This window comes from Aythya marila (genome assembly GCF_965140915.1).
Source record: "Aythya marila genome assembly, chromosome: 2".
Lineage (NCBI taxonomy): Eukaryota > Metazoa > Chordata > Aves > Anseriformes > Anatidae > Aythya > Aythya marila.
The window spans coordinates 17,559,795-17,844,966 of NC_139043.1; the positions used below are offsets into that span (position 1 = coordinate 17,559,795).

The 285,172-nt window shown below is 41.4% G+C and overlaps 5 protein-coding genes across 18 annotated transcripts; 3 read left to right on the plus strand and 2 right to left on the minus strand.

Moving 5' to 3' along the window:
• The first annotated feature begins 16,019 nt into the window (after window positions 1-16,019).
• Window positions 16,020-92,870, plus strand: ABI1 (abl interactor 1). 12 transcript variants are annotated; one of them, XM_082753832.1, is made up of 12 exons: window positions 16,025-16,300; window positions 38,461-38,628; window positions 62,038-62,214; window positions 72,854-72,868; window positions 73,615-73,715; window positions 77,089-77,229; window positions 79,500-79,600; window positions 80,776-80,856; window positions 82,510-82,686; window positions 85,562-85,648; window positions 89,873-90,058; window positions 91,804-92,870. In XM_082753832.1, exons 1-12 carry the CDS (start codon window positions 16,184-16,186, stop codon window positions 91,977-91,979), a joined length of 1,527 nt encoding a protein of 508 aa, XP_082609958.1. In that variant the 5' UTR covers window positions 16,025-16,183; the 3' UTR covers window positions 91,980-92,870. The 12 variants fall into 12 exon arrangements, with proteins under 12 accessions (XP_082609964.1, XP_082609958.1, XP_082609966.1 ...); XM_082753838.1 differs by lacking the exon at window positions 85,562-85,648 and having other exon boundaries at window positions 16,020-16,300; XM_082753840.1 differs by lacking the exon at window positions 82,510-82,686.
• A 1,331-nt stretch (window positions 92,871-94,201) lies between these two features.
• On the minus strand, window positions 94,202-116,598 carry PDSS1 (decaprenyl diphosphate synthase subunit 1). Of its 2 annotated transcripts, XM_082752509.1 has the most exons (11): window positions 116,449-116,598; window positions 114,822-114,886; window positions 113,801-113,924; window positions 113,318-113,448; window positions 106,107-106,248; window positions 105,207-105,318; window positions 105,009-105,118; window positions 98,332-98,412; window positions 98,043-98,156; window positions 95,310-95,390; window positions 94,202-94,562 (listed from the first exon to the last, which is right to left on the minus strand). In XM_082752509.1, the coding sequence occupies exons 1-11, from the start codon at window positions 116,587-116,589 to the stop codon at window positions 94,422-94,424; spliced, it is 1,242 nt and encodes a 413-aa protein (XP_082608635.1). In that variant the 5' UTR covers window positions 116,590-116,598; the 3' UTR covers window positions 94,202-94,421. The 2 variants fall into 2 exon arrangements, with proteins under 2 accessions (XP_082608635.1, XP_082608636.1); XM_082752510.1 differs by lacking the exons at window positions 113,318-113,448; window positions 113,801-113,924; window positions 114,822-114,886; window positions 116,449-116,598 and adding an exon at window positions 107,747-107,805.
• Window positions 116,599-116,686: 88 nt separating this feature from the next.
• On the plus strand, window positions 116,687-141,409 carry LOC309874401 (protein adenylyltransferase SelO-like). Of its 2 annotated transcripts, none has more exons than XM_082752511.1 (19): window positions 116,687-117,058; window positions 118,243-118,361; window positions 118,643-118,771; window positions 119,565-119,629; window positions 119,723-119,791; window positions 119,893-119,991; window positions 124,110-124,177; window positions 124,931-125,018; window positions 126,296-126,365; window positions 127,063-127,135; window positions 127,886-127,969; window positions 130,092-130,221; window positions 130,884-130,928; window positions 131,016-131,097; window positions 131,189-131,281; window positions 131,752-131,831; window positions 133,069-133,112; window positions 138,070-138,149; window positions 138,523-141,409. In XM_082752511.1, exons 1-19 carry the CDS (start codon window positions 116,848-116,850, stop codon window positions 138,643-138,645), a joined length of 1,752 nt encoding a protein of 583 aa, XP_082608637.1. In that variant the 5' UTR covers window positions 116,687-116,847; the 3' UTR covers window positions 138,646-141,409. The 2 variants fall into 2 exon arrangements, with proteins under 2 accessions (XP_082608637.1, XP_082608638.1); XM_082752512.1 differs by having other exon boundaries at window positions 119,735-119,791.
• Window positions 141,410-142,804: 1,395 nt separating this feature from the next.
• Window positions 142,805-205,190, minus strand: APBB1IP (amyloid beta precursor protein binding family B member 1 interacting protein). The gene is made up of 14 exons (XM_082755057.1): window positions 205,041-205,190; window positions 191,149-191,220; window positions 187,252-187,339; window positions 185,133-185,425; window positions 181,111-181,188; window positions 179,712-179,871; window positions 176,391-176,512; window positions 168,653-168,727; window positions 167,200-167,343; window positions 163,585-163,695; window positions 151,893-151,991; window positions 150,746-150,863; window positions 146,906-147,003; window positions 142,805-144,656 (listed from the first exon to the last, which is right to left on the minus strand). Exons 2-14 carry the CDS (start codon window positions 191,218-191,220, stop codon window positions 144,117-144,119), a joined length of 1,998 nt encoding a protein of 665 aa, XP_082611183.1. The 5' UTR covers window positions 205,041-205,190; the 3' UTR covers window positions 142,805-144,116.
• Window positions 205,191-226,327: 21,137 nt separating this feature from the next.
• Window positions 226,328-227,120, plus strand: LOC309875220 (uncharacterized protein; the record flags this gene model as incomplete). Its single annotated transcript, XM_082754366.1, has 2 exons — window positions 226,328-226,350; window positions 226,467-227,120. The coding sequence occupies exon 2, from the start codon at window positions 226,479-226,481 to the stop codon at window positions 227,118-227,120; it is 642 nt and encodes a 213-aa protein (XP_082610492.1). The 5' UTR covers window positions 226,328-226,350; window positions 226,467-226,478.
• Window positions 227,121-285,172: the final 58,052 nt, after the last annotated feature.

Below are 285,172 nucleotides of genomic sequence, written 5' to 3' on the forward strand. Positions count from 1 at the left end.
AGCCGGGTTTGCACCACGGCTTTTTCACTCTCATCTTCAGGTTAGGTCTGGTACTGGACATTATCCAAGAAAGTTTGTCTGTGAAACCGTGTTGAGAAAGAAATCTGACATTCAAGAACTGTTTTGGTTTCTGCTGTTAAATCATTTCTTCTTGACTCAACCAGAAAATGTGAAGAATTGCTTCTTCAGATTTTTGGGCTGACAAGGCCCGCCTGCTTCTGTGAGGTGAGGGAGCTGGGACAGCTACAGCAACGTTCAGCATCTCAAGACCAGAACCTCCAAGTTTTTGCCATTTAAAATAATGAATTCACTCTTAAGCTGAAAATTATTGGATGGATGAATGAATGGGATGAATAAAAACTTAGGAAAACAAGTGTTTTTGCTGTTGTTTTTGTTTTTGTTTTTTAATTATTTCCCTTGTCACTGAAATGCCCTGGTTACTAATACATATGTTTGGTATGAGGAGAAGCTTAGTATCACAGCTTCTGTAAGCGCCAGAAAGGTTAATGAGGAAAGACAGCTGTCAGTTCTTCTTCCCCCAAAAGTAGAAAAAATAGATAAAAGAGCCCGCTGGATAGTTTTCAAAGTAAATTACTGTTGTCTTCTAAAATAATAATAATAATAAATATATGTATATATATAAGAAACAAAGACAACCAAGCAATATGAATTGAAAAATGATCATTGAATCCACAGAAGCCTTTGAATGCATCTAAACTGAGATATTTAAAGTCAAGTCAGCCTGCTGCAGATAGAGATACACGTGCAGCCCCAACTAAGTGGTGAGCTGGGCAGCTACATGCCTGTGATAACAACAAGTTATGTCAAAGTCTGTTTGTCACACTGAGTAATCTGACAGAGGGCAGAGGACAATTTCAGAAGCCATTATAAATCTTTAACCAAAGATATATCCATTAAAGAGCATTCGCATCATCACTAAAGACCAAGTCTTAAGTGTCATATAGATCACTTAAAAACATCGTGAAATCAAATGTTAGTACTACAAATTTGCCATACAAAAGAACAATGAAAAGATATCCTATTTCTTCCATTTATTTGCCTAGTTCACTTTTTTTTTTTTTTTTTTTTTAATTATCTCTTTATATCTTTGTCTGCTGGCTTATAGAGCTCACTATTATCTTCCTGAAAGGTTCTCCAACAATCCTTCTATGAATCCCTACAAATAGAAATTAAGCAACCCCTTGATTCCTTTATTTAGAATTGAATTCACTGATGCTCATGCTCCAGTGAATTCATTCTTCTTACGTCCTTCCAATATTTCAACATCTTTCTTAAATCCCAGATACTACTACAACGCTGCAGTAATTGTTGTATCAATATCAAAGAGGCAGTAGAGGACTGAGATGCTGCCTTTTCCAGACTCAGTATTCTCATTCGTACATCCAGAACTCATTGACCCTTTCGAATGTATAGAGATGGACAAGAGCCTCAAGGCACAAGATGCTCATACCCTATTTGTAGCTGGGGACTCTAGTTAGAAGTACCTACTCCTGAAGCTTTTGTTCCAAGTGATGAAACTGTAAGTGGTCATTTTCAGTTACACTGTCTTTGCAACTCCCTTATCAGATTATTCTATCGTGACACTGTTCTTTTACTTATTCTTTTTACTCCCCTAATCACTGCAATCTCTGAAAGTTTTATCAGCAATGATTTTCTTGTTTTCTTGCTAGGTTAGTCAAAATAAGTTAAATAACACAGAGTCAAATTGTTACACTCATCTTTATGACCACATTTGAAGTCTGTCAGCATGTTCTTGATTTAATGCACACCATAATGATTTCTCAGTACCACAAATGTTTTTTAGTGTTATTGTAGTTTTCAATCAAAATTTCATGCAAAGTCACATATTTTACAGAAATATGAATGTATTTCTGTAACACAGTTTGTAGTAGGTAGGTAGGTGGACTGATTTATCTATTAAACTTGTATTTTCATAAAAAAGGTTATTGAGCTATCCTGAATATATGTATACTTCTCTAAACATTCCTATTCATTTGCATCATTAAGATATCCTTCTTTAATTCTTTCTTAATGGAATCTCCTGTTCGTCATTGTGTTGTATACCCGGGATCAATGCTAAGTTGATAGGACTACAATAGTTATTTATCTTTTTTCAATAGTGGCACAACCTTTGCTTTCTTTAAGTGCTCTGGAACTTCTCCAGTGCTTGAAAACTGACTGAGAATGAATATTAACAGTCTGTAATGCTCTTTCCTGGCTCTTTTAAAACTCTTGGATGTAACTAATCTGGACACACTGATTTAAGATTATCTAAATTTAGAAACTGCAGATAACTAGATCTCCCTTGTTATCCCTTTAATGTAAGCCAAAAATTGTGTTTTAAACGCTGTGATTAAAGATCTCTTTTTGTTAGTCTGTTCACTCTCCAGGTATTTTACTGTTTCACTGCCTGCTCGAAACCCTACAGATGGGAGATGCTATGGGAGTCTAATGATTTTTTATTATTTTTTTTTTTTGAAAAGGAAGCTACAAATTTCTCTGCAGTTTACCTTTGACTTTTATGAACTCTAGGGATAAATGTCTGCCAGCTGCCTCAGCAAATCACGCATTATAAGCAGCTCAATCCTGTTTATAACTTTTTGCAAGAGGGAGTTGCTGTTTTTTCACTTATTTCTCTAGACCATTTTTAAGAGTAACTTTCAGTATGTGTTCTCATTCCTGTGCATGGTAGTTCTTCTAGAATTTTCATCTGGATTACCCATAAAAGTCTTTCCTGCTTTACTGCCTCTATGAAATGTCAGCTCAGGAATTTTTTACAGATCAAAAATTAAAACTAAGTCTTAGAATGTAAGTACTTAAATATGTATACGTATAAAAAAGTCTTAAAAAAAGAAAGCTTTCGATTAGTGGGATTGTCTATTTTGATGTCTACATTTCTATATCACAATAAAAGTACTGTTTACACTATGTACAGACATTCTTTTTCAAAAAAGGTTTAAAGATATTTAGTTCTTTGGACAAAATGCATAAATGTAGTTCTGTTTTATATTCGATGAAACAATGCAAAGACCAACTCTAAACACACGTATTTGTACACCCATAATATATAAAGCAGTTATGATACATATTAAGTCGATCAATGACATATTAGCTGTTGCTATAAGCAATGTATTAAATGGATCAAATGTTGAAGAGCCTGTTCCTCCTCGGATTAGCTGGGTTCTGCTGTGGCTCACATGGCAGTGCTCTACTGGCTGCACAAGCCTGCCTACCCCACCCCACCACAGCTTCCCCGTTCTTCTCTATAAGAAAATCCAAAACTGCATGGGAGACAGATGAAGGAATGAGAGACATTCACAATACAAAGATTAAACCATTCCCAGCATGAAGCCTAAACCGCTGTAACCACAGCCCAAATACGAGCCTTTTGAAGACAAAATAGTTGTTGAGCTGACTAAGTCTGTGATCATACACATGTTGCAGCTCACCACCTGAGCATCCCACTGATGTTGCAATGATAAAATTAAGACCTGTGTATGTTTACAAGGTAGAGCCCTTGGTTTTCAGGAATGCTGGCCTTGTGTTTTACTTCTGCCACCTGCCATTACCTTTATTTTGCTCAGGTTTACATCCACAGGAGGACTCACAGATAGATATTTTAAAAATCATTGTGAAAGAGTTTCACGTTTGCTGGATGCTGTCATATACATGACTAAAGAATCATTTCATTAAAGAATCTGTGGCATAACTGGAATAGAGAATTGATGAAAACAGAAAAAAATACACAGAAAAATGATAAAATGATGGCATTTTTTACCTCAGACATGAAGTTGTCTCACATGTCTTGGATTTGGGAATTCATGTGTAAAAAGAAGCAGAATCAAACCCCAAATCAATGGACTTGGATATTTTACATTATTGAAAAGGTGTATAGAAAAGTGGTGGGAATGACCTGAAGAATAAATAAGTAAATAATTTGAAATAGTTGTATTAAAAGTAAATGAAGGTTCATGCCTGCCCTAGAAAGGAGCCCTGTGGTGCACGTTCTTTCATTCCAAATGGACCATCCCAACTTCCTCCAGTCTTTGCTTCTGTCTCATGTGTCTCAAATTATTCACTTCCTCGTGGGGCCCACCATATTCAGAGTAGCACGTTAACACACTGAAGCTCTTTAAAATGCATACCATGTGTGCACAACATGTCTTCGTTTATCAGATTAGCTCACAGATCAGAAGCCATTCAAAAGAGCAGAATGGCATTAAACCAAGGGTGTCAACTCACTTTGTCATGAAACTGAATTCCACTTCTAGTCAGAGGCTGGAAATTAAAAAGCAAAGTAGATACAAATGATTAATTTTCAAGTCTTACACCCTTTTCATTGTCAGAGTTAAATTACATTTTAATAGAGCAAATACACTTTTAAGCCTCTTTCCGTGAACGTAGGCTGTGTTCACACATCCCCTGCCAGTGGCTTCTGAGTTGGCTGCAGAAGTCACCATCCCCTGTACACCCACAGCCACCCACTGCTGCCCCTCTCATCAGCCTCTGGAGCTGCTCTCAGAAATGCTCCTCTACCCCTTTCAGCCAGAATAAGCAGGTTTTGTTAAATAGTTGGCATGCCTTAGCAAATCCTCGCTACAGATTCATCTTGCTGGAACTGTGTCAGGAGGGCAAAACCTTGGCCAGAAAAACATACCAGCAGAAGCCTCTTACATGGATCCAGCTGTTTTAGGAAACATCCATACTCACCTGGTAGAGTCGGTTGTCACCAGGGCTTGTTGCACCATCCCCTACTGAAGAGACAGGCTCCTGAAGCTGAGCTGAAGCACTTCAGTGATACAGTAACAGGTATTCCTGTCCTGCTGGAGCATGGTTATTGTTTTATTGCTCCTTTTGCACCTGTGAGGTAAATATGCTTATTCATCCACACCCACACACAAGTCAGGTGTGTCCTAAACATCTGGGCTGGGTACGTAGATAGGATCAATTCTTTCATCCCGCTGTGGCTTCATTTCATTCATGTAATGTGGCCCTCCCTGAATAATAGACGAGGCAGTATATTTTACAGAAAACAAAGTCCTGTCCTTTCTACAGGTGTGCTGTTGAGAAACGGTTGAGCAAAACCAAACAATTTTAATTGGTAGCAGAAGATGTGCTAGATTATCCTGGATGAATTACGGACTAATACAATTAAATATCAAAACATATTTCTAAATGTCAGGAATATTGAGAAGGAAGAAACACCATTCAGACCAACCTTGCAGCTAGAAACATATATTGCCTTTGTGTCCTGAATTTAGCTTTCAGATTACTGATTTATATCAAAATAAGCCTTTCTGTGACTAAATCTCTTCTTACCAACCAACAGAGGTTATGAAATATGAGTTATATAAAATACAATCAGCAATAAATAGCTGACAAGTCTTAACTTCCACCAGTTTTAGCCATCACTACATAAAAGAACTAGTGCATTGCTTAATGTATGTACATGCCAACTGCAGGTAAAACATGTTCTTTCATTAGCTTGAAGTTTTCCCACATAAATTCAGAATATAAATGATAACAGAGGTCTGCTTTGTGGAGGGCAAACCAAACCAACCTACTGTCATGAGAGTTTTGACATATATTAAGGCCTGAATTTGAAATTGATATAATTGTTTCGGTATTACCCTGCACAGGGAAACCCTTACTTCATGACGAATAAGCCTTTTTTGCTTATTTTATCTGTTGTAGCTTGCGAACTACTTTGAAACAAAATGCCACCTTTTATTTGATTAAAAACTTTCACACCAGAATGGTTATACATTGGATGTGGTAATTAATACAATCTTTTTTTTGTGAATAAACCCCAGTGATGGATTAAACATGAATTGGTAGATTGTTGCTCTCATTATTCCTGGGCACTTATAAATAAATATATTCCCCTGTGGCTTCACTAAACCTTTGAACAGTACATTTGTATGCAAATCTGTGAAAAGTCGTACGGCAATGTCACCCTTAGTATTGCAAAAGTTGTGCAGTACCATAGTGGGCTGCAGAAATGTCTGACAGCTGACGTATTGGAAGCTCAAGGCTGTTTTCAGTAGGGACATTTAAAATTAGAAATATGAAAACCTGGACTACGAAGTACAGGAGTACAGGGGACACTTTTCCATATTTAAGAGAGGAAGCGGATGATTTATTTAGTAGACCTTCATATTAACACGTTCTACTGATATGTACAATATTCTCAGTTATTTCCTAACTCTTACTAACACTGCATAAGAAGTAAAATAAGTGATATTCTGATTCAGAAAATACAAGTGCCAAGGCAGGAGTTAGAAGCTACCAGCCTAAGAGCAGTGTGTCATGGCGGGTGGTGCCCACACTAGAAGGTAGCAGGGCTTGTGACGGACCCACTGCTACTTCAGCCAACACCAGCTGGCTTTCAGCTGAACTAAAGCTGTAGGCTGCTGATACAGGTTGGTGCAATTTATATCCATCACGGAACTGGAATGGAAAATCACCTTATAGCAACTTTATTGTTCTAATATACAGCATGAGGCTACTGTAAATAATACTAAAAGAGTTAACTGAAATGAAGCTTTTTCAGTTATGAAGAAATAATGTTTCTGAATGAGGTACCATATGTCAAGTTTGCTGCTCTCTTCCTAATGGAGATCAAGAAAGCATTTGAATACTGAATTCTTTTATATGAAATGGGATAAGGAACCTTTCAGGTCACACAATAAAACTAATCAAAAATTATGTATATTAGGCATTTAGGCAAAGGTATTCATCCCAATTCTTTTTGACGAAACATTTTTTTCTTTCTCTGGAAACCGAAAGAGCTTTCAAAAGTGAGTCTGTTTAAATAAATCTCTATGAGAAAAAAGACTCCCCTCCTTTATTGTATGTATGCATGTATGATACCCAGCCAAACATCAGCTTAGGAGGTTATGAAGTCTCATCAACGATGAGCCCATAAGATGATGGTCACACATAGGTTGTGCCTGCTAGATAATTAACTGGTCGATATGTTGTTTCAACCTGTTGAGAGTTCAGTGTGTGGTCAACATCAAGACCAAAATCAGGATTTGGCTCTTCAGATCTACAGGGAATTACCACTACATAGCAGGAATAACTGGTCATATATATAATATATATACACGTGTATGATTATATAGTGTTTTATATTAATACTATATTAATTCTATATTAATATATAGTACAGTATATGTGTTCTCAGCAACAGGGGATATAATCCTTCTACATCATTTTCCTTTCACAGTGATACGGTGTGTTCAGCAAGAATAAAGACAGAGAAAATCCCTTGACCCTTGCAGTGCACAGTGAAATATCACCAGTGGCACAATTCCTCCTTATATGTATCCTAACTCTAAAAAACTCTACCGAGAGCATAGTGCTTTTAGAAACTTATGAATTAACCAAATGTCAGATTTTATCAGGAGGAGCAGGAAGCATGTCCCTGAAATTACCTTCTGCCAAATTTCAAAGTCCTCATTCAAAATCTAGAGCTGCTGGGGCTTTAACCTCTTGGCTGAAATATTTGTAATGGATTGAATAGAATTCGTTTCTCCTTGTTTCCTTCTTACAAATTCCCTGAAGAAAAAAAAAAATTGTCTGAAATAGAAATTTGTGCTATTAGGGTTAAAGTACGACTGACAAAGGTAGAAGCAACTGAAAGAAAAGCATTACCAGGGGAAACTTAACAAATTTCACACACATTACAGTATGCTATATCTTCCATACAAAACAGCATCTTGACCTCTTTTGTGGTCAGAATAGTATTACATAAATCTAGCCATTTTTTTCCTTGTTTATGAACAAAGATACCTAGTTATCAGATGTTTTCCATCAATGTAAAAACCTGAACAGGCACCACCTTACACAACAAAGAACTTCTGAGAATCGCAAAAATGTCAGACAGGGAGTGAAGGGTCGTTGGCCAGTTCCATTATATAAAGAGATGAGATGGCAAGCATAATTAATCCACTCTGCATTCCAAAATATTTTAAATAATAATAGCATTTTTAATTCTGAATAAGTCCATATTTATTACATGACAGCGTTTAAAAGTCCCCAGCCCTTCAGGAAGCACACTGTCCAGAAAAATACTGCGGGATTATTATAGTTATAATCAAATAGATGGAAACATTCACAGCTAATGTTGACATCAAATTGTTGAGCATTGCAGGAAGCTGCCACTGGAAATTTGCATATTCACTTCTAATTGTGCCTATGCATCATAAAGATAGCTCATATTTGCATTTGCTGCCCTCTGAACCACGTCATTTTCCAGTGGCGTATATTCGCTTCCACTGTAGGTAACTTTCATTAGTGGTAATTAAAGGACAATTTTTACTGCATTATGCTCCAGGAAACAATAAGAGGTTGCTGAGATTGATTAATATCCAAACTAAGTTTGAGTCATGTAATCAATCTCATAGGTACAAGAGATTGTTCCTGTTACAAAGTGAAAAATAACAAGACAGAAAAAATAAAAATAATAATAAAAAAAAAAACAACTATTTATTCTGAATAGCCAATGCTTAGCCTTTAAATTCTGTTGGATTGCACTAAATGGCCTGATTTATTTTTAAATGTTCCCAACAGAGAATAGCCTCAGTCTATGTGTAATGACTTTTTTACCCTCATTATCTGCACAGTCTGTGTTTGGACTCTGACTGGGACAATACCAAGGAGGATGTCAATGTTATCTTAGTGTGGAAATGATTTTCTGGTAGACAACTGCATCTGAGGGTTGCTCTGCATCCAATCCCATTACTTTTGGCTTCAATGCCTATTGAAGATAGTGCTCCTTTTCAAATGCCACTGAATGCTGGAGACTCAATATTGCTTCCAGTTGAAGTGTTACAGTTTCACTGGGAGCTGGAACAGACCCAATAACTCTAATGTGTTTTTACTTACTGAAAAAAAAACGCTTATTACGCTGTGACTTATTTTGCCATCCTACTATTGTGTTGAAAAATACTATCACTGCAGAATTGCTGTCAAATGTTTATTTTTGTTGGGAAAATAGCACTCTTTCTGTAGTAGCATGATGTTATCATTTAATTATTTCTTCTTTTCTGCTTTATGATGGAAAGCTGCAATTCAATGAAGTATATATTTAAATGCAAAAGAGGCATACCAATTAATCAGTACAGAACATGAATGCTTTTAATCTCCATCAAAAAACTGTGGGCCTTAGAAAAACACCAATCTTTCAAATAGAAACTATATAAAAGCAATTCCTGTCCATGCTCACATTTCCTCAAATACAATGAAAAATTGCGATTGTGCAATTAAACTGTCTTTGCACTAATATATTCTTTTAAGGCTCTGCATTATGCTGAGAACCTTTTGAAGAGCCTCTGATTTCTTTTTGTTTAGCATGAAAATGGACGTACATAAATATTTTAAATTGATTTAAAAAAATCAAAAATCCACAGAGAGAAATGAAATGTTAGCTGTGAGACACTGCGAACTGAAACATACCCGTTTACTGCTTTCTGGGTTTTACCCATTCAATTAACATACAGAAAATTAGGAATGAAGATGGAAAATAAATTAGGCTAGAGGTTGCAGTTAGGTGTACCCATAACAGTGAACTAATCAGCTTTGAGGTGCATATGAAAACCAGACGATGGTATTATGACAGTCAACTCTCCATTATCTAGGATCATGGGAGACTGGGAAATGATGACACTAGAAAACCCTGGGTGCCACAGGTATTAGGGATGCTCTGGGTAGAGCAAACAGAAACACTTCAGTTCTGTGTATAGCAAATATAGTCCAGAAGAGCTTATTAACTCTGTGTTCACCTGTAGCCAGAGGTCCCAAGACATGGTTAGCAGCGTTGCATGAATTTGCAAAGCCATCTTAGGCTCCGTGTCTCAAGGAAGCAGTTACACTCCTGATGACCCTGGAAATAATACCTGATCCAATAAGCCCCACTAAGCCTCGGGTGGCTCTACAGGTTTAGGCATTGCACCCTGGAATATTTTCATTTGTGTTAGCCTCATGGCTGTTATTAAGTGGTGCAAAACGGAACAGAAATCGTGCTAATGATGTTTTGAGACTTCAAAATGTTTCTCAAGACCTTGAGCTGTGTTTATTTTTTTTTACTTTTTTTTATTTTTTATTTTTTCCCTGCTAGGAATGCTTACTCCAAAGAGCCAAGTGAGTAAAGTGAGTAGGACATTGCTGACACAAGGCATCAACCTTCCAGTGCCTGCTTTCAAGTCAGGGACATGGCAGACTTGTCTCTGGATCTGCTACATTCCATTATATATCACTGCTAATTACCAGGATATTAATTTTTTGGGGCAAGGTATCTGTCTTTCTGGTTTCAGAAGCTCTGTGCAGGGTGAGAAACCAGGGAAAGTTTTATTGGATATATACATATCAAAGAAAAGCTTCCATTTTAAAGGACTGCCATCCTCCAACAGGTATTTCATTAGGAAATTCCAACCTGCTCACTAATGATGGAGCCAAACCTGCATGGGTCCACTCAGAAAGATGACTATCACTCAGAGCCTCTCTCTTCAATGGGGTTGATTCATTTCATATTGAGACTAACCACCCCCAAAGCCATTATATAAAAGAAGGACCAAAAAAAAATTGCTAGTAAAAAGGATCACAGCCAGAAATCCACCTCCTACTTTATGTGGTTGCTCTACAAAATCATTACGGTTGGAAAAGGCCTCCAAGATCATCTGGTCCAACCATCACCCTACTACCAATGTCAGCCACTAAGCCATGTCCCTGAGCACCACGTCCAACCTTTCCTTGAACACCCCTAGGGACAGTGACTCCTCCACCTCCCTGGGCAACCTGTCCCAGTGCCTGGCTGCTCCTTCTGAGCAGAAATGTCTCTTCATTTCCAACCTGAACCTCCCCTGGTGCAACTTGAGGCCATTCCCTCTGGTCCTATCACTAGTTACCTGCGAGAAGAGGCCGACCCCCAGCTCCCCACACTTTCCTTTCAGGCAGTTGTAGAGATCAGCAAGGTCTCCCTTGAGCTTCCTCTTCTCCAGACACAACAACCCCAGTTCCCTCAGCCGCTCCTCGTAGGACTTGTGTTCCAGCCCTTCACCAGCTTTGTAGCCCTCCTCTGGAGATGCTTCTTGTAGTGAGGGGCCCAAAGCTGGACACAGCACTCAAGGTGCGGCCTCACCAGAGCAGAGCACAGGGGAACGATCACCTCCCTGGTCCTGCTGGCTGCACTATTCCTGATATAAGCCAGGATGTTTTTGGCCTTCTTGGCCGCCTGGGCACTGTCGGCTCATGTTCAGGCAAGCATTGACCAACACTCCCAGATCCCTTTCCTCTGCACAGCTTTCCAGCCATTCTTCCTCAGAAGTTTAGCCTTATTTGTTACTAGAGTAAGAAGCAGATCATCTTGTCATTTGTCACACAATACCTGTGTGACTTGGTTTTGGTCTGGGAAGGAAGAAATGAACTTTCTTGAGGTTCTGCATACCTATGACTGCATCACAACAGTCTGGATCATCCACTTTTCCTGTGCTCTCAGGGCAGTGGATGCCCTCCCCTCCATGGCATGCAGCATTTTGGGGGATTAAGAAGAAAAGCCTGCCTCGTGATGAACAGCTGGGAGGGACGGCAGAAGTGGGGGCTAAGATCAGGAGCTGGACACAAGATATGGGAGGAATTCTTTGGTGCAGCGAAAATGGAAAGGCAGGTGCCTGGAGGCTGAGCTGGGAAAGATGAAAGAATGAAAACCAAAATGAAAGAGGCCAAAGGAACAGGGGATCCAGCAGAGCACAGGAGGGAAACAGCTGAGATGACAGATTGAGAAAAGGGTCGTGGGGGTGAGAGCAGAGGAAGGCCTGTTGCCATCAGAGCACTGCTGAGGAGCAATGATAAGCACACAGGAGGGATGAAGAGAAGAGAGCTTTATGAAAAACGAGGTTGAGACAGAAGGCGAAAGCCTGCAAGTGCAAATATACGATAGGTCGCGCCAAAATACAGCAGAACTATTTATTTTTGTGCCGCTCTTATCTTGCGCGTTCTGCAAGCAGCACTTGTGGATCTTATTATTTTTGTGCTCTCGGGCTGCCTAGCAATGCCTGGCTGCTGTGTGCTGCCTCTGCCTCGCACAGCTCGCCGGCTGCTTAGCAACTGGCAGGGGGGTGCCAGGGGGCCCTGGACTGGGATCGGGGACACAGCCCAACCCCAAACACCCCGCTGCCCTGGCCAGGCGGGAGGGAGCATTGCCGCTTGTTTCGGCTGTGACAAAAACCTTAGTAATATTAATTGAAGAAAAGCACATGTGGAGATGCTCATGGGAGTGCAGAGAGCCTGATAAATTGTCTGAGAAGTGCTAACAGCCCCATTTGTCTCTGAAATAGTCAGACACCCCTTGATGATTACTGAAATATCAATATAGTTAATTATTCAGGTTCTTAAGGCTCTCTGGGCTAGATCCAAAGCACTGGAAAGCAAACTAACACAGCTACCTGCTTTCTTGTGTGGTTACTTCTAATTTGCTGTAGGAAATATAAAAAAGGCAACTTTTGGCCCCAGAAAGAAAAAATAATAAAAAAAAATATTACGTATTCACACAGGATTGTCCCAGTACAGCTACACTTGCATACCTGTATCACTGTAATCAACATTTTTTTTTTTCTTGCAGGAACATGAGGCTTGGCATTTGGCAGCAGAGCTGATGTGGCTGATCTGAATAGACCCTTTGGCCTCTGTGCTTCCAGCTGCCCCCTCAAATCCCTCATCTCCCTTTCCACTGCACTGTCAAAAGTGCTTGTGCAGCGAAACAGCTGAATCAGGAATTGATTCAGCCGAGAAACAGCCCAACAAGAAATAAATGGTTATTTTCCAATCAACACGACTGAAGGAAGTACGGCTTTCAAGGGAAAAACAAAGACACATGTCAATTTGTGCCCTAGAAAAGGGAATAGACAGCTACAGAGCTACACAAATTACAGTGCAGAAGTTGCTTTGATACTACTACTCTGATGCTATTCTAAATGGATGCATTTAGAAGTCACATTTTTTCTCTTCCAGTCAAAAATGGACTATGTCCCATAAGGACAGCAGTGCCCCTTGAGATCAGTCTGGCTCACTGAGGGGGAGCAAACCTCAGGAAAAGAGTTGAGAGGTATATAAGCTCATCTGACTTTGAATGGGATCTCATCTAGGTGGTCATTTGGGTGGAACTTGAGGAGCATCATTACATTCTTTTCTCTCTCAGTCCACCCTCTCCAGCCAGGAAAAGTTTAGTTCCCAGCTCTCTTGCACACTTGCATGTAGCTTAAGTAACAATTTCTAGAGGACAATCCACTGAACATAGTTTAGACACACACTAGTGTCTTCAGACAAGGTCAGCTCAAGTCCAAGGGTTTATATTGGCATAGCTACTCAAATATCCCTATGCCTTTAGCTGCTTTGGAATCGCCTGGCGTATGCACCATGCATGCTAATGGAGACAGCTTGTCTCCAGGTCTATTGCATCTGAGTCAATAAACCCTCTGAGAACCTCAGACATGAAGAACTCATTGCAAAGACACTCAAGTGACCCTGCAGAGCCATTCTGAAACCAAGGAGGACTATCGCAGGGCAGCAAATAATAAAGTTGCTTTCTATCTAAACAGTTGAGCATGACTGTACCATGAATCTTAGTGTGTCTTGTATTGCCTGGCCCTTGCAGCACTGCTGCTGGGGTTGTATGGCACTAGGTTAAAAAGTCCTGCTAGAGATGACCCAGCTCAGCGTGGAGCCAGTTTGGGTGTATGCTCATCTACAACAGGTCGTACCTAGCTTTCACCATCGGGATACACCCCGGTTGTGCCAGGAAGGTTAATGTGCAGCCAGAGATGTCACAAGGTGGCGCTCTTTGATGGGGTCTTCAAAGGTCCTCTTGAGTTGCGAGCACATTTGGAGGCAGATCATGTATTTAGTTTTGTGCAAGGCCTTTTGGGTGGAGATCCTTTGGAGGGCAAGGGGCTGTGAGCCCTCCTGGAGCCTCTCTTCTACAGCTTGAGGTGGGTGCATTGCCTGGGAGCCAGCACTGCCCTGCTCAGCTGCTGCTCTGCCATCTGCTTGTAGGACTTGGCTGCCTGCTGATGTGAGGTACGATGTATTTAACAAAGCACACACGACTGAATTTTCGCATACTGATAAAAGTTGATGTGCAAGGTCCCATGCATCTGCAGTCTCTCGGTAGAGGGGCAGCAATAACATTTTAAGAATAGCTGACAACAGTTGTGCTATGTTTGAGGATGCTAACAGCGTCAATGAAGTCAGTCTGTGATCTGTAGGCAATTACAGACTCATCCAAGCCACTGGGTGTTCAGCAATTTGCAGCCTGACTGAATAGAGAAATCAAATTTGTCTTTGTATTGTAATAGCTGAAAACAAGAAGTCAATGCCCAGGATGGTTTGTAATCACACTTGCCCTGGGACCTATTAAAGGCTTGTCTATATCTCAATGTTGATGCAGATCACATTTAATTATTTCACATTTAAAAGGCACTTGGAATCCAAAATAAAGTGTTTTATTGGAAATTACATGCTGTCCTAAAAAGAGTTATTTAAATCACTTTGGAAACAATTTTGCTAAGCTGCCAAATGAATTAGCCATCTGAAGATAGCAATATAGATACATCCCTGTCCCACAGCAAGCGCCGTGAAGGTACCAGCTCCTTCCTCTGCTGTCCCAGATGGCACTGATATACCCATCCCAGCATCTGTCTAGCTGTTGCCACACATGGGGAGCTGCAAAGACCTTCCTGGGCCCAGCAGTCCATTCCAGGCTCCCTCCCTTCATCCTCACTTCCATGGTTCAAGACTGAGATGCTGGACTTTGCTGTACTCACAGGGGGATGATCTATTTTTCCTCTCTCCACCTTGATGTAGAGACACCAGCAGGTACACCAAAAGGTCTGGACCAGAGCAGTTTTCAGGGCTGCAAACAGAAGATGGACTCTGGTGGGCAGTGGACATACAATACACCATACAATTAATTGTGTGGAGAGATGAGGCTGTCTGCTCTTACTATGGTGAGTCAGAGAGTACTTCTCCAAAATGTGTTGATATGTCACTGCCGAGGGTTTCTCTGGGACAACTAACACAATGCAAGGACTGATACCAGTTGCACTTGAAAGTGTGTAAAAAAGGCAGGAAAAGCCAAGGCATGAGTAACGGGCCTTGGAAACAGCTTCGTCTCAGACCGTTCCTCACTGGAAAGGCAGGCTTGGCCATCCCAGCATAGAAACCACCTGCTGTTATTGGCTTTTCTTCTGCTATGACCACAGAAACAGCATTTTACTTCCAAAAAAAAAAAAAATTGTCCCAAAAAATCACTAGCCCCTTATCTTCCACAGCCGATGAGTAATGATGAGTAACGGCTGAGGTAAGAGAGTGGCAGGAGAAATGTATTTACCTCAGACAAACACTTAAGTTCTTCTTCTGGTATTAATAAATAGACAAATGCGAATTGTCAATTATTACTTCTGGGCAGACGTTCGCAAAGCTCTACACAGCCCATTCAATTCCCCTCTCCCTCTGGACAGCCACATGGCCAGGGACTCCCCACTGGCCTGAACGCGGCTTAGCTGTGCTGCTCCTATTGTTTTAGCAATTTCCTGCCACCATTTGCTGTCATTTCCCAAATTTCTCCCCCTAGCCTGACAGGAGGCGGCGGCTCGCCGGATAACCGGGGCAGCGCTTCCCTTGACGAAGCCTTTTGCCTTCTCCTGAGGAGACCACGCTGCCTGAGGGCAACACGGCTGCGAGCGGGACTTTTATTTGGGGACTTTTATTGGGGGACAAAGGGGAGAAACGAAGGATCCCTGTCGCCCTTGCCCGCTCGCCCCGCCGGCCACCACAGCGCTGGGCGGCGCCGCAGCGGCCATGTCAACCCCCTCACCCCGCCGGGGCAGCGCCCGGCCGCCATGAGCCGCTCCCGCCCCGCGCAGGCGCCCGGCGAGGAGCAGCTGCGCCTACAGCTCCCGGCTTGCTTTGCAAAGCGCTTTTTTTTTTTTTTCATTTTTTTTCTTTTTTTTTTTTTTTTTTTCCTCCCTCGGAAGGATGGGTGGGGAAAGCGAGAGCTCACGAAAGCGAGGCGAGGAGGAATCCCACAATACCAGGCGGGTTGCGAGCCCGGCGCTGCCGCTGTCTCTTTAATGCAAGAGGAAGCGATGCGGAGGGGTGGAAAATGGCAGAGTTGCAGATGTTACTAGAGGAGGAAATCCCTTCTGGCAAGCGGGCTCTGCTCGAGAGCTACCAGAACCTCACTCGGGTCGCCGACTACTGCGAAAACAACTACATCCAGGTGAGGGGCGGCGGGGCAGCGCCCGCCCGGCGGCACCGGGGCTGGGCTGGGCTCTGCGGGGCCGGAGCCGCCTCGGGGGCACCGCGGCGCCCGCCCGCTCCTTTTCCCCCGGCTTTGCCTTTTCTTTCAACTTTCCCAACCGAGGAGCCACCGGCTTTCCCTCCCCCTCCGCGCTCCGGAGGGGAAGGGAGGAGGGGGGGGTATTATGTCAGTCGGGCTCGGAGGGTGTGTCTTTTTTTTTTTTTTTCCTTTCCTTTCCTCTCTTCCCCCCCCCCCCAGCTCTGTATTTATTCATTATGAGTCACATCCCGGAGACCTCCCCGTTCTGGGCACGGAGGGCGGGCGGCGGAGCCTCTCCCGGTGCCGCCGGCTCGGCCCCCGCTGCCTCCGGTCGCCCCTCGGCGGTTGGCGGCGGTTGCTCGGGGCGGGCGGCTCCGCGCCTCACGGGCGGCCGCCGCCTCCCCGCCGCCATCAGCGGCCCCCTGAGGGGGCTGCCGGGGGGCTCCGAGCCCCATCTCCTGCCCCCGGGAGCCCTCCCGGTGTGCCGCAGCCCTAAAAAGCCGGAGCAGGGAGCTGCCCGGGCACTATCGGGGGGCGGTGTTTCAAAATGGCAATCAGTGCCTCTCGGGGGCTCGGCGATTCCCACATCCTGCAGCGAGATGCTGGAGGAGGCTCCGTTGCCCACACCGCTCGGTGTGGATTTATCCTTTTCTTTTTAACCCTGGATTCCTTCTTGGCCGGTTTTTATTGTGAAGCTACTTCATGCTGTTAAGGCTTTTTGCAGGGTTTGCAGCGCGCATCGCTCAGTGTAGGTCTGTAGGTGTAGCCATGGCGTGGATACAGAGGCAGCGAGAGATGCTCGGATTAAACCTTCCTGAGGAACAGAAAACAGGAGGGGAAGAGCAAACAAACTCCTTGCTAGGCAGCCTGTACAGTGAACTTGTTGAACGTAATACTAGGCTACCTGCGATGACTCCTTAATACAGGTTATTAAAACCTTTGGCCCCCGTTGTTGCTGGTGAGCTGCCTTACTGCTTGTAATCATGGAGCAGCAAATTTGAAAATAAAGCTTTAATAATGTGTTGTGAAGTCCTTTTTTTTTTTTTTTTAATGAGCTAATTCTGGTACTTGGGTTAAAACTGCATGAAGAAGCCATACTTTTAAGGCTTTTTTTCCTTTAATTTTGGTATGTGAGGTAATATGAGTTAATGTGTATTTATTCTTCCGAGTTGTTTGCTCCACCCAAAGAAAGCTGCTGATACAAATGCTTCTGAGAGGCGAGGTTCATTTGGTTTTACTCATGGGAAATATGACAAATACATGAGCATGGTAATTGCGGCACAAGTTTTGACCTGTCTCCTGCTCCTGACTTTTTCCCCATGTCAGAAAGTTAGAGAATCTTCGGTTACATCACTTTCTGCAGGGTCCTAAAACTTGCCTTTTTTTTTAAATCAAGAAAAAAGTAAACTGGCACTTAAGCTAGTTCCCATCCAGTCATTTGGGGTGGAGGTTTTTTTTTTTTTTTTTTTTTTTAAATGTTAGTTCATTTTCACCTCGGGTATCAAGGTCAGCTGGATGTGGGATTGTTGCAGTTTGGTTATCCACGTACAGCTGTGTTTACCCCTTTTGGAAAGAAGCTAAAGTTCCTAAAAAGGACTTAAGGCAGTAGCTTTGAAAAATGTATCCCTTGTGCACTTACTCAACCCAGTAAAAATCGCAGAGATATCAGTAAAAGTCTTTTTTGTTTGTTTGTTTTGTTTGAATGACAGAGGTGGGTGTTATTCTTTTAATCGGTGCTTTGTACCAAGCCACCTGCTCTCCAGTTGGACTGCCCAACAGGTCATGGCCCTGGTGCCCGTGGTGGGGCCGCTGAAGGGTCAAGCTGGTCAATGTGTCAGGGAGCATTTTATTTTAATAATAATATTTTAAAAGGCTGGAACGGAGAATCTGAGCATTCTGTGAGTGTTAAAGTAGATATGAAGAGGCTATGCCTCGTATCTGAGCCCGTAGCATGTAATTGAGTCAATCTGGCCTCTTGGAGCTTGGATAGCTTTGCATTTGGGTTGTTTTCTCTGAAAGGCTATGTGCCCCTCTGTAGAAAGGCTGTTACTGTGCATTGCCACCTGTGCTGCCTTGTGGCGTGGAGGTGGAACAAGTTTGACTATTCCAAGTGTGATATTAACAACTTACAGTAACAGCACTCGGCTCTTTATTCAAAACTCTTGTTAATCTCCCCTTCATGCTTTTTATTCTTTGGTCACTTTAACAGGTAAGTCATGTTATGCCCCCCACAAGATATTGTTGTATTCAAACTCTAGTATTTTATAATATTAGAACACATACGAATCATCTTTATCTTCTATCACTTAATCTAGGAATAGTTCTGGTAAAATTCAGAGTTGTGATGATTTCTTGAAGAAAATTTGCCTTCAGTGTCTTTAGGAATCCCTCAAAAAAAAAGGTGGGGAGAAGAAAATATCCTCCTCAGTGGAACTTGCTTCCTTGATGGTGACTGTAGCTGTCGACAGGAAGCATCCTTTTACTAAAGCATTTAGGAAAGATGACAGCATCTGGGCCTCTCAAGGTGAAAATCACTGTTCTTGGAAAAGTGGGAAGCAGTTTCTTGCTAGGACAAATTGTCAATATGTCAGAGTGCCAGGCGGTAACACAGTTTGCCCCCCCAGACCATATGTATTCAGGTTATCTGGAATCTGATTTTATCTGATAGTAAGGGGGGAAAAAAAATCAGAAGCAAAGCATATAAGTTCTTAAGATAGCGCTGCAGTGCCACAGTATGACGGCAGTCTTGGGGAGCACGGGGAAAGAGAGGGAGACAGATGTAGAAGTAGTAATCGAAGGAAGTTGTGATGCTACTAGTGGGGATTTTGGCTTTGGCTACAAGGCAAAAAGAAATTATAGGTACATTACTGGATTTAATTTGTAGCCAGATACTTCACGTCAGTTATGTTTCTGCTCAGAAGCTTCAGCGACAAGTAGGTAGATTGTTTGCTTTTAGATCAGACTTCAACTCGATAGTTTTAAGAGCAGGTTTTGAACATTGAACACTTAACTGAAAGTACATTTTCCATCTCCCTAAGTAAGGTTTGTTAAAGGTAGAGAAGTTACATTTTTCTAGACGTTTTTTAAATGTTTTATATTTGGCACTCTTCAGAACACTGGTCCAACTGCTATCTTGGTGATGGAGACTTATTATAATAACATAGAGCTAGATCAGCAATTGGGGGAGAGTGGTAGAACTATCTTAAAATGGAAATAAAAAAAAAAAGATTTATTTTTAAAAATGCCGTACACGTGTAAGTTGAAGTGCTTAAAGCCTTCTCCAAATCCTCTTGTCTGTGAAAAAAATCTGAGACTAGCCCTCTCGGGGTGTGTGGAATGGTGAAAGTTTATCTGAAGATGTGTAGCATAAAGCTGAAGATAGTAGTGAGGAACTGTATTATCAGTATCCTGAAAAGTATGAAAACTTTATCAGCACGAGACAGAAATAACAGATGGAGTTAAAATACTTGCGGTTCTAATTACGATTCTTCAGCTGAAAATACGAGCTTCTGGAGAGATTCTCCAATCATTTTTCAGGCTGAATTGAATTGTTTTCAGTTTTTAATGAATTCATTTTAAATAGCTAGTTTAAAGAGTGTTAGCAATGGTACGGGAAATGAGCGTCTCCAGTGTCAGTGTGCTGATGACTTCCTTTTGAATAACTTCATCTGATTCAAGCATGGAGGCCTTGCCTATAAAACGTTCCCTACTACTGTCCCCTACGGTTGAAATCGGCTTTCTTGTATAGCCTTGAATCTGCCTGTGCATAATCATCAGTTTTCACCAGTTTCTTTACTTCTGATGCACTTGGAATTTTTCTTAAGCTCACATACAATTTGAACGTTACTGAAACCCTCTAAACGAATAGCTCGGAATATATATTGCTCGTGTCAGTTCTGCTCTTGGTTGTCTCCAGTGGGTAGACTCAGCAGCTGTGGAAAATAAACTAAGTGAAAGGCGTATTAAGGAAGTAAGTACCGTGTTGCCCAAACGTGTGCCTTTTTGTTGTCGTGTTATTTCCTTTTGTAGCCTCCAACTGGTATGTGGAAACTGAATGGTGAGTTAACAAGGTGTTCTGGGTGACACAGACAAAAGCAGAGACAGATTTCAGTTTGGCTATTGCAAAAAATTAAAAGTCTCTTTCCAGCTGGTAGAGAAATGGATGCGTGTTGTGGAGGGGAAATGTTGCATGCAAGAAGTTTCACAAGTGCTGATGTGATCTTCCAGTTTGCGTATAAGGATCCTTTCTGCTCGGTCAGTTGAATGTTCCGTGCTTCCTCTACAGTAGATAGGACATAGGGGAAGGGAAGTAACTTCTTCTGTCGTGTTTTTTTTTTTTCCTTAAATGCTGGTAACAGCTCTGACACTCGGTTTCATGCCTGGGGTGTGGAACGTAGCGTAGCTTAGCGCAGTGCAAAGCGAGCGGCTCACTCAGGATGTCTGATGCAGGAAATGGCCTGCTTTAAAAGGATAAACTTCTTAAATTGTCCCTAATACAAATCTTTTACGTGCTGTGGGAACTTACGTGCTTTTATGTTCATAGGTTAATTGGTTTGTATCAAGAGAGTAAATAAGGGCTATTTTTTTTCTGGTTTCCTTGCTGAATTTGGAACACTTTACAGGAAAAAGCAAATGAAGCCAGCCCTCTTTCTGTAAGATAAAATATGGACGTGTCATCCGCTATCCCTTGTAGGTTTAAATCATACTCTTTCTATTAATTAAGAAAAGATGTTAGCTTATACTTGAAACACTGTTCCTTTTTAAGGTCGTTTTATGCTAACAGCAAATGTTTTGGTTAAAAGCACTGGTTGTTTGTAGGTGTGTGTGTTTTGTTTTCTAGTCATTCGGGTACGGGTTGGTGGCTTTGGGTTATCGGTCTTCTGCGCCAGCGCGTTGTCTTTGTTTTGGAAAATACAGCTGCATGTTGAGCCTGGAAGCAGCAAGAAGGCAGGAGAACAACTTCATTACATGGCCAAGCGGTTGCCCTGCGTGTACAGGAAATGGATCCTAAAGTAGCATACGTCTGTTTTGTGTCCAGAAGACACGGTTGAGAGGAAATCGGCTTTTCCAAATCTGAAATGTTTGCATTAATTTCAGTGTGTGAGGTGAGTACTGCATCCTGCACTTTGTGCTGCTCCCTTCCTCCTGCTCCTGTGCTGGAACGAAGATGCTCGCAGGTCGCCTGTGGTGGGTGTACATTAAGCGTGATCTTCGTGCTGCACCAGGCACGTGGAGTTGTTGCAAGGAAGAGGGAAGCTGTAAGAGGAGCAATCGTCTGATGCTTCTGTTCCTCCAGATCTCTGGGAGCTCGGTGCAGTCAGTAACTCACGGTAAAGTGAAAATAGTGGGCCTTCAGGACGGGTTGTGAAGTGGATCACATGTAAGGAAGATAAGAGCGGAGGGATGGGCTGTGTACAAATAGGAAGCGTTGCGCCTCCGAGGGCAAAGTTCCCATTAATCTGTGCTGCTGGTCTAAGTTTAACAACAAAAACCAACCTTTGAAGCAGTACGATTCAACTTCCCAATATCTTTGTGTAGTATTTCAAACTGTCTTCATTTCTCAGAAGCATAAATAGAGGCGTAGAGTTCATAACCAGCTCCTGGAAGGTCGTGTAGGGACGTGCTGTCAGATTTGGGAACAGACCCCGATTGTTGGGACGTGCAGTGCCTCCCGGATGGCCTCCGTTATGCTACAGCGCAGCAGAAAGTGTCGATTTCCAGAAACAGGGACGTGGTGTCCTGAGACGGAGCAATGAACGAATCCCTTGGGAAAACACATGCCTGAAACCGTCGTTAAATTCATTAGGAGCAATTCCTTTCGGAGCATTGCTTATCTGTTCTTACAAGAAGCTTTGGATGCTGATTTTTCAGTCCCGTAAACTTCAGCAGTTACGTGGTGCTCCCGGCGCTGCCTGGCTGCTGGTGGGCACTGCTGTCTTGGCAGAGGATCTAGAAGATGTCGCTCTTCTTTCCCCGTAGTGAAAGCAGCCTGTGTTTGACAGCTCTGAAATCTTATTTATCCGCAGAGCAGCGGGGTGGTAGCTGTGCAGGCAGCGTCAGCGCCGATGTAGTGAGACATCCTTGAGGGATAAGGGGGTGTCTTATCCCTCTCAGTGCCAGCACTCAGTCCTTAATTAGTGACTGGGAGTCGAAGGGCCGTGGTGTGGTTTTTATTTGTTGTTACCCAGTAGGAAAGGACTCGTGGGCCCCCAGTTATGCAGTGCCCAGGCTTGTTTGTAATTATCGAGCGGGCTGGCTACGAGGTGCAGCCTCCTTGCTCCCCTTAGCACCGGTGTTAGTGCGAGGCTGTTCCTTTCCCCTTGCCTGCCAAATCCGAGCACCGGTGTCGGAGACGGGTGGGCTCGGTCCCAGGGATCCTCCCTTCCCTCCACCCCGCAGAAAAGGGAAGTAACCGCCGCGTTTGTAGTGGTAGATAGGGTGCCTCAGCACGGTTCCTCCCTCTTCCTGACCTCGCCGGCGGGGCAGCAGCTACAGACAGACAGACAGACGTGGTGTCTCACAGGGGTTGTACAAACAGCCCCTTGCAGCTCAAAACTTGCATGGGGCACTTGGAAGCCAAAACCAGGGCTCTGTGCGGAATAGGTCCCGGTGCGCTCCTGAAAGCAAGGTGGCATCTGCAGGTGCCTTTCCCCCTTCACCTCCAGCCTGGCAGGCCCCCTTCTGCCTCAAACATTTCATCTGCTTCGTGCCTGGTAGCAAAATAAAAATAGAGAGCTTTTGCCAGGTGGGTTCTCCGAGGAATCCAGGTATTGCCGAAAGCAGAACTCAAAGCTTCTCTTCCCGGTGTTAGAGGGAATGCATTTTTTTTCCGTGGGTTAATAAGAATGTAAGTGCCACCTCTGCTCGGTGCTATGCAAATGCTGTTACTCATTGCTTATGCAAGCCCTTAATGCTGTTAGCAGCCATGTAAGAAGGCTTCCTAGCAGAGAGTAGATTTCTTATTAAGAAGCAGATGTTTTATAAAGGGGGGGGACCTCCTGCAAGAGAATTTCCACTAAGAAATGTGAGGGCAACATTTTGAGATATAACTTGTACAATTCAGCACTCTGTATTAACGGGAGATGAAATTGCTAGCCAACCTGTCAGTTAAGCTCACAGAACAGATGAGTTTTACTCTAAAAAAGATCGACCATTTACACGGTGACTTTATTTTTAATAACATTTTTTTTCTGAGATTCCAGATAAAACGTTTTCCATTAGTAACTGCTGGGTCTGGCAAACAGAAAAAGGATCTGAAAATCAAAACTTCTGCTGGTTTGGCCTTCTCCTCCGATAGTCACGTCACAGCTGCTGCAGGAGATGTGTACCATCTTCTGGCACGGTGGAATATGCTAAAAGAAGAGTAAAGGTGGTCTCTTCTGAGGGCTAGGACACAGCTGTTGCCCCAACAGGGGCTGTTGCTCACCTTACGCTTTGTTTTTGCATGCGGATTACTTGCCTTCACTAGGTCTTACGTTAAGATAGCAGATATATTTGTGACACTGTGTCTTCCCTCCCTCTTCCTTCCTCCTTCTCCAAAAAGCCCCAAGCCACTAACTACGCATACTCCTCGAACAGCAGAAGTTGAAGAGCAGGCGTGCTGCTTCGTGTGCAAGGAGGCTCTGGCAGCTTGGTGCTGAGCAGTTAAAGAACTCGTGGAGAAGAGACTCAGAATTGCTTTCCTAATTTAATTGTAACCTCTGAGACAGATGGGAGTAAAATGTGCTATTAGGACTTTTCTTAAGAAAGCAGGAAGGTTTCTTGGTACTTGGATAGAGGAGGCTTACTAAAGCAGTTGCTGATTTGATATCTGTAGAGTTGAATGAAATGTTCTTATGGGGTAGTCTTAAGTCATAGTTCCAAGGAAAAATGGCCTGTTTGTTACTTGAATTGTAACAATTCTTTGATTTCCTTGGGGAAAAAACCTGATGTGTCAACTCTACTGGCTACTTTTATGCTGGTATTTCACAAGATAATGCTTTTTCTAAGTTATACTTTATCAGGCAAGTGTGTGTGTGTTTTTTCTCTCCAGCTAATCTTTCACAAGATGCGTATCTTCACTTTCATCATCTCATCTCCTTGTACTGGGGGGGGGTGGGTCAGCAAATCTGCCAACCAGTATTTGTCCTGTGGCAATCATTGTCAGTTGAGTATCTTGCTTGACTTTATTCTAGCAGGTGTGCTGCAAATGAATACTTGAACCGTGGGCCCAGTGCAACAATTCCACCATTTCTGGAGCCTGAGATAAGAAAACGCCTGAGACAAGAGAAGGACGAGCTGTCCAGGCAGTTGCATCAGACTACTGCAATAATGTCGACATGGTTGCTATTGCCATGCCTCGGCTTGTCTCCTCACATCCCCGCAGCAAGTCGTGTTAGTCACTAGGGCATTGCTAAAAGTTACCGGTGACAACATTTCTTTCTTTCCAGGTGCTTCTGCTAGGCTCTGATCTTAATGTGAATTTGCTGATTTTTTTTCTCTCCCTGTTAAAGTCTCTGGTCTGTTTGCTGCAGGCTGTTTCCTAGATCTGTTGTCTGACTCTGCTCCTGCTGCCAAGTGCTGTGGACTTTCTGTTTCGCTGCCATTAATGCCAAGTGTTCTCATCACAGCTTCTGCCTCTGAAACAGACGGTTTTTCTCGCGCTTGCTCTCTACCTCATTGACTTTCGGTCTCATTTCAGCTCTCATCTGAAAACCTCTTCTCCCTTGCCTGTTTCTTGTAATTAATCTTTCTATTATTTAATTGCATATTTTACTGTTACAGTTTAAATTATGCAGCTATTTTTCATTATGCCTTTCAGACAAACAGCTTCCAGCAGCATGGGTTTGAATAGTAGCTCATGTCATCAAACTGCAGCTACTGAAGGCATTTATATACATTTCTCTTTTAGATTATCTTGATTGGCATGAAGTTTGGGCTAAAGCTTTGGCTCTGAAGTGGTCTGTAGCCACCTGGGGATGCGAGGATGAGCAGAGTACAGAGAAACACAAGGCAGCTCAGGAGAGAGATGCTGTGAGCACTGAGACTTCTGTGATTCTGTCTACTAGGAAACCTCTTAGGGGGCCTCTCAAATATATACAGCCAGGCCTTTCATTTGTAAGAAATCTGTCTTGTTTAGGAAGCTGGTCCCTTTGTTATTGTGAGACTGAAAAGTGGAAAGGACTTCAAACCTCTCTGGTTGGAGGCTTTGGATCCTCTAACACCGAGGGAAAGCCGGTGATATCGGGGGCGGTATTCTTTTAACACACATTAGCAGGTTTGTATTGATAAAGCGGGGTTGGACCTAATCCTGAAGGGTTTTTATAAAAAGGATTACAGCCTCCGGGGTTCCCCCGTGAGTCCTTGTGGCGAGTGGCTTGGATGATGCTTCAACCAAGGCCCAGGGAGTATCAGGCTAACAAATAGAGGTATGATGGATCAATGCACTTAGGTTGGCAAGATCCTTGGAGACCTGGCTGGAAATCGGCTTTTGATTTTCTGGCTGACTTGCAGGATTTCTAAATCTCTGGGAGGAGCTGTTGTTTCTGTGATGCAAACTCCTGGCTTCAGCTGCATTAGATAAAAATGTGTGTCTGGTTTGGAAGTGCTTGGCTCTGGAAGGGCTCTCTGAAATACCGTGGGTGTGTTTCCTGCTGCAGCATACCGTATGTTCTCGCAGCACTGAGATGATCTGGTTGCTGCAGTAGTCCTGAGACTTGTCTGGGAGCCTTGCAAGAACATGCTGTTTTAAATGGCAACAGAGTTTTTTTTTCTCCTATCTAATTCTTAAGATGTCTTTCGCTTTGAGCGTTGGGGGAAACTGTTGTTGCCATAGCTGTAATTGAAGCTTGGTCTCGTACAATGCATCTCGCTCGGTGAGAAGTCTCATGTTGCTTGAAAAGCGGCTGTGTCATTTCTAGATGTGTATTACATCCCTCTTTGGCAGTGTGTCTCTTAAACTGCTGGAGAAGAATAGCAATCAATGGAAAGCTTTCTGGCACACGGTCCCTCTTTGGAAACCTCCTGCCCATGAACTAGCCCTGTGGAATCGGCTCCTGTCAATACGACGCGGGGAATATCGACGGCTCCGAGGCTGAGAGGCGTCTGCTGGGACCGAGAGAGGCTGAGCCAAGCAAACCAGTTGCTGCTCCTCTGCCGGGGAGAGGAAAGTTGCTGGTTTTGGTCCTGAATGGGGAAGGTTGGAGGACTCGAGCATGTTGGGGAGAATGCTTAAGAGTTGATACAGAACAATCAGTGGTGAATAATAAATAATAAATGGGAATGGTTGGAAGGGGCTTGAGCAGCTCTGACAGGAATAAAGCACGGGAGGAATTGGGAGCACACGAAACCCCCTTCAGTGTGGGCCCCTGTTCAGCCACTCCGTCTTGTGAGCTGCGACATGGCAGACAGCATTAAAAGCAAATACCCCTCCTAGTTCCTTGCTGCCTACCTCAGACAGCTGGAAAGGTAGCTTTGTTTTCATCCTAGATGACTTTAAGGAGTTATTTCCCCACTGTTGGGAGTGGGGGTGTGTGAACTGAAGCAGGTACGTGGTGGCCGTACGACATCCTTGGCCCAGGGGACTGCGTGTGGGGAAGGCCGTGAGTCACGCCCAAGGCTTTTGGAAATCGGCCTTGGAGGGAAAGAGGTGTTTAATGGAGCAGTTACGAAGGAGTTATACAAATAGAGAGCATAAATAATGAGCAGGAGATACTCATTTAGCTTCTTGCCTCCTCAGAAAATGACTAAATGCAAAGTAACTGCTGCGCAAGTGAAGAAAAATTCACCATTAAGTGTAATGGGCGCAAAGATGCGGCTGTTCGGATTGATAAGAAAATTCTCCTATTGTGGTCAGGAAAACAGAAGTGTTTTTCAATTTCCTTTCAAGATTGACAAGGTGGGAAGCAGAAAAGCAGTTCTAAGAGCTAACCTGCTCTTAGGTTGGGAGGGGAGGTGGTAAAAGGAGCCGTCTCCAGCTTTTCTGTAGGTGTATCTTAGCTTTGCTTTGGACTTATCTTCCGTGTTTAAGCTGTATTTTATAAAAGTCTTTCTTCTATCCCCCTATTTATGCAGCATTTCATTTGCATGTAAATACTGTGAGTTCTTAGGTAAATTTGAGTGTGTGTTTATAGCGCACAACTTTTTTTTTTTTGCTGCTTACTGTTTTAAATTAACCAGTTTCAAACAGGGCTTACGAAATGCAATTGTCTCGCCCTGGCCTTGCTTGTGTTTGCTCACATCACAGTTAGCTACCAGGAGATAAGATCCCTGCGAAGCCTTGCCAGCAGATCGGAGAGGCACAGGACTTGCTTGGAGTGCTTCCTCCTCAGGTCATGGCAGGGTGGCCGATGTTCCTCTGTGTACCTCACCTGATGCTGGTATTTTATTTCCTATTGAAGAGCTTACTTTCTGTCTCCTGTTGTTTTTTCTAAGTTTTATATGTTGCTGGATGTGAAGATGACCATGTTCACTTTTATTTCGTAGTTATGTGCTAGCCTAATTCACTTTTTTCTTGGGAAAGAAACAGTGGCATACTCCCGGCTCTCCATTCCTCTCTCTCCTCCTCTCTGTTCTCCTGAGCCATCTGTTTCGTTCTGTTGTGTGTTTTTTGACAAGTTAAATTCCTGCTTGCTGCAATTGAAACAACCCAGTGTTCAAATGAGCTTACATATGTAAGGGTTTGGAATGCTGTTGCTAACTGCAGACTCAAATTTTAATGTTTATAGGAAATGATTCTTCAAATAGAGGCTGGATGTAATGTGCTTAAAGTGCTATCAGATAAAAAGTACACAGCCAGACCCAGGCTGCACAGAAGCCGAAGGAATATTAACAGCTGTTTATGGGATTTTTTTTTCCACTTGCACATGTAAGTTCTTGCTAAATAAAAAATTAAAAAATCAGTCCTCGTATTGCAGTCCACTTCTTTATCACCATGAGATCACTGTAGGACCTGTGTGCTATGAGTGGATGTGTTATGCTGGGAAACAAGCTGCTGCAGAACTGGGAGGATCTGCTGGTTTCTGGTCGAAGGGGGTTGTATCAGATGTGTGAGCCCTCAGATGACTGCCTGCTGGAGGGAGGATGCCAGTTTCTCAAAATGTTGAGTGATCAGCAGCAGCTCAGTGCCAGGTAGACTCACTTCTGTAGTGCCGTAACCAAGAGGTATCTAAAGAGCCCCTTAGATCTGAGAGTCATTGTTACTGCTTTCAGGTTTTCTTTCCTTTTTTTTCCCTAACCTCCAAAATGTGTTGAATGTTGGTTTTGGGCATGCTCCTCATCTCTCTGAGAGAAGAAGCGTCTCGGGAAGAGAAAGGAGGTGTCTGAACTTAAACATAAAAACATCTGTAGGCCACAAGCACAGCTGAATGTTGACCATGGTTAGAGAGATGCCTGCTATTTTTAATATCTTCTCAGGCTGGAGAAGACCTAAATGAGCATGTAGTACTACAAAGTATGCAAAGAGAACTTGACCCTGTAATGGTCGTGGCTTTCTTCTTTGTTTCAAAAATACTGTGGTGGCTGTAGGCTGCCTTCACAGCAGCTGCCCAGATTTTACAGTCACGGAGGTTGTTTTTCAGTGACTTTCTGCAACATGCCAGCTCTTCCTGAAGTAGGGGCACTTTCACAGCCGGTATTTGAAGGCCTGGCTGACTCCTGGCTCTGTGTTTCGGCACGCTGGGGTTCTTCCTGGAGCTGAGCAAGGCAGAGCATAGCTTCGAGCCGCCTTGCTTTTACCTAATGCTTCTGCAGGTGCTATGCTCTGTATGCAGCTATCCCTCAAACAGCTGTTGAGGTACCCTGGTGTATGAGTTCAGAGCAATGTTGACACACAATCCGTGCTACCTGAACGTGGTGAGGCTGTGCTGTCATTTGCCCCTTGATGCTAAATCTTGTTGTCTTAATCTTGCTTGCTCAAGGCAGTCTGGTGTGCTTCCAGGCCTGCCTGGAGGTAGGGAGGGCTGGAAAGCGAGGATCTGGAAAGAAAAGGTGGTCTTGGAAGCTCTCTTGTAGAAGGTTGTTGAGTTTTAGGACGTTGCTTGTCTTCAGGTATAGGTTTGTTGTGATATTCTAGGCTTACTTCTTCAGTCTAATTTGTCAAAACTGAGATTAAAAATTTTTAACTGCCTGAGCACCCACCATTACTTGAAAGTAAACTGAAAGAGGTAAATAAAATCCCTAGAAGAAATCATTATTGTTATTTTTAAAAGTGACTTTTTGTGCGACGTGAACTAAAGAACTTTGCCCCCGGACTGGTGCTCGGAGCTGCCTTGATTCAGAGGCTTGCACGACATAAAAAATTCCCCTGGTTTGGACAACTCACTCCAGTTCGGGTCTGTGTCGCTGCCACTCTTATTAGAAAGAGGAGGTTAAGGTAACTTTTGAATACTAAAGTGTCTCCCTCATATTCCCACCAAAAATCCCCAAACCAACCTACACCAGGAGCAGTTCCTTACCTGTAGTTTCCTCTGGGTCTCTGGCTTGCCAGCGAGCCTGTCCCTGCTAGAGGAGCTAAAACTTGTGGGTGGATGCTGGCATTTAAGCAAAGTCAACAGAGAGCCATTTTAATTTCAAGCCCCATTACAACCAGAAAACAAAAGATCAATATTTGAGAGACAGTCTATAAGGAAACAAATGGAACACGAGGTCTCTAATTCCCTATTATCTGTTGCTTAGCATGCCAAAATAAGCACGCTCCCCAAAGCCTTGGGTAGCTCTCTCGGCGTTACAGAGGGAAGATTGCTGTGGAAGCACCAAGGCTCCTCGTCCTGGCTGGCAGTCTGTGTGTAGAGCCGTGGTTGATGTCTCTGGTGTCAGAGCCGGCTTGGTTAGCTCTAAAGGAATTTGTGTGTGTAATGATGGGATGTCATAAGGCAAATCACAGGCACTGCAGGGAAGTCAGGAGCATAATCTGGAAGCACCTGCGAGCACTAATGCTGTGCAGTGCTTTACAGGCATGGAAGATGCAGTGTCTGCCCTGGAGCTTGTTGTCTGCAGCATGTAAAACACAGAAATAAGACCCAGTAGACAAAATTTGTTAAGCTTGCCGCATATGCGGTCCTGAAGCCCTATCTATTGTACAAGGGTTGTGTGAAAATGACGCTTGGGCACGGCTACCTCTGTCATTTCGCTCACTGCTGTGCTATTTTTGTTGTACACACAGCCACTAACTAGTGAAATGTTAACAATGTGTTTTGCCAACACGCATGTTTACTATGACATCTCTCTTGGATTTGGCAGGAGAACTGAAAATTGTGCTTTTAATGCTATATATTTCTCCCTTTTTACATATATTTCTCCCTTTTTTTTTTTTTTTTTAAATTAAGGGGGAGTGGTTTAGTCCAGAGCCAGCCCGAGCACTGCTTGCAGCGCTGGGCAGAAAGTGCTGCTAGAGCAGCTGGCACATATCTGCCTGGGCTCCATCTGTCAGAGCCGGCCCTGCTTTGTGAATCCCTCTCCCGTTGGATAGATTAGTTTCTTGCTACGATGTTCGCAGCCTGGATTAAAATGGAATTCCTCAATTGTTTTTTTTTTAAAGTTATTTTCTGTAAGGGTGATCCTAGTGTGTTTTTTGTAAGCTGCTTCTGCCCTACTGAAGTCTGTGTCAGGGTATAGTGAATGTCACATCTCACGGATTTGTCTCAGCTGAGGTAAAATCATTTATGAGAGTAAGGTAGTTACTGAGGGCTTAATCTCAGAGACACAGTTCTGTGCCATGTGTACAGGTCAGAAGGGGCTGGGACCTGATAACCTGAATCTGAGAAAAGTGAACACATTTTCTAGAAATGTGAACACATTTTCTAGAAATGTTGATGTACGTACTCATCTTGCATTTTTTTTGTTATCAAGACTCCGAAGTTTCGACCACTGTTGTATACGTGTGAGTACATCCAATATATGCTTGTCCCTTAAACTCTCCTTTGGAATGAATTTCTCTCACTAATGAAGAATTTTTTTTCCCTCTACCTTCCCCCAAAGAGAAGATGATGAGAAAAATCGAGACTCTTCTTCTTCTAGTCCTTCCCCAGGATAAAGAGCAACTTTCAGCTGAAAGCGAATCTGCAAGGCCACGGGCAGATTGGCTAAATTGGTCTCAGCCCATAGAGATGCTAATTTGCTATCAAGCCTATTCAGGACTGGTCAGGGGAATATTATTGATGGAAATGAAGGATTTGCTTCTAGCTGATTGTCTAGCATATACGGGATTTGGGGGAAGGGCCTGGCAGAAGCAGAGCTGATGAGCTGCAGACGGGCTGGGAGGCTGTCCTGTGCGGTGGTCACCCTACAATAATCCAGTGTGCCTTGACCTTCGATAGGGAATAGTTGGCTGGTCGGTGATTTTTGCCAAAATATTGTCTCTAAAGAGGATCAGACTGAAACCCTGCTTGTGGGCTGTGGTGTGGTTGCTGCTGTGGCGGCAATCGCCTTGTCGTCTGGTGCCTTGAACCAGCGCCAGCTTTGTTTTGCAAGGTGTTTACCTGGGGAGAGGAGATTCAAGTTCTGCCAGTTCCTCCGCGCTCGGTAGGGCTGAGTTACGGCACCTTATCTTTGGGGAAACTGAACAGACCCAGTCTTATTTCATACCACTGGAATGGTGCTCGTGGGCGCTCAAGGGGAGTTGAGCTGGTTGTAGGTGCTTGTCTGCCTGTGCTGGATGGATTGCATGAATTGTAGATGCCCGTCCCCCTGCCTTTGAGGATTTCTGCCTCAGCAGATAGGAGGAATTGTTTGCTGAACGGACTTGAAAGCATTTCATCATCCTGGTTTTAATTTCGGGGCTATCGTAGTGTGAGGGATCTTAGGTTTTTAGAGCTGTTCTGAGTGGCTGAGCATCCTTCCCTGCCTCCTCCGTCTTAAATTCCTTCGTGCTCCTGGACCAACCAGTCAGTGAAGTGGTTGAGAGCTTCAGTACTCCTGCTTGACGCTACTCCCCGCTGCGTAGGAGGAGGAGGTGTGTTGGGCAGCCTGTGCTTCTCTTGTTTTCATTGTCAGGGCAAGGATTGACTGCCAGTCCCCTGGAGAGGAGGCCTTGGACGGGAGACGGACGTGTTCAGCGGCTGCAGTGTGTTACTATTCATAGCCTGCAAGCTCTTGGGCTCTAAAATCCCGAGCTTTCAACACCCCACACAGATTCAGGAACGGTAGAAAACTACAACAAAACAACAAGTTATGACAAGTCACTTCTGTGAAACAATGAATGCTGCACGCGTTGTAGCGCTGCTTTTCGTGAGGCAGCTCAGCTGAGATTTGCCTGGGCTCTGGAATCTGCGCTTGTGGCTTCAGCTCCTCGTCGTATGGAGACCGGGTTTGCTTTACCAAGTCCCGTCCTGTTCCCTGTCATAAGTGTTTTCTTTTTATATTTCCCACAATTGTTTTTACTGATGGTAGCAATGATATGAGTGGCAAAGCAGGTGGTGCTAGTAACAAGAACATGGAAGGTGGCTGGTCTGAGGCTGGCTATGTTGAAGTCAGACAGGAGATGAAGCCTACTGGTAACCCTCTGAAGTCGTATCTGGGGTGTTATGGGGTGTCTCATGCTAGTGTATTGGGCAAAGGTTGAGCTTCAACCACTGAACCAAGTCTCCTGGTGGCTTGCTCCGTTTTCCAGTGAGGGAATTGAGGTGAGGAACCACCTGTAACTCTTGGCAGATAAATATCAGGCCTAGCATAGCTCTGTGGGTATTGGGGAGGACTCAATGCAGCGTCCCACTGAAGCACGTCTTAGCATCATGTGTTGTAGATCATGTGCTCATGGCATGCATCGAGTAAAGCTGTTCCAGGAGGCATTGACACACCTGGTTCCTACTCTGCCTTATCTGGATGGTGTATGTAAAGACTGTAAGCAACACCTACTTGTAAATTTTAAAGCCTTGGTATCCGCTGCCACTCTGAAATGAGGTATGTCCCCTATGGCTACACCTGTGACAAGAAAAACCTTGAATGGTCCTTGGTGAGCACCTTCAGGTAATAACCAGGCTGTTCCCATTTCCTTGGATGGCTCCCGGGTAAGTTGGTGGCTCCTGAAACTTCTCCAGAACATGCAGCATCATGGCACCTGCTGCTGGGGCTTGCCAGTTGGGCTTTCTCTTCCTTCCAACTGATCTGTTGTAATAATTGTCAATAACAGCCTGAAAGGTCTACCGCAATACATCATGTTCATGTTTTATAAGCAACCTTCGTGAGCTATAGGTAAGAGGGAACCTGTATTTACAGTGACCTCTGGATTTAAACAGATAAAGTTTATCTCGTGTACTTGGCGTACTTAAATATTTGAGACATTACTGCAGCTGAATGTGGAATATTTGGTCGAAGCTGAGCATATGTTGTGCATAGTTTAGAAATGTCCAAACCTTTTGCCAATAGCAATCAGAAGTTATTTAAAAAAAAAAAACAGGCCCTTAAGACTGTGGTCCAGCTTTGAGTTATTAAAAGCCTTTTCAGATCAGTGAAGCAGCAACGTTAAGCTCATAGCTGCCTCTAAAAGATCCATGTAATGTCACTAGCTCTTGCTTTAGATAGGTGAAGTGATCCTGTTTTCTGAGTGGGGAAGCCTCTGTTCAGAAACTTCTGTCTTTGAGTGGCACCAGCTGGCTCTCAGGGAGGTTAAGTACTGATAACAAGTCTCCGAGACACTACTTGGATATGTGTCTTCACCATCCTGTAAAAGTATTTCCAATTGACGGGAAAAATGAGGTGCTGTAGGTTATAGCTAGGTTAAGCTGAAAGTTTGGGCTGTTTGTTTTTGGTAAAAATTCATTCAGACTAGAATTGTCAGGACCAGAATTTTGAAACCTCAACCATAGGACCTGTCTTACCAGGAAGTGTGTGCTCTATAAACTTGGAAGTTAGAGAAATGACATGAACAAAAGGGAGTAAAATGGGCATATTGACAACTTTGTTGAATGGCATAGTTTTATTTGGTGAATACTGATAGGCGACAGACTGCTAAACCCATGTGGCAACTGATCATAGTAATGATTTTTCTTTCAATCAGGTGACCAAGATGCAAAACTGAACAATTATCTTGTGCTTACCTTGAAGCAAAAACAAATGTACCACGCTGCTGAATTCATTAAGTGTATCCTGAGCAAGAACAGCAAAGGCACAGAAAAGTGGCTGTAAATGATTCCTGGAGCTTGGGTGCAGTGATCTGGCCCTTGAACAGGATGCCAAGCATCTGAAAGGATATTGGGCACTGAATAAGTAACAGCTCTATTTAGTTCAATGATCATTGGGCTGCTTTAGGGCAGTGCTCTATTAGTAGTTTTTCATGGATGGATTTTTTCTATAATTGAGGTTGCACTTACTTCAACAGTTGATGAAAAATGTGGAATGATGCATGCCACACACTCAGGAGGCAAAGTAATTTGTTCCTGGCAGGGCTGCTCGTCTTAGGGTGATGCAACCTGATGAGGGCTTTCTGACCTTTGGCAAGTGGAGCCTGCTTTTCTGGTGGGGCATCTTGCAGGGAATTCCCAGAGCAGTAAGTGGGACTGAAGTGGAAAGAGGAAAAACAGGGGCTGGAGAAAAGGTATGGAGGATGTGGATCGGCGTGCTTGCAGTATAATGCCTGGCTTCCAGAGATGCTCTGTAGCATGAGCTGAGGTGATTTTGGAGGAAGCTGCTACATGCAGTTAGCTCTGTGCTGGATGAACTAGAACATGGTGGGGATGAGCTGGGAGTGAGAGAGTTGGGAGGGCAGGTGGTTCGTACACTGCGCAGATGCTGTTTTGGGGATGTGCCTCTGTGAGTGGTGCTTTGGGGGTAGGATTGGCTGAAAATGCCATTTGTAAAGGTTAGTTGCTGACTGATGGACAGATTCCTCATCTTTTGACACTGAAGCATTGCTGAACTGAGGAATCAGTAGACAAGTGGCAGTTTGCTTGGGTGCAGAGTCAATTTAGACTTGAATACAATAATTAACGCTTTTTAGGAAGTATTATGATACCAGTTTGACAAAAATACACGATGTGCGGTGTGGAATGCCATGCTGGTCCAACTGTCTCTGTATTCACATGGATTGTAGGAGAAGCTTTCTCTGTTTAATATTAAGCCCAGTTATGTGAAAGCAATTTCAAACTGCAATTCTGCAACACTAATATTGCTGTTAAGGAGATGCTGGAGATACAAGTGGGAGCTTTTTACAAGGGAAACTTCAAGAGCTGTGATGATCTTGATTTAACGAATATTCAATTTACTATTAAATGACTCTAAAATTTCTGCTTATACCTAGAACTATGGGGGAAACAACAGTGTCTTTAAAGTTCTTAATACAAAATCATAAAATAATTGAGCTGTTTTTGTGTTGTACTAAAGTACCTGAAAGAATTGTACGCGTGCTATCATCTATACCACTTCCAGTTTTTTAGAGACAGATGAAAATACCAGCTGAAGAACATGGGAAATCCCTGCTCCCTCCTGCTGATGGTCTTGGTTTTTCCATCTCCACTCCTGATTTTTGCATACTGTGAAGCTTTTAGCTTGTATCTCACAGGTACTGACAGTCCTAATTAAGCAGTGCAGAAGACTGGATGTCAAGCTAGTTTAGACTAAAACTGTTATGGAAACTGCACAGTGAACTGCCTGGGTTATCTGCAGGGCTTGAAAATGTTTCAAAGTAATTCTGCTAGGACATTAAATAGACTGTGCATCTAATCTTGTTGCCAAACCAGTCATTTGGGCAAATAACCGAAACTTTAGGTGTTTAGGGCGAGGCATTTGATTAATAAATCATTATAGAATAAAATAAGCTTTTTATACATTGGAGTTTTCTCATTTGAAAACACTCAGTAATTGAGTGCTGTGGCTTTGTAACAAGTTACTATTTAGTCTGACACTCTTTACTTAAAACTTGGTAATAAAATGCATGAGTGAAGGCTTTACATCTATGCTTCAATGAATATAAAGTTAGAATTACGCTTACTGGCTTTGTCCAATTCAGTAAAACTTCCCTTTTAGATATCTCACTCTGCTACCTGCATTTTCACCGTAGTTCAGATATAAATAATCTGTTGTTTTCTTTGGGCTTAAAACCGGTAGGACAGTGTGGACAGTGTGGTAGGCTTTTTTTTTTTCTTTTTTTCTTTTAAAGTTGCTGCTAGTGATTTGAAATTTAAAACGCCTCTTTGGAGAACCAGGGTGGTCAGGGAAACTTGGTTCCTGAGCTTGTAGTAGTAACAAGTCCTTCACCATGGAAATTTTTCTAAAGTAGGTGACTCCTAACAAAGTTTTCTGACATCTAGAAACATCAACATTCTTTTAAGCTACCTTAAAAAGGCAGCTTTGTTTGCATTCAGAAATACTGATTTTTTTTATTTTTATTTTTTTTGCCTAGCATGATCTTGGTACATGCGATGCTATTTTACCTTTTGGCAACAGATTGCAATAAACTGTGCTGCCTGCTTTGCATTGTGGAAGGCATCTGTATGGGAGTCTGTCTGAAGGGTGGCTTTAACTCGGTGTTCTAGTGCGTGTCAGAGCACTGCTGGGAACATTAATCATGAATATAAACAAATTCCCAGGTTTGGGGGGTGGGATTCACTCCTGGTTAAAATCATCTTTAATTAAAAGGTAGCACAACAGCTTGGGTTGCAGTACTTCTGCCATGCTGCGACTTTATAATGTATCCAAGCCATTTGCCTCCTGGTTCTCTCCCTAAAGCAAGAGACAAGGATGCCTTATCAGCCCTTTAAGTGAGGGGCATGGTTATTAAATACTTATGGATGTTAAACTAAAATTTAACTCAACTCTGGCACTGAGCCTGCCGGAGTTCAAGAAACATTTGGACAATGCTCTCAGACACATGGTCTGATTTTTTTTTTTTTTTTTTTTTTGGGTGGCCCTTTGGGGATCCAGGAATTGGACTCAGTGATCCGTGTGGGTCCTTTCCAACTTGGATACTCTGACGCTAAAATATTGAGATGAAGTCAGAGGCAGGATTCAAGAACAGGGGTGGTAAGTGCGTGAAAGCCAGGAGGCACAGGGCTCACTTGAATGCAAACTTTGAGTTTGTGCTCAATATTGTGATGCATACGGTTGTCTGCAACATTGTTCAAATGGGTCAACAATAAAAACAGAAGTCTAGTTGAAGAGAGTGTTTATTAACGTGCCTTCCCTTTCGGTTGCTGATACTGACTACAGTGCAAATAAATAAAATGCACCAGAAACTACGCTAGTACTGAGCCATCACCTGAGAGTCCTTCCTCGTGCCCAGCATGTTTCCTCCCAAGGAAAGAGTTCTGGGTAGCTGCAGCTTGCGAGCTGGGTAGCAGATGAAGTACCCACCCCCCAAACTGTGATACACCGAGCACTTTGGAGTGGGGTTTTTGTGCTTTGCAGGTGGAGGTGGTGTTGGTTCCTCCTGTTCTGCTCACGAGAAGGCTTGGGGCGTGAGATTCAAGGCACAGACAGCTGCTGGTTACGGACAGTGACATTTTCCAGTTCTTTTCTTTGTGCCTGCTGCTCCACATTAATGGTACCTGAGCAAGCGAGGGCAGCACCAAGCTCCCAGTCATCCAGGAGTGTTCATTAAGCTTTCCCACGAGGAGCAGCAATGTCAGAAATGCTGCTGCATGCGGGAGCCCCTTGCACGCCCTCCTGATGCTCTGCTCACCCTGCTCCTGGGCTGTAGGAGCAGCAGCGAGCGCGGCACAGCTGGAGGGGTGGCTGTGCAGGCAGCGTGTGCAGCGGGGGATACCCGACTGTGGGAAAATATTTCCTGGATTTAGGTGGCTTGGGTTATGTGATCTCATAAGGGATGGCGAAAGCTGCGCTTCAGTGTTCCTAGGGAGTTGGAGATTTTTCTGGAAATGAAGGATGGGCAGACTTCAGAAACACAGCTCCAACAAATCACGACAGTGTTATTTTTTTCTACTGAATGAGTTGTTTCTTGGCATGTGATGTTATGGTTAAATATTTCTCAAATTCCTTATCTGCTCTTTATTACTGAGAATTTTTTAACGTAGATGCATATAGAGTACTTTGTCTGACTGCACAGTCAGATCTTCTTGATTACAGATTCTTCTAAATATAGGTTGTATTTTTTTTTTGTTCCTGTCCTCTCTTTCCCCAACCCCCACCCTTTTCCTGGCCTTAAGCAAACATCTTGTTCTTTTGCTTTACAGGCTCCAGATAAAAGGAAAGCGTTAGAAGAGACCAAAGCCTACACAACTCAATCTCTAGCCAGTGTTGCTTATCAGATCAATGCACTGGCCAACAATGTATTACAACTGCTGGACATCCAGGCATCCCAGCTACGGAGGATGGAGTCCTCAATCAACCATATCTCCCAGGTAATCTTTTTTAATAGAGGCATTATCTTGCCTCCTGTATTATTGAGAGCTGCATAGTTTACATTGTCTTCTTTGAATTCTCTGAGTAATGCGACTGAAAATGGTAAGACTTTCTTCTTTTAATATTTATAAAAACCACTTTGTGATGGAGGTCACGATTGAAATGAAACAGATCCTTTATCAAGAAGCACTAGGACTATATTTGGCTTAAAGCTGGACTTAATTATTAAGATTCCAGAATCAGAAGCTGCAGTTGAGGAAGGGGTAAGGAAAAGTATTCTATTTTTGAAGGAAAGGAATTCAGAGGATTCAAATGAAAATGTTCTTCAGTGCGGTCAGTGAATTTAAAACCTTGTCGGTCAGCCAGTCCTGTGCTAGTGGTATGTCTTAGACCGAACTGCTTGAACTTGAAAGAAAATGCTTCTCATGGCCTCTGCTGTCTGTATCCCTGTAGGCCCTGCTAACCTCTGTTTACTGTTCCTAGAGTAATTATGGTTTCCAAAAACTTTGTGAAATGGCAGCTCAGTGGTTCCCCTGAAAGTGTGTCAGCAGGGAGGAGATTCCAGTGCGTGTGGAAGGGCCTTCCTAGTAACAAACCTTTCTGAAACACTTCTTGACTTTGTGTGTGTGAAGAACTAAGAGTTAAAAGCAGGAACAAGTATTTAAAAAGTAGTTGCTACTGAAACAGTGAAGTAGGATGAAGTACAGTTGCTGGAGATGAGTTTGGTGCTCTGTCAAGCAGTATTCAGAGGTTTTGTGGTGCTCAGATTTTGACTACCTCCAAAGAAATGACTGCACAAAGGACTGAGCCAGCAGGCCTTCACAAACATTGTGTGTCCTGTTGTACTGAACACATCTTTTCTTATGTGTTTCAGAGCCTCAGTGTGTGAGGCGGTTATTGTTAAATCCTCATTGGCCCGCTGATATGACTAACCATGGAAAAAGCCCCAAATGTTTGATACCAGCACAAAAGCTGGTAACCCTCTGTCCTGTTTGCTGCTTGAACTGAAGGCACTATGCTGAAAGCTATTGGGTCACCTGATACATGAACTGTTTGCTAAAGACTGGGAACAATCAGTGCTTTGTAGAGCTGAGCAGTGTTCAGCAAGGTCACTTGTAGTTTCTGTCGCTGGTTGCTCCTTCCTGAGAGTAATCCTTGCTAATAAATGAACTTCTGTGGAATAATTCTGTAGAACTAAACTAGATATGGGTGATACATACTAGCTTAGCTGCTTGCTTTCAAATGTACACGATCAAATGCTTAAACTGCACATCTTAAACTTGCTGTGCTGTTTCTTGATGGACTTCCTAAAATCTGAGTTTCTGGAGCATCTTTTCCCATGTTTGTATCACTCGTGAATAGTTCTATACCACTAAAGCATGGGGATGACTGTTCTCAAAATGGAATTCTTCAACACAGAAGTATTACCTAGAGACACAAATTTAAGGCACTGACAGTCAATTAACTCAGTTCTGGATTTTGCAATACAGAGCAGATACCTGTGGGGTAAGGTTCAATTTGATTTAAAACTTTTCTGGTAACAAGCGCTCTGCAAGGGCAGTTTCTGTTCCCTTGCACCTCCGTCACGCAGTACTGCCACGCTATTTCAGTTCTCTGTGCATGTTTTCCAGAGTGATTCTGGCCTAAATGACTGGACAGCTAATCTTGATTAGTAGCCACTCGACATTTTTCCTAGCTATGTGCCGCCTTCAGTGGAAAAAGCACTCATGAAAAGTTAAATGGGGAGGTGTGCTCTGTTCTGGCTACTGGAACTTAATCGTACAGATGGAAAAGCTGCTTGCTTTTATAGGAAAAAATGAATTCAACTCTTTTTTGTGTGTTGAGAGCAAGCTTCATGTGAGTAATCACGCTGGGGTGAGGGAGCACTGCTCTGAACAGACAGCGAACAGCTCCAGGAAAGGCTTCTACTCTGGCTGCTACATGAAAGCCAGCTCAGCTGCATCTATATTTTCTGCAGTCAGAGTTGACTTCCAGCTGCGATGTAGCGGTCTGAGGTGGCCTGCAACATAATTATTTACTACACCCATGATACAGAGCTGTGCATATACAGCCCAGCTCTTTGGTTTAAACCACTGCTACTGACTTTGACCTTTCCAAGCTGTTCTGATACTTGGGGAGGAAACCTCAGGTAGAAGTTCAGCTACTTCTGATGCAGGGTACGAAGACAGAGCCAGCCTGAGTGAAGTACTGTCGTGGTGTGGCCTCTGAACTTCCCCTATGGGACACTGGTGTGAAAAGGGCAGCAGGGGAAAGGTTTGAGCCCCACATGACTTGTTCACCCACAAATGCTGGGTTTTAGCAGAGCAGTGGTTCAGCTGGGGAGGAGCTGTTTGTCTTCAGCTGCAGCGACCCAAAAGAAACTTTCCTTGAGGACCAAACAGCAATAGCTAAGTGTTTAGCTTTCTTTGTAGTATCTGAAACGTCAGGTGTCTGGAACAGGTACTGTTTTCTTTTGTAGAGATTTTAGGGAAGGTGGATGAATGCATAGTCCGGACAGTGATAGAGTAAAAGGGTCAGCCTGCAGTGGGAGACAGCAGAAAGGACTTTGGACTTTGAAGTGGGACAGGAATGAAGACCTTAACATTTGGTACATGACACTTCTTAAGGTGTTTGCCAATTCAGTGAATAAATGAAGAATTTTCTCGTGTTCCTTGCTGATATGTTAAACACTGTATTTGTACTCTGAATGAAATTTATGCTATTAATTTCTAGTCTGCTGTTTACACTGATATTGTTCATTTGTGTCATTCCTGCATGCGTCCCCAAGCCCATGAGTGAATTCTTTAATAAATGAATAAATCCTGTAGTATCTTCCCCTTTATTCTAAAAAAAAAAAAGTCATTTAGTAGAGAAGTCAACAGTTCATCTCTTCATAGCTTTCACATGGGAGCTCTTCATAAACATTTGACAAGGGAGAACTGCCCCTCTAGAAAGCTGGGCCTATGCTTTTTTGCTCTTGTGGCTTAGGTTTCTTGGTTGTTCTCCCATCTCCTCTTTCCTCCCCCCAGGAACAAGAACTAACTTAAAGTATGTTTCCTAAGATACACTTTTGCTGCTTCATTTCCACAAGCTTCAGGAGCATGAAGATCTGATGGAGCCAGAGCTGTCAGAGAAGAGAGATGTTGACAGGGACATCCTTGTTTACTGTGTCCAACTGAAAAATGAACTGATCAGCTCTCACAAATGTTTATGTCTGAGCAGCTGCAGTCCTGGGTGTAGCAACTATTTTTTTTCCTGGTCATAAATATTTTTTTTTAATAGTTCAGTATTTCAGTCCATGCCTGTTGAATCACGAAGAAAGGAATAGACTCCTTTTTAAGAAATGTTTTACACCAGGAAACAATGCACCCCTTAAAATCTTCAGTGTTAACATTCCCCTCTGCATCTGAAGCTGTTCTCCAGTGCAAAATGAGGGCTATTACAGAAAAGTGTTCTGAAAGCATAATTCTCAGCAAGAAAATATATGTGCATCTTTTGTCACCACTAAAGGTTAGAAGCAGAAAATTACTGAATTGGTTTAGAAGAGTCTTGCCTGTCGCCCCCACGTCTAATCCGTTGCACGTGTAACTCAACACAAGCAGGTTCACACAACTCTGGCAAGCAGAAAGCCAAATGCATTTTGTGCAGTACGGTTGTCTGGTACCTCCTGTGGATTCAGGCTTCAGGGAAGCTCTGCCAGTGATGCTCTGGGGCTTAGAGGGATGAACTTGTAAGCAGTAGCAAGTTGAGCAGGCTGGCTGGTCTTCGATGCCAGGAAAAAAGAGCGTAATAGCTGTTAAGTGGTCAGCAGGTCTTTGATATTAAGAGGCATAAGGTAGTGCACATACAGTGGTGACTCCTTGTGTTTTAGTTTATGGGGAGGAGCTTTCTCTGAGTGTCCCTGTCTTGGATTAATGCAATACTGCATTCATGGGTTGTGGCATATGGTCACAGCACAGTTCAAATTCATGGTTGAAAACCAAGCAGAAAGAGGGTAGAAAGCATGACAAATCATCTGCTGATGTCTGTGGATGGCCATGCCTGGGAGCAAGCATGAATTATTCAGGTACTCTTGGTATGCCTATGGATGGTACTGTTCAGTTCCACCTAATGGTTCCAAGGAACAACTTCAGGTATTTCACCCTAAAGTTGCCTGTTTAAAAGGAACAGGATACATAAAACTCTGATCTCTGACATGAAGAGCATATGGGCTGGACAAAGACTGTTAAGTGGGAAGAAAATTAGCCAGATCTAGGAAATGGTTGAGTGCTACTAACATTGTTCAGAACATTCTTTAGAGACCACTGCGAACATCAAGCATGTCCTCAGCAAATCTGGGGATAACTCTAGGTTAGGAAAGTTGGCTCATGTGCTGAATGACTGAGCTTCAGGGCAGAGGAGCCTTGAGAAACCTGAGGATGGAGCCAGCAACTACCCTAGGAGAGCTGGTGAGGTGCAAGGCCATGTACCCAAGGTAGAGTAACCCCGTGTGTTTTTGCAGACTGGGGGGTGACTGAGCCACAGCCCTGCAGTGTCTATAAATCCTTGCTAGCTCCACTTCCATACAAACTTTCCTTTCCATGCATCCAAAAGTGTGTGAGGAAGCGCTGTTTTTGCAGGAACAAGAGTATTATCTAATGTATGCCTTAGGAAGGTAATGGCATCTTTCTGCTTTTCTTGCACTGCCTTCGCTTGTGAGCAGACACAAATATTCCTAATGTGGTGAAGAAACTTGCCCCCTTTGTTTAAATTAACCTTGCCCTGGGTGGCATTTGCTTTCCTAATAAAGTGCTGACAGTTATCTCTGTGGCCTTTGCTTCACATCCTGTTCTTCCTGTACTCTCTGTGATAGAGGCCAAGGCTCTCAGAAGTTGTATTGTGCTTGCTCTGGTTATCTCTCTCCTTAAGAAAATTGTTAACTTTGTTCATATCAGCTTCTACGCCTTATGTATGAGTTGCTCAGAAGGTAACATAACACGAGAGGCTTGCCCTGTCAGCTCTTCTGTTGGGAAATTCTCCTCATGACCACAAACGAACACACAGAGGATCCGTCTAACTCCTGTGCCGTTCGGCTGATGAGTTAACTATCATGGGAATGCTTTATTTTTATATCTGGCTGTGAAAAACCAGCTGTAACCCTTTCTGTGATGACCAAGTGACTACCACAGTGACTCCTCTAGGGCAGCTGCTTTGGCAGAGAAGAAGAAACTGAGTCAGAAACTTCTGTTTCCTGTCATTCTTTATTCCCACCTTTTTTTGTGAGTACTGGGTTTGAAGGTGGTTTTGGGGAATAGCTAACTGGAATAGCTGTTCGCCATAGTGAAATCTGTCATAGGCTCATTGTTAATCCACACTCTGGTCGAAGGGCAGTCTGGACAGATCACATCCAGTCTCTTTTAGACCATAAAAGCCTCCTTTCTGCTCTGTGGGGTTTTGGACATAAGCTTTAGATATTGAATTAAGAGGCCTGATGCAGCCTCTTGCTTTCTGAAATCACAGCAGAAATCCCAGGACTGGGGACGTTATTCTGGAAGGCTCCTGATGACTTTGTACAGCAAACGAGTCAAAGATGTTTGCGCAATCTTTTTTTAATGAAAACCTTATATCTGGTAGATACATCACATAAATGAAACGTGTCGCTAACCTCCTGTGAAGTCATATATTAGACTTCAGGAGTCTGGCTTTTTTTTTCCCTTCAGATGCACCTGATTAGGTTGTTGGCCAAAATTAATTTTCGTTCTACTTCAGGTCTATTCACATACAAACAGCTTGTTTAAGGAGCTCTTGTTTTTGTGTTGTATTAGGGTTTTCTTACCTCTGCCAACACTCTGCTAGCACAAGGGCAGAGGAGGAAGGAAATGGAGGAAGAGATAGGGGTGAGATGCAGCAGCAGGTAACAAGCTGCCAAAATGTTAAGTTGCTCACCATATCCGTGCCATCCAGCGCAGCTATCTTTGATGTTGGCTGGGTAGTGTTAAGCCTAAGCTAACAATATTTGGGGAAAGGGAGGGAGAAGGTAAGTAGGAGATGCTGTACGGCAGAGCTGGTGTCTCGGTTGTATGGTGTCACTGAAACACGCGAGCTGGGTGCTTGTGGCTGGGCTTCTCCTGCAGCCGGGACAGGAATTGCCTAGCACTTTCTGCTGGCTGGTGAAAGTACTTTGTTAATGGTGATCTGTAAATGGAGAACCAGGTAATGGTTCACATGAGTATATTATAAGGCTGTGGTAACGTTCTGACACTCTTTATACTGCTGCTGGTTTGGCTTTCTTCTCTTTCCAAACAGCCTTTAGGGACCCATTTATGTGTCAGTTGTGCATGTCTCGTAAAATACCTTCTCCAGGTTACATAGGAAAGAACTGGTTCACTGCAGACTAGTTCATGGGAGGTATACGAGAGACTTATTAGCTGCTCTTTTAAAGCTGGGACAGATCCTATTGTAACTTGAGTGTGGAAGTGTGTCAGACTGTTAACCTTAACAAATACCTGTCGTGTGGCTGCTGTGCCCAGGTGAGCATCCCTTTCCAGCACCAGTGGGACAATGCAAGCTTGGGCATGATGGGGCCAGTTGCAGAGCACAAAAGTTTCCATTTAATGTACGGAAAAACAATGTGTGTGAAATTGTACGTATTCACATCCTTCGTAGCAAAGCAGCTAATTATAAATAGGCTCATGTGTTATATTATTTCAGAACTATTTATTCCCCTGGAGAATATTTGTGATTCTTAACTGACCCTGTTGCTAGTGCCATGACAGAAAGTGGGGAGGAAACAGAAATCAAGATTTGTTTGGCTAAAAGCTGTGTTGTAGGCAGGGATTTTCTTTTTTGAGAAAAATTGTAATATGTTTTAGACTAACACAGTTTGAATAACAACTACTGGATGCCATGATTTGCTTTTTCAGTCATTTCCACTTGGAATGCTGGCTGCGTGTAAGTAACCATCATAAAATATGTCTGCCTCTTCCTCAGTTTTAAAAAATAGATTGTTAAAGCTGTTGTTTTTGTAGAAGCATAGAATGGGTTGGGTTGGAAGGGACCTTAAAGGCCACCCAGTTCCAACCCCCTGCCATGGGCAGGGACACCTCCCACCAGCCCAGGTTGCCCAAAGCCCCATCCAGCCTGGCCTTGAGCACCTCCAGGGATGGGGCATCCACAGCTTCTCTGGGCAGCCTGGGCCAAGGCCTCACCACCCTCTGAGTGAAGAATTTATTCCTAATGTCTAATCTAATCTAAATCTCCCCTCTTTTAGTTTAAAACCATTCCCCCTTGTCCCATCACCACACCCCCTGACACAGAGTCCCTCCCCAGCTTTCCTGTAGGCCCCTTTAGGTACTGGCAGGCCGCTGTAAGGTCTCCCTGGGGACTTCTCCTCTCCAGGCTGAACAACCCCAATGCCCTCGGCCTGTCTGTGTAGGAGAGGTGCTCCAGCCCTCTGATCATCCTCGTGGCCCTCCTCTGGACTTGTTCTAATACATCCATGTCCTCCTTGTGCTGGGGCCGCAGAGCTGAAGGCAGCACTCCAGGTGGGGTGTCATGAGAGCAGAGGAGAGCCTAATCTTCATTTCTAATTCCAGCAAATGGTTATGTTATTTAAGAACTGTGTGTAATTATATTATATGGGCATGAAAATGAATGTAGTGCAGGAGCACAGGATCGCAGAGCTTCTATTTTGTTTCCTCTTTGAGAATCTGCTAAATAAGAATGGCTTTTTCATGAATAAAACCTTCTATGAATACTAATGTACAGTGGTCCTGTAGGTTCACCTGTTTGTGCCTAAAAGCATTTGCTTCTTCCCTCATGTGTTGCCCTGGGATGTTTGTTACTTACAGGGGATCCGTCAGCACAGTTCAGTGTAGCATCATGGAGACAGAAGCACAACTTGTGATTTCTCTAACTTGCTGCTCTGTTCTTTGCTTGCAATAGAAAATAATGTTTTGTAAGTCAAGCGTAGGTCTGATCTTGCCAAGCCATCTGGAACTCCTCTGCGTGGCAAAAACAGGAGCAACAAGGGTATGATTAAAAGCTGTCAGGCTTCTGTACAACGTGAGAGCAGGTAGGATAGGGACCTTACAGTTTAGAGGGATGTTGATGGAAATTACAGAACATATCAGTACTTTGGTCTATTGAGCCATCCCTTGCAAATATAAGAACAATGAAGCATTGAATAATGGCCAAAGGGCTTGATTTGATAGTAGGAAATTCCGCTTCCCTGTTGAGCTCAGTGTTTTAGGGGATTTTTTTCTTTACAGTGTGGTTTTGAACAGAACTAGGCTGGGTGAGGATGCGAGAAAAGCCTTCAAACCACAAATCACCCTTTATCTGACTGGGTAGGGGATAAACGTCATCTTTGGGAAGCTGATCCTTTGTTGTGCGTTTATAGGATTTCCTTGTATGTGTTGTTAAGACAAATATTGGGCAAAATGCAGTAATGGCCAGTTATAGTACAGGACTAAATGAGATGAGTTCTTCTGTAGATAAGGCTTATCTCCTAGGAGAGGTGTTGCTGATTTTTTTTTGAGCAACACACGTGTTTTTGGTGTCTTAATTACTGATAGGTAGTGCATATTAACCTGATAACATGCCAGCTTGTGGACAAACAAATTGTTCATTCCTTTTAATTAGAAAAAGAAATCAAATGCTATTTAAACCTGTATGTTCTTACAGACAACAACAACAAAAACACAGAACCTAAAGTTACGCGGTTGATCTACATGTGTATCTTGGCAGGTAAAACATGGCATTTGAGAGCAGGTAGCAATATTGTGTTACGCCAGTGCTGCAGCTCCAGGCACTGTTTTCCTGACCTGCTGGTGATGGATGAGTTGCTGAAGTAACTGAGGACGATCTCCATTTGGGAGGTGCAACCTGCAAGTCATAGCCAGAAATATCATTATGTTCACGTAATTTCAGGGCATTAAGGTAAAGAGAGAAGTGCAAACAGCCTGAAACAAATCAGACTTTCTCAACTATGTAATCTCTTAGTTGTGCCACTACATTTGGGTTTGGTTTCCTCATACACCCTAAATCTCATGTTGAGACAGCAATGTGATGTGTCACTGACAGGGTTATCAGCCTGTAACCTGATGGAGCCAAACCATCCTTTGTTTTATTTTCCCCTCTGCATGCTGTGAATGCTGTGCTCACCGCTTACATATCACTGTTTTAGTCTTCTAAATCAATGTAATGAAGAATATCTGTTTCTGGTACGTGAATTCATCCATGTGATCTTTAGACATGTCCATCAGAGCCTTTCTTTCTCAGTAGAAAGACAGCTGAGCACAGAGGTGCTCATCCTTCACATAACACAGTTTGGAAGCACCCCAGCTGTAGTGATGGTGTTTGGTGCCACTTTGGCTGCTAAAGCTGGTAAGGAACTTTTGGGGATGTTCGTGGTCTTTTTGTTAATGATTTCCCCCTTTCTTTCGTACAAGCTGTGGCATGCTAACAAATAGTGGGACTTCAGGAAATGGGGGGATGGTTTCTGAAAGTTCTCTCTGAGAGAAGTTGAAGTTAAATCACTTGGCATTTTGCTGCTTTAAGCATTCCTGTGTTAGTGCAGCATGCCTCATGACTGGAAGAGAATAGCAAGCTTCATTCCCCTTTAGCTTGTTTCTTGCTCCTAGACCCCCCAAAGCTGGGAGCAAGAGGAGCTTGATGTGGCCATAACTCCAAGTAGCATCTTATTTTCAAAGAGCTGAAGTTATCTCTCAGCGTTTTACAAAATTGCATTTCTTGGGGCTGTTTAAGCGTGTAGTTCTTCAGACAGCGCATAAAAACTTTGGAGATGCTCTCTATTAGAGCTGGCTGAATTACTTGGAATAAACATACCTAACATTTTTTCTTTCTGCAAAGTACTTGCAAAACTTTTTAAAGTCTGTTTTTTCATGTGAAAGGTTTGCCTGACATAAGACCGAGAGAATGCTGCTGATTGTTTGTTGCTGGGTAGTGACTGGCCACCTACTTCTGTATTATTCAACAGCCTTATCTAATCGGTAGGAACAGATAAAGAAAACGTGGTGTGAATTTTCCCAAATGCATTTTTAGAAAGCAGAGGTTCTGCAAACAATTACATGACTTAAGCAAACATCTTGGGGGGGGGAAAAAAGCAGATTGTGAACAGTCTGCAGATTTATTAGACTAAAGATTTCAATAATTTTTCTGTGTACTCTTCCCCTGCTGCTCATTTGCCTAGATTTCTTCATCATGGTAGTTTTAAAAACAAATGTGTAGTTGTTGTTTATGCTAGCTATATCCTTCTAGGAGTAAACACTAATGCTGGATAGATATACATAACTTAAATCCATAAAGTACATTGACCTCTGGGAGATCAGGATTTACCAAAACAATGAGGAGGAGCAGGCGACCGAAGTTTGCACAGCTGTGTCTCTGCAGTCCATTAAATTGCATCCTGATGTGCCCCTTTATCTCTCAGGGAAGTATTTCACTGCCCACCACCGGTTCAGGTAAGCGTAGCAGCGAATCGATCCCAGCTGCTTTGCCATGCAGTTACCGGAGCTCAGCAATTTGTGTGTGTGCTGAGCTACGTGCTATTGCCTGGGTCAAAGGCCAGTTGTGCATGAGTCAGTGCTGCTCCTTATTGCGGGGCTTTCTCTTGAAATGCTGCTGCAGCCTTTAACCCACCAGAGGAACAGGAATATCTTTGCAGGACACCAGCGTGCCTTCCTCAGCTTGCTTTGATCAGTTTGCTGGCCAGCATCTGCATGGCGTTCATTTGACATTGCCTAAAGTGACACTGAAGACGTGTCCCATCTGCTTTTTTCATGCCATTCTCCTGCGCCAGGCAGCGTTTCGTTCTCTCTGCCTGCCCCCAGCCGTGGGATCAGTTATCCTGGAGACAAAATCATGAAAACTACAGACTTTGCCCTTCTTCTGCAGACTGCCTTCGACACATCATCTCCCAAGGCTGGCGTTCTTTTTCTCCCCAAGCATTTGCAGTCACATTAAATCTTTATGGCAATCAGAGCACAGATATTTAACTGACCACCCAGTTCTGAACACGTATATAATCAGTCTGGGTAATGAAATTAGGGTAACAGTGCTGGGATAACATGTTCAGCAGGGGGATGTAGTGATACCCTCTGTGCCTACACGCAAGACTTGTCTTCAGGACTAGTAGGTACTTGCTCTCAGCTTGCCATCAGCCTCCATAGGCAGGATGGAGCTGAGCAGTGATCCTGCAGGAGGGGGCAGGTGCTGGGATGGTTTCCTCGCAGGCTGGGATCCTCTGCTGGAGTGCCCTGGCTTTGCCTGGAAGAATTTTGGCTGGGGAAGGCTGTGACTCAGTAGGCGTACATGCTGCTTGCTGGGACTGCCAAGGCCACGCGGATGTTCCCAGCAGATACAACAGCAGTATTTCACATGGGTGGCGGCCAAGAGCAGGAGACTGAAGGAAATCCACCTACAGGAGCGTGTAACTTCCTCTTAGTTGTGTGTGTGTAAATTACAATGGCAATGGAGAAGTGCAGCAGCCTTAGTAATTCCCTCTCTGCCCTGCCCCCTCCCTCTGAACTCCTAAATGTCATACATGCGTGACTGAGCTGTCTGTTTTCTGATTTTTTTTATCCCAAATTGCAAGTCGTCTGTATGACTCAGTCCAAAATAGTTCCTTCTCTTATGATACTTGTCAGGGGATTTTGCTAACTCTCCTTTTTTTGCTCGAATGTCTTCGTTCGTTCCCAGTGCTGTGGAGACTGGGATTTTTGGAAGAGGTTTTGAGCTGAGTGAAGCTGACGATGCTTTTAAGCATATGGCTTGTCTTCTGATACACCTCCAGGAGAGAGCTGTTTACAGAAGGGGGATTGAGAAAGGAGAGACTGGATTAGAGAGTTGAATTCTTATTCTATATTTGTCTCTGAAAACAAAAATGAAGAGCTTGTCAGATACTCGTTGTTTTGGTGTTGAAGTGACACGGGAGTGCTTTTTGCTGCAGTAACACACCGAAGGTAGTAGCACGGGTAGGAAGTCAACTACGGGGCGGAATAAGTGTATTGAGAGCTTTTAAATGGGATCTGTGGTGGCTACGGGTTGCTTCTGCCATCTTATTTACAGCACCCCCCAGCACTGGGCCTAAGAGAAAAAATAGGCCCCATCAGATGAGGTGGGATCAAAGAGGTATGGAAATAACTTGTCCTTTGGATGATTTGTAATCAAAACTACATTGGCAGGTGGCTGGAGGATACTCCACGTCCTTTCCACCTGTATGGCACCACTTTTATGTCTTAGGGAAACAGTCTGTCCCAGGACTGTCAGTCTTAGACACCATCTAGGTGTCTGAATTCATCTCTGGTTTTTGGGCAAGGGGGGTGACTTTGTGGGTTGATGGGATTTCTCGTGTGTTCTTAGGAAAAGTACACATCCAAAAAATTAATTCGGAAAATGTCCAAGTACATACACGTGACAAATAATAAATTTTATGTGGGAATTTTGTTGTTCTTTATTAAAATAATAATCATGCTATGCACAGTAAGTCCACTCTCCTAACCACATAACATACCACTGTATTTGGAAAATCTTTTATTTTTGCTATTAGAGATAAAATAAACCATAGTAATTAACACCGAGGCTGTGTTAGGTCACTTTTTATGATTTTTCCCCCTTAAATTTTGAAATGCCAGGTTACAAATAAACGTGGGGAGGTGAAGTGGGGGGCTACATTTTTTTTTTTTTTCCTTTAGGCATTAACGTTCTGGCTTGTCATTCCAGCTTTTTCAGTTCCTTACCTCTGACAAACTTTCAGAAAGTTCAAACTTGTTCTGTTGAGTTTATTTTTTTATAGGCTTTTTTTAGATGGTTTCCTTTTCAGCCACCTGCAGTGCTCTTTGCAATTGCACATGTTCATCTCCTATGAAGTTGCTTTTTCTGGCACACAAAATGCTTCTCATTTGACATACAATTTTGTTCTACTCCCATGGTGGTTCTTTAGCGAGTCCAAACTACTGAAGAAGCCTTTTAATTTTTCCTTTCTGTCCTTGTGCTTTTCTTCAGTCGAGATTATATTTAGATTTGTATGTTTTGTTTAATTCTAGACAAGTGCATTGCTTCCAGTAAGCAAAGGAGGACTCATTCAGCCACTTTAAAATGCTGAAATTCTCATGTGGGAGCTTGCATAAGCATATTTTTTCTTGTTTTTCAAATGAACCTACTCATGCATGCATATCTTGAGGAATACGCAGCAAAAATGCAATTCAGAATGACTAAAATCCAATTTCAGGTACTGAAATAAACCCATGCATACAGTTGGGATTTTGACTTTGCATAAGCACAAGCATTTATCTGATTTTGTGCTTTTTGAAGACTGAACACAAAGTTAACACGTTATGACTGCACATCCCAACTGTTGTTCTGTCAGCATCAATCAGGAGGGCTGCACACTTGAAGCACTTCTCCTTTGAAGTGTCTTCTATTTTAAAGACCACTTCTAATCAGCAGATTTGTTGCGTTCTTGGCTTGTTTTCAAATATAATTAACAAGCCATTGGTTCCATTTAGGTGGGTTTTTCTCTGGAAACCTGTGCTAGCAATGCAACTGGTGTTAGTTAATCATTAAAATGTGTACTCTGTTGATGGTGTAGAACATTTCTCCTCCTCTAGCGAGCTGTAAATATACCTTTTATTGTTCCTTTATTGGGATCGTGTCTTGGTGAAGAAAGGATGAGGGGAGCAGGGGTGACTGAATACACACAGAATCGCACACAGAGTTGTCTAGGTTGGAAGAGACCTCCAAGATCACCCAGTCCAACCTCTGACCTAACACTAACAGTCCCCACTAAACCATATCCCTACGCTCTACATCTAAACGTCTTTTAAAGACCTCCAGGGATGGTAACTCCACCACTTCCCTGGGCAGCCCATTCCAGTGCCTCACAACCCTTTTGGTAAAGAAGTTCTTCCTAATATCCAACCTAAACCTCCCTTGGTGCAACTTTAGCCCATTCCCCCTCATCCTATCACTGGGCACGTGGGAAAATAGACCAAAATGGGCACTGTCCTTCCCACAGGGGTTTGTTGCAGAGCAAGGGACTCAAGTGGATGGCTAGCAGTTGGTAACTTGCCAGGAGCTGTGGTTTTGAGCTGATAGAGCTGATTCTGTGCTTCCTGTGTCAAAACAGTTGTGAAGTGGTGGTGTGCCTTCAGCTGCTGCTGAACCTCCGCAAATACTGGAAAGCGTTTTCTGGAGAGATTGGGCATTTCGTTAGAGCAGGGAAAAATGCCACGGAAGCTGCTGCTGTCCCCAGCAACTTGGAGGAACCCCTGGTATCTTTGTCACTGCTTTTGGCAGTGCTTGGGGCAGGAGTTGGAGGCAGCCCGGCTGCTACACGAGCCCCTCAGAGCTCTGCCTGTGTAGGCTCGGAGTGTGGATGCCCGCGGGCGGCCTCGGAGCCGGCCCGAGCTGTGGAGGGACTTGGCAGAGCACAGGGAGTCTGGCAGAGCCAGGAATAGAGCTGCTGCAATCTGCCGTCTTCCAGCCTCTTGCTCCTAGCCACGGAGCCATCCCACCTCTTCCCTTCGCTCCACTGATGTCCCGGCAGACCGCCTGCTCCTGCGTTCGGGGCCAGCTGCCTTCGCGGCGCTTTCTGACCCCCGTGCTCCAGATGTTTGAAGTTCCATTTCCCCCATGCTTCTGCGAACTTGAGCAAAGGGCTTCTGGCATGTCACCAATGCAGCCGGGGAGGAGGGAGGTCTGTTGCCTTAACCGTTTTCTCTCCGCACCGAGGGTCTCCGCAGGGCTGCTGAAATCTCTTCCTCTGCAGGACTTCAGCTCCATTTGTCGTCAGTCGCCATCTGCCAGCCTGCCTTCCCACAGCTCTCTCCTCGTTCCCAGAAATACTCTGCAGATCCCCTCTCCGTATGCCCTGCGTTAACGTCCTCTTCCTTTCAGCTGCGGGGCCGGCGGTGAGGATGTGGTGAGGTGCCCTCGTGACTCTTCAGAGATGCTCCTCGTTTACAGAGCCTAATTCTGCGAGGTGGCATTGCACAGGCCGGACTTGCTGAGTTCCTTCAGCTGCCCCATTTTGGCTCAGCATCTCCTGCAAGCAGGCTGTTGGAGGATAACATGAGGAGCCTCCTTTCTTTCCTCCAGTCCTGTGTGAAGGATGAGCATGTGTCCTCCATAGCAGCCCTCCTGTTTCCAGTTGGCACCAGGAGAGAAAAGTCAAGCATGAACTTGATTCCAGCTCTTGGACTAGTGGGTTGCTTTCCTTGCTCTGATTCTTGTCCTAGAATGTCACGCACCCGCTCCCAGCCCCTCCAGCGTGTCCTTGCTTTCTGTCCCCTTTCTGCTTACTTTTTCCAGCAAAGTATGTGACTAGATTTGCCAACAGGGTACTCTGAAAAGGATCTATATAAATAATCCTTCTGCTGAACAAAGCTCTTCTCTCTCCTTTTCAAGGCTGCTGTATGTGCAACTTCCCAACTTCCCAAATGCAGTCTGTGGTCTTTCAGTCCAATAGTGAACCCTGCTCTTCTTTAGGAAGGAAGGTTTCTGGTTTCAGAACAGCAGGAGGGCCAAAGGTGAGGCTCTTTGTAAGCTTTAAGCCTGTTTCTCTTGTTTTGAGCTCCTTGATTTTAATGAGGCTCATCAGTGTATCAGCAACCACCTCCACTCCCCATTTTCCTAAATATATATCAGTACTTTAACACTTGCAAGCACACACTCTGTCGGTCAGAAATCAGTTTTCTGTTAAGCTTGCCCCTCACCTGACTTGCTCCAGCTTCAGATATTCCTTCATCAAGTTAAATTTCTTGAGCAGGACATGCTGTGGACTGTCTGTGGTGTACTTCCCCACTGCCTCCCATCCCCAATTTTTCTGATATCCCAGGCAAAATATTTATGTAAAGGTAGAACATTTGTTTAGATTTCTGATGTTTTAGTTCAGTTTTGCAGAAAATCTGGTCTGCTTTATGCTGGTGACTGTTGCTAGGAGAACCTGAGACAAATCTGCTGGTGTGTGTATAAAGAAAAAGATTTAAATTCTAAAGTCAAGGGCCAGCTTCGTAGGATAAACTGAAAAACAATCTGCCTTCAGACATAGACGACGTCCAGTTGTAGCAGTAAACTGGAACTGTGAAAATAAAACACAATCGTCAATCTTCAGCATCCTCTCCTCCCCAACACTGAGTGATGTTGGTAAATGGCATTGTTAGCAGTGTGTGTATCCGCAGAGACATAAAAAATTGTATTCACTTATGTATGTGTTACCTCTGGAAATGGGACTTGGTATTTCTTTCATAATTCTTCCTTCGCCCCATCTATAGCCTTTCCCCTTCAGGAGGATGTAAACGTTTTATAGAGATTGTAAGCTGCTGTATGTATGTTGATGACCTCAGTTCGTTGTGTTAATCTATAAAATCTCTTGATTGTGAACCCTGCCTGCGGTAAAAGGGAGGTGATACATCAGATTAAGAGGCAAGGCTTATCTGGGTCCTCTAGCCTTTCACCTTAGGAGGCCGGGATTTCCCAGGGCTTCAGGAGATGAAGCTGTCTGGAGAGGGCTGTCCTACTGCTGGAACTTGTCTGTACACTGAAGGGAATGTGAGAGAAACTTCTATCTATAAACCTACAAGAAAAGTTTGCTGGGTTTGCAGCTCGGGAACTGTGACTCCTAAATCTATTTCAGTTGCCTCCTACGTTGCTGGAGGTTACGGGCAACCTGTCTTGCACGGTGCGGCTTCAGAAAGCACGGCAGGAGATTCTGGGTTATTAAGGATTATTGTTCACTTTAAACATCGTTGATTAAAGAAAATTCAGGGAAGGGAATGAGGTTGTAGGACTTGACCAAGCTTTTGATCCATTCTTTGAGCAAGGCTTAGAAGAGGGGTGGGAAGAGGCAGATGCCCCCCAGTTTGCCCAGTTCCATTTTGTAACTGGGTCAGTGCAGACATGGACGAGGTGTTCAAGGTATCTCTTGTCAGTGGTTGACATTGGGATTCCAGTAGGGCCTCAAACCAGGGAGGACTCGCCTCTTTGTGGGTCAACCTGTACGTTTGTGTGTTTATTGACAGACAGTTAAATCTGCACGTCTGAGGAAATCTTCGTGTTTGATTATTAGCTTACCTTAGCTGCATCTTTCATCTCCAGTTGATAACTGATAGTCAGAAACGATAACAGACATGTCCTGAACTCCTTAGTTCTGACCTTTTTTATAATCATTACTGAAGTTTGTTCATTCTTAAGCAAGATGAAAGGTTTTTATTTCTGTAGGTACATTCCTGAGGTTCTTGAACACTATTTTGATGGGTATCACACGACATGTAAGCAATGATAATCAAGGCAAATACTTGTTCCTTGCACTTTGATCAAGAGTTAATGAAAGATATAATTTGTAATACTGTGTAGATATCTATAGGTGATGTCTCCAAGGAGGAGGAAAAATCCCCAAACCATTCATGCTTTTTCATGCCTGTTGTGCCTTGAACTCCTGACTGATCTTTGCTCTCGAATTTCTCTTGCAGTGTATGTTCACGTTTTCATCTGTTGAATACACTAAGCTTTATTTTGAATTTTCTTCACAAAATAATAGTGTGAGATGTGCTCTGCCTGAAGTCAACTGTCTGAGCTCATTAAAGCTGGGGATTTAACTAATCTTTTTTGTAGGTCAAACAACTTCATTGCAGGTAGTCTGTACAATGTGTGTTGTCCTGGCTCCCTTCAGTGGCATTATTTGATTAACTGTAACTTGTTTATTTAAAAAGTCTCATTAAATGTGCTTTATGGAAGTAGCAGTGGGATAAGTATTTCTAAACCAGAACAGGTTAATGCTTCTGGTCTCATCAGATTGTTTAACTTCAGGAAAATTTACTGTGTAGACTATGTAGCGAGACACTGAAATAAAATCTGCCGTTTTGGAGAATATCAGTAAGGGCTAATGTTAAAGTTGGATCTAGGAACAAAACTAAAGAGTAATTTTTTTTTTTTTCTTGTTTTATTTAGGGGATGCTGAAAGCATCTCTGTGTGTTTCTTAAGTTTCCTTTGGTTAACACTACAATTGGCAGGCTGGGTGTATGAGCCTGTAGTACTTAATAGAAAATGTGTGTTTACTGGAACATGTTAATGTTTATTTTCATGCTTGTTAATCTGTAGAATTACCTATCTGTGTAGTTATCTCACCCTCCCTGGGGGTGTTTAAGGAAAGGTTGGACCTTGTGCGTAGGGACATGGTTTAGTGGGTGACATTGGTAGGGGGATGGTTGGACCAGATGATCTTGAAGGTCTTTGCCAACCTTAATGATTCCATGATTCTGTATTTTACTGCTATAAGCAGTCAGAAGCTGTAGATAGAATTACAGATAGTAGAACAGATCCTCCTTTTCATATTCAAATACAAGCAAGAAAGCTTGGAATCAAGACAGTTGTACCAGGAAGGAAATGAAACTCCTTTCTCTGCACCGCTCCCTGCCGCATGCATTGCAGGGTTTTATTGACTGGGCTCAGTCTGAAGCTTATGCATCTGCCCAGTATTTTATAACATCAAGCAAAATTTCTGCTGAAAGCACACTTGACGGCTTGCTAGCCTGACTTGATACATCAAATCTAGTGTTGCAATTGTTTTGTCTTTGAGCAGAAATCCTACTTTTATCTTTATGGCATTCTTTTCCTTTATATTGCCAGCAATACAGTTTTTGATTACAGGGATTTCACTGCTCTCAGATGTGAAACAAATGAAGTCCTGTTCTCCCTGTTAACTTGCTGTTTAAAAGCACAAACCCTAGCAGTTTGTAGAGATGACTTGCAGGAAGTCCAGCACCAGCTTTGTGCAGGTCCACTTGCCAAGACTCATGCAGGTGATCTGTAGTTGCACCAAATACGCTGGGAGGATGGGGCTGGGAAGTGGTAAGGGGTCGTGCTGCTGTCTTGTGTCTGTGCTTTTGCTCCTATAGAATAATCCTAACTGCTGTTGCTAACACCTAGATGTGTGCAATGCTGATGTGCCCTGTAATCAAGGTTTTACTTCATTTCAAATCAAGTTTCAGTAATAAACTCAACCCCGTATTCAACCACAAACTGAAAAGGCGAAAAAGGAAAACAATGTCAAAATTAGGGAGCGCTGTGGCTAGTAACAAGCAGTTCTGCCTTCCTTTTCTCCTTGCTTTCTCTTAAATAGCAGCTTCAGGTGGCCTGTGGAGTTTGAGCCTACATGTTCTTGTCTGAATGAACCTGGAGCCAAACTGAAAAGTTACCTCCTGGCAGATCTTTGCAGCACAGTGCAGTTGTTTGAAGGGCAATTATGATATGATTTTAAAATCTGAAAGTTTTGTATGAAATGGCCTGAAAAGCTATCATTAAAAATGGTGGCTTAATTTTAGGATTGTTTCTGTCTGATGTATGTTGAACATTACATTTTTAAATCAAGGAAATGCCCTTGAAGTGGCTTTTTACTCACCCCTGAAGACATGGGTGAAAGTGATGTTGATTTTTACCAAAAAAAAAAAAATAGTTTGTAGTTTCTTAAACTAAATTATTAAAATATTTTTGGGGGGTTCATCTGTCTACTTTTTTATGTGATAACCACGATTGCTGAGGGCTGGGTTACCCCTCTGCTGTTAACCCACTCTTCCCCAAGGCCTGGCAGCTTTTCCCAGTGCCACAAATTGCTTCCCCTCATCTCCTCGCCAGGCGTTTATCTGGTGTGAATCTGTGGTGTTGGTGCAGTGAGTTGTCTTGGTGTTCAGGACAGCCTGATACTGGCAACAGCAGATGAATAGATTAAAAAAAGCCTGCTCTTTACCAACTGTGCTTACACTTAATGAGAAACGCTGTGGCTGTGCGAGTATGTGGCTCATGAAAGTGGTTTGAGATGCAGGGGTTCAATATTATGAAGATGACCAAAGCTTGAAGTTGTTTTTTAAATCTGATCCTTATATATGTGGCCTTCATTAAACTGTTGAGATATTTCCCCAGATTAGCTTGGCCACGCATACTGCAGCCTCTGTCTCTAAAGGATTTGTCGAGAGCATCTTGCATGGGTAGAGCTGTGTCAGAGGCACACAAAAGGAAAAAAATTCACTTCTTGCTGCATCACTGCTGCACTCCACTTGGCCTTGAGGCTACTTCTGAGAAAGCAAGCAGTTAAAGTTTAACTCCACATCCTGTTGATCCACTGCTTCTTTCAAATGGTTGGAAGCAGCCAGACAGCGGAGGCAGCTAATCATTAACAGTCCCTTCAACCTCCAAGCCCAACTTTGCTTCTGGGATTAGCTGGTGAGTTCCCTAGCACCTAGTTACAGTGGCAAAAGGGTTTAGCTTTAATTTGTTTCCTAAAAAACACATGTGCTTCTGGAAGGGCTGCCTTTCCTCTTCTCCAAATCAGTACAGTGTTGGACTTGTTCCTTCTGGATGATGTTGTCTAGAAGTGAGAATCCCATCCCTATATCCCAAACCTTAAATTACACCAGAGATGCTTCTCTTCATCTCTGAAGGGTAGAATTAGGTCTTGTGTATGACATGGCAAGCCACCTACCACTGAGCCATCCTGTTATCACATCCAAGTGGGCACCAGCTCACAGCTGCAGGTGCCAGCTGTGGCCAGGATGCTGGTGCCAGGATGGCCAGGTTTGGCTTTTACCCGGTGTGTTTGGCTTGTCTCACGTGGGAATTCGCAGTTGTCTGGCTGGACAGCTATGCTATCCTGCTAGAAATGGCTTTTTCCTCTTTCTGGAAGTGAAATAATCAAGGCTCTGTTGCCGATGACTAAACGATAAACTTCCACATCACCATCAAGCAAATTAATACACATACAAATATAAAAATGAGCAGCTACTGTGCTTTGTGTTGTCTGCTGAACACACAACAATTCACGTGCATTGTTATGTGCAAAGCATATGTTTGGAGCCTTGGCTTTGCACAGGGCAAAACACCACCTTGCTTTCCTAGTGTACCAGATGTGGGAAGTGAGAGCTGCAGTCTCGGTTGCTTTGAACAGCAAATCTCTTATTCTCTGCTCTAGTAATTTATGGAATTCATTGTTCATTGCAGGGAGGAAAAGTCAGTCTTCATGAGCCACCTGCTAGGAAAAGATGCGTGTTTTTGTACTGTGACGAGCTTCGGTTGTTTTCTTTGTCATCAACATTAAGAGAAGTGCTAGTATAAAGATGCATTTTTGTCCACACTGCACAAAAAAAATAATTATTAGTAGCAACAGATTCTGCTCATAAGAGTAAAGTAAAAATATGAATTTAATTGTGCACAGTAGTATTTTAAAACATCCTCTTTTAAGACCCTGTAGCGTGTGCCTTATGATGACGTTCTCTGTGGCATCCCATGTTACTTAGGTGACTTTGAAGTGTTTATTTTTTACCTGTGCAGTCCTCATGTATTAAAAATGTGAGGAGTTGCACCTTAGAGTTCTGCAAGATAGTGTGAGGCATTGCATTTTAGTGGCTTGCCGAACAAAAGGGTTCAAGCTGTACAGAGGAATTGGAGGAGAGATGAGCTAAGATCGTGTAGCAGAATACTCAAATAATGGCTCTTGATCTTTGCTGAAAGCCAACTAAAAGACAGTACTAACACATTTCAGTCTCTAAAAGGAAAAGAACAAATAATAGCTGGAGTTGAAGAAACACAGGTAGTCTTGTTCTTAAGTCTTTGCTGTCTTCTGTGAAATTGGCTTCCAGAACAAACGTGGGTGCAGTGGCTGATGTATTTGATACTGATGTAATGACAAATGCTTCATGTCTAGGGTTGTCTAATTTAGAAAGGTGCTTTTTTTTTTTTTTTTTTTTTTTTTTCCACCCTGACTGGTATTTTTTCAGGGTATGAGTATTTAAAACAATGAAGCTTGACCCGAAGCTTCCAAAACTTCATTGGGGTATGTAATTAACTTACTCCAAATAAGCTAATGCAGACATACACACGTAATGTCTTGCATAGCTCTGGAAAAATCAGAACTTTTATTTCTGTTATGATTCCTTACCTTTCAAAGTAAGACCCTTTTGCAGTGTTACAAGCTGTCTATTATTTGGCTTTAAGCTGTGAAAACAAGCTTGCTCGATATCACTGCTTTTAGATGCTTCTCCACTTGTGTTCCCACTTGCAATCTGCAATGCCACGTCCTAAAGCTGTTGAAGAATTTCTTTCTATACTTAAGAAAATGAAACAGTATGAGAGCGTATACATTTGGTAAAGAGGGGGGTAGAAGAGTTATCAATTGAAGGAATTTGATAGTGAACTCCAAACACCGAGTGCTGGCTTTTCTAGAAATTAGAAATGGTCATTTCCTTGATGTTTACCTTTTTCTTTTTCATCCTGTCTCATGTGGAGTGACACACAAACTAATTTTATGCTTCATCTTTGGTTCTGCTTCACTAAACAAAACCTTGCTCTTGCTAATACCCACTTTAGCTTAGGGCATTTCTAGAGATGTACCCAAACCAGTACTGATGGGTGATTTTTTATTTTTTTTTCCTGAGCTTTGACACTCTGTCTGTTCAGGAGAAATCGACTCTTACAGACTAAGAATTATTTTCTGTAGTGGAAAAAGTGATGGTTTAATAGGTTTTCTTCAAAGTGACTTAGAGTGGTGGTTTTTGTCAGGTACCATCTTCTGCAATGAGATCCTGAGGTTCTAGTAACTACTTAAACCAGTAAATTAAATCCCTGGGCACTGAAATAGGCTTCCTAGAGGTGGGGTTTTCTATGTCCATCTGATGCTTGATCTGGACTTGTTCTACCTCAAGGAGGGTTTAAGCAGCAGTTATCTTGCATGTAGAAGCACGCATCTGGTACGCGAGGCCTAGTATGATCCTTCACACAATGCAGGGCTGACCTTTCTTTGTCTCTCTAGGAATTTCCTAATATAATGATGGAGCTTAACATGGGTGTGGCTGTTATATTCCCTTCCTTACATCTCTAAGGCTCCATTTTATTCTTTCAGTAAACGTGCTGTAAAGAGTGTGACCGAGACTAGTGTCAGGGCTGAGACTGGTCCTTCCCTTTGCACGCTGTAACTTTAATATACACTGATGGCTCTGCTGAAAGAAATTACCTCGCAGACTTCCCAAGCCCAGTCCCCCTCTGGGGCTCTGGGCAAACTGCTGAGCTTGTCTGTCCTGGTTTCCCAGCTGGGGAGTGGGAGTAATTTATTGCTGTTGTCACTCATAAGAATGTCGAGGGTTAATCTGCACATACTGTATCTGCGTAGTGTCTTTAGAGCATCAAAGCAGTAATGTATAATTGTAATTTTATTATTAATATTGGTTATTTCATTAAAGCATAATTTTCAAACAATGCTCGTGTAGATTAAACTCGTCTCGTCAATAACCTGGCATCCTTCCAGCAGCATTAACTCGGTTCAGAATCTTTGTCTAATAGCATAGCCTAAACATGTAGATAGCTCTGAAAAGAAAAACAACAAATGCCTAAAGAAACCCATACTTTCTTGTTTTCAATCTAGACTGTGGACATCCATAAAGAAAAGGTCGCTCGCAGAGAGATAGGCATTTTGACGACCAATAAGAACACATCGAGAACTCACAAAATTATAGCGCCAGCGAACATGGAGCGTCCTGTAAGGTATATTCGAAAACCTATAGACTACACGGTGCTGGATGATGTTGGCCATGGCGTAAAGGTAAGAATACTTGGACACTTCAGGACTCCAAGTAGTACAGACCAAGAGATAGGGTTGGGGCAGAATGTTACTGACATAAAAATGTTTAGCTCACTTATAGTAGGAAGGACTGTGGGTTTGATACGCTCCCACATGCAAATTTTTCAATAACAGAATGGATTGTTTTACAATAAGACTTTTTTTGAGCAATGTTTGTCACCCTGTGACTGTCTATGGTAGTCAGTGTCTGGAAATACTGGCTCATGATCTAAGCTTAGTGACTTGTCAAAAAAAGGACGTGACTGACTGCTAAAATTCTCACTACTACCTCCCCTGATTAAACTGTCTCTGCCAGTCCCTTTATGTCTTAAAGTACTGAGACAAATAAGTCACCTGTTATAGGAAAACTGGCTAGTGGTTTTTTTTGGGGGGAGGAGAGGGGGAAGTGGGAACAGGGGGGACAGATAGCTGGTATTAAAATTTCAGTGGCATTTGATCTCTCTCTCCCATTAGTGCATTTGGCAGCCTCATTTTTCTTCGCTCTAAATCAAACCTTTCATAAATTAACGTATACATCTTTTGAAATCACCATGGTTAAAATGAATTACTGTAACACCCTTTGCTCCCTGGACATCTTTTCATAGCAAATAATAACCTTGCATTCCCCCCAGAGCAGGCCTTCAGGTATATTCAGTTCACAACAGTCTTCCCTTGAATAGAATTAAAAAGCTTTTATTCAAGACCTGTGTGTCCTCTAAAGCTAGATGTACTCTGGTCAGTCAGAGCAGCTAGATCAGCCCTTCAAGTGCCATTTGAATGGCTGAGCTCTTGAGGAACAGATCTTTCAGAATTAACACAGAAGAGTGCCAAAGTATCTCCTGCATTGTAGTAACCCTGTGAATGCCTAGAGGAGTCTAATTCCAACACAACTTAAAAAGCATCTCTGTGCTATGACAGCTCAAGGCTATGAATTAATGTAGTGTCTTTCAACTACCTGACTTTAAATTTTTTTTTAGTTTTATTTTTTTGGTAGCCAAACCTGTACTAAATCTGTAACTCGTAGGAATTTTTCACACTATTAATTTGAGAGGGACTGGACTGAAGAAGCCTGAAAGACAAGCCTCTTGAATAGCTGTAGAATAGAAATACTGGAGTCAGACCGACTTTTCTGCCTGTATGCAAGGAGAGAGCTCAATGAATAGAGAATGCAGGAATCCACAAATTCAACATCAGGATATTTTTTTCGACATTTAAGTGCTCCAGGGTTCAGGTGCTGTAAAAAACTTTTTTTTTTTTTTAATAGAATAATTATTCTTAGTGCAGCAAAGCATCAGCTTCAAAGACTACTTGTGTTGTGCAGGCTCAAAACAAGCTACTTGATCCCTAAATACTGAAGTTGTTAAGCTGTAGCGCTTGCGTTTTCCAATATGACTACCTGCTCTTAGGAGTACTGGCATCTTTATTAAAGTGACCCTTTTTATTCAGAGGGTGGAAAAGAGTGCTGTTTACTTATTTTGGGGCAGGTCTTACGGAATATTTTTAATAAAGCTTTTTTAACTCTCAGTGGTTTAATTCTGTATTACAAACTTGATTTTTTCAGAAGTGAAACAGTATCCAGTAATAACCAAATGAGCAACTCATAAGTCAGCTAGAAATTGTAGCTTGCTCTTGTTTCTTTGAGTCAGAAACATAGAATCGCAGAATACTGAGTTGGCAGGGACCCACAAGGATCATCAAGTCCAACTTCTGGCTCCACACAGGACCACCCAAAAATCAGACAAATATGTCTGAGAGCGTTGTTCAAGAAGCATTTAGACTCTGGCAGGCTCGGTGCTGTGACCGCTGCCCTGAGGATCCTGTCCCAGTGCCCGACCACCCCTGGGTGCAGAACCTTTCCCTAACCCCCATCCTGACCCTCCCCTGTCCCAGCTCCATGCCGTCCCCTCGGGTCCTGTCGCTGTCCCCAGAGAGCAGAGCTCAGCGCCTGCCCCTCCGCTCCCCTCCTGAGGGAGCTGCAGGCCGCCATGAGGCCTCCCCTCAGCCTGCTCTGCTCGGGGCTGAACAAACCCAGGGCCCTCATGTCTTCCCCTCTAGATCCTTTGCCATCTTTGTAGCCCTTCTGTGGAGGCTCTCTGCCAGCTTTATGCCCTCCCTGGTGCACCCCAGGGCACACGGCTGGCTCGTGGCCAGCTGGCCTCCAGCACAGCCCCCAGGCCCCTTTCCACGGGGCTGCTCTCCAGTCTCTCGCCCCCAGCCTGTGCGTGCAGCCGGGGTTGCCCCTTGCCGGGTGCAGAATCCGGCACTTGCTCTGATTAAATTTCATGCAGTTGGTAATTGCACAACCCTCTTAATTTGTCAAGATCTCTGCAAGGCCTCTCTACTCTTGACAGAGTGAACAGATCCTCCCATTTTAGAGTCTTAATGTGACATTGATTGCCTGAGCGATATGCCTGAGCCTGTTTCCTACTGTGGGGAGCATGAAGCAGTGAGTAGAAAGATGATGTTGCTATTTAGTATGTAGACATCTTAAACAAATGAAACAAGCTGCTCGTCAGTCAGGCCTCAGGTAGATAGATAAAGATGGCTATCACATTGATGAAGGTGTCAAACGTTTGACCTTCACTGGACACATTGTTGAGAAGATTGGGCTGAGACAGTGAATAACATAATTACATGTATTTAGCCAGCATATTACTGGGCTTACTAGAGTGTGACACAGGTCACAGCTCTAAAGGAAAGCAAAGCTCCAAAGGAAGTAGCAAACCTAGATGTAGACAGTGCTGTTTTAAGAAAATCAAGCCAAAGTAACTTCAGAAACTGGTGGATCAGGTCCTGTTGGAAGTCAGCACAAATATCTAGTGATGCTGAAAGGCTGGGTTGCTTCTTGCACATACAAATTAGAAGTGTACAGGAAACTGCACTGCAAGCTTTGTTGTGCCAAGGATGGTCCTAGAAGATACTTTCTTGACCATAGTCTGAAGTAAGACTTAAGAAAAATTTCTCTCCAAGCTGATAGGCAGCAACATCTGCAGTAAGGCCTTAGAAATCATGTGTTTTTTTTCTAGGTGGAAAAGAATTGTTTGAGTTTTCAGCTGTACTAATTGCACGTCCTTGATTATAGCTCTGCTGTGCAACAGTCAATAAAGTATAACACATACATTGACATTTAGTATTAACTAGAAATTATGCAGCACTTCGAAATCCATAGATGATGATTTATTGCCGTTAATAGGACTCTATTTTTGGTGGTTTGGTATGGGATTTGATAAAGAAACTGAAAGGAGGAAATACAAGGAAGAGGGATCAAAGATACAGGCTGGATTGTATCCTGTTCCTGCTTTTATTTATTTCGAGAAATACTGATCCTGGATGGTGAAAATGTCTTTAAGATATGCAGTATGTTTTAAGGAGTGATCTGGAACTGTTTTATGTAAAGATAATAAATGAAATATAAACAAAAACCCTCAGACTTTAAAAAAAATGTAATCTTCAGAGTAAATACCTGCTTCCCCTGTACATTTTCTGTAGGAACACTCTGTTTTCCTTGTCTCTATGAAATGCTTCTCCTGGCTATATAGAGGGGACACAAAAGCAGAAACTTGTGCTTGGGGCATGGAGGAGGGCTCTGCGTGCCCGCCTCTTGCATGCAGGCAGCAATTTTTGTGAGGCAGCTGATGGGGAGAGGGTCGGGTGGTGGTAGGCAGCTGCTCTCTGTAGCAGGTTTCTGCCCTGCTGTGGGAAACCTCCTTGGAAGGCAGTGCAATTTCTTAGCACCCTCTCCAGTAGCATCTCGACAAAAAAGCTTTTAGAGACTATCCTAGGATTGCTAACGTGCTTTCTCCTTCAGTCCAAAACTCCACGGCAGCCCCAAGCTGTGCTGACTCCTCGCTCCCTACCCTTCCTTTTGGAAGGCCTGATATGGATGAAATTTCCATAGGGAGTAAAGCTGTTTTTTTTTTTTTTTTTTAATATGTGTGCCTATGAAGTCAAGCCTAGCATCAGTCACAGGCAGGACAAAACAATTTTATAATTTGTTTTCTAGAGACAAGGCTTTACTACACAAATACTGTGTGTAGATAGCTCCAAGAAACACACACGCAAGTGTTTGTGCCAGTCTGCAAATCAGAGGCTCAGCTGTCACCCTCTGGGGATAGGGGAATGTAACTGAAGTCATTCTTGGTAAATCAGAGTAACCGCTATGATGTGAGAGCCCACCTTCCTGTGCAGACAGCTTGGTTGGAAATTTAGGCAGAGGTTGCTTTAACGTTTCCTTCCTTCTTTTCCCCTTCTTTTGTGAAAGGAGGAGGAAAAAAAAAAAAAAAAAAAAAAGCAATGTGCCAGCAAATAAATAGGTCAAATACAATTACTCATACAGAAAATCCTCAGTTTAAGAGGGGGGAGAAGGAGGAGGAAGCTTGGAAGCCGCCTTGAAAGCCCTGGTGATGGCCTTAGATTTTGTTCCAACGCCTTTTTTTGGTAGGAGGCAGGTGGAATTGCAGCAATCTGTAAAATGGCAGCAAAGTAGGAAGTTGAAACGATAACTTATGGTAAAGGCGATAAAAATGTTGAATACACGTTAAATTAAAACATCAAATAGTTGTAGTTGGATGGAGTTTGCTGTATGCAACAAACAGTTCTGCAACTCCCTTGAGCTGTGTTCAGCTGTTTGAAGAAAAAATCTGGAACTTCCTCACCATAAAATGCACGTATGGAAGTTGGAAGGACTCCCTTAAAGTAGGGATGGGGCCCAAGCTCGCCAAACCAATACTGAGCTTCCAGCAGGGAGTCTTGCTCCCACCCGTGTCGTGCTTCGTAGCCTGCTCCAGGCACCTGCAGTCCTCGTGCTTACCTCTGTGCGAGGCAAAAATGCAGATGAGCTGCTGGTGTGAGGGTGGAAGGCCACCTTATCATGCCTGCCTTTAGGACAAGACTTTGTGTTGGCCACGTGAGTATTAACTTTTGAATAATTCATTGCAATAAAAATAAAGTGAGGCAGGGATCCTGAACCTGAGCCTCTGCTGCCTTTGTTCCTGCGTTAGCCGCTGTCAGACACTCGTGCTTCAAAGGCCGTAATTTCATTATTGTCGCATCATCCCTCAGTGGGTTGTGGCCAAACAGTAAATATTGCTGTAGGGTAAAGAAGCTTCTCTGGGGGAACAAGTAACCCTTCCTGCTGCCAGCTCTGGTGACTGGGGTGAGTGCTGACAGCGAGCGCTTTTCATCGGGCACTTGCTACTGGAAGTGCAGAAGCGTGCAGAGTTCAAGTTCAGAAGCATGCAATCCGATACGACGTAGGTTTCAAGCCTTTCTCATTCCAAAGAAAACTTAACGCTATGAGGTCTCTCTTTTCTAATTTTGAAAATATTTTTTATTAACCTTATTTTGTTGTAGCTACTCAACATTACCAACTAAAAGAATTCAAAGAGCTTGAGGTATTTCAAAGCAGGAATGCGATGTATCTTCTCAGAACAAGACTACTGATAACTGCTGAGGGAACAATATTGAATTTGTCCATTGTCTATGAGTAGTTTCTTTCTGTTAACAGCCATTTAATATATTAAAATGTTTTAAAATAAAATGATTTGAAAAATTTTGCCTGCTTAGTTTGGAAACTAAAAGACATTAAAAAAGGAGGAAATAAAGGTGAGAAGGAATAGTGACAAGCTACGTCTGGTTACTGTTAACAGAAAGCTATGCAATTACTAAGTTGCAAATAATACTAGGTGATGTTACAGATAGAAAATGAGATTTAATTGCAGAAGCTTTACTTGCTCACATTCGTTTTTGAAAGAAATATTGATTTGGAGCTGAAGTTTTTCTCAAAATAGCTGCCTTACAATAGATTATAACAAAAAAAAAATATATATATATAAAAACAAACACAAACTTCTGAACCATTCCAGTAAGGAAACAGACACAGGAATGGTTTCATTAAAAAACTGCCCAGAACTAGTGGCAGAAGTGTGTTACCCTGAATGTCTGATGCCCACGTACAGGTTGCCTTCTGAGAACCATCTCTGATCACAAATGCCCTTCTTCTTAAGTCTGTGTCTTGATTTCTGTGGGGAAACATCTAGACTAGTGCCTTACTGTCTCCATTCCTGAAGCATCCTAAACCTTCCTGTACAGTTACCCTTCCTGCTGCTTTTCCTGGTCCGGTTGTGTTATCTTGTGTTACTCCACATCCCAAACTGCTCCACTGCTAAGGCAGGAGGCAATCCTTGCACAAAAACCTGCGAGGATGCCTGGGGGGCAGTTGGATTCCCTAGCTGCAGCGACATAACAGCACTTCAAAGGTGGTACAGCCCGCTGCGGTTGTTGCAAGGATGTCCCAGATGATTCCTCCTTGGCTAATAAAGGATATAACTTTTTAAGGAAAAGGGGAGGTTGGCTAAAGAGTCATCAAGAGCAGTCCTGTGCTTTTCTGTTGCAGCTGGTGACTGTGATTACTGGCCAAAGGTAACAACAGATCTAAGGCTGGTTATTGCCTTTACAGAGTATACATATTAAAGCTCCGAGTTAGCCATACACCTTCTATTAATGCAGATTAGAGCAACAGCAGTTTCTAAACCTTTGTTTCCCTATTGTCAGCATTTATCCTGGATAGCCTTTAATGACTGCTTCCAGAGACGCTAGGTACGGCGGAGTACAGAGCGAAATTGGCTCTTGAAATTCAGGAGCTGGAAAAATAGCAGCAGCATACAGCAGGGGAGGTACAGCCGACCTGCCCAGAAATTTAAAGCCGCTGCAGTGTCAGACTGGAGAGTTCATACCTGAACTGTATGGAAGAAGGTCCTGGACTTCAGTGTGGTGAGAGTTTTGCTCCTGTTGCAGCTGGCCCTTTGTATTTCTGTGCTTGCAGATAGGTTTGCTCACATAAGTGAGTTATGTGCAGTGTTCATAACTGGAGTTTTCCAAACACAATTTGCAACTCAAATAATAGCTTTCTGATTCCCTGAATCATGACTAATGTTCCCCCATGACTTGTTGCTTGGCATGGAAACTATTAAAAACAGTTCTGTAGATGGCTGCCTCCTGAGGCCAGCTGGCAGAGCCCTTCAGATGTCTGGACATCCTTTGGCTACCAAATACTTCTGATGGCCTCAGACCCCTGCCCTTTTATGCTGGTCATGAATCTCGGGCCATTCATGGCCTTGTCCCTTTGGCTGTGTACAGCACAGCCCTACAGTCCTGCCTCTCTGCAGTTCATTTTTGGCCTGTTAGGACTGTCGGAATGGAGCAGGCTGAAACAGTTGCCTTAAGCAAGTCAGCGTCTTACTTAGAGTCATCACTTGGCTGTCCCAGGGCATTGTTTGCCCTGTCCAAACACATTTAAAACTCCCAGTCCAGGTTCTCTGAAGTCCCTGTATCAGTTACAAAAGCAGCTGTACTTTTGCCTTTGTTAAATGCCTTCCATGGCTGTTACAAACACCTGGTTTTGCCCACTCTACATTACTTCTTCCCAGCTCACTGCTGGCTCTCCATCCTCACCCACCCTGCTCTCCTTAGTAGTTAAAGCCCTGCAGGTGTGCTGCTGCTTCATATGGAAATGCAGGGGGCTGGCTCCTCTTTCTTGAACCTAAACCTGTGTTTTCTGTCTCTTAAATTTGTGTCAGCCCTTAAAACTTCATCTACACGCTTGGCAGGTTTTCCCAGGAACGGCAAAATGGCCCTGTTCTTGTCTTGAAAACGCCTCTCTGCCAGGATGCTCGCAAGAAACCCCAGCCAGTACTGCTGCTTCCTACCACTTAGCTTGTTTCTGGGAGCATCCTACTCCGTCTTGTTCTCTGCCTCAGCATCACAAACGCCCCCAGCAAGCCTGTGCACTCTTTTTGTCTTGATGTGTGTGTTGTCCAGGATGCTGGTGTCTGCCTCAAGACTGTCTCTGGTAATACAGCTAGCAGAAGAAGGGAGCCGTGCTTCTTACAGCTTCTGTAGGAGTCCTCAGTGCTGCTCTTTGTCCCACTAAGCTTTTTTGAAGCCTTTTGCACCTCCTGTCTCTAATTTTACAGCTCCCTCTCAGTACAGCCTCTCCTTTTTTCAAGCTGTGAACCTTCCTCGTGCCCTGCCTCCATTTCCTTCCTTCCAGCCTCTGACCTTTGTGGTGCTGATGCGGCGCTTCAGGGGTGCTGGTTGTGCTCCGCCAGCTGGCTGGCCTGGAGGCAGCTGGAGAGAGATGCCTGAACCCACACGGAGCATATGCCTGCTTTTCCTTTCGGTTTTCTGCTTTTTTTCCCCCACTTTTCTTGAGATTATAGCAAGTCTAGACCCTGCTGCCTAAACCATTCCCGGATCTAAGCAATTTTTTGGATTGTTTAGAGAGCACAGAGTTTGGGTTTCAGACCAAGGAAGGCAGCAAGGCTGACCTCGTGAGCTCAGCCAATAAATACAAGAAAATGGCTCCTCCTAATTAATTAGCTTAGTAACCGTGATTAAATAGCCATATGGCTCATCTCGCTTTGATTCATTTGCGTTCCTCCCATACTTCTCTCTACAGGATCAGGAGTTCCTCTCCCCTCAGAGTCCCCGTTCCCTTTGTGTTCCTTCCCTCTGTGTTTTCCTGCCCCTGTGACTCCTGTTTATACTGACAGCAGCACAGAGGGCTCTGCAGAGCTTCTTACTGAAAGCAGGGGGACAGTGGTTACCAACTCTTCTGCACAATAAGAAATAAAATCTGTGTGTTTGTGTATCTGGGTATTATTTAATTGGTAGCAAAGGTGACGAAGCTCACCTGATGGAGCCATACGGACAGGAACAAAGGCCAGGAGGTGGACTCAAGATGCACATTTAGTGAATTGAGCAGTGGAGGAAGGTAGGAGACGAGATGAGGATGCCAGGTTCAGTGCTGGATGCAGCCACGGTGCTGCGGCAGCGGAGGCAGAGTGTAGCAGTGATTAAGGAGGGGGTGGAAAGACTCACCGTGAGCGCTGAGCGGCACCGCATGAGGGAAGGAAAGCGAGGAAGCTTTGGGGTTTTAAATTTTTCTCTGCTATTTGTAATAGCAGAGGCTGGGTAAGGAACCATGCCACCCTTCCTTGCAAGCCTCGTGAGGGTTTTGTCTGGCTGCTGGGGGAGGGAGGACGGGAACAGGGCGACAGTTTCACTATTTGGTTTCTTTTAACAAATTCCTGGTATTATGCTATTGCCCTTGGCAACTGGTGAAGCAAGGGGAAGGGTCACATAGTCCTGGAAGAAGGGAAAGCAAATGTAATCGCTGCGAGCCTGAGTTAAAAATATAATACTTGAAAGAGTACCCAGGCATCCTGGAAACTGAGCTTCGTGTTTATCCACAAAATAAGCATGTGGGGACAGAAGTGGTTGAAATGCTTTAATTCTGCCACTCTGCTGATGAACCTCTGCCCAGACTGGGAGCGAATGGGATGCCCTCCACGTTTACATACTGCAGCTAAGCTTTTTCATTTGGGTTTTGGACTGGGCTTTGGGCTTCTGCTCCTGTGATATGAATAACTTCAGGGCAGTGGCTTCCCACCTCTTGATTTGTAAAATCCCAGCTGTTCCTTGCTGGTTGTGCGGGCCCCGTCAGAAATCCATCTTACATATGTACATCGTTAGAAAGCGTAATTATTTTTTTTTCTGAGTGCATGAACTGCTTTGGACTAGTCTGTGCATCTTGGAGGAGAAGAAGGTCTGCAAACTGCAGTTTGTAAAGCTGTGCCTTAGGAGGCCTGTTCTGGAAAGGAGAGTTTATTTCTAAACACCCTCCAAAACAGCACTAGGATTTATTTATTTATGCATTTATGTATGTATGTATGTATTTATTTATTTAATCAGTGAAACTGCCCCTTTTTCCCATTCAAAAAAGAAGAATCCTCACCCCTGCCCCCTCAACAAATTTAAGTAACTCAATATGGAATTAAAACTCAACTTGGAATTAGAAAAATTACGCGAGTTTTGCTTAGAGAACGGAGGCCAAGTTTTCAAATTTCTTCTCCTCTGCAGTCACGAAGGCTGTAAAAATGATAGAGCGGAGTCACATAATGACTCGATGCTAAGCTAAAATTTCAGAATAACAATCATCAGAGCACTGCCAGCACAGATTTGAGCAGCCAGCGCTGTGCTGGCTTGAAGCAGGTTTCCATCAATAAAGCAGAGGTGAAAGGCTCTGCTGCTCATCCCATCCGAGGACTCCCTTTCCTTTATTTACCATTCAGCACAGCAGCTAGGATTTCTTCAAAACACGTGAAGGTTAAGTGTCAAAACAACAGGCCAGCCCATTCTGCACCCTATAGCTGCAGCTGTGGTTTTGTGAGCAAATCCTTAAGTGCACGTTGCCATTGCAATGGCATTGATCTGCTTTTGGACTTGACTAGTCAGCAGAGGGCCCTTCAACCCTTTCCTGGCCATGAGGAATCCGACAAACAAATCCATCAAAGCTGAGCTAAGTTGATTGGGATGCCACTGTTTTTTTTTTTTGTTTGTTTTTTTGTTTTTTCCTTTGGGTTGTTTCATCTTTGCAAGTTCTGCCTTGGGACTATGTGAGCCAGTTACATCTTTGTTAGTGTACTGGGATGGAGCTAATTATCAGTAGGCACAAATGATATTTTGAATGTGATTATCTGTAGTTTAACCTGTCCTGCCAGTTGTGATGGACCTGCCATTAATTTCTGCCTTTTTCCCCCCCTTTTTTGCCAACGTTAAGTGGCTAAAAGCCAAGGTAAGAAGTGTTATTTCTCCTTTGACCCACAGTGCCTCATGTGACTGATAGTAGAGGCTGCAGAGCCATTAAAACCGAAAACTAGCGCGCTCTTACGCTCTCCTCTGCTTTCCATAGGATATTTAGATTAAACGTGCTGTACTTGATTTTTGTTTTATTTACAGCGATTAGCGTGTGTCAATCTATCTGTGATACATTGACATCTGCATTCACACATAGATACATTAATTTCTCTAACACGTGTAGTGCTTTGCTCTGAATTCAGTAGCTGCCTTGATTCCCTCCACTTACATTTTTATTATTTTTTTTTGCAGGAGACTTCCCAGACAACCTGAATGACTCTGCTAGTCAAATAGCAGGGGCAAACTGAGCAATTCTGGGCCCATGCTGACTGTGTTGTACCGTCAGCGTTAAAGTTTGGGTTAAATTATTAACACTCAAATCGGGACGAACACAAATGTGGCTTCTCCCTAAAGAAAAGAGAGATAAGAGATTTGTGCATGAACCCGTCAACTGCCTAGCTTTCTGATGTCTGTTGTAAATTAATAGCAAAAATAACATTAAGCTTGTATTTAGACTCGTATATACTGGTATCTGTCTTGTGTGTAGCTAAAAACTTGCTGTTTGACAGCTGTCTGGGAATTCTCACTTCATATTCTTACACTTTAAAAAAACAAAAAACAAAAAACTGTCAATAATAGAGCTGCTCCGTTATAAAAATAAAATCATGTTTTCCCTTATTTCAGCATGGAAATAACCAGCCTGCAAGAACTGGCACCTTGTCAAGAACAAATCCGCCTACACAAAAACCACCAAGTCCTCCCATGTCAGGCCGGGGAACTCTGGGGTAAGAATGAAAGCTGCTTGGTGCCTCCTGCGTAATAGATAGTTTTAATTGTGCCCGTGGTGGGGTTTTGTTAAATAGGTGGAATGGATGGTGGTTCTGATTGCCTTCAGCAAATAACGCAATTGCTTTTTTTTGTATAAACCCTTTCAGCTGCACTGCCTCTTATTTTCGTGGTGACCTTTCGAAAGAGCCACTTTTCATGAGGGAGAGGATTTATTACAGATATGGGTGAATGAGAAGACTGTTGTTATTCCTGAATTTTGGACAGAAATCTCTGGTGACATGAGAGAATATCAATAAGGTTTTAACTTCAGTGGGGGAAGGACTTCATTGTTGAAGGTCTTTGTCTGCTTGTTTCTCAATATTACAGAGATAAGAAGTGGCTGTTGATGCCCTATTTGTTAAATTATCTCAGCAAAATTCATGGCATTGTTAACACACAGACAACACTGATTCTCACTGGCTGGTGAATTTTTATTTGCATGCTTAAACGAGGAAAGATGCTGCTTTCCCCAAGTCCCCCTGTGACTTCAGTTCCCTACCGTAGCATCAATTTCACTGCCGTGGACCTGTGGGGAGGGAAATCTGCTTATCATTGTGTGCCAGCAAGTAGTTGTTGCTAGGGACCGAAGCATTAATACCTGAAAAGCTCAGAGCATGTGCCACGCCGTTCTGTATGCCCATCTTCCAGAAGCCATCCGAAGCAAGATCTACCTATTTGTCCCTCTCAGCATTTCCCTGATGCTGTGGGAGACTGAGGCGCTGCAAAGCTGGCTGGTGTGGTTGTATTGGCTTCAGGTAGGTTGTCTGGAAGAAGTGGGGAGCTGGAAACATGAGGAATAATGAGACAGAACAGGAGCAGCGGTCGAGGAAAATCAGGAGCAGCAACTGCTTTTGTCAAAGACTTAGTGATTTTTAATCCTGATTTGCTGCTTCAAGATGGCTGTGTTTATTGTGTATTCTACAGAGAAATTACCCTAGGGGTTTCCTCGGCATGTTTTGTGAAAATTCCCATTGCTCGAGGGCACGCAATCAGTATTCCAATTGTCTCTCTTATCCCGGCTGAGAGAGAGTTGTTTATCAGCCCCGGGAAGCTGGGGAAGGCTTTCATGTCCTCTTGGACGCTGGGAGTGAAGCAGCGGCGCTGATGCACTGGTGAGCTGCCTCGTTCCTGCTCCCCCGAACGAGCCGGAGCTGTTTGGTTGCCTCCGCTGCTGCCTGATAAGGATTAATCAGCTGAACGTCATTTCCAGATGAGCTTGACGAGAGGCAGCAGTTGGCTGAGGGGGAGGAATAATGTGGGCTCGTACAGCGATTCCTATCTGCCCTTCTTGTTCAGGAAGCTCTTGTCTTGAGCAGCCGCGCTCTGCCAAGGCACGAAATATCATCGGCATGACTGGTTCCCCTAACATATGCAGGAAAAATCGCTAGAAACCGCAAGGATGCTGCTCCTCTCCCTTTGATCTGCAAAACCAGAGATAAGCGTGTAAAATCAGAACAAGCTTGGTGTCTAACACGGGCCTTTAAGTACGTGCTGCCTATTGTACAGCTCGTCCCTCCAAGGCAGGGCTGTCCAAAGGAAGGCTGTGGGGAGTGAGGGGAGCCCTGCTCGCAGGTCTGAGCTGCAAAATGAAAGGAATGGCAGCAGGGGGGTCTTCATCGGAGCTGCTCAGGCTGGAAATCCACCGGGGGACAAAACGAGTGGAGCTGGATGGAGGGAGTAGGTGCAGTTGCACCGTGAGGGACCTGGAGCAGAGCACGGCCCTGGGCTGCCTTCAGCTCCCTGGTGGCAAGAATTAGGGGACGGTGAGGTGGGCAGCTGTGGGCTGTGCGGGGACAGGGCTGTTGTCCTCCCCCATGTAAAGCAGACAGAGAAACAAAGGCAAGGATTGGACTCAGGAGGCAGAAAGAAATTATTTTTTGCTTCTCTGGTGCTTGGGAGTTTGAGTCCTTCAATGAAGTTGAGAAGAGCAAGGAGGAACTGAAGCTTGGCTGAACTGGAGGACGTAGCAGGGGGTTGCTTTTGATAGGATATTTAAATCCGATTGGCAAAACAAATAGTGCCGAGGGGCTGCATTTCCTATTGCCAGTGCATTTCCACCGACAACACTTTAAAACATTAGTTTTCAAAGCTGTTTTTGTTGGAAGCACATTGAAAATCTTCCGTGCTTACCATTTGATTTGGTGGCATTTAGAGCTCTATCTCTTACAGCTGGAATACGAAATTTATTTTTCCCATGGCTGATCTCTTTTGGCAGCTCTATAGGTGGTAGCAATCTGCGTATCAAACTCATCTGCAGTTCTTTGTATAGACAAACTAATTTACAAACACCATAGCTCGTGCAAACAGTGATGATGTTTCCGTTTTTCTATTTAGAGAGGTTTTAATAATAAAACTTCGTAGTTAAAATTTAGTGCTGTTTTGTTCCGTATTGTGAAAAGGAAGTGGATACATTCCTTAAAACACTGTGAAGCCATGGCACTCAGCAGCTCGGTCATAACCAGTAAGCGAAGAAACGATTAAATGCCAGTAGTTTACTATTTTTGTTTTTGCTTAGCTGGTGCTTTGCCAAATCCTGTGTCTTGCGAGGGATCTCTCAGTTGCTAGCGCGAACCGAGGAGCTCTGCAGTTGAGCACAATACTCAGGCTGTTCCTGAGGCAGCGACGGGTCGGGTAAACAGATCTGGAAAGATCTGTGTTATATTTCTGACTTGATGCAGCCTGTTACGTGACCTTGGAAGTCTCCGAGCTTCACTTTCTTTGTCTGTAAGATGGAGACAATGAAGCTGATCTGCGAAGCACTTAAAGATCTGCTGAAGTGATATGCTTGATTAGAGCATGAAACAATGCTGCTAGGAAAAGCCCTGGTGATTGCAAATGTAACTTGGTCTGAGAATCTTTCAGACTTGCTCCTGTCTTAATGAGTGGAATACCTTTTAGCCAAGAATGCTTTTAGGACAGTTACGCATTTGGAGGGGAGGAAGAGAAAGAGGACGTTGTTACCATGGAAGAAGTGGTCACATGCAGTGGATTAAAAGATAACCCTGGAATAGTATGCAGGTGTAACTATTGTATGGTATGTAGATAACGAAGAGATTTTTGGTGTTAAATTTAGCTTAGGCTTCTTAAATCAGTTTATGTGCTCTAGGCCAACTTGTGTGGAGCTTTCTACCCAAGAGCACTATAGAGAGTAGAAGGTGATTTCACCCTAGCTCTCCCTGGTGGGATTTGTTTAATATGCTGTAGTGCGGGTTGCTGTGCAGTGGTCTCACATGGAAACTGAAGGAAACAAATGGCATCGGTACTTCATGCATTTATCCTTTTGCTCTTCTGATCATTTATCTTTGTCTTCAAATCTTTTTCCTTGACCAGACGAAATACTCCTTACAAAACCCTGGAGCCGGTCAAACCGCCAACAGTTCCTAATGATTACATGACCAGTCCTGCCAGACTGGGCAGCCAGCACAGCCCGGGAAGGACAGCTTCCTTGAACCAGAGACCAAGAACACACAGGTAGAGCACTTTTTTCCTCACTCAGACTCTTTCCTGCCTGGCATGCTGCTGCTTACTGAAGTCACAGAAAAGCTTTGAACTTCTGTGCTCTTGTTTTTTTTTTTGTTTTTGTTTTTGTTTTTGTTTTTTTTTTGTTTTGTTTTTTTGGTTTTTGTTAAAAGGCAAAAGGTGAGTTATTCTACCACTCTGTTAATGCACAGAACTTCACCATAGTTATTGTTTGACTTCTCTAACACACAGAAACATTTTTGTGCTTTATTGAAGCCTCATTATATCTAACAACATAATTCCGTAAGCACAGACCTCATTTGTTTTGTTCGGTGTTATTTTTTCCCCCAAATAAGCAAAACTTCAAAATTTATGCAGTTGAGAAGTGGGTTGATGATGGTTCCTACTGGGTTAAATTAAAAGGTACATTGTTAATCTTATCCTAAATATAGTTAAGCTTTATAGAATATCTTTTTTTATTGTTGTTTTCAAGACCACTAATTGCAAAGAGAAGTTTCTCTTGATTAGAAATGCTGTGATGAAGATAGTCAGAAAGAGCTGATTGCTTTCTTTTGGCTAAAACTTAAATGCTTGTAATCAGTGCTAGCATGATAGAAGTAGAAAATTAACCTTACTAGCAGATATTGGCATTAGCCAGTTGTTTCCACATACTTAAGGGCTTTGAAAGAGCAGTGTGTTTCGGGATGAGAAAGGTGTTCATGTGTACCTTGTTCTTTTCTTTTTTAATATGTAAATTTCTTCTCAAATTGCAAGGCTGGATTTTTCTCCAAGCCTCTGGAGCAAGTTTGGTTTCTTCAATTTGATTGTATCAGAGGCTTCAAACTGCAGGGAAAAAGCAGATAAAAGAGTTCAGTGTAGTTAAAAATAAGACAGTAGTTCTTTTCAGACAGCTTCTTCCCTATTTATTTATTTTTTAACTCCCAGTAGGCAATTAAACACAGGAGGTCTCTAATTGAGGGGTTGAGAGAGAATTTTGGACACAGTTGTTCATGAAATAGTATCAGAATTAAATGACAACTAAATCAGGTTGCAGTGAAGATCTTGTTAATCTGTTTAGTTGGCTACTGTGAATGCTCCCTACTCTTGTCTCACAAGATCTTTTTTTATGTAGACTGCAGTTAGAAATTCAGCCGCAACCATGGTGACAAGATCAAGGTCCTCAGCAGACAGAACACTGATTTTGAAGGAATTATCTTGGCTTCCATTTCAGATCACTGCTTTTCTTTTTGTAACGGTGTTATTTTCTTCAGATATATTTGAATGATTTGTTCTTGGCGCTTGACAGCATTGATTTGTAGCTACTCAGGAGTTTTAAATAAACTACAGAATCACTGAGTACTCCTTAATTAACATGAATGGGTTAAAGTGGTGTTTTGGCTTAAAGGCATATCGACTACTTAGTTTTCTTTGTATTACCATTTAATCCGTGTAGATTCAAGCCTTGGCCTAAGGAATGTTCATGGATAAGAATAAGGAGAGCTTCCATCTGAGCCTCGATTGATTCCTTTTCGGCTCCCTCAATGAAAAGAGATGATGCGGCCTCTGAAAGATGTGCAGAAACATTATTCAGTTGTTCACTAGAAATATGTTCTGTACAAATCTCTATTGCTGGCCTTGAATTTGAATATCATATATGCAGTACTAAGACAAATTACTACCTGGCTGTACTGTTACCTTACAGACTATCTCAGAAACAAACATTTCGTACATAAAAAGTATGTGCACGTGTATGTGAAAAAGTATATTGGCTATACAGAAAATTATTTCCTGTCTGCTCAGCTTGGTTTATTGTGGCTGATTTCAGTTAAAAAGTTCTTATTTTCAAGCGCTATTCTGAGCAGAGGAAAGATCCTTCAGCTGATAGCGTAACTAATTTTAAAAAATTATATACAGTTTAGGCTTGAACTCTTCCAGCCCCAGCTTAATACTTCTAATTAATACAAGGACCTTGAACTATTCCTGCAGTTGTTACTCCATTGCCTAGAACTAGTATGGTTGCTTACCTTTTTATTTCTGAAATCATTTAATTAGACATTTTATGCGTAGTGATGTTTATCAGCTTAGCTAATTCCATTTATTAGGAGTGCAATGCATCCTGACTTGATTAGCTGTATGAGATTGTAGGTGGAGACAGTTTTTTTTTTTAAAGTGGATTTTTCAAGTCTCTAATTGAGTTAGGCCAGCGTAGTTCACACAAGGAACGTGACTGTTGATAATTGTAGGAATGCTGTGCTAATACTCAATGTTCCTCTGTTTTACAGCGGTAGTAGTGGAGGAAGTGGCAGTCGAGAGAACAGTGGAAGCAGCAGTATTGGCATTCCCATTGCCGTGCCTACACCTTCACCGCCAACCATTGGACCAGGTATGAGGGGCTCTTCTTCTCATGTTAGCTTTAGGCTGTAATGACAGTCATGTGTTTGCAGAGGGATTTTTTTCTGAACACAATGGAGGAGAAACTGTCCGGAAGCACAGTCATAGTCAGAAAATCACTTATGAGTGCTGAGGGACATCTAAAGTTTTAATTCTTTACCAGAAGTACTTACAGAACAATCACTCATGGAATAACAGATGCTTAAAACACCTTTGTCTGTCCATGTTTTGACAAGACAATCGTGGGACAGGGGACAGTAAAGGGGAAGAGCATGATGTTTTAAAGCTTCAGTACATTTTCAAGGGCCATGCCTACAAGTAGGCGTTTCTGAGTGTCCTGAGAAGCAGCAGCAACTGTCAGTACATATTTGATGGGAAATCTTTTTTTCCAAAATAGTCTACTAATTTACCATCTGCCAATGATTTTCTGTGTGTGTTCTTAATTAAATAAAAGTCTTTACCTCAAATAAAAACCAGAAGATGACCTACAAAAAATTGCCAGTGGTAGAATTCAGACTCATCCACCAGTGTCATTTATTCTGTTACAGTCTGGAGTTGCTAAGCTATGAGGGGGATCATTGTGAGAGGCAGGAGAACAAGTGTTATACTCGAGGACAGCAATAAAATAGAACCATGAAGGATCTCTCATCACCAAAAACATGTCCTCCTGTTTTTAATAATGATGAATTGTGTGATTGTGTAGCATCCTTCTTTATTAGTAGACTGCAGGATTATCTTGATAATAAACCAACTCTGACACTTGCTTACATTTGTGTCTTTGTAAGCACATAAAATTAATTCGTACAGGAAAATAGCAGAATTTTGGTGCAATGTATTTATGCGATTGCACCTCTTAAATCATTGTTCCTTGGTTGCAAGTCTTCAATTTTTTATGCACATGTAGGCTTTCCTTTCTTTTTCCCAGGTGTTTCTGACCCTGCAGTGGTACAAATAGGCATGAATCTTACTATCATCTGTCATCCCATTGAAATCAATGGGAATAAAGATCTGCAGATACAGAACCCTGTGTAGGATCGGGGCCTGAGCTATTATCAGTTGATTCAAGTTGAATTTTTGTATTTGTTTGGGAAGCCTATCATGTGCCCATGCTTTCTTATTTGCTTTTTTAATATATGGCCTAATTGGGAATATAAACTATTTTATTAGCACACATTTCTGTTCCTCCTCCTCCTGGAGCCCCGCCAGCACCACCACTGCCACCACCTCTCCCGATGGGCAGTCTGATAGGTGAGACTTGTGTCAATGCTGAAGTGATTGCAGTCGTGCTGCATAATCAATAATCATCTCTTCCTAATGGACTTAGCGAAGCTGTTTTTTCGTTTGTAGTGGGTGCTGTATGATTTTAGTACACAAATCAATTCTGGGGTGATTTTTGTTTTCTTTAAACAATCTAATCTTCACTAATTTCCCGTGGTTAAAGCCTCTGAAGATAAATGCACAAGGTATGGGGGAGGTTGCTAGTTGCTTGTAATCTCTGTTCCCAATAAAGCTGAGATCTAATTAGTCCGATCTATAATAATTCCAAATCAGCTTGAATGTTGGTATTCTGCTGTATCACTCTTGCAGTTGAAAATAAGCCACTATGGTTGCACTCTCACTTAAAAAATGGAAGCTGATGTGCGATGTATGTGATCTATCTTGTGGGAATAAGGTGATTGAAAGGCAGTAGTGTCTGTCACAGTGGCTTGGGTTTGATGCTGTGCTGCAGCAGGCAGATGCCAAACTGGAAGACCTGTGGATACAAGCTGACAGTTCTTGAAAAATTACCTCAAACATTACATACAGCTATTAGGAATGGATTTAAAAGTAGTAAGTATAAAAAGACAGACACCACCACCCCTTTCCTATCACAGGCTGATGGCAAAATTCATTGATCTTGCTAAGAGACGAGCTTTGGAGGCTTTGACCCACATAACCTGTTACACTTTCTCTTACCGGAGTGTTTAAGTGAAAGTGACTGTGGATGGCACTACAGGACTGCAAACTTCTGGTCACACACAGTTTGTGTGTGTACATGTGTGTGTATGCATTCCTGTATATATTTTTATATGGTTATATAAGATATATACGTATGCATTTAAAAGCACAGAACATTCTACTGCAAAACAATTCTTGCACTGAAACATTGCAAAGTTGTGCATTGAATCCATGTGACCTCAACGTGTGAGATTGATTAGTTTGCAAGGTTTGATTCTTTCATTTGTCAGAGGTTAATGCAAAAAGAGCGCTTAAATTGTTTTTATTAACGTTGAATTTTGTGCAGCAAGCATGTGGAAGGTAAAAATGGGTGTTCATCTTGACGAGTGAGTGACATGTCTTTCTGTCAGCCTGCACTGGTGACTGATCTGGTAGAAGTATAAATTCTGTGAATACAAAACCACAAGTAGCAAACATGATTGGCAAACATGCCAAGTGTCTGAAGCTCATGTCATTTAATTTACTGTTTAGTTAGAGCAATTTTTGATATTAGATTGGAGACAAGTTCTGGTTCACAATGGAAAACGTTTGCTTTGAGCAGAATGTGGATTTTTTTGCGTGTGCTTTTTAATAAAGGGTATTGCATGTAGAATTATTGAGATATGCTTACCAGTTGGAAGCTGGCTCAACTTCCCAGTCCCACCCAGTCTGTCAAAGTAGTTTTCCCAGCATTTCTCAAATGCCCTTTATATCAATGTTATTTTATGTCCTGTGTGTTTTTTCTCATTATTGATTATAACAGGGGTGTTTGTTTTCTATTAATCTCTTGGTACTGCCTTAAGTTATTGGTGGTCTGTAATCAAGTGATTCCCATGTTCTGGGCTTTTTCTATTTTCTGCATTCTGCCCCAAGTAATGCTCTGCTTAAGTCTTCTCCTCGGTTCCTCTGGCTAATGCTTTTCAGCTGCTCCGGGTTCAGCTCCTGGTTCCCAGTATGGCACAATGACCAGGCAAATCTCGCGACACAACTCTACCACTTCTTCAGCATCTTCTGGTGGATACAGACGGAATCCTTCTGTGACTGCCCCATTTTCTGCTCAACCTCATGTTAATGGCGGGCCTCTTTATTCTCAAAATTCAAGTAAGCTTCTGAGCTCTGAAATCACAAACTGTTTTGAGCAAAATGATTGTAAAAGCATGCATGACATTTTAACGTATTTGTGAAGAGCATCAATAAGATTATTGCTTTCTTTCCTAAAATAGAAGGAAAAACAAACAAGAAAAACCCTTTTTAAGTTGTAAAGTGATTGCACTGTATGCAATTACACTGTTTTTCCCCTGAGTTGTTTGCTGTTACTCATGGCAAGAAATTATTATGATTGCCTATCTAATTATAGGCACATTATACTTAGTATTTCAGGTGTGCTTGGGGAACATAAACTAAAATCAGATTTTTTTTCAGGAGACCTAATGTGTTTGTAGCACACTCCCTCCACTACTGGGCTAGTGGCAAGAGAGTGCTGTCAGAGCACAGCGCCCCTATGACAAGCTTTTCCCATTACATAGTTTCTCCCTGTCTCTGTCTCATTCCCAAATCCTATTCCTGATTCCAAGTTTCTCCTTTGTTCTTCATTTGAAACTTTACTGTTAAAGAAAGGACAGAAGAGTTCAGCCTCTTTTCTTTTCAGCAGACAACTCCTCTGTGCTTCCACACGACTAGAATAGGTGAGGATGGATGAGGGATGGGATGCAGTGGAGCTAGTTTTGGGACTAAAACTGAGCTAGTTTTAGTCACTAACATTCTGCCTAACCACCTAGCAAGGCAAGCAAGGTTGACTGCAGAAAGCTCTGCAAAAATAAGGATCTAATAGAATGATCTTGGTGGAAAGCTAGGTTTAGATCAGGAACTTCTGCCTTGCTGCTTCACAAGGAAGAACTCCAGCAAGGATAATTTTGACCAAATATACGTAGAGGAGTGATAGGACTCCAGTGGCTTCTGGTGGTGTGCCAACTCCTTAAACTTCAAAGTGATGTTTCATTAAAACAAAACGTAGATGTTCAGGCTAAAGCTCACTACAGATGAGTGCTGGTTGTTAGTATATTTACTCTTAAGGAAAGAATAGATAGGGAATGTTTGAAACACTGAGGTGAAGAGTATTCTCAGAGGTTCACAAGTATTACATTTATCCAAAAACATCTTTGTATGCAGGCACAGTACCTCTCTAGCTTTCTTTCCAATCCTAATTTTCCTGCTACTCTCTCTGACCCACGCTGACCCTTCATTTCCCTCCACACTCCTGTTCCCTGCAATTAATTCACCATAGCAATAGAAACTCCTTCCTGTTCAAACAGTCATATTCTGTTGAACAAACAGGGCATTACTCCTGGAAATAGTTTAGTTGCCTCGAATGCTCTGCACACCACTGTTTCTGAACAGTTGTAGTTTTCCAAAGCAATTTTTTGCTCAAATGCAGGTGCTATTCCTTAGTCTAGCCTCTCTGGTGTTTTCAAAATACTGATTGTCAAGATTTTTTTTTGAACAGTATTTTGATGGGTGTTTTTCTACTTTAAACTATTTTTCTCCATTTCTGTAACTGGTGATTTTTTTTAATGCTACTGTCTTGACATTAAATCTAGGTTCCATGTTTCTTTAAGATTTTACTTCTCATGCTAACAAATATTCTGTTTTTTCTTAGATGTTTACTTCAATTTTGTGAGAAACCTGTTTGTTGTCCCTCTTTTATTGATTGTTTCCCCCACACAGTTGATTTGATTATTGGTTTTGTAATGAACTAAATGCTTTGTTTTTATTCATCAAACATTAATCTTAGTTACGGCTTTATTTAAAACTGTTGCATACTTGGAAGTACAGAACCTCTTTCAAATTTGATTCCAACTGGAGTATACTGCTGAATTCCCACCTTCACAGGAACTTCTCTTTTTCAGTGTAAGAGAAATTCTGGGAAGGGGCATGGTATAAACAAATGCGTTATGTTCTTTTGTTTCTTTTTCTGTTTCCTTTTTTTTTTTTTTTTTGGTTTGTTTGCTTTGTTCTTCCCCCCCTCCTTCACTGGGAGATGTCCCACCAGAGCTGGTACTTTAAATGGCATGTCCTGCCACCACCATGCCTCTTTCCTACTTGCAGAGGAAAGAGTTGAACACCTCAGCTGTCAGCCCAGCACCTCTGAGCACTGGTGCCTGTGTTTCACACCTCATTTCTCTCTGAGGAGGTCCATACTTCACAGGAGATGAGCTTGTGGCTTCCTGGGCAGCTCTGGGCACCAGTGTAGTCAGTGGTAGCTATTCAAGCCTTTGCCAGATTCTTAAGTTGCTGAGCGCCTCTAACCAGAGAAGACTTGATAATTCAAAATAGAGCTCCTGTTTTCCTACCAACAAGCAACGAGGTCCCTTTTCCCATTTTTCCACTGCCCTGCTCGTAAGCCTGAGCAGAGCAAAATGACAGGAGGTGCTCCCTGTGCAGACACGGAGCATTGATGTGACAGCATCGTTGCCTTTGCAAAGCAGTCGTCGTTGCTCTGCGGCAGGGCTGCTTCGCTGCATTTGGTGTAGCTCCCTGCTCTTACGTTAGAGGAGGAGTTGAGCATCCTCTACAGCATCACCTCCTCTTGTGGTAGCACGCATTTTAAGGAGAACTCCTACGTTTGAGCAGTATGATGGAAAGCCCCGTGTTGTGTGCTCCCCGAGCGAGGCTGAGCAGTCCCCTTGGCACACGCAGCTCCCCGACACGCAGCCTGTGCCCTGCTTTTTGTGCATGGGCACGGGCACATTTTGCTTTTCGAGCCACAATTGGCTAGCCACGAATTCAGCCTTGTTGGAAACACAAGCTTGAAGAAGGTTCTTCCGTGTGTGTGTGTTCTTGTTCTTTACATACTTTGTTTTTTGTGGTCCTCGTTACTGACGGCTGCTTTTGTTTGTTTCCTTTTTTTTTTTTCTTTGTTTCCTTTTTCCCCCGTGTCCGTTGACTTCCCCCGAAATGCTGTGTGCGTTGCTACCAGTTTCTATTGCTCCACCCCCTCCCCCTATGCCTCAGTTGACTCCACAGATACCTCTCACAGGCTTCGTGGCCAGGGTGCAGGAAAACAGTAAGTCTGGACAAGCTGAGCTGTTAAAGGGTAGAGCCTACTTTCTTCTAGCATGCATGGCTGGCAAGTCAGACTCTATTTTGTTTCCTTTTCCAGAAGCTAATACCATCTTGCATTCTAGTGTCGATATGCTATCGGAGCTGAAGGGCACACTCTTCAATATTTTATAACGTGCATGATTATTACTGACCCATTTAAGATCTGAGCTGCAAATTTATCATAGAAATACAGCGTGAAATGCGTGGCATCTGCTTGGTCTGAATATAGAATCGGTTCTTAATTAAAAATATTAATTTCATGTTGGTTCATCCTGCCTGAGGCTTCTTCAGTAGGGATAATTGATTAGTTTTCGTTAGAAAGGCTTATGTAGACTGTCAAAATACGCACTGCGTAACCACTGGCTCTGATCCTCCAGTAGTTTTTAGGAACCTACACAGTCAATTGAAAATGTGCAGTCTTATGATCTAATGCCACCACAAAGGAGCTCCTAAGGTATTTCTCCTCTCGTCAGCCTTTGATTCTCCATTTCTTTGTGTCCTCTAGCCAGGTTTCCCTGCAGAGCTTCTTGCAGCATAGCTTTGCCAGTTAGGTTTGTGAAAGAGATGCCTCCTGGCTATGATCTGTGCTGCAAGGTGTTTTCCACTGGTCTCTCTGCTCTTACTGTTTTTGTTTGATTCCTTCCAGGTGACTGCTCTGTCCCGAATGCTAGCACAGGGGTAAAGTCATGCTCCTGCTGTGGGGACATCTCTGTCACAGGAGAATGTTGTAGTTCTATAAACAACAGAGTAAATACAATGTAGATAGGGCATGAAATGAGTATAAAACATACATAATGAGTGCAAAACATTTCTTAAAGTGTTTGGGAACCGTGGCAAAGCCTGCTAGAACCTCGGAGGCTCTTACTACGTAGTGATGCTCCAGCGTGTACTTAGGGGCCCTCAGATGCGATCAGTGCTGCCGTCCAGCTTCCTGTACCAGCTTTTAAGTGCTCATGTTTGAGCATTCCCCTAGAGATAAGAGGCATCTCTATGGTTCCCATTCAAAAAGATGTTTTGGTGTTCTGCCAGGTGAATGCTAAGAATCACGTTGTAGAATAGCATGCCACAAAGATGCGTTGACAAACCGTCCCAAAATGCCAGGCCTAGAGGTAGACTTCCTAAAGATGAAGGTCGCTGAATGTCTTCACTTGCAGATAAACTTGAGAAAATTGGCACCTGCTTCTGAATTGTGCCACGTATCGTCCTCCTGGAGGTAACACAGCACTCGGGAGAGCCGAGGTGAAAGGGACAGACTTACTTGTGTGTGTCACAACAAGAAATAAAGCTGGCTTGGGATCGAGATTGCAGCAAAAATAGCTGAAGCTTGAAATCTGGTCTAGGAATTGTTCCGTTTGTTTTCCTTCTTTAATAGTCCCTTGGGTTGGAAAGTTACCTAATGAGCGTAGCTTTGAGCTGCATCTTGGAGGTGGGAGTGCATGTGGCAGTCCAAGCATACACTCAGCAAAACTGGCTGTAGGGGCCGTTGCTGAGTTTTGGCGTTGTGTGCTTTGTCTGCCTCTTTTTCTACCAACTGTCTACATGGAGTGGAGTTAGGAGACGTGTGGGTAGGCTTGTCTTTTGTGGGAAAATGATCCTTCCTTATCATGAAGATCCGTGGGTTTGGAAAGCAACACCCCCCACTACGTGGAAGTCTTTCAGATTTCTTCTAGGGCAGATGGATTAGAAAACACGCCAAGCCTATTCCTTTTTTCCTGCGCCCTGTGCCCAACCTGTGGGTATCTCCTTCAGAGAGGATTTCTGGTGTGCCCAGAGACCTCAGATCGGATGTAGACTGCTGCACTGTCACGTTCACACCCAGTCCTTTAAAGAGGACCCTGCTGGTACCCACTTAAAGAACAGGAATGTGAGCACATACAAGAGAGGATGTTTCAATTTGGAGCTGTATAAATACTGGTCCGGTTACCCTTTCTCAATTAGAGTGGATTTCTGTGCGTTTTTTTTTTTTCTCCCTGTTTTTTTTTTTTTTTCCCCTCCTAGGAAAATTAATGCTATTCTAGATTCTGCCTGTTTTATGTTCAGAGCCAGGAAATGTCTAGGTTAAAATCCCAGAGGTGGGGATATGTCCACGGGGTGGTACTTGTCTAATTTTCTGTTCCATTTTCTCCCCTTGTTTTAATGTGAAGTTAAATCGTTTTATGTTTCCCGTGAAGCACGCAGTTTCAGCACTGCATCTTGGTTAGGGTCTATCAGTGTTGGCACTTCCACGCTTGCATTTCCTCCCCTCTTTTGTTCTTCTCAAATAAGCAACTCGTTGTTGAATAAATACAACTTTTTGCATTCATTGAGGTAAGGATTTCCCAGCATCCCAAAGGAGCGTTGCCTCAATGCTCTCTTTTCCTGGCTGCAGATGAAAATTCAGGGTAGAAATACATTTTGTGAGAGATGTGCCGAGAAGACTGCACAGCCCCGGCCCCTTTATAAATCGTGTTGTCGTGTGTCTGCGGTGGATTAATGAAGCCTGCCTGGGAGTGCTGCTCAGTAACGCAGGCAAGACACAGCATTCAGCTGGCCGGAGACTCTGTTAGTCTGTCTCAAAGCGACACAAATGGGGCTCTGTATGGCCGAGGGATCCCTGACACAGTGGCAAGCAGCCTGCTGATGCGGGGCTGTGGGCTGCGTGGCCCAGCTGGTCGCGTTGCAGATTTGCTGGGCCTGCAGGTGAGGAAGAGCAGCAGCTCCCCAAGGGGGGACAGCGCAGGCTGGGTGCCAGGGCTGCCCTGGCTGCTGCCCCAGCAGCTCCTGGCCCTTGCAGAGAGGGATTTGGCTTCCCCTGTACCAGCACGGCCGGGATGTGGCAGCGGAGCTCAAGCAACTCATGAGGGGCACGCGGCTGAAGCCCAAAGGTTGGGCACTGCTGGAGCAGCGGCCAGGCAGATGTAAAGAGCATTGAAGCAAAGAAACCCCGGTAATTACAAACCCTTGTAATTCTCAGTGCTGCTGTAACTAGCGATAAGTGGACCTCCACTCAGTGCTGTGGTGTTGATTCCTTGCAGGTCAGCTTAGCTTCCCTAAAATTAGCGGCGTGGTTGGGAGCACGCGCCCATCCTTTGGAGCACATGCCCTGCTCCCTCAGTCAAACCTTCAAGAGCAAGGGTGTTCACCCGGTGTCTGTGTTCAATGTGCAGGCTCCCAAATTGCTCGTAATTAAATCTGTATTCCCGTAGAAAAAGCCACGTTCGGTGACAGTAACTTCTTGTTGATAACTTCTGGTTTCGTGGTGCTCACACCTAGGTTGATGTGTAGTGAGCAGTGCGAGGAATGACTCGATGGCTCGCATCTGAGTCCTCTCCCTCTCCCTTTTGCTGCCAGCTGCTGGGAACTGAAAATTAATTTGATGAGCTAATTTGAAGAGTGCTTTGTACCAGAATGCCTTTCTCCTTTTTCCCTTTCCCAAAGCAACTTGTAATTGTGCTGATTGGAGAATCTCAGGGCAGGGATTTGACATTTTAGATTACACACTTCATTCCTTGAGCACATTTCCCCCCCAGAACAGCAGCTGCCTGTTGTAGTTTTCCATCTGTGAGATGAATCCTGGATGTGTGTATGTGCACAAGCTAGTCTGGAAGCTAAGGATCTGTACAGAGCTTTCCTTCTGCAGGATTATTTGGCTTTCTCTTACCTGGTTAGATCTCAAACTCTGCTCTCTTCCTGGTTTCGTGATCTGCACCAGATCTTTTTGCCCCCTGAAGGCTAGCTCTGCGAGAGAAGGAATCCAAGGCAGTAGTGTTTGGAAACAAATGAAAATGTTTGTCTAGGCAAAGGATTTGTTGAAAAATTGAGCTGCTGGTGCAGTCCAGAGGCCTGTTGCTGCCTGGCTCAGAGGGTGCCGCTCGGAGTCCTCCCATAGCTGCTGCCGCTAGCCCTCGGCGCGGGGACGTCGGGGCAGGAAGCTTTCCTCTCTGCTGGTGGTCAGCTTACGCCCTGCAGCATGTGCTTCGACTCTAGTAGCATTTATACCTAGATCTGACCACTAATACCAAATGTAGCTGTATGTCATAGCTTTTAATACGGAGCCTCTGTTTCTAATCAGTGCATGGGATCATAGTGCATGCTGTGTGTGTGTCGTCGTCCCCACCCCTTTTATTTACAGTGCTACAGCCTCAGGTTGGTTTGTGCCTGCACGCTGGTTTTGATTAAAAAAATCACAATTTCCCAACGTTTCCAGTTGCTGATAGCCCGACTCCTCCCCCCCCACCGCCCCCCGACGAGATGCCGATGTTCGATGACTCTCCTCCTCCTCCGCCACCACCCCCTGTGGATTACGAGGACGAGGAGGCTGCTGTTGTGCAGTACAGCGATCCCTACGCGGATGGAGATCCTGCCTGGGCGCCTAAAAACTATATAGAGAAAGGTAAGAAGTGTGGCAGCTCCGTGTTACTGCAGTGCTGGAGGATTAACGGGGTCTGAAGAGGATGAAGGACTTAGCTTGGGTCTGGTGAAAACAACTATTTTCCCTGCTAAGTTGGAACTCCAGCCGTTCTTTTCGTAGTTTGTCAGTGGCTACACCTGATGTGATAAAATATAATCCTTCTTTAGAAGGATTATGAAATACCTTCAAGCATTCTAGAATGAAGGGATTAAAAAAAAAAAAAACCACAGTTATGAGAAGCAGATGTGAATCGGCTTTTCATTTTTTTTTCATCCTTGCCGAGCTGCTGGATTGTGTCTGAAGCTACCTCAGGATTGCTGGGCAATCATCTAGAAAGTGTTGCAGAAATGCCAGGAAGTCTCAGTCCTGTCAAACCAGAGAGCTGGCCAGAGTGGATCAGTGGACGTTTTGCTCTGAAATGCAGTGGGGCTTCCATGGGGACTTGCAGTGAGCCTAGATCAGCAGACTGTAACTATGCTGAGACCCAAACTCCTGCAGTAAATGCTTCATCCCATGAATAACTGAGGTGCTGATTTCCTGCCTGTAGAGCTGTCTGTGTTAGGACAGTGCCCAGTTTGTCAACAGCAGTGTGACAAGCTTTCTCAGGACCTGGCTAGCACTGCAGAGCGTACGGAAGGGGACGTCTGCAATACCTGTCACAGCTGCAGCCACAGAGCTGCTCTGCTCCACCTTCCCTGCTGGCTGTGCTCTGTGCAGGGCATTCTCATGGGTTGAAAATAACTGACACGCTGCATCATTACTTGCTAGGCATTAAGGCATTGGGTTTCTGAGAAGATTTTGTTTCTGAGATTATTTTACCTACGTATAATATAGTAGGTTCTTGGAATCTGTACAACCGACCACGTAAATTTATACCAACTGTTTTAGAGGGTGTGGCTGTGCTGTCCACAGCTTGTGTATTCGTGGTGGTATTTTTTAATTCCAGTGCTAGAGGTGGCGACATTGCCTTTCCTTAGGGAGATCTCTGCTTTGTTAGTTGCCACAGTAAGCAGGAGGTTGGTAAGAGTAATGCATTTACCAGGCAGGTACCATAATATAGTGGATGTTGCTGTAAATTCACTTGCACTTTTTTCCTGCAGTAACTTCAACACTTGTGCTCATTGCAGCCCTTTAGAAGAAATGCCAAAACTTCCCATCACATAGAAACTCTGTAGAAAAGACAGGAAATCATTCACTTCTGTAGAGGGGCCTTAAGCAGCTCTGTATACAAAATCAGGCATTGCAGCACTCACTGCATAGTTGCAGGGGCCATTGTGTAAAAAATTTTCCTATAGGTCCCTTTTTATAGAGTGGTGGGTTTTTTTTTTAGGCTTTCCTAGTCAAGAGATCCCTGTGCAGGGATCTGTATGCTCTTGAGGTACTCTGACCAGAAATTACTGCCACCTTAGAGGACCACCTATTTCATAGTTTTGAATTTAAGAGTCCGTGTGCACTCTTCTGCTGGGTCCCAGCCAACTGCACCTCTCCACACCAGAAGGTTTACTGAGTATTCAGTGCAGTCACCGCCCACTTACTGGTAGCCAGTACTGCGAGAAGTGGGAAATGTCACTTTGTGTACTGGATGTTGATCAGGAAAACCCTGTGAATTCAGAATGGAAAGCCCCAGGATGGCAAACTGGTCTTTTCAAAATACAATTGTACTTCAAAAGAATTTCCGACTGGCGCTGTTGGCGTGATGCTAAACTTTTCCTCTGTTCACTCCGCAGTTGTTGCTATATATGACTATACAAAGGACAAAGACGATGAGCTGTCGTTTATGGAGGGTGCAATCATTTATGTGATAAAGAAGAACGATGACGGCTGGTATGAAGGAGTTTGCAATCGAGTAACTGGCTTGTTTCCTGGGAATTACGTCGAATCAATCATGCACTATGCCGATTAAAATCCTTTGCTTTTCAAAGTTGGGTCTTGTATTCAGTCATACCATGATTATTTACAAGGGGTAACTAAAAGCTAACAGAATTGTCTTAATATACTTTCAGAAAATGTGCCCATTTCTTCAGGCCATACTGTTTTAATGGTATGATTGAATGTCCATCTCTCTAAGTCTTTGGAGACGGTATGTCTTAACCTGATGGCAATTTGTAAAACAAGCAACTGTCTATAACTGGTTATACTTATTTACTTATGCATTGTTAATTTTATGACCAGCCTAAATATTCTGGGGAAGTAGGGTATAATATTTAATGAACCATGATTCAGATTGTGCCATTACATTTTTCAGTACAGCATGGTAACTAACACTACGTTAGACTAACATATTAAAATCTGGATGAGAAGTTTAATGTTAGTGCTGGTCATATTACTTTTTGTTTAGACTCTTTGCTCATTCTTGAACTATATTTGTTTAAAGCATGCATACAAACTTATGTATTGAAATATACTTTTTTAAAAATCCAAGATGCTTCCAATTGTTGTAATCTTTACCTGGAGTATTCTCACTAAAGTCTATTATAATGAGTTGTTTGGGTCTAAGGTGTCCATGTGAATCAAAAAATGGGTGGTCTTATGTATGTGTAATTTGTACCCAAGTTTTTTTAATAAGTAAATTTACATTATGACTTTTTCCATTCATAAATATATAAGTGAACCAAAGGTCTTGTCCATTACTTTGTTGGTTGGCTTGGCAAAGAAGTTTGGAATGCTAACGTAGCAAAACCATGGCTGTGTTATCCCAGGCAATGTACTAAAAAGCAAATGTTTGTAACATGACTTTATCACTGACAGAGGGCAAATAAATTAGATATGAAACCTGAATTACACATTATACAAACTCCTAAAAGTTCTTTTCTTCCAAAATAAATTTTAGCAAAGATTCTTGGTTGAATCTAGTTACCAAGATGCAGTAATTTGGACATTATCTGTGACTGACATTTCTCAGTAGAAAGTGTATCTGGACTTGGTTGCGTGCCCAGCTGAGCAGAGAGGGAGGCTGCTCTCAAGATGTGACACAGGGGAAACAACCACAACAGGATGTGGCTTTCTTTAACAGGGAATGGAGCAAGGCACTTAGCTGTTTGCATTAAGGGCTAACGAGCAGAGGTGGTTAGAGGTGAGACTTCTCTGGTCTACAAATTCTTTGGCTGAAATAACCTGGAAAAGGAATGTGGTAGTACCGGTTAATTACTGCCATAGGAATGTGTCTGGGACTTCAAAGCAGTCTTGTAGGGGGAGGGGACTGAATAGACTCCATAGGTGCGTGATGGGAGATGATGGAGTTGAAGCTTTGACTGGCCGTTGACTCATTCATTTTGGAGTGAGTTAGAAATACCAAGCCTTTTATTAACTACTGGCAAGTAACAACCGACAACGTACCTTTGTATCATAGAATAGAATCATAGAGGGGGTTGGGTTGGAAGGGACCTTAAATAGCATCAAATTCCAACCCCCTGCCATGGGCAGGGACACCTCCCACTAGGCCTCATCCAGCCTGGCCTTGAACACCTCCAGGGATGGGGCAGTCACAGCTTCTCTGGGCAGTCTGGGCCAGGGCCTCACCCTCCTCTGCGTGAGGAATTTCTTCCTAACATCTGATATAAATCTCCCCTCCTTTCGTTTAAAGCCATTCCCATCACTACACCCTCCCTGACACAGAGTCCCTCCCCAGCTTTCCTGTAGGCCCCCTTTAGGTACTGGCAGGCCGCTGTAAGGTCTCTCTGGCGCTGTCTCTTCTCCAGGCTGAACAACCCCAATGCCCTCAGCCTGTCCATGTAGGAGAGGTGCTCCAGTCCCTTGATCATCCTCATGGCCATCCTCCTAACTCATTTTAGTACATCCATGTCCTTCTTGTGCTGCAGGCCCCAGAGCTGAACACAGTACTCCAGGCAGGGAGTCTCATGAAATATATATAACCTATTAATGTCTACATATAATTTGTTATTCTAAACCTTTCACATATATAAACTACAGAAGTACCTGGAAATCTAACAGCCAGGAAAGCATTCAAACCACCTATTTGTAGCAGCTAGTCACATGCATGTTCTATTTATTGTGAATGAATGAAATTTGGAACAACTTCAGTTTCCATACACTGATTTATATTTATTCTCATTTGTGGCCTCCGTGCATCAACATGTAAACATCTTTCCCAACCCCAAAATTAATAGCCCCCCCACTAAAACTTGTACAGCACAATCTGTATGGTTTCCTACAATAAAACACTTTAATTTTATATTTTTAGAAAAAAAAGTAGAACTTCCCCCCCCAAAAAAAAAGCTTCTTAAAAAAATAATTTTTGGTAGCCTGTGTTGGAAGCAGGTAACTTTTGAAGTAAATTTAGGCACAGTCTGGTAAGTAGCTGCCAGAACGAGTGGAAGGAGTTCTCTCACTTGTCTCGCATGAGTACCATTTCTGTCAGTTGGATGAGGGCTTCTCTTTCAGGGGATGGTCGCAGCTTGCTGATCTCTCTTGTAGCTTCATGGCAGTAGCGCTGGGCGAGGTAGGTCGTTTGCTGCACACCATCACTCTTATGTAGGAAGATAGTTAAACAGAACGGGTAACTGATCGGCCCCCTTTTGCCTCTTACAGGTACAGTGGGCAGTTTTAAAGTCAGTAAGTACCCTGAACATCTACCTATATTCTGAAGCAGAAGAGGATTCATTTTATACCTGCTGAATCCTACATCTCTTCCCCAAAGCTCTGAAATACTAAAACTCTCCCATGCTAAGCTTAATTATATTTATAAAACAACACTGCTATTACTAAGATATGATTCAGTAGGACTAGAAACTAATTGATCAACCCCTCCCCATTCTACCCAAAATAGAGGCATACAAAAAAAATTCACAAACATGCTATGCTGACTAAATATGTACTAATTCTGCACAGACAATTATTCACTCTTTTCACATCAGAGTCAATTAAAACTGGAGTGCGTGCTTCAGTTGCAAGAATTAGTTGCTGCTTTCATCAGTTGTTGGACGCAGGAACTCTTCAACTGAAGGAACTGAGTTTATGCATGAGCTTTTTGTTTTTATTATGGAGATTTTATGCTATTTGAGGGGGAAAAAGCTATTAAATCCAGTAACCAGTAACTTTTAAACCACTGCCAGTAAGGCAATTGTAGAGTACTAACTTGGTATTGCACACAGCTTGTTACTTAATGTATATGTGAAAAATGCAACCCTGCCATTTTACTTCAGAGGCACTGAATTTCATACTGACTTCAGTGGGAACAGCACTTTGGGAATGAAGTAGTTGGTACCAGTCCTACCTGCAACACGTATTTCCGAGCACGTTCAACATCTCCTGGTTTACTGAATCGTCTCATTATCATTGCATTCATTTCTGGAAACTAAGCACAAAGTGAGAAGTTTTTTTTTGTACTGCTTATGAGTTGTTCTCCATGTAGCTGCTGGCTATGCTGAGGTGAAAAAGAAACTGAGGTAGAGCCTCCTTTCCCTGCTGTTGTTGTTACTACAGATACCAGTAAACACAGTTACATTGCAGTACACTCATAAACAATGATCTGCTTTCCCTGCACACACACCTTTGGGCCTGAAACCACAGATCTACAAACTTCTTGTTGGCGAACAAACATGCAACATTCCTCTTTGTTGTGACATTTCTCTATTAGTCAGAGGTAGTCATCTTAGAAGATAGGTTTAAAAGTTTACTGGTGACTCATACCTGGCTTTCTTTAGATTCTAGCTTTTTTCCTGTGTAATGACAAGTTAATTGTGATGCTCATATTATTCATATTTACAATGATACATGAGGTACATGCTTGCATGTTTTACATTTAAGCTCCAAAGAATATAAAAATACCCAAACCTGTAATGAAAAGCTATTTTTAACAGTTGTACAGATTTAAAGGGTAGTATGTAAGCATTTGATAGCAATGCTAATAATAACTATAAACCCTCATTCTTCAGCTGTACTAGTTAAAGAGTAACTTTCGAATTAGCATGCAGTAGTATAATTCTTAAAAAACAATCAGGATTTTTTTTATAATGTGAATGAGCTTAAAATACAAAGCAAAGAGGCCTTATGTCAAGCTAAACAATTTTGGTTAAAGGCCACTCAATATTTCAATGCAAAAAAAGATGTCTTTTAGAGGAAGGGTAGAGGACAAGAAGAAAAGGCTATCATTTAAGATCCAGACAACATTAAAAACTTAAGTATGGTTGTCAGGAAGAAAATATGGGGATTACCAGATAAGTTAAAGGGTATGTAGGATAGCAGTAATATTAATTCTGAGACATAAGACAGACTATAACTAACAATTACATTTTGGACCATCTTCAAGTCCTTGGCTCAGGACTTTTTATTCTCAGATAAAAATAGATGAAACATCTTTTAGTAGCAACACAGATAAGCATTTGTTGAAGCTCCAGATTTTTTTTAGCACTTCTGCTTTGTTTATATATGATTTAAGTCTGTAGTGCTGTTCTTCCAGTTCCTTGAAAATGGCAGGAAGTGTTCAGCTAAGAAGTCTTACATTTAATGCAAGATGATCAAGTTACCTTTCAATGAAAGATTGAATGGGAAGCTTCCACTTCTTATCTATCAAATACAAATGACTAAAAGTATTTAAAAGTGACCTATGAAGTTCAAGTAAGATTTTTAAAATAAAATTGATGTTTTTGTTGCATTTCCATATTATTAATTATCTTATCAAACTAACTAAACGAATAGGGGGTTGTTCCAAGTCAGAGACAAACAACCAACCCAAATACATGAATAATAGTTCTAATTAACCAAAAATGGAATATTCAACATTCACAAGACAATTAGTGTCACCTTTTCTCTGCCAAACCCTGTTCAGTCTTTGTGCTGTGTCCTCCTATCTCCCTTCAGGTATCTTAAAATGCATCCTCTTTCAGTACCTGGCTCTCACTGTTCCTTTAGACAACTCCAGTTGTTGATGACTAACAACGTCCTGCTGTGCATCAACAAATTCTGAAATAATGATTCAAGAACAAGTTCACAAACCCCCCCAGACTAGCCTGTGGGGAGGAACTCAGAACTTGGAGGAGGCTGTTCTCAGCATACATCAGTCTGCATTCTTAAGTGGCTGATAATCTTCACTTTCTTTTGTGAGATATGTGTCCCTGTAAGTGCCCAAAGGAAGAGGAAACAAACATGCATATATTCCAGCCTCCCCCTGGGCTCTTTCTGTTATAAAATTTTTGTTGTTGTTTTTAATGATTTTGAACTTTTCCCATCTCAAGCACTGAGCAATTCCAATGAGAGAACAGACTAGAGCCCTCACTTGAACAAGGTGTGCCAGTTTTCATATCATGAAGTTTAGAAGGATGGCTTTGTAAGTCCCAAACCTTCTTTCCTCAGGTGAACCGGAGGCTTGAGCAAGGTGCATTAAACTTTCCCTTTTAAGGTTTAGTAGAAGCTTGAATGTTTCTGTCGGTGCTGCTAGCACTTCTGTTTACTTTGCACTCCTCCAAATCATTCTCAAGCCACTAAAAATCATGACCATTTTTTAAGCTTATTTATGATACTCCTTTCTCTTATCCAAACTACTGTTATATTTACCTCTGGTAGCACAACTGTAAAGAAGGGAAAGCTTTCCATATTTTTAACTGGTTAAGACTTGGCCCCAAAATGGATACAAATCCTAGAGCTTGGCAAAAGTGAGAGCCTACTGAGAACATGTCTCCGGAAAGAACATGAGCAAGCAGCCACTTAGGAATAACCTGCAGAAAACACTCAGAATTTCTGAATTTTTGCAAAGGCTGGCATTTGGGGCAGCAAAAGATTAATGCTTCTCTTGATAAAAGGGCCTAATGGTAGGAGGGGTTGTGGAGGAAGGTGCTCATCAATCTGAAAAAACACGTGTGTGCACTCTACATCCAGCTGATCCTGAATGCACTGATTTTTCACATGTGCCCATGCTGCAGGCTTGATGTGTTCAAGCTAGACCTCTGTGTGGCTGTCAGGAGCAGCATGTGGCTTTTGGTTTGGGAGAGATGTGTCCCTTTTGACTTACCTGCCGACAAGCAAACAAGACAGGGCCTGTGGCTAATCCAAGCTTGAGATCCGCTGCCGCTGGTTTGCCTAGACGGTCAGCACATGATGTAAAATCCAGCACGTCGTCTATTAGCTGGAAGAAGATAAACATACAGATTAATTTAAGGCAGGGTTCTTTTTTGTTTTCTTAAAACTAGATACAGAATAATCCTTGTTAAAATTTATAGAAAGAATGAAGACAACCCACTTTGATTTCTAAGGCAGCTGGGGAAGAGTTTAGATTCCTTTTAGTTGAACAAAAGCACTACCTGAAAAGCTATGCCAACATTTTTTCCGTACTGGTATGCAATCTCATGAACTTTGGGATCAGGGCAGCCTAGAATTGAAACCTGAAAAGAAAAACAAAACAAATTAATAGAGAGCTTTAGTTAGCATCCCCTTCTAGTCTCTGACCAGAGGTGCAACGCTGCAAGCACAGGCAGCAGGAATCTGGGAAAGGATTAAAAGCTGAGTCAGGCACACATTCCTGCTTATCTCTTGGATACACAACAAATAGCCAGGCTCATTGGAAAACAAGGCTGAACAGCAGCGCAGTATGAGAAATATATGCAACTCTGGAAAGATATTAGCATTATTAAATATTAATCAGCTGGAAATTATAATGCAAGGATGGAGGGAAGGAATACAAATGCACTGCATGTGCAGGCTAGTAGTCATATACAGTCCAGAGACAAGAGAAATTAAATTTATTACGTATCTGAATCAGCTAGGGGATAATTAGAGGTCAGATAAGAGATAAATGGACATTACATGCCTCATAGAAGATCCACAAAATTGGAAGTGATGCACCCAATACAGGAGGGAGTTGAGATAAGGAAAATTATGTTTAAGGTGATGTTAACTGTCTAAAGCTGAATTGCTTGGGAAGACAACTGATAAGTTTTCAGACAGAAGTATCAAGGGATAATTAGTGGCAAAGAAAAATAGATAGCGAATGAAAAAAGCACACCAAGCTAGACAGAAGTATCACTAAACTGAACATTTTGAGTACAGATACAGGAATTGACTACTTGAGAGACAAGATTTTGCTGAATAAACTCCACAAAGCTAAAATAAAGGATGCTGAGTAAGATCAGAGAATTAATATCTTGCCCTAAAGTAAGGGCACTTACACTTTTGCACTTACATATTGATTATACACTTTGCAAAAGGAGGTTGGTTACATTTAAAGACTCAATTTTATTTCAGCCTTCAATAAAGCAATCAGGAATAGGGGACAGAAATCCATCCAAGTCTACTGTGACTAGCGGAAGGAGCGAGGGTACATTTTATTTAATGTCAGACTAAAAATACATGCTAGGAGAGCCATGCAACATAAAAATAAGTACATAAAAATCATCTTTAAAAAGAGTATGTAAGGTAGGATCACTAAAAATACAAAAAGCAAAAAAAGCAAACAACCTAAAAGCAAGCCCAAGAGTAGCTTTGAAGGTGAATACAAAGATTTAAATACAGAGTTAGATTCTGAAGGATATACCCTAATATGATGCAATTTGCAGTAAGATTAGAGATTACTTCAGGCATCAGTGCATTTTGTAACTAAGCACCAGAAAACTTCCTATCATAACCTTTATCAATGGGTAACAGTTAAAACCCAGGAATCTGGATCCCTCAGTCATTAACATCTTGCATTTCCCAATTTTAGGAGGGCAGCATGACAGGGAAACGATGCTAGGTTTGTCTGTTCATATGAAATCCTGAAGGCCATTAAAACAATGAACTTCAAATATAAGGTGTTTAAATACAAGTTACTAATGACTATCCAAATAGAATATCCTGCCCTTCTATCCTCCTTTTGATGCTTGTCTCTTAAATAGCAGTATTTGCCCCAAAGAGCTAACAGCATCTGCTGCTGCACAACGCCCAGCACACTTGGTTGCTTCTGTAATACCAATAAAGGTCAGCAAGGCAGGGTGACTGCACCTACCCTGTTCCAATGAAACCTTCACCTATCGCTACGTTTAATGGGAAGAATTAAAACACGGAATTCAGTAGGACAGTTTCTAAATGACAAGATCGTGGTTGATGGCAAAAGGTCAGAGCGAGGACAACTTGGTAGATGGAGAAGGGAAATGCCATGTACAGAGCAGAGCTTTCTTGTTTAACCTGAAAGGTCAGAGCAGAGCTACCCCTGTAGGGAGGCAGTTTTCTGGGGACAGTGTCATTACCTATATAATTACAGTATATGTACATTTAAAAAACACAAGCATGGGTTATAGAACATCTTTACACGAACAAAATTTATCGATGTAAAAATGAATTCTTGCCTCTTTGAAAGAGAAGAGCATCATAACTCCTTTTCAAGCTATGAGCATTCCTAAGAACCAACAAAATCAAACAAATCCAGCAGATTTATACACCTATCGCTCCTCAAGTGAGCTACTCTCTTACCACGGCCACATCATAAACCTGCAACATGACTGGGGCTCGTCTACCAAGGAGATCCTTCAGGAACCAATTTCTGAAATTGCTCTTGTGGATTATTGCCCCCACATGGCCACTGACTGGGATGCAGGCAGGCTCGTCCCAGTCGGCCTGCCGCTCTGCAGCAATGGAATGGAAACTGAAGCCATGCTGGGATAATAGCATGCATTTACACATAAAGAGCAGTGTAACAATATAAATAAATTGTATGTGCTTAACTGATAAAGCTCACCCTCTGAGAGCATCCTATAGTTCCCAAGGTATGACTGGTTGATTACAAATTTAATCTTGCCAGAATCCAGCTATGCCTCTAGTAAATCCTGATGAGAAAACCCTAATACTAAGTGGAATGAATTCTTTAGAAAGGTTCTTTAAATTCAGGAAAGCAAGCCAATCTGCTTAGTATTATTCCAAACACGCTTTTTAAAACTAAAAAAATAAATAAAATAATAATAGTTTCTGATCTTTTATGTTACACAGGAGCCTATAAACTAATCATGCCTCTCTACTGATTTTTCACATCCATAAAATATCCTCCATCAGCTCTGGATACATGGGAGAATTCAGCAGCTGGTGTTTAAAGCATTTGCACACCAATGACTTGTAGACCCAAAAGAAAATCCCACTGTTGGGCAGGAATATGCTTGTATAAATAGTACAGGAGATGTTTGCTGTCAAACTCCCTTCCCTCTCCAAGGCTGCTGGCTATCTTGGAAAGGAAGAGGCTCTGAAATCTTCCCCTTTGCCTGCTCTCCAGCCTTTCTCTTCCATGCCCCTCTCCAGAAGCAGTCAGGATCCTGCTGTCTCAGTTGTGGCTCATCCAGCACTGGTTCCAGATGGCACTGTCCTCTATCCAGTGGCATCACAGAATAGTTTGGGTTGAAAGGGGCCTCTGAAGGTTATTTGGTCAAGTCAGCTGCTCAAAGCTTACTGCACAGTCAGAACAGGCTGCTCAGGGCTGCGTCCTGTTGAGTTCTGAACATCTCCAAGGATGAAGACCCCACACCCTGTATGGGCAACATGGTTCAGTGTACGACCAACCTCATGGAGAAGTTTTTCTTAATAGTAAATTTAATTCTTTCATGTAACTACTCCTTTCACTATGCACCTCCATCTTCTCCTACACCTTCTCATTACACAGCTGGAGGCAGCAGGAGGATTCCCCCTTTGCTTTCTCTACTCCAGACTAAAGCCAGCTCTTGCACCGTTGTGTGCTCCAGCCACCTACCATCATGGTTGGCCCTTCACTGAACTCGGTCAACAAAACGAATGTTTGCCTTGTATGAGGGAACCAGCCTTGGGCACACCACTGCCAGTGAGGTCTCACATGCTGGATAGAAAACCCACAGCCCCTGACACACGAGCTGTGCTGCTGGTGATGCCGCCCCGTATGTGCTTAGCCCTCGCTGCTACCTTATCCTCCAGCCTCCTCAAACCCTTTTTTGTAACTACTCTTGGGAGGGGGGTTATGAAGGCCTCCCTGAGAGAGGAAGATATTTACCCAGCAGCAGCCTGCCCACACAGCAGACAACTCTCTTGTCCAGAGTTTGCATTTTCATACATTTTACCTGTTCTCAAGTAATTCCTATTTTATTTAATTCATGTATTGTCATAACATGCTAGCCAGGTGCTTGCTTATGAAGAATTGAACTTTTACAGAAGTGAAGGTTACCTGCCTGAGTATCTGTAATCCATTTGTGGGAATCTTTTCCACAGTAAGCAGATTATGAAGAAGAAACAGCACCAGAGGAACTACTGTATTATGTACGAAGCAAGGAAAGCTATTGCCTGACCCTCTGATGCCACTGATACTGCTAGCCTACATCTGTCATCGGCCTTCATTGTAGTCTGCATGCCTAGTTTGAGGGTGGGGCACAGATCAATTTTGGTGGTGCTGTAATAGCTTCTAATATTTCAGAAGTCACAGCAGTTCTATACCCTGCTATGTTTTTCTCAGGTGGAGCTCTGTGCACACGTGAAACCATGAACTTGTTAAGCTCACAGGCTGATCCAGAGCTGCAGGCTATTCTTTTTCTTCAGTCCCTAAGGCAGACCTTCCATCTCCAGCCTCATCTTGCTCACAGAGGCTGCGTGCTCTCTCCCTATCAGGGAAATCAAGAATCTCTAATGCAACTTTACACAGATCTCAAAACAAGCATGATTAATCCCTCTTCTGAGAGCATGTTATGCAAATTCTAAATAGCTTTCCCGGGGTTAGGAATTCACATTACAGTAAGATTAAAAAAAGACAGAAAGAGAAGCTGCTAAGCTTATTTTGCTATCTCCAGCTTGACTGATGACAGACGGAAATTCCACTTCAGCTTTATTGTTTCTTAAGTCTTGAACCAACGTCACCTGCAATGGTTCTCTGAAATAAGGCCTTTCATAAATAAGTAACTAAGGCTTCAGTGACCCTCCAGGCCATCTGCCACCATCTACTTTTGCACTGTATTACTTTCACTGCAACTTTGGTGACATTCTCCAATTTAAAACTATTCTAGAAATAAACTGTGGTCTGGGATGACTAATATCTTCAAGAGACTGTTCTGTCCATTAAAGAAAAATAATTACTATCTTAAGGGACTTTTGATTCAAATGCAGTCATGCTTTGGAGATACAGAAGATATCGAATGCAGTGAACATACCTACTAGTGTTGATAGAGAAGCTATTGCCTTGTTCAGACATTTTATGAGGAACACTCTACTCCCCCTTCTCAGCGTAGAGTTCTAAGATGCCTCCTGATCTACTTTCACATTTTTATTTTAGTGAATACTTGTATCTCATTTAGGCACTGAAAACAACGTCTTCTCCAGTCATTAACAGGAACTGAACTGCACCTAATGGCACACCGGCCTGGTTACAACTGATGTTCTGTAAACCAGTGATCTCTCCCCTTAGCTTTGTGCCTGACAATCAGATGTGAATACTCTTTATTCTCCAGCTGATTTTCCTTTCGAGCAAGACTGATGATCCTACCGATCATCTTCACTACTGAGAACAGAATTCCCTTCTAATTTCATCCTTCTCCTCAAGTAGTCAAGAACATCAAAGTGAGGGAAAAAGGAAAACAAACAAACAAAGAATCCAAACCACAAAAACAAACTTTTCACTGATAAAAGTATCAGTAGAGTTCCCCGATCCATGAAACTGAAGGAGATATGCTGATACATGAGGAGACACATCGTTGATACTGTGGGCAGTGAGCATGGTTTTGCTTTAAGGACAGGCCTCTCCCTTGCTTTAATTTCTAACACAAATTCTACTGCATATGAAACCCCAAAAATTCAGCACTGGAACAACTCCGAACAACTACTTGAAGAACAGCAGCCAAACACACATCCTTCCTATTCATGAGCATCACAGCTACAATGTGGAGGTAACTGCTTAAGTCCTTAACTCTTCTGCGTGTTATGAAAAGGAAAAAAAAAATCACTTACTACTCCTTACTACTCCAACTACCCACTAATATAAAAGAAGAATTGCAAAGGGAAATTCTTGCCTGGGCCATACTGCCATTAATATCAGCAATACAGAATATTTAAGCTCTCTCCTCCAGCTGGAAGAATTTATATAATGGAAGATATATAGAGATATTTTTATACACAAGATAGCATCCCAACAGTTTGTCTTTCACTCTGCATGAGTCCTCTTAATAAAAGCAATGCACACTTGCTGTTTATTGTATAAAACTACCAGTTTTCTGAGAACAAAGGATGAAGATGAGCACTAGCATATGTTTTTAATCTAATTCCCTTAGAAATCCCTCTTGCTGTGGCATACACCATCTATACCTCCTTCAGGAAAAGGAAAAGAAAAATTAGATGTTACAACTTTTTGGATAAGCCTGTTGTCTATCTTCTCTATTTTCTGCACTATGACTGAAGTTTTTTTAATAAGGACATTGTCTAGAATGAGATCTTTCTGTAATGAATTAACATAACTGAATGACAGGTAGGGTTAGGTATAGCAAGATCTTAAAAACAAACAAACAAACAAACAAACAACAAAACAAACACATCAGACGAACCAAGAAGCACATACTTCTGTTGTTTGAGAATGTAAAGCAGAATATATGCAAGCAGTTGTTTCCTCCTACTGTTATCATTTAAGGTCCCATTCTACACCAGTAAGTGGGACCAGACATCAAAGATGTCTTAAAATCAAATTACAGGCTTCAGAATTCTCAACTGACATTAAAAACCACTATCTCAAACTTGCAGAATTTCATAAATTTGAGGTTACTGTTGTGAACCTTGTTCTGATGCAAGTGAAGAGAACAATAAATCTCTTTATAAATATAAAACAGGAAAAAATGAAAACCAATATTGGAGGCTACACAGCTGAATTGAGATGAAATTCACAATCTCAAACCCATTCTGGCAGAACACCAATTAAAGGGTTTACTTTGGAGGGCCTCCAGAGGAAGCAGAAATAATTAGGAGTTTAGCTGTGAAGCTTACAGTATGGTATGTTAACGTTAGAAGAGACAGACGTACATACTGCTTTACAACTGTTTGCTATAAGACTCGCAGTCTTCTTAAAAGTCTTCTCGAGGTAGTGAGCAAATCTCTCGTTCTCATTTTCCTTGGAACCCAGCTGGAGGAATTCACCTAAAAATGTGCACAGATAGGAGTTTTTATTTGTGGGTTTACTGCTTTGGCAAACAAGTCTTAGGATAAAAATAGAAAAAGACCTTACCACGCACCAGATCTTCAATCACCTGAGTTAGAACAGAGATGATAGTAGCGTTTCCAATTCGTGCTAAAGCTAGGGAAGCAGCTGACAGGATGAAATCACCAGCTAGAACAGCCTACAAACAAAACAGAAAAATATACCTTTTAAGTCTTTTCCTGTAAGTGTTAGTAAAGACAATACCATTTCCTTTATTTGGCAGGTCTACTCACATCACATCATTTTCCTATATAAAGTATAAATTCCTCACTGTAATAGAGAGAAAACAAGATGGTTGAATATTAAAATTGGCACCATTTCTGAATCCCTCTCTTATAGTGCTGTTTAGACTTTTCCATATGAGCAGTGTCCTCCCTCTATGCAATATTGGAATCTGTTTGCCTGTGAACTTTAAAACATTGCCTTTCCACTTGACTGTTCTGTCACATCACCTTTAAATTGCCTCGGTAAGTTCTGACGTACCAGCAATTTACTTGTTTCCTTGCATTTGCTCATTAAGACTCTCCATAAAGAAATGTCTCTCTCAAAAAATCCTCATGCTGAATTAAAACCTTTTTGCATTTATTACTGAAACAGGCTAACCTACTGCGTTCTGGATGAGGTACAAGAACAAAGCATTCCAGCAGCACCACATGGGGAAGCTGAAAGCGTTAAGAATCACACTGCAATTATACCTTCTCGAATGCTTCCAAAGTTCAGTAAGAAGACATCCATTTGTTTTACCTACAGTCCACAAGCACTGCTTCAAACTTCTTCTGGAATATCCCAAGACTATCCCAATATCCCAAGAATATCCCCTAAGCATAGTAAAACTGTGCCCCAGCAGAGTAACACGACAAACCCTCCCTAGGTATTTCTGCTTTTCCAGAACTCGATGGCAAGCCTTGCACGTGACGAAAAACTCACCTTCCTCTCTCCCCAGATTTGGTTGACTGTCATTTTGCCTCGACGAGAATTTGCATCATCGATAACATCATCATGTACTAGGCTAGCTGTGTGGATCATCTCTGCAATTATGGCCACAGAGCGTTGGCTGGCTTGCACCTCCCTAAAATAAAAAAACAAGAACTGTCATTAATTAAATACATTTTGTGTTGCAGAACACCAGAAGAAATCTCTGTGAAAACCAAACAGTGTTTCACTGAAAACAGCTCTTGCAGCTTTTCCATGGTCTGAACCCCATCTTTTAAACCTGAAATTAGCAAGACGAGAGAGAAGTAAGATCATGTTAGTACAGTGAGCTCCGTGGGACATTTCCATCTTTATTAGGCCTATTTCTGCCTTGCTGCGTTATTAGTACTGTGAAACTCCTGAGTTACTAACTCTAATCCCTCTAAATCCAGACTGCAATAAATAGCACAGCATTAAGGATGCTTCATTCCAAGCAGAGAGAAATCTGGAAAAGGGGAGAGAAAAGTAGTTTTGTACAGGAGTTTGAAGTTTTCCTTACCTCTGTGCTGCTCTACTTATAAGATGCAGTGTCACAAACTCCCCAAACCTTGCTAACTCTACTAACCAGCAAGCTGGAGAAGTCAGCAGACAAAGAAAACCTGTATTCAACATTTGAAAACATAACTCATAGGTCTTATCCTTTACCTTATCTGATTATCTTAAGACTTCAGAGGTTCCTCAAAAGCCCAAGGAATTAACTGGAATTATACTGCAATCACTTTAGGGCTGTAAACACTAACTACCTAACACTTAATGAAATTCAGCCTTTGGGAAGATCTAACACTGATGATTCAACCCTCACTAGTTCACACCTACATTATTTTTTAAACCAGACCAAAAAAAAGGTAAGGGAAGAACATAAAACCAATTATCTAGGGATCCAGGCTGGCAAAATGAATAATAAAAAAAAAGTCATCCTAGCTCAGAAAAAAAGACCATCTACCCTAATACCCTATTGCAACTGCCTCATTCTAGTATCTTTTTCTACCTGTTTTCATCAAGAGTTGCATGCAGGATCCCAGAAATGTCTAACCCAGTCAGCCCTGCCTTATAGCTGTAACCAACCCATATGGATGAGGAAAAAAAATAAAATGAAATAAAAATAAAATAAGATTACTTTTGACATATAGATACCTTACTTCTGGTGTACAGGTAACACAGCAAATCATGCTATTCTCCATCAGAGAGGAAAAAGAACTGAGAAAAAGAACTCAGAGAAAGCAGAAGATAATTATTTCAGCTCAGCTGAATGAAATTTAAAATCTTGCATTGCCTGGTCTATTAAAATCTAGTGATTAATCACAAAATGAAAGAACATCTTGCAGTCTGCTGACATAACACAGTGTTCTGACACCTACCTCTATGCAGAAGTATGCATTGCTGTCAGTGGGAGTTCTACATCCTGAACAATAGCAGGATGTGTGGCTCACAGGCTGTGAAAATGTGGCTTTTGAAAAACACGAGAATAAGAGCTGGAAACCTTCCTGGCTGTTTGAAGGTAAGTTTTACTGTGGACTAGTAATTTAGTCAAATGCTAGTTCAGTGTAAGTAGTTTTCAGAAAAACAACCTGTTGTTACTAAGTAGGAGAACTTACCTTCAAACAACTGTAAAGGTCTCCAGCCTCTTTCATGCACTGGTCTCCTTTTGGGGACTCCCTTTTTCATTAATTATGTCAGCAGACTGGACTTCCTGCTGGGAAGTAGCAGTAAATGGCAACACTCACAGACACACCAAAATCTTTCAGTAGTATGAAGGCAGCACAAGGACAGACTTCTCAAAAGCAGGTTTTGAGAAGTTCTGTTTCGCAGTGCAGTTCATCTGTGACAATGACCAAAAATGGCATAGGAGAGCTCACAGTTCATGTGTCTGGCTGCTGGGACGTTATATCAAATGGGGTAATTTAACCTGAACTTTTTTTTTAAATGTTACTCTTCCTGGAAAGTCTCCAGCAAAGTTCTTCCCATCTCTGGCAAGAAAGTTTGCAAGAGTTTTCTACAAACATCTTGTGAGAAAAATTCTGAATCAGAGCATGCCTATTTTAGGGAAAACACACAAACAGGATCCTTTTCATTCCCTGCCACTTTTCATTCTGCTTCGCCTGAAAAACAAGAGCAAAAAGTAGCAGCAGTAACTCAAGTCAATAGATAACTGGATCACCACAAGATCATTAAGGGAAATTATGCCATTTTTAGGTCATTCTCAGCATAAAGACACCCCAAGATGATATATATTTACAAAAATATTCTATGTAACTGTTACTTTGTCTTTTTAAAAAAGAGTATACTGCATGTTTAAGTCCTTGACAAGTTTGATTTTTCACGAGGACCCCCTGCTTGATTTTATAAGCTTTTATAGACACAGCATATCCCAGGGTCTTTGCTGTAACAAAACTTGTTTCAAATGCACTGAACAAGACCAAGACTGATCTTACAGGAGAACCAACCAACCAACCCAACCTTTTTCCTCCAAAAGAACACAAAACAATATTTACAGACACAACCAAGAGCTTTGCAATGAGCTTGTCAGTAAGCAAACGTTGCCAGTTAAAAGACAGGAAACCTGCAAAACAGCTTGCAAAATTTGTGGTATGACCACACTCCTCAGAGTGCATTCTTGGTGTTAAGTCCATGTGGCTGAAAGGAATGAACAGTTCAGAAACATGGTCTGAGACACAGAAGGGCACTGCAAACTAAGGGAAGCGTAGAGAAGTGATGTATTAACCAGGAGCAAATTACAGAACAGCTGAAATACAACGTACAGTACAGGCATCTGACAACTGTGGTTTGGAGGAAGGACATAAAAGAGGGCTAAGGTTGCTGGCAGGTTGTCATGGATTAGGAAATATTCTCTAGTTTAGCTAGGTCATTACATTTAAGTATTTATCTCACCATTCGGATGATTTATTTCCCTTATTTCCCTCCCTAAATCTTTTGTGCTCACTATTTTCTCTACTGAGATGTCTTTGTACTTCTTTGACCTTCTCTTTGTTTGTCTCTATTTCCAAAACCAAAACAAGAGACATAAAAACTCCCATTTACAAACACCTCTGGAGAATATACCCGTAACAGAAATAGAGACCCAGTCAGGCTAATTCTGTGAAATTCTGCACACAGGGCATTGTGTGAAGAAATGACAGAGGATGTGTGAAATTGAGGGCTTGCATGATCTCTTTACAACAATTCTCACTCTCACACAAAGATAAATTGTTAAGTTGTTAAACAAAACACATTGCACAAGGGGCATAAGGACTCAGGCAGGGATGGACTTTTGGCACTTGGATCTTCAAGGGGAAAAAAAAAAGTCATACCAGCACAGAACAATTTGAATGCTTTGGACACTTTTTGATAATATTTCAGATTCTTTATGTCCTTATGCAACTGGCATTTTCCTTATAATGAATACAACTAAGTGACCTTACTCTACGAAGACAGCTATTCTAAACAGCTGCCTTTATCAAATCTAAACACAAGGGATTGAGCCACCCAATCTGGAAGCAGATTCCTGGGTATCCCCCTCCATTGTCTTAAGAAGTCTCAGCTATTCTTATATTCCAAGGGGCTCTGGGAAAAGTCTGCAGACTGCCTCAAAAGATCGGGACCTACACCCTTACAAAGTTATGCCCCGTTATTTTAACAACCAAACAAGGAAGAATATTACCTTTTCTGCTAGTATTGCACACAAAGGAAAACAAAACAAAAACAAACAAAATCACACACAAAACCAGACAAAAGAACATGCAAAAGCATGCTGGACCCAGCAAATTCTGCGACAGTTGAGAAGGGCAGTACAATGAGGCAGAAATTCAACAGCAGTAACACAAGCCCCAAAGGCAGAATTAAAAAAAAATAAAAAAATAAAAATGCTAGGGATGAACAGCACAGGAAATTGCTCACCCCACAAGTCTACAGATGTTCTGGCCAGTGTATTTGAGTACATGTGTGGGAACCGAAGTAAAACAAGACTGAGAGAAGAATCAATATAAACTGAGCAAAAGAATGATAAAATGCTTTAAGGGAAGCGACAAGTTCAAAGAGGGGAAACCATCTCAAAAAAAGAAAGCCCACAATAATAATAAAAACCATCAGGAGAGGCAGAATGGGAAGAAGGGCTGTTTTCTTCCCCCCTTAGGTCTACAGCAGAGTAGCAGAGTGACAAATACGCAGTTTTCTTCTCTACATGTATATTTTCCCTCATGAACAGTAAAAAGTTGGAAGAACAATTTGTCACCTGGAAACCACAATCCTTTAAGAAGCAACAATAATGAGACTACGATCAGTGTGAACTGGAGGTATACGTGTATATAAATCAGGCATTAACACACAGCCTGCTTCAAGAAACTTGAAAGCAAAGAGAAAAAAATACGTATGAAACTTCATGGATCCTCAGGAAGCAGGTATGCAAAATAAGACCGTATATTCTTTGGCGTGGCCTACCCAATCCTAAAAAGGCACTGGTCATCATGCATGAACCAAAAGCAGACTATTGAAGACTTGCATAAACATATGTGAATTTCAATTGCCATTACAGACTTTGAGAAAAGTGTCACGAAGCAAAAAGGAAGGTAAATACCCTGGGATTTCATTATCTTCTTTTGTTAAAACATCTCTGTTCTCCCCCCTCAGAATTTCATTCTAAAAAAAAACCCGTGACAGATGATGACTCAGTCTGTCCTTGTACAAGGAACACTCAAATTAATGAGGAGACTTTCAAACACCAACCATAGTTTGGAGGTGCTGACAAAAACTGCAACAGATGTACAAAAGCTGTCAAATGACATGGGTATCTGTAAATCGGAGTGTTTGTGCTGAGGGTTGGCTATTTGCCTTAGTCCTATGCAACACTCAAACTCTGAGATCAGACTTCCTCACCAGCATGGGTCGGGTCTCAAAACTGGTCCTGGCTGTTTCAATTCAGCATAATGCATGGACAGTAATACCTCCATGAGCATCTGCATGTCAAAAGGCAGCAAATATGCTTTGAGAAAATAAAGGCAAATTCAGTTCTTTCTGTGGCTACTTCTTCCCTTTGATTCACTGCTCACATGTGGTGTACAATTCTTTACATCAATTCTGGGCTTCTTGGTATTGCATGTGCACTTACGTAACTTTGTTCATAAGCATCTCATGCTACACATTAGAATGAGATAAAACTATATTTTTCATTATTCTGACTAGAAGGATCTTCTAAAACATCACTGCTCCGTTGCTAGAAGTCTCCTAAATTTCTACCCTGAATTTATATTTACTCTCTTACCAACATTGTACATTATCTTTGTGGTTCTTTTACCCTGATGGGCTGCTAAACTCTACCACAACCACTCTCTCAGACCCCCTCCTAAAGAAAAAGGGGGCGTTGCTCCCTGGCTTGGCTCTGGCCAGCGGTGGGTGCCTTTTGGAGCTGGCTCTGACGTGGGTGGGCTCTGGGGTGGGCAGCTGCTGACCACCCCTGCAGCCCCCTGCTACTGAACTCTTGCCACACAAACCCAATGCAGTCTTAAATCTCTCGCTCTCCCATTCCTGATACATTTGTGGATCACAAGCCCTTCATTCTCCCTGATTATCCTTGCAGTCCACTCCTGAAGCTAGCTGCAGTTATCTTCCTTTGCGCAGGAGAATCATGGATACTGACGATTTCACAAAGCTCAATACAATGGTATTGGTACTTCCTTAGCTGAACCAGATATTCTATGATTGATGCACGATACCTGCAAGGATCACTTTAAGGTTTTTCACAGAGAAGATGGCTGTAAATCTCATTGGGGTTATGCCCTAATGGGGCACTCATGAGCCTCCAAGCTCAAGCAGAAAATTTTGTTTTATTGCTCTACCTTTCATTCCACCACAGATGTCCAGTCATCAAGAATAATTCTGTCACTGCAAAGTGCCATCACCACACTCATCCCAAGATCAGTCATAAAAATATTAAGCCAATCAGTGCTGTGACAAAGGACATCCCCGAGGACTTTCACAAATACTGTTCCTGTGGTTACCTCTAACACGATGACAAAGAGTGGTACTGTGTGGGTAACTGAATTAGGCTGGAGTGAAGTTCATTAATTCTTGACAATGTTCTCCTAGAACAAGATGAACTGGCACACACAGGACAATACACTGCCAACTAGGTTTTTCTTTCTTCTTAGAAATTATATTCACATAGAAAGGGAAAAAAATAAGATGTTGCTGGTATACAGGGCTTTCTGCCACATCAAGCCACAAAATACATGCTGTGCTCTGAGGTATAGAAATAAAGTTCAGCAAGGCACTAAGGAAAAAATGGTGCAATGGCTGGGAAATCCCTTAAGACTGATACATTAACTAACAAAGAAGTCTAGAAACACTTCTGGCAAGGAACCAAAAATTTCATATTTGAAATTCTATATGAGGGAAGACTGGAAACATAATCGGAATGTGGAAAGCACTCCAGCCAACATCTTCCTTCAAAATGCAAGCATAACTGATAGGAACATGTGGAAAGAAGCATTTGCAATCAGCCAGAGCAAGGGATGATAGAGATACAGGGGCAATATGATGTTCTACTCTATTAAAACTGCCTTCAAGAGACAAGTAACTTGAAGAATGTGAGGACTACAGCACCTCTAAGCTTAGAATCTTACATGAAGGCATAGAAATTTGCTCCTGGGGTGAGGGGGTGAAACCTCAGAATGTCTCACAGCTTTGAATATAATTATACCACCTGCTTCATGGCTTTTCTGTGTAATTACAGAAACGTTATGAAAGTCTCTTCTTGCAGCAAAGTTCTTACCTGTTCAAAGAACATTATAGCTACGGGAATGGTTACAACTGAGAAATAGTTTTAGTTAAGTTTATATAGTTTCCAGGATTAATACAAGTTCTAATAAAGCATTTATGTAAGAAGCTAGAGTTGGCTAAACCTCTTACAAATACCAGAATTTGGCAACATCATTTACCAGTTCCAACTGCAGTATGGCCAACAATTTTACACATTTTACACTACTCGTAATGAAACCAGTAGTTCTTTTCACACTGCTAAGTACAAAAATGCAGCTTCAAAATGGAATTTAAATTTGTGTTTTACCAAGGAACTTTTTATTTTCATAAGGTTACTAGACATATTTGTGGGGAACACAGGAATGACTAACTTCTAGTATGATACATGTCCATGTACCTAAAAGCAACAGACTCACCTGGAATTACTATGGTGAATGTTGCAAGCTCTTGCCATTAGCACCACAATCATTGGTCGAAAGGCCTTTCCTTTCCCATCAAAGTAATATTCACACATTTCCCTAAGTTCTGCTGTAGATACAAGTAATTCCTAAAAGAAGGAAAAGAATATATCAGCATAAAAGTCACAAAGCCAATCTGTTAGTGTAAGCAGTATGCACAGTATTCATTCCACCTAATGTAAGCTGAAGTTTTTTTCAAAATTACTTTTATTGTAACCTGAAACATGATTAATGTATTCCAGCAGTGTAAATCAGGATAAAACAAAAATTGTGTTCTGGTTCTACAAGATGTGAAGAAATGCTCTTTTTATCTTCACTTAGGATTCAGACAGCTATTCATAAGCATGAAGAATATTCCTTCAATAACTATCCTCCAAAGCAAGGTTACAATTAAAGTCAAAATCATTACAACATCCCAGGACAGGCACTAAAATCCCTTACCTTTTTAATATCTTCATAGAGATTCTTCAAGTCTTTTCTACCAAGTTGAAAAGGGTCTTGGTATTTTTCATCACTAACTGTCTTACTGCAGCTGCACATTTGGGATGTACTTGTATGATGAAACCTGGTGAGTGTTTTTTCAAAAGAGTAACATCGTTAAAAGTAAACTCAATTCCCCAGACAAAAATGTTTCAAAGAGCATCTTCATCCTTCTCCTTTCCCCTCTTTCAAAGTTTAGCCAAAAAAATAAAACACTTGACATGAAAATACTGATTTTAGCCAGCTAATAAACAAGAACTGCAAAGCTACATATTGATGAACATAGACTTTTAGGAGCTGACAAAGCACAGCATTTAGAAAACGTATCAACTAAACGCCATGCTCACTCTTGCACTTGACTGATTACAGAAGTCTTTTGGGAAACAAACTACGCTGCTCTCAATGTATTCCTTTTTGAATATACCCTTGACAATATAGTATACATTTTTAGATGAAGCCTTCATCTTCCAGTAACACAATTTTATTTTTTTTTTGCTTTCTTCTTCTGGGCCCTCCTAGAAAAATATTCCTGGTTTGGATTTGAAAATTCCCCTTTACACACCCAGCTATATTAGATGGCCCTATCTACATTATAAATTAAAATCAATACTTCCAGGAAATATAACGATTCCATGATCAGCAATAAAAGGTCAAAATTCTACCTGTATAAATCAAGGTGCATTAGGCTTAGGCCTTTTATATATTTCCTGGAGTTGAAGTTTATACCTCTTATTATATCTCCTTTTTCAAAGTGAGCTTTATCGGTTCCCCTGCAGTACTCTTGCTTTGCCTGCTGCTCTCCAGAATGGAGGACTTAGATTCCAGCTCTACACTGTAACAGTGGTCTACAATGAATTATCCAATGACGTACTATAGCAAATAACCTTATTTTCAGTCTAAGCTTACAGCTCACATCTGTAACTACACACTTCACCCAGTAACTGTGTCTTTACCCATCGCACAACAGGAATCTCCAACTTACCGCCAAAATATATTACATATTTTTGGAAATGACAACACTGAGCTTCTTTGTGCAAAGTGACACATCTGCACAAAATAAAAACAGGGTTAATTTAAAATACAGAATTTTAAACTGATGAAAATCTTGATTACAAAAGTATGACTCTTCATCGACATTGCTCCACTTCTCCCTTTTAACATCTCAGCAGCAAAGGCAGTCTCATAATCTCCTTCTGTATCACGTGAGGCGTGACTGCCAACGTGCACGTTAACTTCTGACTTACACCGACTCTTCTGTTCTAGCACTGTGAACTTTCACCCCTTTCAGCAAAGTGTATCAGTTCACTTCCAAGGAACAGCTCTAATAAAATGTTGCTTTTGTACTCACGGAAGGTGGCTTTCAAACATTTCCCGCCTTGCAGATAAATCTAGATAACACCAGTCACAGAGCAAAGGGCAAAAGCTTTCTGTAAACTACTACGCTAACAGAAGAACGTATCCTTTTTTCTTCCCCTGCAGCAATTATAACTTGGCTCACTTCTTATTATAATTTACACCTGCATATCTTCTTCCCTGTTAGATATCAAGAACTTAACCTCCAAAGCCAACAATCTCTCCAATGATCTTTCCCTGGAGATGGAGACCAGGACCCTGGCAGAAGGCTTGGTCCCAGGTACATGGTTGCAACAGGGACAAGGTGAGAAGGGAACACTTCTTTTTGTGCTCCTGGCAATGCTGCCAAGACTTGCCCAGCCCTGCTGCTTTGTGTGCACGCTGACTCAGGGGCCCAGTAAGGCTGACCCACCCTTGAAATCATTGCAATCTACACATCCACTGAACCGCCTCTCTCTCCTAAAGCCTGTTTAGAGACACGTGGAAAGACCTGAAGGTGGAGAAGAGTGCCCTCAGCATGCTCCTCACACCTCCATAGCCCCTCTTCAGCTGTCTCTCCTTGTGCACAGGGAGAGGAACAAGAGTACCACACACACCCCAGGGCACCCTTCTATCCTTCAAATGTATGGGACAAAAAAAAAGAGCCAGGCAAGCAGAGCAGGAAGGAAGGAAGCGGATGAGGAGGAAAGCAACGAGCCCTAATGTATCAAGGACTTGCAATTCACTGGTGTCTGACTCCCGTATCCCAAAAAGGGAAGTGTGTCAGTCCCATGGCTGAGACCTCTGCAAGCCTGCTCCCCTATATCTCCCATTTTCTGTCAAAAAGCGGCCGAGTGTTTCCTCTTTAGAGGTCACAGCCGGACTCTCCCCGTTACCCCGCTGCCTCGGGCTGCCAGGGCCTGGCCAGCCATGAGGCTGGGTGCAACGCAGCCTTGGGGCAAGGCACTGAAGGAGCCGGCCCCGACCGCAACCCACACCGCTAATTACACCCCCTATCAACATAAATCTCCTTCTGGGCTCCCATTTCGAGAAGCACCCGCGATGTCCCTCACCACAGCAGCACCCCCGGCTCCAACAACCCCAAATCCCTCACTTCACCTTGCACCCGCAGCCCCCCCATCCCCACGGGACCCCGCTCCGAGCCTCCCCCCATCCCCCTGCCGCCCAGCCCCACCTCAGCCCTGCCGCCCCGCTGCTTCCCGCACCCCCAACCCCATTCATTGCCGGTGACCTCCAGGCGCCCCCCCGGCACTCACCGCCCCCCCGAGGACCGGCGGCGAGGACCGGGAGCCGGGTCCCGGCACGGAGCCGTGAGGCGGCGGCAGCGGTGGCGGCGCCCGGCGGGCGGAGGCTCCGCACCTCCACCGCCACCACCACCCCCCCCAGCGCAAGGCCATGGCGTCCCCCAGCCCCGCCGCACCGGCGCCGCCTTCCCGGCCCCAGCCGCGACCCGGAGGCGGAAACCTCGACTCCGCCGCCACCCTCCGGCAGGGCGGCACGGAGGACGGACGGACAGACACATAGACAAACGGACAGACAGACAGAGGGGCATCCCCCTCGTCTCGCCCCTACGCGGGGCGAGGGAGCGGCGCCATCTTAGGAGGCTGCGCCCCTCATGCCCCTTTCCCCACTATTGAAGGGGGCTTTTGGGGGACATGCCGCGGCTCCGCGTCCTGTGGGCTGTCGCCTGCTTCGTCTGGGCTTGTGGGGTCGGCTGTGGGGACCTGGACCCGCTCTGCCCCTCCTGGGGGCTTTGCCGGGCGCCCCTTGCTCTGAACGCATCGCCCCCATGGCAGGGCTGCGGGGAGACGTGGTGGGGAGCCGCCGGCCTCGGCCTCTGGGGGCTCTCCTCGGCCAGCCTCGTAGGTACGCTGCCTCCTGCCCTGTCATTAAGTCATTAGTAGTCATTAAGGCCTCGTTTCGAAAGAGCTGGAAGGATTTGTGGTGATGACAAAGATGGTTAAGTGCTACCTTCAATATTAAAAGTAGATTGGCCATACGGTTGATTCTCCCCCCCCATATTGGCATTTTATTATCATGCACGACTCCCAGTTATGTGTCAATGCAAAATTGATAAACTGGCACCTGCTTTGAAGTGCCCAAGGCTGTGTAGTGCTCAGGCATGCAGAATTGCTTGTAATAGCAAAGATGAGTTCCCTATTGCTATCAGATAAATGATTTCGTCAGGTGGTAGGATTGCTAACAAGTATCAGGGATAAACCTTGTGGCAGTTGTCTAAAACAGGATTTGTCATTAGTGGTGTTGAGGAACATGGCCAACAGCAACTGTCCAGAGATAATTACTTAGTGTTTTTACAAATTGGTGTCTGCAAGGCATAGAAATTTTATCGTTAACGTGGAACTGTGTGAATACTGCAAGCAAAAATCCAGAAAGATGTTAAAACCCCCAGCATTAGTCCTGTGGTATAAAGCAATGTTTGTCCTCTTTTACCATTGCTCAGAGTAGCTCTGGGGGAAGGATGAAGTACATTACTACAACAAGAAATGCATCCTCTGCCCCTTTTGTTTGCTGTTTATGTTACTCAGAGAAGACTTCAAGCTGTTTGCTTGGTGTTCATTGCTGCAAATGGGCTGTACAACGCAGTTATGGGTGCACAGTGGCTGCTTCCATTACGCTGCGTCGTTCAGCTGTGTGAGCAGCTAGGCTGGACTTTACTCTCTGAAAATACCTTTTAGAGTTGAAAATAATTGCATTATAAAACTGCACTGAGACTATTCTAATCACTATTGATTGAAACTACTCCAAAATAAATTTTAGACCTTAAAACTGGAATGCTCTGCCTGTTTCTTTAACTGCAGGACTCTGTTCTTTTCAAATTTCCCAAACAGAATAAGGCTCTAAACTATTTGGGCTTCATTTTCATGCAGGTTTTTCATGCATTGTTTCTGAATTATTTTTCATTTCATGCATTCATTTCATTTTCATGCATTGTTTCTGAAGTATTTTGATTGGGTTTAAGAGGAAAGTTATCAAGGATAATATGGTTAATTCCTATTTTTTAACATTTCTCATGTGTTTTTTGTTTACAGACTCTTTTCCAATTGATCCAATCCAGGAAAATTATGTCCGTAACGTGAGAAACTGCATTTTTTCAGTTGTCTATCCTACACCTTTTAAATCCAAAGTTCTTCTGGTAGCTGTTTCAGAGGTTGGCTATTATTTTTTTCTTTGTTCCTCTCCAATTAATAGTGATCGTTAACACATGTACTAAAATGTATTTTAATATTCGTAAGTTGTTTATTGTTAAAGTCAATAAACAATATGCACTTTATATACACGTATTAATATACACTTTAAAGCAATAGAACATTTAGAACATACCATCAGATGTCTTTTAATAACAAAACCTGTATAGAAAACACATTCTTTGCCACTGAAAATTTGATCATATTCAAGTACTAAATATATATGTATTATCTTTTTCTCCAGGATGTTATTGAAAATATTTTGGATCTTCATATATCTGTCCAAGGAACATCTGATTTTCTGCAGTTCGTCAGTGGTGGGAAAGTGATATTTGGGTCTGTTCCATTGGCCCACAGATACGGAGGACATCAGGTAGCTATAATGCTTGTTCTTCCAGATGGAATTCTGTAGTTCTTTTCATCCAGATGGAATACTTAATTATATACTTGAATTATATATATATATGTACCTATACCTGTAAGTATATGAGTATGTGCCTGTAAGTACATGAATGCTTATGGATGCTTAGACTGTGGATTTGCTCTTCTTGGGGCTACAGGTGGAAGAGAACTACAATGCTCTTTCATGGTACCATGTCTGCTTTCTCTGCTTTTCTTTATCCCAGAAGCAAATTATCCTTTTAACTTTTGTTACCTGCAGAGTCTGCTTTGCACCCCTGCAGCCTGACAAGCTCTGATTGTGATAGGTTTTACCAGCTCAGAGGAGTGAAGAAGGTTAGAGCCTCACTGAATTCAGCAATAGCATGATTAATAAGTGTTAAATTTAATTGAAATAGATAAAACTGTTCATGGAAAAGAGTGGCAGAATTTGATGTGTAATTTCCAGTCCAAAAAAAAAAAGTATATATATATATATTTATACATATTACAAAACATGTCAGTTAAAAACCTTCTTATATAAAAGAGACTGGAAGCTGAAAGTTAGAGGGGGGAAAATTGTAATTACTCATATTACTTTTTTTCCATGGCTTTCTAATTTGTTGTTGATGTGAGTGTGGAAATACAGCCTTAGGGATCAATATCTAAGTTGCTACCCGAGCAAACCTGTTGCATTGTATAGATCACAGTGAACCTGCATGTGATTTGTACTGTTTAAGTATAACGGCCATGACTGACTGAAGATAATGACTTTTCATTTTTGTCAGTTTGGTAGCTGGGCAGGTCAGCTGGGTGATGGAAGAGCTCACTTGATCGGAGTATATACAAACAGGTGCGGTATTTTTTTTGAAAAGACTGATTCACTTCTTTATTCTGTGTAGCTGATTCATGCAAACCCCAAGATGTATTGTCAGAAACTCTAAAGGTATTTTTGCAGGCATGGTGAGAGGTGGGAACTCCAGTTAAAGGGCTCAGGAAAGACCCCATACTCCAGGTGAGTTGCAGTTAATTCATAAATACCAACACTAGATGTTTTCTTTTTTTTAGATTTGCATAGATCTTATGACTGATTTCTTACTTCTTTGTTCTTTGTAGGAATGGTGATGGAAGAGCTGTGCTTCGCTCTTCTGTGCGAGAATTTTTGTGTAGTGAGGCTATGCACTATCTTGGAATTCCAACAAGCAGAGCTGCCAGGTATTTTTCTTTTCTTTTTCACAATATCCTTATTTAAAGGCAATTTTGTCTCTCAGTTTCACTGAGCATCCATAAAACAGGACAGCTGTTTTCCAGGACACATCTTTCTTTTTGCCTGTATGCAATCAGAAGAGTTTCTTAGACTGGTGGATAAAACTTTCTAGTAATAAAGAGCTCCAGCCATTTATCCATTCACTTTTATCCTTGGTATGCTTTAAAATATTACTTTGTTTAAATACTACATTATGTACTGTCTTTGCAGTGTGATGAGCAGTTGCTGTGCGCTTGTAAGACTGTCATAACTAAATTACCTTAATATGAAATCTAGCTCGTTTGTGAAGAAAGTAAGAAGTGAAAATTAGTTTGAGTGATTGTATCTGACACTAACTCCCCTTTCCAGGTTTTATGGTACTGCAATCTGAGTTTCTTCTCTTAAAAAAAAAAAAAAAAAAAGGTTCTTATCTTCTTGTTCACCAGAAAGGCTTGCAAAACCAGCAGGACTAGATTCCTGCTCTCTACATAATACTATCACCTTTAGTGTATGAGGATAATCAATGAGTCTATTAAAAAATTTTACATGGTCTTTTACATTTTACAATGAGTCTGTTATTAGGCTAAAGTTAAGTATTTGGCCAAGTTGGAAAATGTTGAAAGTAGCTATTTCTGTATTGTCATAGTCAGGCAGTTGCAATTTTTAAGATTGGTAGGAAAAATTGCCTGGTAAATAGATACTAATATTGGAGGTAGTATTGAGTGTAGGTAGTTGCTCCCAATTCCTTATTTATACAACACCCCTTGAGCAGAGAGGGAGATTGCATTAAAAATTCATTTAAAACTAATTCTGTCTGAACCAAAGAAGACTAATAAATTCACTCATTTGGATGACCTTCTCAGAATGAAGTGAACTGAATTTTTCAGATGATTGTGTTTAAAATGCCAAGTTTATTTTGTGTTCCAAGGGATCTCATGTCTGTACTCCGGAATTTCAAGCTTTAGTGAAGTAAATGTTCTTCAGAAAAGGCCAGTACTCAGCTGCCTCATGGCTAGGTTTCTATATTTGCAAAGTGCCTGCAAATCTCTCTAGCATTAATTCTAACACATGTGCTCTGTTGAAGTGCTGTGTTTGTAAATGACATTTTTGATGGTTTATTCACTGACTTCACCTTGAGACCCTTTACTGTTAGCTATTGATGCAAAATGTTAAATCTGCCCGAATATCAGCAGGAGAGCATCTGGCAAGGTTGCGTCCTGTCTTTGGTGTCGTCTCAACAAATTGCTCAGTGCGAAACAATATGAAATTACTCCTTAACAGTGCACCGATTCTGTTGAGTACACAGTGTGCTTTAGTTCTCTGCTGGCAAATTGGTTAAATGCCTGGCTGTCTTAACTGCTGTACAGGCTCCCCAAACTGTTCGCAAGACTTCATTTGGAAAAACCCCAGCTGATACCCATATTCTTCCCAACGGGGAGCTGTAGTATTGAGACGGGTGAGATTCATTTAGACTTCTTGTCAGATCTTGGCAGAAGTGTGGGGAGAAGCCTTACGGCTTATCCCAGAACACCCAGCAGGTTGGTTTGCTCTATTAATTTCAAGTACTGTGTTCCCAACGGGGTGCTAGAGCTTATGACTGTACTGCCAGATATAGAACGCTTCCTCGTCTGGTACCATTTTAGTCACATACTGGGACTACTAGTTAGCAGTCTTGTGGGCTAGGTCAAAGAAAGTAAGCCAATATGTATATAATGCTTGGTGGTCATGCACAACAGCATGCAGGATGCTTGGGAGAGTAAAGTCTAGCCCTTTAGGCAGATCTTGGGGTGGGGTGGGATGTAGTCCCTGCATCCTTCTGTGAGAGCTGTTCCAGCTTCTCTGATGTAACAGCAGTTTCAGTGCTCTGTTTCCTGTGGTTGAGTGTACATCTGGTCTGCTGCTGAACAAGTAATGATACTTATAAACTTCAGGGGCCATTTGAAAGCTATTTTATAGTGGTAATGTAAGTATCTTAACGTGGCTGCTCAGTTACCTGACCAGCTCTTAAGTGTTGCTCGTCCATTAACTTGTATTAGTAACTTACAAAATGTTATTCTCCCATTGGATTTTTATTTTATTTTATTTTTGTCAGCAATAAGAAAAGTGCTGGTATTCTGTAAGAATTTGGCAGAAAGTGTGCTATGAGTTACACAGTCAAAAAGAAACAACCCTTTTGGCAGAGGTCTGTTCAGAACAGTAGAACTGAGTAACATTATTATTCTGACTACTCTCTCCTAGTGCTCTGATGCACATGCTGGTGTGTTAGTGCCTGGGGTTCATTCCCTCTTTTTGAATTTTTTTGATTTTCTTGATTGATTAGGATCAATCATCTTCAATTAAGATCAATTCTTCCATCTCACTTACGTCAGCACTTCTTATACTTACTCTTACAGCCATACCAATCATTAGATGTTTCCAAAACAATCTTATCTGGAAAAAATTTCCTAATGTTGCTCCAGTATTAGCAGCAGCACCCAAGAGTGGAAGTGTAGGCAAACCACCTTACAGCCTCCGGTATTTTATCTGATATATTTTTAATTGTTTGCAGAGCAATACTTTTGATGTTTTAATTTCTATATGTTTTCTTCCCTCCTGCCTTTGGAACAATACAGCCTTTTCTTTGCAGTTGATAGAGAACGCTCATTTTGGATAGCTACCAGATGCCTTCAGAAATACAGAAAAGAATTACAATATAGTTTCAAAGCCACAGTTATTGTTGATTCTTACTGTCGTAAGAATTCAGACAAATTATTCCTTCTAGTGATTTGTTCATGCATATTTATGTGGATATGCATACCCCACATTTTTGGTCCAACTTGATGCTAAAGTCTGTAAAAACTATATGATAATCTCTTAAAATTTAACACTTGGGAGTTGTTTCAACTCTTGACTGTCTTTAGTTGTATTTATGAATGGAGTATTAGATATGCCTGCTGTCCTCTTCTGTGTTCATGTAAGGAAGGTTTGGTTCTGTTTTCTGTACGGTCTTCAGCTACCTAAAAGTTACCTTTACTTAGTTGCATTAAATTTCCAGTACTGTACCATCCAGCTATTCTGAATAGAAAGACCTTTTTCGATTATCAGCAAGCAAAAAAGAATTATACAAAATAAGGTAATTTTTCCTGCTGCTAGGCTCTTAAACAAGAGGTATTCTTCCCCTATTGAAAGGAGAACATTTCCTTCAAAAGACAGCACCAAGCATTCCTTCTGCTGAATGGTTTGTGTAATCTCAGTTGCTTTGGAGAGAAACTTCCTACACATTAACTTCAGGAGAAAATAGTTCCTTTGCATGGTTTGTGCTGATTGATGCAATTTTCTTTTTTTCTGATAATAAAAGAAAATAGAGTGAAATTACATATTTTATTTGTAAGATGAGGGTAAATTGTGACGTGTTTTAGAGCAAGCAAAATGGGTCATTTTCCAAGCACTTGCAAATCTCAATATTTAGATAAATGTGAAAATGCATAAGATGCGCAGAATTTTAAGGCAATTGAAAGGGGGATATTGTTTTTAAAAATTCAAGTACAAATAGCAGTGAAGATGAAAGGAATAATTATAATGCTTCATCAAAATTATGCCTTTTTTGTGCATTAATACTATTTGCAGAGCTCCTGATTGCTAAGGAGCCCAGATCTGTGCCCGAGGTTACTGAGACAACAGTTTTGGCTCATATAAAGGGCAGCCTCCATCTGATGCAACAATTTGGCTTCTAATTTCTCTGTCTTTCTAATTTTGCTGTTGTCCTCAAGAGACTTGTGACTTCTTTGTGTTATCATCACACTAATCAGTCACAGAAGCTCCAAATGAATGCAGTATGTTTTCTGAACGTGACCCCCTTCCCAAGAACAACGTAGGTAGTGGAAAGTGGGCAACTTAAAAAAGAAATCCATCTTGCTAACAAATCTTGGTGAGCCTCAGCTTTACTGTTTGCTGTGTGTTATTTGTGAAAACAAACCTTATTTTTAAAAAAAAAAAAAAAAAGATATTTTTTTCTGAAAGAAAAAATTATATAAAATATCACTCGATCACCAATAAAAATTACCTTTCCTATGGTAACCTTTTAATTTTCATTTCTTGTTTCTTACAGCTTAGTTGTAAGTGACGATGAAGTGTGGAGAGACCAGTTTTACAATGGAAATATTAAGAAAGAGAGAGGTATTGAACACATTTCAGAATAACATGATACAATACTGTAATTTAATTCCTCATTGCAAAAATCAACTTTAATGCCATATATGTGTAATAAAAGTGTGCAATAGTCGTCATTTCATTTACTGAGATAGAAAACCTTTCCCAAGAAAGTCGGTCCCAAACATAACTTAGATAAAGAAACGAAGCCCTATGAACAGACTTGCTGTGTTTGTGGCATATGTGTTGCTGGAATTTATTTTTTTTTTCACATGCCGTTGCAAAAATGATACTGAAATCTAGGGGAAATTTCCATCATTCTGTTAGCAACACTATATGGGAACGCTGCCATGGCTGCACCATTGCTCCATCCTCTAAACCAGTTCTGAAACAGAGCCGGATGGCACAGCATGGGGAAAAATCAGAAATGATTTATGTTGGTTCTTTCTTTGTTGCTAGCATCTCTGGGGGAATTCTGAAGTTAATATCAGAATTTTGCTTGTGTTTGCTGGTATAGTGTATCCTAGTGAACAAACAAAGATGTGGAGGAGTAAAAAATACCAATTGCTTTACAGCAAATTAAGCTTTATCATTAGCATACAGTAAAGTAGCATTCTGTGTATTCATCTGTTATGCATTGAGCATACTTACAGAAATACGTGTTTAACTATGCGTATATAAATTATTTGTCTATAGAAAGGACATATGATGGCTTTTACTATGGGATTAATTTGGTTTGCTGATACTCTGTTTACATTTAAACATGTGTCTATGTTTAAGGTGCTATAGTGCTACGTCTTGCCAAATCGTGGTTTCGTATAGGATCGTTAGAAATCTTAGCTCATTCTGGGGAACTGGACTTACAAAGGTTTGATTTTAATCTTCATTGTAACTATTCTTTTAGTTTTCTTAATAATTAAATATATATTGGAATGCATATGTACAGTTGAAATTTAGGCGTAAGTTATTTAGAAAGGAAGACTGCATAATTCAGAAAGATAACGATGTTTTTTTTACAAATATACAAAAGATACAAAGTCACAGATAAAATCCCTTACCTATTTTTTAAGGCCAGGATCTTATAAAATGAGAAAGATATTATAGCTAAAATAGATTGATAACTAAGCATTGGGAGGAGTGGGGAGTTGTTTGGTAAGATTTGTAAGTTCAGTGACTAATATCCTAGATTTCTCAGTTGTCTGTGAAGTTAAATTAGCAGAAATGTGAAGTAAGTCACTAGCGTGAGTTTGTTGTATGAGCTGTGCTTTTGAGGAACACATACATGTATAATCAGAGAATTATATTAGGTAAGAATTTATTGCACAGCTTTAAGCCTTTTAGCAATATTAATTTACTTTATTCCATCTCAGGCAATTAGCATGGCAATTTTTTTGTTCTATTTTAACTCCTTTAATGTTGGTCATTCCCCCGTAGGAGTACTGCGCTGGTTGATAATCACTTGCAACAGAAATTGTTTTGGGGTGATTAAAATCAAGAAAGAGAAGTAGCAGCTGTTGTATATTGTATTAAGAGATAATTCAAGATAACTTCCTGAATGACTTCACGCTGTCTTTCTTTCTCTTTTTTGAAACCTCACAGCAGTGTTTTGTTGTAAAGTGAAAGACTGAATTAAGGAACTGAATTTAAGGTGACACAACACCGTAATTTTCTTTTTCTTTAATTAAAATGTTTGTGTCCTATGGGATTTAATGAACATGTTGATGGCTGGTTAATGTGTCAAGTAACCGTACTTCCTAAGAATTCAGATATCATTTTTTTCTTTGTGGAATATTCTGATCTGCAGTTATTCCTTGTAGTGATACATTTTTTTTCTTATCCACAAATTATTTTTTTCCTGAAAGATTGATATTACAGTATGCTAAATCAGGTCCTAATGTGCTCTAGAAATGTAACACATGGGGTTACATTGTGGCAGTCTCCAGTCATGTTTATAACTGGAACGTTTTATCTTCAACTTTTTGGAAGGGCTTAATCCAAAATTTACAGGAGTAAATAGATTAGGTTTTCTCATATCTGTTTGCAGCAGGCTGTAGATGAGCATTATCTGTTCAACGGTAAGAATTTTGAATGATCAGTTCTAAAAGTACCTGTTTTATTTAATGAATTCTGCATCTCATATTACAGGAGATTGCTTGATTTTATCATCCAGGAACATTTTCCATTAATAGCTGTGAATGATTCAGATCGATATCTGGTAAGTCTTTTTTTATTAGCTATATAAAGCTATTTTTATTTTCCACAACCACATGAACAAAAATTATACAAAGCTATTTAATTTTTCAGTTTATAGAGTTTTAAAATTTGAATTAAGTTTCCTGGTTTTATTAGCAAAAGCAGTTTTTACTCTTCCAAAAAAAAAAAAACAAAAAAAACCAAGAAAACAAACAAACAAAAAAAAAACACACACAAGAAACCAAACCAAACAAAAACACTAACAACGAAAACCTGCTTCTTCTTGTTTTTCTCAAAATCAAATATGAACATTCTTTTTTTCACTACTTTTGATTATGGAAATGTTTATTGGGAAGCTCCCATTTTCCATTACTTCTTGTTCTCTTACTGCCCAGGCTTCAAGTGAGCTGTGGTCATGATGGGATCAGTTACATTTTTCCTAATATAAAAATAGTATATATTGTGTCTTTATTTCTTTTTAGGTCTTTTACATTTCTTTTAGTATATCTGAACATAGCTATTTAATTATAGTCTTTGCTGGATAAGGTTGTTTTGCAGTCACATCATTTAGAATGTGAATTACCAGTCCCAACTGACAGAGATCAAAGGTACCTGTTTAAAACCAGAATGTATTAAGTATTTCTAAAGTGAATCAAATGTTTACATTATTCATTGTATTCCGTAGTTTTATTTGAATTAAAATGTGTATTTCATTTTAGGATTTTTTTTCTACAGTCGTATCAGAGACTGCAAATTTGATTGCATTGTGGATGTCTGTGGGTTTTGCACATGGTAAGCAGCAGTAGATGTTGTCACTGTATTGGCTTTATGAGAGTGACTCTTTATAGTTGTATACTTAAAGATGGCTTTCGTTTGTCACTTTGTTCTTCAGTCCTTCTGATGTCTGTGCCTGCAGCAGTATCTGTTGTGCATTAATACTGAAGAGTTCTTTTCATAACAGAGAGAACTTCCTGATTTTTCAAAGCATGACTGTATCTGACAGAAGCCAGGAACAGAACAAGCATATGGGCTTCTCAGAATTGTTGTGGATGTCTGATGTACAAAGACCATGTATTGATGTCATGTGTTGCTGGGAATTTGATTCATCTGCATAAAAAGCCGTTCTTTTATAGTGTATAGAATAGAGTGCTGTCCACCTTTGTTTCAGATTTACATTATGAAAAATAAAAGAGCATTGTGTTGCTAATACAGCACACCATCAACTTGTAAAGAAGAAGCTAACTGACAAGTTGTGCAAGATGCTGTTTCAAAACAGTGTTGTGCTGAATGGAGAAGGAAACAGTGCCATCTAGGTATAAAAACCAGATGCAAGATAATGTAGCAAAACCTAATGTTCATACTTTAAATGCCTGCCAGGTTAAGAATACAAGAGACAAGTTTATTTTCCTGAATCTGTTTTCTTAAAGGTAACTGCTCCAATGTTATCTAGATTTGGTGGATTGATTTCACAGGAAATCTTCTAGAGACTACAGAGTTCAGGTAGAACGTTAACTTTTGTTTTTCCTTGTTGTTTAATTGTAGGTGTGTGCAATACAGATAACTTCAGCTTATTATCCATAACAATAGATTATGGTCCGTTTGGATTTATGGACTCCTATGATCCAAGTGAGTGTAGCACGCACCCATATTTAAATATTATTTTTGACTTAAAATAAATGTCATATTAGTTTATGTAATTTCTGTGTGCATGAAAATGTGCATTGTTGTTAGCAGAAAAATCCCAAGGATGTGTATTGTTTGAAGAATTTTAGGGGAAAAATAAATCAAAGGCCAGTTCTATAATACACTGTGCAGGTTGTGTTTCAAGTCTAAAGTGAAATGTCACTATTAAACCCGTTTTCATGAAGCATGTTTCCTAATGGATTTCTTCATTTGAATAGATGCCATAATAGACACACCGCCCCAAAAAAATAATAAATTGCATCTCTATAAGGAGCCTATGCCAAAAATTGTATACAACTTCGTATGCATTATGCTCTGGGTTTGTAGTCACAGCAGCTAATTATATATTGGAGAAAAAGAAATCAAATCTACCCTTTTCTTTGGAAGTATGAACTCAGTCAGTCTGAGATTGGTAAGTGTAGGTCTAGTACGTACATAAATGTGTTACATTTGATTATTGTTTGGAACTTTCATCTGAGTAAGCTTCAGAACCACTAGTGGTTATTTTATAGTCTGTTTTCATGAGATTACAGCCTCAAATTAAGGAAATCTCATGAGATTAGATTTTATATGACTTCTACTGTATTGAGAAAACAGGTCTTTCTGTCTTCTGATCTTTTCTTTTATGGTGAGTTGGCCCCAGCCAACAATTAAGCCCCCACCAGCCACTCATTCATTTCCCACTGCTACAGGGCAAGAGAGAGAGACAATTGGAAGAACAATGGTGAGAAAAAACTTGTGGTCAACTTAAAGACAGTGTAATAAATGAAGAGGAAAAAAAAAAAGGAGAGGAGAACACAACAAGTGATGCAAGACAGTCACTCACACCAGCAGACTGATGCCCAGTTGTCCCCAAGCAGTACCTTGGAAAGAGCACTCCCCAGTTCTTATTGCTGAATATGACATTATAGAATGAATCAGAGAATGGCTTGGGTTGGAAAGGACCTTAAAAATTATCTAACTCCAAACCCACTGCCATAGGCAGAGATGAATTACGTGGCATGGAACATCCTTTTGATCAGTTGGTGTCATCCAGCCTGACCGTGTCGCCTCTCAGCCTCTTGCTTATCCCTAGCTTAACTTGCTGGGAGGGCACAGTGAGAATGGAGAAGGCCTTGATGCTGTGCACTGCTCAGCAGTAGCTAAAGCCCTGGTGTGTTATCAATATGGTTTTAGTCATATACCTAAAGCACAGCAACAGACAGGCTGCCATGAAGAAAATTAGCTCCATCCTAGCCAGACCCACTGCACCCTAGAACTGGATGAAATGCTTTACAGCTAAAGATTCAGGTCTGAACGGATCTGCAGACCTGACAGATGTGTCACAGGTCTCCTCCTTAATGCTGGTTGGTATTGATGTCCTCTGAGGTTTCAGGCAATGCAGTGTGCATTGATCACCTTATCTGTTTTTGATCTGGACAGGCGGTTCATACTGCATCTGTTCTGAGACTGATGCTGTAGATATGTGTACATTTAACTTCTGAACACCCTGTAGCTGACCTATCACATATTTATCTCACAAATATGGATTTCTTTTCTTGAATGTGTTAGCTGTAATTTTTCATAAATGAATACGTAAAACTTGCTTATTCAACTAAAGTCCTGTTGAGGTGGCTTATTTTTTTTTTAATGCAAGTTTGTATGTGTTACTTTTCCAAAATTATCAGTAAATCCATAATTTAGTTGTACAATTATTTGCTTAGTTTTTGTACTTAATAGTAGCACTAGATTTAGTGAAAACATTGCATATGTTTTTATACATTTTTAGTGTTAAAAATGTTTAAACATCTGAATTTACTTTGTATATTCAAGTTGGAAAATGCCGCCTATGACATATGGAAATGTGTCTGTGAAGTATGTACTTCTAGATTTGCAAATATTAGATCTTGAGTTAATCCACTGTAAATAAGTGTCCTTGTGATCTAAGTTTAAATATTTCAATATCTTCAGCACTTTTATTAATTTACTGTGTTTGATTGATAAGATTGAATGTAGTTCAATATTTTAACATTGATTGTTTTTGTAATTACTCTGTTGGGGAAAAGTAATGTTTTGTTTGAAACAGATTTTGTTCCAAACACATCTGATGATGAAGGGAGGTATAAAATAGGAAACCAGGCAAATGTTGGGCTGTTTAATCTGAACAAGCTGTTACAAGCTCTAAAACCTTTATTGGATCCCAGGCAAAAGCAGCTGTAAGTAATCATTAAAATATCTAAACGCTTAAAAGAATTAGTGAGATGGGAGACCCCTAATCACCGTATGCATAGGAAAGAAAGAGATTAGCTTTTTCAATCATTTTTTTCTAAGTGAAGATTGATTCTGAATTAATTATTGTTCAGAATAAGGTAGAGGGAGGGGAGAAAGTTTTTCAGTTATCATAAATAGTAGCAAAAGACAGCTAGAAGGACATCCTAGATATTGTGGGGGCTATTCTTCTTCCCCTAAGCAGGATCTTTGCCTGTAGTTTTCTTTTATAGGTTCTTCTAGCTTATTCTTTAAGGTGCTTACTTATGAAGATCATACAGCCTCCTGAAATTATGGAGTAGTATTTTAATATCCTTTTGTAAAGATTCCTGATACGACTCTTTTGTGCAGTTTATACTCATGATATTTCTTGCTCATATGAAAGACAGATTGCATTTTTGTTCTTTGCAACAGCTGTTGATATATTCGATGTCTGTTAAATTGTTTCCCTTCAGTCTTTTTCCCACTACAGATCCCAGTTGCTTCAGATTCAGCATATTGATGTTTGTGAGATACCAGACAGAAGTTTTTATTGCTTAGTGTACAGTAGGGTTGCACCCACAGTAGTGCTGTAATTCCATAGAATTTGATGTTTCGTTTGTTCTTGCAGAGCTTCCCAGGTTCTGGAGGGATTTGGTCAACGCTATTATACCCGGTACGCAGTTCTAGAACTCCCCCCCTGTAGTCATAATACTATAAATCGTGTTATGTGACAATTTCCTTACTGTGTTGCTATGTTCAGTTTTACAGAATTGTTCAGAGCAAAACTGGGTCTCCTTGGGGACGATGAGGATGACAACTATTTGATTGCTTTCCTCCTGAAAGTGAGTTTGATTTGCTAATCTCGTTGGCAAACATCTGAATTTATACCCCGTGCTTTAAAAAACACTGATGGAAGTATCTTTATTTCACTAGCTCATGGAAGATAGGAGGGCTGACTTTACAATGACGTTTCGAGAGCTGAGTGAAATTACTGAAGACCAGTTAAAGGAGCTCCACATCCCTGAGGTATTAATTAATACAGGCACCCCATTTTAGGAACACTCAATATCAAGTGAGTAAATCAGGTTGGACAGAGCCCTGATATAATGTGGGGAATGTTTACTTTTCCTGGGAAGCTCTACTGCCTTTCCCTAACTTCTAATGTACAAAGCACAGAAGACAGTGATACCTATAGTTAAATAACAGGGAAAATAAAGTAAGTCAGCATATAAACTAAAGAAAAATAGGGGTTAAAAGCTGGAGGTATTAAGGTAGAATTTGCTGTAGCAGAGGTGGAATAATACAGATGTATCATGCTAGCAAAACAGAGTAATCTAAATAGAAAATAAAGATGCTAGTAGAATTTTGGGCAAAGAAATCCTTGGGGATTCATTACATGATTCTCTTTTATATCCTCTTAAAATTTGCTCACTTTGGTTTTTGCTTAACAGTAACAAAATTCTGTTGTCTACCATTAACTCTTTCTTTCTCTTTAGGAATTCTGGGCTCTCCAGGATCTGGGTAAACACAAGTTATTTTTGGAATGGGTCTCTATGTACCTCTTGCGATTAGAACAGTAAGTCTGATGGAGTTTCATGTTTAAAAATAACACCAACTGTGTATTTGCCAGAATGCCAGAATCTACAGTGTTTTCTGTAGTCCTTATTGGGACTGGTAAGCTAGACTAGACATGATTTTTAATACCTTTTTTATCTTTATGGTTCTAGATTGTGCTAGCTTCTTCAATTACCATTATAGTTCTGATTTGACACAAGTACATAAAAATGATATGGGATGAGTTGTCTGGTTTTGGCGTCTTTTGGTGAACATTTGATCAGATTTCTTGAGTTAATTGCTCTTGTTAAAATACCAGTTCTATAAAATTTTTAGAATATGAAATTCAGTTTGTGCAAAGAAAGAAGAGTGGATAGTGTTTTATTACTGGAAATACGTATTTTTTTTACTGTATACTATTACTGCCTTAGGATGATGGGGGGTGGAAGTTGCATAGCTGTGAATATGCAGACTGTGCTTGGATGCCACTATAGTTGTGTGGATAAGGACATTCATGTTAGAACTTCCTACCAATTCTTCTATTTTAAATCCATAAAGACTGCATGCATTCTTCATAGTCATATATGCTATGCATGGCTGACTAGTGCAAAGAAGTACATGTTGGGTACTTGGAAATTTTAGTCAGTAAATACAATTCTTAAGGAAAACATTAATACAAGATACAAAACCTACAAGAAAGTGCAGTTTTTCCCAAGTCTAATGTGTTAGTCGTGTTCAGTGTTATCAAAGCTGTACTTACTGATTTGGTACTTATAAAATCCACTGGAAGCATGTGTGTCAGTTATGTTTGACACATAACTACATAATATTTGCATAATATTACAACTTAAAGAGTATGTGGTAAATATATATATATATACACACACACACACCTGCAGTAGGAAACAAAAGCTGTTGGGAATATATTCGTTATGGGAATTGCAGTCAGCTACTGCAGAGTGGATGCAGAACTTTTTTGAGGAAACACAGAAGAAGTATGTGTGTCCAAGTTCTGAAAAGGAAACTGAATACTTCATGGCTAATACCTTGAAAAAGGGTAAGGAGAAACACAAGAGAAAAATAAATACACCGGTTAGTGTTTGATCAGTTCTTGTGGTTCAAATAGTGGAATTACTGACTTACTGTCTGTTAATAGTAGATGGTTATTGTAGTAAAAAAGTGAAGAGTGACATGAATGAGAAAAATGTAAACGAGCAACATTCACAATTGTTTGTTTGTTTGTTTGTTTTTATATTTAGTAACAAGGGTGATACAGACATCAAGAGAAGAAAAAGAATGACAGGTAAGTAAAACAATCCAGATGAATTTGGAGGTGGCAACTACCTTCTTACTTAGGTTGCTTTACTGTTAATGTTTTTGTCCTTTTGAGGAGAACTAAGATGTGACCTGATTGTCAGTATTTTGTGATGTTTCAAGTTTGGCTTCACCTTAGTGTCCTGAACTGGTGGATGTGTTCTGGCTTCTATCCAAATTTAATGTTTCATTACAACGTAGGGTGCTCTGTTAAAAGGCCCCTAGGATTTATTTCCTTGTGAGAGATGCCCTTCCACTTCAGCTAGATCTGCTTTCTTGAGTCCATTCTCTTTTCCTTGAATCTTCCTTTCTTTATCAGTCTGTGATTGTAACAGTTTGCGTTGCTGAGAATATTGTTCTTCTCCAATAATGAAACTTTGATAACATCAAGAAATAGTCAATAGCCATCCTGTGTTGGCTCAATGGGCTAGGATTTATCCAAGAGTTCAAACATGTGCAAATCCTCTCTACATATTACAAAGAATTCAAGTTTCTGATAGGCAACCACTGTTTTTTTTTGTGCACCTGGAGAAAAAAACTCCATACTTCTGAAAGTACAATCAAGAAAGGAAGGTGTGGTTTTGAATGATTAGATATCCCATTTACTTTAATTCACCAAGTTACTGTAAATGCCAAAAGGTAAAGATACATAGCTGTCTATCACAGCACAAACAGCGGATATGAAATTCTAGAAGTTATCCAGAGAGAGGCTTTTTTCTTTTTTGGATTTGTGATAAGCTGTGGGAAACTTGTGAAATCTGCCTACAATAGACAGTGACAACTGAAAATTTCTGGACAAAGGGGAGTGAAGAGAATGTAGAATCTGTCAAATTCTTCACAAGAGGTACTATAAGCTTCATTGTTATTCTACTTTGCAGGTACTTTATTCACATCTGTAATGGAAATGGCTGCACTCTTTCATTAGATATTGATTGGCTGCTTTGTTCAAAAGCTTTAATTGATTTTGTAGGAAATGGCAGGAGATAGCACTGAGTTTCACTAATAAGATAGTAACAAACTGTTTTCATGCACATTTTCTAACTAATGCTCCATACATTTTTAAGAATGCTTCTTACAATTTCACATGCATTTTTACAAAGTTTATATGAGAACAGATACCAAGAAGAAAGGCTTGTTTTATTATCTGTATTTTGGTATGGTTGGGAAGTTTCAGCTGTGGTACTCAAGGCTTTTAGCTCAACTACTATTTTGAAGTTCCCAGCTTCCCTTATCTAAAATTTAATTGTGAAAGCTATCTAAACACAATTTTTATTTTTGTTATTTTTCTTTTTCTACATTTTTGTGAATTGGCTTTCAGAGAAGTTAGGATATTCTGAGTATTCATTACAAATCAGAAGGACTCCCAGTTTGGGAAGATTTTCTGCAAACCAGCATCACGTTTATCCACACACATCTGAGAGGATTTTATGGCATTGGAGACAGACAAAACAAGAAAAAGGCTTTCCCCCCATGGACCATTCTTCTGCATCTGGTCTCAGCTTTGGTAGCAGGCTGAAGCTTGATATGCAAATATTCATGGTTAAATTAGATAAGTTCCATATAATCTATCATCACTCCATGTTCCTGCAACAGAGCAAGCAGAAATTCCTGACAGGCTACTGAGGTCAATTTGTTATTGTTTTCTTTAAAATTGTCTTTTTTCTTTTAAAAGATCAACAGACTTTGTTACATTTTTGCTAGTGTCTCCATTTTACACTGTGACTAAAGTTTCTTAAAAAGTTATTTTCTTTTACATTCATACATTTTTGTAGATCTCTTAGACACCTGTTATGGTCTCTTAAAATGGGATTTTTTTTTTTTTAAGTATTTCCTTTACCAGCTGCCCCTTGTCAATACAACATGCATGGCACATCTGGCTCCAGGCCACATCCACCTGCTCCACCGGGGGCTCCTCCACAGGCTGCAGTGTGGAGATCTGCTCCACGTGGGACCCATGGGCTGCAGGGGGACAGCCTGCTCCACCAGGGGCCTCTCCGCAGGCTGCAGGGGAACTGCTGCTGCATACCTGCAGCACCTCCTGGCCTCCTGTATTGGGTTTATGTGGCAAGCATTTAATAGCAGAGGGCTTCAGGGGTGGCCTCTGTAAGCAGAGCCCAGTCTGAAAAAAAAACCTTTTTTTTCTCTCTTCACTTAGTTTTTAGTTCTTAGTAGCACTTTATCGTGTACTACATACAATTAGTTCCTTAGGAGTTGATCAAAAAGTTTTGACAATCCAAGTCCCAATACAAGTCTGTCATTGTATTTAATGGAATACAAAAGAAATATGTTAAAAAGAGAAAAAAAATAAATTGTAGGCCAGATCATAAAATACTTGTTAGGGCACCAAATTTCTTATGCTTTGTCCTTTTCTAATCTGACTTATCTTCTTCTTTCATAATTATCTTGTCAGTTGTGTCAGTTACAGATATTTTTAACTCCACTGTGAAACTTCTCAATTTGCAATTTTTAAGAATATATTTTTGGGACAAATATTCTCTTAACTAATATGAGTTATGGTTTTAATGTGAGTTACCATTTTTGTATGAGTCATATGTTCACTTCTCCGCCTTTTAGTATTCTTTTTACATTGTTATCACACTTAACTATTGTAAATGAATGTACAGGATTAAATCGAATGCTCAGCCAGAGCAAATTACTTTGCCAAGACTTTTTTCTTGGTGGTTAGGGCAGGGTGTTGTTATGGCTATATGAGGGGTGATCAGGGCTCCCAGTGGCTAATCCTATTTGTCAGTGTTTAATTTCTGTAAGGTCATACGGCGCAACACTAACGTGTAAAATAAGAATTCCTCTATCTGTATGCATTGCATTTCACTCCTCTCATAATTCTCAAGCAATTAACCTGGACACAGTGCCTGAGTGTCATTATATGACCTGGACAGCTTTTATGATGGAGGAACATGATAAGGAAGCATTTGGACAATGCTCTCAGAAATACCGTCTGATTTTTTGGGTGGTCTTTGGGGACCCAGGAATTGGACTCGATGATGCTTGTGGGTCCCTTCCAGCTTGGGATATTCTGTGATTCTAAGGACGTTTGTCTGGCTTTGTGCTTGTTTAGAAAGTGACAGTGTCATCTGAGATGAAGTGCTGCTGGTTTCAACCCGCATCTCCCCTTGTCGAAGAGCTTCACATTCCCTCTGCTGGCAGGAATGTGAGTGGTCAGGGTACAGGACTTAGAGCAGAGAGTGATTTCTGCCCTTTACTTTTCTTATTAACATGAAGACCCATTGTGCAGTGCTGCTTTATGTCAAGTCCTGTGGCTTAAAGCGGCTATCATTCAGCTCCAAACATAAAGAATTCAGTTGCATTGTGAGACATAAAATAATCATGCAAGTGTTGTTTCGCTGATTACATAGCTTCAGTAAATTCTGGTCTGTCAGCTGGTGAAATGCTCCTTTTTAAGAAACAATGCATATTACAGAGAAGTCCATTCACTGAGCTAGGCACTAATTCTCTGCAGGGAGCTTTCAATCATGAGTAAGTCCTGCGACTGTCTGACCACAAAACCTTCGGAGGAGGTTTGTCAGAGCTTTCCTCAAAGCTGCCAATTGTCTTGGTAGGATAAACAAGTTATGTCTGCAAGCTGAAGAAGCAGTACAAGGAGACGCAAGAATAGAGTGAATTGAGAAATAGAAATAAATTAAGTTTAATCTTGTTATTATATTTTTTTCTGATCCTCCCCCTCATAATATTCTATTATTTGTAAATAAAATAAGATCATAACAAATTGACAACAGGAATGAATAGAGGGAAATATGGGGTGGAGATTTTTCATGAATGCTTTGCTTTCTCTAATTTCTCTTTCAAATAAGCTGTAAGGGAATTTGTAAGGGTTGAGGTTTAACCCCAGCAGGCAGCTGAGCCCCACACAGCCACGTGCCCATTCCCAGCCAAAACCAGGACATGAGGAATATACAACTGCATTGATTTTTTGAAAGAAATATTTAATATTATATAAAACATGAGGCTTGAACTAAATACTATTTATACAAAGCCTTACTGGGACAGTGGAAAGGGAAGGAACAGATGAGGGGTTTTTTTATGCCCATAAATCACGGGCCATAGGTGCTAATGGCTCTGACATTACTAATTAATCTCTTCATGGGATAAATCAGCTACTGAATTTGGGAAAATATGCAGACTAGTGTCAAAATAAGATGCATGATGCAAGCTGGAAATATTTGTTACAATTAATCTGTAACATTGTTTTGATCATTAATTAAAGGGAAAACTGTTTCTGAAGCAGAATCCTTTGCTTTAATTGCAGAGAAAAAATAAAAGTGGTGTTGATGTTCTATCTGCTAACAAATTGATAATAAAAACCATGTAGGCTTATGAGCATATGAGCATTTTCCTTGGCATACAGGTTGGCAGAGCTCCTTTTTTATAAGCTGTTATTTACCATCCATGAAGATGTAGCCGGGGTTACTAATTTAGCAGTCTCATTTTCAGGGTCCTTATGATCTCCCTACCACTAATTAGACATAATCAGCCAGGAACATGTCAGAGAAGGGAGCAGCCGTCACGGGTGTTTCGAAAAAGATACAGCAGACAGTTGTGGAAAGAACTGCGAATTACAAAAAAAAAAAAAAAAAAAAAAAAAAAAAAAAAGGAACAACAAGGTTGGAAAAATGGTTTCTTAAAAAAAAAAAAGCCTAAATGCAACATTGAAGGCTTTTATGGGTAACTTTTTGATTCATTTTACAGAATTAAGGAAAATTAAGTACATATGGTTTTATTAATATCTTCATAGTTCCTTTTTACCTTAAATAATAATCATCATTTTATGATTTTTCCTTCTTATACATGTTTTTTGATCTGCAAATTAAAACTTTCTGAAGGTTTCAGTAATTTTTTCTATGACTGTGGTGTGTTTTTGTTGAATATGTCTAACTGAATTGATCATGATTTACTTTTGCTTTCAGCTGTTAATCCCAGATACGTGCTTAGAAATTGGATGGCAGAATCGGCAGTGCAAAAAGCCAATTTGAATGATTTTTCAGAGGTAAAGTTAGTTATTTTTTTTTCCTGATACGTTTGCTAATAACTGATCTGAATGTTAGTGAAACAATTGTTACATTTGTGCTTTGAACCCAAATTACACTTTGACCAACATTGTTCCGTGTCACACCAATCACTACTAATAATAGCAATAATGCTGTCAATAATATTAGCAGTATTAACTATTAATTATAAATAGTGTTAATTATAATAATAGTAATCCTATTCTATCCTGTTACTATTCTAATAGTAATCCTAAAGCAATTCATGGAACAATTTGTGGAGCCAGGAGGGTGCATAATACGAAGTGGCAGAGACTTTTCTTATTTGCAGGCAAACATATTGTATAAAAACTTACTCATTTCAATTGCTTCTAGGTTCACCTTCTACAACAGATTTTACAACATCCCTTTCAGAGACAGGAGGCTGCAGAGAAAGCAGGCTACTCCCTACGCCCACCAGCTTGGGCCAAGGATCTTAAAGTAAGCTGTTCATCCTGAGAGGAAGTTAAACAAGAAAAATGGTCGAGGTCCTGGCCATTGGAAAAATGGCTCAGGCCTTCACGCAGGAATCAAGCCAAAGGAAGTTGTGCCTCTTATTCTTTGTGGACTGGAATCTGCTATGCTGCTAGACAAGGTCTTGACCAACTTGATAAAGTCTAAAGGTTAAAGAAATGGGCCACTATGTCTGGTTGCATCAACAGATCATATTGGCATTTAATAACTGCCCTGTGAATTCAGCTGTGCATTAATTTGAGTCCCAATATTTAAGTTCTGCCAAACTGCCCCACGTAACATCACAGAATTCATGTCTACTCAGGTGGTAACAATTAAAGGGCTGGTCAATTTAAAATACATATAAATTGGTTTTAATCACCAATTTTGATTTATGTTCTCATTGTTACACACTTACCAAATGTAGTTTTATCTGAAGACATAAATGTTAAGTCTTGCAGAGCACCACCTTACACCTAGACCTTACTGCCTTTTCTGTCCTTGACCTTGTTTTGTCCCATTAAGCTGCCAGTGGAGGTTTAGAGGAAATTGAATTAAATTGTAAGCAAAAACACCTGTCTTGGGAGTGACTTGGCCCAAAATAGATTTTGGTATCTTTGGCAGAGTCAGGTGCCTGTTAAGCCTGGCTTACTGTTCTTTGAAAGTTTATCTTCTGATAGTAGTAGAGGGATTGTTGGTATGTGGATGTAATGACTCAGGGAATGTTCACTGGTTGGACATGGAAAAGGACTTTCTTGCATCCCATTAAGTACACTGTCAGGTCAGCGTACCTTTTGCAGTCAGCCTCCTGATGCTGTTGGTCTGACAAAAATATTGCAGGGAAAATATTTAAAATTAACTGAAGCTGTTACATAGCAGTGCCTTGGATTGTAACAGAGTGGGACTCGTCTTTGTTTTGAGTCCAGGGTCCTGTTATTTATCTTTGTTTAATGCTCCAATTCCACATCACAAAACTTTGTGTATAATTAAGTTAAAACTAATACACAAGCTCTCAGGTGCAATGTTCTGCTAGCAAAATTCACTTGTCTGGGGCTTTACTATTTCTTGATGTTACCTTCACCCTTCCCAAATTCAAAACGGATTGCTGTAGAACATCCAAATCTCTTCTGAAGAGATTTGGATCTCTTCACTTGCTTCTGAAATGGAATGCTTCTGAAGTGGTGCTAAGTGCTATGATTAGCATTTCACAAATCTATTTCTAGAAATATAATTAGTGGGGGAAAAGAAATCTATGTTATTAGAAATCTTTCACTGACTAAAAAAAATACACAAATGCCTTTGCTTCTTACATACAATCAGTGCAATTATTCAGGATGGTTTCCCCTCAGATGTACAGTTGCTCAGCCTGAGTTAACATTCCTTGTGCGAGCAGTAAGTGCTCTCCTGCAGCCACTGGGATTAGTGTTTGTGCTTGCAGCACCTCCAGGAAAAAAGGAGTGGGGTGATGGGGGGATTCTGTAAAAGCCCTGTAGCCGTGGGCTGTGTTCATAACCTGTGGGAGCATTGCCATTGATACCTATTCTGGGGTAATTGCAAAATAATGTGTTGTGATGCAATGTAATCCTGACTACTCCGATTTCATAATAGTGCTGCTGACCGTTACGGGTAATCACGCCGCCTTCAGGTGTTCTGCAAGGCCATGATGATTTGTAAGTCTTCGTTCTACTGAATCTCTTCTATTCTGTTTGTTTCCCTCAAAAAGAATATGCATGTATCCCAGTTTGTAGGAGACTGTCAACAATCCCTAAATAATAGTTGTCCTGTACTTTTGCAACAAGGCCCACTTAAATTTCTACTTTTGCTTGAAGTGCCTGAAAAAGAGTACTTGAAAAATACATGAAGAAGTTATCTCAACACACTACCTTATGTTTTGTCAAAGTAGAGAAGTGAGATCACATCATGCTCAGAATTTTGTACCACTTCATTTTCTACTTGTAGATTTTAATAGTGATGGTTTATGATTACAATGTAAACATCAATACTGTTTCATGATGTAAGTCCTAAAATTCTTACGTGGGCTTTTGCTTCCTGCTCTGGAGCTGCCTCTTCCTTCATGTTACACAAACGCAGCAGTGATGCAAAAGCAGATGGGAATAGAAATATTGATTAAGCAGTTATGTGTTTGTGCCGTCTTCACTGTATCGGAGGACTGCTATGAGGGTCAGCAGTGATCCCCCACGTGTGGACTTGACTTTTCCATATGAAAAAAATGGTCTCTTGGAGTGGGTCCTTCTGTACCAGTGATGTGAAAGTCCGAAGAAAAAGACAGCTGCTGAGCCTGCTTCCACTTGAGATCTGGAGAAAGGTTAAGAATAGCATTCTGCAACTTCAGCCTCTGCTGATGTACTTAACTGCAGGAGTAAGACAATTTCATATGGCAAAAGGTTAGACAGGGGAAGAAGGATTGATTTCTACTTTCTTTTACAAATGCTTTGAAGATCTTTTTCTATTTTGTAGCATCTCTTCTGGTGTCAAATAAAGCCAGATAATTGTGTATCATTTAACTGGTAGCTCTGTTATTTGAATGGAAAGTTTGAGTACTTACGTTTCAGAAATTCAGTGCCGCCATTATATACACAAAATAGTTGATAGAGGTCTAATCATCACAGCATTTTAATCGATCTCTGGAGTTTCCTGTCAGCTTTGATTCTTCTTGAAGAAAGCTCTTTTTTGTGTGTAACATTAAGTACGTGAGTTATGATTGACTGGGGCTGTAAAATGTATAAAATTGAGTTTATTGTGCTGTAACAAAGGCAAGGGATGAAATAGGGCAGGAGGCTGGGCATTCATGTGAGGAAGGCTGTATAAAAATCTCAGTGCTTTGTGAACTCAGAGAAAATAGCTCATTGTGCAGCAGTTGTCTAAGAACATATGTCACTTTAGTTTGATGCTGACTACATAAATCAAACATATTTTCTTTTATGAAACATAAGTAGTTGGGTAGCCGACAGCTGGTGTCACTTAAGTGATTCAAAGATGAGCACTCCTAATAATTCATAGACCAACACCCAGCTCTTTTGCATCTGATACTTCTGCATTTTGTTTAAATCAGGTAGATAGGGAAAGCAATTGAGAGACAGAGAACCTTTTTCATTTGTTAAGCTCTTCATTTTAACTCTCCTACTTTTAGCTACTTAGTACTTTTTCTCCTGCACTTAAAACTAGCTCAAGCTCCAACCTAGTTGGCTAAGCTTATGATCCTTGCACAGGTTTCAAAAGCATGTCTCATGGGCTCTCTGGAGATGGTAAGGTACCTTTTGAATTGTTCTTGCATGTCAATTCAGAACTTACAGGTTGCAGTTGTGGTATCAGTGAACGCAGTTCTCCAGCTGCAGGCTTTTTGCTCAGTTTGGTGAAAGCAAGGGAACTAGAAGACCACTAGGAGCTGACAAGCCAAAGAGAGGCAGGAGGAAAAAGGGACTGGCTGTCCCCTGGCTGTCCCCGAGTAACTGTGGGGGTGGATGCACATGCTTGCTGCAGAAAAAAACATGCCTTAGCTTCTTCAGCTTGTCTCAGCTGAAAATGTTAGCAGCTGAGGGATGTCACAGACATTTTTTGGTGACTCAGTTTGGCACTACCCTGACTGAAGTATCCCCGTTGAGTGATCTCCAAGTTCCTTGTGTCCATCCTTCCATCCCTGCTGGCTGCTTCCAGCCTCTCTGGGGAGCGCACTCACCCCCCGTAAGCGAGGTGTGACGCGGGTGTGGAGCACGTGGCCTCCTTTACTTTGCTCCTGTCTGCACTCCACAGGTCCCTGCAGACACCACCCTAGCTCCCTGCTGGCTGTGCACGGACATATTCAGCTCTTAGCATCACCACACGATCTTGTAAAACCTTGTAATTAAAATGCTTTTATATTTTTTCAATTTCAAAACCAGGTGGATTATTAAAGGCCTTTGCCTTTTGCAGTAGCATTTATGGGTCTGCCTCAAGCAGCCACTTTTAGCAGCAATCACCCTGCTTTGTGCCGAGTTTCAAGTCAAGTTGCTTGAGTGGCAGGCAGAAATACGTGTTGTTCATAATGCCATTACTGTTCTCACTTTTTTTTTTTTTTTTAAAGTAGTCAAGTTCAGATCCCATCACTGCTTCAAAATAAAGGTGCTTCCTGTTGCTGCCAGGCTGTTCATGCAGGTACACAGGCATTGGCAAAGCAGCCTGACACCAAAAATGAGACTACAGATGACCTCAAATGTTCCCAGGCCACGGCGCTGCCATCAGCCTGGCGTTCCCTTGCCTCCCACCACCACTTCGGCACTGGCCCTTGGGACCCTGTTTTGACAAACTGCAGCGCTTTCTCTTCCTGCTCTGTCAGCTGCTTTTATTTATTTGCTCAGACCACATACTTCGCTTTTTATGCTTTTTGTATTGGAAAATGCAGAAATGTATTATTTATGGAAACTTAGAAGATGATGTGCGTGCGAGAAAAGACTGGAAGAAATAAATATGGAATCCAGGAGGTATTGGCAAAGGCAAAAACTGTTGAAGTGGTACCAACTCCCAGTAAAATGCCTGCTCATCAACCGTGACACTTGGTGCAGTTACGAAATAGAAGCTATTTTTATTAGAGAACTAATAATGAATGCTGCCTAAATGAACAATGGAGAATTAAAATGGAGAACAAATGAAAAAAAGAGGTAGGAGGAGACATATTTATATCAGGTATGAGATAATTATGAAGTCTTTATGAAGGCAGACTATTTCTAGGTACAATTTGAAGACAAATGTTAACCAACAGAAAAAGACCCTGCTTACCAAGGGAAGGATACAATATTTTCACATAAGAGTTTTTCTTTGTCTAAAATTAACCAAATAAATGAAATTTAAAGACAGCAATGGTGAGTGCTGACGAGTTGCACGTGCAACAGTGGTGTGTTAACACCTGGGGTGATACCCTCTGGAACCAGCCCTGGTCTTACACCGCATCTCAGAATAGTCTAGCTGAGGGTTTTCTTCTTAGGACAAGACTACTTTTTTGGGAAAAAAAAAAAGGGGGGGGGGATTTTTTGATTGAAAAAAAAATAGCATGGGCTTTTCTGATAAAGAACCCTTGGGGGAGTTCTGTTAAAAGGCATTTTCCCACTTCTCAAAATTGACATGGCACTGCTGCTGTATTGTTTCCTTAGCTATAATTCTACTAAGAGGCAGCCACAGCTGTGTTTGACCTACTGGCCAGCCCGGAGAGTCCTGCTCCACCATCCCGGGCTGTCTGGATGGAGTGAAGCAAGACTCTGCAGCCAAATTCCTCCCTCGGCCTGCAGCTGCAGTGGTCGTTCAAGGGAGTGCAGGGCGAGGAAGGAGCAGACTGTAGGGACAACGAAGGGGACGGAGGGCACCCCGCCTCGCTTCTGGGGCCCCCCAGCAGGAACTCTGTGAATTCCTCCCGGGGAGGCCCGACCCAGCACAACCTCCTGTGACACAACAGCAGCTATGGCTTGAAGTCCACCGGCACCCAGAGTTCAGGAGCTGCTGCCCCTTTTCTTCTCGAGCGCTTTCATGAGGTCAGACATGAAATCTGCTTGCCTGCCTCCACCCCCAACTGGGGGTGGCCCAGCTGATCTGGGCTCTCCATCCTGTACGGCGTTTTCATGCCTTTTTGAGGGAAGTGGCACGGGTTTCTTCATCGGAGGCGGTGGCTTGCTGGAGACAGGTGGAGGTGGGGGGGGTAGGGGCAGGTCTTCATCGCCGCTGCTGGAAGAAGGTGGCGGAGGAGGCACGAAATCGGGAGGGGGTTCACAGACATCAGACGGCGGCGGTGGTGGTGGCGGCGGCAAACCAGCCATCAGGGAAGGTGGCGGTGCTGGAAAGGTTTCGGGGTCTGCTAGGAAGATGCCGCTGTCTCGTTTGACTTTGGAGGGTAGAATGGGCGAGGCGCTAATAGCTGACGACCGCCTCTCAGGCGGAGGAGGAGGCTGCAGTGAGTTCCTCTTGTTCACGTATTTCTGTGGCCTCAACACCGGCTGTGCCTGGCCAGGTGCGCTGAGGTTATTTGGCTTAACCTTTAATAAGCAGAAGAAATAAAAGCACGAGACAGTCAGTGCACACGTAAACTAATGCACTGCCTAACAACGGTGAAAAGACGGCAGCGTGCAGCACACAGACTGGGAAAGGAGGGCGAGTACGTTTTGCCTGAAGTGTGCAAGCAGCATTTTGTTTTCTTTCTGGAGCTGCCCACAGAGCTTTGACAGTGGAAATCTCCTTGATGAGAGTATCACAGTGCTTTCTGAGTGCTGTCCTCAGAAAACAAGTGCTTTTAAACTTTTAAAGAATTGCAGTTAGTAAGACATATAAAGATACTTCCTTGATGTCCTATCCCACTGTTCGTTTCCTAAGAACAAGAAGACCTTAAAAAAAAAAATCCGTGGTGTTTTTACATCCAAAATGTGCTGAACAAGATTTGAGGACATAAAAAGCAGATATAGTTTTGGCTCTCGTTGCCATAATTTCCCATTCTAGCTGTGACTGTTGGGTCTCTGGGTAAAGCTAAAATAACGAAGTCACCTATCTCTGCCAAACTCATCGCACACAACACCAGCGAATGGAGAAGGTGAAGATATCTGGGGTTTTGAAACTTCTGTGTCTGGAGTCACTGTGCCCATCACTCTGATGTGCATAGCAGAGGAAAGATATTCTGGTGATGAACAGGCGAGGGCCACTGACAAGACGGGAGAAGGGTGTTTTCTGCCTGCTGGGCAAAGCACACGCACACTCCTCCTTCATTTCTGAAAGAACAGCATGACTAACAAGCCCCTGAGGCCACTAAGTTCTAGCCATGCTTGCAAGGTCAGTAGACGTTCAAACGTTCTGAAAACTTTTTAAAGAAAAAAATAATCAAAGGATCCATCGTACAAGTTAGGAAAAATGTAGGATAGCAGTTCAGTGCAGTTATGTTTATCCTGGCAAAATTTCAGGTGGGTTTTCTTTTATGTTGCATTTGCTTGTTGACACTGAAGATAAATAAAGCCTATCTGGCAATATCTGAGCATAATTTTCTCTTCCTTTTTTTTTTTTTTTTTTTTTTTTAAGGTGGCAGCTGGTAGCTGTTGACAGTTACTGTACAAACACGCTATCTATCCTTGTAAACCTGTGTAGAAATCTGTTCTCCTGAAAACATAAGCTTTTGAACAGATTAATTTCTAGTTATGTTGAATTATCAGTTTAAATCCAGCAAGCCTAGTGCTCTAGCCATAGCCCAGTGTACCCTGGAAGACTTCAAATTGATTCTTTGGTCCCAGGTATGTAGAAGCTCTGAGATGAGCAAGGCAACGTGCTTGCTTCTGTTAGAGAACAGAGCTCTGCAACCTTGCAGTCAGCAGCACTAGATTTGCCATTAAGCAAGCATAACCTGCTCGCCTTCTCTTGCTCTCTCCTTGCCTAAAAGCAGCAAGTAAATAAGACATTCAGGAGGAGGGGACCATCGGCGGAGTTCTGAGAACATGATCTATTACAGAGGAAGCCAGGTTCAGAGCAGAGAAACGGATCTTAAAGGAGAAACCCAAAGATAGAAACAGGAACTGTATGACACACAGTGCAAGTGAAAGAAAAATCCTAGGAATTTAGTTTCGCTAGTCGTGTGCTCTTAATGGAAGATGGAGGGACACGACTGATGAGTTGAAAACAAATGTTATTTTTTCTGTAGGACATGTGTATGTTTTTGAAGTCCTCACACCATATCTGACTGGTATTTTTACAGCCAGAGATGGAGCAGGTATGCCAAATTTGGAGCTTAACAAAGGACTGCATTTAGCGTTTAACAAAAACACAATGTTTGCCCTTACTTCTTCACACTTCCTTCCTTTTCTAACATACACATCTTCAGCTGTGCTAGCGTTTCCTACTCAAACCACTGTGTAACCATGGTTTTACTGGGGCACTACCTGATTTCTGTTAGAGACAAAATGGCACCAAGAATCTGGCAGCACAGACTCTTTGGCACCAGCCCAGAAGGTGTGTTCCTATTTCTGCTACGTGAACTCACAGCTACTTGTTCTGAAGAATGGAAGTGGTTTATGGCTGTGCCTTCCCATCCTGTCTGTGGCTCCAAGGCTTTTGTGTAGCAGCCACAGTTTGCAGAGGGTAAAGCATGAGGAGGAGCAGCAAGGAGTCAGCTGCTTTGTCCAAAAGCCAAATCCTTGTCACAACAGCACATGGGCACTTTGAGAGGGGAAGACAGTGGGTAAAGAGAACCAAACTTAGAAAAGTGATTCACAGGTGACATTTAGCTAGTGCACTGCTGGTATCTGCTGACCTGTGCCTCTGATGTATCCACTTGCTTCTGAGTCTCTGCAACTTCTGCACGGGATGGAGGAACAATTTGGGGAATCTGTCCATTTGCCTGAACAGCACCTGTGACAAATACCAAGGAGAGAGGGAAAAGAGGGTTACATTTTTGTGGTATTTACCAGATCAGGGAATACCAAACTAAGAAAGAGGCAATTAAAAAACCTTCACAACTTGCACCACTCACTACAGGTTTTATAAGTACTTCAGAAAAATCCACGAGGATGCCTGCTTTCTACTTTGGGCTTGTTTTGTGACTTTCTATATTCAGTTCATTACCTGAGGAAAACAATCACAATACCTTGCATTAAAACTAATACCTGTCCACATAACTCCATGACTGTAGCTGACAAACCTACGGGAAAAGCAAATGATAGAATTATGAAGACATGGGGCAGAACTTATCGGTGTGTGTATAAAGGCGGTGACAAATGAAGATCTTTTTCTTCTGACTGCTGGAAATGGTGATCACAGAAAGGGACGGTGAAGCCTGACACAGGAATAGAGAAGGGGAGCCGCCTTTGGAAGTGGAGCTATGCAGAAATCAAACTGGCATAGTTAAGATCACTCTCTGGCCTTGAATTGTTTAAATACCTGTCTTTCTTAACAGCATTTTAAAATTTGTGGTGTAATGTAATATTAACTACACCCAGGTTTTATTGCACATTTTCCCCTTTAATGTAGCTTAGAGACTAAAAGCGCAATAGTTTCATACCAGTAAGAGTCACAAGAGCTGAAGGTTTGAAGTACTACAGATGCGCTGAGCCATTTTTTTTTTCCATAAGTTAGTTACTACCTCTGAACCTTTTCCCTCGTCTGGAATCATGGAAGCTCACTGAATTCTCAGATTAGCAAAACTCTGCTAGCTGGCTCAGCTAAAGCTCTGCAAAACTTTTGCTCACCATTCGTGTGTTTGTAAGGGATATACACAAAGAGCCCAGTACTGTCAAATGGCATAAATGAATGTCAAACCAAAGGAAAAAATTGTGGTTTTAATTAGGAAAGAAATCCCCAGCCCCTGTGTAGTCTGATGAGGATTAAATTGACTCTCCAGTTTAGTCTAGGATTTTTGGAAGCTGTACATGTCAAAGTAGTAGATAGCGTTTGGTGCCCAGATACAGACATTTGTAAACCTCAGTGACTGCTTTAACTCTGTTATAATTTACAGTTCTGAGATGCTGTAAAGTTCCACTTGTGCTTTTTGGATATAAATGAACCCTTAGCTGCCTGCAGTATAAATCTAAGCACAAAGATGGTTTTAATCTTAACACATACTTTTCTGATTAGCAAAGAGATTCTATGACTATGATAAGAAATAAAATAAAATCTTTTCATTGCCATGCCTGCAAATCACACAACTGATGAAGAAGTAAGACAAACTCTGCAGTGTATTGAATTTAGTAGGGTTATTTAGGCTTCAAGGGCTGACCAAAAATGGTCTGAAGTCCTTGTGTTTTATGTCTTTGCCTACAAGCAATCCAGCATATTTAATCCTAAAAGCCATTTAGATCATTCAGACTACGGCCTGTGTTTGTTGAAGGACTGACATGGAAGTTTAATAATGAGATTAAACCAGTCTTGTGGCTGTAAGTGCTCAGCAGAGAGTGATGTAAATCCCTGGGTTCTGTGGCCAGGCTGTCACTCAGGGCAAGTTACCATCTATCTGCAGCTCATCTGCTGTCCGTAGCAGAGCAGGAGCTTGGGTCCCACAATGCTCAAGGACATTGTTGCCCTCAGTGACACTGAAACTTAATAACATAGTGAAAGAGGGCAGAGAGAGATCCACTCTAGATATTGCTGTGTACTTGGCAAATAAAATATACCAGAAAGTTGGGACACAGATAAATGGTAACCTCTTTCTTCTTCTGTTAATGGATTTCATAAGCTATGAAAGACTTGAAAGCAAGTTGTTGTATCAGCTCCTGCCACATGCCTGTACATATGGCACACAGTCAGCCACTTAAAGGACCCCCAGTCAACCGAACATGTAAGTTCATGCATTCTTATGTCAAGACTTATTTTTAATATAAATGTTACAGTATTCTTTGCAAGTCACTTTCTCCAAAATTTTAAGTTGAAATAACACTTAAGAAGAAAAAAAAAAGTAGTCCAAATACAATGCAAAATATAGAAAACCAAGAGCCTAGTAGAGGTACAGAGTGTCTGTAAAAAGCAGCATCCTTCTTCTGAACATTGTGGTATTGTGCTGGCACACAGCACATGTTGCTGTTTGAGTGTCCAAAGACACAGATAGAGATGCAGACAACTTAACATGCCCGAGAGGCACCTTGCACTTGGGACACGTCAGAACCACAGACTGCACAGTTTGGGGTAAATGTGAACACACAAATGCCGGCCGCAGCAGTGACCAGGGAGTACAGGCTGTATGAACCACGAGAACAGAAGCTCCACCTGCCTTCCTGAGCATTTCTTCTGACTGCCACTGAAGTTGGTAGAGTACAGCCCTCTTCTAAGCTCATACAGCACCGCAATTTTCAGCAGCAGGATTTAGCTTGTACTGAAATCAGCCTACACAAATGGCTGATTTGTTCCATTTCTAAAATGTGAGCCAACAACTGCTCACAGTCAGTCAGTTAAGGTTATAACACTATAGTTGGGCCCCAGGTTTTATTAAAGGCAGTACTGACAACTGCAAGGCAGCAAGAATTAAAATCACCTGCCTCAGTTAGAATGCTAATGATCCTTCAGAGATATTTCAACAGAGACAACATACATGGCTAAAATCTTTCCAGGCTGCTTAACCATTTAATGGGACCCATTAGTTAAGATTAGCAGCATATTTTATGACTACAAACAATTTCCCTGGATTCTAGTCAGGATCTCAAATTTAGTACCTGTCCTTCATTAGTCCTCGAACCTGCCCCTACCCAGTACAGACTGCAGCACCAGCACGAAGCCCCGCTGGCCACCTCTCTGTTGCCATCAGGACACAAAATGTTCCATGACCCTGGCCCATCCACCCTCATTAAAGTAGCCCTGTGCATGACCAGCAGCTTGTTACTACTTCTCCCCACCCTAAACAAGCATTTATTATCATGATTTCACTCCAAAGCTTAGTAGAAAGACCATCCTCTTATATGTGCCGAGAAAAGGCAAACTAAAGCCCTGGAAAGATATTTGCAAGACTTTGAGTTGTAGCAGTATACATCACAAGTCAGAAATGCATTTATTTTTTTCTTTGTTCATTCTTGTCACATATGTACAATAATAAGATGGATAACAGCAATCTGATGAAGCTATTGTAAAAGTAAAGTTAGAGAAGAACCCAGCTCTTTCTAACCTCTGTCTCCTTTTCCTGACACCCACACTGCTACCCTGCAAATGAGCGAAAGGCTAGGAAAGAGAAGGGCTTACCCTATAACTCTCGCTTTCTGAAATTACTGTTCTCTGAATAGCCACTCATCCCTTCTACCCACTGGAAGAATAGCTCTGATGCTGCCAGTTTAGAGATGGACAAATAGGAAAGTTCAAGACATGGACCATCAGACTGTAAAATGCAGCAGGAGGTTAATGGATTTGTATTTAGATGTCAACAGAAAAATACCTTCTTAAAGTGTGCAGATTTAAACTGACCTTTGGAGGGCTGCCTGTATTCTTCAATCTTAACTTTAAAGCAAAGCCTTGGCAGATAGCTGGTTAGAGGTCAGAGCCACTCTGGTCTGTTTAGAACAAGGCATTACCTTGCTGAATGTGTGGGACATTTTTCTGAACAAAGACTACGTGCAATGCTGGTGATGACAGAAGAGGGGAACAATTGTGATTTCAACTGTTCTGAAAGCTTTAGTACCTGTTGGTAAGGATCCCTTGGGGGCAGCCGGTTCCGCATTCCCTTGATTTGTCCACCGAGATGACAAGCCAGCTTTCTTCACTGCACATTTGTAATTATCATATAATGTCTTGCCATACTGCAAAACAATTAAAACAATACAAAAAAACATGGTGTTAATCTTGAAATAGGCCAGCCATTCATTTTCCTCTTAGCTAGCTTTTTTAACTCCACCACCATCTGCCTCATTTGGCTAAAAAGTAGCTTTCTACAAGCGGCTTCCCTGTTTCTGTACAGGACCAGGTGGAAAGCATCTCCATAATAGCATAATAACACATGAATCCCCATCCCCATGACCAAATACTGTCCTACCGATATCATTCTCCTGTTTTTTGTTCATTTCAGTATCAATAAACATCTTGAAACTTGGCTTTAAAGCCAACCACATTCAATAGATTATCTTTTTCTAGTGCTTTCCAAGTATTACATTTTCATTTTTATGATGTGAATTTTTTTTTTAAATTACTGGAGACTTGGGGTGCTGGATCCTGGGCTCTACAGCAAACAGCTCTAGCAGTGTAAGACAAAAAAAAAAAAAGTCTATTTCCACCCCACACCTTTGTTAGATGTCACCCTGCAGCAAAACTGGCAGAGAAGAATATATACCTAAGAGCAGCAGGTCTGTGTATTCAGGTATAGCCAACCAGTACACTGGGCTATGTACAAACCCACCTTCCTTAATGTGCTGTGCCAAACAAAACAGGCTGTGAATCCAGATCTTTTTGAAGAGGGTGGGGCAGACAATTTGGGTAGAACTGTTTGAAAAAGGACACACCTGGACTGAACAGAGCTTGCACAACTTTAGCCACAGCCTCTTATTATTACACCAGGTAACTGCAGAGTGAGTTTTATGAGTAGGAGTTTTATAGCTACAGAATTTCCCCTCGTGTGTTAATGAGAAAAACACACTGATCACTGGGGTACCGGAACATCCAGCAAACCCATGTTGCTCGTGCCCTTCTGCTCTTTCTTCCTATGGTAAGATTAGCATGAATATACGTGTCTGTTCTTGTCACAGTACCTCCAGTTGAGGTGATGACAGTCAGTAACCTGAGGTAGACAGGACTGCACAGAAAACATAGTTAAATAAATTTACTTTTAATCTTACCTTGGCAATTCTTATTCCCGTTACCCACTGATGCAGGGTTGCTTGATCATCACAGCATAAGTACTTGATATATTGGGACTCCTTTTGAATCTGGGGATGCTGTAAGATATTAATTCATGGTATGAGACAAACATAGACATCACATCACAATACAAGAGTGCAAAGATACTGCACAAGTGACCTCGGTGAGAACACTGCCTATGGGCATCCTGTTAACATGAAGATGACTTGAAAAAAAAAGCAGCAAAAAACAAATATAAGAAAATATGAAAAAGATTATGATTATAAACTACATGTGTTACCACTGGCAGCATTTGATTGAAGTAATTTTAATGCATTGTAATAGGAATTCAAAGGCTACAGAAATCTAATAGTGATCTGGAGTTCAGTGAAGTCTAGAAGTGTCATGGTTCAAGGTCTAACACTCGGTGTATAAGCACTGGAAGGGCGTATGTTTTTCATTGTGGTTTGTCATATGTAAGGCATCCAGACTGAAAGCTGAACACAATTAGTTTCAAAGAGCATGTTAAATTTGGATAAGCATAACCTCTCAGCTGAAACAGATTTTTCCTTCAAATTCACTGCCTTTCTTTGAGCCTGGTCACAGCTTTCTTCATACACATTTTGATTCTGCTTTACTCTTGCTGTTGTTTGACCACAGTTTTGTAAAACTGCCATGTTCTCTAGGTAGAGGATCATTCAAAATGCAACACCATCGGAAGTAACCTTTCTCATTTGTTTGTACCAGAAACCTTCACAATTTTTAAGCCTTTTTTTTCTTCATTTTGAAACAATTCAAAAACAACTCTTCCCCTTACTGCTCAACATAGTAGAGATTGCAGTGACGAGTCCACCAAATGCCATGCTACTTCCTTGCCTGCCTGGGACTGAACACCCTCTCCAGGACTCGGAAGGAATTTCCTTCCCCTGCTACAGCAGGGAGGCTACAGGTCTTCAACAGCTTGGATGGAACATTATACTGCCACCTCCTGATATGTAAGGAAAAGAATGAAACCAAAGGAAAAGGCTTCTTTCTCCCTCATTCACGTGTTCATTTCTATTACTATTGTCATGCATTACAGGTGCACAGTCAGCGAAATCTCACAAACACACGAAAGTGCAGCCAAACACGCCCTGTGGATTCACTACAGCCAACCTCTCCTTTTTGGCCTGGGCAGTAGAAAATCCAAAGCTGAGCTAGCAGCAAGGACTCTGGGTCAATACATGCATCATTAAGCTCATGGAGCAGAGCACTGCAGGCCTTGGGGGGCTCCATGGGACCCCACACAGCCCCGAGAGCTGCCAGCAGCTGCTGTCCCAGGCTGGTGAGCCACCGAGGTGGTGCTGATGCAGCAGGCGGGTGGCTCCTCGCAGACGTCTGCTGGTGGCTGGGGCAGCCCCGCTGCTGATACCAAACCCTGGCCATGGCCGGGTGAGCCAGGGGTTCACAAGCAGAGTTGAAGACAGAGGTCTCACCCCGCAGCCACGTGTCCCTGCTCCTGCCTCAGCGCTGCAGACACTAGGCGTGTGCTGACCCAACCATGTGTGAGGCCCCAGGGTGACCCAAAAAAAGGAACTGATTTTGGTTAAATATAACACTTTTTATCTTGATGCAGCTTTTAATTTTTTTTTATTATTTTTTTCCCCCAGCAGTACACAGCATGGCCTCACATACCATGTGAGGATGAGGGGCACCCACGGTGCCCAGGGAAGAGCAGGCTCCACTACTGCACTGTGTGGCCAGGACAGGCTGACAGACCCTCCTTACTTCCTTCCCTCATTTCTCTATTATACGATCAGTTGCAGTGAAACCATCAGAGAACTCAGCCCTAACGCTATCACTAAAAGGGAACTGTAAGCAGGCACTTCTCTGTCTGGCACAGTCCATCCCATGCACCTGGGTTACACTAGCACCAACAGAGCCCGGAGGAACAGGAGATGCAAACGACACTGCAACCCTGGGTAAATTCAATTCTTCCATCACTTTTTAATAAGTATTTAGCAATTTTGTTCCTTTATGTAAGGTCCCACTGTACCCAGCAGAGGGCACCCAAAGCTTTCAGAAATAAAAAAGCATTTTTTTTTTTTCCTTCTCCTGTTTTCATGACGGCTCAGGCCAATGGGTCTATGTACCTCCCATCATTTTCAAGCACCATATGTAACCAGCAGGTTTTCATTAAAAGAAAAAAATAGACATCTATATTTTAACAATCTTCTCCCCGGGGCACCCTGCCAAAATCCCAGTTTCACAAGAATATCCCTACTGCCAGATCAAAGGTCCCCGAGCCCAGTATCCTGACTTTGACAGTGGCCATAAATGGATGAGGGAATAGCATGAACAAGACAAGCATATCTGATACTTCCTTCTCCAGACTCTCCCTCTCTGCGACTATTTTCAGATCAGGGGATTTTCTCAGCAGGAGGTGGTTTCTCCATATTTAGATCCCTCAATGGATTTCTCCTCCAGGTGCTTCTTCAGCTTCTTCGTGAGCCCAGATGGAATTTTAGCATCTGTAACACCTTCTAGCAATGATTTTCCCAGATCTGCTATACACTCCATACATCGCCTTTTGCCCTGAACCTGACTGCTACTAGTTTCATTTATTGTTCACTTTTAGGAAGGGATGCTCAGCGGCTGACCTCTATCCACACCTCTCCATGCCACTTCTGAGCTTAGAGGCATGCATTACATTCCTCACAGGTCATCTCTTTTCCAGCCTGCAGTCTCCTAGCCTATGCAGTCATTCAATTCAGTTGTTCCTTACCTTTGCTCATTCTTGTTGCTCTTCCCTGACCCTTCTCACTGTTTACTACATCCTCTTTGAACTGAGAGGTTTGGAGCTTCACAGGTGAGAGGAAACCATATACTTGTGCCACGGTATGGCACTCTTTCATCATCTACACCTTTCCTAATCATTCCTAACAGTTTATTTATATATCTCATCACTACTGAGTACCACAACGATGCCTTCATCAAGTTAAATACCATGATAGCAGCATCTTGCTCTTGAATGGTACAGGTCACCACAAGGTTAGTAATTTCATAGGTAAAGTTCTGGTTGCTTTTGTCCCTATGCACATCACCGTGTGCGTACCTCGACTGTGCCATTTACAGTCTTCCTGTCCAGAACTTCAGTCTCATAAGGTCCTTCTGGAATTCTTTGGTCTGCCCTTGCCTTGATGCTTGGAGTAAAATAGCACCATCAGCAATCTTCCTCACCTCACCGCTTATCCTGTCTGAATATTTTGAGACTGGGGGGTTATCACTATTCTGAGAAGTTGAGGGACTAAGTAAACAAGGCTAGTGTCCTACACTGGACCACATGGGATTATTTACTTCCTTCCCTATTCCTTTACTAGTTATCATCTCCACTGGGCAATCCATCTTAACTACTGACATTCACCACTGGGGGCCTATTCCAAATTACCCCAATCAGCTTCTTGATTAAATTACTCCGATCAGTGACCACAATTAAATGCGATCACAAGTATATTCTGGCAATTAGGGTCCAAACTAGCAAACTGCTGAACACCCAGGTCTCATGAAGAAGGTTATACACTTAAAGCCTTGCAGGCAGCCTGTATCTCAGCATTATAACATCAGCTGAGAACTGTATGGTCTCACTGTCTCAGAAGGGGTTTCTCAGCATTGGCTCTCTTTTTACATGTAACTTTACTGATGTTTCATAAAACACACTTTGTAGTGTGTTTTTAGCATGCAACTTTGGACACGGATGCTTGATGTTTCAGCCAAGGACTGTCACACACATCCCCACCCCAGCAGCTTGCTCACTTGGGAAGTACTGGGTAGTGAAATTTGGCACCGCAAAATGGCAGAAGTCTCCCTGCTGTTGACACTGACCTTTACTAACTCAAATCTCTATTGAAAGCTTCAGGTCGCATGCGATATTTATCAGATGGTTGAAAAAATGCTGACTCGGTATAATCAATTCAAAGAATAAGGACATTCTGTGAATGAAAACCTGGTATGAAGATCCATGTAAACCAATTACCTCCTTTCACAGCTCCTGCACCTCTGGACAGTTTTTTAATACAGCACACAGAGGTAAGGAGCTCTGGTCACTGCGCATCCCTGTTCTTCTTAAACTAGATTCATAGCCCCTGTAATAACCTCTATGGGAAACTAGCAGAGGCCATAACAATATCAATCATGGCAATCATGTGAGAAATACTGTACCTCCAGACAAATGAACACTAACCTCAGGATGCCACAGCTTACGTATTTCACATGTAAAGAAAGATAAACTGCTTTGTTATGTGGTGCATGCCGTGTCCTGAAAAGGTCACTACAATCATCTGACAGCAAAGGGAAAACATCTCCTCTGGAAAGGTTTATCACAGGCAGCACCAAAGTGAATTACAAAAGAGAACTGCTTAAAAAGCGACCACCCCAGAAGATGGTTTTGGTTTGAATGAAAAGGTGTAATAAGCAAGTAGAAAGGGACTCCAACATTTTTCTCACAGAAATGTACATAGTACAGTGGTTGGAAGACAACATGGTGCATTGACATGCAGTGAGTTTGACTAGTGAACTTTTTACTCTGTTGATGTCAAAGCTCTTAATCATGATAAATTAGTAGCATTATCACTACTTTATGGCTGGGGAAACAGACACAGGTGGAAGTCTGGCCTGATTTTTCCAGGTGTTGGACATCTCTCCAGTCACTTATTAAGGCCTGAGCACCTCAAATGTCAGGCTGCAAAAGGATGTGCCAGGTTCCCCCCAGGAAAGCAGTGAAAAGCTTTGGAACAGAAGCTGGTACTCTCCTCTACCCCGCTGTCTCTTCTACAAGTATCAACTGCCTGGAGATAAAGAAAGCAGAAACACTTGAATATAACAAGCTTATTTTCTGAAGAGGTTTAAAAAAATGTATTTGTGCACAGATACATTTTCAGATATAAAGTAAACTCTTTGCCTAAGGGAAAAAAAATAGAACATACTGAAAACCTGAAGAAATGGGAACTGAAAGATGTGGTTTCTATGGTTTGTGCCAAAATAAATGACTAAACGCGATCACGTCGCGTATGCATGAAATCAGAGATTATCCCAATAAAATGTTCTTTTTCTTCACCTTCTCCCAACACCGAAGATGAAAAGTGAAGTGAAGTTATTCAGGCATCTCATTGGATTTCTTGTGCCAAAATATATGGATCATTGCTCAGTCTTTGAGGCAGAAACAATAGCCAGAAGCATAAAAACAGCAACTAGCTTTGGATCAAAAGCCTTGGCTTTGTCTAGATTTCCTCCAAATAGTCAATGTTATTTGATAGCTTATCTCCTGACAATGAACTTGTGCTATCTTGAGCTAGATTCTCAGCAAATCTGAGACTTATCTGACTCCCAGGGCTGCAAGTAGAATTAATACGCAGCACCCTTTCAAAAATCACTGCTAAGTGGTTCAAATTTGCTGTCTGCTGTTAAATGTGGCCTATTTCTGGTGTTACACACTCCTTGCATTAAGATCACCAGGTTTACCTGATCTTTTGAAGACCTGTGTGACTTGCAAAATAAAAGAGTAACTGCTCTGCTGTAAGGAAATTATTCTTCTGACTTCCACTTCTCTAATGACTGAGACAACATTTTTAGTTCATTAAAAACGTCATGTAGCCATTGTAACCAAAGAGTACTGCTTTATGCAGCAAATAAAAATATCAAAACCTGTTATATCCCTTTTCTCACGGTCCTTCCTCTGGTCTTATTCTTCCCATTGTTTATATATTTATCTTACAAAACTGTGTGTGTGTACTATAATTCCATGTATCTGAGGGTCATCTGTAATTAAAAAAAAACCTGCTTTTTTATCTAACAATTAATTTTACTCTGAAGTATCTGAAGCAGTCACACGCACATAACAGTTCAAAATTTTCACATGAAGAACTAGACGATTTTCTGTTGTGTCTCCTTGCTTCCCGTGCTGACCATTTGTTCCATGTCTTCTGTCTCCACCACTGCTAATGTTCACCTCCTACCTTCTTAATTGTCATTGTGCTCAATGCACGGCGCATGTGACTCAGTCTGCGACGGAGCACGCTGGGTGTGAGGGAGGAGGGAATCAGCACTGGAGTGACTAAACATCAAATTACCTGCTGGAATGATGCCACTGTTGCAAACAGAAGCTATTCTTCCTGAAAATTTACTTCCCAAGTCCTTTGGATCATTCTATTTATTTATTTATTTATTTATTTTTAATTTGGTAGTTTCCAAATGACACCAGGAAAACTTAGCTGTTTAGACTGTACAGGAAAACGTACCCAGCTGTGGAAATAGATGATTTGCCTTTGTCTCAGTTTATCCCCAGGAAACCAATTTTTTTCATCCTAGATTAATTCAGCATTATGCACCATTACCTCCAGATTACTCAAGCAAAACCAGCACCAATAAACTATAATTAAATTCACTCTTTGTCACAGGCACATCAGACTGACTAAACCAGCAAATTTGCATATAGATTACCTTGCTATTTGTCTGCTTTGAAAGATTTTTCAACATGGTATGACAAAAACAGCTCCTGGACTAGCGTACACACACACACAATGCACAAAATAAATGTTATGTTCAGAATTTCTGCTCGCTGCAGCCAAAGCTGTCGCTAGCAAGAGCCATTCCCTCATGCTGGAATCTTTTTTTTTTTTTTTTTTTTTTTTTTTTTTCCTGAAGCTTTTAGCTTCAGAATATGAAACAAATCACAAAAGGTCTCATCCATTTCCCTGGCATTCCCCACATAATGTAGTAGACGGTGAAAGAGAAGACCTATAGGGAGTCTAGGTATAAAAATTGCCATTTTTAAATGCAAAGGATACTGCGAGGAACCAAATGGCTCCAACTTGCACACTTGCTGTGTGCAGCATGAGAAATTACTTTGTCTGTGAAGCAGAGAGATTTCTCTTTCCTCTCTGCTTCTCACCTTGGAAAGGCCAGCAGTCTCCGCAGGGTGGTGGGGGGAGCCGTGCTGCTCCCCTCCCTCTCCTGCCTCCTCTGCCAGCCCTGAGCTTGGCAGAGGCAGGTTTGAGGGAGGGTTTTCCTTCTCAGGTGGCTGCCCTTTCCTTTCCTCCTTTCTGCATACAGTGGTGTCTACTAAGAAAAGACCCATTTCATCTGATCTCAAAGTTAAAGGTGGAATCTTTAAATTTTTGTAAGTGTTTCCTTTAGGCTGAGAAATAAATAGGAAGAAGCTGCATGCTTGCAGGAGTAGATGCTCCCAAAGTGCTTATTTTATTCAGGGGCTCTATTTTCAGTACGTTGAGGGGCTTTTCTCTTGTTTTGAGTTTTTTAAGTTCCTCCTTTGAGAGAGGAAGGCTTGTTCAGCACCAGTACAGAACAATTCAATTTAAGAGGGTTGTAACTCACCACAGCCCCAGTAGTTACTGGGAAATAACACAGTTTTTCAAGCTTTAGTGTTGCCCCAAAGCCTAAGGATTCCTGAAAACCAAGTCCACTGGGGCCTCTGTGCCAGGCTGTACTCTCTCTCATCGTCTGGACCCAGCCACATCTGTTCTGTTTTGCTGCACAGGTCAGCTAAGGGTGACCCTGCTCTGACACCACCGGGCCAGCTGTGCTCTTTTCGGTTGGTCCCAGCTGGGCTTTCCCCTGCCTGAAAGGAGCTGATGTGAGGAAGCAGCTGCTTTGTTCAGTTGCTGCAGTTGTCTCCTGAATCATCTTGAAAAGAAACTCCTGGATAAGCTCAGCAAAGTGTCCTATCTTTTGCTGGCAGACACTGCGATGTGCTTCTGAGTTGGTTTTGACACACCGCTCTTTTCCTCGTTATCTTGTTATGATTAATGAGCAAGCAAAAACCTCCCCATTTTAGATCTGAGCTACAGTACATACAACAGGGTGCTGGTGTGGCAGGACAAAACGGTAGGCAAGGAACACTCACAACTCATCACACTACTCTAGCTATAGTGTGTACCTATATACGTACATAAAGACACCATCCTACAGAATGGACCTGCAGCCCAGAACACTTGTAAGACCGATTTCAAAATGCATCGTCTAAGTGCAGCTGCCAACATCACAGGCTGCAAAACCTACACTGGCTTCTGTCTTAAGTATGAAAGCAACCTATCCGCGATGTGTATGATCTTGTTGTTACACTAACATCAGCACCCAAGCCAGCAGCAGCTAATTAACCCAGGTGTGACCACTGAAGTTGAAATTAAATGGCTAGATTAAGAACCAACCAACCAAACAATAAAAAGCCAACAAAACAACAGGGCAGAAGGAGCTGCCTGCTCATAGGCTTTGTGATTGGATGCATGCTCTGTGTGTTAGCTGGGGCAGGCACTAAGACCACAGGCTCTCTGTCCCTGCAAGCCCCTCACCTGACTGTTAGCCTAAGAGAAGAAACTGGAGAAAAAGTCCTCATCCTATTTAGAAAGATCAGGGTGAAGCAGTGTTCAAAGAAATGTCCCAGAGACATTGAGGCAAAAGCTCATATAGTTCAGGGCAGTGTCAAGACAACCTGAGAGATCTCATTCTAGCTAAAACCAAGTCACCAGTGTTGGTTACAGTTAACGATAATTCTAGGGTTCCTCTTTCCTGCAAACTCTTGATGATTCCTTGCAGACAGATGCAAAAATGACAGAAATGCCCTGCTCATTCTCAAAATATCTCTTGCAGGCTCTTCCTTCCCTAAATGTGCAAATGACCAGGTTAGGAGTTCGCAGAAAGGAATACTGCGTTTTTTCTCCCTGAAATATATGAGACAGGACCTTTGTAGGTGGTACAAATGTTACTGTTTTTAGGCTAGTTAATTGTTTGGAGGGCTCAACATTCAAATGGGGACTGGAGGAAAAAAAAGGATGTTTCCTTCAAGATGAAGTCACATTCAACTCCAAATCAGACCATCTCACTGGCCATTTGCTGCCCTTTGAAGGAACAAAAGGCATTTCCCCCGTTCTTGAAGTAAGGATGTCAATTGATTTAAGAAGTAGAGTCTGAAGTAAATAGGAGAGTTTTTCAGCTCAGTGCTCAAATCAGGGAAATTATGCCTGCTTTAAAATTCAGCAGGACTAGCACAGAAGCAAGACACTGCTGAAGCTGCTAAGTCCCTGTATTTCTCCTGCACTGTAAAGTACAAGCTGGTCTTTTGCCTCTAAGCTGGGCAATTTCTTTTGTAACATTTGAAACACAGCAGAGCAAGTAACTTGGCTGATGACTGCTCACCACTTTGAGGGAGCAGTTCCTCCGTTCCTAAGGAGCTCCTCAGGATGCTCAGAAAGCTGAGTTGAGCATCCACATTCCTCCAGAAGCACCAGGTTACCAGGATAATGAAGACAAATGTTTACCTGTTAAATCTATTGCCTTTTGCTCACTTCACCTGTCTGTAGAATTACTGTCATTCCGTCTTGCAGACTTTATTCTCAAAATACAACAGGGTGAGAAATATCTCAAGGACGATGGTTTGTTTTCCTTTGACATTTCTGAGCAAGTGTCTCCCAGCAAGAGAAATATTTTCTTCTGGGAGTCATCCATTGGAAAACAGGCAGGAACAAAATGTGACTAAATGTAATAAATGGCTTTACATCCTTCTCCACACACTTGTGTGCCACCAAACATCCAATCAGAGAAACCAACATTTAACTTTGTTCTTTTCCTTAGCCTACAGATCTCAAGATGTATTACAACCTCAACTCCAACTGAAGGTAAAAGAGGAAGGATATGACACTCATCTCAGCTGCGTGCCTTCAAAATAATATATATTGAACTTGAACTACTGCATGGACATTATAAGAAATACCAAAATCTCCACTGCGTCACCTTCAGAAAGCCACTCAAAGTGAGAGGTTTCCATAAACAACAGAAGATTTGAAGATACCAAAGCTTCCCTATTCTTCCTTGGCAACTCCAGCCACTGCAAAAGGTAGTAGAAGCCAAGTCTGAAGCTGAGCGAGTCAGGAATCTACCAAATGCTGACTTGTGGGAATTAAAATGAAGAACAATCAGTGTAACATAATCTATTCACCACAAAGCAGGGTTGCTTGGATATAATGATCTCATCAACATGATGTTTATCCTAGCATACCACAAACACATTTAAGAAGCATCAGAGAAAACATTTTTGCTGAGTATGTTTCATACATTTATAAGCCTACTATATATAAAATTTCCCTAGTGAGCTCTTGATCTTGTTCTTCACATCTCATGTTGAGGGTACAGTGCTAACATCACACATCTAGTAAAGCAAGTATTTTAGTCTAATGGTGACTTTTTTTTTTGTATAAGTTCTTATTTATACCTCTTTTCACAAAAGATGGGAATAAATCCAGAAAGTTTTCCCACTCATTGTTAACAGTTAAATACATTGCTACATACACCTCAGAAATCACGCTGTTATTCTCATCTGAATAGAAAATGAATAATTGTTATTAAATTAGTCAGATACTCCTCTGACCAGTCATTTGGTTTGGACTGGACCTTGTAACAAGATCTGAGATAGGTAGATATATACACACACACATATGGTCTCAATGATTTAGAAAATCTATTTCCCCTTCTTTTTTTAAATCACCTTCTCTTTTCCTTTTTTTATTTTTTTCCACTGAGAGTTGTAGTTTTCAGAAATAATGCTCACCTGTTGATTTCAGAAGGATCATCTCTATTAAAAAAAAAAAAAAGAATGAAGTTTCTTTCCCCCCATCAAGCATTTTATGGAGAACTTTACTATTAAAACTTCTTAGCGCTGCTAATTAGTTACATCTGCTACGGAAAACAAGTCAGAGTCTATAAACCACTTCTGCTTGGCCATGTGTAAATTAGGCTAGTAGACATTTTGAAACTGAACAAAAGAGTGCTGTAAGTGTGCAGCTACAGCTGGAAATGTGGTATTATAAGTGACCTCTGATGTGAATGTTTCCTGTACCTTTTACTGAGATGGCAAAATACCATTTTCTCATATCTTGTTTACAACACAGACTTTTAAATAGACAAGAATCAGAGAGATTATTTTCTGTCTTTCTTGTACGCAGTAATCCCACTGTATTCTAAAACCTGTATTAAAGACAGATCGGAAATAGAGCCTAGCTACTGAAGCCGCAAAGCTTCATTTCTGCTACCTGAACTATGTGAAGAGCCCGGGATTCTTTTCCTTTCCTGAGAGAAACGTGGAATTCCCAGCCTAGCTGCAGTGCCATTACCTGGAGTGGCAGCAGTGCAACACGTATTTCCATAACAAGAATTTAATGACTGTGTGAGCAGTGTCTTTTGCACTCATGCCACAACTAGTTGCGCAATAAAATATGCCGCACAAAATGTCTTGCCTCAATACAGGCAAGATTTTGCATCAACATACTATTCAACAGGTATGACTACACTGCAAAAACAAAAAAAAAGACATGAAAGTGCTGCCTTGTGTGCCATTTGTCTGGATGTGTCCAGTCACCTAAGGAGTCACTGGAAGCATACTCAGCCTTGTTCTGAAGAAAACTTTATAGATACAGTGTAGATATTCATCATAGGACTACCAGTCTTGTAAGCTCAGAAGATTCTCAAGGTATGTTGCTAATCAAGAATGAAATAAAGAAGAGAAAAACATGATTTTGCAGGAGGTATTGTGTCTCGTAAGGGTCCATGGACCTTGAAACTTAAATACATTTGCATATACAGTAATTTGTGTATCATAATTGCAGAACTTATTTTTCTTGTATGTTTTTCTTGTACATTTTCTCTTACCTTTAGGACAAAGCAGTGATCTGTAGGTGCCTTATATTTCACTTTGTGTTGAGAACCGTAATAAACATTCATATTCTCAAACTGAATGAAGCATGCCAAATCCCGGGATGTCTACAAACAAAAACCAAGCACAGCATTGTTAGAACAAATTAAATTTTGATGTGAGACTCAATAAAGGAGTATCTTCAAGTGTATAGTGCTGATGTTTTTTACTTTTTTTAACTGTTACAAAGTTGACTGCAGAAAGAAGAGTGTGTATACTTCAACATTTGGAAGAATGTCAGTACAGATCAGGAATAATATGTAACAGTGTAATATTTTGATGTTTTTCTGGTTTTGTTATGCTTTATTGCTTTGTGTGGAGATTTTGACTTATGGCTTAAAAAAAAAAAAAAAAAAAAGGAGGAGACCATAGTAAGAAATAACTTTTGTAAAAAGATACAGGCCTTGCAACCACACCCTTACAATTCTGATTAGAAAATGATGGCCTGGGGTTCTAAATTGAATTGGGAGCTTGACTCTCTTTGATATATGTAACAAATGTAAACTCCCATCAGAAAATGAACACACATTTCATCTGCTTTGCTTGGAATCTTCTCAAATTTCCTGGCAACATTCCTGTTCTGTTTATCATAACATTTACTTATTCACAGTATGTTGCTTAAGTAACAAGGTTTCTGTTACTGGCAGGCTTTTTTTTTTTTTTTTTTTTTTTTGTGAAGAATTCTGCATACAAAGCATACCTTTTGCAATCCTTTGAGTGGAAATGCAGAAATGGCTATGTCATATGGTCACTGTTGGTTAAACTGAGATATCAGGAAATTGTGAAAACAAAACAACAAAAAAAATGAAAACAACCCCTCATTTCCTCTAAGAATGGGGTTATATTTCCACATATGATGGTTCTTCTAGGTTGTTTTCACTCTTAGTGCTACTTTCACTACAATATGCTCTTGAGTTGGATTTATTTATGTTACTGCATTTATAAACTGAGTTTGCAACTAAGATTTTTTGGGGAAACACTCCATTTGGTATGTAGACCTGGCTTCTCTCTCCCCCATCTCTTCTGAAGTTCATTTCAGGGATTTTGACATTGAGTATATGAACCTAAGATCTTCTGACACTGCAAGTTCCCAAACATGCTCAAATATATGCAGTATAATAAGGAGTTTCCTTTCCCTTTAGGAACCAGGTCATGGCAATTAAAACCAATATGAATGCAGTTCTTATTTTCTTCTAAGAAAGAACAAATTTTCATGTAAGGCACAAAGACACTTATTGCTAATATTTCTCCAATGTTAATATGACTAGATGAAACAACATCATTAACAGAAACATTTTAAATTTATATCTACAATTCCAATTCTGCAGTTTTGTGGCCCTTTCCATTAACAACACGTTTCTGAATGGTATAATTAGGGTAACACTGAAGAAAGAAATGAAGATGATAGTGCTGACTGGTGTCTGGTTTGTTCAGCAACAACTACAACAACAACAAAAAAACACACTAAAGGCATGTGTATAAAATCATCTGGAAATGTCCCTGTATTTTTATAGGTTTGCCCTGTATTTTACAGCCAACATGAAGTGCAAAAGGTATGCCAGACTTCTTTGCTTTTTTGTAACACATGAAAACACGATTACATGATGAATTTCAAACCAACTGCAGCAGCAGCAGATAGTATTGCCCACCAATAGTTTGTTTCTGTACCTCAGTGAAAGGGATCACTTTACCCACACTGAATGACTACAGCAAGTTGCACACTCTTCTTACCACCTTGACATGGGATGAACTCTCCCAATTTAAGGGCTTTGACTGAAAATCTCTATGAAATACTGTTGCAGTGTTTTCAGATGTTTAGCACTCTCAAATGCATGCTGCTCACCTAACAGAGACTATTGTTTCCACAAAGAGACACGTACCTGAGCCTCAGCTCTTCCAATAGCAAGTCCAGTGACTAACTTAAATCACCATTAAGCGTTGATTTGGGCTAACAGACTTGATACTCTATGCAATGGCTGAGTCATGGACATATGGAACCTTTTGCTGAAGCTGTTATAGAACCAGGAGCAACAGTTGATTGTGGTACTTTCTTAAAGAGCCGTGTCTTTTTCCTAGATAGTTTGAGTAAAGGTCCTAAGTCACTGTGAGTGACTGGCTGAGTACAGTTTTTAACAGTGGCTCAGTTATAGGCAAGGTGGTAGAAAGGCTGCAACAATCAGCAAGCAATGAAGTGTTAAAATAAAAGAACTGTTCCAAGATGAAGGTATGGCTCAGTCCTCAGCTTTTTTGGAGTTCATCATCTGGAAAAGGAAAGCACTTTCCTCATCTGTACTATAAAGGAAAGTCACTAAAACAGGCATCACTGGAAGATGAAAAAAAGGTTGGGTATCTATAAGTATACGCATGCCCTGCTTAGGCACTGTGCTGCTGGCTATCCTTGGAGGCAAGATACAAGGAAAGTATCCAAATGGACTTTTCATTTCATTATTCTTATACTCTTTCTACGTTAAGTGCCTTCCACTTAACAAGATTGTGCTAGATGACTGGAGAACTGAAAACTGTTATCTCAGGGTCAGGTAAAGTCACATTAAATTGCTGTAAAAGTAGCAAGGTAATCTAGGTCTGTATTTCACTGAGATTTGGTTATAAACACAGGTCACTGGAACAGTGACACTTTCTTTAGAAGCTATCTTTCTTTTTCCTTCCTTTGCAAATTTAGTCAGGGAATAGCAAAACAGTTACGTTTCACCACACAAATCATAAGAGTAAAGCTCCATCCTCAACATCAGAATTTTCAGTTGTGAAGCATTAGCAGAGCTGCATGTGATAACAGAATTGGTTTTCAAAATATATATATAAAAAAACCACAAACACCAAAAACATTAGTTTCAGAAGCCACCATTTTCCCTCATCACAGTGGAAACGAGAAGCCAGCTGTTCCCTTGTGCAACATACCCAGGACCACTTTGCTTCTCCAGTGTTGGCAATTCAGACTCTAAATATTATGCAATACTAGATGTCAGTACATTTGATTCTATCAGGTGGATGTTTCTGTCTCAATTCTTTCTACTCAAAGGGTAGTCTTAAAATACTTTAAAAGCACCACACTTTCTCTAGGTGAAGATCCCTGTAGGAAAAAAACCATGCCATTTCTGCATGCTGGTTATTGGCACAGGAAGTTAGCATTCAACAAAGTCAGATTGTGCATTTTTTGTGATCAGAAATTAGTTTACTTCAGAGTTTTTTTTAAATATACTTCCACAGGGAACCCATATAACAGTGAAGTACTTTAGCAACATAACACCAACTGAAAGATGCTGTGCTGTTTTTCTTCCCCCTACTGATTTCCGGAGGAGTGAAATTTCTTTAATGCTTTTATCTCTCCATGGAAATCAAAAGGAGGGAAACGTGACAGGATTCAGTGACTACATTCTAATATTTGCACAAGTGGTGCAGACAAAGTTAAAAAGCAAAACAAACAAACAAAAACCAGCAAAAAAGCCACACTCTCATATATGGCAGGCAGTGCTCTTAATATGTCGCCTTGGGAGTTCTTCACTTTCACCTCCATGAATTGTTTTATTCCTAAAAGTATTATTTGGCTTCCTGACCTTGGTTTTTCCTTTGGGTACATAATAAATTCCAGAAGCTCGTAGAAGAAAATAACGCCTCTTCCAGGACTTTTTTCCATCTTCTTTTAAATAAAGGGCTCCTTCAAGCTCTGGCACAATGACAGATGCCCCACAAAAGCTTTCCTGTGCAACAAAAATAATATAATTCAGAATAAATGGATTTAAGCACATCCCTACTAATAAATAGCAGAAAAATACTCCCTTGAAAAATAAAGACATTTCCTGTGATAGTAAACATATTAACATGAGGAATGCAGTTACCAGGGGGATAAACACCTTAGATAGGCAAAGGAAACTTTTCCAAGCTAATGTGGTAATTCAGACATGCAAGCTGGATGCTCACACTGGAAAAGAAGGCTTGCAAACCCTCCATTCTCTAAAGGGTCAAGGGAAAAAAAAAATACAAAAAGTTTTAATTAGATATAGATTTACCCAATGAAGGCAATAAAACAGAATGCTTGATATTGCTGCTGTTGCTTTTTCTCTGTTGCTGTATGTATAGGTTCTGTAGAGAGAATCTTTAGAGATCGCTTAGAAGAAAAATCCCCCTTAATCATCACTTTCACTTCTAAATACATGATAGCATTTGCAACACTCTTTAAACAAATATACTTCACTGTTTGCTTGAAGGGCCTGGTGATGGGCAATTTTTAATGCCAACACTCTTGTACACTTAATATTTTGGTTCAGATTTTACCAGGACTTCTGGTTAACATCTATTGCCTTTGTGATGATGCAGTGATTTTAAAATAGAAATCCTCAGGCACCCAAGAAAGGTATTCCTTTCCTGATCTTTTACCAAAATGCTTTCCAGGAAAACCGTGATAATCTTTCACAAAACTTCAACATAACTCTGGATTTTTCTCTCACAAATCATACAGCTGAAGTAAAACTTTAGCAGGAAAGGCAAGAGGCTACACAGACTTCCTGAAAAAGTGCAAAGGTTCTTTTTCTGTTGCAGTACAGCTAACGATTTGAGGTAGTGAGAAAGTTTCTAACACAAAATAGAATTGTTTGCTACTGATCAGTCTTCCTAATACAAAGTCACAAAAGCTGACCTAAGGGTGTGGCACAATTGTTTCTTATATTTGTGTTTGCACAACATTGCCTTGATTGGTAACTTGTTATTACCCTTTGTAGAAACGCTAAGCACGAACATTTCATTGCATTGCGGTCTGTAACAATAAACCCATTCTCCATCATTTAATTTCTGATAGGGTACAAACCCTGCATTTTTAGTGGTGAGCAGCAGATGCAGAGGAAAAGCCAAATGTTAAACCTTAGACACAAAGCTGCTGTTAGCAACCATCACAGAACTTCCTGTTGTTGCACTTCTGCCCACAAAGAACTGAACCCTGTTGTTACAGAGCAGATGCAGACGGTGGCAGAGTTTTGGTGACAGTTACAACTTCAACCTAGAAAGCTGGCTTACCTCCAGTAAGGCCTCCTTGTTTTTATCGTTCATTTCTTTGCTTTCATTCTTCCCTTTGTTTGCCAGGTAGAAATTCTGATTAAGACACAAAAGAAATGGACGTTGTTTATAAAGATAGCAATACAACAAGTAGATCACTACAAACTCATTCAATTGTTATTCAGTCTTCTGATACTGAGTATACATGCTAACAAATGTAGGAAGCAGTTGCATATGAATTCTTATAGAAAACCTCTGTCACCTTTGCTTACTGATGAGTTTTGATTCTTCATTTCGAATATAATAGAAAAGTAATTCAAAATTACTTTTGGCTATGTATTTACAGCCTCCCAAAATTTAAAAACACCTTTGGCTGTTTCTCTGGATCAATGGGTTTGATTTTATCATTCCCATTTTCACCGTTTCCTATAATATTATGGTAGCAGAGAACATAATATTTTGCATGATGATATAAGATGAAGAAAATGCAACACCAAAAGGCTAGAAAGCATTTTTCCTAACAACCCAATTTGATAATTTTCATGCTTCATATCTTCATATCTAGCACTCAATAGACTCTGTTCTTCATTTTTAATACCAGTGGTCATATGCAAAGCGTTTCTCAAAAATTACTACTTTCCACTTCTAATCCCCCTGCTCATGTCCTGCAGGGTTTTTGAAACAATGGAAAAGGTATTCAATAATCAACAAGAAAACAGCGTACGTAATGATTATCATGTTATCTTGGCACAAGCTCTCCAGACCACTGAAACACAAGCCTATACTTTGAAACTAGCCCTCCACCTCTGTGACAGTGGCTACATGAAGCTGCAGCTGCCCTCAGAGGACCCAGTGCCATCCTGCCCCTGCAAACAAGGAAGCACAGCACAGTTACCAGCAAAAATAAATTCACCCACTGGTAAGTAGCAGAATAATTTTGCATCCAATTGCGTTGTACAAGGCAGAACTTCAAGCTTTGGGAAGGTAGCTCTGGAGAATGCTAGGCTTTGCATGCCACAGCACATCCAGTGGCTTTGCTCAACAGCAAGCATGGCAGAGCCCCTGGCTGCCTGCAGATGGTGGGGTAGTTGTGAATGAAGCAGGCAGATGGATCATGGAGTTAAGCCATCCATCAAGCAAAACCTGGATCCATGGGCCTGAAGTCAGAATGATAACACTCAAAGTGCTTGTGTTTTGTCACCTTCTAAACAAAAGTACAGAAAGAACAGGAGCTTGGATTTGAAAATCACCTCATGCATGTGATAGCCTTACTGATTTCCCTGAAAATAATCAAAAAGTTAAGTTTGCAGGACAAAGGGCATATTTTTATTTTATTTATTTTTTTAAGTTATCTGTTTAAAAATTACTCCTAACTTTGTAATTCTGCAGCAATATAGAACTGCTGAACAACCAAGAATCTGTCAGACTTCTTTTCTCTCCCCACCATTTTTTCAGTGAGATACACGTCTCAAGATTATGAGAATGTGGCCATGTATTTACATGGCTAGAAATCAACAAAGAGTAAACTACAACACAAATGCAAAGCGTTACTGAAAAACAAAGGAGAAACATATACATGAAGGAACATGCTGTTCCTACACAATAAGAAATACACAGACAAGTAGCAAACCTACCCTACCATCATAACATGTTTACAGCAACAAGATTTATCTGCCTTTTCAAACAACCACATCTTCTTTTTCAAGCAGTGCTGTGAAGAACGGTCTGCCAGAAAGCAAGCCTCATAGCAGATGGCTTTTGGAGGGGCACCAGGAGAGGAAGAGGTGTGGATGATCTCAAAGGCAGTTCTTAAAAAAATGCTTTATTAAATGTTCACATTAAGTCAGGCAGGGGACATCAAAACCACAGCCATGTTGCAATTTGGCCTATGCTGATGTCTGTGGTATGAACATCAGAAAAGAAACTTGAACACTCATATTGAGTTAGTCTAGGAAATACAGCTCCATTTTTTTCTGTAGGTTATGAAGTAGCACTTATATGGCTCCAGACTACCTAGGCACATTTTGAATCCATGGACGAAGGTAAGCAAGCATATTTTGGACCACAGCTGCATGACTACATCAGAAGACACCAGCAGAAAAAAAAATTAAAAAAAATGCCTTGCCTATGATGTCCAAAACCTACTGGAAGAAAGATACTGTTGGGAGCTGCTGCAGCCAAGTCCTCTGTACATGTGCAAGAGCTCTCTGACAGACAGGGTCTTACCATAGCACTGCTGGCTTGATGCTGGCACACACAGTTTTGTATTGAGGAAGGTATGAAGAGAAACCTCAGAGGGCACTGTGAGGCTGGGTTGGGCCTCCAGACTTTGGGGTGGGTATGGAAAGTGGAGAGACTTGCGAGCTGAAAACCTCTTTCTTCAGGTCATTATAAAGACATCGTACAACCCCTACCATACACAGGGACGATTTATCAAGGTAACTGCACCTTGTCACTGTCTCAACAAGGCCTCGAGTCATCAACTTTACTATGGGTGGGGAGAGCATTCATCTGTCTCAGTCAGTCTTCAGTGCACTGATAGTAAGAAAACAAAGCTCCTCTGATTACAGCTGAATCACATGCAGGCATCTGGCATTTATTTAGAAGAAACACAGACCACCCTGTGCTGACATAATCAATGGTAAAGAGAGAAAGTTTCTAATGATATCCATGCTGGATCTCTCACAAGGCAGCTTGTTCATTAGGGAAGCAGGGCTCTGTCACCTAAACCACATTTACGCAGACGTACACTGTCATCTTTCACCTGTCAGCACACATTTCATTTATTACTGATTACCTCCTTTACATCTCCGCCCTGAAATGTGGGATTATTGCGGTGCTTATTATTTGTCAGTGGCTGAAGACCTGGGGAGCAGACTGAACACTGTACTTGTTTTATCACTGTGTGGTCTCCTGTTTTTATCAGAAGCATTCATCCTATGGGAGGCAACCACATGTGTCCAAGAGAGGTCATTCCAAGTCCAGTAGTCAAAGGTCATGATAAAAGGCAAGATCTTGTGGGGCTGAGAACACCACTGGGAAAAGCATGTTTGGTTTGGGATGTCAGGTCTTTAATGGGACAAGATGTGTGTGGCTGCAGGGCAGCTCTCAGCATATGTCTACAGATTTGAGAATGAACTATTTTTTACTTCAAAAGACAATGTCTTTCTCTTGATAGAGAGCTGAGCCTACTTAACAGGACAGATTCATCCTCTTATGATGATAACATAAGAAAGCAAACACAAAGGATTATTTTAACAAACCGAAGTATGCTGGCACACTCTGTCATTGGGTTTGCTTTGTTTATTCTGTTTGGGCTGTTTAAAATCGAATGGTTCAGCTGGAAGGGACTTTCAAAGACCATCAAGTCTAACTGCCTGACCACTTCAGGGCTAACCAAAAACCAAAGCATGTTATTGACGGCATTAATCCAAACATCTCTTGAACACTGTCAGCATCTGATGGGGCATCAACCACTTCTTTAAGAAGCCTCTTCCAGTGTTTGACCACCCTCGTAGTACAGAATTTTTTCCTAATGTTTGCAGCAGAAGCGAGCAGCCGAGTGTTTCTGTTGAATTTTTCCCCACGCCTTCACACCCCAGACTGGCTGAAGCTAACACAAAGCCAGTGCTCTCTCCCATGCCATTTTGCCTGGGTCAGATTAATGCAGAGCCACAGTGGCAGTTTTGGCACGTAGGTATGACAGCTTTAAGAGATGTTATGCCTGCATTTCTCCCTGTACTCATGCAGGACAGTGGCAATGTCTCCATTTAAGTGGGAATGCAACAGCTACTTCCCAGTACATAGCAAAAATAGGTTTTCAAGGCAGCATCCTCCTTTGGCTTTCACTTCTGCTTAGATTGCATTTTTGCTTTCATTCTCCTGAAACTGTTTTTCCAGAAGACTTGCAAAGTCCATAACAGTGCAGACCAAATGCTGTGCAGTGAGATAGATGTGAGTTTATCTTCTTCGTGCAAAGAACTGCCTGATTACCCCCATTTAAACTGCACCTGGAATGAATCAAAACCTGGCCAGCTCACGCCCACGTGCTACATGCATCCCATTTCAACTGTGTACAGAATGCAGCATAGTTTGTGCAGAAAAACAAAACAAAACAAAAGCAAACACACCAGAATGCGGTCATATCTGCAAACCATATCATGATGTGTCCCCTAAAAAAATGCACATTAAAAATATTACAAGATACTTATAATTGCTCTGGAGACCACAAATGAAGATAAAGAAAATAAAGGCAAAGCTTTTTTTGAAAAAAATGTTTTTGATCTCTGCTTCCTCAGTTTTATAGTATTTGAAGAAATTGCTGCAGTTTACTTTTCATGCCTTGAGGATGATAATTTTAAAGTGTTTTAGGAGGGGGGAACGTGGAAAAAATGAAAGACGTGCATAAGCAAGGAGCTTATGCAGCTAACAACAAAGCACTTAATAGGCTGATTAAATTTGCCTGTAAAACATTTAAACTGTATATAAAGGCTGTTTGTGATACTGTCCCAAGATAGAAAAAGAAAAAAAATATTTATCCAAGTAACATCTTCAGCTTGAAATTATACCATCCTCTAAGATACACCAACAGAGAAAGAAATTAAGATTACTGAACACTGGGAGCACAGTGAAAAGCACTTCCCTTTTCTCACTTCTTTTTCCCTGTGCCTTTGCCAGCATACTGAACAGTCAGGTTCCCTACCACCCGTCTGTTTCCTTCACACAGTAACAGTGGAGGGAACAAAATAAGAACCAAATACATGGTTCATAAAGCCTGGCCGAAGTGGTTAAAACAAGAAATGTCACCTGGTGGATACCAGCCCAGTTTCACTGACTTCAAAATAAATATTCAAGAGTGAAACCCATTATAGATGTCCCATTATGAAAGACACCACAAGTTCTTACTCCACCTTCTTCTGCTGCTTAGTATTCTTGCTTTTAGGGAGAAAAAAAGAGTCAATTCTGCATATGGGTTCTCCATTGGAGGACAAAGCTTTTGCTTTTGGCTTGTCAATGAGAGCGCAGAAGCATGAAGCACTTACTGAACCCAGATTTCAATTAGTTTCCCAAATCGTCCTGTGGTATCACCTGATCACCTGGACCACTTGAAATTTTTGTGGCTGTTTTTATCAGCAACAGAGAAACACAGGTAAACAAAATCCATGTAAGCAGTGGATTTTGCCACTGCTAAGAGGCCAAAAAAACAAATGCAATGGTCTAAGGGTGTGGCCAACACTTAATAGTCAGCAGTTTAGATTCAGCTGCCCCTTACAAATAACCTTGTTTAGGTGAAGCAAAAATATTTCCTACATTCCTACATGAGAGTTTCTATTAGCTGGGGATTATTCCTTGAACTTTTTGAAAAAAAAGCATTGAGACCTGACAAACTTCCCTTTCAAAAGTCAAGCACAGCATCACTCACAGCATCACTCAACTGCATGGCAATGCATCACACTTCCTCTATTATAAAGGCTGTCTTTATCTGTACACGTACTAGTATGCATTTTTGTTTCATTCTTTAGTCATGGACTCATGATGCTGTCTCTCCAGATGACTCACCGAGGCCATTCACAGAACAGTCTCTCACTCTGATTTCTCTGTGAGGAAAGAGCAAAAGTGTGCCTGTTTTGGTGAACAAGGGGGGAGACCTGAGTATTTTGCAAAATGCTTTTTCCAAATTGTGTTCCAAAGACTTCAAATAATGTTCTAAGGAACAAAGCTGCAGATAAATATTAGAGAAGACAGCATGACAACAATGACACAGTCTTTAAAAACAGCCAATGGCATTAGCTAGGCAGTACTTTGCTAGCATAGGTAAACCCTGTCCTAGTGGATAAGCCCTGCAAACTTCAATTCCTCCTTAGAAAAGGAAATATGTTTATTTAATTGTTTTTTAATCTATAACAGATATGTGACCAGTTCACAGAAAGAAACAATGAATACTAGCACAGGTCACAGATATTCTCCAGAGGTCTGCATGTTTTAGTGATGCCTCTGGACAGTTTAGTTATTTGATTTTTAAAATACTTTCATTGTATCAAACATCTGTAATTAAAAGATAGTATCACTATTTCATCTAAGAATAAACTGTAGGCATTTGGCTGCATTTGGAATTTGTCTCTTTTTTACAGGAAAATACTGCAAGTTACAGATCTTCACAGGTAATCTCTGACAGAAAGAACACTAAATAAGAACACCACAAGGAATAAGGAATCCTGCTGCTAATGCATTACCACTGGTCATAAACAAATAAATATAAAAAAGATGATATAAAAATTATATCATAATTTCCTTAAGTAGTTTGCTACGTAATCATCTATCATATCTGTTCACCAGCAACTGAGCATTTTCTGCTTGGTTTACCATTCCAGGGATTCACTCCAGATTACATACCAAACATAATCATATAATAAGTGTTCAAGAGACTTGTGTACAATGTCCTCAATAATATGGCTCAATTTTTGGTTTCCTCAATAATATGGCTTAACTTTTGGTTAGCTCTGAAATGGTCAGACAGATGGACTAGAAGATCTCTGATAGTCCCTTCCAAATGAACTATTTTGTATTTCTGTATGCCTGTACTATTCTGCCTGTCCCACAGTGTTTGAATTTACTGAGCCTGGCAGATGGTTAGCCTTTATTACTGTCAAAATACTCCAATAGTGTGATAGCTACAACTGATCCAATTTCCATAGGCTGTTCATCTTACAGCTTATCACAGAGGTGCAGAGGTCAAGGACTACACACATGTCCAGGTCAAGCTCAGTGTGCCCCGACAGGGAGGACAGAGTTAGACTCTTACTCTGTTCTTGGGTTAGGTCATGTTTATTTCTAAAGGTCATTGCTACCAAAATACCTAGAATCTTCATCAAAAGGAATGAATCTTCTTTTCCCAGAAGACCCTGCCCTAAGCCACAGCAAACAACGCTACTAGTGTACAAGGCAAAGGTACAATTTTACCTCTGCTGTTAAGTATGTTTACGTGCATGGGTAAGTATGCCATCTTGAGCCATCATGTATGTTTTACTTCCAAACTTGGCTTTGCTGTTCCATATTAAAAATCAACATTCAACCACGTACACTGCAGGGTAAGTTTTCTTTCCCTGACTGTGGGTACTTGTTATGTCAGTGAAGGAAATTTCCTCTCTGCAGGTTTTACTTGAAACATTGGCTCATTCTAAAAAAATACTTCCTAAGTATATATTTGACTCATTTTTTCAGCAATGCTGAATTGCTCGTTTTTCTCTTGCTACCCTCAGGATCAAACCAGGTGCTCAATGAACTAACAGGCAAGGGGAAAAGACCTAGTGCTCCAGAATCCACCACTTGTATCTAGTACGGTATTTGTAAACATGGTTTCAACCACATATTACAAGAAAGAAATGATTCGTGAATACACCTATGGGAAATAATATAATGCAGCTCAGTGTACAGATCCTCGTTTTACAAAGTTAGTATACACAGAAGGTTACTGTTTCTCCAGTTCCCCTTCCCAGTCTAAATGAAATACAGATAAACTTTTAGTACTCAGCATACTTTTTATGAGGTTTCACATATACTGCAGGCATGATTTTACTGTAGTATCAGCACAGAACAGAAAGCACTGGGTTTCAAATCCTTGCATTCAACATTTTTTTCCTTGAAAACATGAGGTTCGCTTTCCCTAATTTAGAGCTGACAGAGCTGAAAGCAAATTTAAAATGTAATAGGCACTGCACAGATAAAATGACATAATTATCCAACTACCACGTCAGCTTACCTGGGGATTTTTAAATAAAGCATATTTTTCACGTTTTTCCAAAAATAGAATCTTATTCTCAGTGTCTCGAGTCCAGTCTGATAACACTTCAACAACATTTTCATGGTCTTCAAAAAACCTTTCTGGAGAGACAAAAAAGGTAATGTAAGACACACAAACTCTCCCCTCTCCTGAGGCTGCAGAAATTCCTCTGTCGGAATGTAATCATTAGTTGATGTTCATTCAGAACTCGAGAGCCCAGCACTCTTTTCCTTTACACAGAAGGGAGCAAAACCACATGAAAATAGTGTCATGTTGAAGTTCAAATCAGCTACAGAAGATGCCTTATGTAGATCAGGCACACCCTTAGAGTCCTCCTGAATCTCGGTGCTGTTGACCAAAGGCTGGAACCAGTGACCCACTAGGAGTGGATGGTTACACCCATGTTTCTCAATGCCTTTCTTGTTTTGATTGCTTTTATTTTTTACAGTTTGCAGTATCACTGGGGATATATTTTCACTGTGACTACTGAATTGGGAAAAAAAAATATATCCTTGTCATTTCACTTACTGAAACAAATGAAAAACTACTCTTTGTCAGCAGGAAGAATTCTATGCACTGAGAATAAAATGTTTAGTTTTAGGCAAATACTTAAAAACAGAAATGGCAAAACAAAGGAAGTAGGAAGACAGATTATGAACTGATGTGAAAATCTACTGTTTCACTCAGCATCTAAGCAGTTAAACCCACCAGAGAGATGGGAGACCTACTGTCAGCTCTCTCCCTTCCTAATCTGATCTGAACCCAGAACCTCCACCCAGAAAAGCCACCAAGTTATTCTGAGGTTAGGTAACTTTTGATCTCTCCCTTCTGGGGTTTCACTCATATAAAGCAGCTGAACAGACACATAAATCCCCTTTAGAAGGAAACGGAATTCAGCACAATTTGACAGATAATTTTGGAAGGCCCCAAAATGCAGTTTTCTACAAATTTAGCATCTGGGTGAGGAATGCAACCAGCTCTGATTTTCAAATTTGAGTTCCCTGGGAACAGTTGTACCCCAATTTCAGTGGTCTTTGATGATCATATTTTTCAATGGCCTAGATTGGCCTACTGTAAGAGGAGATAATAACTTTGACTTTCTGGAATATCAGATCAGACTAAAATATTTGTTGCTTAGATTTGTTTCTTAAATGTGATTTTATTATTTTGAATTCTAACATGGAAAGCAAGCAGAAAGATAAAGGGCCAGAAAGCCTGTATCCTAGGCATGCTGATAGTAATCACAGAATCACAGAATTTTCTAGGTTGGAAGAGACCTCAAGGTCATCGAGTCCAACCTCCAACCTAACGCTAACAGCCCTCCACTAAACCATATCCCTAAGCTCTACATCTAAGCGTCTTTTGAAGACTTCCAGGGATGGTGACTCCACCACTTCCCTGGGCAGCCTGTTCCAATGCCTCACAACCCTTTCAGTGAAGAAGTTCTTCCTAACATCTAACCTAAAACTCCCCTGTAATAGAGCTATTTAGAACTACCAAGAAATAATCTGACAGGAATTAAGAATATTTCACATTGTTATGATTCTGAACAAAATGAACTGCACATCGCTGTGCACTGGAAGCAGACAAAAGAACATGTACCCTTGCATCCATATCAAAATTCCTTTCTGCAAACAAAAAGGCTCCATCCCCAGCTCATTGGACCTGGTGAGAGGCCTCTGCATCAGGAGTTTTCAGACTTTTCTTCCTGAAACAACTGATTTACTTCCTTTTCTACTCTTCTTCTGTCCTCAGTTCTGAAACAGTTTTTACTCATTACAAGAACAATTCTTTGCTATATTAATACAGTGCAAAGCACCCAGATTTAGTTGAGACTAAAGTAACACAACTGATTTTTACTTAACTGATTTTTACTTAAAAAAAAAATAAATATAAAAAATCCATTAACTCCAATATTTGTAACACATGCTCTCCCTGATACCTCTGGTTTTAATTGTGTGATGGTGAATTAAAAAAGTCTATTCAGAATACGAAGAAATCCAAGAACATTCTTTTTAAAATTCAAAATGTATGTATAATAATATAGCTATAAAAATATATGTATCGAGATAAGTGCTGTCATCCTAACACTCAGACATGATTGTCCAGGTCACACCAGACCAGAGAGAGCAACTTTTGAAGACAACAAAACACTAAAACTATTCAAAGTGACATTTGTGACATCTCTAGGGTCTAATGACAATTCCAGTTAAGATAAGCTGGTACAAAAGAACGTGGCAATATTGCTTCATGTATCATCTTAATGGAGTAGAAAGAACAGATTGGCAGTTACTTTCTCCGCTGTTCTTACAAGCAGATGAATATCTCCTTTGCTTATGAGCAGTCAGGATTTTTCCAGCTATTTTTACATTTCTTTGTTTTAGTTTAGCAGGACAATTACTCCTGGGGCTCTTTTTAAGTGCAATATTGATATTTAATTTTGCGCATATTTGCATTTCTGTTGTGAGTTGGTAAACTGAGAATGCTAAAGACTGTTTGACATTTTCCAGTTTCTGTAGGTCAAATGCTACCCTGAAAGAAAGTTGGGGCAATCTTCTTCTTGTGCTGTGAATACCTCTGCAGCCTGGACAATAAAAAGGTTCTGAATTAACGTATAATGAGAGAATACTCTGTCCTTAATTAAGCCTTAAAGTCTTTTTGAAACAAAACTTATTAAGTTGTAACAAAAAATGCACAAGTTTTGCACAGCTGTTTCCTAGGGACCTGGAGGGCTAGTTACTTCCTAAAGTCATATGGAACCACCAGCAGAGCTGCAGTCCTGCTGAAGAAAAATATCCTGTTCACAGCTTTGCTTAAGAAAACCACCACCACAAGTGAAACGCATTACAAAAGACTGAAATAATTCTCAGACAGTCTTGTTTAATCACTGCATTTGTTTGGCTGGTATGTAACAGCCTGCTGACAGCACTTCAGCACTGCATCCTCTCTTCAAAGAGTAGAACTGAGTACTTTTGTGTTCGGGTCTGTCAGTGCCTTGGCAAATATAATAAAATTAATGTGGCCCCTTCACATTACATAAAACTGAATAACGGAAATGGTGGCGAGCAAGGTGCCTACGACAGCTTCCACCACTGACAACTGAAAGCACTGATTCCACAGCAAGGATGCCCAAGTACATTCCTGCAGCATCCCTCAGCTTCTAGACTGGGATGTTTAATGTCACTGGATGCGTGGACAGGAGAAATTACATTAATTGTGTTTCAAGACTACCAGTAACATAGAATGCACTGTATCTATTTGTTACACATCCCCAAACATCCCTGCTGCTAGGCCACTTACCAATTTGCAGCTCTGGGTACATTTCATATAGACACCAGTCCACGTTGCAGTCACAATGAGTTTTCTCAAAGAGATTGTCTAAAACATCCCGTGTAACCTGGCGCTCATCCACCATTATGGACTTTGTGCTGTTATCATACATGTGCACCTTCACAACAAGCTGAGGACAGAGTCACAGAAGAGGCAGTTAATTTCAGAAGCAAGTAAAGGTCTAACCTGAATCTGCTAATGCAGATAAGAAAAATTAAGGCTGAAGGTTATTACTGATTCAAAAGCACTCTGTCCCACAGTAAATTGAGGGAATAAAACATATTGGAAGCTGTGACATTACATTGCCACCAAAATAAAGACCTTTTCTCAGAAAAGGAATTTGGGCTTTATCCTGTACATTATTTCAGAAAAGGTGAAATTCCTATGGAGAAAAGCAGAAGCTAATCTCTTCTCTAAATCTACTAGATACCCAATCAAGGAAAGTGCTTGATAGGGAAACCAATACAAAAAGACTGTATCCTAAATGAAGGGTAGAAATATGGAAAGGTGTTGTTTAGTTTTAAATGAGAAAAAGAATGGAGGTATCTTGCCATGCCAGACTAACCTGAAATCGATAAAAAGCAAATAGATGAGTTACTTACATTGACCAAATTAACCAGAAAGACAGTTATTATTCCTTCCTATTGTGAACTATTTGTTAAATGAGAAATTGCGTGCACCTTTTCAGAGAGGAGCAACACAAGAAAATGCCAAAGTGAAATATTATGAAGAACTGCAAATATATTGTAAGGAAAGTTCTTACATCCATTTTCTAAGTTACTGAACATCTGTAGCTTTTGTTGAGCTCAGCTGGAACACTAACTTGGGATGAGTGGGCATATTTACATGACACGCTGCAGCACTGTTCAGACACAGGCTGGGATCCTTCTATTTTTTTTACTGGTGTAAAATTTCTTTTATCTTTGTATGCTATTGCACTGCCATGAGAGGACTTGACAAGAAGACTCTCACTAATTCAACCAGGATTAGCTAAATCTGTATCCACTCTAGAAGTAAAACTGAATACTTCTGGAATTAGCACAGAACAAGTAAGCAATGTTTTTATGTACCTTCCACATTCTCTAATGCAATCTGTCAGGACAATGGGCTTTGCCCCAACACTTGGGGAGGAGAGGGGGGAAGGTAGAAGAACCTTCTTGGTCCTCTTAGAAGTAAGTCCCTCAGTGGTAACGTTCTCACAGATACTCCCATACTGGCAGATGGCAAGACAGCTCCGCAGAATATTTTTGATGTCTCAAGTTAAAGACAAAATATGAAAAAGTCTGATGTTTTAGTAAGAACTTTATTGAGAATAACGGTAACAGCCATGATAGCTCTTGTGGTAACATTTCATTATTCTAAGGCTCACCTTTTTAACTTTGGCTTCCTTCAGTTTCTCCAATGCAAGTTTAATTTTGTCAGCTTTAGCCTGTGCCTCTCGTTCTTCCTGTAAAGACACAAGACATTTGGTAGACTTAAGAAAGGCCAGCAAATTGCATTCACTTGAAAAGAGTTGTTTCTTGTTATTTATATCCAGAACATAAGGATTGCCATGGGAAACTTCATAGTTACAGGGAATCCCCAGCTTTCCTTGAGCTAAGATCCTCTCAACAAAGCTTTGAGTTACAAGTGCAGTGTTTCCTTCTGTTTTCTAGACGTACAGCTCCTACATGACCTGTCCCTCAAGTGATACAGGAATGCAGGAAGACTGGACTCTTCTATGTGTCTTGACTGACTTCTCACTGCACTAAACATCTTTTGTTTTATCCCTGTTTCCCCTGGATACTAGCAACCCACAGGATGTCAAAAATACAAGGTGAGATGTACAACCTGAAAGAGAAGGTTTCAAGTGTCCTTGCTTTTGTCAAATGCTCCACAATGCAAGCCAGACAATCAATTCACAAATGTCTTTTTTCCTCTTCAGGGATGGAAATGTGCCTTGCTACAGCTCAGACATACTAAACTTCAGGAATCCAAAAATAGTTTCTGTGGTTGAACAGAAATTGTTGGACAGAAATGGCTTCCCCAATAAGGTTGGCTGTTCTACAGAGGGAAGTGCACACAGCCTCTCAGACTTTGTCTTACCATCCCAAAACACTTCTCTGAAAGAAGCAGGAAAAGCATCTTAACTAAAGTGGTTGAGTGTCCTGCAGGCAGACTTTCTGTTGAAAAGTTTAGGCAGCTATAACTCAGGCTTCACCTGCACATGACCTACGTTGAACAGAGTTCACACATCGTACAAATCTGTGCAGCAAAGGTCTCTCCTGACAGTTGTCATGTTGTCATAACCTTTGTCTTTCTCAATGTAGACAAAGGAAATGATACAAAGTAAATAAGCTACCAGATACAAAATTCTATCACCCTTAAAGAAATGCTTTGACAGGTTAAAAGATTCATTCTCCCACTACAATATAATCACCACATTTTCTGTACCTTTAAATAGAAACACAAAGTCATTCAGATAACGTCACAGAAAATGTAGAAACTTTATTTAGCTTAAGGACAGTTTTAAAAATAAATGTCAGAGTTAATGGAAACATCTGAGACGGCTCTATGCTTCCTTGAAAGAAATGTTGTACCTTTTCATTTTGGTACAGTTAAAGGTTAGAGAATAGAGTCCTAGTATCACAGATGCAATAGGAATAATGAAATTGTGCTTATTTGACTGTTGAAAAAAGGAAGTATTAAACAAAATGTCAGCTTTGATTTGCTCAGGAGCACCTATCCTGACTAACGGATGTGGATTTTGATCAAAGAAAAGATATTCCACTTACAGCTGCAATTCATCTACTGAGCAGAAATGCCATTTCTAAGCAAATATTCACTAACAAAGACAGGAAATAATAATGTGAAATCAGTTCTTTCCATATGTACCTTAAATGGTTATTACCTCCATCACTCACACTGTAACTCGTGTAATAGCCCTATAGGTAATTTTCTGTATGTTGGCAAAAATTCCAGAGAAAGAGAACCTGTGACCTCTCTGGGCAACCTGTTCCAGCGCTACACCAGATCCTGAAACAAAAAAGGTTTTCCTAACGTTCTGCCTGAAGTTACAAAGCAACAAAACAACTGTTACCCCTTGTTTTACAATCTGTCACTACCATCAAATAGTTTCATATGTTTTATGTTGTCACTTAGCCACTCTGTAGCCTCTGTCAGACTAAGCAAGCCCAGCTCCACCTGTCTGTGCTAGCCCTCCTCACTCCATGCCCGCCAGCCCAGCAGCATCTCTGCTGGAGATGCCCCCCCAGAATGGGATGCAATATTCCAGGTGTGGCTTCACACCAGTGCCAAGAGAAATGAATAATGACTCCCTCAATGTGCTGGCCATGCTCCTCTCACCACAGCTCGGTTTCCATATTCAATGTGGCAGCCACAAGAACCACAATTCAATGTGGCAGCCACAAGAACTCCAGCTCCTTTTCAACTGGACCTCAGCCTGCCACCTCCTAACCTCTACAAACGCACAGGGTTATTCCACCCCAGCTGCAGAGCCTTGTACCTTGCTGACCTTCTGAGGGCTTTGCTGAGCCAGTCTTCATGTTTCTAAAGGTATCTCTGCTCTGTCACATCCTGCCAGTCAGTGTGCTTAATTAAAAGTATCTTCAGCACATCTGCAGGTGATGCTTCACATCGTCATTCAGGTCGCAGATGAAAATATTAAACAATGTGAGCCCTAATGGTGATCCCACTTATTACACCAGCCATCTACACATTGATTATTACCCCATGAGTCTGTCAGCTTAGCCACTCTTCAGCTTGCCTAACCACCTACTCGTCCAGACCACACCTCCTCAGCTTCCAAATCAGACCATTTAGAAACTTGATACTTCCTTAAAGGTCACCAGTGTAAACCAAGATGGGGATATGTTTGTAGGTCAATCGAAAGAGCTTATCTTACAGCATCTCTTCTGTATCAATTATAACAGTTAAATAAAAAACCCTTCAGCTTCTGAAGGAGTCTAGCTGTTTTTACAAATGCTGATTTTCCCGTAAGATAGGAAGTTAACTATTATCTTTGAAATACAGAGAAATGGTGAAGTTCCTCCCACATGTTTACAACTTTCACACTTCAGACAGAGCACTGAGAGGTCCTAGACACCAGATGAAGCTTTATCCAGTGAACTATTTTTGTATGATCAGAAAGGTCCTCTTCCTAACAGAATTTCAGTTCCTTTTGCTAAATTTGTTTGCTGTATGATGCTAAACACAGAGACAGCAGTGATATTGAGGTGATTCATCATCAGTTTGTGTGGGCTTTTAAACTGCAATGAAGTGTCTATGGTTTTAGGCAAAACTGACCACTACAATTCTACGTTGGCAGACAGAGCTCTTCTCACCTTCCCTAAAATTTTTCCATTCTGTAAATGTCAATAACTCCTCTCCATCATAGTCACTATGTACATTCAGCATTTCAGATTCATATTTTTTGGACTGCATCGCTCTTCTAACAAACACACTCTCCCCAGAGGGCTGACAGGGCAGAATTCTTCTTACATTACCTCCCTCTCCACAACCTCATGTCAAAGGACTGAACTTCCAATGCTCCTGCTAGACATACCACACTTGACTTCAGCTCTTAAATCAGATTTGCAAGAAGCACAAACACGGAGGAGGTGGTGATAACTGATTTTTCACTGTACCAGTAAGTCAATCATTTATAAATAGTACCTACTTATAATTTTGGCAACTGCTAAGCAAAGAGCTTTTGTCCCACACTGCAGATGGTCTTCACTACTTCCCTTCAATGACAAGATCAAGAGGAGCGGAGTGATTCTGCACTATGGTCAGAAGAGAACTAGTTCTTGTGCTCAGCCTTTCACCCGTTCTCCAAGAAAATGCTAAGTTTTGCAAAACTGAACAGCTTTTCCTATTTATTCCTATTCCTTTTCCTGTAGGAAATCATTTAGGCCAGAGATGGATGTGGGAAAAATCCACAGAACTTATTCATCAGTAGTAGTAGGGTAGGCTGAAAATAACCAAACGGCATCTTCACAAAATGGTTGGATATTTGGCCATGCTTTGCACAGATGCCAAAGCCAAACTCTCTGTAAGAAGGTACTAATTGATCAGTGCTTATTAAAAAAAAAAAAAATAGTAACAAGTCTTCCATTATAGTAAACCATTTCCAGCGATGAATGCCTGACTTGGGCTGTCAAAATGGCAATTAGAAAGGCAAAGGAATGAGCAACAGGTCAAGGAATTGCTAGAAACTGCTAAGGCCACTAGAACAAAAAACTCTCGGTCCACCATTCCTAAGTGTTTCAACACTGCAGAATCTGCCCCAGATGTTTCTACACTAGATATCCTCATTGTTCCTATGTCAAACACCACCTGTAAAATTACATGAGCTTCTGAACTTTTCAATGAGATTCCACACAGACTTACCTGGCTGAGTGGCTCTGAAGGAGGTGGCGGCGGTGGTGGTGGAAGGTCTAAATCAGGGACTGGAGGTGGAGGAGGCAAGTCATCCCCAAACCGTCCTGTGATGGTAACATAGGGACTTGATTTACTATAAATGTCACTATCCAAGCCTGTTGAAGGCTGAGCGACCACACTTTGCTGGTTGCCAGAAGAAGTTTTCTGGGCTTGTAAAGTTCTCTGTTCAACTTCATTTATGTCTGCTACGAGATCAGCCATTAAAGCATCCAGGTCTTTGTCTTCTAGGGCACTTAGGGATTCTGTAAAGAAAATCAAAATATGTGTCAAAGCGAATGGAATGAAAAAGTCTATTTCCAGCACACTGAAGATTATTTGCACTAATGGTTACTGTAACATATAAAGATGACAGGAAAGGGAACAAATTTTGAAATGTGTTCAAGAAAACAAGCATGTTTTAGGAATAGCCATTGATCTGGTTATACTGAAGTTTAGAGTACAAGGAACTCTACGAATACAAATTAAACAGGACAGGAAGCTTCACTTTCAGGGATATGGTCTCAGGCCCATATGATATTAGGAAATCTGGTCCTGATCCAGCAAAGTTCATGGGCATATCCTTAGTGATATGGATGCATGACATTCCAGTAGCTCCCATTAGGCTATTTGTTCATCTAAACTTAAGTGTATGTACATGAATGCTCAGCAAGTTTTTGGTATAATATACAGCAAACTACGTAACTGATATCTGGATCAAGAATATTTTAATATATTACTACTGTTCTACAGATCTAAAATTAACAGGAAGCAGAAATCAGAATTGGAGAGTTCTAAAACACAGCCAACTGTACGGTATTGTTTGCAGCACATCAGTAATTGCATGATCAACCTCTGTGACATACCTCATGTAATATGCAGGGTTTTGAGGATCCTCTAAGCAAAAGAACAAACAAGACAGTCTTTTTCAAAAGCATTTTATCAACCAGTTATAAATATTTTCAGAGTATAAAGCAAAATCTTATACTGTATTTTGGAACTTGATATGGAACTTCTTCTTGGGTTGTTTGAACTGGACACGCTATAAGAGATCCAGTATAATAACATCCTGTAGGATGATTTAGTTTTCTAGAAGAGAAGTGTTTTTTAAGAACCACTGCGTTCAGTGGTTTAAATCTCTTTGAAGAGTCTTGCTCAAGAAAGCTTTTCCAAATTGTGATTCTTTTAAGTGGAATTTTGGAAAGAGGTAGAGAGCCATGAACTACATATTAAAAAATGATAATATAGTCCAACAAAAAAAAATAGATCATTCAACAGACTAAGTGAGTATGTCACTAGACTATCTCAGTTTCCTCTGCTTTACCTCTTACGCTAACAGTATATTTTCATAAGATTTTATTTTCAGCTGACTTGTGACCCCTTCAATTTACATACCTCTAACCACCTTGCTGGTAGAGGGATTAGGTAGATTAATGGTGAATTCATTCTGGGACAAAAACACTGGTTTTCCCAGCTCAGCAGAATGCAAATAACCAGCCCCCCCCCCAGTAACAAGAAACAAAACAAAACAAAAAAACACCACCAGCAAACATACCACCAACATAAAAACATGAAAACAGCATTATTCTATAAACTCAGATCAATTCCCTGACTCAGTTGTCAGGGAAGCAAGCAGCTGCAAATCCAAAAGTGACAGTGCAAGCCAGAATGAGAATAAGCAATGTAAAGCAAAAGCAGCTGAAGATAGTACTTGCAATGGCAAAAAAATGCTTATGCATTTTCTAGTATGTTAAATCTTTATGTAAAAAGGTGACATTTTAAAAAGTAATTTGGGGGACTTCTTTTTTGTTTTCCCTTTATACTCGGACATCTTAAAAAGTCTGACTTCTGTATAAGATTGAACAACGTCCTTTTAAATAATATGGCTCCTCTGAAGTTTACTAAACTGAGACACACACATACCTCCCCCTCCAGCAAAACTGCTTTTCTTCTTTTCTTTTTTTTTTTTTTTTTTTTAAACTTTATTTTTGATCAGGAGCATTTGAAGTTGTTTGTTTGTTTGTTTACATTTGTTGCTGTGAGGTATTTTAAAAAAGCATAAAAAGCATGAATGAGTCCATTCACTACTTACCGTTTAAATCCTTAAAGCCCACTGTAAAGCTACATTCCTTGTTAGACATGTTGGGGGATGGCGGTTGTATAGTCTCCACTCCTAAACTCTGTTAAGGTAAAAGAAAAAGAAATGTTTAATGACATAACTACTGTTACAGACATTACCATTTGTCAATCAGTTACCTGAAAGCATCTAATGAAGTCAATTCTTCTTCAAGAAGCAGAATGCCACACACTAGTTCTGGGATTATGCCTAGACTGGTAAACTAAACAGAGCCGGGACAAGGGTTCAAACACCATGTTGTGCCAGGTATTTCATGGTTTGCATGCTTCCCAACACAATGTTGACTTAGGCCAATGACAACTCTTGTTAGGGAACAGCTGGGCATGGTTTGGGAAACAGCAGAGGCTTGGGCTGTTTCACAGATTCATCGAATGGTTTGGGTTGGAAGGGACCTGAAAGCCCATCCAGTTCCAACCCCCTGCCATGGGCAGGGACACCTCCCACCAGACCAGGTTGCCCAAAGCCCCATCCAGCCTGTCCTTGAACACCTCCAGGGATGGGGCATCCACAGCTTCTCTGGGAAACCTGTGCCAGTGCCTCACCACCCTCATAGTTAATTTTTTCCTAATGTCTAATCTAAATCAACACCCTTTCAGTTAAAAGCCATTACCCCTTGTCCTATCACGATGCTCCTTGCTAAAGAGCCCCTCCCCAGCTTTCCTGTAGGCCCCGTTTAGATACTACAAGGCTGCTATAAGGTCTCCCTGGGGCCTTCTCTTCTCTAGACTGAACAACCCCAACTCTTTCAGCCTCCAATAGAGACATTGAATAAAGGCAGACTGGTTTTGAGGGTTTCTGTGTTTTTTGGGGGGGTGGAATAGGGGTGCACATTTTGAAAGCGTTTAGCTGCGTACAGATCTGAGCTATGCAGTGCCATGTGCTCCAGTGGTATATTTACTAGTATAAACGTAACTTTGCTGTTGTTTGAAAAACAAAAACAAACAGCAACCACCCCCTGAAAAAATAAAATTAAAAAAAAAAAATCCCATTTTCAATGGAAACTGCAAATCTGCATAGTTAAATAGAGAATTCCTTCTTTGTGGCTTGCTGTTTAGGAAGCAGGCAGAGAAACAGTGCTTCCTCAGTTAGGAAAAGTGCATAAAGGGCAGATAAATTCCACTTCTATTCCCCAGCGAGGAAGGTGATAGCTCTAATACGCAAACACCGTAGACAAGGCTGAAAGGAATTTCAAGGGGTTGTCTAGACCTGTCCTACTACAAGTAAGTTATACCTGGGTTGTATCTGACAAATGTATAGCTAACCCCTTTTTAAAAGTTTGCGATCAGATAAATTCCAGCATCTGGCAATCTGCTCCAGTGCTTCACCGTGGAGATCGCTATCCCTGCCATCAAACCTTTCTTCTAATGCTTAACCTAAACTTCCTTTGCAGCAGCTGAAGGCCATTCCCCATTGCACTATTCTCTGTGGACATGGGGAACCAAGTACTCCTTTCTGCTCTGAAGCTGCCTTTTATGTACTTTAAGATTGTTATCAGCCTCCTCCCTAGACTAAACAACCTCCATGCAATCTTTTCTCATAGGTCATGTTTCTTTTTCTTATCATTGCCACTGCTTTCTTCTGGATTTTCTCCAGCCAACCTTCCTTCTCTTCAAAACACGGTGCTAATACTGGACAAAATTTCCCAGCTGAGGTCGTAGCAATGCTACACAGAATGGAAGGATTACTTCATTCGTCCTACAAGCTGTATACCCTTGTTCATAAATTCATGTGAGCTGTTGGTCTTCAGGTGCAACAGTATGACATTTTGTTCTCTGTTAACTTGTAGCAGAGGCATTAACATTGCACAAAGTTGCCTGAAACTGACAGGCATTTTTCAGGAAAGCTAATGCAAATGTTTTTCTTGGCAACTCCTTTCACCTATTACCCACCCAAGAGATGTTGGTTTCTTCTGAGGTTGTACAGAGCTGGAAACCAAAGCAGTGACAACTTCAACGCAGCTTCTGTGTTAATGCTTACTCTCATAAAAAGTGACTTGGAATAAGTAGTGGGAGAGGAGAAATGAAGCTAATATCAGTTTCATAGCGATGGAGAAAATAAGAAGATGAGAAAAACGAAGGGCACAAAGTGTGTTGAGGAAACAGACTTTAAGAATATAAAGGAAAAACTCTAATCAGTAATTCCACAAGAAGTTGTAACACCTCATAATGGCCATTAAAGTACAGAATGAAAAATGAAAATGGAGAAAGTACAAAGAAATGGAAATTAAAGAGCTAACAACCAAAATGCTAAAAAAAACAAAGCAAAGTACATAAAAACAACAGAAAAGTGTAATTCTAAATTTGCATTCAGTTTTCAGACTCTTCATACAATGTAGAGGCATCACTACATGTTTCTATCATTCACATTTACGAACAGACAATTGGAGTGGTAAAAAGTGGGTAAAAGAACTCTAGAAACTGGCTTAGGAAATTAAGAGTCTAAAGGAATTAACAGATGCAAGGTTTATGTGGCAAGGGCTTGGTAGCAGGGGCTGCAGGGGTGGCCTCTGTGAGGAGAGCCCAGAAGCTGTCCCATGTCAGATCAGAGCCAGCTCCAGCCGGCTCCAAAAGAGAGCTGCTGCTGGCCAGAGCTGAGCCAGGGAGCGACACTGGGTGGGCCTCTGGGAGAGCAGACTGAAGGAAGGGAAAAAAAAACTTGCTGCACAACAGCAGCTGGGAGAGGGGAGTGAGCACCAGCCCTGCCACCCCGAACGTGGTGAGTGCAGCAGGAGGGCAGGAGGTGCTCCAGGCACACAGCAGCAGTTCCCCTGTGGCCTGTGGAGAGGCCCCTGGTGGAGCAGGCTGTCCCCGTGCAGCCCATGGGTCCCACATGGAACAGATCTCCACGCTGCAGCCCGTGGAGGAGCCCCCAGTGGGGCAGGTGGATGTGGCCTGGAGGAGGCTGCGGCCCATGGAGAGCTCCCACAGGAGCAGGCCCTGGGCTGGAGCTGCAGCCCATGTAGAGGAGCCCACGCAGGAGCAGGGGGTGTGGGGGGGGAGCTGCTGCACAACTACATGTATAAAAAGCTGTTGAGAAGGAGAAAGGCTACCAAGGGGCAAAGTGTTGGGATTTGACAGCTAAGACTGTAATATGAAATCTTGGTTTTCACACAACCTCAATTGTTTAAGCACAATCCCCATCGTGTGGCTCATAATTATTGGTATTTAATTTGGCAAGCACTGGGATTCACCAGAATGAAAGACCCCTCAAAACAGATGCTGTAAATAGTCAAACTCAGTAACTGTAGCTTTAGAAATAGGCTCCTGCTGTTTTATAGTCTCGTCTCAAGTTTGTATTCTGCATTGGCAATAACATCTCTATAAATTCCTGAATTGCACCCTAGCTGTAACTTAATATTTTGGCATATCTAAAGATGCCTGTTATTACTATATTCATACATTCAAGATAATATAAAATGTTGGGTTTAGTTCCAAAGCTTACATCTGACACTCAGGCTACATCTCATTTACCCATGTATGCAAGGCATTCATACCTGAAAATTCAGACTCAAACTCTTCCTGTTTTGATGGAATCTTTCAACTTCTTGGGACTGAATCCAAGAAGAATATAAACTGCTTATTTATTTATTTATTTATTTATTTTTTCGGGGGAGAAAGCATCTTTCATAAGCAGTTAGTGCTCTCTAACAATCTAGCTTGCATTGATATTACTGTATTCTTCAGGCCACGTGGTTTAAATGTCAGTCAGAAAAATTTTGTTGGAAGTTTTTCAGAAGAATTTAGGTGCATATTTATTCAGAGTGAAAGAACATGAAAAATGTTAAAAGTTGCCTCTTTTCTCAAATATATAACAGCTCTTTTTCTAATCTTGCTTGGAAAAAAGAAGATTTACCTGGGTCAGCATGTCCATCTCCCCAAGTAAATTGCTGAACATTTCATCTATATCATCACATGTTTGCTCCATCTAAAAGAAAAAAAAAAACACAGACAACAAATTATCATGAGTTCATTTCAAAGACAGCAATAGTCAAAAAGAGGATACGAGATATTATTTTACAATTCTTCCCCAGTTTAAAACAGCTGTTGGCAACTTGCAAAAACCTCCATCCGTAGTTTAGAAATGACTGACGGATCAGAAGCTCAGTCCTGTACATGCTTAAACATATGCTCTGGCTCTACACTCACGAGTTCCAATGACCTCAGTCCTTGTATTAGTTACATTTCAGAGGAAGCCACTAGCAAATAAATCACGGTTGTATCTTAAATATCAAAGAAATCTAACTAGTGAGAGATGGAAAGGGAAATAAAGTTTGAGGTTGAGAAACTGAATGCTTCGTCTTGAAAGCTTTCCTTCTTTGGCTGAGATGGCTGATACAACCAGAGGTATGTCTCAGAGGTTTACTAGGTATTATCTGGTTCAGGACCTGATTATGGTTAGTACATAACCAACTTCTTGTCTCAATATTTTTCCCTGTTTTCTTTCTATTTCTACTACACTCAGAGAACTCTAAAGTTACCCAATGTCAAGGCATCTGATGGACAGCACTGAGACACGGAAAGCATGTACTGCCTGTGTGGTGACTTCTGTCACAAGAGGCATGGTGTGAGGACAGCACCAGATGACGTTAATGGGGGTGATACGGCTTCTGTTATAATCCCCTTCCTCCTTCTCATAAATCTGTTCCTTTGCAAGGAGTGAAGTGGTGTTAAAGGGTGTCTGACACACAATACTGCTGAAGACAAGATGTATAAACATCATTTTCTTAAGATCCTCAAGCCTGCAAAGGACTGCAAACTCCTACTGATGGCATAAGAAGTTCAGACACTGATCACACTTTAAACACAAGTAGTACTATTGATATGCTAAGTTTGTGTGTGTCTTCCAGGATGAGGACCAACCTGATTCAAGACAACAACCAGAGGACAGGAACAACTCTAATGACTGGAAAGACTGGCAAGAAAAGAAGACCAACTACCCCGTTCTTCAATCTTTACAATTTTCTTCAGTCTTTCCTTTAATAGAACTTCTAAAGTCATATAATAATGCCATAGTTCAATATAAAATATTACTGAACCACTAAAGTAAACATCCCTTGTTTGCAAATTATTTGGTAGCATGTTTTTAATGATAGTTAATAGTGGAATAGTGAAGCAATCTGAGCTGCTCTGCCTCCTTTGAACTTCATCCTTCAGGCATCTACATAGGCAAGATCAGCCCCATTTCCATGTCCTCTCACCTCCTGTGTTATCACTGACACCAGAACTCACTAGGAGCAGGCACATACAGCTCCCATCAGTCAGGCTCAGTGTGTACCCTACCTGCTTTAGACTGTTTTTGTAGCTGGTATAACTCAACAAGGTGCAAGCAACTGGGAACAGAGCTTCCCCCCCCCAGTTCTCTTAGATCCTGGCAATCCAAGACTTACAGATTTGGAAACAGAATGTTGCTGAAGGCATTGTAACGTGGTCAGGAGGGCTGAATGTAACCCTCGTGGTGGAGACAACACTGCTATGACCACGTTTCATAACAGGCCCCACACGTCACACACAGCTGAGCAAACGGAGAGCTAAAGGCATCTCAGCTGCTTCATTTCCAGCTGACAAACCCACCCTGGCTGGCTCACTCCCTCTGTATGCATCACACCTAGCACGCAGAGCTTTCTCTATAAAAGTCAGTTTCTGTAAATTCAGCAGTAGCCTGGTTGGGTAAATAATTAGGGAATGTTGCTTTAGGGAATTTGAATCAATAGGTGTGTAGTAGCTTCCTACACACCAGATGCACAGAAATCAATTTTCATAAAAAGGATAGACAAAATGCCATTTATATGATCAGGAAGAGCAAAGTTGGACTTGCTATATGCCAAAAAATGGAGCTGCAGCTCATACCAACAGTATCTCCTCTGTGTTAAAGAAATAAACATGTTCCTGTTTTCTCTGATATAGGAGAACAAAACTATCTGTTGGGGGCATCTGATCAGCTGTACCCATCGTTCTCATATGTATTGAGAAGGACATGTGTCAGTGTCCCTTTCAAGTGTCACTTTCCATGACCAGACATCCAGCATGCTCACCCAACTGATTAAGGCAAGTTGTCACCAAGCCATTCTCCCTACTGGTATCTTCCTATCTTTTTCTCTTGAATTTTTATAGGTTGGTCTTAGGAAGAAAAGTTAACAACCATCAAACCAAACATCATCAGATCCCACGAGGAAAATATTTTCACATTAAAACATGTTGAACAATCTCTTAACAATCTCTTAAACTACTCTGAGAACTTTCAAAATTCATTGGGGATTTTGTCAAGAGCTAGAAAAGCAAAAGGTAGCAAAATGAATCCCCAAAGATGGAACTGCCAAAGCCTGTCCCATCCACTCTTCTCGTCTTTGGTCCATTCCATTCATGACTCCTCTCCATCCTCATTGCTGTTCTTCCAATGCCCCATCAGGAACAGCTAAGACTAAACAACAGGCAAATCCTATGGGGAACTATCCCATTCAAGGAAGATGTTGGACCAGCAAAATCTTTCTTTTGAAATAGCCTCGAATTTATTCAAACCAGAAACTCAAAGCGAAACCTGCAGGTGTGTAAGCTATTATTAGGAAAAAAGGGGAAAAGATTTACCTATGTCCCCAGAAGAATACCGAGTTTCAAATTCAGTCCTCCTTTATATCCTCTAAAAAGCAACTTTTTTGTACAGTTATCCTGTACATACTACTACCACTACTAACTCTTAAAATCATTATAAACTAAACTGAAAAGTCAGTACTTTTACAATGTTTTGTATGTGATGCATTAAGATTTCAAGCAGAAAAAGTATCAGAATTAAAATAAAAAAGAGGAAATTGTGGTTGTAAAACATAAAAATAACAGGGGGCACAAGGGAAGGCATGCATCTGAAACCTAACCTATTTTTAAAGTGATTAATTTTCAAGTTGATGCCTTCGAAACTTCTTTTTTTTTTTTTTTAGTTAACACCAACAGTACAGGAAAAGGTACTCCTTATTGTTTTCTTCCTTCCAAATTTAATTCTCAAATCTCCATTGAGCGCCCATTTCCTCGTGACAGCTTTTCTATTCAACACTCCCACATTTCTCACACTTTATAAATAAGGTGTGGGTGCATTTCCTCTTCAGCTGGCTATTTTAACCACCAAGTCTCACTATTTAGTTTATAGATATTAAACTCTCACAAGTTTACCTAGAACAGAAATACCAACTCATTGCATTTTGACTCAACAATACATGTATTCACTTCGCCACTTACCAGAAGTCCCCCAGACCTGTTAGGCCTATTATTTTTTTTTAACCCCCCTAATTTCAGATTTAGAAGTCTCTTTGCTGTTAAATCACATTTAAATCTAAATTAAGAGACCTGTGAGTAAGAGAATTCATTGTACTTCTTTGTATTTCTTTGTACTTCTTTGTATTTCAGCTCACCCCATGAAAAAAAGTAAGACTTCCGTCTATTTGTTCCTATTTCTCCTTAACTGACAGTCAGTTTTCTTTGTCAGAGGCTTTTCTGGCATTTCCAAAGACCCACGTACACCCACCCAGGTGCCCTGAGAGGGGGCTTCCAGCCATTTGACAAGAAGCATCCTGCAGCCCTGGCTGACACCACAAAACTCTCTCTGCTGCATTTCTAAACAGCAACAGAGCCACACAAAACTTTTTCCATCTTCTAACTATCTACTCCCTACATACTCTTACTTTAAAGTGAGATGTAAACATCTGTATTTCTTGAGCTATGGGCTAGGAAGTTGGAATTTAATTATCTAACCTCTAACACCAGAGAAATTCTGCAGATGCAGGGAAAGCTACCCACAGAGATGGAAGGGAAACACTCCCTTGCCTGACTTGTTGCTCTTGCATGAGAAGCAGACTTTGCTGACAGCGAAGGATATGGTTTTCCTACAGGGCTAGCCCAGTGTTCCAGGGCACCAAAGAACAATAGTGACTGGGAAACTCCTTGCTCACATGCAAGACCAGAGAAACAGTCCTTGCACTCGGTGTCCCGGTGCACCATCCTCCACGAGCTTAGTCCCACCTACATCACTTTGTGCCACGCACTGACAGGTAGAGCAGGAGCTGCCTTTGCTGGTCCATAACATGAATGATGTGACTAACATCCAGATTGTCTTTCTGCATGGTTGCAAACATCTTCATTTGTCAAGATACTAGCGAGAAGAAAAACACCCACAAATATATATATTTTTTTAAGAATGAAGAAAGTTTTGTGATTTCACAGAATCAGGGAATCATCGAATAGTTTGGGTTGGAAGGGACCTGAAAGCCCATCCAGTTCCAACCCCCCCTGCCATGGGCAGGGACACCTCCCACCAGACCAGGATGCCCAAAGCCCCATCCAGCCTGGCCTTGAACACCTCCAGGGATGGGGGGGGGGGGGAGAGCAGCCTGTTTCAGTATCTAACCACAGTCATAATAAAGAATTTCTTCTTTATATCTAACCTAAGTCTACCCTCTTAGTTTAAAACCAGTCCCCCTTGTCCTATCACCACATCCCAGACACAGAGTCCCTCCCCAGCTTTCCTGTATCCCTCTTTAGGTACTGGCAGGCCGCTGTAAGGTCTCTCTGGAGCCTTCTCTTCTCCAGGCTGAACAACCCCAGCTCCCTCAGCCTGTCTGTGTAGGAGAGATGCTCCAGCCCTCTGATCATCCTCGTGGCCCTCCTCTGGACTTGTTCTAATACATCCATGTCCTTCTGGTGCTGGGGGCCCCAGAGCTGAACACAGCACTCCAGGTGGGGTCTCACGAGAGCAGAGTGGAGGGGCAAAATCCCCTCCCTTCTCTGCTGGCCACGCTGCTTTTGGTGCAGCCCAGGACATGGTTGGCTTTCTGGGCTGCAAGAGCACATTGACGGCTTGTAACAAGCTTCTCATCCAATAGCACACCCAGGTTCTTCTCCTCAGGGCTGCTCTCAATCCATTCTCCACCCAGCCTGTATTTGTGCTTGGATTTGCCCTAGTCCAGGTGCAGCACCTTGTGCTTGGCCTTGTTGAACCCCACGAGGTTTGCACAGGCCCACCTCTCTGGGCCCTCTGGATGTCATCTCTTCTCTCCTACGTGTTGACCACACCACACAGCTTGGTGTCAGCAGCAAACTTGCTGCAGGTGGACTCAATCCCACTGTCCCTGTCCTTAACAAAGATGCTACACAGTCACAGTCTCAGTCTCAATACAGATTCCTGAAGGACACCACTCATCACTGATCCCCACCTGGACATCGAGCCATTGACCACAACTCTTTGGATGTGACCATCCAGCCAATTCCTTATCCACCCAAATCCATCCATCACATCCATTTTTCTCCAATTTAGAGGCAAGGATGCTGCGTGGGACTGTATCAAAGGCTTTGCACAAGTCAAGGCAGATGGCATCATTTGCTCTTCCCTTGTCCACCGACGCTGTCACTGGACAGCGTCTATAAATAAATAGGCAAATAAATTGACAATTTGCATACTTAGATAAGACATCTGCACTATGTCCATGAACACATCGGGAATAAGTTGTTGGACAGAATCATTATCCATCAGCAAGGAGGTAAGACTAGCAGTAAAACAAAAAATTCACACTACTAAAAAAAGATAAAAGATAAAAACTGGCCCAAAGCTAACTGTGATCACACTGTGCAGCTCTTAAAGGAGGCACGGTGCTACACTAAGCAGAGTTGGAGCTGTTAGCACCTGATGGCCCTGTGAGAACTACCTACAGGCAGGCCCTTTCAACAGGAAGAGTGGTCTCAGGCACGTGGTAACGAGGCTTCTGTGCTTGCAATCTGAAAACAAGCTTGGAGGCCTTGTGCAATACCGAACAGGAAACACCAACGGTATCACAAACGAGATTACCATCTCTGCAACTCTGTCTCAGTTGAGTTGATGCAGTTTAATCAACCTAAGGGCTACAAAGAGAAGAGGCATGAGGAACAGCACGGTATCAGGAGAACAAGGACGTACAGCAGAGCTGTATTGGAACTGAATTAGGAACCAGCCCACCAAGAGATCTGATAGAAGTTACTGACGCTGAATTCAGAGCGTTGCTGGTGTTCTTAACCTGTGACACGTGCAAACAACAGTGATAAAAATACATGAAGGAGAGTTTTACAAGTCACATGGAAAGATCTTCACCTCCCACTACCTGCACTACAACACGTAAACATCAGAGGACCACGTCCACGTGGAAAGCTAGCACGTTGGCTCTCTTCTAGCAGTTATAGCTAGGAGTGCTAGTATTCCTGAGAATTTCAGGTAGGGATGATGAACCTTTTGCTGCAAGACCTAAAAAGAAGGCTCTACCAACCTGGAATCAGAGCAAAGCCTTCGTGACAGACAGGTTACAGCATACCTCTCAGCAATGGATTTCTTGTACCTTCTCGTGAAGCATATGATGCCAGCCACTGCTGAAGGCAACTTGCTGGCTAAAAGTCACTGCAGGTCTGAAACAGATCTAATTAGGTTTCTTACAATGGTTTTACTGCTGGATATCAACAAAAACTTTGACAGCTCTGATGTCTCTTATAAATTTCAGTGAGGAAGGTGGGAAGTTCCTTAACCACATACTGCATTGTGTCTAGTAAAAAGTCCCTAACAGCCCTTTAGGTCAGTTTTTATGAAGTAGAACATGGGGAAACATCCGTCTCTGCAGAATTCAGCCCAGAAGAAAAATCCAATTAGTTACCAATTCTTATAGATACTAAGAAAGGGAACAAGTTTAAGAGGGAAAAAGTAGAAATGGCAAAGTACCCTTACTAGTTCAGAAGTCACATTTGGCTTCAGATCAAAACCAAAACATCAAATATATATACAATAATAAAAGAATCCTTTTCTAACATTAACCTTGGACACCAGAGCATCTTCAGGTGACCACGGCACAAGCAGCACGTCACAGCATGTTCCACTGATTGCTCCAAACACACATTACTACATACGCTGTGAAACCATTTTCATTCCACTTGCCTGGTTATCTTGTATCACACTGCTCATACTGGCGCTAGCAAGACTCAAAGTACACACGGTAATTAAACTTCTAACTCGTACTCTACTAACTCCAGAATGTAAATACAAACAGCTTTAGATAGGAGCACCACAAACTCACAGATCCTACTTCTGTTACACAGAAATTATAACCATAATACATACACAGTCACACCTCCTGGAAGCTTATTCCCTTGTTGATGTTTTGGAAATTCAGTTAACTTGCACATATGACAGGTACAAGCATGTAGTTAGGACTGAATTTAGAAGTCTGTGTTAGTCCAAAAGACACAGATTTCACTGAGCTGGGAGTTATACAACTGCTGTCACCAGTGAGGTGCAGCAATGTTTTACCCTTGTTTCACCAAGGTGCAGGCTGGTGCAAGGCAGCTCATTCACCAGGCTCTTCTCCACCCCCCTAGGCACAGACACAGCCTGGATCTCAAGCTCCAGAAAATGGATCCCACAGCAGAGGACTTGAGCAGCTAGGGACTGAGTTAAAAGCACCTTATGCAAGGGGAAAAGAAACCCTAATGTAGAGCACAAACTGAGGAAGGAGACATTTTTATCCTCCAGAACTTCGCTTTAGGGCCCACTGTCAACTCCTGAAGGGAAGGAACTGCTTTGATGGAGCTTGAAAGCAGTGCCACGTCTGCTCCTTATATATCCTCTCAGCAGATAACGTGCTTCAGTCTGGCCCATGGGTCTAAGAACATTACAGAAATATTGTACAGCTCCAGGCTTGGTCATCTCATTTTTCCCTTGTCACAACTATTTACAGCAGAATGGTCCCGTTTGGGGACCTTCTCACCGCGAGCCATATAGAGAGCACAAACTCTCTGCAGAGTGCAAAGTGGTAGGAGAGGACACGACGTCTTCACGTGGAATTGGCTGAAGGAACAACTCCCAGTCCTATGCCAGACTGCTGGCACACAGAACAAGACCTCCACTCCCCAGGTTAACTTCTGGGAAAGGCAGCAAGCTGGATGGAAGTGTGTGTCCCTTAAGATGGGGGGATACAAACAAATACAAATGACAGTAGACATCCGAGTTACCAGAATGCATCTCATTTCTTAGGTTCTGCCTATTCCTTGCCACGATGGGAGAGCAGAAGGGTGACAGAGTGAGGTAAGCCCAAATAGCACACACTGGTTCCATCTCTTCCCACGTTCCTTCCCATAATTTGTAGCTTGCTAATGTTGGTGCAATGTTTTCCTTCCTGTTTTCTCCAGTTACCCAACACTGCTGCACAGAGTTAGCACCATGAGACAACACTCTCCTGTATTTTAAAAAACTGCCAGCAAACGAGAGGAGTGAAATTGTTGATACTTTCTGGATCCAGCATAACTGGATGCTCAGCAATGCCTGAAATGGAAGAGATGGGCTCCAAGCATTTCATCCCCAACTGTCACTTCTAAACTATTTCCAGAAGCCCCTAATCCTCAGGTCCCTGAGCTATGGGAGCTTGCCTTGTGGCTCTCCACTAAACGAAGATTTTGCTATTTAGCTTCAAACTCCATAAGCAGGCTGATCTTTCACTAACAGATTGTCTAACCAGCAGCAAACGGTAGACAAGGAAGCCCACACGTGAGAGATGAAGGAATACATGGATCCAGAGAGTGGGAAAATCCATGTGCCATCTTCCCTGATAACCTACAGAATCAAGAGATGCCAAGCGTCAGAAAATGGAAACAAGCACAAACTTAGGAAGAGGAAAAAATGAATGAATAGTTACAGTACAAAATTTAAGGGCAGGAGCTGCTGTGTTGAATAATCACTGATTCATCTGTCCCAATATTCACGCTCTGTCAGTGTGCCATTAGAGCTATCTTATCTCTTGTAATCACACATTCTTATTATGGCCAGAAATATTTAGGGGAGGGCACACGTGGCATGGGAAAGGAAGACTGAAAGACAAAAAGACATTACCATAAAATGTTCTAACAGATAAGAGTGGAGAAAAAGGGTAAAAACAAACCTGTAAAATGTATTTGAACCCACATGTTTGTTTCGTACACAGCTTGTGTATTAAAATCAAACAAATCAAGTAATGCTTTACCTGAATTTCTAGTTTTTCACCTAAGCGCAGTGCTTGGTACCACAGTGAGTAGTGTAAAAATTAAGTGAAGACATTTTTAAACCTTTTACATGGTTACTGCTGACTGAAGAGTTAATTTCAAGGCCTGTTACTTACTTTTCACCTAAAAAGAGCTGCTTCCTTTGGTCTGTATAGTGCACAGCAAGCAGAAACAGCAATAAGCAATGAGTTTCAGATGAAGATTTGTAAGGAAGGTGAAAGCCTGGGGTCACCACAGATGGGATGCTGTATCGCCACAGCCCGGCAAGCCCTGAACCACACAAAGGAAACAGTTACGGGAAGAAAACAGGGCAGGATGAGAAGAATCTTGTGACATTCCCAGCGTATTTCTTCCATTTCTGTTTGGTTTTCCACAAAAAGGAAATGTTACTGCCTCCTTCTCTTTTTTTCTTACCACGTGGAGGAGGGATGGAACAACTGATCTGCTCAGAGATAACGCCTCCATCACGGCACAGGGGAGACAAAGGAGGTCAGTCACGTGGCAAATATGAAAGGCGTTGCTGAATTGCATGGAAGAACAGAGCCACCATGAACAAAACTGCAGTAAAGTTTATGCTGAATCTCCTCCTAGGACTGACACCGAGACCAACTGGCTCTCTAATGCTCTGACATCTGCCCCGAAGTCTTGAAGATATGGTCAGCAAAGTCCAAAACTAAGCTGTAACCACAGCGAGCATTTGGGAATGTTTTTGACATGTAGTCTCACTTGCTCAGGGTCAACTCACCAATTCAGGCATGACAAGTGATGTGTACAGCACATCTTCCAAATGCAGGATTTTGTTGAAAAGCACAGAGAACAGTGATGTGGACTTGACTACTTTCTATTTATTTTACTTTTTTTTTTTTTTTTTTTTAAATTTGCAATCAGAGAAAATAACACATTAACTTTCAAAAAGACTTCTTGGGATGAAGCATCCTTCTTGATTCTGTGCTTCAGTGATACTCCCACAGGAAAGGAAAAAATGGGGTTCCTAGTACACTTGGAAGGTCACATAAAAATCTCTCTCTGAAGAAGAAGGAAAGTAATCTTGTGTCTGTAGCCTGGGCTACCTGAAGATACAGTGAGAATACCAAAACATACAAAGGCCACTAAGAAGCAAGTTTTCATTTGCTGCACATATGGACTAGATGCCAGCAGGGAACCAAGAGGTGGACAATTCCATGGAGCTGACCTGCTCTCTTGGTGAGGTGCCTCCTAGCAGACATGTTATTTCCAGTTAGTGCCACTATGATTTTGACTCCTATCTGTTCTCTCTATGCTTGATAGACCGGCAGTGCTGCTAAAAACAGATTTATTCCCTGTGTAACCCCCTCTTCCTGGTATGAGTGGGTAGGATGACAAAATTTTCACCAAATTTTTTATGATATCAGTTTGATTGTCTGAGGTCAACTGAGAACTTTCCGTTGTTGGTGATGTCAACCACATGGGGTCTGCCCACGGCTGATAGCAGCTACACAGGGAGTTCCATCCTTTAATACTAGTGCTACAAGTCATGCTTTCACATCCACTGCTTTAGATTACAAGCAAATACACAGAGTGAAAGTAAAAATGGAAATACACTGAGGAGATGCATTCAGTGCAAAACTGCTATCAGAAATGTCTCTAGGCATTTCTAAACAATATTTTCTAAACAGGGTAACACAGAAAAATGGATTCATATCTACTGAACCTCCTTTTTCTTCTAGGATTTGTAATGCATCTACTCCCCCAAATACTCCTATTAACTTTAATAACTGTGACCCTGATTTATTTGAAGCCAAATTCTTGAAATACTAGATCCATGCTCGACAAAAATAAATAAATAAATAAATAAATAAATAAATAAATAAATAAATAGTGTTGTCTTCAGTTGACATAACTTCTGGTAGCAAAAATTATGATAACAATTAGCTAGCCACGGATCTAAAAGGTCACTTTACTGGAAGAAAGGCTTTGAAACTAATGACAGAGTTACACTTTTGCAACAGTCATTATCAAGCTAGTTTGTGAATTCCCACGTTAAAGTACTAAGTCAGATCTAAGTTATTTCTGTTTCCCTTTCATTCACAGGTCAGAAGCAATTCTATAAATTAATATTAAGGGGTGGCGAGGAACAGATGTTCATGCAGATGCTCAGAAGTCTCCCACAGAAACTTAGGGAGGACATAGGCACCCTGGTCTCCTTCAAGTTGCAGCTACTACCTTCTACTCTGGCAGCTGAGCTGGTAGTATCTAGGGTAGCCATGAATCAACAGGCTGGATGATAAGGAAAACTGGCTAAAACATTTTCATTTCCAAGAGCAATTTTACTGTACCATGGGTCATTCCTAATCATGAAGAGACATATGGCAGAGTTTCTGTGAAATTTGCATCTGACTTCATCCCAGACTCTTCTTTTTAGTCAATGAAGAGGAAGAAAGGCAATTTTACAGAGCATGATGAGTAGCTGTCTAAAACTGGGCAGTGGAACCAATTTGATAAGTATCTCTCTCTGTTGACGACAAAGGTGACTAAGAACCTCTGGTGATTAACTGAAATGGTTGTGTTTAAAGCTGAGTGAAGAGGATCCTGCCTTGAAGTCCATGTGTTTTGGGAGGTCTGCATGGATGCAAGTCGTCATCATCCTTAGAAACCTTCAAAAAGAGACAAGCTAAAGCTTCTATAACGTTGCAGGCAAACAAAAGGTCTGATTTTCACTTTCGCTCCAAATCAAAACCTGACAAAGGGACGCTGTCATCACAACAAGTCAGATGAGCCTAAAACAAAACAAGTCAAGACACAATGAAGTGAAAGATGGAAAAAAAAAAAAGGTCTGTGGGAAAGAAAAACACCTGTATTTGCAGAGACAGCGAGAAAGGACAGGGTCCTGAATGATAAGCGGTAAAACCAAATTTGGCTACATTCCTGTAAAGCCCCCTCTGAAACATAACCGACTGTTCTTTCGAGAAAATCCATGTTCACACATCTCCTCCTTGAAAGACAGATGTTTGTGAATCTGCAGACAGACAGGTTATCTCTCCTCTCAGCCCCAGCAGCACTCCATGCTGCTGGTTTTCTCAGACATTTTGTAGGGCCAGACGTAACTGCTGATCCCTCCATCAGCCCTACCTCCCCCTTCGCTACATACTGCAGAAGAATAGAAGGAAGGCTTTCTACTTCTTGTTCCTCTCATTGCTGTAAGACACCAGTTCCTTTTCTGCTAAGAGAAAAAAAATGAAACACAGCAAATGTAAAATTTTACTGCTTTAGGGAAATTCATTGCTACCTAAGAAATCTCAGGCCATGTTCACATGTGCTCAGTTAAGAGGTTACAAGACCCAACTGGCCCTTGTGTCCATACTTCTGCCCATCTATACAGCTTACTGCCCTCCCAAATATCTTAGTCTCTAAAGCTTTATTCAGGACCAAGCCTCTATATCGATTCACAGATGCATGAATGTGTGATCTGCTAGACCCTGCTCAATTATAGTAAGAATCAGTCTTTTAATCTGTAAAAAACAAATTAAACTGGAATAAACGTTTGCTAACAATATAAATCGGCACTTCAAAGGCATCATATTCTGCTTGAAGATACAGCAAACCAAATAATCATGAATTCCAACTTGAACAATTAAAACACAATTTATTCAATTATTACTTTGAGGCTTCAGTCATATTTGCCTCCAAATGCCAGAAGTATCTATAGTACCCACAGGGGATATTTAAAGAAGAAAAAGAAGAGGCAGGGAATTATTAAAAATACCATTTCAGAAGCAGTACATTTCTCCAGTTATGTACCCTCCCAGATAGATCCAAATTCCCTGAGAATATAACTCAAGGATCACTCAGCTATCTGTAATGCTCCGGTGATTAACCTCCCAAAGACAAAGCCAAACTGTCTCCATTTAATCCTTGCACAAAGCATGAGGTACAATTAAATTAATAGTCTTGTTAGCAAGCCCACAGGTAAAAACAACAGGTTCAGCAAAAAATTCAATGTGCTTTAAACAGAGCTTTAACCTAGATTCACATTCTTTGCAAAGTTTCTGGAAAAAAAAAAGTTGTAAAGTTAGCGAATCAAATGAGTAGGAGGCTATATACAAGTGAAGCAGGTCATGTAGCATAGCCAGCCCTCTGAAACACTGGGGTTTGTGTGTTTGTCTGTGCTGAAGCAGGTGTGCTAACCGAAGTCCCAAAAACACCACATTTACGGGGCGATCGATGGACAGCGATGCTGCAGGAGTCATATGTGAATGGATACTGTTTAAAAGTTATTTAGGGGCAGCTGAGAAAACACGGATTTCATGTAATTCGCGAAGGGGAACTAGCACCAAAGAGGAAAAATTACTGCCAGAAAACCGAAAACAGAGGTTATGAGGGGGAAGACTTGAGCTGGAGCCCCGCCAGCCCCAGAATCAGCAAAACCTGTGCCAGAAGGCACCTCAGCAAGCCAAACCAAGCCGCCTGTCCCAGGCTCGTGGCATCCCACATCTTTTGCTCGAGGGCTGTATTTCAGCACCCAAATTTCCAGCACCAGGCTGGAAGGAAGGCTCAGCAGCCCCTACCAGGTACATCTTCCCAGCGCGACATCGAACAGATGCAGTAACTTTCCTTTTCGGTGCGCGCTGGGTTGAAACAACACCCCAAGCTTGTGGGGACGGTATTTAGATCTCTGGTCCATCAGCACCACTCCCACCCCACTCCGTTAGGGCGAGAGCCTCCCTCACCCCCCGGTTTTACCTTGGCAGGAGGGCGACGGCAGCCGCCGGCTCCCGGAGGCGCTGCGAGCAGGAGGCTGAGGCGGGCTGGGCTCCGCGGCACCGCCTGAGGGGGGAAATGGGGCCGGCTGCCGGGCTCCCCGGGGCGGCCACCTCAGCGGGAGCCGCCCCGGGGCTCGCAGCGCCGCCCTCCGCCTTCACCCGCCGGGGGCAGCCGGCTCTCAGAGCTTGGGTTCGGCTCGCCCTGATGGGGACACTCGGGGACTCCCCGCCGGAGGCCGGCCCGAGGGCTGTGGTGAGCCGAGGTCCCCGCTGGAGGCTGGGGGGGACCCACAAAATGGAGCCCGAAAGCCCAGGCGGGAGGCGCCGCGTTTCCCACTCCCCTCCAGCCCCTCGTCGCCTCACGGCGAGGCCGGGTGGTGCTCAGACAAAAAGGTGGCTTCTCTTCACCCTGCGTTTGGAAAGACTGTCTATTTTTTAACTTATTTTTTTAATAATGCTGCCTCAAGTCGAAAAAGTTGCTTTTAAGGCATTTCTGCACCTTTCTGTGGCATTGTGAAGTGCTGCTTTGAGGTGTACTAAAATTTCCTTCAATGAATAGGACTAGTTGTATAACACGTTAAATACCCCCTCCCAAAAAAAGGGGAATGTCTCCATCTTGAACTTGTTACTTCAAAGTCAGTTTAGAAAAGTCGTCAGGTACTCTAGCTTAATCTTTGTTGTCAGGTAGTTTAGCTTAATAATTCCGAAGCCATTTATACTGAAACACCAGATTTTGCTCCAAATCAGTGAAGGAATCCTTTGTTAGATTCTTCCAGTACTGCTGGAGGTAAGATAATTATGGCAGAAAGATGGTAGCATTTTAAATTACCCCCACTTCTGCACAGCGAATATGTGTCAATGCTTTAAGGGGTAATTGCTTTGAAAACATCCAACTGAGACGGTTCAGCCATACTTAAGAATGCATTTAGGGAATAGCACATTGTTCTACTCCTGTTATTTAAAAACAAACAAGCAAAAAGTAACAAAAAACACCACCCCCAAGAAAACAAACAAAGAAACAAACAAACCACCAAGCACTGTTTAATTGAGAAGCTGGCTAAAATTTACCAGAGACTTTGCTGAACTACGAACTACATCTTGGGCCAGGCCAAAAAAATACATCAAAATCTGCAAACGTACTAGCATATGAAAAATCATGCACAAAGTTAATAAACTCATATAAGTTCAGCAGCTTGGGAGTCTGAGATCCCATGGATAGTGCATATTTTCTTTTTTACTTTGCTGACGTTCTTTGCAGTTGCTCTTTTGCCTTTTGGGATCACTACGGTGCCAAGGAAAGAGGTAATTTAAAAATGCAGATTGGCAATTAAATATTTATCTTTAAAATCATCCCAAGGTCAATTTTGGAATCTGCACCTTGGAGCAAACGCTTTGCATGTGTTAGAATTATAGCTGATGGTGCATTTTGTTGCCAAAAAGTGTTACTTCACTTCTACGTGTGACCTAGCAGTAATATGGCCACACCCTGACTGTACTAGTGGTTTCTCACTTATTTTAATCTTCCCAAGATACACGACCAAGTTATTAGTATGATAATGTACAAAAATCTATTCTGGTGATGCAAATGAGCCTTTGTTTCCTCTCTGTGTTGTTTTGTTCATTGCTGCCCTCTCTAAGTGTCATGAAATACAGCTGAGAAAGCCAAACGTTAGTATTTTCCTGCTCTCCTTTTACCTAGCTATGACAGATGAGCATCGTTCTCCCTAAGAGGAACAGTGGAGATGAGAAGAGCACAAGGAAAAGAAAAATAAGGAGAAAACAGTGAGAAAATAATAGAAATCCCAGAAAATCTTGAATGCTGTCTGAGGTTTTGGGCTGCATTCAGGAGCATGAGCATCGTGCTCCAGTGGGATGGGTGGAGGCCGTCATGTGTTCATAAGGAAGAAATGTGGTGAGGGAAACGCTGCAGCAGATATGGACCTGATTAATGACATGGTTAGAGAAAGACAACGTTTGTGGCAGGAGCAGGTGGAGATATGTAATGCTTCCTAATTTGTTTTCTCTGTTCTCAGCTAAAATGAACACGTAGCAGAATCATTCCCCCGAATTCCAGCTCTGCCTTCTGCTCTCCTCCAAATGCTTTTTGTTTTGTAATGGAAAGAAGAGGCACGCTCCCCACCCACATAACAATTGTGTGTTTAACAGCAGTTGCATGACTCAAGATTTAACGCATGCAATTGCAAATTGCTCTTTTCCTTTTCTTATCACTGGAGAGCAGATCGCTGGGTAGATATGCTGTCATTATACACCCTCGGCTCTGGGAGCGTTGTTAATCTGCAGAGTCCTTGTGGATTGCATTTACTGTAATGTAAGTTTCCATTAAGCAGAAGATAAATTAGAGTTAAAGCAGAACATCTGTTTTTGAAAGGGAACAAAGAGAAATGTTTTTAATGTTGGGAAACCAAAACTCCACTGGCAAAAATGGAATATTTTAGTGTAGGTGCACTTCTTTAAGTTTCATTAACATCACTTTTTGCACTGATAATGGTCAGCTTTTCAGGCTGACCTTCATTTTCTCACGGGGCAAATGTGACACTGTGTTGACTGTGATCTTACCTGCCATGAGTAATGCATGATCAGCCCATAGACCTCATTGTTATCAATGAGAAGGTGGCTGCAAAAGTATAAGATATTGCCAAGCCACTGTGCCACTGGCCAACATTTAAAAATAAAAATAAAATATATAAATTAATCATCTAAATGATGGAGTATCCTCTTTTGAAGTAGCCCTTTGTAGACATGTTGAAGATCTTTAGCACGGTGATTGGAATATCCTCTGGAGTATACCAGATTTCACTAAGACAGCAGTTTTTTTTTTTTTTTTTTTTTTCAGGAAACCTTGAAGAGGTTGCAATTTGTGCAAAATGAATCACAGCACCACAACAGACTGATGTCAAGTAAGAGCATTTGGAAATTTTTGTATCTCTGCTTGGGATATTCCTAGATGATAAAGCAGAAGGTATAGGGATAATCAAGTAGCAAGTACAGGTTTTGTGTTCTTCCATTAGGATTTAATTCTATTGCAGTTATATATATATATATATATATATATATATATATATTCCTTTGTGATTATGCAGTAATGCAGAGAAACTGTAAACTATTAAAATTTCCTACGAGAAAGATGGAAAGCTCTCATTTGAGAGTTTGTATGTAAGCAATTACCAGAAATAGCTTTTGAAGAATCACAATAAAACAAATTTAAGTAAATTGGATTGGATTGGATGCAGAAGCTTGTTAACAAGTACATCATATAAATCTTCAAATGAAAAAAAAAAAAACAACCAACTAAATAAATAAGGAAGAAACAGAAACTCAAGGGCTGAAGAACAGCCCTTCTGTCCATCTATCTTTCTGTCTTTTTGATTCTTATATACAATTTTTAATTTAGGAGACCGCAGTTATATGGATAGAGGCAGCTCTTGGTAAAGGAATATAATTATTTGCCTTAGTGGAGGGAACAATGCACCAGCTAACCAGAGAAATCCACTTACAGAGATACTGCATTATCAGGAATGCTGAAGCTGAGATGCAGTTAGTGGTATCAGAGTGAGCTAAAGTCAAGAATTATCTTGTGTTGTGAAAGACAAGAAAGTATAAGAAGCAGTAGAGCTACTCTGCAAGTTTGTTTTTCTAAAGCAACTAAATGGTTTCTGTTGGTCATTCAGAATTGAGAGTTACTCTCCATAACTCTTTTTAGGAAAGTTTACATGAATTTGTTCTTAAAATAAAAAAACAAAAGCAAAACACAACATGTACATGGATGAAAATCTGAAGAATAGGTTCTCAAGCTATTTGAAAATATCAGTAGTGGAGCTAGAAGATTCACAATTTTAACTGCAGAAAATTAGGACAGAAGTACCTTTGAAAAGTTTATGATCACAGTTTAATTACTGCAATTCTGTGCACTATGAGGATTTGAAGATAATTTCTTGTTTTATGTATTTCCTTTATGTACAGTAGAGGCTCATGTTAGTCAGTGGCTTCCCTCTCCATATGTTCAGGCAATGATTTACATGTCTAGGCTTTATGCCATTCATTTTTCCAAGGCTTTATTTCAAAACCCAGTGATGTTTTTTTCCCTTGGTTCAATGAGTTTTTGATCTGGTCTCAATTTTCCAGGTCCCATGTCTAAGTATCACTCTGTGTACATCCCTACTTCTGTGCTGATACATAGGGGTTACCTATCCCTTACTGTTCTTCAGAATTACCTATTCAGGTCGGCCCATTTCTTCCCAGCAAGAGCTGGGCATCTAGCAAAAATTCCAGCTGTGGTAGGAAAAGCACGATGATATCTTGTTTATTAGTTTTATTAATCTTATGATAAAATGAAATTGTCTGCACTGTAAATGTTGTTAAATAGAAAACTGAAATATCATCTAACTTATTGAGAATGCTACTTGTTATTAACGAAAACGGTAACCTGAGGGTTTTCATTTGAAAATGCCAGCATTTATTATCAACATTATTTCTTCAACTTAACAGGACAGGCTTTTTGCTATTGCTCAGAGCAGTGTGTACAAAAGTCAGCTTAATGAGAAGCATCATTTTAAATTGGACATTTGATTTTATTAATGCCGTGTGTTAGATTTCACATGTATGACAAACTGAGCATGATATAAGCAAAGATTGGAAGCTTCTTACTGAAGTGAATACAAAGGGTATCTGAAGACAAAAGAAGATGGGATTAGCTGGCTCTGTTAACAGAATTAAATGAATGGTGCACTTTATTCATTTCTTGCTATTTAATCCTTTCCTTGCTCACTTCTTTATTCTATGATTTATTTCTCTACATCCCCCCCCTCCTCTTTTTTTTTCCTGATTGTTAAAAAGTTGTAAATGTGATTTACACAGAAGAATGTTCATTTGAGGTTTCTTCCTTTCAAAAGTCAAGCTGTGTGAATTTGCGTAACTTGCATGTGAGCCCTTTCTGACACAGCTCTTCTGATTGTACCTGTGTTAAACTTTCTTCTTTACTTGATCCATGTTGGCTGTTTAGTTGCATTTGTATGAACAGTAATATTTACCCCACTGCCTGGAGGCTTATCAAAAGACTTTGAAACTCTTAATGGTCTTACTTTGGGTATATAATAGTAGATAAACTGTGCTGTGATTTCTTCTTCTGAGGAGACACTGTATCTCTCAAGCTGAAATTACTGAAAAGTCAGAAAGCAACTTCATAATTTTATTTTGAGATTTCACTTTTTTTTTTCCCCCCCTGCTGTTAAGGATTCAGAATAAATCTGTCCACATCCTCCCTCCTGCCTCCCCAAATACTTTTACAATGTTTTACAGTAAGATTCATGGAAATAATTGTCATGATTTTTTGCTTGTCAGAAAGTATCTGCAATGTCCAAACTTACTCTTTTTTTCTCAGTAGTTAGTCCAACACTTGCCTTGTAAGTAAAATGAGAAGAATGTTTTACTTCTAGAGCTGTGAATACTTCTCTAACATTTCCTAAGGACTAATAATGATGGGCAATTCTCCTTAACTTAGGACTAATTTATAGATGCAGTAATTTAAATAACCACACGACAAAGTATAAAGTACAGTGCAGAGCCATTTGTACCAAAAAATCCTCTGGCAGCTGGTAAAATCTTGTCCTTCATTTTCAGGTGCAGATGCTAGGCTGCATCATTTTGCACATGCATTTGCTTTTCTGTAACTGCATGCCAACAGGAGGCTCTGTGGTTTATGGTGAGTATGTCTGTCGCTTAGAGCTGCACTGTATTGCATTCAGCCAGTTGCAGTGTGTGTGCAGGGTGAGGGACAGTATGAAGCAAGTGGCACTATATGCCAGCTGGGCTTTCTTTTATAACATGAAGAAGTGAGAAGTGGAGGTTTTGCACAATCTCAACTTATTTCCTATCAGCGTAACTGTGTGTCTAACAAACTGATGGAAAACTTAAGAAATAGCCTTTTGACCTATTTTTTTTTTCTACAGCAGAAGATCCTGGTAGTTTCTGCAGAGTGTATTGTATGGCTCTTACTTCTCAGAAGGGTCCAAGGTAGGGAACAGAACTTGCCTCAAGACCCTCACTAAATCTGGAAGCAAACTGGGGAAAATGGATAGAGTTTCATCTTCTTGCTCCACCTCAAAGGGAAGTGAATATGAAGTTAGCTCAGTCATATGAATTTAACAAGTGATTTGGTTTGTTTAATGGATTTGTTTTTGGTAGGATGGGCTGCATTGATCCCTCTTGGTAGATGACCAAAACAAGTATCTATTGCTAGTGTGGCATCTTGCAAAGACACAGTATTCTGACGAGGTAAATACTGAAAAAGGTAATTTTGGCTGATGCTGTTACTTTACCTCCCAAATCCAATGCCAGTCCAAGAGCTTGTACCTTTGATCATTGGAGAATGGAAAACTATAGTCATGGCTGGTGTAGAAACTGGTTTCCCAACAGGCTTTTTTCATACTTAGGGCTTGAATTGGAGTGGTACATGGCCATAAGACATCCTCTAGACATCAGGATCTTGTTTAAGAAATGTATTTTGTTTGTTTCTTTTTTGTTTCCTTTAATGTGTCTTCCACTCTGCCTGCTAGCTTTAAATTTTTGATTATTACAGTCAGAAGAGTACAGTTACACAATATACAGTTACAGTATCCACTATAATTAGCAGCTGTTTGTCCTCTGTGACCTGGCTCTTGCTTATCAGTTGTTCCAAGGAATGACAGAAATCCAGCACAAGGAAGGGAGACTCACAGGGAGCACGTGTCTCCCAGTGCCAACCACCACGTCAAATTAACCTACACAGGACAATGGAATAAAGCTTTTTGGTAGACAGTAATGACACAGAGGACACAAACTGAAGTTCTGATGACTCTTGAGCAGGATTCAGATATTCCTGTGGACTTCCATGGCACTGGTTTTCTTCAGTAAACGTGAGCTATCTGCTGAGTTTCTGTCCTGTTTGAAAACAGTATTTAGTGATCTTAATGTGCCCATCCACTTGTATCCATCTAAGCAGTCAGTCAGTAGGTTGCAGAGGCCATCACAGAACCACAGAATGGTTTGGGATGGAAGAGACTTTGAAGATCATCCCGTTCCAACCCCCAGACTGATTCTCACTGTCATGATTCTCGCTGCCCTAATTTTCTCACCATCATGATTCTCACTGTCCTAATTTTAATCTTCATGGAAACCAAAGAAGCAGCTAATAGTATTTGTCTCTGAAGTACCAGAATTAGTGTCTGTGTGAGCACTCAGAGAACAGCTCACACTTCTGAATAGTGCAGACTTAGATGGAGATTGCTCAACCATCTTAACCCAGATACCTTCAGGCCTTATTTAAGGCTTCTGCAAAAAGGCAGGAAGGTGAGGCTTCTTGTTTTCTGAGGGTGTGTGTGCATGGAGAGAGCACAAATATCAACACCCCGGAAAGTAAAATATTTACTAACCTCTTCCTAGCACTGCTACGGTTAGGGGCAGCACAATTATAACTTCACCTTCAGTTTTTTGAATGTATGAAGCATTTAAATTCTGTTATAATATATATTTAAAAACCACGCTAAAGCTCGTACCATGCTAGACAAACTTAAAACAACAACAACAACAAACACAACACTTTAGCCATACTATTGCTTTTTAATATATTCTAGGATTGCTCAACCTTAAACATATCTGTTTCACGATACCTTGGAATAAGTATCTGCAACAAATAGTGGAAGTCATATGTCTATTTTAAGATCTCCATTAGTGTTAAAATACATTGTATTTTGAAACGAGCATCAATATTTTGGAATTTGGGTACACAGACAGTCCTTTCTCATAGGTCCCAATGAGCCTAAGCAACTTATGGCTTAGCAGTGCAAGTTGAGTCAACAGAAAAGGTCCATGTAATATTAAAAATCGAGGCTAAGGGCTTTGTCATACCATACAGGTATCCTTTATTGGCCAGCTCAGAACACAGTATTAGGTTTGTGTAAGAGAAAGGGCAATAGTTAAACAAAGAAATATTCATCAATTTCTCCCCTACCACAATCTTGTTTGTTAAATTCTGAAATAAAAGCTTCTTGTTAGAGCTTAACACACTGCAGCTGTGGTCTCAGCTCATGCTTCACAGTCTACACTGCTACTGATAAATAAGATTCCTGAGGAACATTTAAATTTCACTTGAGTCCATAACATTTTTCCTCCATGAAACTGTAGGTTATCTGAATGGTAGTACATACCCTGCTCAAATATGGTACAGCTGAGCTCTGAATATTGCTATGAAAAATCTGGGGACCTTGACCTATTCTCTCTTCTTCTGCAGCCCTCCATGGCCTGTAGTTGGTGCTGGACTGCAACAAAATGTCTGTGAGCCATGCAAGAGTCAAGTTGAGACTTTCCTTCCACTGTGCAGAGGAATGATATCACCCCACCTTTGGCTGCATGCATCACTTTTACTCAAGACTAGCATCTCACATGATTCACAAGAACATAAGACAGTGAGTGGTCAACTGAAATAGATAGATAGATGTATTAAGCTAACAATGTTTTCCAGATGATGCTGACAGTACAGTTTCCCGAAAAATACAAGTTGAATATAAGCTCTATTTGAATTTAATAGAATCAATAATATATGAAAGAGGAACTTTTGAATAGCTTTGTTAGTATTTTTTAACTTTAGTTAGAGGAAGTGAATTCTCACTTCCCCTTCCATTGAATAACTCAAGTTTCTACATTGTACAGTTGCAATGTACAGTTCATATTATTTTTAGAATATGGTTATAATTAATATATTAAACACTGTCATATTTTCTTTATATGATAGCTTGAATGTCCAGTTGTCAAAAACCATTTGTATTCTTGACCAGTGGCACAACATTCCACTGGCTACAATAGGGCTTCCTGTGACAGCAAAGAAAAACAAGCTTTCACTCATCAGCAGAAGTCAAAATCATTCAACAGCTAAAGTGTATCAGCCAGAAAAAAATGCTTTACCACTCTTTGGTGTTCCTGGGGATGAGGGTTCCCATGTACTATCTATGTCAGTAGTAATATGAGAGCTGTTGCAGGACACACTAAGGCAGGATGTGGCTTTGGTTTTCTCGGTGAATTTTTTTGCAGGAAGTATTTCAAATAACGTAGTTTAAAAAGAAAAAAAAAAGTTTCTTCTGGTTTAAAAATATGATAGGCATGATAGACCCTTTGGATGATATTTTTTCTCTGAAGGTGAGCAGATTATTTTCTCAAATAGGCTTAAATAGCTTGAAGCTCTTAACCAGTTTTGTCCAGGACTTTCTGGAAAAGGGGTGTGTTCTGTTTTATGGCTCTATTTCAGCAAAGCATTTAAGGAAGTACTTGTCCCATACCTGTGTTCAGTTCAATATGCTTCTTTAGACTGAAGCTTAGTATTAATATTCTTTGATACGTGATTGTGGTAGCAGTTGTAAATGTTATCAATTACTTTATTCACCTACCTGCTTTTTAAAACACTCCTGGTCCAGGTGGTGTCCCAAATTACCGTAGTGCTTGGACAGAGTTACATCTGTGATTGTGCTTGGAGATTTGGAACAACCAAAAGTGAGCACCTCTCATTGGTCTCCATCAAAACACAGTGTAGGTACATTTAATGAAATGAGAGGGCTTGTGAATTAGGAAGGGTTTTCTATTCTCTGAAAGCAACAGAACCTATCAAAAATGGTTGGCAATGTTAATGTCAAAATAGAAATAAAAATTAAAAAAAGAATTAAATGACTTTGTCTTTATTGTTGAACCGTTTGTAAAAACATTCTAAATGCCCACTAAAATTTTAAAAACTTCTTCAGTGCATATGAAAAAAATAATGAAGAAACAAAAAGAGAAAAACAAACAAAAAAGCTGTTTTTTACCCTTTGGAATGGAAGAAACATTATATTTTCAGTTTTTACTTCTATTCAAAAACAAATTTTCTGTGTTTGTTTCTCTTTTTTATCTTTTTTTTATATGGAACAGAGCTGGAGTCCGTACATTGGGCTCTCATACATTGGAGCCCCTAGTGGACAAGGACCAGAAGCTGTCAACCTGCAAATGAGCACCTGTTCTGCTTAAAGTTACTGACCAATGTGAAGAGAGACACTAGAAAGACTGCAGATGTATTTCATTCAGGTACAACATAAAAGGGTGTCAGAACTACCAAAAGAGCAGTAAGAGACTTGCTGTGGGTAAATTCAGTTTATGTCAATGCTAGGGACTAGCACACGTAGCAAGGAGAGGAGGCTGCCTTTCAATACATAGAGATTCATGACTGGTGACACAAAATTGCTTGATTTACCATTTTGCATTTTATTTCAGGAGTCTTTTGTGAAATCCAGAGGATATCTTCTTACTCCCATCCATGTTTCAGTACCCTTGCTTGTTCTTCATAGCACCTGACTCCATGTGTAGGCTGACCTTTTCATTCATGACCTTTCCCTGAATGAAAAACAATTACAAAATAAGGTACTTGTCAATGTGAATTTATCTGAAAGAAATTTGGTGTTTATACTCTGAGCTTTCTTGTTCATGCTGAGGTTTCTGTTTCTGCTCCCTTTTTACCTCTAAAATTATTCTTGTCTCTCACGTTATCTCTGAACACAGCTCAAATTCTTTGTGTACTCTTTTCATTCTTCAGTATTATTTTTGCTCACTTTCAAATGAAATCTCTTTGCAGCAGCATTTAGATTATCCCCAGCTGTCAGAGATAGTACCTTTCTAAATACTGGTAGCACTAGTAGAGTAGTAAGTACGTGTACAGTGCTGTACTTGATTAAACAACAACAAAAAGTAACAACTTTTGAAGAAGACTTCTAAAGAAGTTTCAGGTGTGAAGAATAAGACATGAAGGCTCTTGGAAATTTTAATAAATGGGCAAAGTGGGGGTGGGAGCTGATGAGGCCATAATGAGGGGTCATGGTAAATATGGAGAGTCCCTGGAGGGTCCTGAAAGTGAAGAGGAACAGCTTGTGTTAGATACAAGTGTGAAGCCAGCGCCAGCCGAGGAATGCAGAGACATGGTAATAAAAACAAACAAACAAACCAAACAAACAGCTATAACAATAATAAAATCACCTACCATCAGGCTTAGAAACAAACAAACAAACAAACAAACAAACAAAGCAAAAACCATCTTCTGAGCCAGAAGGAATAAATGTCAGGGGAAAGACCACATCTTGAGACCAAGGATAAGGATACGAAGTGAGAGCCTTGCTTCAAACTTTGACACATAGAAAAAGGGTATCTATTTTAGAGTTATTTCAAAGAATGAATCAGCAAGCTCTATATACAGCTGATCTGGCAGGATATGGATGTATGATTGAGTCAAAGATTATGCCCAATTTACAGCACAGAAGGAAAGCACATAGAAGCACATTTTTTCTTAAATCTCTTCATTAGTTCACCTTTCTCTTAACTGAGACAACTTGAAAGTAAGCTGATGGCTGGAAGAGAGAGAATTTGAAAAGCATACATTGAAAGCAATTCTGAAACATAAATGTACATTCCAAGCAAATTCAGCAACTGGCATGCACTGATTTTTGAAGCAGTCATTGTTTTCACTTACATGATACATATTTGATTTGTTACTAGTGAAAACCCAACTCTACAGTTTGTTCCAGTGGTAAGGAGTGTTGAAAAGGTAATAGAACTTTCAGAGAATAATTGAGTATATTAATCATCATATTTTTCCCCATATTCTGTTTTCTTTTTCTTTTCTATGCAGAAAGAATTCATTGATAAGAATGCAGACATACAAAAGGAATGTCTCATTTATGTGAACACACTTCAGAAGCCTTGAACATTTGCAACTTTGGGAGTATGTTCTTGTCTCATAAAGCAAAGATAGTCTTGTTTTACAACACCATATTCAACTTTTCCTCTTTAAAGCTCATATGAAATAAAAAGTGTAATCCTCTTACACTAAAAATGAAAATTTCCATAGGTTTATTCTCTTATAAGCTTCTTTTCCTCTAGTAACTGTGGGTCTTACATTCTGCAATGTATCTGCCCTGAACGTTTCTATAATGTTAAGGAAGGCTCCCCTTTTCCTTAGTGTACGAAGACTGGTATTTAAGCAATGGAGAGTGAGGTGAAGGAGTCAGACTAGGGTTTGGAAGACCTCAGTTGGTTTTTCAAGTCTGCCACTGGACATTTGTAACCATGTTGCTAAAGACATTTAAGGCCACCTAAAAATATCAAAAGAACTAAATGTCAGCTCAGAATGTAAAAGGATATTTGGCTCCCAAACTCCTGGAAATCTGCACCTTAGCTGCCTACGATTCAGATCCTTATGGGTGAAAAGTAGAGGAAGGGGAGCACTGCTGCAGGTCAGCGATGTGTTCTGAGCACATGCGCATAAGACGATGACCTTCTTACAAACTCTGGCCATGGAAGTACCTCTAAGGACTAGATAGGTTATCGAACCACAGCACAGAAACTGTAACACATCTCCTGAAAATACAGGGCAAACACAGGATGTAAGGGAAACTGATGTAGTACATGAGAGGAAAGATATAGATACTTAGCCTGCTCAACGGCCTTTTTCTTTATAGAAACAGCATTATTGCCAGGTTAATATTATTTCTAGAAACAGAGGCCAAAACAAACACTCTTCTTGGACTATCTGATGAAAATCTATCTTGAGTAGAATAAACTCAGCTGGATCTTGATCAATCAGTGTTTGAAACATTTCCAGTTTGACTGTTAATTTTTTTTTTTTTTTTTTTTTTTTTTTTTTTTTTTGCCAAAATCCTAGCCTTTAAATTTATTTTAAAACTACATTGTTGAGAAAAGTCTTTGTAATTGATCCTAGACTATTTTGAGGATTACCAAAATAAGGCCTTGGGTCTTGATGGTGGGCAAATAGCCATACTGAAAAAAGATCCATAAACATCTCACAGCTTGGAGCAAAGATCAATGTAAACTGTTTACAAAGGGTATTTGAGAGACCACCAGACACTGGAGCATTATTGAGAATAACTTTTTGAGTTCCTGTGCAGAAATCTAAAATACTAACTGAGGAAGCTAATTTGCTTTTCTCTTATACAGCAAGAGTGTAGTTTGTCTCTAAAAGAGAAAACTGAATTCTTCTTACTTGACAGAAAGGCACTAAGACAAGCTAATACGAGATCTGTTTGTTGCAAGCGGTTTTGTAGAATATATATATTGTGTTCTTCAAAACAATTGATTCACATCTGTAGTAAACCTCCTTTACACGGTGCAAATGAAGATGAAGTCTACAGTATTTAGCAGCTTAAATAGTTTTAATTTATTTGTCTTTTCCAGAATAGCCCTCACTATTTATTTATTATTATTATTATTATTATTATTATTATTACCATTGTACCAGCTGACAGTTAAGACCTGTGCATTTCTGGGTACAAGCCTAGATGTTTATTATTATTATTATTATTATTATTATTATTATTATTATTATTATTATTATTATTATTATTAATTATTATTATTATTAATTATTATTATTATTGTTGTTATTATTATTATTATTAATAATAATAATATTGTTAATATTAATTAATATTAATTGTTATTGTATAATAAAATGTTGTTATTATTATTATTATTAATAATAATAATAATAATAATAATAATAATAATAATAATAATAAACATCTAGGCTTGTACCCAGAAATGCACAGGTCTTAACTGTCAGCTGGTACAATGGTGACTATCTTTGCAGAAGCACTTCATGGTGTGTTCAGTTGTTCTTAGATGAACTGGAAACACATAAATGCTCCATGGTATCATTCTTGTGCTGTTTCTCCCTTTGTTAGTCTGGAAACCAAGAAATTCTCATGAACTAAAAGAGAGGAAAAGCATGGCCATAGCAATTATTCCTATTTTTACCCTAAAAAAAACCAACAAAATAACCCACAAAAGAACCAAGATGCATTCCTGTCTTTCTTACTATTCTGTAGTTTTGCTTTTTGGATTTGTACTACTATAAGTTGTGTGGAAAAAAAAGAATATTTTTTTTTGTTCTTTTTGGCAGCCTCGAGACTGAATAGTGATTTTTTTCAGCATTAGTGAAATACAGGTAATACTAAATTTTTTTAAATTTTGAATTTCATGTTCAGGTCCACATTTTTAACAGTAGCTGTACATTTGTCTAAAACTAAGTTTATCTTGGTTAGATTTCATTTCTTCATTGTTGGCCAGTGTTTGACATATTGTTTTTGACTGGTGGACATAAATTGATAAGGGGAAGAAACTTTCCTCAAAACTTTCCAAAATCTTCAGTATATGATTTCTAATATAATTCTGTTGTTGTTGTTGTTTGTTTCAAGAAGAATAATCTTAACAGAATCCAGCAACTGAAGCAACATGTAAAGCTGCCCATTTTTTCCTACCTCCATATTGACAAGGAAGAGGCTTGGAAGTAGATGTTAGATCTCTTATTCTGATCTTGTTTATATCACAAATCAGAAACCTCTACACAAATGCACTCTACTAACCCAAATATGTTTTTTGTTCTGAAAAAAATAAAAACATTTTTGTGATTTGAAGACTTCTAAAGGTAAAGAATCCAAACATGCACCCAGCTAGCTCCAGATTTTTTTCCTACTTTGGTTTTCTACATGAAATACTTACACCATTTATAACTCGGTGTGCTTTACCATTGACTTTAGTGTATCCAGGACTTTTTCCTCATTTTTTTTCACTTGTGTTTACTTTTAAAAATGTTTTCTTTAACCACCATCTTATTTCCCTCAAGGCCCTTTGATGTACCAAGAGTAGTTGCAACATTTTAGTCCAACCTATACCATACTTACATATGTTTACCTTTGTAGGGGCCATGGAGTTTTGGTAGGTGGTAACCTGCCAGTGATTTATTGTGTACGAAATATTTAACACATAAGCATACACAAAATCAAAGCTTTATTAAGGCAGAAAAATAAAACTTTAATGACTTAGGAGATGCCAGAATTAAGACTGCCAATGTGAATTCATTTCTGTCACATTCTTTGCATACAGTATACAGCTTTTTATATGGCCTCTACACTTTTTTTCCATAAACCACTGCCAGAGGCAAACACCTACCATAGTATATATCAGCCCAAACAGTTAAAAATTGGCAAAAATACAAAACACTCAAAGCAGATCTAAAAATGAAAAAAAAAAAAAGGGAGACAGTTTTACTAGTAAGTGATACTGTCTGCTACTTCTGTAATGAAAGATAACAGTCTAGATTTGAGGATGACCATTAGAGTAAATATATGGGAGGAAACACAGAGTTAATAAGGATTGGTTAGGCATCTTCTGCACTAGATAAAGTTTATTTAAAAGATGTGCAGGGACCCTGCTTCACAGTTCAGAGTAGCCCAAATGTACTTTTGATGTGATGTACCTAAAGCACACCTTCCTCTGTTAAGAAAAGACCTGTATGAGGCTGTTGAAAAGAACAGGTCTTCCAAAACTGAATTGTTGAATTGCTTGGGGAAATCTTTTCTTACAGCTTGCACAGCGTCCACTGCCATGATGTAAGGACTGTGCGGAAAAAGACAGAATCCTTGTTGAGGTCGTTAGTTCAGGAGAATTTCTGGGCAGCCTGGTAATCTGTATTTAACTATAAGCCTTCAAGATAGAAGGCAAAATTCTCAGTCCAAGAGATTCTCTCTATCCAAGCACGAATACATTAACAAGTAGCTGTGTTCGTAGTGTTCACATGTGGCATTGCTGAAGCAAGTGCAAGCTGCAATTAGGAGATCAGAAGAAGGCGACTCAAGGGCTGTTGTATTAGGAGGGTGATTTGTAGTACCTAACTAGTGCCGATCAGCTAGCCAAGCCTGAGATGCTTTCATCATTGTGTCATCCAGCTCCGAATGCATCTCTTTGGAAACGCCATTCAGCTGGAATGCTTTCTGTCAAAAGTTGCTGGTTCGCTGAGAATGAAACATTTCATGAAAGCTTATCTTAGAAAGCCTTATAATGCAATACAGATAACTTTTGATGGGTCTCTGTTAGGTGGGTTGGCTGCCAGTTTTTCATTTGTCAGCTCTTCTCCTGTATGGTGACCTCTTCCTTGTCTTGGGGACCCAGGGAATACAGGGACCTCCTGGGGCTCAGGGCTCCAGTGCACTGGACAAAACTGTTACTTTTTTGGAGTGCTGTGAATCATTGTTTCCCAAATGAAATTGCTACTGGAATGCCTATTTCCCAGGCAGTATTATAATAGTTTTCATTCTAAAAGAGAGCAAATTGAGACATGCATGAGATTTCTCAGAAAATGTGATTTCTGAGCTGTAATCTGTTCTAACCATCTGCAACTTCTAAGTACTGAAAAAACCTAGTATAGCAGAGTCTCAGAGCCTGAAGGCTTGCCCACAGGGCACGTGCAGTTTGCTTGGAGGAAGCAGTTGCAACACAGAGCGTGTCTGTGAAGCTGTATGCAGCCTGGTGAGCCAGTGCTGAGCAAATTAGCACAGCAATATGATGCAGCACGCTGTTGTGCAGAAAAACTACATAGGGTTACGGAAACACTGAAATAGTAACAGTGAAGAACTGTGCTTGCAGCAACTATTTCCTAACAAAGCATACTGGCTCCAGTATGGTGCTGTGCTGATAAACAGCACTTGCATCTACTGCTTTTCAAGCTCTGGTGTGTGCGTTTGCCCACTCAACTATAATACAAGAAAGAATTAAATTGTTGATAGGATCTGATTTTCTCTCAGTAACTGAAGAAGCAAGTTTGTATTTCATTTTTTTATATTGTATTTTAACAATGCTGTGTTGAAAAGAAGTATAACTTACAAAGACTAAACATTTACTAGCATCTGAATGATGCTATTTTTTAATCAACTTACACAAATAATATTTTAGATGCTCATTTAAATTGTTTTAATAATCATATCATTCTCAAACTTGCTTAGAAAGGGGGATTCATTTTTGTTTGGAGCTCTGCTGCAGCATTGGCTGCTATTACTTCTGTGTAGATACGGCTCATCTGTGGTCTATGGCATTGACCTTCTAACACAGAATAACTGTACACTCCCTTTTTCTGACTCTTAGTATCCATATGCTGAGGTGACTTGACTTCTTGTGTGTAACTGAGCAACGGTAAAGTACATCCTTTGAGCTATGTTATTTACTATTTTTATTATTTGCATGAAAACCTAGCATCTCTGTGGAGCTATTGTTTTATTACTGTCATGGTTCAGTAGGGGGTTTCTGCATCTTCTCCCTTTGGACACTCATGAGTTTACATTTCTTTCCCTATACCAACTAGAAGTAATCTGTCAGCCATGAGGCGATGACAGTCTCCACGTCTAAGGGAAGTTGGCTATCTCATAAAATTTGATGACAATTCTTTATGGAGGACATAGCAGAGAGAAGCACTGCTTCATTGATGTGGCTCTCTCCCCTGTTTATCTACTTGTTCAGTCTTGTAAGGCATGGTTACAGGCAAATTAGTCATCGCAGCTATCATTGCATGGCATTTTGCATGACATAAAATCATTCAAGGAAAGAAGGAATGACAGCTTGAAGTCTATCCACTCTGCAACTCTAGGTGATGGCTCTTTCAGAAGAAACTTGTCAATCCCTAAGCACATACCATTAATCAGCTCAAAAGTACTTTGATTAGCAATCCTTTTACAATGTACAGAATACACTGCTTGAAAGACAGTCAAGAAATAAAAACTGAAGGTTTGTGGACATTAAAAAGGATTTTTAAACAGGAAACTCAGCAAATCTGAAAGCACCTTGGAATATGAATTTGATAATGCTTTGAAAACCAGTGAAGGGTACAAGGTGTTGAGTAAAATGCTGATTAGTACTGAGTTACATATATTACAGCAGGATTTATTTCTTCTTATTTTCTTTCCATTCCTTTCTTAGATAATAACCATGCAAAATTCACAATAGCTTTAATGGAAAAACTCAAAGCTATTCCAGTGCTTTTCATCTAGTTTATAATTATTTCTTTATTTAACTGATCAATCCTTCTTTGGAAATCAACATTTACAAAAAAAATGACAGTAATAAGCATTTTTTTTTTTAGCCTGAAAAACAAAGTCATGTAAGAAATAAATAATTGAAAATGACCAGACAAAAGAAATACTTTTGAGTGTTGATTAAAGAAAAATGCATTTCTTGAAAGTTATGCACCGTAAGCAGTCCTGAGGGTTGTAGCAGTACTACAGATTGCTATCTAAGCACGTCTGTAAAGCTTGTAGGATCAAATAATCGCAGGACTCAATCTCTCATAAAAGATTGTGAAAGTCAGGAAAACAAAACGGGGCTTAGATCGCACCTGCTGTGGAAATTTTCCAAAACTGCAGCACAGTTAAACTAAGGATTTGAGAAACATGAATCATATTAAGCAATCATACTTAGGTGTACCTGTGTTGTGTGTTTTTTGTTAGCCACATCACAAAATATTGTCCAACATCACACATGCAACAAAATTCTCCGACATCAACCACGGGCTGTCCCGACTTTTGCAAAGCACTGGCTCCTGCCGAGAGCACGCACACACACAAAAAGTCCTTAAAAGCATCCAACTGCCTGAAGAGGTTGAAAACAAGGCAAAAGCGGAAAATTTGTGCTGTTTGTCAGGTTTTGGCAAACCAACCCGACTTCCACGGCGAGCAGCGCCCGCCCGGAGGCCGGGGTGAACTCCTCGCCGTGCGGCCCGCGGGGACCCCGCTGCACCGGGCCCGGGGGGCACCGGGGGGCGACCCCTCTGTGGGGCCGGGGCTAGGCACGGGGTCCTGCTGCCATCTGCTGGCTGTCGACCCCTCTCCCCGACCCCTCGGCCCACGACGGGCTATGGCAGCCCTGGAGGAGCTGCTGGGCTTCTGTGAAGGGGTTCCATGGCCTCAGAGAGAGGGATGTGGGCTGAGCAAAGGGGGGCACTGGGGTTGGTGTGGCTCCTTGAAGGTGGTGTGACGATTTGGGGTTTCTCCTGGGGTTGTGTGCTGGTTCAGAGCAGCAGGGTGGTTTTTGAAGCAGTTATCTCCCTCTTCTTATGATGGTCAGTTTTGGTGCTTGCAGATGAGGTCCTTTTCTTAGGAACCTAACATAAACTCTTTTCTGGACAGACACCAAATAGGCACTGGCACCCAACTGTGGTGGTAGGGGTGCAATGACTGGTTTTCTGCATGAATTCAAATCACCATGAAGTCTGAGGTAACCCGCTCCAAAATGCACGTAGTATAGATGTCAGGGCCTCCTCACCTACTTCTTTGATCTGAGTCACTCCCGTTGTGCTGGTGAACACAGCCAAGCCAAAAAATGCTGTGAAGTGAAGAAAAACGCACGGCACCAAACCATCTTGCGAACACATGAAGGACTGGCTCTCCCTGCTTACACAGAGCTCATGATGATGAAAAAAGCAAGAGTAGGGTACTTAGTGCTTTATGTTTATTAACATACAGTGGTATGGATCATTGGCAGGTTTGCTGGTGACTCTGAGGCACCTATACTTCTACAGACAGTATCTACAAATGTTGTCATATAGATTGTATACTGTGTACTAGACATCAGCAACTAGACATCAGCAGAATAGCTGTCTTGTTTTTTTTTTTTTTTTTTTTTTTTTTGGTGGGGGGTCTATTTAATGCTTTTTTTTTCAGTCTTAAAGGAGTGCATACATGGTTTTATGCTGCTTGTCAAACCGATGGTAGAATTTCACCCTACTGTGTTCTGCAGTACAGGCACTTCCAAAGCCAAAACACAAGCATGAAGCAGTACTCTTACTTGCACTGTTACGGACATGATGGTATATATGTATATATCCCCTTTGATATAAATGATGGAGCAGGGACAGGAACATGTGTAGAACCACAAGAATTACAGGATCTTGCTGAAGAATAAATTTAACAGCCAAATTCTGTTCTCATTATAGCCAAGGATATAAATGATTGCACTAAAGTTTTGTTGTGAATTGGAAACTACTTTCCAATATGTCCCTGAGGTACCTACACATGGTTTTCCTGAGGGCTCAGACAGCTGCCTAGTGTGACTGGGAAGAAACATATGCTATGGTTGTAGAGAACAGGTCAAGAAGAGACTTTGAGGTCAATTAGCTCCTATCTCGAGAAAAGACAATTATACCTATGTCATTCCTGATAGATGCCTGTTTTGAACACCTGTTTCTTCTCAACTCTCTTCCAAAAGCACTCTGCTGATGAGTATTCCCTGGATGGACAGATCCTGGAGGTTTCTTGCCATTTAGCCCATGGCCCTTTGTGGCAGAGGTACTGGACACCATAGGAAGGAAAACTAGTATCTCTGAGAAGCAGTTGATCCAGGAATCCTACTTCAGTTGGAGGTGAAGGTAGAGATTCTAGAAACTGTGGGGAGTTTCATGTAGGACTTGGTCTGGCAGGGCTTTCAGATTTCCCTCTCCCAGGCTTGAGCCCTGCGATATGGCAGATCATCAGCCCCACAGAAATCAGCTGGGGACACCATGACTCTGTGCACAGAGGGAAATGTGCTGTTTCTTCACTTTCCTGCACAACTGATAGCAAATACGTTGTGTGAGAGCATTGCAAAGATAATGAGCGGGAGGTTACATGTGTGTGAGCTGATGGATGGAAGGAAGCTGAAGATAATGAATCAATAAATCATATTTTCTGTCATTTTTCATCTGTCCATAACTATTGAATCTGCACTGGCCAACTTCCCAAAGACAAAATGCGGCATCTGCAGTTAGTGCTGAAGCGGCCACGTCCGTGGTGTCGCCTTCCACCAGTAACATGTGGAAGAGATTAGATAAGCGAGGTGGCTCCTGCTGTGGGGAGTTTATTCCTGCTCCGGAGCCCCTGGAAGGTATGCTGCTTCTCACACGCCACTGTGAGCACTTCTAGGGAAGTCACTTTACCAAAAAGTAATGCACTCAAGTCAAAATCACCCCTCCGCTCCAGCTTAGGCTTTAGGTAGCATCAGAGCAAGCAGCAGTTGGTGAGCGTGCTTTTATCTTTGATGCAAGTTTCTGGCGATCAAAGCGGGAAGCCAGAAATGCAACCAGCTCGGCCCAAACGCACGAAACTTACTTATCGGTAGCCGCGCGGTGCGTGCACTTTATTCCTAGCCTTTTGGGGTAATTATTATGATTTTTTTCCCCTATTTTTTTTTTTTTTTTAACGGGAAGGCCCCCGCGGGCTCCCCGCCCGCCGCCCCGCCGGCAGGGGCCCGGAGGAGCGAAGGAGTTAAAGGGAGGCGCTTGGGAAATCCGATGCTGAGGAGCCCCAGGAATGCTGCTGCCCCTTCCCACTCCCCTCCGGCTCTCGGAGCGGCTCAGTCCCCGCCGCCGAGCCCCGAGGCCGCGCACGCTCGCTCCGGGCTCTGCCCCGCAGGTTCCTCAACCGGGATACACCGTGGGGGGGGAGGGGGGGTGGCGAAGAGGGTTCAAAACTTATTTTTTCTTTCTGGCTACTTTTTTTTTATTTTTTTTTTATTTTTTCCCTTGCAGGCGCTGCCGGAGATGCCGGGCAGGAGGCGGTGGTGGGCACGCTGCTGGCTGGGCGTCTGCCTCTCGCTGCTGGGCGCCGGGGGCTGCAGCGGAGGCGGCGGTGGCGGCGGCGGCTCCGAGCCCTGCCGCCTGCCCCCCTGCGCTGGCGAGGCTCCCCCACCGCCCTGCCGCGGGGCTCGCTGCGGAGCCCGTGCCGGCCGGCCCGCCCGCTCCTTCCCGCACACCGCCACGCCGCTGCGGGCCCCGCAGGGCAAGCCGCAACCCCCCGCAGCCAGAGGGGGTCCTCCGGAGGCTTGCCCGGCCGGGGGCTGCTCCTCCAACGCCACCCGCCGCGATTGCCAGGGCTTGGAGTGCCGCCTGCCCCCCCGCTTGCGGCCGAGACCCCGCGGCACCGGCGGCTGCGGCGCCTCCGCCCCCGGCGAGGGCTGCCCCGAGCCCGCCCTGCTCCGAGCCGCCGAGCGGGCAGCGCAGTTCGCCGGGGATGATTTCGCCTACGGGGGGCCCGAGCTGGGCGGAGGAGGCGCCCTGGGGGTGCAGCTGGCCTGCGACGTGAAGCCAGGTGCGGGTGGCCCGAGGGGACCGGGGGGAGGTGGGTTTTGGGGGGGGTCTGCTCCTCGCACCCGGAGTTTGGTGGGAGCTCCCCCCGAGGTGTGAGAGCGGGGTGAGCAGCTCCGGGTGCTGAGCCGGGCTCGGGGAGAAGGTTTGGGGCACTGCTGTGGGGCACGTCGGGGGTGTGCGGCCCCTTCTTCCCCCTCCGCACACACACAGGTGTGGGCGCACACTCGTGAGACTCCAGCAATGGATGGGACATGGCAAAACGGGGACGTTTTAGTGCTATTTTAAAGCAAGCGTAAGACCTCTAACTGGCTCTGTCTTTGCAGCCTGGTGTTTCTCAGGGCTTTGGTTTACAGCAGCATCCTACGAGGCCTCACATGTGCGCTCAGCACCCTGAATGAACGGGCTGGTGCTGTGAAACTTGCTGCTGCTGACAAGTTGGCTTACGGTGGTAGCCAGCAGAAAAAGGAATCGCAGGGCATTGCTTATTGCACTTAATTCAGAGCATGGTACAGCCCTCGTCAGTTCAGTATCCCTGTAGAAACCAGAGATGTCCATGGTTGTACTCACAGGTCAGCAAAAGACGCTGTGTAATTGCCTGGGATATGTGGATTTACCCACATTAAAAGCATCAGCCAACCTTTAATGACCGCAGAGCAGTTTGGGTTCTGGTTTAATGCCTTATTTGAAAGATATAAAGTTTATGAGGAAGAGTGATTTATTTAATCCCTGATTGGTGGTCAAAGCTAATGGAAAGCGTAAAGGATACTTAAACTTTGTCACGTCCTTGTGGCCAATCTGAGGGCAGTGGCTGCTCCAGACAGCAGAGCACATGTCAAGCCTCATTTTGGACAACTAATTGGTAAAGCGTCACCTCCTCTTAATTAGGCTGCAGCACTTAGTGGTGATCCCAGACACAGGGCAGAGATTTAACCCTCCTTTGCATATTACCGTGATGCTGTGTGCCTTCATCTTCCCTGATAGTGCTCCCAGATGTCTTCCAGAACCTCTGTACACCCCCTGACCAAAGGTGTGCAGAAAACTGAGAAGACAGTATGCTCAGCCTCTTTTTTTTTTTTTTTTTTTTTTTTTTCTGCTTCTGTGCATAGTTTTTACACACTCATCATGATTACCATATCTCCCTTTTGCAAAAGGACCTAGGATCTTTGCATTTTCTTTGTGCTCACCAAGATCCATCTCTGTGTAATACAAGTTGTGGTAAATGATAAGGTCATTCTGCACAGGCAGAAAAGACTCACACTTCTTGGATGGTGCTGAAAGCAGACACACTGTACCTTCCTGAAGGTCTAACAAAGAGAATCCAGCCCAGCGTAACCTGTTTCTCCAAACATCCTCTTACTCCATGGCTGTTTTTAGAGGACCGAGATCAGTCTCTGCTGCTCAATCTCCAGTTCCATCAACTTACATGGTGAGTTGCATTTATCCATCATCTCCTAGGCCGTAGGGTTAGGTCCTCTGTCCTCTCTGGCACAGGACAGAGGAAAACAGAATAAAAGAAGGTAAAGCAGAGGGGTTGGACAGTGAAGACACTGGGGATTTTGAGACTTGAAACAAGAATTCACTGTAATCTTTCAGTTTTATGCTCTTTGCAGGCATGTTGCTGGGTGAAGTCTGAGAGGAACAGCAGTATCATTTTTCCCTTAAAGCTCTTCAAGCCATCAAGAATGGATTATACTTATTATGGCCAACGTCTGTCATGGATTTGTGCGTTCACCTCCTTCACGTGCCTCGCTGGTCCCAGCCATTCTCACCTGTGGCAGAGACCAGCATCCTGTATGTTGGAGGGAAAGCACTGAACAGCACTGCCCACTAAACCACCTAGTACAGTGGAAGGCGCCGTCAGCAAGGAAGCACACAGTGAGCAAACCTGTGATAACACATGAGCTTCGGTGTCTGAGTTTCCAGATGAGGACAACTGCACCCACAAAGGAATTCCCTTCTCACTGCTTTTGGCTCGCATCCTGTGAGTGACACAGGTTGGCAGCAGCCCACTCCCAAGACCACTGCAGCAATCATGCAATTGGTGTGGATGAGACCTGGGCTGAAGACTTCTGTCCGGTTTGCACTAAGGGCCTGTCTGCATGTTTTGCCCATTCCAAACACTGGACCCAGTCCTTCACAAGGCAGCTTTTTTTCCCAAAGGTGGAAGAAAATCATACTGGATTCATCAACATCTAGGAGAAATCCCATGCACTTAGCATCAGGAGCAACAAAATAAGCCACATCTACAGTCTTTGTTTTCCTTCAAGCTGGTGTACAGGCGAGCATCTAGCATTCTGCTGTGCCTCTAACATTCTCTGCATATGCCTAAGACCTTGGAGACCTTCCTTTGGAGCCCAGATCAGTGGAATTTCTGCAGTAGTGCAGAGAATGCCTTCTTCAACCCCCATTTGCAGCTGGGTCTTGGAAACGAGCGTGGTTCTATAGCAATTCCAGCATGGCCTGCCTGCTAGAAAAAAAAAGAACAACAAAGTTGGTAATCACACCTCGAAGCTGGGGAAATGCATTTGCCATTGTATGGAGGGAACTGCTATTCAAACAGCATGCAGAGAACACGATGGGGCAAATCCAGGTAAATGTCATGAATAACATCCTTTGCTTCTAGTCTTCTAAAGAGCCATGATAGAGGAGGCTGAGAGCTCATGCAAGAGGTGTGCCCAGTCTGTTTGGTGGAGATGGTGGCTTTCCTGTCATGAAATTGTATGAGTGAATCTTACTGTGCAGGAATGGCAGGAACCTGTCTCAGTTAGGCTTACAGATGTGCAGTACAGACGTAACTTCATGGAGAAGGACCAGATGCAGGGGGAACTAGCTGTGCTGGTCAGTAGTGTGGTCAGAAAGAAGCCCTCGGGAGGAAATGTAGGGACCTCTTGCATGCAGCAGTAAATATGCTGCAGACAGGCTTGGCTGAGCTCCAGGAACCTCCAGGAGTAGTTAGAGTATACGGAGCTGCCTCCAGTACTCAGAGTAGCTGCTGTCTTCCAAGTTTTCATTTCAGTGTTTTGAGATGAGGCTGCTGCATGTGCTCAGCAAGTGGCTTAAGCAGGGAGCAAAGAAAATATCAAGTATTTTTTCTGTAACTACAATTTTTGCATAACTACAGGGTGATGTCTGTACATTTTGCAGACAGCACAGGTGATCACACATTTACATAGGCTCCAGGAACTTACCAACACAGTTGGAAAGAGCACAGGCGTATGACAAAGTTATCTGCCGCTTCTACAGCTTCACCCATTCTCCTGATTCTTCCTAAATTAATCACCCTAAAAGAGGTTTCTTTGGCAGACATGCAGAGAATTTGTCTATGGAGATTTCTGTCAGTTTTATATCAAGTATAAAAGCGTAATTAGAAAGAAACAGAAGGCTGTCTGGCCCTTTAGGTACACATTTTGAGATGCTGTAGCTCAAAACTGAGGAAACCATCCATACAAGAAGAAATGGATCAGTGACTGTTTCTGTCTTTCCTTCATTTTTAGGAGAATGTTCCTGTCTGGGTACCATGCTAGCACATTACTCTGAGACCAGCAGCATGGGGTGCTTACCATTGACCTCTTCTCAAACAGCTGGGGAGCTGAAATACACGTGGAATACCCAGGTGACCCTAAGGCCATTTTCTGCCTGTACTGTCGCCATCCACAGGTGGAGGAGACCTCTTGGCCCACCCCAGCCTATGACTGCCAGCTCTACAACAGTGCACGAGTAGATTTACAATGGTTCTTCAGTCACTGAGAGAAATCTTCCCTCCAGTTTGCCTGGTAGAGAAGGTTGTGTTTTGGTGACCATTCAAGTGAGGTGCACTCAAATGCTTGCTGAAGACAGTGCCTAGTACCAGATGTCCAAGATAAAGGCCAGCACCCGGGGCTCTAGCTGATTCCCAGCATGATGTCTATGTTTGCAGGTTGATCTGCACGAAGCAGGTGACTCTCACTTTTCACCAGCTGCCAGCCAGAGCAGGCACAGCCCTCCTGTGGAGATCACACCAACATATTCATCATCTCTCCATCCAATATCGCCAGCACCATAGGTATGATCTAGAAGGCTCCTGCGAACTGCAGCTGAACCACCACTTCTGTTGGCCAGGCTCCTGTGGTGAGAGGAAGATACTAGAGTGCAGACCTGAACTCCCATTTCAATCAGATGAGACCATTCCACTGCAGAATTGTCACTGGTGTTCCTCAGCACCTCCCTGAGTACACCTTACTCCAGATGAAAGACTGGCATGCCAAAAGAAGGACTGTACAGAGCCTGTTTTCACCGTCTTATCTTGTATTCCTCTGTGTTTCTCCCCTCATTCTTCAGTTGCCATTAAATCCTTCATATTTCCCATCCAACCCATCTTTCTGTTTTCTTTTGGACAGACTTATCTGCAGTTAATGTGCAGCTGCCATATCTCATACCTGCCAAGCCCAGTGAACAAGTTTGTAGCTTCTCATGCTGTTGCACTCTTCCGAGCGGTGCCTGCAACCCTCTGCTCTCATCTCCTGTGGCTACCAGGAGGGGGTGGCACCATCAGGTGGCTCCGTGCCCCTGGGACCCACTGAAGATCTCAGAGGGGTTAGTCTTTCTGCTGGCCTTCCTTACAGACTGTCTGCTTTTAGTTTTTGACCTCCAACCAGGTTGTGCTTGAGGGCTACATTGTCCTTGCAGCACACCCTCAGGATAACATGTCCTTTCTAAGGCATCCTAGAGAAATATGGCAGCAGGTCATAGGTAGGTACTGTGTTTGCACCATGGATCCTGGAAGTGCGGAGCAGGTGGCTGCAAAATAGACCTTACCATGGTTGAGTATAGTGTGTGTGTGTAAGAAAGGTAATATTGCGTCTGTGGTCATGAGAACGTCTGGATGTTGCAAGGGGGTTTACCTGTTTGATTCTTGTCTGGGGAATGGGGAAAGGTAGTTCAGTAGGATTGCGGGAGTGTAACAATTTCTAAAGATCTCTTGCACTGGAATTCTTGTATAATTTTAGATGACTGTGATAGAGACATCCCTATCTGACATTCACTGTGGGTTACCTTTATGTAGTTAACAGAGAGAAACAGGGCCATTTTTAGGGCATAGAACCTCTGAGCTATTTTAAACTTCTACTTCAGAATTCTTTTGGCAAACACGATTCTCCTCCACTTAATTGTATTCTCATTTCTTTTTAGTAATCTTTTTTGTGCAAGAGTTTTATTATACTCTTTGTTGCTCTGGTGTTGTGAACTACCTGTAGCACCAGCTAATGTGCAGGGGAGGGTCTCTTGTACTGGCGTAAAACTAAGTTTTGTCATAGAACTGTAAAATTAAAATGAGGATAAAAACAGTCATGAAGGATTTCTTAGGGCTCATATTGTCACCGGCTGAGCTTTAGACAACCAAAAGGAGCAAAGGTAAATTGACAAACTGGAATGCTGCTGTTGTTACAGAGTTCTGTAAGCCTGTTGTGGGGAGAGGGAATTACAAGAATAGTTTCAGTGCAGTCAGAAAGTTCGCCAGTTACTGGCTGGAGATGATGCTCCCCAAGTACGTGCTTAAACATAAGCTGTACATGATGTGTTTTACTGAATCAGGGCTTTAGTTAACCGTTGCATTGATAGATCTGCTCATGTTTGTGATGAAAGACCAGATTCAAAGAGGGGGAGGTTACAACACAATAACCCTGTTTTAGAAGAGTCTGTATTCTTCCTGTCCGTAGCTTGGTAATGGCTAAAAACAAGAGCTGGAGAAAAAGTAGTTTTGTGAAAAAAAAAGGAAGTTTTGTAATGCATCCTTGACTAACTCACTGCCTTTCATCGTTTCCCAATTTCCTGGACTGACTTTTAAATGATGCAGTTGGACTTTTCCTCACCTCTTCTTTCCTTTTCCATTAAGAGGGTCAAAAGGCCTAGAATGGGGCGGTTTTGTATAGTTAATTTTCATTCCTATTTGTTTCTTACAAACCTGCATTTGTTAATGTTATTTGTTAAGCATAAAGTCAAGATCATCTCTTTCTGTAGTTACTGGTAAAGGCAGACATGTACACAAGCTCATCTGACAGTAAGTCCAATGGCTGTTAATCTATGAAGCAGTTCCCTAGGGGAATGCATTTGCCCGGGTAAGGGCTGCCCTTTACCTTTCCATTTGCTTTGAAGGCATGACTCTTGCTTCTATGTGGTGTGGTCCATTGGCACCGTGTTGTCACTTGCATGGTCAAAATACTTAGCGTAGATCTGTGCTTTTCTGCCCACACTCACAATTGTAAGCCAGACTTCTGCAAGCACAAGTCTTATGGAAAAGAAATTGTGTATGTCTTTCCAGCCCCAAGCACAAATGGAACTATATAGGTCTACAAAAATTCCCGATATCCAATCACATCATGCATGTAACTGTCTTGCTGCCCAGTAACTTGAACCTATGGGCTGGTTTCATGCATACTTGACAAGGGGTAGAGGTATTAAAAATAAGCAAGGCTGTATAAACTTCATAGAAGGTCAACAACTTCTTGACATGTCTGAACTACTACCATGTATTGAACCTGCTGCCTTCATTTAGTGCCACCTAATTCTTGTATTGCAAGACAGAGTGGAGTGTCTTTCCATATCTGCTTTCTTTAGGACTCCTGTAATATAACACAGTTGTTTTTACCAGCCTGAAAAATCCTATCTACTTTCTCATATTGTAGGGGTATTGTATGTTAAATGTTCCTTATTGCCCTTCTGTGAACCTTTTTGAGTTTTTCTGTGCCCTTTTTGACACGGGGAACCAGGACTGTATACTGTATTAAAGATGCTCTATTGATTAATACAATGTTGTAATTATATGTTCTCTTCTGTTATTCCTCTTCTAATTGCTCCTAACATTTTATTTGCCTTTTTAACCTCTGTTGGACCCTGAACTGATGCTTACATGGCTTTGTAGCCCAAGATCTGTATCTAGACCTGCTATATTAGCTCAAGATCATTTTGGAGTGCTAATAATCATATACAAGCACAGCATTTTTTTTATGAAAGAATAAGATTTTTTTTTTTCCCGGTGAGTGCATCATTTTACCTTTATCTTCTTTGAGTTTCTTTTTGCCATTTTATTGCTGGTCCTTAGTATCATAGACTTCTTTTGCAGTTCTCTGTAATTGACCCTTATTTTTACTACCCTAAATAGCTTAGTGTTCTCAACAAGTTTTATCACCTCATTTTATCACCTTTACAGTGAAAGTTGACCCTTTTCTCTCTACTGTATTTGAACATGTACATAGAAATGATTAATCTGTTATTGACCTCAAGTGATGATTAATTTATGCCCTGAAGCATGGGGTTTGATTATGACTTTTTTAGTGTCTCTGGCTATAAATGTTGCTTATGAAATCGAAGAGCTTGCAGTCTCATAAGGGAGCTATAAAGATAGTAAAGGAATTGGCCTTCCAATCATGACCTGAATTTAACGAGACTTTTCATTAACTTATAAAATGTGAATGCCTTTGAAGAGATAATACAGCAACCTGGAAAATCATTTTTCTTGGATAATAATCAGTCAATTGTATTTCAGGAGAAAACGAAGTTCCATCTGAAGATGCCCTAATACTACAGCTGCACCTTGCAAAAGGACACGAGAAATTTACTGAAATGCTAAAAAGCCAGCAGCAAATCATTGTAGATTTGCAGCAAAAACTTGCTGAACAGCAGCACATACTGGTTAGCCAGCAAAAGGAGATTCTTGAACAGCAAAGAAAAATGTATGAGCAAATGGATCTGATCAAAGTCCAGTATGGCATGCTTTTTGACACAGTGAAACAAATGTCATTTCAGAGTTTGCAAGAAGATATTCAAAATTATTTTGAAAGTCATCTTCAAGGACTTCAGAACCAGGTCAGGAATCATCTCCAGAAGTCATATTCTGTCCATAAAGTAGAAGTGGATGCAAAAGTGATTAATGTTGGGGAGTCTTTGCTGGACTGTGGTCTTTGTGAAAGTGATGAATTTTGCAATTTCCAAAAGACACCTTCACAATGTGAAAAATGCACATTGTGTCCTGCTGGTTTTTTCCAAATGGCTGAGTGTTCTGCAAACTCTGATCGGATTTGCCAGGTGAAATATCATTCTGTATCTTTCAGTTATTGTATATGAAGTATTGTGTTGGACAAACAAGGATGACATTCTGGAAGTAACTAGTCAGAGAGCTAGTTACTGTGTTTTATTGAATGGGTCTGTGGCACTTCAAAGTTTGCCTGGAGTTTTCTGTGGGTTTTCTCTACCATTTGCTGGTGTAAATGGGCACTAGTTTGTGAGTGCTGGATGTAAAGCTTTCCCAAGGCTAAGAGCTGGTCAATTCTGTTCATCCTGGTAGGAAAGGACATCCTAAAGCACATACACTTATACATGCTAAATTTGTTTATTTAATCCCAGTCCAGTCTACATGAAGTGCTAGACACACTGGAAAAGTAGAGGAAAGCTTTATTAAGTAAAACTAAAGAAAGGTCAGGTGGTTGTTTATAAATTGCAAACAAAAGTTGTCAGTTAAAGTAAATGTAAAATCTAGTTCTAGCTTAAACACAACATACAAACATTGAAATATGTTCAACCCTGATATTTTTAGTATTAAATGCATTTTATTATACAAAACCAGCATGTAAACAAAATGAGATGGCTCTTTGGTCACTTCTATTTAAAAGTCCTAGGATATGTGAGGATCTTAATATTTAAAGCAGTATCTTTGCCAAGCGTTGCTCCCAGTCCTTGGCTTAATGTGAACCTTAACAGCTAGAGACCTAAGCCCATGCTGTTGAGAAGAAACTGAAAATCTGTGCTCTTCCCCCTGCTAGTCTCACTTGTCTTTAATGTGAGTGTTTGATGGCAAATTTAGTTTTTTGTTCTTTCCCTTCTACCTGCTGTAGGGTGAGGGTAGGGCTTGTTGGCAGGAAAGATTAATTTATTTCACTTGGATGTTTTTCAGTTAGCACCTTCCTCCCAGACTAAATGTCTTAGAGCTTTTCCTAATGCTTTCTTGGTTGTTACAATGTTCTCAAGGTCAACTGATTGATGGAGTTGGTACTGTGTCACAGATTATGTGCTGTAAAAAGTGTTAGTAGAACAACCTACCCATTTAGTTTGTGGTCTGTACACTGCTAGCTTTCTGTGGAGACCACAGGGTCCGTTTGATACCTTGCTAGAACAGGTCACAAATCCAAAACAGGTTGTCTTGCTCCAGCATGTTTGTGCAATCACTCCTCTCTTCCTCCCCACATATGTCTGGGTGTCACAGAGCCTGAAGAGCCTGTTTCAAATTTAAGTGATGGCATTAAAGTGTTTCAATATGATTCTTGTGATTTACAGGACAGAGATGAATGTACTGAATCTCCAAGCATTTGTGGTGAGAGGATAAAGTGTCTGAATACTCCAGGTAAGTTATATTCTCCAGTAATTAAAGAACAAAGATAATTAGATCTTCGGGAACAGGCTGAAGAGATAGATAAAGACTTAGGCCTGTGTGTTTGTGACTAATGACATGCTCAGCTTGCTGGAATCAAAGGGGTTGAAAAACACTCAGCTCTAAGTTGATAGCAGTTCTTGTGTGCTATTTAGAACATAATATGGTCTATTTAGAACACAATATCCCCCAGGACCTTTGGATGGTCCTCTTAACCTTATTTTCATGGGTTTTTATATGCTTTGATTTTAATTTTCACTGATGACCTGACCTTGTTTATGCTGGTGCAAATGGGGTGAAAATCACAGATATTATTCCTAATGGAGAAAAATAGCTGTCATTTTCCTTCTGCTGTGCTGTGGTAGATATTTGATTTGATCTAATGAAGGTTCTTATAAAGCCTTTCTTCATCAATCTTACTCTCTTTTAGCAATAATATTGTCAAATATTGAGGAACGACCAACAGTTGTCATCATTTGTGGGTGCACGGGGGAACTTTCAGGCACAGATTTGAATGGTATTGTGCACTTCAGGCTTAGGCTTCATTATTTCTCATGGCAGTCAGACACACAAGAGCAAAATTAATAGATGTATTGAGCAAAATGTATTAAGGTGCTAGTTTTCTTTCTACATGTCTAACTTCTGGTTGGCCAAAAAGTTTGAAAGGAACTGTGTGATCAAACAAAGCATTTCAGTGGTTGTAGCCTCTACTTGAGGGCTCCCAGTAGAATAACCCAGTAGAATAACAAGGGAAGGCTTCATCAGCTTATATGCTTTTCCTCCTCTGAACTTCTTACTTGAAAAGGTGGTGTCTCTGAGGGGCAAAGGCTGTTTTCTGCTCTTAATGAGTGATTTTGTACTATTTCTGCCCTAGCACTGGTAAAGAAAAAAGTGGAAGAGAACTGATCCTAGGAAAGGGTTAAAAGAGGACTTGTGTTTGTGTACATTGTCCTTTATCTGGGCAGGAACTGTGGTGGGTTGCATGGTATTACAAAAACACCATAGGAAACTGGAAATGACTAGAAGAGAGCACCTAGTGCTGCCTTACCTGGCAGATGCTGTAGATGAGGTACCATCAGACTTAAGAAAGAAGAAGCAAGACCTGATTTCTCTTCTCACATTTTTAATGGTAATTTATAAAGATGCAAAGGCAAGCTCTCTCTACCACTTGGATCAGGATTCAGTGTCCTGTTGTCTTTCCCATCTGTCATGGAAGAGAGTGCGCTCTCTTATTTTTTATTAGAGAAGACTGCTACTTTCAGCCTGTTCATGGTAGCTCATTATCTACATGTATACAACTTATCAAAAGGAGGCTGAAACTGGATGTCTGTTTTGGGTAATAGAGGGTATATGGGGTTGTGATCTGATGTATGAGTTCCAGATGCTGTATGTGGTTTCTTGAGCTGCACGCAAAGGTTGTTGGATCTGAAGCAGCTCATGTTCCCTTGACAGTGTGAAGGGAGGCACAGCAAATAATGATAAATAAACATGCAAGTAGGAGACTCTCTTTCTTCACCCATTCACTTTTTTCACAGACTGTTGTCCTTGGTGTGATCCCACTAAGTGGAGTTGACCAAAGGCACTCTCCCCACCATGCCAGGCAAACTTAAGGGGACTTGCAATGGAACTTACTGTGGGATGCAGGGAGAGGATTTGAGAATTGCACAGGACCTGTTATACAGTGTTTTAAATGGATACGGGAATATACAAAAATTATTACGGGTGTTTAGGGGAAGGTAGTGAGTGCTAGCAAAATTCAAGCTGGACTAGCTGGTGAGTAGGATAAGAGGTCTGAGTACCAGCAACTATAGCAAGACCTCAGACTTAGGGGAGCTCCTAGGTTCAGATGCCAGCAACTGGAGGAGACCAGACAGTGTAGGACCAGTTATTGGAGTGACCCATATGGTGTGTGGATATTCCACTAGTGGCCTTCAGTCCCAGGCATCTAGAGAAGAGGAACAGGACTGAACCATCCATGCTATCCACGTTTGTGTGAGTACTGCACGTGCGTGTGTGGGCAAAGGCATCATTTTCTGTCAGTGTTCATCCGTGTGGCTGGCTGTGTTATGTGCGTGTCTACCAGGAATACAGGCTGTGGTACAGGCTGCATGTGGGGACACAAAACTGGGACAGCCTCACACCAGTGGGTCAGAGAGGTGTATTCCCTTGGATCTCAAAGCAGGTTCAGTGATCTAACAGGAGAGCTCTGCTCTCAGAGTAACTCAATCTGAGCTTGGCAGCCAGGCTGTGTAGAGTCCTCTCCTCAAGTGAGACACTGCAGGTTTGTCTTCTGCAGGACAGCATTTGGAAAGACCCTGGAAATTGATGAAATACTGCAAAAGCAAGAATGTGAATGCAAGTGGTGAATAACAAGAACTTAAATAGCACTGATTTGTAATTATCTATGCTGAATTGTAATGATTGAAATCTGACATAGAGGGTTCAAGAAGAGGATGGATTCTTGTACTCTGCTTGAATATCACATTTGCAGCTATGAATAGTCCCAGCAGCAACTAGGTGCATGGCTACTCTAGTTGTGTTGCAATTGCCTGGCCTTCAGGAACTGTGAGGGCTGGTGGATGTGTTACAGAGACACCCAATTTCACAAAAACAGCTCAACTACAGCTGGGTTGCTCACAATAAAACCAGCAGTGCCCAGAAAGAGGTGGGAGAGATTGTCAGAGAGAAATAGGAAGCAGTCACAGCATGCTGCTCTGCTGGCTTTCTGATGTTGGGCTATCTTTTGCTGCTCGACCTCTTCTGGGCTAGCAGAGGACACGATGCTGCTCTTGCTACTGTGTCCACAGTAAAAAGGAGCCCATGTGCTGCTTTGAAGTCCCCTATTTAAAGTACATTAAGGGGGAACACCTGCTGCAGTCTCAACTGACAAAAAGTAGATAGCAAATTGATAAGGGTAGTCACCACATATATTTGTAAAATTTTGTATTTATAAAAATCCTTAAATATAAATGCAAATATTTTAAAGAAGCAAATAGCAAGAAAAGTATTTCTAGGCACTTCTGCAGGTCTCTGCTGTATGAAACAGTTGTGTTTGTCTATTCAATAGCATTTCATCCTGTATTTTTGACTGTCGTGGGAGCCATTGATATGAGCAGTAGAACTGGTTAAAAGGTGTCATGTGAATAGTTATGCTATGGTGTACACTGATCTATTTTCAACAGCAAAGCAAAGGGATATTCTTTTATATTCCCCATTGAATATTCATAGCTGAAAAAATGTGATCTTATTTATTTGGTATTTGCTTCTCGTAAAAATAAAAGCTCAACACTTTCAGGGGGAATAAAACGATAAATTTCTTTTAACTTATTTCAAATGGAAAAAATCTTACTTTTCTTTAACAAGCTCTTTTGAGGAAACCATACAGGGTCTCTGAAAGAATATTCTCACATCATAAATTATGTAGTCCTACATATCAGTGTTAGCGAAGAATCATCTCTTCAGTGAATGAAACATGAATAGGCAAAGATATGAGGGTGAATATACGAAGTCTGTATAAATTAATACAGTGTCTGGTATTCTCAGCTGAATAACATTGTATCAGAAGTGAATTTTAGCCAATATCCAGACCTTCCTTGTGTGCCAGGTGCAGATGTACTGCTCTGACTTGCAGTCCTCAGTACGTGTGGTGTGCTTTTCTGCTTGCATCAGCAGTCTGGTGATAGCCAGCTCCGCCCTGGGTTTAGCAATGGAGAAAATTGGCCTGCTGGGCTCCGTGTCAAATGCTTGTAGTCCCAATCTTGGAGCAAATCCCTGCTCAGATACAGCAACTTTCCAGCTGAGGAGTATAGCAAATGTATATGATTAAAAAACGCTTGTGAATAAAATAACACAGTGGTTAGATAGTGAAGGATATTTAAGAAGAGCTATAAGAAAGACAATTATTGAGTTTGATTATGTGTGGTCAAAAAGCAGAAGCAAGTGCCTTGGTGATTAAACTGAGGCACAAACTGCAAGTGGTTATTCTTTTGGTTGTATCAAATCATGTGCAATGATTTAGGTCTTGAAGGCCCTGTGCACAAAGGTTTTGGGCACCAGCTGCTCCAGCTGGAGGCAGTGGCAGCTGGCAGTGCTCTTTGGAAAATTGCCATAGAAAATTACAGGCTGTTTTTAAAACCTGCTCTTCGGGTGTGCATTCTTTGATCCACCGAGGTCATGGTATGCTGGCCAGCAGCACAAAATTGCCTTCTTTTAAATTAATTATTCCTGATAACTTTAAACTATCAAGACCACTGCTGTCCTGTGTCTTAAGGCAGTAGTTTTGTGCCTTTCACAGCATCGACATCTGCATATTGACTTTAAGCCTGCTGATTGCCATTTTGCTTTTCCTACTTGTCTCTTGCAGGTTCTTTAAAAACAGTACACAGAATGCCTGGGGTCCACATCCCTCAGGTTGAAAAGCACTGCTTTAGAAATCACAGCTACAGCAGTGCTGCCCCAAAACATGACTGGGCAGACAGCGGGCATTTCTTGTATAGAGGAACTCTGCATTGTTGGAAGTATCTTATCTGCTTAGTGCACTATGCCTTTTACTTAAGAGAAAGAGTGTCTTTGGAGCAATGTCATTGTATCTGACCCATTAGAGGTTTTGGTTAGAATTGCCTCTATGCAGTCCCTTCGCTCTCCTTGCTCCTCACACTCTAAACCACTGGATTCGGCTCGGACAAGGTGAGTTACCTGTAGTGTTTCCTCTGTTTGCTAGCAAGGATCCTTTAATAGTGCAAACTGATCTAACGTAGAATCATAGAATGGTTTGGGTTGGAAGGGACCTTAAACCCCATCCAGTTCCAACCCCCTGCCATGGGCAGGGACACCTCCTGCTAAACCAGGTTGCTCAAAGCTCCATCCAGCCTGGCCTTGAACACCTCCAGCGATGGGGCATCCACAGCTTCTCTGGACAACCTGTTCTAGTGCCTCACCACCCTCACAGTAAATAATTTCTTCCTGGTTATCTTCATTTTTATCATGGTTGTCTTCTGTTTTCTCTCTTATGATTAGACATGTTATCAAAGTTACTTGCTATACAGAGCTGTAGAGTTCTTATATTTATTGTTTTAAAGGTTTAATGATAAAAATTGCCCATTTCCTGTGAACAGGTGGCTTCCGATGCCTTGGAATTGCTGAGAAAGATGCTGCTTTGGGATTGTGTGGCGAGGAGTATTTCTTTAATAAGGAAATGCAGGAATGCCAGGCGTGTTTGAAATGTGAAGATGGAATGGTGGCCATGCCTTGCTCCACTGTCAGTGATACAGTTTGCTCAGCAACCACTGAAAACAAGCTCTCAGAGTCTTGGGCTGCAAACATCGTTTTACCATCTGTAAAGTCTGGCATCTCTCAGGTCTACTCTGGTTTGAACTTGAAGATAAGGGAAAAGCTTCACCGTGAAATCCTGTCCATTGAAGATACCAGCCTGGTATTCAGGCAACATGGTTTGTTGTGGACTGACCTAAATTTTGCAGTAAAACACAACTGCAGGAATTTTTTGCAGCTTTCCTTAAAGCTAAATGGCAGTGAGGAAGGCTACGAACTGAGTGGTGTTCGCATTGAACAACCAGAAGGAAAATATTTCCAGAGCACTAGTTTAAGCAGTGCTGCTGAAGTGGAACCCAGCCAAACTCTTTCTGTGTTTTTAAGGAGCCCAAATCAGTTCTGCAATCAAAGTAAAGACTTACATATTTATGATCTTAACACACCACTAAGTTTGTTTTGGTTGTCTCATGACACGGGTGCTGTGGCAATCAGTGCACAGATGTCAACAGCAATGCATTACCAAACCAACTATCGGCCTACCTTTAAAATAATTTCTGTTTCTGACCCTTACATGCTAAGTTTATCTCATGATGGCAGAGCTATAAAGTTCACTGAAACCGGTGTTGTCAAATTTGTGTTCCACCAAGCATTGTATTCCATGGGTCATACTTGTGTCCGGGAGGGTTTCTCCTTAATTTCTTATATAAACAGGAATGGCACCAACAGAGAATTAATGAATGTATTTAAATCTGGGGTAAACTACAGAGACACGTCAATATCTGCTTCTGGGGCCACAAAAGTTGCTGCCGGAGATCTGATTAGCTTTGAGATACTTTCTCCTGCACAATGTAATGTTCGGTATTTTGGAGATAGTTCTGGAATTAGTATTTTTAGCCTCATCTGGATACCTTCAGCAGTTTCTAGTGCCATATCAGCCACAGTTTCTGTTACGGGTCTGCCTACTGGAGCCGTGAGAAACAAATTACTGGATTTCACCCAGGTTTCATCCAGTGAGAAACAGATACAGCTGGTTTCTTCTGGACAGCTTGCTCAGAAGTACTTCATTTTTACCGAAAAGGGAGTTGCCAGCCTTGCATTTAACTTAAAGCTAATCCATTCATGCAACGTGCTTAAAGTGACTCTCAACCAGTTGACCATGGATCACATGCAACCCACAGCAATTGCCCAGCAGATTGGAGGTCAGATGCCAGAGGGAAGCATATGGACCAGTGTGTCCCTCCGTGCATCTTTTGAAGTACATAACGGAACGCTGATATCAGTTTCTCTTGACTGCGTGCGTGGAAGGATCAATCAGATCACTCATGAACATGGAACCAGCATATCAATTTTATGGATTTCATCGTAATTTCTGTACAGAGGTGTTAGCACAGAACTGAGGTTTAAATTGGATTTGGATTCTGCTCTGATTCAATGTCTGTATTTGACACTTTACTGTGTGTTGACATGAACATACCGTCCCACTAAAATGCTCTCAATTTTAGGAATATTTAAAGATATTAAATGATCAGTATTTAAAGAAAAGAGAGCTTTCAGTGTTCCAAGATGTTACTTCTGTTAACATCTTCAGTCAGAGGAACCATGAATTCAGCTCAAAACCTATTTGTAAAAAAGCTGTCTTTTAAAATTTATTTCTGGACCCACAAAAATTGCAGGTGAGGATAAACACATACCTTTTAGTGCTGGAGCTGAAAGCAGCACAGCCAAGTAATGGAAACCTGCTTTCATTTTCTTCACTGCAGCAGGCTAACAAGAAGACTAAATGCACTTTGAGGCTAATTTGTCTACATCTTATAAAATGTGCTTTCTATAAGTGCCTCAAACATGCCACAGGCTACAAGTGATAGTATGGTAACATTCAAGTATACATGCACCGTATTCTTGAAGTGAACCTGGGTCAAAAATAGAACATTGTTTTTACAAAATATAATATTTTTTCTCAACAAAATCATTGGAACTAATGATCATTCTAATTTAATTTTGAAATTGTCTGCTTTTAAGTAATTTGGGAAAGTTTTTTCCCATTTTTTTTTTGCCAGTGAAAGGGTGCATGATAAGAAGGAATGAAGTATGAAAATAATGTGTTAGAAATTAAAGTTTTTGAAATGAAACAAATATTTATTCCATTTATTACAAATGGCAAAATATTTTCCTGACCAAAAAGGAACACCATTAACAAGCATATTTATTTTGCTGAATGCTTAATTTTAATTTTTTTTTTTTTTTTTTTTTTTGGGAGGGGGGGTGTTAAATCACTCAGTTAATTCTAAAAAGAAACAATGTATTCAATGACACTGATTTTTTTTTCTTCTACCAACTCTTACAGCAAACTGCTCTATCTGATCTGTGAAGAGCGTTTTCTCTCATTTTCTCCTTTCTCCATCAATACTGCTTCACTCTCTGTTCTTATCTCTTTTGTTAGGAGCAAGTAGCATGCTCTGGCATCTAGTTTGACTCTTTCCAGTCATCCCTCACCATTCCTACTAAAGAGTGGGTGTTTGTATGTCACACACGTAATTATGGGAGAGGGATATTAATGAGGCACTCAGAGGCTGCCTTACATCAACCTTCTTGAAAGTGAGACTACTGTGCATGGTACAGCTTTATTGTAGGTGTCTGCCTGAGCATGTATCTAAATATATGCTCTTTCCTGTGCACTTCACCTATACTAGAGTTTTTTAGATTTTTCTGTAAAATCATGAACCTTAATGCTAGAATTCTATCTGGTGGTTCCATTTTTAATTGTAATTTTCTAATTCCGTCATTACCACCTGTGGTTACCTTTCCCTCATCCTTTTTCTTCAGGTTTATATTCAAAGATGTGCAGGCTTTGAACAGCTTGTTCTCCTGCTCCAAACAGAGAACACTGGTTTTCCTTACTTTCAGCTGTAAGGTCCAAGCAGCCCATCACAAGATACCTCACTGGATGCTGTGTTGAGGCCAGCATAACTGTACAAACCACAGTAAGATCAGTCCTGGTGTCACTGAAGTCTGTGACAGAGGTCTTTTTGTGCCTTTTTCGTTCGTACTTTCAGGGACACAAGGAAGGACAGATTAAAGATAATACTGAAAATGTTCAACATTTGCAAAATACTGGTATTATTACAGATTACATTTTATAGTGATAAAGGAAGATTTCTGAGATTAGAGTGCTTGAAGGGCTGCCTTACTAAAGAACAGAGCAGTTTTTCTGAGTTCTTTACCCTGGGAGTCTAGTGAGACTGATCAAAGATTAAATACCACAGGGGTTGTAGTTTTCTGATCTGCCTGACTGCTTAGTAAGGCAAACTAATCAAATAATTCATAGGAGGTATCAAAACCATCATATCTTCTCTAACAAACCCAACCCTACAAAGAGGTGATTTTGTGAGGAGTGGGTCAAAGGGCTTCTTCCTCTCAGAAGGCAGCTCGTTGCTGTATAAAGAATGCATGTGCTGTAAGGGGAGCTCTGCATAGAGCAGGACAAGGTATTTCTAAGATAAAACTCCAGCAGAAGACAATGTTAGAGAAGGCTTGAAATGACATGCTTGTATTTTTGTTTTAGAAAAAGTTAAGAAAGTCACTTTCTCACAGATGTAACCCCTTATTTTTCTTTGCTGCTTTGCCATATGCAGTTGTTTCAAAGGCTGTCAGCCCCCAATATAATGAGAACTTAAGAGTCATTCTCGATTTAAACCTGTGTAGCAGATAATCAGAATCTGATGCTAGACATAATCTAATACATCTTCAGCAAAGTGCAGATGTTACTTGAATATAATAAGCATTTGCCTATATATAGCATACATACAAATCATACCACTAGATTTGTTATATATGCTTGATTTGGGTGGCTAGTGGAATTGCTTGAATAAGGAAGAGACTGATGCTCAGTTCCTGTATTATGCACACATTGGTGGTACTTGCATTTAAATTCACCATTATTAAAGGATGCAGAAACTACTGGGGAGGTACAAGTGAACATTATTACAGCTAAGAGAGAATTCAGTCTATGGATTCTTAAATGCAGTAAATCTGTTCTGAGGATTCTTGAGGGATTGTCCGTAACTGCCCTTAAATTAAGAGTAGATTTTTAGATTCACAAGAGCAGACGTGGTATTTTGGACCCATCTGGTAATGGTAATGCATCTAATACAGTTTCGCTATTGTCACTTGTGATAAGGTACTCACATGATGAAAAAAAAATTCTTACTAAATACATGTAAATTGCAATAAATTGCAATAAATTGCAATTTACAGCAAGCTTAGCCTTATTTCAAGCAAGAAAAGGCTGTTTATTTGATCCTATTTTGCATCTCTCCCTTAAAAAAAAAAGAAGCCTGAATCCAGAGCCACTTGCTGACCTTGATTACAGTAACATGAATTTGGAGCAAGTGTGCTTGAATCAGTGTTGATTTATGGTAGTCTAACTAACAGCATAGTATATAGCCTTTGTCTCTATGAAAATGATATATATTACCTCATACCATGCAATGTTAAGTGGTGCACCACGATCCTGAGTAAGATAAAGTTCAAAAGGAATCAGACAATTTACAATGAATGCTCATTTTATGGCACTTATCCCATTTGCTGTAATTAATTGCATGCTTTATTCTTGACAGGTATATCCTATTAATTATATTTACAGCTTTGAACTTTTTTATTCAAGTTTTCATACCATTTCTTTCTTTTAGTAGCACAATATAATGCTGTGAAGTACAGAAGTCATTTTAAAACTTTTTTTTTTTTTCATCTTTTGTTACCAAGTTTATGATTATGCTTTAAAAACCTGGAGATAGTCTTCCCACCTCCCCACTGCTTACAGTGTTTCTAATGGGGTTACTTATAAAGTAAGGTTTTGTAGAGGAAGTATGAGGCTAGCAAAATCCAGTCATACAGAGTCAATTAATACATCTAGAAAGTCAGGTGGTTATTTCGATTATTTGATGCAGATACCTGCAGCAACAGGTGGTTATGAAAAACTTGACCATTACAGGAGGAAAATAATTTAGGTTGAAAAGTGCTGCCATTGTGAGAGGAGAAAGGATCTGGTTTACAAAAAATGAATCATTTTGTATTATGAGACATTTTGAAAATTCAAAGATCTTACCTGAATATTTCTCATTTCCTATATGTTTTTATACTTTCTATGAAGTCAAAACTGGGCAGAATATGTCAAGTCTATTTTAATTTAATATTTTGGATAATTCCTTTGTTCTGTGGTCTCTGCAGATTGCAGTACACTGTGAAAACTACACTAGTTTCAAGTGGTGCTTTTTTATGAAATTTCCTATTTTGAAATATTACCTTGTGTTAAAAATACTGCTTAGACACCTCTGTTAATATTATATTGCAATATGTTTTAAGAGAACTTTACTGAAATAAATAAAACAATAAGGCTTCTTTGGTGCCATTGCAATTTTTACCACTGACTTTTGGAGACAGGATTTCATGTTATCTGAGTTAGTTACCTATGTCTGTTGAAGTGACTTTAAACAAGAGCAATAATGCACATTTCTAGAGATCGTCTACCCTTTTTCTGTTCCCATTGTTGTCACTGTAGATCTGAGAAGATGAAAATTGTGCTTGATGGTACTACACCAATAAATACTTGTATCAGAAAAGCAGTACAGCTTGTCTTGATCCATCACAACCACCATTAGCAATGCAGAGATGAGAACTGAGAATACAGTATTTTAAAGGAGAATTGTGTACTGCCTTGGTACTTCATAGACTCTCTGTCGTTTATGGGAAATTTAACAGCATTGTGTGGGGTTATTCTGATCAGTGAGACTGGGTGCACCCACAGCAAGTTTGCTGCTGACACCAAGCTGCGTGGTGTACTTGACACGCAGGAGGGAAAGGCATCCAGAGGGACCTGGACAGGCCTGAGACGTTTCACCTCATGAGGTTCAACAAGGCCATGCACAAGGCCCTGCACTGGGGCTGGGGCAATCCCAAGCACAAATACAGGCTGGGCAGAGAATAGATTGAGAGGAGCCCTGGGGAGAAGGACTCGGGGGTGTTGGTTGATGAGAAGCTTGACACGAGCTGGCAATGTGCACTCACAGCCCAGAAAGCCATCTGGATCCTGGGCTGCATCAGAAGCACTGTGACCAGCAGGGGAGGGAAGGGATTCTGCCCCTCTGCTCTGCTCTTGTGAGACCTGACTTGGAGTCCTGTGTCCGGGTGTGGGGCCCTCAGCACAAGAAGGATGTGGAGCTGTTAGGGCAGGTCCAGAGGAGGGTCACGAAGATCAGAGGCCTGGAACACCTCTTCTATGAAGGCAGGCTGATGGAGTTGGGGTTGTTCAGCCTGGAGAAGAGAAGGCTCTGGGGAGACCTTACAAGGGCCTTCCAGTACCTAAAGAGAGCCTACAGGAAAGCTGGAGAGGGACTCTTTGTCAGGGGGTGTGGTGATAGGACAAGGGGGAATGGTTTTAAACTAATAGAGGGGAGATTTAGATTAGATGTTAGGAGGAAGTTCTTCACTCAGAGGGTGGTGAGGCCCTGGCCCAGGCTGCCCAGAGAAGCTGTGGATACCCCAACCCTGGAGGTGTTCAAGGCCAGGCTGGATGGGGCTTTGGTCAACCTGGTCTGGTGGGAGGTGTCCCTGCCTATGGCAGGGGGTTGGAACTGGATGGGCTTTCAGGTCCCTTCCAACCCAAACCATTCTGTGATTCTATGATCTCTGTATCTATAATCTATAGAAATGATTCACAGTCTAGCTCTTGCTGCACGAAAACAGAATGACCACAAAAGAGGGATTCAAGAATCTCTTGTTTGCATTAAATAACTGAATTGTTATTGCTGAAAGAGTTTCTTGCCCAGCTGCAGTTTGTGTAGCTTTCTTCAGTCCTTTCTTGGAGCTCTGCAGTCATGTTGTGACCTGCAGGATTGCATCTTTTGTTTACAGACTCTTTAGAAGAAAAACTAATCATTCTCTCAGTCTAGTGCAGTCTTGCTAAATGGCGTCTCTTGAAAGTAGCCTTAAAAGGCTGGATGTAATTTCCTCACTAACCAGGTGCTAATTCCTGGTTTTAGCGAAAGCTTGAAGTAAAAGCCTTTCATGTTTATATATATATATATATATATATACACATATATATATATATATATATATATATATATATATATATATATATATATGTCCTTGGGTTAAATATCAGTTTCTTTAAAAGAGCAATTGTGGAAAAAGGATTTTCAAAAGTTCCTACATCTTCTTCAATTTCTCCAACTTTCCGCTTTGCCGTCTTTCAACTGGAAAAGTAGAAGATAGAAAGGAAAACTAGAAAATGAAAGTAGGGAAAATGGAGATAGAAGGTGAGAAAAGTGGGAGAAGGAAGAAACATACTCTAGTGTTTAATGCAGAAGACTTTAAACTGAATTTCTTCAGAACCTTCTGAAAGATTTTTTTTTTTCGTTTTTGTTTTTTTGTTTTTGTTTTTAACCAGTTGTAATTGAAAATGTGTTCAATTGAAAACAAATTCTATCATGTTTGTCTTCATTTCTGTCTCTCTTTGTTAAACCATTTCCCATCTACAAACTTCTGTAAACCTCAGTAACATTAGAGTATGCTAAATATGCTTAGATATTTTGCTGAGCTGGAACATTAAGTTGTGTAATTGAGTAATTACACGACAACATATATTGTGAAACCTCTGGATATATTTGTGGGTTTTGGCATGCAAAACTCATCATTACCTTTTAAGTATGTTTATACTGGGAACTACTTCTCATTAGATAAATGAGCCATCTCTGAGCTCCACGTTATCATGACTTGGCTGCTGATGGTACCCAATGTTGCTCATTTAAGTTACCTTCAGGTATTTGTCTATTATACTGCAGTGAATAATACAGACCTGTACAAAGTGTCTTCAGGACCTCTGTACATGTCAGATGTCAACAGAGTGTTCTTGTCTTAGTTTTTCCTGACTTGCTTGAGTGTTTTAAATTATAAGTTGAAATTTTTTCAGGACTCCATATGATAGATACGGGCTTTCAAAGCAAATGTGACCTGGTGAGTGATTTAAACTGATAATCACATCTGAGATGCATGATTGCAGCCTTTTTTTTTTTTTTTTTGCAGAGTATAAAAGACTTCTGAGACTTCATAGATTAAATGCAGGTGTCGAGTGAAGAGCTGGAGGTGCTTTGCATCAAACTCAAATAAAAGCCTTGTATTCTACTCAGAAGGTCAAAAAAGTAAAAGATTTAGTATATATTGTAAAATATTCTGTTTGTTGAAGGAGAAGTACATTTGTTGTTTTTATCAGTAGAGGAGAATAAAAACGTGTGCCTTATGCCAAGTAGGTAAGACAAATTGCTTAAGATGCCTTTATGGCTGAAAGTGATCTGCACTTCACTTTTTCTTGAACACATACCTATATTTGTTTAAACAATTACTTCAGACTAGTATCAGTGACTTAACATAGACTTGATTCATGTGAAAACCTCTTAAAGAATATTTTCCCATCAAATGCTTAAATCCCAGACAAAAATAATACATTTCACACACATCTGTTCAGTTTTTCAAAAATAGTACCCAGTACTGCCAGGCTCCCCAGAGACACAAGCCCTGTGATCCCAGCTGAGGTAGCAGTTGTTATCCTCGACTGCTTCATCCTCTTGAAGCCCTGTCTCAAGGTGGTCGAACTTTCCCTCACCTTTTGATGTTGCTAGAGGGGTGCAGTGACAGCTTTTTGCACCTGGGAAACTGCAAGTGTTTGTTTTGTATTGGCAAGATTTTTTTTCTCCTCTGATTTCTGCTATTCTGCCTTCCATGCTCCTTTGATGTTCAGCATGCAACTGAAAATCCATTGTTCCCACAGCTCCACCTCCAATGTGCACCACCACTTCTGCTGTTATGTTTCAGTGTATAACTGCACTTCGAATAACTGTTTTGTTGTCTGCAGGCCTCCCTGATTCTCACCTGTAAAACAGCACATACACACCACATACCCCAGAGAGACTGAAACGTAAGTAACCAGAGACTTTTTGTCCCATTTGGATCTGCCTACACCCCTGGAAGATGAGGGTGGTAACATTCTGCAGGTACAGTGGGAGTCAGTACAGCAGCATTTGTGAAGAGCACATGGTGGTTAAGCCATGCAAAATCTCTCCTCCAGCCAAGGTTGGATTTTGATATTTTGTGTTTTAGTGACTCTAGAGAATTAAGCATACCAGTAAAGGTTAAAAATGCTTCTAATGCTGAGAAAAACTATGTATTTTTTCTTCCCTGCTTTCCTCTCTAACAATTGTGTATCTCAACCTAAGGCAGCAAACAGCTTGCTTCCTTCTGTAAAGTGTCACTGTGCTCCGTGCTGCAAGCTTTGAGAACATTTTGACAAGCTTGATCCTGCCAGCCTGCTGTGGACCTTGGAGAATCTGTCTGTAGCCATATGTGTTCCCAGCTGAGGCATTATGAATTTTGGTACTTAATGTGTTCAAAGGAAGCAATGAAGAAGTAAGCCAGAGCACAAAATGAAATGGGGAAAAATCACATGCACAATTTAAGGCTATCCATCAACATTTTCTAATTCTGCTCCTAAAAAGCAGTAAGTTTTTATGGAAATGACATTTGGTGAAGAAAGCGTGAAGGTCAATCCAGAGCCTACAGTGTGCTTGCTGATTGACAAAGCAAGCAGTCATATCTACTCCATAGCTTGGAGTAACATCCAGAGTGGACTTGGGTGCACCACTCACAAATAAGCTGTTTTCAGTGGAGGTTTTCGTTTTTTCAGTTCCCACTTCTAGAAGTATATAAATTCATACCAGATCTCCACGGTTCTGCTTTTCCTACCTAGAAGTGACCTGTTTCAATGACAGTGCTCTTCAGTGTTTTGCACATCTTTACTCCAAGACTGCGGAAAAACTGCTGTCTGTGAAAACTTCTTTAAGCTTTGTGTGTGGGCACATGAACCAAAGGGATACATTTCTTTCCTTAGCTTTTCAATTGCTCCAAAAGTCAACTATACAGAAAAGATCTTTCATCCAGTCTTCCTGGCAACTGATTTCCAGAGGCCCAAACACAAAGCATTGTGTTTGTTATTCTGCATATAATATTTTAATAAATACCTACAGTATTGTAGGTGCGCTACTTATAAAATATTTCAAAATTCATAATCTTTAAGTTAAATATAATCCAATCATCAGGTACTTCAGCTGGTTTAATTATGACTCTAAGGTTAATACTCCAAATGTCCTAATACTAATGTTAATATTTTGAATAATAAGAAATACAAGTTCTTTAAGATTTGGAATACACAGTTGAGGAAATGGACAATATTTTAGCTCACGGTACAGTTTTAAAAAAGGTAATATGGTGAAAACTGTCATAAAGATGCCTTTTCTCCCAACCCCACTTACTTAGATGTGGTCTTGGGGATTGTGGCAGCTACATAATGTAGAACAGTTTATGGCTTTTTCTGAAGTTATGCCAGAAGCCATTTTATTTCTAGTTGCTCTTAGGGCTACAGAAGTGCACAACTGGATTAAAATTCTCTTTCTACCAACCTGCTCTGCTCCACACAGCTCATCTGGTATAAATCTGACAGCATTATGAGGCTCTGAAATGGATTTAAGATTTCCACTGGGCAAAATAAACGGAACAATCCTTGGTACCTGCCAACAGTGGTTGGACAGTTATTTCACATGAAATATGCCCTGAGCAAACTCCCTTCAAGTGAACTTCATGTTATGAAGAAGATACTAAATACAGACCTTGATTCTACGAAGAGTTTGTTTACATAAAAGGTATTGGTATGTAGAAGTATAGAAGTGTAAGTCCTAGAAGTAAAGGGAAACCCATATGTACATTAAATGTGGCTGTTAGTTAGGATCTGAGTCACTTGAGCTGGAAGTAAGTCCTAGAAGTAAAGGGAAACCCATATGTACATTAAATGTGGCTGTTTGTTAGGATCTGAGTCACTTGAGCTGGAAGTGCTCCCATTTTATGTACATAAAGCAAATATGGAAGGTGTATGATGCTCAATGTCTGGTCTGTGACCCTTGATCTATTGGCTTGACAAGGTTATTTCCAAAAAGTCACCAAAGTGCTAATGTGCTTTTTGTAACTTCACCTGCAGTCACAAGAGCTGGTGAACTCTTCAGGCATTATTTAATTGACAAGCCAAGTATGAATATTGTTGAAGTTTTGTTCCTGTCCAATCTGGGCACAGTATTTTTTGATCAGATACAGGTCAGAGTACGTAGACACAGTAAGGGAACAGGCCAGGCTGGCTCTGCGAGAGGGACCCCTTGCTGGAGCTCAGGAGTTGGCGAGGTGGCATCACCTCCTGTGGCATGGCCCTCCCTGGAGCAGAAGTAGGTGGGATCTGACCAACCTCCAGAAAATGCTAAGCTCTAGGTGTGGCTGGGGTGTGTTAGGCTGTTTTGCTGTTGTAGCATTTCTGTTGTTGATTCCTGTACTCCTGAGGGTAAGAAATGCTTTACTTGGAAGGCTGCCCACATTCAGTGTTGTCTAACTGCAACTTAAGGCAAATTTGTTCCAGGAGCCCAGCCTGGTCTGAATGTCTGAAAAAAACACCTAGAAAATAGATAGCACAGAGATCTTCCTGAAGTGGGCTGAGTTTTCACAAGTCACTGGGGACACGGGACATTTGACAATAGTGAGACTTAGGCTGGGACTGTAATATATGCCTTCCACATTTGTACTCTAAAAGTGCAATTCTGGGGGGCTGTAACTCAGCCTTCAACTGGTACCTCTCGTAGGGTCACAGGTACCCTGTACAACATCCAGAGCACACCCAAGGTCAGCGACCATATCTCTACCATTGTGCATCTAGTGTGACTGCAGCCAGTTTCACTAGAGAAAGCTCACATGAAGCACTGCAAATACAAAGCCATCTGCACCATTTGGTCTTGAGCTCTGTTTTATTTGGTAGTATAGATGTGCCCTCTGAGGCTGAACTGGGAAATAGCTAGTAGGTGGACATTTTGTCATTCAGAGTTTTTATGTAGACACATCTGTGGCGATGTGCTTGTTTACATGTAATCTTGTTTAAGGTGCCTGAGAGACCAGATTTAAAGAAAGAGTTGTCCAGCCTCCTGACTGTTCTTTGAATCCCCATTTTTCACTGTTTTGCAAGGTGTTTTGCCAAGAGCTGCCTTGGGTGCAGCACAGAGCATGGCATACTGAATCATGCAAGCATCCAGTCCTAAATCTGTGTTAGGGATTGGGGTTATCATGTGGATATAGTCCTCAATCTCATGAATGATAAACAAAAACTGCTTGGGACAAAATGAAGACAACCCACCCCGTGTGTGCTTCAGTTCCCCACATTGGCAGCATGTACTACATACCTGGGTGCCTCCCAAGAAAGCAGCAGGATGAGTTCACTGGGTCTCGCCGACGGCAAAGTGCTGAGGGCTCTCACTCACATGCGTCTGAATTTAGGGAATGAAGTTTATGAAGTCTCTTCTGCAATCACTGTTTTCTTTCCAGCTATCTGAAATACCCAGACTGATCACCAAGGTAGCACTGTAGCCCTATTAACAACACCATTGGAGTAGATGGGCAGTAGCACTGACTGTCTCTACAACACCAGGAGGGCTGACCATGTTCATATAGCCCCATATTGCCCCATGTTCACATTGCCCTGGTGTTTCCATGCCCTTCACTGCTGCTGGTAGCAGCTTTGACTACTGCAGAGTCTCTTTTTTTTTTTTTTTTTTTTTCTTGTGTGTGCAGATCTCTAAGTAGGGAAAGGTCTCAGTTATCACTGCCTTGGCTTAGCAGTCATAAAAGTGGCAATAATAGTTAGCTGATAAGGACAGTAAAAAGGCAGGTCTCTAACCCCGGGGAAGGTTTTGACAAATGGCTGCTCACTAGAATGGAGATGTTGCTGGCCTGGAGACAGATGGGCTCATCAGCTGAATGTAGGTAATGCGGCAGGTAAATGACAGAGAAATTACTATAGGCGTAGTTGAGGTAGTTAAAACAATCTCTTCATCTACAGTTGGCATCTTTGCCTTCATAGTTAACTCATTTTTCTTTTAAAGAGCTCTTCAGAGACCAGAGAGATGAATGATCTCTTTGAGCACAAAGAAAAGGATGTCTTTTGATTTTTGTGCCATACATTAAACAGCTGTGTTTGTGACAAGTCTTTGCTCCAAATTGTTTTGTTGCAAGTTACATGGGCTTCTGATTTGCAATTAGTTCATAATAGATTTTCATTTCAGTCCTTGCTCTTAAAAATTTTTGTCTTTTTTGTTTCCTTAAGTGTCTCACAATGTGAATCAGCTGATATTCACTGTAACTATTTGTTAGATATTTCTGTATAGAATTAGATGAACAGTAATTGAATGTTAAACCCCCATACACACTCCTTTTCAAATGGAAAGAAATACAGCCTGTTTGTAGTTTGCCTTGTACAAAGCTGTGAACAATAAAGATTTTGTTATATTTCTCCCCTTATACTTCTGAATGATCAAATCACTGTAAAAATGCGTGCTGTGTTTCAGATGGCTTTTCTTTTGGACTAGAGTTAATTTCTGAATCTGAACATCCACACTGACTTACCATAGCAGCCTTGAAGTCAACACTGAAGTCTTCAAAGACTGAGTTATCTGACATAAGAAAATATTGCAAACACTGAGGGTATAAGAAGGAAAACAAATGAGGTCACAGTCACTGTATTCCCTCCAGTTTTGTGGCTCCTAGCTAAGCCATTAACCTCATTTGTCACAATGGGATATGTTGGTCAGTTTTATTAGAAGAAAAATGTGTGTATGTGGGAACAAATCTGGGAATTCCTACATCATATTCTTTGAAAACATTTGGGAGCTGAAACTTTCATGGCAGAAGTATTTAGAAGTGTTTCTAAAGGCAAATTAGATGTGATTCTGTTCTCTGACATTTATTTATTTACTTAGTTCTCTTTTTACAGCTTGGTCGTGTTTTAAATTTGAGAACAATCTGAGATCTCAGAGGCAGGTGAATAAGTTCACTTATACAAAAAGGTGGGATAGGACAGTGGATATCTTCAAAGATGGTTTTAAGAAGCAGTGATTGTCCCTTTCTGAGGCCTATAGAAGTCAAGTCTGTGTTAATAATGATGAAAGTGCCATCTTTAACCACGTAAGCAAATCAAAGCTTAGTTACCTGTATGTCCAAACCCCACAATCTACCCTCGCTAACGTACCTCTGACAAACGAGCCCAATCCTGACAGAACGTAACGTGCTGTTCCTCCTTTCCACAGCTCGCAGTACGCAATTCAGCCTCATCTGAGGGAACTCTCCTGTTTTGTGGCCAAGCTTGTAGGCTTTTAAAGCAGCTTTTCAGACGTGCTTAGACACACAGAACTCAAGGCAGTGACTTTGAACCTATCGTAATTCCTGAAACCATGATGGACTGCTTTTCTCACTGTGGAACATTATTTATTTTTTTCTGGTGCTCATGCTAATTAACTCTAGGTTTCTTAAAAGGGACTGAGAGCCAGTGTTTTCATGGTACAACATCTCCTCTGCAGCTTACATCACCAGATCCCCATCGTTTCATCTTCACTAGGAATCTAAACAGTACATGTATCAGCACAGCGATTTCTACTGTAAGAATAATAAGAAATCATATTTGTACTAACTTTTTTTGTTGTTGTTCTAATAAGAACAAAGTTTTCTGAGCATGTGATAGGGTAGAAAATAAAATGAAAACAAAGAGTGAGGAAAATGCAGCCTGAGCATTAGGTAACACAGCGAGTGATCTATTTACCTGCGACTAGGCTCTTCCTCCATCTTCCCCAAGCTTACCGGGAGCTGGTGTTTTGTTATCTACCCATTCTTCCCTAAGAGTTGGCCCATGTGCAAGTCACAATGCTGGCGGGATGGCCGGTACAACTGTTCTGACATTGCTCAGATTTCAGGCGTCTGAGTCAGCTGAGAGTGGAGGCATGACAGGGCAGGTGGGTCACTCCATTCACCCTTGTTCCTTTAAAAATGGGACAAAATGCTACTCCACGACAGGGATGTTACAAGGGTAAAATTCACAATTAATGACTGCGAGGTATTCAGATGCAGTGGTAATGAGGCTGTATGGATGTCTGGAGTATGTGCTTCACTGCACAGCGGAGGAAAAACACGTCTGTTTCCTTGGCAACCCCTCTGCATCCATGCCGTTGTAGCTGCTCTCCACCCTACGAGGAAGCATCAAGCATCATTACTGAAGATTACTGGCATTTTGCTCCATTTGTATTCTGCTATTAAAAGAATTCTTGTGGTTGCATCGATGGTGTGCTTATCTGGAGAGTGCAATCCTATTCTCCCCTTTTTCTCCCCATATTCCTTCCCAATGCAGTCTCCTGTTTTCCTCTGCCATCAGGACTGATCCTCACCCCTTCAGGGGAACCGTTCAGTTCAGCTGCCTGGCAGCAAAATAACCTTGTGCAGAAAATAAAAATAAAATAAAAAAGGGAATAGTTTTCTGCTGAGCTGCCTTTCTGAGGGGTCAAGGCAGCGTTTGATGCTGCAGGGATAGCAGCACACCAAGCAAGAGCAAACAGAGGCAAGGGAGAGGGGAGCCATGGGGCAGGATCTCAGCTGAGCCCCTCTGCCCGCAGCAGAAACCTGAGGACACCCCAGCAAGGGCTGGGAACAGCAACGTTTCCCTACGCCGTGCACAAATGTGGTAATATGGAAACACATCATGTCCACGTCCAGGCATTGCCCTTGAGGAAATTAAAACAACATGAACTTTGTGAACAACAATTAGTGCTGCCATCTGTTACTGTCAGCAGATGTACGTGATAACCTTGGGTTTGCTTCCTTGGAACGAGCTGTGTGCATTTCACTTATGTTATCCATAACATTTTTCCTTTTAGCGATGTAGAGGCATGTCGTGTTATCTAACCGTTTTATCTTGACATGTGTCAGGGTTGTATGAATGCCTCTGCATGAAACAAATAGTGGGGGGATCTTCTGCACTTCTGAGCCACATGTGGTCACTGCCTCGAGACAGGTGGGAGTTTGCAGTTCATGGGAGCCAAAATGCTTCTCTTGTAAGGCAGTGCTCACATCAGTGCCCTAACTTCATACAGCCTCATCCTAATAATGCAACCAATGTCTGCATCTTCTTTTGAGCCCCTGCATGTTCAGATGATTTGTGGCTGTCAAATACCCAATCCTACACATGGAGAAAAACATGTGTCTGATTTAAATGGTGGTCACCAATTGCAACATAAAAACTTCAGTGTTCAAGAAGTCAGTTCATCTCTCCTGCAGTCTACCTCTGTTGCCATGTACAGACACAAGGGAAATACAGGTAACAAAGCAGTGGAATGGCACCTGAATTAAAATGCTGAAGCTTTGCTTGTTCCTAGGACCCAAGTCCCTGCAGCTCGATCCCCAGGGGTTCGTTGCACCCACCAGCATTTCACTTGCTCCTCTGCCAGGGAACGTTAGAATCTCTGTACATTTGCACTGGGTCATGTCTGGGGAAAAAGTGCCAAACAAGGGTGTCAAGGTGTTGTGAGGGCTGCACATAAAGATCAGTTCTTGGTTAAGTATTTCTTGATTAAATGGAAAACGGAGTGCAGAAGGTGGGCCACAAAGCCTGCCCTGTATGTAAATTATATCTTTAGTGCCAGGGGGAGCTCCTTACAGTAACGGGAAGCTGCAATGTGAATAGCTTTAAAAGAAAAGAGAACCTTGCTTATTTTTGGCAAGAACTGAATGCAGGTCAAGTAGACCTTTCTCTGTGAGATCTGGAAAGATTACCCTAGCAGTTCCTCCTCACAGCACACACTCTACCTTGATCAAGTTTATACATCTCCTTTTGCCTAACAGAGGCAGGTCCCTACTTAAATCTCTTTTCTTGGAGTAGCATTTATTGCAAATGCAGACATAAGGAATTGCTTTACAGTATCCTGGGAGACCATTTTCCATTGCAAAATTGCTGCTAATTACAGTGCACACACTTTAATGTTAAAATAAATCAGTTCCTAATTTGCATGTTATCAATACATTACAAAACATCATTTTCCTTGATTCTAATGAGATCTTCCCTCAGTGTGTTTTATGCAAGTTAATTGATTAAGGAGTTTTGTTTTTATGTAAACACACACATACATTATCTACATGTGAAATAGAGGGAAAATACAACAGGGATTTAGCTTTTTGGTGGTGATGTCTGGGCCACGGCCAGAGAGCTGTGGTCAGTGGCTCTATGTCCAGGTGGGAGCTGGTGACAAGTGGTGTCCCTCAGGGGTCTGTCTTGGTGCCGGTGCTGTTTAACGTCTTTATCAGTGACGTAGACAATGGGATCGAGTGCACCCTCAGCAAGTTTGCAGATGACACCAAGCTGAGTGGTGCAGATGACACATGAGGAAGGGGTGCCATCCAAAGGGACCTGGACAAGCTTAAGAAGTGGGCCCATGTGAAGCTAATGAGGTTCTACAAGGCCAAGTGCAAGGTGCTGCACCTGGGCTGGGGCAGTCCCAGACACAAGCACAGACTGGGAGAAAAACTCATGGAGAGTAGCCCTGCAGAGAAGGACTTGGGGGTTCTGGTGGATGAAAAGCTTGACACGAGCCAGCAGTGCTGCTTGCAGCCCAGAAGGGCAACTGCATCCTGGGCTGCATCAACAGAGGGGTGGCCAGCAGGGGAGGGAGGTGGTTGTGCCCCTCTGCTCTGCCCTTGTGAGGTCCCACTTGGAGTCCTGCATCTAGGTGTGGGTTCCCCACAACAAGAAGGATGTGGAGCTGTTAGAGTGGGTCTGGAGAAGGGCCACAAAGATGATCAGAGGTCTGGAGCACCTCTCCTGTGAAGAAAGGCTGAGAGAGCTGGGGCTGTTTAGCCTGGAAAAGAGAAGGCTCCAGGGAGACATTATTGCAGCTTTTCAGTACTTAAAGTGGGCTTATACAAAAGACAGAGGACAGCATTTTACTTGAGCAGATGATAGGACAAGGGAGAATGGTCTTAAACTAATAGAGGGGAGATTTAGATTAGATGTTAGGAGGAAGTTCTTCACTTTTACCAGGTGGTGAGGCCCTGGCCCAGGCTGCCCAGAGAAGCTGTGGCTGCCCCATCCCTGGAGGTGTTCAAGGCCAGGTTGGGTGGGGCTTTGGGCAACCTGGTCTGGTGGGAGGTGTCCCTGCCTATGGCAGGGGGTTGGGACTAGATGGACTTTAAGGTCCCTTCCAAACCAAGCCATTCTGTGATTCCATGATTCCATGATTCTATGACTCCGTGATGTGGGTTGAAATTCCCCTTAGGCATAGGACCCCACTGTAGCCAAATCACCTAAAACATCTTCTAAAAAATACCTTGCTACTAATTCAAATCTCCTTATGTGTGACTGTGAGAAAGAACTGACTTAGATGCCTGCTTCCAGGACACGCCTCAGGGTAGCTAAACCAAAATGAAAATAGTCACTCTTACTGCTTTCATACAGGAGCTGAATTTCCTGGGAGAGATGGAATTTAGCTCCTCCCATTTCTTACAGGCTGTTTCAGGCAAATCCCCAGTCTCCAGGAGTACTGACTTTTGTTCAGGATGCTCACTACCTGGCAGGTATTTTAAACATCTGAGCACAGACATGGCAACAGAGCTGTTTTATAGGAAACGTGCAGAGATCAACAGAAAGCTCTGTGCGTTTGACGTAGGTACCAAGAAAGCACTGGCTAAATGACAAAGCGACCTTATGGTACACATGTTTACTTTAATGAAGGGCAGGGTAGGAGGACATTTATGTATATACAGACAAAAATACATTGCAGGAATGTGGGGGCCATATGGGGAAATGCAGCCATTCCTTATACTGGGAAAAGACTCAAGTGTGACAGACACCCCAGTGAAAATAAACTTCACAATTCAGTAGGCACTTCTGCAAGAGATTAACAAAGCAAATGTGGACCTGCCTCTAACAAGAAACAGAGCCCTAAATTCACTGCAGACCGATTAGCCCCTTATATTTTGGTGGTGGCAATACAGTGAGAAGCTGGGAAGCATGCTGCCTGGTATTATGGTTTTCTGTGGCTGTGCACCATGTTCCAAACTGACTGGACATCAAAAATGCCTCTGATCAACGAAAAGCCCAGGATTCTCCACCGTGCAGTTCATGTCTGTATGCTGGCTCCAGTGGAAAAGCTGGTTTCAGAAGCTCCTTCCTCTCTTCATAACTGCTATAAACAGGAATGCAGACATATGCTAAAGTTTGCTGCCTCTAAATTGTGCTGTTTTGGCTGGTTTTGAGGCCATGCTCTAAGCCAGGTCACTGAAATCTTTAAAATCGTCACCTGAGGCTCTGTGACAGATACTTTCGAAGTCAGATTTGTCATCACAGCCAACACTGCAGAAGGCTGGACAGTCAATGTTGTAGCTGAGGGCATGTCGATGAAAAACACATGGAAATCTATGAAAGCGCAATCACTGGTGAAGAGTGCAGCTCACCTGTGTCTTCCAGCTACACAATAAACAGCTACCAGCCACAGCAGCAAAGAGGAAATGAAGCAGTATCTTGACTTGTAGAACTGTTGGTGGGATAAACCCCATCTGATCAACCTCAGGATGCTTTTTTTTCCTGGCTATTTCCGAATGAAATGTTTCCATTTTATTAAAAGGGTTTATTTCACTCTACTTAAAATTGAGAAGAACCAGCAACCTTAAAATGCCCTTAAATCTAAACAAGGTGTTTCATTCCATCCCAGCTCATCCCCAGCCTTGATAGATTTTGGCAATCACTGAGAGAAGAAGGGACTTAAAAACAGATGTAACCCCATTCCTTCAACAAACTACATGATGCATGACAGCCCAGCGTTAGAAGGCTGCAATAGTGACTTAAATCTCAGATGTCTATTGTGGTTCAGTGTATCTTCACCAGTTCTTGCCAGCTGTGCTTGGTGGTTTATGATTATAGCTAGTTTTAATGGCTGCAGTCATGTAGTGTTAACAGAACTTTGCCACAGCTGGGGCTGCAAAACTCTTCAGAGAGAATTCAGTGGGTATGACAGAGGCAAGATAAGGGCTGTTCAGATGACCTGTTTGGATGGGTGTACCCAGTTCCAGTTCTGGGACATTACAAGCATAATGAGAATTGAAACTCAATTATGTACCAAGAGGTATTGCCTTCAGGGCACACTTTCATTAAGTTCCTATTCTTTTTACTGGCTGACAAGGGTTATAATCCATCAATTGGAAAAATACTACTACTTTGAGTCTATCCTTACAGAGGACTCATCCGTTCCAGCAGGCTGAAAGAGTTTAACATCACCAACTGCTTTATTCCTGGATTCCCACGTGTGTGTAATTGCCTGGAATCCCAGGATTTCCCATCTGCTTTCACTAAAGGGCAGTGCTTTTCTGCCTTAAAGAGATTAAAAACAGGCCTTTTACTTTCCTGGGCTGTGACCATCAGGCATCAGACGGTGAGGACACTAAAATCTCGTTTGAAGCAAATTAAGTGTAACAGGAGCTTTCTTTGGGAGAGTTGAAGTGACTGTGTGTATTTAACACGTAGATGATATTTTATGCTTCACCAAGGACAAAGACAAAATTTCCATGGTATTTCTACTGTTTGAAAGCATCCCTGAAGTTGAACCCTGAAAACCTGATAGGGAATAAATCTTCACTTTCTAGTTTAAGAATAAAGACTGAGCTTTCCTGGAGACAAATCTAAAAATGTACAGTCATGAAGAATTTCTGTTAGTCAGGTTGGGCCCTTACCAAAACAGGACACAACATTTCACAGACATGCACTGAGCCATTGAGTGGTAGCAGGAGAGAAAGCAAAACACATGTAACAAATGGTAGCTGCATCACTTGATGCAACTCTGGAAGATGTTCAGATTCTATGGTATTACAGGAATGCAGAAAAAATAGTATATGAATTTAACTCTTCTGGTTTTTATCACAGACATTACATTTTCTTGCTTTTATGGGTTTGAACTTATTGTCCGTAATCTAATTCTTCTTGACTTCAGATAGAGGCAACAATGTTCACTTGTCCAAAGAGCAACCGCATTAGGACACAGAGGATACACAGACAAATTGCTAAAATCTCTGTATCTGAAGACTTGTATTGTGGACAAGTCCTGATTTTCTGCCTTTGCTCCTCACCTTTTCAATAAAACCTCCAAAAAATCCACATGCCACAGAGACAAGGCTGGGTGTTTGCCCAGCAGTCTCCTTGCACTCATATTTCGTGTTTCCTAAGGCTGCCTCAGAGTATCTTTGTAAAATAGTAATGCTATTCAAGATGGTGATAATTATGTAGGGTTTTAAAATATTGGGATGAAAAATTTGGTTTTACCAAAGAAGATTTCCATTGGCTTCAATGATCTTCAAAAGAGGTGCTAAAACAAATCACTAATATAATCTATCATTTGCAAACAAGATAGCACAGTGCATAAAAGCTTAATTCTGCTTCCGAAGAATTGAGTGGCAAAGTCTCCCTTTACCTTCCTAGGGTGGAACTTGGCTTTTGGTACTGACCTTGAATGCTTTAAAGGCAAGTAGTGTTTTGTAGTGACACTAAAACAGCTGTACAATATTCAGAAACTCAGAAATTCAATACACCTTGTACTTGATTAAAAAACAATATGGGAAAAATTTACTTGTCATATTCTCTGCTCAAAATAGAAGCAGATTTAATTGTGTTTTCTTAGTTTCTCTGGAATTATATTTTAAATGTCATTACTTAATGACACAAATTTTAAACTTTAAAGATTGCTATTTAATGTAACATTTTGATTCCTTCCCTGGAGCACATGTAACCTGGCAGAGGTATGGCATTTGGCAGGAACACTGCTGACTGCACAGCGTAGCAGCCACCTCTCATGTGATACTACTCACCATGTGCCATGTTTATATTAGTTGGACTCAAGTGTGTAATCCTGCTGTATAGTCAGTAATACTAATATTTCTATTTATTGTTTTCCAAGGGGTGATGTTGGTAAGCAAGTTGGAGAAGGCTATCTATACATTTATGTGTTCAGTGCAGTGCAATGCTGTATGTGCAGGCATGTGTGTATGTATATAATGTGTGGTATGTATATACAACTTAAAATAAAATATGGGAATGTTAAAAACCTAAACCTTTAGTTTGATAAACGTGATAATTATTTTTAGGAAATGTGCACAGCCTTGCTCATCACACTGACCTGGAAGAAAGTATATGTCCTCCTGGGATAAATACACTTTTCTGGAGGCAGATTCACTCACCAGCTCTTACTCAGAAAAGAAAAAAAAATGTTAGGGAACAAATGCTCCAACAATAAACACCTGAAAATGTATTATAGTTCAAGGTACTTTTACTTGAGTTGTGAGTTTAAATCCGTTAAAGGAGAATGAACTGTCATTGCCCTGTCTCTAACCTTGGATGCCTGAAAAAGGGACAGAGCAGCATCTCCATGGTACGTGTAGAGAGACCCCCATCTGATTTTTGTACAGAAGGGAAAATCATCAATGCTGAGATGGTCAGAAATCTAGTCCAGAAAGGTCTACACAGAGCTAATCACCCACCACTTATGGGTGTATGGACCAGTATGTAGATCCCTCAGGACATGCCCAGAATACCACCTTGTAGGCTCCTTTGGGCTGGCCATAGCAAGGACATGAGTGCCTCAAAATGGTTTGTGTTTCAAGCTGGGGCTGCAGGATTTGAAGATTTATTAGTGATTAGATCTAGTTGCTTTTGCTCTGGGTTTCAGCCCAAAATAAACCTTTTCCTTGCAGTACTGCCTTGGCCACAAAAATATTTTTGTTACCCCCATTTACAAGTTAGAGATCATACTGATGTTTTTAGAAACATGGATTTCAAGTGCTTATTGTTATTATAAACAATAAGGTTACAAATATCCCTGTATTTTTTTTTTTTTCACAACAACAACAAAACAAACAATAAACCACTACTTAGAGTTCATACCATGCCATAATTATCTGGATATCAGATATTTTGCTTTACAAACAGGCAGAGCAATATGGTTTTGCAGCGATGAGCCAGGATGTCTCCTTGAAGGAAAGTGCTTGTCGAGCAGCTGTTGCTGTCAGGATTGTGCCTACCCTGTGGAGGCACAGAGCCCCTGGAGAACTACTCACATAAAGACAGCTTAATACAGCTTCTGGTGAGAAAGTAGAGTTTTTTGCATTGCCCTTTCTCATAACCTTTTCTTCTCCTACATTCTTTTCTCTGGTGAGAGTTTCTTGGTGTCTGACTCCATCTTGCTGTTGAAGAAACACAAGAGTTCAAGCAGAGACATCCTCCTTGCATGTACCTACTCTTACATGAGGAAAAACGTCACCACAATATACCATTTAAATAATGGTGTGCATAAGAAAGACTTGCAGTGAACAATCTCCTTGGGTTTTGTATGGTTGTGGGTTGATTTTTTTAGGAAGCAGTTGCAAAATTTTCCCAACAAAAAGCCATCAAATTTTCCCAACCTAATTCTTCTTGTTGGTAGAAATGTATCACTACCTTTGACAGAGTCAGAGTGTGTTCACACCTGCCTTTGCACAGCTACTTGAGCTTTCTGCAGCTGTAGCAGGTAAGATAAGGGTCAGTAACCAGAAATTGGGGTCAGTTTTCCAGATATCACATTACATATCTCAATCACCAGCTCTTTCTGGAGTGTTTCACCTAACAACATTAAAGTTGAGTCACCTTTTTAAGCAAGGTCACTTGGTTTCTTTGGATTTGATCTCCATCCTGTGGCTTTTTACAAGAAGACCCAAATAAGATCTGCTCACAGATGTTTCTTACCACATGAGTGGGTTTAGTTTGCTGGCAGGTGATTTGGATATTGACAGAAAACTGAAACAATGCTGAGTTAGTGCTCCAGTCCACTGCCTTCTCAATTTACAAGGGGGAATTGAGCCTCAAAATGCTGCAATATCACAGTGCTATTTCCACTATGGGAATTTTGCATACAAGTCACAATAAGTGCACACAATTCAGAAAGCAGCATTCCCTGCTGTTGGATGGGAAAATCAACACGCTAGCAAGTGGATTATGGATAGAGCAGTAGCAATGAAATACTTGCTCACTGTGCGTGAAACGATGGGGAAAGCAGAGCTTTTCCTGCTGTGCTCTGATTTCTGACTTTCCTCCAGGGAAATACTCAGCCCTGGCCCCATGGAGGCTCCTCAGGGAGCTCCTGACCATGGCAGTAGCACAGCCAGAAGTGAAGGACACCAGCAAAGGCAGGGCTGACATATCGGTGTGACTCTGCAGCTAACTCCTGTGTATTTGCAGGCTACTCCTCAAACCAGTGGGTGTTTTTCACCAAAGTGATGTGATGACAAAGCTCTGAAATATATGGTGACACCAGGGCTAGGAGATACAGCTCCTTGCCATTGCTGTCCAGATGATTTGTGATTTTCATTACAGCGATATGATAATAAAATCAGAGTCTGGAGAAGGAAAATGACAGACAAAAGCAGACGCTTGCCAGTACTACAGTATAACAAAGTCTCTTGCTCTGTCTGGAAATATAAGACTTTTACATCAGTAGAAAGCTATTTAGTTCATTCCCATTCAATTTATTGGTAGGGTGACTTTATACAGGTTTGACACGATGACTCAGTAGAGCTGGCCACTGCATTTTTCCAAGTGTCTTTTTTTCTAGCACTGAAATGGCCCATAAGTCAGTAAACCTGGCTTTAGCAGCCAGCTTCAGCAATTAGAGGGAGAAAATAGTTAGACAATGCTGAGTTTTACAAAATGATTCCTTCTTCTATTTTTAACTGCACCTTTCCAAAGAGATGCTGAAAATTTGAGAAAGTGCTACCAGGGCATTCAAGCTCCAGCACTTTTCTTTGTAAGTGTTAGGAGCTATAATAGGGGAAAAAAAAGAATCAAAAGAAACAGATGTTGCATGGTTAAATGGTTTGGGAAAAGGGGGGAGGTTTGACCTTGATTTAAAGCAGAATAGTAAAAAAATAAAAAGGGTCAAGATTTTGCAGTTAAAAAAAAAAAAAAACAGATGTCAATTTTCATACCTCTATTTTTCCTTGTTTTAGGGGATTAAAACAAACAAACAAACAAAACAAAACAACAACAACCAAAAAAAACAAAACAAGAGACAACAACAAAAGGAATGGATAAAGGAAGTTTTCAGTAAAAGTAAAAAAAAAAAGGCAAGTGAAACAAACACTTTTATTAAATAGAAAAGCATTTCCCTGCTATAAATTTTTTAAACAAAATACTTAGCCCAGCACATCTGCTAGGGAAGGAACCACAGCCTTCTTGTTGGGCTCCAGGTCTGCTGGAGAGTCTGTGGCATTTCCATGGCATCTGGCCTGGAGAATTAATGCCGTGGATGGATTATGGATGAATACATGACGGTGTATTACTTTTCAGCTCACAGAAGTTTATTAGTTTTTTTTTTTTTTTTTTTTTTTTTTTTTTTTTTTTTTTTTCAGGAAAGGTATGGGAACGAGGATCATACTAGAGGTAGAAGAGAGGAGGGTCAGAGAGCACTTGGGAGGGACGTTGAATTAGAGGGGATGTCTTCAGAGGTAGAAACAGAAGATAAGCTCCTTACGTAAACATTTGTGATGCAATAATGTAATGACCAGAGCTGAGGAATCTGCAAGGGGAAGAGTGTCCCCAGGTTTATATTGCAGGTGATGGAGACACACTTCAGTATGGCATGAGATTGAATGAGGGACGGCAGAGCCTGTAGCTGCCTGCCTTTGTGCTAAGTCTCCCGTGGCTTTCAAACCCAGGACAGCTGCAGTTTCTCTACCCACAAGGGAATCCTTGGTAGATGGGGACCCAAACCTTTTGCTCAGAGGTCTAAACAAGAGCACGCCTTGCTCCAGTGCAGCTGGTGCAACCCCAGCAGGGTGTGCTCAAAGGAGAAGGTTCAGCTTTTCCTCACTGCAGCCCTTGGCTAGGCCCACTTACTGCATTTCTTCTCACTGAACAGTGTCTGCTAGATGTCTGAGCTCAGATCCTGAGGAACTGAGCCTGTAATCTATCTCTCCTGAGGGCCTGATTTTTGAAAGATTGTCAAGCTGGTATTTTTAGCTCCACATCTGTCACTACACTGTGTTTTGGTTGACATGGCACCTTTCAAACTGATTTCAGTGGCTGCCTGGTAACTTTGAAATTATTGAAGATTGTTTCAACCAGGAAAGCCTGTACTTGTTAGAAGAAAAAACTTTTCTGATTGATATCCTGAAAAAATCAACAGAGCTGATGTTACTGGCCAAGAGAGGTTACAGCTTCTGAGTGTGGGACATGAGATCTAGATTAATTTGCCTTATACTAAATTCCCAACTGTAGTGGTATCCCAAATAACCTCCAGGATACTCAGAAACAATAAATGAGTTAATACTGGACAAATTCTTGCTGAATAATAAAGTGTCCCACATTCTAACTTGAAGTGTGTTGTCATTTTAGGGTTTGGCAAGGGAAAATGTGGAGAAGCCTCAATAGGCTTTCACTGTAAGGTGGGGCTATATTACTGGTTTCATTTTCACAGACATTTGTACCTTAAGAAAAACAGAGATTATCTGCTTTCTATTTGTAGAAGGACGTTAAAGACAATGAAGCACCAGACAGAAGACAAGGACGGGTGAACCCTCCTGACACTGAGCATCACAGGGCAAATGGCTATACAAAATCTGCCTGCACATTTTCTGTGGGTGTTGATTACATGCAGAATATCTATTCTCACTAGATATTTGTGGTTAACAAATGTCCATCTGAATACACTAATGACCACATGATTATTCAAGTGTTGAGTTTTGCAAGCACTTTTTGCTTCTGGCTCTTTAGCCAAATAAGGAGGACAAAAACCCAATAAAGTAGATTTTTGTTGTAAAATAGAGTATGAATCTGAAAATAAAATATATCTTATGCACCATTTCTCAATTGTTTAGTTCACAGAGCAGACCAAACAACTCAAAATCTATTACAAAGATAAAAAACATATGTCTGAGAAATTCATTTCTCGTGCTAGAAACAGACTAATGCAATAGTTTCCATTTAGAATTACATATGCAACCAAATCCTCATAATTGCCTTACAGTTCTGTAAACCAGCTCATGACCACTACAGAAGTATCCTTGTCTTCACTGGATTTACAGAAGACTATAATGAATTTAAAACATCCATTTAAAAACTGAAGCACATGTGTTTCTTCAGAATTTTAGAACGGGGAGATTGTTAAAACTATGGCTAATTTTTTTTCACAGCATCTATACGTATTAAAGCCTCTTGATTACTAAATATTACTCTGACTATGTGCAGCTGTGTTTATTTCATTTTTAAACTACAACTCTCAGTAGCAGCTAGACTAAGAATTATTTGTCTCTTTTATTAGACAAATAATGCTTGTTCTTAATTCAGGCTTAGAAAATGCAGAGATTTATTTGTACTCTTGGTAGCTCATAGACAGGAAGAAATCTATAGCTTATTTTAATGTAGTTTCCAAGTTATTTCTATAAAGAAACCGTTTAAAGTAGCAGTTTAGTCACTAGTTGTGTAATGGAGTTTGTGTAAATTCTAACAATTATTAATGCTTGCTAAATAACAGGGCACACGTGTAATCTACTTTTTTTTTTTTTTTTTTTTTTTTTTTTTTGGGGGTACAGAAAGGCACAAGCTAACACAATGTAAGCTGTAATGTACTTCAAGGCTATCATCATGCCAGTGAATCTCATCTTGATCCCTGTTCTCCTCCTTTAAATGTCCCAGGCACATTCCACTTAGAGTTTTTCTAATAGAAAACATCAGCTGAGGATAGTGAAGGAAAGACAATGCCTCATTGGACCCTTGCAAATTTACTTTAATCTTTCAGTGAATGTTTAATTTCCATATTTTGTGTGCCAATTTTACAGTGCTCCTTTCTGTCCCTTGTGGCTTCACAATTTGGGTCTAAAGTGGCCAAATCATCCACATATGTCAGGCTTGTACTTTCCACAAGAGCAGGGTCTGGAGAAGGCATCGCTTTCCCGGCTGTCAAAATGCAATCCTTCCATCACTGCAGCTCATCAGCACCCCCCCAAAAAAGCACCATCATACCCAGCCAGCCTTGGTGGGAGTGGGAGCCAACAGCAGAGATGCCTAGTGAGTACCTGGCACCTGTAGTCAGCAGCACTTTTGTCCCGGACTTCTGCATGTTCAGGATTTCATCTGCCAAGTGAATTACACAGATGCAACTCCAATATTTGCAACATTTTTTATATTTTTAAAATAATTTTCTGACATACGCTCTCCCAGTTTGGAGGCAATCATGGCCTCTGTGCAGGACTGGAGCTGCTCTCAGCAGAAGACTCAGCTTGAGGTGGTGAGGTGTGAGCAGACCTCACCTCCTACCACCGCAGCATCGATACATTTGCTTGTTTTGATTTTTCACCCCCTCCCCACAGTCTTGAGATGTGTTAGAAGATGGCTGAAACATAAAAGCACTGGGAAGCTCTCTGCTCTTTGTTGTTGTTCACCAAAACCAACCCTCCTCCTACGCTTCAGTCGTTCCTTTCAGTACCCAATTAATTCCTGCAGTGTGACAGCATGGCTTCATGCTCTGCCATAATCCCTGACTCACTCTTCCCCAAACCAGTCCAGATACCTGTGCTTTGAACTTCTCTTTTTCAAGTTACATGATGTAAAATATCTTCCACAGAACAGTAAATGTTTCCAGGCTGAAGGTTAACTACAAAGTACAACTAAAGTTTCTTTTATTCATGGTTCTGCAGGTTTAATTCCACATTGCTATTCATCTCTGATGTGTGCCTCATTGATAAAAATATTATCTTTATAAACATATGACAGTAAAAAATGGATGAAGACAAAATATGATAAGGGTATGAACATAAGAGGAAAAAAAGAATAAAAATGAGGTACTGGAGACAGTTTCGTGCATCAGAAACACTGAGAAAATAAGATGGAAGGAAAGGTTTTTGCTTTTTCTTTTACTAATGAATTTATGAATGTTGGTTATTAAAATACTCAGATTAAAATATGTGGTTAGTACAAATATTATGAATCATTGTAATCATATTTAAAATGCTGTTTAATTGCATCAGCATCTTTCTCCAGCTAGCTAGTAAGGAAGGGTAAAGTACAGCACAACTGCTGCTGCTGTATTATTAGTCTGTTTACAGCTTTAACAATTTAATTGCATAGCACTGGGGCAGCTTCTCTCTTTTTAAAAATCATGACATCCAGGGTAAAAATTTCAGGTTGTTAAGTCAGCCACTAGGAGGGAAATTATAAGGTCTACTGTATACAGCTGAGGTACACAGAAACCAGAGAAAAGACTAACAAAGAAATCCATCTTCTTAATGATGGCAGCAACTTTCACAGCTAGTTTCCTCCCAACACACACACCTTGCATGGGTACCGCTGTGTCAGGTATATTCTCCTGCTCCCCTGGGTCGGTGGAGCGCTGTGTTGTTGATACCTGATGTCTACGGCAGCTTTCTGTCCTTTCTTCCATCATGGTCAGGTTTCTATTAAGCAGCCAAAGCTGTAGCACCCTGGAAACCTGACTTTTGTAAGAAGAAAACAAAATCACAACTGTGTGATACAGCAAATAACCATCCAGCCTGGAAATTCCGTCCTTCTCAAGGAGAAAACCTGCCCAAGTTTACAATGCAGCAAGACTGTCAGGGATAACGTGCCATCCTGACAAGAAATGGGAGTTCTGCTGCTGACTTCTGCAGGGCCAGGACTTCACCCAGCAGCTGAGGTGCAGGATCTATTCCCATAACCGGGACACAGCTGCCTCAGACAGCCACTACCACAACTCAGATTATTTTAGTTTCTCATTTAAAGCCGTGTCTTAGCTTGGTTCCATGATTTACTTTTATTTTTGTTTTATTTCTTTCTGAATTGAAACTCCTGTAGTCAATAAAAATCACATATTTCCCATGTCAAGGACCTGAAATTGATCTATAGGCTTAAAATACCCAGCCTGCTGCAAGGGCCGCACTTTCACACGTTCTGTATAAATTCAAGTTTTGCCCTTGGCTGCAGGAAAGCCAAAGATTTACACTTGCTTTCTTTCTGTGAACTTTCTGTGCACCTGACTTTTCTCTGTCCCTGTAATGTGGCTCCTGAGCTGAAGCAAGGGCATCTTTTCTTGAAAAGACACCCACCTTTCTCCATCAGCTGTATGAGGAACCTGGGCATTTAGGTAGTTAAAAAAGCTGGAGTTGTCATTTAGAATGGTCAAACCATGCTGTGTTAGCCACTGTTTGGTCCTTAGCTGCTTTATCCCTAAAGCACTGCATGCAGGTGGAAGACATTTGGTACATTACAGGTACATATGGGATAGGGCACCTGGCTCAACAACAGCCCCCCTGTGCTCTCTAATGCTGCCCAGAAGCAGAGACAGCATTGTGCTGGTGCCTTCACTGCTCCAGAGCACCATGGAAAAGCAAAGACATCCTCACAAAATGTGACTGTTGCATTTCACAGGGTGTGGTTGACATCTTGGCTGGCTGAAGGCACTATTGCCAGTCCCAGTCCAAGCCGGAAAATGGGCCAGCTCTAAAACTGAGGCACCCGCTGCAGCCAAACGGCCAGAATGTGTCACCTTTTGCTTCCCTCCCCACTCAGGTGCTGCAAGCATGTGCACATGGCATCTGTGGTCTTTTGTCCTGGTGCACAGCTTCAAAAGACTTCATGGGCTGCAGTTCTGAGTGAAGGAATTTTCTGCTTCCTTTGTAAAGGAGCATTCCCAGCATGATGTGATATTGTAGCACTTTTGACCCAATACGAGCTTTTCCTTCTGCTCCTTTGACCAAGTTCTTAAAAATGCTCTTAGTGGAACATACCTGAAGGAAATCACACATCTTCACCCATCAGTCCTTTTCTTCTTTTAGCAGAAAAAAATGCAGACAGTTAAAACCACATTAACTAGCTGACAGTACCCGTGGGAGCACCTGCTGCCCCCTGAGCCCTCCTGTCCGCAGCCCCCAGCTGTGGCTGTGCTGTGCATTTCAGCTTTTACCTCTGAGCTCCTCCACTGCCCAAGAAGTTTTGAGATTGATTAGTTTTCTCTCATCTCTTTTTCAACCCCAAAGATAGGGGTCTGGTGCCCAGGGGTCTGAGTGGAGTGAAGGCAGCACTATCACACCATACTTCACAGGTTCATGAAATTCCTCATTTCACATGGGGCAGCTGCCAGGCTGCCTCTGCCCAGCAGGCACTGACATTCCACAAGTAAACCTTCAGGGGGATTGTAGCAAGAAGTGAGAAAAAAAATATGGCTTCATGAGACTGAAGTGAGTGAATTTATACATGATAATTCTGCTGTGGTGGAAGTTTTTACTGAAGCAAGAGGAAATGTCTGTCACAGAGTGTATGGGGTCATCTCCCATTCCCGTGTGGATGGTGAGAAGTGGCCAGGTTTAAGTAGTTTCCTCTCCCCACTCCTTTGCGTGATGCTCATCTTGCTGTCACGGACAAACTGATGCAGAAAGAGAAAACTGATGTGTTTTATTGCAGGTAATGCATGGCTTGTGGCTTGTGGTCCCGTCGGCAGGCAGCATAAGGTGCTGCATGGCCGGCTGGGGCAGACACTTTGCTATAGGCTTGGCATAATGAAAAAACTCCTCTGGAAATGAAATGAAGTCTGGGAGGAAAAAAAAGGCTGTATGGGCTCCATGGATCAAACGGATCAAATGGATCAAACCAGCTTTGATGGTGATGCTGGACAAAAGTGTACTTATTGTCTAAACACTTTCAAGCTACATAATTTCTGCATTTTTAAGATGAAGATGTGATATTAATGTTGAAATGGCAGGTTTTGTTGAAAACCTCACTTAGTTTAAAACAAACAAACAAACAAACAAAACCAAATAGGATTAAAAGGCTGAATAACACTATAAGGAAGCATTACATTCATTTTTAACAACAGCTTTTTGTTGACAGGAAAAGGAAATAATATTTTTGTTTGTCAGCTTTCGTGATAAATTTAGTAGATTTAAAAAATATCTCCTTTCCTTACCATTGAACTGAAAAATCCATTATTGTTCCAGCTCTCTACACTGTCTTCATTCTTACGTCCTCAATTTTCCATCTTCATTATTTAAGGTGAATGTGATTTCCCTGTTTGACTGTCAGACTATAGAAGCTGCCATCCAGCCATCCAGTCTTGGGTGCCCATTGCTATTACCTCATGCACACAAAATAAGTATTTCCTCCCCACAAAAAAAACAGGTGCAGGCCAGGAACCAGGTTTGTGGTGCAAGGCTGGGCCAGGCTGCCTCCTCCCATTTCAGCCAGGCCAAAACATAAGTGGGCCACCCATGCAAGAAGAGGTGAAGAACAAGAATGAGCACTGCTAAGGGGAAAGCTCACTGTGGCATTACCATGGGTGAGGAGAAGTACTTTGACATGGATGAGAGGATGTCTCGCAGTGGCAGTGACAAGTCAGGACTCCATGTGGTCTGTCTGTTGGGCCCTGCCTCACCCCAGGGCTCAACCAATTTGTTAGGAGCCCTAAACGGCATCCAAGCAGATGGACATTAGTTCAGGCAGCACAGACATCATGTAAATGATGTGGCTCATAAACTCGGTCCAAGCCCATTTGCAGTCAGCGGGAATTTTGCCACGGACTCATGCAGAGGCTGTATCAAAATGTGGCTTGTGTGGGTGCAGAGGAGCAGGATTTACAGCTACTTTCCTCCAGCGTGGATCTGTCAGTAACTAGGGCCACAAGGATGTTTTATCACCTGCTCACCACTGCTCTGGGTTAATTTTCAAAACGAATCAGAGTATGCAAGGTCACCCAGCTGGAAGGATGAATTGGAGCCACCACCATCCGGACCTGCCTTCTCTACATCATAGGGGTCCAGACCAGGAGCATCCTGCCGCATGTACTGTCGATGCCTCTCCCCCCATTTCTGGTCACAAGGGAATTCACAGCCTCTTTCCAGCCACCCTGCTCCTGCCCCAGCCTCTCCTTGCTCCCCTGGTCCTGAAGGCACAACCTGAAGTAGCTCCACACACTAATTTTGGCTTCTTAAAATTCCATAATATCTATATAAAAAATGACTCATGTCAGCACATAGAGTGATCAGAATATGTAGGCAAAACAGGCTGACAAATTAGAAAAATACACAGAAGACTGAGTTTGTTTCCCCAGTCCTGGTTTTAAGGGATGAAGAAGCACACACAGGTCCTCCTCCAGCAGAGCTCACTGGAGTGAGCCTGAACTCACAATGTTTTCTTTCTCTTTTTGTTTTTACTTTTTTACTTCAAAATAGAGTCACAAGTTTAACCTTCTTGATTTCTTCTTGCTCACAGTACTCAGATTTGAGAATCTGTTTCAGGAATTTTCTGCTGAGTTTTGAAACATTTTTGATTAAGGAGGTGGCAGGTAACTATGGTTAGGGTAGGGTAACAGCAATTTGGGGACCTGGCAGCTCAGGAGGTCATTGCCTTTGCTAAAGAAAGATAATCAACAACGTTCCTTAAGTTTGTTGTAACACTGATTACCTGAGACCTCAACAGATCTCTTGCTGCATTTGATTCCCTAGTAATTAACTTCACATTGGTTTACAGAACCAACAGTCTTGTGTCATTGAAATGAGTTGCAGGAAGTCACAATTTAACTCTGGGTTGCTGTCTGGAGTCACCAAAAAAATGCAGCTGGAAGGACTTCAGGAGGGTTCTTGGTCCACCCTTATGATCAAAACTAGGTCAGCTGTTTCTCTCTGTCTTAACGTTTATCCACCCTGTTTCTTGAGACAACCCTTGGCATCCCAAAGTAATCTGTTTCAAACCTTTATTACCTTTAACACTGGAAAGCTATTTCTAATATTGAATGTTTTCTGCTAGAGCTTCAACACATTATTTCTTCTCTGAGCCTTCAAGACCACAGAGAAAATCCTTTCCTACAGCAAACTTCTTAATATTAGAAGATTTTCATCATAATTTTCACATGTTTTAGGCAGACAGCTCCAGTTCTTTTACTGTTTTCTCCCAGGTTGCACATTTTTAGATCTCTAATAATTACTGTTGCTGTCATCTTAATGTCTTCCTGGAAGTGTGATGCCTAAAACAGAGTATTATGTCCCAATTGAGGCTGTATCCATCATCACTGAGCAGAACAGAGGGATGACTCAGTCTGTGTTGCAAGCCATTTTCCCTCACACAGATTCCAGAATTCCATCCTTTTTATCTCTGATGGGATGTTGTTCACTAATAACTGAGCCTGTTTTTTGAAAAGCTGATGCATAACCTACTGCCCCTTCTGTGATTTGTCCTGCTTGAAGTACCATTCTTACTTGCTTTTACTAAGCTTTAACTGTTTCTTTTTTTTTTTTTTTTTTTGTCTTTCTTTTGACTTTTTACCCAGTTTGCCAAAATTGATTTGAATTCAGTTGTTACCCTTCCACTGCTTTTCCCAAATTTCTGCTTGTCCTTGCATCATACTATATAGGCACTTGACAAACATATTCTGTATTTCACTGTCCAAGTCATCAGTGAGAACCCTGAATAAAGTCAGGCTTGGGACAGGCCCCTGAAAAGCCTCTAGCAGTATGACCCACAGAAAACTTTATGGACACATTTATTAACCAGTTCTGTACCAGTCCCTACACAGGTTCCTCCAGACTATCTTCTAGCAGAAATGATTAAGAGCTTTTCTTGCCCCTACAGGCACCAACAAGCACTTTATCAGAGTGTGTTGGTGTGGATTCAGATCTTGTTAGATAGTATTGGAGAGTGGACTCTAAACTCCATGGTGTTGTTTTTGAAGGTCCCAACCACTGAATGAGAGGGGTGACTGCCTCCTTCCTCTAGGAGCTTTTGTTGCTCTCCCTGTGGCAATCCTTCCTGGGATATGACTCGGAGTTTATTCATGTTCAGTGACTAAGAGCAATGACTGCGTAGTAACACAGCAAAGGATGATGGACGCCAACAGCCAACAGCTCGTGCATGGTCCTGGCATTGAGGCTAGGGATGGGTGGCCAGAAACCAGCACCCACCCTGACTTTTCTAAACTTCTGCTTACAGCATCGCCATGGAAAGTAAGGACCTCAAGGTAGGGCCATAGCTGCTGAAGGAATAACAGAGGTCATCGTCCCCTCACAGGGACTTACTGTACAAGGCAGATAAGAGCACAGTCATTTCCATTCAATTATTTTATGGCACTGAGCTAAACCCTGATGCAAATGACATTTGTCTTCCTAAGGAAGGGACAAGAGACAACAGAGAAACAGAGTGCTGGAGTCCTTGCTGGGCAGGAAGAGGGCTGCTGCAGTCACTGCAGGGCAGAGCCTGGCTCATGCTGTGATGAGCAAAGGTCCTGTGAGAGGGTGAGATTGCTCAGGGGTGAGAAATACTTGGGCAGCATTAGTTCCTTCTCCCCAGAACAAGGACAACAGGGAGCATCTTGGTTGGTCTGGGAAGTAGGAAAAGCATAGAGAAGAGAGCTACTCATGGCATTGCTCCAAAATGTTGTCCCTTCTGCTTTTTTTTTTTTTTTTTTTGTCAGCTATGTTGTCTGCTTGTATCGGGCTCTGTGGTGACCTTTCCTGTCAAATGTGTCCAGTTTCCCATTGAAAAGGATTAGCTGGTTCTCTCCGAAAACACGCCTGAGAGCAAGCAAAGTTATCTACAATGTGAAAAAAGAGTCAGACTCTCTGTGTGGGAAATATGATAGCTGGTGATCAATAGCTACAATTTATTTGAGATTCCTACCAGAGTTACTGCACAAAAATTGCTTTCAAAAACGATAATACACCAGTAATTTCAACTTCATTGCAATTGAGACATCTACAATCAGATCCAATCACTGGAGGGTTTTTTGAGTTTGATTAATTCTCTTTCTCTCTCATTCATGACTGTAGCAGAAGTAGCTGAAGAAAAGGAGAAAAGTGATTGCAAATTGTCATCTGTAGCAGACAAAGTCTGCCACAGAGGTAAATAAAAGGCAGACTGTTTCAGAAGCAATGGCTAAGTAGTAAGATGATCCATGCATACCTTTTGGGTTGCCAATGTCATCCCAACAATACATGCTCTGCTTGTAGATTTTCCTGCAGCACTAGCTCATAAAAACATGACGCTGTGAATTAAGAGAAATGGCAAAGGGGGCAATGAATCAACACAAGTTGAACTGTATTATGCACAAACAAGGCACTGAGCGAAGTGTTTGCATCAGCTGAGACTTTTGAGCACTACATATTTTGTATTTATTTTTAATGTGATCGTTTCTTTCAGTTACTGACATCTACTGAAATTTTAATAAATGTGAGATGTAAATAGACAGATCTCTTCAGTTAAGCATGGAAAACACCTTTGTAGGAAGAAGTCACACAGCTCATTTGTATTGAAGGTGAAAGGACAGCGTGAGATAGAGGCCCTTGCAATATTTCATAACCCTGTCATTTATCATTGCCTATTGGATTCTAATTCCCGAGGCAGCTTATTGGGTCTGTAGACTGCAAGCAGGAAATGATTATATTTGTATCCAAAGCTATTATAGAAAATGACCAAACAGTGATCTTGCAGTCTAAAAATTTCTAGTGAAGCTTCTGTTCAGAATTGTCACAAATGTCCCTGACAGTAAGGGCTTACCGAAGGCAGCCTGCATGGTATTAATAACATCCTCATCAACTCTCATCAGTATCACTGTTAATATGGTTTAATTCTCATTCTCCCAAATTGAATATAGGCCGGCTTGTCTGGAGTAGCTGCCCAAACATGGTTCAAGAACCATAGCCATAGAATAAGGGATGGGGAATGTATGTGGAAACAAATCCATTGCAAGGGATTCATAACTTGCCTAGATCTGTCCTACTCCCAGGCAGAACCTCAGTGTTCACTGCAGGAGGAAGGAGTAATAGCCCATTCTACCAAGGTAAGACAGCTTTATTGGCCCAGTTTCTGGGAATCCTCTGTGCAAGCACTGTGCAAAAGCATAGTCCTGGTTTCTTTGAATTTTCTGCAGCAGGAGGTGTTGTCAGACACCTTGGTGGTTGTCATGCATCCAGGCACTGGTGAAAGGGAATGGAGCAGCTCCGCATTCCCTGTGTGCCAAAGTCAAACTTGTTTGAAGATGAATCCAAAGAGAGAACTGGCTGCAAACTTCTTATTTTATTTCCATGGTCTCTCCTGATGAGAAGGAAAGATTGGTGAAAAGGAAAAATCCTCATGTGAGATGAAATCCCGAGGCAAGCTTTATGTACCAAATCCTTTCAATGCTGTCCGATCTTGAGCTCATTGTAAGAGCAGCTGCCTCTGCCAGCAGTACAATATCAGCTGCTACGAGGCTCTGGCTTCAGCTGGGTGCCAATGTAACACAAACAGCAGTGGTTCATCTGAATGGGGAAATTAGCTGCATCAGCTTTAGCAGAGTAAGCTATTTGGCAGGAGCTCTTGTGGAGTAGCTTCCCATGGTGGGCTTTGCCTCTCACAGGAGGGTTCACCAGGGGAGCTCTGCTGGCAGTCCCCAGCCACGCTGCCTCATCACTCTTTATAGGCTGTCTTTAAAAGCTGTGCTCTGCAGCTACCTATTACAACACAAGCCATTTCCTTTTAATTCCTCAGAGCAGCAAAAGTGCATTTACATCAAGTTCCAAACATCTGTGCTTTGTCCCAGAACCATTTTCATTATCAGGACAGAGGAGGACAGGGAGGAAAATAGAAGTCCATCCTGCAGGCAATGCAGAAGTGTAAGAAAATGGAAATGTATAGGATTATATAAAATAAAAACAATATCAAGACAATAGGACTAATGTAAACTTGTCTTATGCTCTCTGTTTTGCATGTTAGTTTAATGTCTGTTGAGCAGAGTGTATCTTCTGGATGTTACGTATTTAAAATACTGTATGATCATAGTGCCAGGTCAGGCCAGATGTCAGGCACTATTCCTTGTGATGCAAAATGAAATATTTTAGAAGGAGAGGTTGCACAGTAGTGTGGTTTTCAAGCTCTCCTGATTTGTGAGCCTCTAAAATCTCTCCGTGGACTGAGGACCCCTTTAGAAACGTATATACTGCAGAGCAGTACATGAACTTGTTCTTCCCAGTCACGGGTCTCTGAGAAATCATCCATGTGGGTTTACGGGTCACAGACTGTGAATGAGTGGTCTAGTGGGCTGGGATTAAGCCACCTGGGTTCCTACCATGGAAGTTAAGTATCTGAACACATCTGAAAGACTTGGCAGCAGGCATCAGTTAGAGTGAGAGCATGTACAGGGACAGCTATTGCAAAACATTTGGACAACTGGAGGTTCCCCCCAGCTTAATTTGTGACTTTTCTGTGCCCTGAGAAGCAGCCTTTGCCCTGTTCATGCACTGTGAATTTACAGATTTTCCATCCATCTTTCTAATGCAAGAATTTCAACAGCAAAGTACACGGGCTTTTATTCTAACACAAAAAGAAGCACGTATTCCTTTTCTCTGACTGTAATCTCAGACCCAATTTCTTGCTCCACAGTACACTGCAAAATCTATACACCTGCCTCCTTCGGTGCTGTAATGAAGAGTGCTGTGACCTGCAGCCGTTCTGTCTTCCCGGTGAACAGCAGAGCCAGCTCTGTAATTCCTCCAGCTGCAGCACTTGGCTTTCCCTGAACAGTCAGATTGCTCCCTTTAGTCAGGCTGGTCAGGTAGAAAGCTGATAGTGCAGAGATTATCAGGCTAAGACATTAGCACATTAGGGACATTATCCTGTGGATTTTGATGGGGCTCCCTTTCCACCTAGGATGATTTTCTACTGGCAGTTAGCCTAGCTAAATTGGATGAAAGATATACTATCCCTTGGGTTCTGATGTGCTTTGTTTCTTCCTTAACCATGCTGGAATATGAGTTTAAAGCAACTGACTTGATATTTAAACTTGCGTTTCTCAGAACTGCGTGCTGTAGGGAAGGTGAAGGCGTCTCTCCAGATCCCTCCTGGAGGCCATTTACAGTAATGAGGAACCCCGATCATGGAGGTTTGAGACCCAGCCACCTCATCCACCATGTCCTTGGATGGTCCATATTGTGGTGTCAGGCCAGCTGGGCTGACAGCTTCTGCCTCCATCTGCCCTTCAGTTTCTCTGGGGCTCTGACCAGCACAGCTCCAGGGCTGAGGGTTTGAAGGAGGTGCAGGAGAACACATCTACCTTGTTGTTTCTGCATTAGCTTCCCAGTAGCTACCAGCTACTGAGCATCGCTTCTCCAGGCAAATGTCGGGCCAAGAAAATGCTTTGGACTTCTGAATCATGTGTCAGTTCTTGCAAAAACAAACAAACAAACAACTAAAACACCCACAAACCACCACCACCACCAAGAAGCCCCCCAAAGCCCCACAGCTTTTAAGTAATTTGAAATGTAGCTTTTTGGATGCAGGCACACTGCTCAGTCTGAAGTTCTGCTGGCCATGAATGGGGCCTAAAGACGGTTGTGAATATATTTTCTAGTTCCTTGTAGCCCATAGGCATTGTCAGTAAAATGTGCTGCTGTGTTTTATTGACAACAGGCAGTTTTGCACTCTGTATCAAACAATGGATACAGCATTTATTTATAGAAGAACGGCTGTCTTCAGTAAATGGCTATCTTCAGTAGAGAGCTGAGTGTCTCTCTGGATGAAATTGTGACACCCAGAGTAAAATTCCAGAAGATAGCAGATGCCAGCTGTGTCAGAGTTGTATGAGACCACCATCAGGTTTGCTTGTTCAGCCAGTCTCTGCTTCACAGAACCTGGTTTATCTGATTCACTAAACCATAACTTATTAAATCCAAATTTTAGAAGTAAACTATGAAATACTTCATCAAGAGCACTGAACACACTCAGTGGACTGTGCTATGATGTATGTGAGTCAATTGGGTTGGCTCAGAGTAGGTTTTGAGGCCTCCTCAAACTCTGCAAAAAACTCTGCAAAGCTCTTTCTTCTTCCTCTCCATCCTTTCACAGCAGACTGTCTCCAGGGTGGGGCCACTCACTGATATTGTGCTTCTCATGGAGTAAGCTTGGACCAGAACCATCCCATGCTAAAAGAAAGGATAGCCACTTCTTGGATCGAGGCACCCACTCTTGTTGTACGAGTTTTAACTGAATTTGCAGGCTGCATTTCAAAAGAACCTTTAAGAAAAAAGGTCCCATCAAGTTATGAAGATGGTTGAGATGCTCACATACATCTATGTTGTGGGAAACAGGCGAGAAGGATGAAAGGGGCATGAGATGATAGAGAAGGAGGTTGAGTGTGGAGTGTGGGGTGGTCAGAGGACCTGAGGGTGTGATGGCTCCTGGGACCTTTGTGTGGTTGCACAGCAGCATGGCCAATGGCCACTGCAAGCTTGCCGTGAGGGTATGCTTCTGCAATGAGATGGGTCATCTCTTCTTCTAGATCCATGGTTCTCCCCATGCAGAATGCTCTTCTGGGGGCCTTGTGGTAAACAGCAGAGAAACTGCAAATGGCTTTTATTCTCATATAGTCAAAAGGAACCAGTCTTTGTGGAGAGCTGTTACTCAGGTTCTCATGATTTCCTCTTTATTGTCAATTTTATTGTGCCTTTCTTCAGTGTGGCCGGTAGGTGCTTGGCTGGGACAGGCAGGTCTGCTCCATCCCCATCTCACAGGGACACGCCACGCAGCTCTGGGTGCAAAGAGTTTGCAGCTAAGCCCAAGCTTCATGGACACGTGGGAGTATGCAAAAATAAGAAAACCGTGCTCCCTGTCCCAGCACATCATCAGAGTAAGGAGGATGCCCAATTGCCCAGAATCTTCTCCAGTTCTGTTTCTCCTTACAAAGCCTCTAGATGGGCTCTGCCTAAGTACGGGGTATAGGCATTAATCGCAAATTCTACTGCAGATTTAGAGCAATGATACACAAAAATCTCATCTTAGACAAAAACTTCCTAAACAGCATCATTTTGTTTTCTTTCTCTGCATCTGCTGTAGGCTGTGAAGCTCTTCAGAGAGGAGAAGGAAAATAGGGCAGACAGGATTTTGGAAGAATGAGGCTGGGGAGACATGCAGACTAAAATCTTAATTTTTGCATCCGTTGCTTTGTCTATTTTTTTTTATTTTATTATTATTTTATTATTATTTCATGGCCCTTTTAAATTGTTGCCATCATATAGTTTGTGTCACCCTGGAAAGCATCCTGACAACTTCCACTGTGCTGGAGGCTGATTAAAGTCTATGGTTAATTTGGGGATAAGTGCTCATGGAATGAAAAGACAAAACAAAAGATAAAAAATTGTTGAGCTTGTCTGAGGAGAATAAAGCAACTAAATCCGTCTTGTAAAGATAAGGTAAAGGAATAGCAGATGGCAGATTTACACTTGTATGTTGGTGCCAAGTATTGCCTCAAAAAGGGTCTGGTGATGGAATTGTTTTTATGTTACGATAATTAACAGAATGCATCTTGCCATGAAAAAATCCAGAAGGAGACACAGAAAAGCAGTACAATTAAACATTCTCTTTATTGGGGCCTTGCTCCAAAGTGGCACAAGTGATAAATCTGTTTTCTGCTGACAGTGCCCATCAGTGCTGCTAATGAAAAGACCCACAGTCACACTTTACACTTTTATTTGGATTTAGATCAACAACACATATAAGATACTTTGGTCAAACACAAGAACAGGTTGCTATGCCACTCTTTCCCGGCTGCAATAAACATAGTAAGGTGGAAAAAAATGCTGGTTCTCCTGGGACACCGAATGTAAATCTTGGATTGGCACATACAGCTAGTAAATACATCGTATGCACTTAGCACTTTAAAACAGAATTGCACATGCAAGATGTAACCAGGCTATTCAACACCTTCATTATTGTCCCTGTACTATTTTTTTTTAATGCTCTCTGCTTGCCTTTTTCACAGAAAGAAAGACTGTAATTTGCTGCTCTACTCAGTATTTCAGTGATTAGGCTGGTGATTTTGACACGTTCAGCAAAGGTCACATTGAAGTCCTTCCTGACAAAACTGGCATCTCCTCTATAGCTCAGCTCACTCCATTATGCACTGTAGGCAGCAATGGAAATCCACCAAAGTGAGGTGAGAGGTCTGCCTAAAAGCTGACAAGGAGAGGTTAATACCAAGCAAAGATACAGTAGAGGGACTGGCGTGAATGCAGCTCTTACAATATCAAGAGTAAATACTAGTACCACACAAATAATGACATATCAATAATATATTGTACAAGCTTATACAGCAACACATGTTGATTTGCAACATTGTACAGTTTAAATCTAAAGTGCACAGCCTCAATCTGAGGTGACAAAACAGTACTATCAATATAATAAAGGCAACACAATTACAGACACAATTTATTTCCTTCTTACTTCATGTCCTCATGATATTACATTAATACTTCACTTACATATTTTAGATTAAATTAAAACCACATTGCACTTCTTATTTTCTCTTCAAGTATTTTAGAGCCAGCAAAACCATATTGCTTTACAAACAGAAGTTGGCCGTTTAGGCTAAGTTAAACCAAAACTTCAGTAGGGTTATAAATAGACAGGCCTAAGCCCCATAATTCCTACCAATGTTTCTAGATACCGAGGGGAAAGAGGATAAACTTCAGCTGCCATCTCGCAGTCACCACTAACGTTAAGGAATGGTGCAGCACATGAATTCTGCAAGAACTGTGCCTGTGAAGGCCAGTGAAGCTCCGTGTGGACTGTTCTAGGCAGATGTAGACTAAGCTCATTTTTTTTTCTGCAATTTCAAAAGCCATGGCAAACAGGGATGTAGTCCAGTACTGGGAGAAGCCTCTGACAAAGCAGTTTGTTACTTATGTTCCATCACTGTCATTTGGACTATAGCCACATTTAGTTTAGGCCTTGTCCTGCAGACCTGTACATCTGTGACAAGTCTTTACCCTCTTAATGTAGCTTTCTTTAGAAAGAATTTCAGTCAATTTGTATTTTCAGTGTAGCTCTGCACTGCTCGTAGAGGAAATTGTTACAACATAAGCATTTATTCAGACACATTACTATTTTGGATAGGCTTTTTCACCACAGGACAAAGAAACCATCCAAATACAACCTTATTTCAGTCTTGGTTAGCACTGTATATTGATTGTGCGTCTGCTTAGTTAGGCCAAGTGGGAAACGTAATTAGGAATAATAGCATCCTATTGTTGTACTGTAATTGATCTTATTAAGTGGTTTTAAGAGCTGCAGTACTCTTGAGGTTTTTTTCAGTAATCAATCCTGGAGATCCACAATCCATGTGACATGGAGAAATGAGGTATGGGTACCTCTTCAGAATGTATGTGGGCTTATGGTTTAAACTAAGCAGTAATAAATACTTGAGGCACCTCCATCAAAAGAAAAGAATTCTAGTTAATTTTCAGCTTCTGTCCTTGCAGTTTTATAACCCATATAAAATAAAAATATATAGTTTACAAAATAGGATTTTTTTTCATATATATATATTTTTCCTTTTGTAAAACTATACCTATTTAAATACATTTGAAATGTTGCTATAGGTAAATTAGAAATTCTTTTCTAATACTACGAAAAAGGCAAAATACTTTCACTTTTAAACATACAGCTTGTATACTCTGTTTCTCACTACCCCCTCCCCCTTCCCTCAATTTGATTTTGTCACCATTTTGGGCAAATTTT

Coding starts and splice junctions, on each gene's coding strand:
- ABI1 (XM_082753832.1), top strand. CDS start 16,184: ATGGCAGAGTTGCAGATGTTACTAGAGGAGGAAATCCCTTCTGGCAAG. Junction 77,230..79,499: donor CAGAGACCAAGAACACACAG/GTAGAGCACTTT, acceptor TCTGTTTTACAG/CGGTAGTAGTGGAGGAAGTG. Junction 80,857..82,509: donor CCCGATGGGCAGTCTGATAG/GTGAGACTTGTG, acceptor AATGCTTTTCAG/CTGCTCCGGGTTCAGCTCCT.
- PDSS1 (XM_082752509.1), bottom strand. CDS start 116,589: ATGGCCTTGCGCTGGGGGGGGTGGTGGTGGCGGTGGAGGTGCGGAGCC. Junction 114,887..116,448: donor CGCCGGTCCTCGGGGGGGCG/GTGAGTGCCGGG, acceptor TATTTTGTGCAG/ATGTGTCACTTTGCACAAAG. Junction 94,563..95,309: donor CTCGGAAATACGTGTTGCAG/GTAGGACTGGTA, acceptor TTCCTACATAAG/AGTGATGGTGTGCAGCAAAC.
- LOC309874401 (XM_082752511.1), top strand. CDS start 116,848: ATGCCGCGGCTCCGCGTCCTGTGGGCTGTCGCCTGCTTCGTCTGGGCT. Junction 119,992..124,109: donor CCAACAAGCAGAGCTGCCAG/GTATTTTTCTTT, acceptor TGTTTCTTACAG/CTTAGTTGTAAGTGACGATG. Junction 131,832..133,068: donor TACCTCTTGCGATTAGAACA/GTAAGTCTGATG, acceptor TTTTATATTTAG/TAACAAGGGTGATACAGACA.
- APBB1IP (XM_082755057.1), bottom strand. CDS start 191,220: ATGGAGCAAACATGTGATGATATAGATGAAATGTTCAGCAATTTACTT. Junction 187,340..191,148: donor AGATGGACATGCTGACCCAG/GTAAATCTTCTT, acceptor TTACCTTAACAG/AGTTTAGGAGTGGAGACTAT. Junction 168,728..176,390: donor CTTTATTTAAAAATCCCCAG/GTAAGCTGACGT, acceptor TGTCTTAATCAG/AATTTCTACCTGGCAAACAA.